Below are 233980 nucleotides of genomic sequence, written 5' to 3' on the forward strand. Positions count from 1 at the left end.
GGGGTACATAGGACCACCCCCCTTAAATTTTTGAAATTGCCAAATCTAAAAATTTGGTGTGGTAGCGTAGGACCATAATATGTACCTCTATCCGTATTGGGGGTCTATGTCGTTCCCTTTCTTGGGTAAAAAATTGCCAAAAATTCAAATTTCGGGGGTTTTAGACCTAATTTATCCCCTTTGATGAGGTATTATTACCCTATATAGTTATATGGGCGTATACAGGGGTTCATTACCTTTCATAACATATGGGTATATTAATGCACCCCTTGAAAAATTTGGGAGGGGTACCTTGGCCCACCCCTTAAATTTTGGAAATTGACCAAATTAAACATTGGGTATTATAGTACAGGACCCTAATATGTATCATGATAAATTTGGGCGGTCCACCTCGTTTCCTTCTAGGGGTACAAAATTGCCAAAATATAAACGTAAGCAATACGTTATACCACGTGTTTGGTTTTTGGTCGATTTTATCCCCTTTGATGAGGTGTTATTATCCTATATAGTTATATGGGCGTATACAGGGGTTCATTACCTTTCATAACATATGGGTATATTAATGCACCCCTTGAAAAATTTGGGAGGGGTACCTTGGCCCACCCCTTAAATTTTGGAAATTGACCAATTTAAACATTGGGTATTATAGTACAGGACCCTAATATGTATCATGATAAATTTGGGCGGTCCACCTCGTTTCCTTCTAGGGGTACAAAATTGCCAAAATATAAACGTAAGCAATACGTTATACCACGTGTTTGGTTTTTGGTCGATTTTATCCCCTTTGATGAGGTGTTATTATCCTATATAGTTATATGGGCGTATACAGGGGTTCATTACCTTTCATAACATATGGGTATATTAATGCACCCCTTGAAAAATTTGGGAGGGGTACCTTGGCCCACCCCTTAAATTTTGGAAATTGACCAATTTAAACATTGGGTATTATAGTACAGGACCCTAATATGTATCATGATAAATTTGGGCGGTCCACCTCGTTTCCTTCTAGGGGTACAAAATTGCCAAAATATAAACGTAAGCAAAACGTTATACCACGTGTTTGGGTTTTGGTCGATTTTATCCCCTTTGATGAGGTGTTATTATCCTATATAGTTATATGGTCATGTATAGGGGTCCATTACCTTTCATAAGATATGGGTACATGTGTGCACTCCTTTAAAAATTTGTGAGGAGTACCTTGGCCCACCCCTTAAATTTTAGAAATTGCTCATTTTATATATTTGGTATTATAGTACTGGACCCTAACATGTATTATGATAAATTTGGGTAGTTCACCTCGTTCCTTTTAGGGGTACGAAATTACCAAATTTTAGTACAACCACGTGTTTGTTTTGGCTCAATTTATCCCCCTTGGATGAGGTCCTATTACCTTATATGATTATATGGTTATGTATATTGGACCATTCCCTATTATAAGACATGGGTATATTGATGCACCCCGGGAGGGGTACCTTGGCCCACCTCTTTATTTTGGAAATTGCCCAATTTAAACATTTGGTATAATAGTATAAGACCCTAATATATATTACTATAAATTTGGGTGGTCCATCTCGTTCCCTTTCATGGGTACGAAATTGCCAAATTTTAGTACAACCACGTGTTTCGTTTTTGACCTAATTTATTCCCTTGGATGATGTCCTATTACCTAATATGATTATATGGTCTTGTATAGGGTCCATTTTCTATCATAAGACATAGGTACATTGATGCACCCCTTTAAATTTTGGGAGGTGTACCATAGCCAATCCCTTAAATTTTGGAAATTTTTCAATTTAAGCATTCGCTATCATAGTACATGACCTCAATATGTATCATGATAAATTTGGGTGGTCCATCTTGTTCCCCTTCATGACTAAAAAAAATGCCAAAATATAAACATAAGCAATATGTTGTATCACGTGTTTGGTTTTTGGCCCAATTTATCCCGTTTGATGCGGTCTTATTACCGTATATGTTTATATGGTCATGTATATAGGTTCATTTCATATCATAAGACATGATTACATTGATGCACCCTTTAAAATTTGGGAGGGGTATCTTGACTCATCCACTCAGTTTAAGAAATTGTTTAATATAAGCATTTGGTATCTTCGTACAGGTCTTCAATATGTACCACTACAAATTTGGATGGTCCACATCGTTCCCTTTCATGCGTAAAGAACTACCAAAAATCAAATTTTGGAGGTTATTGACTCTTATTTAGCACGTTATATGGTTTATTACCTCTATATGTTTATGTTCTCTTTTAAATTTGGGAATTATAAAATAACATAATTTGGTAAACGTTTTCTAGGACCCATTGGTGTTTCTCTTATGGCCAAATATTCAAAATTTAAAGGTTATTAACCGGCTTTATTATTAAATGAGTACAGGATTTATTACTTTTCCATAAGACACAGGTGTATTTGTGTACCAATCTTAAATTTTGGGAGGGGTACATTTCTTATTGTCATATCAATAATTGGTAATTGTTCTTTGGGTAAATCATTGTGATCACGTGATCAGTTATTGACCTATGATGGGATTAGGAGTCCAGGACATTGGTACATTTAAACTTTGTAGGATAATTTGAGAATGCGTCATTGGTATTGATTATTACAGCCAAATATAAACGTAAGCAATACGATGTACCACGTGATTGACCTTGATGAGGTAGTGTACAGGGATACCGTACATAGCTAACCTTATTGAATCTTATGACTCATAGTCTTAAGGGAATACATGCTACAACACTGGCAAAGTTATTGTTGATGTAATTTGATTGGTTGATCACTATCTTTCGTGCAATCTGATTGGCTGATCACTATCTTTTGTGCAATCTGATTGGTTGCTGATTTTCAAATCTTTGCTGCATTCAGTTTTAAGTTTTGTTTAACATTTAAAAATCTTGGTTTCGTTCAACATTTTGCACTCACTGATAAATATGATCAAAACCGTTTTATTTGTTAATCGAATAGTTAAAAACCGGATAAAGTTTGACGGTTAACCGTGAAACGTAAAATTTTTTAGTTTGAAAATTTTTTGTTTGAAAGTTTTTGTTTGAAAACTCTTGTTTCAAATTTGTGTTTGAATTTTTTTGTTTCAGAATTTTGTTTGAAATTTGTTTCAAAATTTTTTGTTTGAAAATTTTTTTGTTTGAAATTTTTTGTTGCAAAATTTTGTTTATAAATTTTTTGTTTAAAAGTTTTTGTTCGAAATTTTTGTTTTGAAATTTTTCGTTTCCAAATTTTTTTGTTTAAAATTTTTTGTTTCGAATTTTTTTCGTTTCAAAATTTTGTTTGAATTTTTCGTTTCCAAATTTTTTCGTTTCAAAAATTTTGTTTCAAAGTTTGGTTTGACATTTTTAAAAGTATGTGCACTCATTAGTAAAGAACCTGAACTGTTTAGAACAAAAACCTCTCGCAACATTGTGGTGCAATAGTACAAGTCAGAACATGGGGTTGTACTTGAAATGAAAAAACACAATTCATTGAAATGGATCATTTTATTACACTCCACATACATCCATACCAGATAGTGGTTCTGGATATTGTCGATACAATGTATTTTGAACTTCTTGCACTAGTTTGTCTTTAGCATATAATTTTAATTCTAATTGAAGTCTTTTAAGATCTATTGCAATATCAATTGGTGGAAACTCAATGTCCATTTGATCACAAATAAACTTTTTATCAATACAGGTATGCACCCACGAACGATGTTGACAACCATCACAATATCTAGATACATGTTGTACAATATGCATAACACATTTTTCAAAATAGTACTTTTTCAGGAATATACTTGTTTTGTTGCACACTTCCACTGCATGTTTCACACACTGAAATACGCTGATGAATTTGTTCCATTCTGTTTGTGTTAGATACACCATGTTGCGAGGGACATGGAATGTACTCTTTTTACGTAACAGCACCATCTTCTCTTCGAGGACTGTACGCAGCACCACTTCATGATTTGAGCCTAATGATTTGACTATGGTCACATTTAGCTCATCATGAAAATAATCGTTCATTTGGTCGATTCGTGAACATAATATTTGCCATTCTTCACAGGTCAGTTGTACACCAAATTGTTCTGCTTTGCCCAATCGAATCACTGGTTCAAATGTTCTAGCACTGATACCAATCATCACATGTTTTGTTTGAAATATATTTATTGGATAATAGCTCGCGAAGATGAACTCTTTATCGTTAGAAGTACACATCTTTCCACCTGAAAAGCACTTGCTCAAATGATTTCGTGGGATGACAGTGTATTGGTTGATTTATAGTTATTGCTGACGTCACTGGTAAGGAATGTGCTGACATTTGAATTCATGATTTCATCACAGTTACTGACGTCATGCTGACCAACCAAATTCATACAACTATGTCTGATGTGCTGACGCTTGAATTCATGATTTCATCACAATTTCTGACGAATCTGGCTGTGTACTAAATTCAAATTGATGACTTCGACCTAAGAATCCTTTGTAACATAAAGATACAGATCCAGTATTTAAGAAAAGTAACAGTTCTTCTTGTTTTGATGCTTCCATGGGTAAATATCTTGCTGGTAAAATTATATTCTTATCATTTTCAAGCTTCACTACGATTCTTAATCCAAACTTTGTAGGGATCATTTGGCTAGCTAAGATTCTATAAGGTACATTCTGTTGTAAATCAGTAATCTTGGTAAATGATTTCATCACATCACGTGTGTTTAGAAACTGTAGACAAGTAGCCATGATGATATCATGAATACTAACTCGAACGATACTTATATATGATGCAAAACTGATGACGTTGCAACATCATGTTCTGACGTGTACTATTGCACCACAATGTTGCGAGAGGTTTTTGTTCTAAACAGTTCAGGTTCTTTACTAATGAGTGCACATACTTTTAAAAATGTCAAACCAAACTTTGAAACAAAATTTTTGAAACGAAAAAATTTGGAAACGAAAAATTCAAACAAAATTTTGAAACGAAAAAAATTCGAAACAAAAAATTTTAAACAAAAAAAATTTGGAAACGAAAAATTTCAAAAAAATTTCGAACAAAAACTTTTAAACAAAAAATTTATAAACAAAATTTTGCAACAAAAAATTTCAAACAAAAAAATTTTCAAACAAAAAATTTTGAAACAAATTTCAAACAAAATTCTGAAACAAAAAAATTCAAACACAAATTTGAAACAAGAGTTTTCAAACAAAAACTTTCAAACAAAAAATTTTCAAACTAAAAAATTTTACGTTTCACGGTTAACCGTCAAACTTTATCCGGTTTTTAACTATTCGATTAACAAATAAAACGGTTTTGATCATATTTATCAGTGAGTGCAAAATGTTGAACGAAACCAAGATTTTTAAATGTTAAACAAAACTTAAAACTGAATGCAGCAAAGATTTGAAAATCAGCAACCAATCAGATTGCACAAAAGATAGTGATCAGCCAATCAGATTGCACGAAAGATAGTGATCAACCAATCAAATTACATCAACAATAACTTTGCCAGTGTTGTAGCATGTATTCCCTTAAGACTATGAGTCATAAGATTCAATAAGGTTAGCTATGTACGGTATCCCTGTACACTACCTCATCAAGGTCAATCACGTGGTACATCGTATTGCTTACGTTTATATTTGGCTGTAATAATCAATACCAATGACGCATTCTCAAATTATCCTACAAAGTTTAAATGTACCAATGTCCTGGACTCCTAATCCCATCATAGGTCAATAACTGATCACGTGATCACAATGATTTACCCAAAGAACAATTACCAATTATTGATATGACAATAAGAAATGTACCCCTCCCAAAATTTAAGATTGGTACACAAATACACCTGTGTCTTATGGAAAAGTAATAAATCCTGTACTCATTTAATAATAAAGCCGGTTAATAACCTTTAAATTTTGAATATTTGGCCATAAGAGAAACACCAATGGGTCCTAGAAAACGTTTACCAAATTATGTTATTTTATAATTCCCAAATTTAAAAGAGAACATAAACATATAGAGGTAATAAACCATATAACGTGCTAAATAAGAGTCAATAACCTCCAAAATTTGATTTTTGGTAGTTCTTTACGCATGAAAGGGAACGATGTGGACCATCCAAATTTGTAGTGGTACATATTGAAGACCTGTACGAAGATACCAAATGCTTATATTAAACAATTTCTTAAACTGAGTGGATGAGTCAAGATACCCCTCCCAAATTTTAAAGGGTGCATCAATGTAATCATGTCTTATGATATGAAATGAACCTATATACATGACCATATAAACATATACGGTAATAAGACCGCATCAAACGGGATAAATTGGGCCAAAAACCAAACACGTGATACAACATATTGCTTATGTTTATATTTTGGCATTTTTTTTAGTCATGAAGGGGAACAAGATGGACCACCCAAATTTATCATGATACATATTGAGGTCATGTACTATGATAGCGAATGCTTAAATTGAAAAATTTCCAAAATTTAAGGGATTGGCTATGGTACACCTCCCAAAATTTAAAGGGGTGCATCAATGTACCTATGTCTTATGATAGAAAATGGACCCTATACAAGACCATATAATCATATTAGGTAATAGGACATCATCCAAGGGAATAAATTAGGTCAAAAACGAAACACGTGGTTGTACTAAAATTTGGCAATTTCGTACCCATGAAAGGGAACGAGATGGACCACCCAAATTTATAGTAATATATATTAGGGTCTTATACTATTATACCAAATGTTTAAATTGGGCAATTTCCAAAATAAAGAGGTGGGCCAAGGTACCCCTCCCGGGGTGCATCAATATACCCATGTCTTATAATAGGGAATGGTCCAATATACATAACCATATAATCATATAAGGTAATAGGACCTCATCCAAGGGGGATAAATTGAGCCAAAACAAACACGTGGTTGTACTAAAATTTGGTAATTTCGTACCCCTAAAAGGAACGAGGTGAACTACCCAAATTTATCATAATACATGTTAGGGTCCAGTACTATAATACCAAATATATAAAATGAGCAATTTCTAAAATTTAAGGGGTGGGCCAAGGTACTCCTCACAAATTTTTAAAGGAGTGCACACATGTACCCATATCTTATGAAAGGTAATGGACCCCTATACATGACCATATAACTATATAGGATAATAACACCTCATCAAAGGGGATAAAATCGACCAAAACCCAAACACGTGGTATAACGTTTTGCTTACGTTTATATTTTGGCAATTTTGTACCCCTAGAAGGAAACGAGGTGGACCGCCCAAATTTATCATGATACATATTAGGGTCCTGTACTATAATACCCAATGTTTAAATTGGTCAATTTCCAAAATTTAAGGGGTGGGCCAAGGTACCCCTCCCAAATTTTTCAAGGGGTGCATTAATATACCCATATGTTATGAAAGGTAATGAACCCCTGTATACGCCCATATAACTATATAGGATAATAACACCTCATCAAAGGGGATAAAATCGACCAAAAACCAAACACGTGGTATAACGTATTGCTTACGTTTATATTTTGGCAATTTTGTACCCCTAGAAGGAAACGAGGTGGACCGCCCAAATTTATCATGATACATATTAGGGTCCTGTACTATAATACCCAATGTTTAAATTGGTCAATTTCCAAAATTTAAGGGGTGGGCCAAGGTACCCCTCCCAAATTTTTCAAGGGGTGCATTAATATACCCATATGTTATGAAAGGTAATGAACCCCTGTATACGCCCATATAACTATATAGGATAATAACACCTCATCAAAGGGGATAAAATCGACCAAAAACCAAACACGTGGTATAACGTATTGCTTACGTTTATATTTTGGCAATTTTGTACCCCTAGAAGGAAACGAGGTGGACCGCCCAAATTTATCATGATACATATTAGGGTCCTGTACTATAATACCCAATGTTTAATTTGGTCAATTTCCAAAATTTAAGGGGTGGGCCAAGGTACCCCTCCCAAATTTTTCAAGGGGTGCATTAATATACCCATATGTTATGAAAGGTAATGAACCCCTGTATACGCCCATATAACTATATAGGGTAATAATACCTCATCAAAGGGGATAAATTAGGTCTAAAACCCCCGAAATTTGAATTTTTGGCAATTTTTTACCCAAGAAAGGGAACGACATAGACCCCCAATACGGATAGAGGTACATACTATGGTCCTACGCTACCACACCAAATTTTTAGATTTGGCAATTTCAAAAATTTAAGGGTGGTGGTCCTATGTACCCCTGCCAAAATTTAGGGGGTGGGCCATGGTACCCCTGCCAAAATTTAGAGGGGGTGGTCCTAGGTACCCCTAGGTCATTAACCCCGTGCCAAGGTCATTGACCTTTGACCTATGACGTCACAAAGGTCGATTCGCGCCAACGCCGGCCCCTACTACTTCCGATCTAAGTTATATGAGCACTGCATAATAAATAGGGTCAGCAACGAAAAAAAAAATTTCGGAGAGTCAATGAATGTTAAAGGTACAAATGACCGAACCTGTACTTTTCGATGATCACAGGATATAGCAGTTAGTTTTCTTAATTATCATTTCTGTCAACCTTTAGAAGTAATTCCCACATGATGCTACCCTATCTATTGAAAGGCTTAAGATCCGGGGCTGTTAGTATGAGGTACTTAAATGCGAAGTAACACACAATTCCCAACTACACTTTACTATCCAAATAGCAAACTCGGTTGGATGAATGTACTGGTGTAGAAGTCAAAACGCGAGAGATTTTTTTTTTTAGTAAACGTATTCATATTCTCACTATATAATATACACTAGGCCTATCCATTTAAATATAGGTGTCATATCATCTCATTCACTTCACATTATAATCGTATTATTATTATATCGTTACATTTAATTATTATTTACTCATTTCCACACGAAGAAATATTTTACAGACACCCTATTTCATACATTTTACACGCAGGCCATACACATATTTATATTACACACTAATAAATATATAATTATCACAATCTATCACGCTCAAACTACTACACGATAACATTCATCGAACCACGGACTCTTTGTTTCGAAGCACCCAAATTGTATTTACTTCGCAGTTAAAAAAATCATACGTGTATTTACTGAAAGTTAAATTGTCAACGATTAATTTATTTCTGATTTGCTGATAAAACTAAAGCAACAATGGAATTTTTCTACAGCCACGGGAAAAGAGAATTTAATACTACATTTTGAAACAAACAGTAACATCATATGGACTTTACCTCTATTAAGAAAATAGGCATTCTTTATTTCAGTGGATATTTCGGGTTCTAAATGACATAACAAGCTGTGATTTTCAGTACAGTAAGATCTCATGCTATCTTATATGAATGTATACTCATCTGAACCGAAACCCATGTCCACGGGATGTAATTTGAGAATAAATGGCCAAAATTAAACAACTTAGATCACTAAGTCATGCGACGTCGTAATGTCAACAAACAATTGACTACCGAAAACGGACACGGTGGCGCTGTAGTGGAGACATAATTTACCGTGTACTGAAATATATACTTGTACTCATTAATCAGAAATCTAATATTTACTCTCGTTTATTTATGTATAGTTAGAAAAATGGTACTAAATTGACGCATATTTAATACACTGTCCTTATGGTAAAATCATGCACTCACTCAGAACTACTAACTACACACACCACTATAAATACTACACATAAATACTAACTAAGCAAGCACCATTTAATTACATGCATATTAAAGGCAAGCACCTTTAACCATATTACTCCTTGTCGGTATATAGAGTTGGCTCTATTGAACTTGATGGGGGGCAAAATGAGAAGGGTAACCATAGGTCCAACTGACCTGACCAATTACTTGAAACAGGTTTACAAAATGATTACTGCCCTGGATTGATGCCCTGGAGGCACCTTAACAAGGTTTATTGAGGGACCCTTCCCCTGAGAGGGGAAAAGGCCCTAAAACAAACAATAACTAACCCATTCCCCCGCTAGAAATGGTTCAATTTCGAAAAGGGGATAGGAGCCCTTTTACGCTAGCTTAAGCTGCCATTATGATTATTAACATTACAACTATCAAACCTACTACGTACATGCACTTACTGTAAAATAAAAAAAAAATCACATCTACCTAATACACGAACAACATGCACTAAACAGGTCGTAATTCCCCTAATCCCTAACTGAATTTGAAAGAAAAAGAAAGTAAAGTCACTATTTCACTCTGTCTATTCTAGCTGGGCAGCAAACATGGCTTCCTAGTAAACAGAAATCCGGAATCAGATATTTTCCCCTGGTTTTACAGTTCTTTCAACAAAAATATGGATTTCCTGGCTTCTGATTGATCACATGACGTTTATCTATGCAATTAAGTTAATGTTACCTGGATTTTCCTTAACATGTCAGCTTCTTCCCATCAAAATGTGTCAATCAACGTCACAAGCTACGCCTCTCATAAGCGTCTTCGATTATTATGATAACATTGCGCCGAAAACGCCAGAGGTAGGAGAATTCCTCCAATCAGAAGGAAATCTACCAGCCGCGGAAATTACAAAGCGAATGGAAATTTGGTGAAATCTAGATATAACCGGATCTGAAAGTGACTATGGACTAGTGAGAGGGGGTGAGGGAAAAATTAGGTACCTGACTAAATTCTACATTGGTCTGAAATTAAGAAAATTTATGTCCAATGACGGAACTATGTTTCGGTATGACGTCAGAATGGTAAACCTTGTAACTATTCAACTTGTATATGCGAAAATGGGATTTACAATTAATCAAAATATAAATAAATATATGCAGTTAAAATATGATTACTAACGAAACCTTTCGATTCATTACATTTAATTTGAAGTAAGGAGAATAAATAAATTGTGTAATTAAACCGAAATCAAATAAAAAAAAATTACTAGGTACAGGGTGCGTAAAAAAAAGTTGCCATTACTTTCAACTGTAATGGTACATTACAAGGGCAGATCCTCTATTTGTAAGATCCTTGGGTTAAACAACCAATATATGATCCTTCATTTGTTTATTGTACAATGGAAGTGGTGATATTACCGTTGAACAGCAGATGGCATTAGTGGAGGAGAAAAGTTTTGAAAATAGTGTTTCAGCTGTAGATAGCTATTGTGGTTTCTACTAACAAATTACAGTTTCAAGTGTAGTGGTTGCAGTCGTAAGTAGTTACAACATTCAAAGCTTCAACACTTCGAATGGGCCAGTTTAAAGTGATCGTGACATGTTTTGTGTATTGATCTTTTATTCTGTGAAGTCCTGTAATCGCGGCATAATGGAAAAAAAAAGAAACTTCCCCGCGTAAAGTGAAAGTTATCAAAACACTTCTGACGGAAGGAAGATATACATAACGACAATGCGGTAGGGAAAAGATCTGTGAGTAGAATCTCTGTTGCAAAGAGCAAGAAGCAAATGTATCAGCAAAATAGGATTCGAAAGTGGGGGCGAAAACCAAAGCTATCGCTAAGAGGTATCAGAAAACTAAAAAAGATTGACACGTGGAAGCAGAAATGCAAATTCTAGAGAATTAAGCATAAAATGGAGCAGACATTTCGAATGAAAGTGTTCGAAGGATTCTGTGCTTTGAGGGAATAAAAGCACACAGACCAAGAAAAAAAGTAAAAATTACTCCTCCAATCATGGCAAAGAAGCGCCTCGAATGGGCACGAGGCATAGCACCTCGGACTGCTGATGATTGGAAAATAATGTTTTCTGAGTGATGAATCATGTGTTTGTGTGTCTGATGAATGTTCACAACACATACGACGTAGACCTAGAGAGAAATTCAAGTTGGAATGTATCCAACAAACCGTGAAGCATTCTACTTCAGTCATGGTGTGGTCTGTCTTCGGGTCTGGGAGACTGTACATATGTATATAGTAGAGGGAACAATGAAGCATGACCAATACCTACAAGTTCTTCAAGAAGAACTGCTTCCCCAGACTGCAGTCTGGTTTGATGACGCACACTTCATCTTAATACATGATGAACCTCCATGCCACCGAGCCAAAGCTGAGACAAAATTCTTCGAGGACAACGAAATTACTGCTCCTCCGTGGCCGGCCAATAGTCCTGATATGAACCTGATTGAAAAACTATCGAGCTTCATAAATGTAAAGCTATTGAAGAAACTCATTACAACCAAATATCAATTGATCGAGAAGATCAATAATTTGTGGTATCAAGATGCTGAATTGAAGGCAAAATGTGCTAAACTCGTACATATCATACCACAAAGAATAAAAGACTTCATAAAGAATAAGGGATTTCATTCGAAATATTAATCTCTGTGCAACAGATCATTTTCCTGTGAGTATTCTTTTTTTAAAATTTTGATATACACACTGTACAGTAATTATATGTGAATGTTATGTAAGTATTTATTTTATTGATATTGAAAAGCATGTGCCAGACCAACTAGGAATTAGGACAGAGTTACAAAGCAGTAATTTGGACTAAGTTCGGAGTGTTTTCTTATGAAATATTGTAAGAACAGTAAAATATTCAGAAACTGAATGTTGAGTCTAATAACTTGAACAGGTCTGCAATTATGTATTTATATCTAGAAATTACGAATTTTCACAAGTGTGGGAATTAAGAGGAGCCAGAAATAGATAAAGTTAGTGTGGATTAAGAGCTTCTGGTTAGCATGAGACATAAACACTTTTTAGTCTATGAAACATTTTGAAAGAATGACGCGATAATTTAGCCACAGTTACATTAATGCAGTGGCTTCGATAAAACCTACAGTACAGGGTTGTCCGCAAATGGGTATACCCCAGCCCGATCTTGCATCGTTTGGCCTAATCCTCGTTTCGCCTAACCAATTTTCTGACACTTTTATGACAGATAAAAGATAAGCTTTATGTCCGCCATTTTAGGCGAAATAAGGATACTCGTTTGGCCTAATCCTCGTTTTGCCTAAAATGGTGGACTATGAAAAAACCGTGGAGATAAATCTGGAGGGAAATTAAAAAAAAATATTCCCTACTATGTGAAGAACTGAGAAATACAAATTCGAAAGAATGCATGCAAAATCGAAAGAAAACGATACTCTAAGCAGCGATGATCATAATTTTGTTATCAGACAACATCAAAATTGTTTAGAAAACGCACAAGACACATGAAAAACTGGAAACGAAATGTAGTCAAAAAGACAAGGTGAGTGGACTATCTATGGTTAAAAGTAGTTTGTTTTGTATTTCAGGATAACTCTTTACTTTGAACAGAACATTGTCGGAGTAGGTTCTTCTCTAAACGGTCTCTTCAGCTTCAGCAGAACCTCTTTCTTAAAATGTATCGTGTCAATTATCATTCAAAATTATAACATGCTTCTGGCACAACATGTTAAAAAAGTTTGCCACTTATTTACCATTTCTGATTCTCTTTCTGACACTTTTTGCTCAAACTCAACATTTGCACATTTTGGTTTGCTATATTTCAAATTCATATATTGGGATAATTGGCAAATAATTATTCACCCTATGTTAGTCCATAAAAGGTTACAAACTCTTCCAAAATATCGTCATTTAGTTTAGAAATGTATACGGATAGGTATAATTAACTCCTCTTGTAGTTACGAAGGGTTTGACGATTGAAAGCAGCTCAAAGCTCACGTTTTACAAAGAGGTTTTTGAGGAATAGAAAACCGAGAAAATGGGTATGCACTAAAGGACGACGATATGGATTTCCATTTAGTAGATGATGATGGAGAGGAGGTTACATAATTGAAGTTTTTGCACATTTGGATCCATTGTTTTCAATTTAGAACAAAATTAATGTAGCATTTATGTATCTATATTCATTTGTGCCAATCTTGTGCAATGTATAGTTGATAATACATCCCCCCCCCCTAATATTTTAGTAGGCATAATACTGATTTCTGACTCTAACTCCCTTTCTTTTTGATAGGTTTTGTATCTTGAGCCTCAACAAAAATGGCCGCTCGTCCAGATGCAAAAGCTGTTATTTCCATTTACATACGCAAAACCTGTTAAATCCAAACTATTTTCTTCAATAACGCAATTCACAGACTAGTGTGATTATACAGCTTTCGACAGACCAACACTCACATTATTCTTAATTTTTTAATGTTCTCTAGATTCTAATGTTATTTTACAATTATGACGTGTTTAAGCAGTTTTTCTCGATTTGTCACAAATTTTAAAATGTGAATTTAACGGGTTTTGCTATTCGCCTACTCATATATATTCGTATATACCCATGGTCCTAGTAAATACATAAAGGAGTTTTGATAATCTCAACTCCTCGAAAATAGTTAATATAATATTAATCTATATATTTTGAATTTCTTAATTCTTTATAAACTAGGGAATTTTCTCTTATATAATTTCCCTCTAGTTGAATTTCCACGATTTTTCTTATTGTCCGCCATTTTAGGCGTAACGAGGATTAGGCCAAACGAGGATCCTTTTTTCGCCTAACATGGCGGACACAAATCTAATCATTTATCTGTCATAAAAGTGTCAGATAATTGGTTAGGCGAAACGAGGATTAGGCCAAACGTGGCAACACGCCCCAGCCCTTAGTTTCAACAGTATAGTGTTAGTTACGGTAGAATGTCTGTACACAGTTACCTTAAAGTTTTAAGAGTTCTAAGAGTCATAAACATCGGTATGATCACCATCCATGTCGTAACACAGCTGAATTCTGAGCCTCGGGGAAGGTTTTTCACACTGCCCGTAGCAAATGCACATTTTCCCCATCCCATCATTGTTGCTTTTCTTGATGGATTAATACCAAAGCGGTCTGTAAATTTCGCTTTAACATTTTCCGTGGTTACCTGTGTAACGCCTTTCGTAAAGCGAAACCGCAACAACTAATCTTTGTTCAATGTTATATGGACTTTGATCACACATTGTTAATTACTCCAACTTCACTGCAAATAACTGTTACCAAGCAGAAAACAGCAGAAAACAAATGAACATGGTTAGCAATGTTGCCACACAATGCCCAGCAATGTTACCAAACAAATGTGGATAAAACCTAAAACCATCAGAAAGCACCAATTAGGAGTACGCCCACTTCCGGACCACGCTGTATATGGGATATATTAAAGGTGTGATTTATTATACGTATTAATAATCGATTTTCTTACGGAATTTTAGATTATTTATATAAGGGGTGATGAAATGAAACCCATTCGATACCTCTGGTAGGAACTGTTGATGACATAGAATTGTATTGCCGTAATGGTATGTAGTGACATATGTACCGGTCGCATTAGTGTAGTAACAATTGTGAAACGCTTCCTATCTTTGAAGGAATAAGGTTTGAAGCGTGGCATTCACAATTCCAAATCAGTTCAAGTCGGATCAGTGAGCAGTCATCTAGTTTCTTGAATGCAGAAGGATGTTAACCGGCTGAAGTGTTCCGTTGGGTGAAGCAAGTCTATAGTCTATTGAGCATTATTGAAATATTTTTAATACTTCCAAAAATCATTAAGTAGCTTGATTCCAAAAAACTCACATATTTACTGTGTCTGTCCGTGTGTCCATCCGGAAGACACAAAATCTCAAGAACTACTTACTTGATGGAGTACAATCAAATTTGGTCAGGATTTAAAAGTGTCAGGAATCCAGAAATCCAGTTCGTTGAGAAGGTAATCCAACCAGCTGATCCCTAGATATGGACAATTATAAATCGGTTCCCCGTGTATTCCTGTGGGAACATTGATAGACAACCGCAAATCTGTTTATATTAGCAGGCTAATATAATACTTAGGATGCAAAATACTAATCTGCCCGTGGCATACAATGCTAAAATGAAAATCAATGACTCTCTACTCAATAAATGTAAGTGCTCAAATACTTGCTATTTTTACATATTTATTCATCTTAAGGTACACTTTTATACTTAAACGTATGCTCGGTAAAATTTAGCTTGTTAAGGAGTTTGGTTCTCCAAAAAAACAAACCAAACACCTTCACGTGGTGTACATTGTGAGTGTGACATTGCTTCTTGATTTTCAATTTCATTAATTCAGTCATTTTCGTTAAAGTAATTAGGTAGAAGATAAATAGTTGCAGGGGATCTTCACTTGTGACATTGCTTCTTGATTTTCAATTTCATTAATTCAGTCATTTTCGTTAAAGTAATTAGGTAGAAGATAAATAGTTGCAGGGGATCTTCACTTCTCTGAAGAACAGAGAAGATAATAGCAACTCAAATTAACTATTATTATGCCAAAGGAACAGCTGCATGTACTCTTCAAAATTTTAGAATTGTCTTTAATAATGCCATAGAAAAGAACATACTGCTTTGGTCAGTTGGAGTTTTATTAGTAATCTTGAATTTTCTAAAGCTACAATGAATAATTTACAAATTTACAAGAAAAGAACATATTCTGCAAGAGATACATTTTTCGTGTCCTCTCATCTCGCCTAACGTATTATCAACGCCATATTTCTCCAAGGTAAGAATTTCTGACATTTTATGTGAGATGGGAATTCCTATCTTGCCTAATTCTATCTCGTCTAAAATGGGAAAAGAGGAGATTAGACCAGATGTACCAAAGATAAAATCTCTATACTAGATTGTTAACTATCAGCACTACGAAATTGTTAAATCATTTAGCGAAAAAAAACAACATAATTATTCGTTGTCCTTTCGAAATATTTCACACAGACCATAAATACCTCAAAATCATCCAAACAAGTACTGTAAAAAAAAAAAAAAAGAGTGTACCCTTTTAGGTATCTACCCTTTGTGCTACCATTAATTAAAAACAAGTAAATGTATCATATTCACAGCCTACATAATAGAACATTTGGATATATCCAGAAGAAACATATTTCACATCACAGATAAAAAAATTATTACAGATGCCAATTACAGATCAGCATATACTCAGCTTAACTTTAGGAAAGAATGACCTATATAAGGTGACTGAGTACACGCTATATTTTTGAAAACGGTCAAGCGTATACTTACTTAAAATCCAGTGCCAATAGTAATAGATAGTTTCTATTTTGCTGCAATAGATTATTTATTTATCTGTCCAGATATAATTATAAAATTACGCTGTTAAGTAGAAGATTGCATCTATTTTTATTTATCTTCTCCAAACGATGATTGGCATACTCTTATTATAACAATGACGTACATCCTGTACATCCTACTTACAAGCAAATAAGTAAATAAATAAATAGATAAATAAATAAAACCATATTATATCCAAACATACAGAAGAATATTCCAGAATTCTTGAAACATATGTGACTGATAGGAATTGGTGTAAAATGTTTACTTTAAATTGTTTCTTTTTAGGTCATCAAAGAATTACACAGTTATTCATCTTTCATGATGACAAAATAGACACAGTTCAATAAGAAATGTTTTCGAATACATATATATATCTGAGTTTCTTTCTTCTTTTGTCTTTTTGTCGTTTAATGGTCGCAATGATACAAACGACCGACCAAATCAGTAGCTATGTGAAACACTAACTGTGCCTCTTCCGCGCTGCAATATTATTGACCATTTATAGTGGTTCCATAGCAAAAATCTAGCTTTTACATTTGCTATATCTGGGTATTATGGTGCCTTTAGCAGTGATGGTATAGGTGTAGGGTTCCTTTGGTCACAACTTTTAACCAGGCCTTGTCTCTCGCATTTGGTCTGACTCAATGACCCAAACATATTCGGTGATCCAAACAAACTCAGTGACCAGGACATATATAATGATCTAGACTTAGCTAATATTTCAACTTTACAGCATTATTGCAAAATTTTGTAGTGGATTAACAATGTCTACTACTCGATAAGAATGTGCACGATACGAGACGATACAAAATTTTTGTAATATTCGAGACGAGACAATACATTTACGAGACGAGGCACTTACAACTGTAGTCTCGTGTGTATCCCTACTACTCGAGCTGAAATTTTCACGTCTTCAATTTCCGATGCATTATCTGTTAATCAAGATAATGTGTATTGAATGTATCAAGAATAGTTTTTTTTATATCTTCCCATGATAAAACACTGGGTTTGAATACAAAAAGATTTAACAAAAACACTTATTGGGCTCAGCAGTATTCTCATATTCTACACGGGAAGTTCTATAGTCTCTCTCGACTAAACTTTCACGTGGAAAAGTTGTCAATAGGTTACATATTTTCAATATCCAACAATGAATAAGTATTAAAAGACTCTGTAGGATCATGAGATGAACAGAGATGTCCAAGATGGGGTTTTATTTATTTTTATTTATTTATTTAATATACAACACAACAGGCTTAATACCCAATTACAGTGTTGTGTACATACAACAAACGTTTCATATATAAATTTCTTAATTATTACTACAGAAAATTTCTTGTTTCACATATGATCTGAACCTGTTTTCTGAAAGACTAAATACATCCACTTTATCAAGCTTATTTACAATATCATTGTATAATTTACACAGCCTCCACATAGGGGATTTATATAATATATTGCTCCTGGCTTTTGCACAATAAACTGTCCCTGTATTTTCTACTCTGGTTTTGCAAGTGGGAACCCGTAATGATATTTTCGAGACCAACTCCATACAGTCAATCTTATTGTTTAATAACTTGTATAAGAATAACAAGTCCAACATCCATCTTCTTTTTTCTAGAGTTTGAAAATTAAAGTTGTTTACTAGATCATTGTAGGAAAAATATTTGGGATAATAATTAGTTTTTTTTTTTTTTTTGTATGTAAGCATTTTCAAGAATTTTGTTTGGATGTTTTCTATTTCTTGAGAGTATTTTTTATTATTGGGGGTCCATATTGTAGAACAATATTCTAATTTTGATCTAACATATGTAAAATAAAGTGTTGTAAACGTTGACTCACTGGAGAAATCTTGCCCTATTCTGTAAATTAAACCTAAGTTTCTATATGCGCTGTTTGTTATCATATCTATGTGTTGATTGAAATTTAGTTCAGGATCAAAAATAACGCCTAAATCTTTGACAGTACTTGGTTTAGACAATTTAGTTTTTTTCAGTGTATAGTCAAAAGTGATAGGATTTCTTTTTCTCGTAAAAGACAGAGATTTACACTTGGATATATTTATTACTAATTTGTTGTCATCGCACCATGTTTGAACTCGCTGTAGGTCTTGTTGTAGTTGTATGCAGTCTTCAGTTGAATTAATTCTAGAATATAATTTGAGATCATCAGCAAATAGGAGAATCTCAGAGTTTTCAATAAAAAGTGGAATTTCATTAATAAGTAGGAGAGATAGCAGAGGACCCAGATGAGATACTGGAGGAACCCCAGACAGAGTAACAAACTTTTCGGTGACATGCCCCTTGTATAGAATAGATTGTTTCCGGTTACATAAATACGATACAATATATTCTATTGCCGACTTTGAAAAGTTTAGGCTTGTTAATTTCGCCATTAGAACATCATGATCCACGACATCGAATGCCTTACTGAAATCGGTATAAATAACGTCTATCTGGCCGCCTTTGTCTAACTCCGTTGCTATAAAATTTGTTACAACTGCTAGATTTGTTGCAGTAGACCTATTGTGTAAGAAACCATGTCGATGTATAGATATAATATAATTGGCTTTACGTGATTCAGAATTCGTGTATATAAAATACTCTCAGGAATTTTGGCAAAAGAAGATAATATAGCTATAGGTCTGAAGTTTTGTATTTCGCTTTTATTTCCAGACTTTGGCACTGGACACACTAAACTTTCTTTCCATAAGTCCGGAAAAGTGCCTGTTCTTATGTTGGTTTAGGGATTTGTAACTATCATGATGCGTAATATACGTAAAAACTATAAATTGATAAAGTGATTGCATAAAGACATTAAAGAGTATTTATCAACTTCTAAAGATACGCAAGTCATTACATAATATACTCCAATAATAAATAAGATTTGAATATTATCATAACACAACCTTCATGGTCTTCTCATGACGTGGGAGGATTTTAATTTTTAGATAACATTAAGAAAAATATCTGGACATAGACTAAATTTACAAAAAAAAAAAAAAAAGAGAGAGAGAGAGAGAGAAATGTTTTTTTAACCAATACGAGACGAGAAAGAATTTTTCAAGAATTTAGGCCAGACTGAACTTATATACAGTTAAACAAGACAGGGAGAGAAAAACTTTATTTTCCGTCTCGTCTCGTCTCGTGGCAAACATTAATTCTGATGCTTAGTTCTTCAAGAAAATCGAAACAAATAATTTTCATCGTTCTAAAAAGTATATCGTTCGTCGCCAGTAGTAATGAATAGTTTTTTTATTTATTCTACTAGAATCAAATTGTTTATTTATTTATGCACTGTATATATTTTTTTAAATCATTGTTCAGTAGCATATTGTATCTGATGTTGTTGTTGCTTGTCATGTCCTAATGGTGACACACGCATGTAACAGTAACGCAATACTACTTATAAAGAAGGATAAGAAAAGCAAAAGGAAAAATCAAAATGAAACAAATCTTTAACGTTTGCTGATAGAAATTAAATGCATTTGAGTATGGCACCACCATTTGTGGTGTCCCTGATACAGTCCTTAGTAAAACTTGTATATCTGCTTCTTATGCACTGTTTATGTGAATAGTTTTAAAATTGTTGATTCAAAACTGAATACTTTTTTATACATATAAAGAAATCAATTATCTGTACAATTACCGAAAACTGTATTCATAGTGGCCAGCTCATCGTGTGAACTTATTTGGTAGCAGAAAATGACCGGAAATTGCTACCTTGTACAATACTTGCAGGTCACTGAACCGGATTCAAATGTGTATTCCATTAAGAAGGAAATATTTTTACATCAGGTTGCAAAATTTTGGAAAACTTTGAACCGTCAGAATCTCTTCTCTCTTTTCTTTTTTCGGAAAATTTGGTAAAAACGGTTTGTTTGTATATAATATTTCTCAGTACATTAATTATCTTTAATGAACTTTAAAACTTAATATTTTCTGCTTCAAATATGAACGATGTAGGGGGCGCGGTGGCTCAGTGGTAGAGCGTTCATCTCTGGTGCTTGGGGTCCCGGGTTCGATCCCAGCCCCCGCCAAGTGAACTTTGTGGTGGACAAACACCGTGCTCGTGGGTTTTCTTGGGGTTCTCCGTTTCCTCCCACTTTCTTCATTCCACCATTTCACTCATCTCTCATCGTCACCGTCTCCTTTAGCCTAACCGGCATAACCGTGGGACGTAAAACTTAAAGATTTCATTTCATTTCATGAAGGATGTAATGTTCCTAGCCAACAGTAATGTAACCGAATAAAAAAAAAAAAACTTGACTCAACTTTCAGAGCTATGACTAAATCTACAGTGACTCACTTATTACTAGATCTTCAATAATATTTGAAGTAGTACCTTGAAATTTTGTATATACAAATAATTTCTTTGTATATACCTTAAATTTCAGAGAAGATATGATATTGCGAGATGCTGTCCCTAAATGTGGTCTTAGAAACTTTGTTTCTGTTCTTAAGATTTCCGAATCTATTCGACTAGAACTTTAAAATTTTATATAAATACTCCCCGTGTTCTCTAGGCTTAGGAACCTAGGAATGTGACCCCTAAGAGAAGAAACGAGGTGAGCGTTTAAATAGCACCAGGCAGGGGTGGACTGGCCATAATCAAGTACCGGCCCGATGGCAGCTGCGCCCTCCTCACATCCGTGCCTTTGCGCCCTCCTCGGGAGGGACTAAGACCCGTCTTACCCTCGGGAAACCTCCTCTCTGAACTTATTAAAAACACAAAAACAAAGCTACATAATTATTTTATAAATTTGCTAGCATTTGGTCAGCTAGAGCCTCATCCTGGTATTTGCTCGGCCTGCAGCCTCGCTCTTTCTGTTTTCGGCGTGGGAATGCTATTAATGATATTAGATTTACCCCTAAATATATAGATTTGACTCTAATATCAGTTATTTTGGACGAATCACCCTTACCAACCCCACGCTCCGCCCCAAATCTCAGTATTTGGTCGGTCTGCGGCCTCGCTCTTTCTGTCTTTGGCTTTGGGAATGTCATTATAATGATCTTAGGGACCATGAAATTTATAGATTTGACTCTAATGTCGGTCATTTTGGATGATTTTTATATATCAACCCTCCCACCCCCACTGCTCCGCCCCCAGATCCCGTCTTTACTCGCCCTACGGCCTTGCCCTTTCTGTTTTAGGCTTTGGTGGTACCATTAATGACCTCAGCGACTTCGAAATATATTGATTTGACTATAATCTCGGTCATTTTGGGTCATTTTTAAATGTCTCTCCCTCCCACTCCCGCCGTTAGGGGCGCTAGTGGCGTTATATACCAAGGCTGTTTTATGTCACACTATAAGCTATATGTTTCCAAAATTTCGTTAAAATTATTTTTCTCGTTCTTACGTTATACCATTAAAACCATTCCTACTGTTATAAACCCCATTTAAATAGAATTGGGTTCAAGTTTCCACCACTCCCCCTCTGCAAAGGGGAGAGTTGGGGGTTGCTAACCCCAACAGTGTTGATTACCTGGTACCAAAGAATATTTATGCCAAGTTTGCTCAAAATCGGTTGAACCGTCTAGGAGGAGATGTGGAACATACTCATACATACATACAAACATACAATGGCATTTATAATATAGTAGATGTACAGTATTGTTTTACGTATATATGCACATTGAAAAAGTGTACAGATACAAAATTATATGATGCCCAAATACATAATGTATATAGAATATACACTTGAAATCAAAACAGCAATTGCCAAAGAAGTTAACCAAGCTGGAGTGGACACGACCCTAGATGTCTCCTCATATGACCAGTGCTCCATAGTGCTTTGGTATGTGTACAATGGATTTGTTCAGGAAAGAGTTATTGCCCTCGAACATGTGATTTCAACAACAGGAGAGAACCTCTTTCAATCCCTCGAACAGTCTTTGGCTGAAGTAAAAATACCTATCGAAAAATGTGTGGCAGACGCTTTTGATGGAGCGTCAAATATGAGCGGACTATATAAAGGTGTGACAGCAAAGCTGAAAGAGATCAATCCGAAACACATTCACATATGGTGTTATTCACATATGTTGAACTTGGTAATAACTGACATCGTCCAGAGTTTGGGTGTTTGTATATCTTTCTTTGGGCTTCTCCAGGAAATTAAGATATTTTTGAAAGAATCCCAGAAACGACTTGAGGTGTACTTGGAACAAAACCCAAGCGTCCGTCTTGAGGCTATTGGGATAACTCGATGGAGAAGTAAAAGCAACGCTGCTCTAAAAAATATTTGAACACTTTCATTACTGGGCACCCGACTCAAAGGATGTCAGACCAAGAAAATCAAAACCAGTATATGTGGAACTCGCAGCAGCTTTAAGTGTGATTGGCAACTCGCAAGAATTCAATTCCAAAGTCAGACATGATGCAATGTCTCTCATTCAAAAGTTGTGTTCCTTTGAGACTATCATTGTGGCTATGATGTTTTTATTGATTTTTCAGCATACCACACCGTTATTAGACTACTTGCAAACCAAAAATTTAAGACTATGCCCAAGCATGGCGCCTGATATCCTCAACTCAAAATAAGTTGAAAGAAGCTAGGGACCAGTTTGACAAAGTCTACAAAGCAGCAGGACACTTTGCAACAGAAATGTCAAAAAGTATTGAAGGACTCATTACAGATGTTCCTAGTCTAGAACAAGTTATTATAGAAACAGAATTGCCTGAGGTAAGATGTAGAAAAAGAAAGAAAATTGCAGGGGAATCAGCTTTTGATGAAGTAATTGAAGACTGTAAATACAGATTTGAAGTAACCGTTTTCAACTGTGTTCTAGACCAAATTTCTAACAGCATGCAGGAACGATTTGCTGAAAATCAAAGCTTATACTTAGATTTAGAGTATTTTGATCCTGAGAAGTTCAAGTGTTTAAGTCTGGCTTCGTTCTCACTGAAAAGAATCACTGATATTAATTCCTGATTGTGAAGAGGGAAAACTTAAAGATGAGCTTCTTTTGTTTTCATCAATGTGGGAAGAGTTTTCAAAATCCCCTTATAAGAACCAAGAAAAAAATCAAGAAGCTGTTGAGGTTCGTACGATTGAAGATTTTATTGAAGAAGACAAGTTTTCTGAAGATTTCATGGAGGATGAGGAGGAATATTTGGGGTCGACTGACGATATTGTGGATTTAAGGTCTATAAAATGTGATGGAGTGAAGTGCAATTCTTGCTTTAAGTGCGCCTTCGATGTGATTCTGCAGTACAATATGTACTCAAGATTCTACACAGAATTATTCAAAGTTTATAAGTATCTCCTTACATTACCGGCAACACAAATGTCCTGTGAGCGAGCATTTTCAAAGCTCAGATACATAAAAACAAGACTCCGTTCAAGACTTTACAGATGAACATCTGGAATCATTGTTCTCAGTGTGCGAATTAGATAATCTATATTGGGGGGGGGGATAAAATTAGGCCAACAGAACATAAAGTCTGAAGGTGCAAATTTCAAAATGAGACAATAATGCCTTACCCCCCATATATATATGTGTGTGTGTTTGTGTGTGTGTGTGTTTGTGACATCTATAATAAAAAAGATATTTATTCATTTAATAAATCTACCGACAATAACTATGCACGTATATATTGTCTGACATACACACACACACCACCAAACCTTTCTGAACGTGTTTAAATGTGCTCACTCTTGTCCTAGTAGCTCTCTAAGATTTATTTAGTTAATAATTCGGCCCGAGCGATAGCTATGATCACAAGCATATGTTAATTTTTCCACTCATATTGAAATCTTCCACTTTGCGTTATTACATACAGGTACACAGAGAAAAATCCGTTCTCCGGACAGCGGTATATTGTGCAATTATACGGTATCCTCTTGCTTACTATAGAAATCAGTACGGAGCACACGTTATCCGTATGCTACATAGGCACTGCCCTTAGATGTTACATCATGCCGTTGCAAGATGTCCGACATCTAACAGTTTTCCGTATATCATATGCATATACTTATGTTACCTTCGTCAGCTATATGTTATATACGTTCATTTGTATGTGAGATCCTGACCGCCTACATTGTTTCGTACGGAAAGTACGTATAGATGGAACACTTATACAGAAAGTATTGTAAAACATGCGTTTTCAGTTATACGTCTGCTGTACGTTAAGTCCAAAAACTACAGGAATTACGCATGTAACATATCTTTTTAAGTATGCCACCTACAATTTTTTTTCTCAGTGTAGGAAAAAACTTCAGTCTTATGAAAACCACTAAAATTATCAGTTAAACCGGACATGTTTTTTTAAAAAAGAAAATCTAGATATTAGCCTATCAAACAAGAAATGGATTGTTGCTGGTCCCGATTTCTGACATCAAGGTCAAATCGAAGGCCAAATATTTAAAATCTCTCAATTCAAATTTCGAGCTTGCGCTTCTACTCCCCGCTAAAGCTGCGCTCTTCACGACGTTTTCTCCTCCAAATATCTATTCCGTGATTGAGCTCAGGAAGTTAACACTTACATATGACTTTACTGTTAGATTGCAGATGAGTTGATTCACTATGGGCTACGTTGTTCAAATAAAGTTTTTCAGACAAAATTATTAGTGTGGACAACAAACTGTACAGCGAAAAGAAAAATGGAAAAATGAAGGGTTTCCTTTAAAAAAAAAAAAAAAAAACCGTTACAGTTGAAATGCTTATACAGACACGGACAACGACACGGAGAACCAGTCGTATTAACAAATGCTGAAACAAATCTTCAATTATGCGCTTATTCACCTAAAAATCACCTTCACTAACATGTCTGCTTACTAGGAGCGTATCCCAAGCGTGTACGTTAATATATACTTACGAGAGAATACCTATTTCTCAGATTTTGAGTACAGTTTCAAAAGTTCATTTCGGTAAACTGTAAAAGGCAGTGATTACTATGCTAATTATCACAAATTAAATGCAACTTTTGAGTTGCATACACACAAACTACTAGGGAATGAAGACCATGTGCTAACAAAGAGTACACTGGAAAATGAAATAACATGTTATAACAAAAATTAAAATAAGATGATAATCGATACAAATGAGGGGATGAATATGACATGTCCGAACTTCGTATTTGGAAGAAGGTATTTGTTTGCTTCTTTTTGGCCAACCGCTAAGAACATTTAGAAATCCATATGTGGCTTTGTTATACGCAATTAGTACATTCAAATTTACAAACGATGACAAACTGAAGGGTACGAAGGTACAGTTGCAAGTAACAACCGTAGTCATAATAATATAGTTCAACTATCAGCAAACAACGTTGAAAATAGTGGGTAATTAGGTGGTAAGTAGAAATGACAAAAACTGAATAGTTACATCGATCATTCCGAAGAAATTTGGAGTTATACTGAGCATAGTTTGGGGGAGAAAGTGAGCACCCCCGGTGAGGATACTTCAGCTGACTTCTTTGGGGGGAACAAAATGTGATTGAGGGGGAAAATCCCCCTCATCCCCCCGGTAATTCGCACATTGATTGTTCTTGATGAACTCAGAAAGAGACATTCTGACAAAAATAGACAACAATCTTATAATTGACAAAATGTGTGAGAAAAGCAAGAAGATGCGAAGGCTCCTTCAAGCATAAAGCAGTGACTTTACTTTCATTTTCCAGTTTTGTTTTAATTTCTTTTTTTGCTAGGTAGGTATATAATTCTAAATTTACTTTTGTTAATTTGTAGTAAATGTTTCATGTATACTTTTTATCAACGGTTTTAAAAATAGATGAAAAATAAGTTAATGTTATGATGAACATAGCTTTAAAAGGACAAAAGTATGAAAAATAGCATAAACCCCAAACTTAACTCAAATCTTCAGTTATAATTAGGCTGTTAACAAATGTAGCCGAAGAATGGAAACAACTGGTGTGATTTTTGTAGTCTCAGCTAAAGTGTGCAGATTTATATAGGCCTAATATATTTAGTACTCAAAGTCTCTTTGTTTATAAAAATATTGAATTTGTATAATTATATCGTGATTAACAGCAATAGCTACTTAATATTTTGTTGTTTTTTGTGTACTACCAGGGGAAGCCCCCCGGCTCTTCCTTTTATTAGGAGGGGGTATTCCACGCAAGCGAAAGCCTCGGATGGACGGCGCCTTCCCAGAGTATGTGACCGCGCCCTTTTTAGATAGCCAGTCCACCCCTGGCACCAGGGAAATCGGACTAGCATTAACAACTATTTTGAAACCACAAAAAAAAAAATGCATACATCTTTCAAATATTTGGCATAAGCTTTATTTTTCCGTTCGAAGAACGGACACTCTGTTAATTTATTTTATAATTCGGAATGGATGTGAAGATCGTTGTGGAACATATATTGATTGTTCATCCTAAATCAAAATATTTCCACATTCTATATGATCAGTATCCTGTATTTTAGAATTTTCTGAATTATAATTCTAACCCTCTAGTCCTTCATTTGACATCTATGTTTAAGAGTCAATCTGAAGGACAGTATATATATATATATATATATATATATATATATATATATATATATATATATATATATATATATATATATATATATATATACGCGGATCCATGGAGGCTCGGATCCTATATATAGCCCCCTTCTTGAGGTCAAATTTGGCACGGAGATAGATCTTGACTTGCTTATATTGGCTATGAAAGTTCTGTTTAGACTTAGTCAAATTTCGTAAAAATTTCACTTGAGAACCTGAATCAGTGGAAAATACAAAAAGCAATTTTCTATAATGTTAAGGTAAATGCAGTGTGTATTTATAACAATGATTTGCTAAAAATGAATGAAAGGCTAATTTTTCCCCAGTATTGGGAAATTAATTTCTGCAAATAAAAAAAAAATCCTGAGTGAGTGACTGATTAAATGACTGAATGATCCACACTCAGGCCAAATCGCTTAAGCTAGAAACTTGAAATTTCGACACTGCATAGGATTTGTAACGTAAAGTACCACTAAAGAAGAATTTTTGAAAATTGGACGGGAAAGAGGGAAAGAGAGGTGACAATAATTAATGGCAATTATTATCTTAAATTAGTCATATCTCGGAATCTCTGAAGGTTAGAGACATTAAATTTGATACGTGAACTTTTCATTTAAAATAATTAGACACATCTTTCATTTTTTTTTTTTTTTTTTGCATTTGACTCAGAACAGAAGAAAAAGAAGTGAGAAAATAAAAGGAGAGGGGATTACCATTATTATTATATGTTCATATCTAGAAATTTCTTAAGACTTGAAATTTGATATTTGGGCTTCTCATTTAAAATAGTTAGAAACGCGTTTCACCATTTTGATATGTGCCCTAAAATGCTAGGAAAAAGATGGGAAGAAAAAAGACTATGGTTTGCAATTGTTAAAATAAGATGGCCGTATCTCGAAATAGCAACATGAAATTTGATATTTAGACATTTCATTTGAAATAATTAAAAACTTGTTTCAGACTTATATATATATATATATATATATATATATATATATATATATATATATATATATATATATATATATATATATATATATATATATTACTCTTAGAAGGGAAAAAATGCGGGAGTGAAAAGGGTGGGGGTTGTAATTGTTATATTAAGATGACCACATCTCAAAATTACTTAAGATTAAATACCTGTTAAGGGTATGAAACTTGGTATATAAACTCCTTATTCAAAACTAGTGGGAATATATGTTAACATTTCCGGAAATTCCGCTGTTAATGAGAGAAAGGGAGGGCAGTTTTAATTATTTTCTCAATATTTCAAATTGACTTCGATATTGTCAGTCGCATCATCACAGGAAAACGGGTGAACCATTTGCAATGAAGTTTCAAACACAGCAATGGGGCCGAGATGGACTTTTATCATTTCACGTTGATCGAAATGTGTATTCTAAGGGAGAAAGGGATTTCAATTTTTTGCAAAGAATAATGTCATGAATGTATTTTCGGAGTGCGAAGCACGAAAGCAAAAGTACGATGCTGTACCCGAGCAATACTAGAGTTTGAGGTCGAAGTCCCCACTTAGCCAAAGGTTAATTACTATATATTAAAATTCTAACGCCAAATGGGAGGCTGAAAGAAACAACCTGTGTACTGCACAAAAACTATTGTCTAGTCACGCACTTATTGAAATAAAAGCAATATGGAATACATTATGTACAGTTTGCAGGTAGAGAGTTTCACACGTAAATTGATGTTTTAGTCTGTACCAACTAGAAAATTATCAATTTATGGTTATTATTGGAAGCTGAAACTTCGTTAGGTAAGTTATATACAAACTAAAATATGTTATACACAAACTTCAACTCATTAGTCGATTCGGGAGATCTGGGATCGATTTTTGGCTGTAGCTCATGTTCTTTGGATCCCATGTTAAGCTGTGAATCCACTTCTCATAAATAGTCTCGGTGCTGAAAAGGACATTAAACAGAATAAGAATCTTCCCCATCTTTGGAGAAATTTGAAGTTATTTGGCATTCGTAATAATAAAGGAGGCGAGACTGATATAGTTACAACTTTCTCTGTCCATTATCTCAATAGTATTTTTTTGTAGAATTGATACTTCTAGCACATAGATAAATATAAGATTTTATAATACTGTACAAAATCCTAGTTTTGAAGTTTTTTTCTTTCTTTCTTGTGTTACATCACAAGATGTAATGAAAGGAACTAACAAGATAAATTTCCTTGTTGTAGGTGCAAATGAAATAAGCATAACTTTGATCAAGAAAATATTACCTTTCGTCCTCTCCCTAATTATCTATTTATTTAATTTATTTAATTTACTATGGCATCTTCCCAGTCTTGTGTCAACAGCACGAGTTCAGCCTCTACGTAAGACTAAGGATGTCCGGTCCGCGAAAGACTTAAGGATTATTTCAATATTACCTGCCTTATCTAAAGCTCTTGAATATATTATAAGTGACCAAACACGCGAGCATCTTCGAAGTTATAACCTTTTAGACGCTTTTCAATCTGCGTTTCATAAGCTTTGCAGCACTTCTACAACCCTTACCAGTGTTACTGATGATATACGCTTTACTTTGGACAAGAAGGAGATAACTATACTTACCTTACTGGATTACAGCAAAGCATTCCAGTCAGTAAACCACATTTTCCTGCAGAAACCTATACAAAAATTTAACTTTTTTATTTCAGCTGCTAAGTGGATCCAAAATTATTTTTGTGACCGAAAACAGTATGTTGTAGTTGCGAACTTAGTTTTTGCTCAGCGAAATTTCTATTGAAGGGTTCCTCAAGGTAGTGTTTTTCGGCCTTTTTTTTTTTTTTTTTTTTGGTCCTAATGACTTACCACGATCTCTAAAACACTGTAAGTATCACATATATGAGGACGATGCTCAATTGTATCTGTCTTCTTCACCAAAGCAAATAGATACATGTATAACAAAGATGAATGTCGAAGATTTGAGTGATTTGGCTAAATGGACAGCAGATAATTGTTTAAATGTAAATCCAGTCAAATCAAAGTCAATTTTAATTGCTTTTAAACTTACAACTATGTTGAAAATGAAATGAAATCTTTGCGTTTTACGTCCCACGGTTATGCCGGTTAGGCTAAAGGAGACGGTGATGATGAATAATGAAGAAAGTGGGAGGAAACTACAACTATGTTATTAGATGTTACACTTGTTCCCAATATACTTTCGAGGGCGTAGATATTCCCCTCTCTTCCTCTGTGAAAAATCTTGGCGTCATATTGAACGAATATTTAACTTGGTCTCATCAAATTAACACATCGTGCAAAAAGGCTTTTGGAGTTCTTCATTCCTTCAGCAAGTTAAAAAAGAAAAAAAGTACCATTTAAAAAATTCTTGTCCAAACTCTAATGATAGGCCTACCACATTTGGAACACTGTTACATCCCCTTAACTAACACAATTCAAACGGTTTGTAAATGTATATTATCTGACGTTAATTCCGTTAATATAGGGTCTTCATTTACAAACTGCTTGAAGCGGGTGTAAAGTGCTTGCATACGTTTTATTTTTAGCTTAAAATTCTCTGTCTATGTAACGTTATTCTTTGAAAAGCTATACTGGCTGAAAATGCAACAACGCATAAATTTGACTCATTGGTACTGCTCTATAAAACACTTACTTTTACAGAACCTTCTTACCTTCTAAAACACTTAATTTTTTAAAGTGATCTTCATATCGTGACAGGGACAAGAGATCACGTTTTAACAGCCAGCGTGCAATTTTTCTTCATAGATCTACCTATTCCTCGAAATTATATATAATTTCAACCTGTCGTGATTGGAATGCTTCGCCAATCTCGATATGTGAGTCAATAGAGCAGTTTACAATTTATTGTCATCGAAATAGGGTTAAATGTACAGCCAGCCACAAAAGTAATTCCCCCCTAAGCGCTCTAATTCCATTACTTGGGGTCCAGGTCTTTTGCAATTGTGAGAACGCCTAGACAGATGCAACCCAACTTACACGTAACATTTCTCGGCACTGACAGCAGTTGGTAGCACTGAGTCGAGTCTTTATGCAAGTAAAATCGTGAGTAGATGAAACATTTCTCCATTCTGAGATCAATCTCTCTGGTTCAGAGCGTGTTGTCCAATGAACATCATATGTTAATCTCAATATTGCTGTATATGTAATGTATTTTTTCATTATATACTGTATATTCAAAGAAATAAAAACACTAATCACATATGAAACAGAAAATGCTTGAAAGTAGCTGAAAATATAAAAAAATCTAGAACAACTGCTGGAAATAACTTTGTAAATGATTCCCTCCATTGAGAGACTTTTCCAAATTCTCTTCATTCCAACATCTTTTTCTTTCTAGGGAAGAGATCTTGCTTATCACATTGAAAAATGAAATCTTTGAGTTTTACGTCCCACGGTTATGCCGGTTAGGCTAAAGGAGACGGTGATGATGAGTAATGAATGAAATGGTGGAATGAAGGAAGTGGGAGGAAACGGGAGAACCCCAAGAAAACCCACGCACACGGTGTTTGTCCACCACAAAGTTCACTTGGTAGGGGCTGGGATCGAACCCGGGACCCCAAGCACCAGAGATGAACGCTCTACCACTGAGCCACCCCGGCCCCCTGCTTATCACATTGAGTATGCATTGAAATTGAAATTGAAGCAGGAACACTTGAAAAAGTTTCAGCCTAGCTGAGATTCGAAACTGGGTCTACCGAACAGAAGTTCAATGTGCTAACCACTCACCTACCGCGCCATTTAACCTTCCACCAAAACTAATACCTAGTTAAAATCGTTTCATGGAAAAATATAAACAAGATACTCAAATATAACAAAAACAAACAAATATAAACAAAATATAAATAAAAATATAAATAAGAAAATATAAGCAACTTGTGTGAGTGTGCTAATGACTTACTCGAGATTTCCTTGTTTAACTCAAAAACAAGTTATACAGACGTTCCACAATGAGGAAGATATCATGAAACGTTCTTCAAGTTGAGGCTACGTCATTGGCAGAGCTATAACTTGTGGGGCAGGGAGCAACTGCCCTCACCCGAGAAGCTCCCCGCCGTTCGAGGGGGCCATTTTCAGACAAAATTTTCTTACTCCATATACATACGAACATGAAATTAGAAATGATGCATCAAATAGGGTCGCTGCATTACATAAACAAAACAGCACACAAAAGATAAATAGAACAAAAATTAATCGTGGACCCATTTGAGTAATATTTATTTGTATGACTTTGAGATTTATAAATATTGTCCCCTTAATAATTTTGCCATGTATAGAATGGGCCCAGGGAGTAACTAACGGAACCGCAGACCTGGCCGTGCGGGAGGGCCCAAGTCTCCGGTGCACCCATAAAGATTAAGAGAAAGTTGGAGAGAGGGGCCCGATAATTAGAAATCAATTTTTTCTAGGGGCCGAAATAAGCTTATTCATGCTTGCCCCCTAGAAAAGAGTTGAGTTGATTTTGAGTTTAATATCCCATTCAGCAGCGAGGCTATATGAGACGTGGACCTACTGATTAACGTGGAATCCTAACCACATGAGCTCCCGCCGGGAATTGAACCCTGGTCTCCCACGCCAAAGGCCCCCAGAAAAGAATCTAAGTTACGGCGTTGGTCATCAGTTGCAGGGATGGTCCCGATTTATATTACATTTCGTCTTTAATATAACTTCTAATTTCCAAAGAAGAAAAGACGACAGAAATTACTTTCACATTCTAGAAGTTGTATCAACACGTGTAGAAATGGACAGTTCTATGTTTATGTTCCATAACTACTAGTTTATTTTCTTATATTCATATGAGGAGTTTGTGGCAAATTGAGGTCACATGATCATGAGGCAGCTGATCATGAGGCGCAATCCACTAGGGGTTCGAATTCCTCTCAAGAGCAAGGTCGGAATTTTAATTGTCCTCAGTATTTCTGTGTTCGTGTCTCTGTAGTGTTTGGAATACGTCTAAACCACATGAGGTGCCAGTGGCGAACAATACTGCGGTTGGGGCGATTTCTTGAAAAAAAAAATTGTGAAAGCAGGAAACTCTCATTGCAGCTAATTACCACAAATCCCGTCGTAGTAATTAGTATTTTTTCTGAATGGGAAGATAATGTTTATGTAATTGGTATTGTAATTATGTTATTCCTTTATTATTATTATTATTATTATTATTATTATTATTATTATTATTATTATTATTATTATTATTATTACCACAATGGAAAGAAAAAGTGACATAGTCGAAGGTATTCATAGGAGCAGAAAAGATATAGACTATGTCAGATGTTTCTTAGGTTTACACATGAACGCAATAATATTATTACGCTTATGGATTTACAGATAGAATTATCATTTTATGACAACAAGAATTGGAATATAAAGATTTGTTAGCTGATAACAGTAATGCATTTTGTTTTGCCCTTCTTCTAAGTAGAAAAGTGAGGTGATATCTTAAATAGGATCATTCTCGTGAATAGCGATCCCTATTGTAAGTTCGATCACTATTTGCAATTTGTGCACAACTAGGAACAATTCCTTGGAACTCATTTTTGGCCCATGTTACAGCAGTAAAGACGTGTTTAGCCCTTATGTGTTCATCAATTCTTGTCCAAACACGTTACTTGCCAGACAGTTACGAAGGTTGATGCGGTTGACGTAATTTTGTGTTGTTGGCATTTCAGCTGTAAGGGAAGTTGTCTCAACTCTTAGACCCAGAGAAATTGAATATTTTTCATGTTAGTATACATCAAAAGTATCAGTTTTGTATATTATAAAAATTTCCTGAATTGCCACAGCCGGAATCCAACTCGTGTCCCCAATATTATGAAACTAACGCTTAAGCCACTACTCTAAGACGTCACTGTTCTGTGAGAAGGAAAAAATGAAGCTGCAGTGAATTTCGTAATTACACACTTTTACGATTCCAGTGTAATAATGTTGAAACTGATTCCAGTCATGATAATATAGTAAAATATTATGCAAAAAGAATAGTCCAGAGAAGTGAACTTTAAATTGACAACACATATGTACAGAGGCACTGCCGTATGCTCTCGCATCGGGCCCTGATTGTTCCCGGCACGGCATTGAATAGATACTTATATTGATTGGAATCTGGTGTTTCAGGGCACTGGATTATTTTTTTAAGTTAATTAATTTAACGAACCTTCCCCAGTACCTTGTTTCCTATTTTGACGCGTTTTACTCACTTTTTCAGTTTTTCTAGTAACTCTTTAAGAACAGGGACTAAAACACAGAAACATGGAGGACAGTAAAAATCACAAACACTATTCGCGCGTTCTTCCCTTCTCGGAAGTACAACAATAAAATATGATAAACAAGCAATTTTTGGTCTTCCATTTTCTATGTGGTGTCAAAGCCAGAGTTGGAGTGGGTCAGTGGATCAAATTGATCGAGTTTTCTGAGTGGGTCAGCGGATCAACAGCATGTGATCCACTGCGACCCATCACCCACCGTGACCCACTGCGACGCACCACCCACCGTGACCCACCAATCACTATGACGCACTCTGACCCACCGACTCTCTCTGCTCACTGCATTGTAGACAGCATCTTCTGACGCGACAAAACGCCAATGAACCACAAAATTACTCTCCCAAAATATGTTAAATCGCCTATATGTGTGATTTGTTTACCTTAAGGTGAGTCTAAAAACACTTTTAAAAAGTACGAAAAAAGTACCCCGCAGGGGGCTCGAACCACCAACCTTGTGATTACTGGGCAGGTTATCTTCCGACTTCGCCACGGAGGCGATGAAGGAGATGTCGCTTGTAAAGGAATAAATCATTGCGATCTTTCTAATTTGCTCAATCAGAGTGCTCTTTTAACTGTATATATGAGACGATAACTGTTTGGGATAACATAAAATGCGTTCGCCATGTAATTTTATAACAAAATGACGCGTGTCTATGTACTTTATTTCATAGTTCTAATGATCGACGACAGTTGTCATCTAAATTCATACAATTATCGCACTCAAGATTTTTCACTTCATGATATTGAGGCAGAGGTTATTCTTGACCCCCGGAGCTAACTTTACTATAAATTCGTCCGGAAAAAATAATATATAATTATAACCTGCACATGACTGGCGATAGTTCATGTTGGTTCCTTCGCGATTCTCCGCGACGAATCGAAGAAGCGCGGACCAAAACGAAGTCCTCGCTGCTACGCGGTGGTAACTTCAACACCCCGACGCGAGATATCTGTTTCGACTCGACGAAACCCTGACGGCAGTGGAACACTAGCGGGAATCCTTCGATTCGTCTCTATATTGACGATCGACGTTTACCCGCAAGTGGGCCACTAGGTGTTTGGTAGGTCCATGTTTCATATAGCCTCGCTGCTGAAAGGGACGTTAAACTCAAAATCAACTCAACTCAACAAAAAATACAGTGCTTCGCATCATATATCCATATATGCTTACCATGCGCTTTATAATAATTGCTGAAGCTTGTTTATTATATGGAGCGCTTTGAGCACTGGGCAATCAACCCATAAAGTTGTGAGAAAAATAGACATAACATTTGTAATGTAAACTTCTGTATGTTGGTCTACGTATCTTGATTTGGAACTTTCAAATTTCATCCGCTTTTCCACTGAAAAGTATCGATAATTCAACAAGGAAATAATTAGACCATGATAATTTAATTGAATTTCATTGTAATTTTGCCCATGACAAACACTTTACCATTTTATATCGTAAAGGTCAGATCCATTATTATTGTAACATCGGTGCTTGAGGGATTCACCGTAGAAATTCAAACTCCGATTAGTTAGAATTTGACAGCCTGGTTTTATTACAATTCTGTATAAACTTTTTAGTCGGTAGAAAAGAGGACGTGGATCATGTGTCAGAGTTAATGAAGATGTGTTTTGGTGGGTCAGTGGTTCATGGTGGGTGGTGGGTCGGAGTGGGTCATGGTGGGTAGTGGGTCAGAGTGGGCCAATGTGGGTGGTGGATCATGGGTCAGAGTGGGTCGCGATGAATGGTAGGTCAAGTTTTCATTGACCCACGCCATCTCTGATCAAATCTGTAAAACCAAACCAAACAAAGAGCAATATTACTACACAAAACATTTGAGCTATTCATGACGAACTATTGCATGATCCGAATAACTCTAGTATATCCAGAAACCATCATTTGTCATATTTTACCGAAATACGTCATGACTTTTCTGACAACCTGATACTTTAAATGTTAATATGCAAAGTTCATTGATCTCATCACACTCTGTTATTCACTTACTCTCTTATGATCATCACAACCTTTACGGTATTTCCCGTAGATATAGAAAGGTGAAATGTAGTATCCAGGCTTAGGTGTAGCGTGCAAGTAAACAAATGAAAAGCAATAAGATAATATTTCCCTCCTCCAAAACAAATAAAGTGGAGTGTGTTGATTATTCAACAAAAAGACTTGAAATCCAATCAGAAAATTCATAAAATATAAAATATGTAGCCAAGTCTCGACTTTGCAATAATAATAATAATAATAATAATAATAATAATAATAATAATAATAAAGTAATAATAGAATTACAAAATCAATTACGTAAACAATAAATTCCAATTAAGAAAAATGATTGCCACGACGCAGGGCCGTAACTTGTTGGGGGATGGGGCACTGTTCCCCAGGGAAGCTTCCCGCCGTTCGAGGGGTTTCCATTTTATGGAGAGGCCCTGGTGGCTGAATGTTCTAGGGCAACGTTCTGGTAATGAAAATAGTTTTTTTCGTGGGCCAAACCTTGTCCAAGGATTTTTTAAATTTTAATAACACTTTTTTCATTAAAATAAGCTTGCAGTTTTACTATATGGATCCATAGTAAAAGTAATAATAATAATAGCAGTAGTAGTAGTATTAGTATTAGTATTAGTAGTAGTAGTAGTAGTAGGAACGGGTTAGAAGCCCCACAGGTGTTGGTTACGTTCTGTTCTCTTGCCCAAATTTTTCTGTACATTTTACATTAACAACTTCAAACAGCTGGCTAGGGTAGCGCACGAATACCGAAACCCTTGGGATCGGCGTAAATGCTGCCGGCTCTTCTTCTTTGAAAATTAGAAGTTACGATGAGGAAGAATAGTAGTAATGTAAATTGGGAGCAGTTAAAAACGATGAGGTAACCTCAACTTGAAGAACGTTTCGTGATATTTTCCTCATTGACGAAGGTCTATATAACTTGCTTTTGAGTTAAACAAGGAAATCTCGAGTAAGTCATTGTGACACTCATAAGGAACGTCTTCTTATTATAATATTTGCAGTCTTACATGCAACGACTTTAACTAGTTAAAAGTTTAGATAAAAGGTTAAGTGACGCGTAGGTAAGTGGTTAGCGTATTGAACTTCTGTTCGGCGTGCCCGGGTTCGAATCCCGGCCAGGTTGAAACTTTTTCAAATGATTCAATTTCAATACATACTCAGTGTGACAAGAAAGATCTCTCCTCCAGAAAGAAAAAAATGTTGGAATGAGGAGAATTGGAGATCTCTCAATGAAGGAAATAACTTACTAACATTTCCAGCAGTTGTTCTAGATTTGATATTTTCAGCTACTTTCAAGCATTTTCTGATCCATGCTGGTCAGTATTTTTATTTCTCTAAACACATAGTATATAAAGAAATAACACATTACATACACAGCAATATTAAGATAAATATATGGTGTTCTTTGGAAAGCACGATCCGAACCATGGACATTCATCTTAGAATGGAGAACTGTTTCGTTAGTCACCTACTTTACAATTTTACCTGGATAAACAACTTGATCAGGGCTACCAACTGCTGTCAGTGACGGGAAAAGTTACATGTAAGTTGGGTTGCATCTGTCTAGGCGTTCTCACAACTGCAAATTATCTGGACCCCAAGTAATAGAATTAGAGCTCTTAGGGGGAGATAATTTTGTGGTTGAGTGTACCATGCTTAGATGGTAGATAAGGCTTCTTATAGCCGTAACCTGGACATGTAAAATGTCGAATTAAATAAATAAATAAATAAATAAACTCCAATTCAATCAAATCAACTGATTATTTTTAATTCAACCAGAGGCGTATCAAGTAGAAATAGAGAAGTCGATTTGCACTTAGTCCCACCAAGTAGAAGGAGGGAGGTGTATCTTATAAATCTGTATGTTTTTCGTATAAATGCTATGTGTAATTATCTATATAAAAGAACTGGTCACATACACCTCTTTAAAAGGCTGAGTCCTGAGAGCTCTAAATGAAACTACTCCTGTATTTTTTTAATAAAGATAAAAATACAAGGCTTTTAAACGAGAAGTGAATTATTTGAACAAGAGTTCATTTCTAAAGTTAAGTAATTCTAGTGTTGAGCACGGAGCCTAGTACTGTTGGTTGCAAAATGTTAGTAACTGATATAACTTTCGAATGTCTGATCCAAATGAATGATTTTCGCATATTATTACATATCATTTCTTCATCTGTAAGCAAGGACGTACTCATGGGGTGGGTTCTGGAGGTCCGGACACCTTTCCCCGAAATCCTGACTGTTCTGTAAATTTAGTGTAATTTGAGGTATGATTTTATAAATTTTAAGGTAATTTATCCTCATATTAAATTTGGGTCCCGCCCCTCCCTCGAAAAGCATTGGTTTCTCTCTGGAAATGAATTCCTCCACACGTGCTGTGTTTAAGATATATGAAAACTCATCCAGTTCTGTTGGTGCATTCTAAATTGTAGATATTGATACCCCTGACAGTGCATTAGCACAAAAATGAACTTAAGATTCATACTAGTTACACAATACCTGTAACGAGGAACTACATAATTCATACCATTTACCTAACATTGTTAGGGCCATTAAGTCTGGGATGTTCAGGTGGGTAAGTCATGTAACCTTAATGGAATAAAGTAGGAACGCTTTTAAGATTTTAACTGGAAACCCAATTCGGAAAAGAATAATTAGTAAGACCTAGGCTCTGATGGGAGAACAATATTAAGGTGGATCACACAGAAATAGAAAGCAGAAACTGAACCCAGTTGGTAAAGACAGAAGTAAGTAGAGAGACTTTGTGAATGCGGCATTGAATCTTCAGGTTCCGTAGTCCATAGAGCTTAAACAATTTAAATGTGGAAAGGAAATAATCAAGCTCTTAACTTTAAATATAACTGAGCCCTTACTTAACAATCTTTGTTTTCAAGAAAAAAAATCATTGAATATGTTTGCTTGTGTTTATGTTCGAAGAGAGAGAGAGAGAGGGGCTCAGAATGAATTCCGTCCCTGACAGTAATAAGAGTAGATAAGCACTGAATGAAACAGGAGCAGGATATTGTATAACATTTGCTCAAAATTAGTTTCGTAACAACTGTGCAACAAACAACTGCTAAAAATTTTAAAACTAATATTTTAAAAAAAAAAATCATTTTTTTATGTCCTTGGATAAAGCGGTAAAACAGTCTTTTCAAATTAAGATGGAAAAAGGGGACAAGGTGGCTCAGTGGTAAAGTGCTTACCTGTGGTGCGTCTACTCCCTGGTTCGATCCACGGCCAAGTAAAGTTGTGGTGGACAACATCGTATACGTAAATTTTCTCGGGGCACTCCTGTTTCTTCCCACATTCTCATTCCACCAATTATTCCATCACCATTAACTTGCGTTCATCATCCGTATCCCTTAGCCTAAATGGTTTAGCCGTGGGACGATAAACTGCAAGATTTAATTTAATTTAAATTTAATGATGGAAAAATGCAATGATGAAACGATAGGTTAGTATAAGTCTAATCTAGATTAAGCCTTATCTATAGTTCTGCTTTACGTGATTGTGCAACATTGAGATTTTCAAAGACAGGATTTACTGCTAAAATGTGATCCAAATCACTAACTCCAGTTTATATCTAAGGCGTTGTACACACTTAGCAGGGATTGAACTAACGCTGTTAAAGTTCGAATCATTTACTATTCGAGTAATGGATTCTTCAAATATTCGAATCATATTCATAATTCGAACAATTATTCAAATAACATGTAATTACTCGAATAATTATTCGAACATTGAAAACGTATTTCAATAATTCGAATAACAGCAACATAATTGTTCGAATAATTTTGACAGCACTAGTTTCAACTTCAACCTCCGAACACGCACATATTGAAAGTGAGTGCCTTAGAAATAAAGCTATACGGTAATAAATAATTTGTGTGATGTTTACTACAACGCACAAAAAAAAAAAAATGAAAATGAAAGTGGAATGAAAACTTCCATCTATACGCCCTATAGGCTAAAGAGAGTGTTGACAAAGAGACGAGAAGAGAAAGTATTTTCGTAATGAGACATGACACGCAACACAGTTCTTGAAATAAACAAGAGTTTTCGGAATGATTAAAAAAAAATGGATCAAAAGATTGCGATCTTGGATTATAATTAGTTTTTGGATCAGGGGCCACAAAATTTTTAACGGTCCCAAAATCGATTTTTTTTTTTTTTAACGGAATAAGCACATTATACTGAGTTAAGTGATAGTTTCGATTTGGCTACACTATATGTGGTTCTCCAGATATAAAAGCATATAAAAAACTTTTGATTGAAATATAGAGATGCAAAAAGCCGGCTTTCTTGAATCGATGGTTTCTTTCACATAAAAAGCCGACTTTTTTGGGAAAAAAACGAGAATTTTGGAAATTTTGGCTTTTTTCATTTTCATGATTTTTCCATCTAAATAGCTTTCTTATACAGTATAACCTCGTTAACACGAACTCGCTTAAGCCGAACACTCGGTTAGGACGAACAAAATTTCGGTCCCGGCATCGCAGTACGTTATCTTATAGGAAGTTTTATCGGTTAACACGAATTTCGGTTAGCACGAATTACGAACTAATTTTTAGTCCCTTGAGTCAGTAAAGGTTTTGATTTAACGCGAACTTTCAATCCTTTGTTGTTGTTTTTTTCAGATCATTTTTCTTATTTCAGATTTTACTCTAGATCAGTTTTTGTCATACACTATTTATACAGACGAAACTTGCCTTGTAAATAAGAGAAAAACCAGAAACAGGTATCTTTCCTCTCTTATGAGGTGTTGATTCTGTCCTCCGTCAAGCGCTGAACATGTAGGTGCTTGGCAGACGAGCTGGCGTCAGCTCGAGACAAAACATCTTCTCTCCCCTGTAACTCCAAACTGGTGACAGCAATCATAAATACCTTTCCGTTACTAGCGGTACTCACCCTGCTAGCGTAGTTATCAATTTTATAACTTGACCTGGATTTTCTGCGTGGAAACTTTTTTTTTTTTTTAATCTTCGAAGATAGGATAATAAACTTACTGTAGTGTTTTCACTTTTCAGAGGATGGTACCGAGACAGAAACTAGTCTCGATCTCAATCTTAACTCGAATTCGAGACCGAGGAGTGCTTTTCGAAATCGAGACGAGACCGAAACTCTCAGTCTCGTCTCGATACAATTCTGTGGATGGTATCAAGACAGAGAATAGTCTTGGTCTCGTCTCGAATTTGGAACCGAGACTACTCAGTCTCGTCTCGATACCATCTCTAGTGTTTTCTATGACATACATAATATTCTGTAGTGATATGTATAGTCTGTATACTGTAGTGCGTATGTATGGAGAAAATGTATTTGAATAATAAAATATTGAATCGAATAATAAAATTTGGGTCCCCGGTTAACACGAATTCTTTTAACACGAACTCCTGATTTTTCAGTCCCTTGGGATTCGTGTTAACGATGGTTTACTGTAGTATATTCTATAGTTAGATAAGAATTCCATGACCTAAATGCCATATTTAGCTCTGTAATTCACCATCTAGATGGATGGAGCACATGTTTTACGAATTAAAGCTAACATGAAGAATGTAGTATTTGAGGGCAATTTTACAGGCTATTTATTTTAACTTTTGAGTTATCGACATTTTTTTCCTTCTCTAGATCATTTTAGTTTGTCATCCGTGTTTCATTTCTAAGAGCTTAGTACTCTAACTTCTAGCACAAAAGTTAAACTTACGTTTTTCTATATATCCGTCAAAGCATACGTTTTTCAATGGCCGTCAAACCGTACTTCCACATTTCTGTTATACTGTAGTTGTGCATTGATTTAGCAATAATTTTCCGGATACAACATTGAATACCAATTTATACAAATAATCAGTAGCGGGTTTAGAAAAGTACTTTGGGAGGGATTTCTCTGATTGTTTAGTTTTCTAAAAAGTCCTAATTTTATTTGGGAGGTGCTTGAAGTTTGTGCGTACAGGACAGGCATAACTAATATTTCGTTTCGTTTATATGTTTAGCAATAATCTTTCGGATACAACCTTGAAGATCATTTTATACTGAGAATCAGTGGCGAATTTAGAAAACTATTTTGGGAGGGGTTTTTCTTACTAGTGCTTAGATTTTCTTACTAATGTTTAGTTTTTCTAAACATACGTAATTTTTATTTGACGGGAGCTTAAAGTTGATGAGTAAAGGCATAACTAATAGATATTTCGTTCGTTTTAGACATTCCGCAACTTTGGGGAACAGGCTTCAGTCCGAAAGACCGACCCCCTAACCTTCGCAATACCGTCACTGCTGGTAATTAGTAATAATAACGATTTAAAAACAATAAGAAAGGAAATCGGCCAACTCCTACACTCCTAGTCGGCCAGTACACGCACTATTTCTACATTCACAGATGGAATGAAGAAAAGCTTTGTCAGATTTGTCGAATGCTGGGTTGAATCCCGGACTTCCCGATAGGAGCGCAAAAGCTAACCACTCAGTCATGTTTGTTGTGCAGTTGTATTTAGTTTAAATATATTTCGTAGTCCTTTTTTTGGTAGGGGGAAGTTCCGTAATGATATGTTGAACCCCTCTTGTTAAAAATTCAGAAAACTTGAGGATTGGGTAAACCGTGATGGTGGTTATATAAAACTTAACTGTAGAATTTCAAAAATATACAGTACCAAAAACTCTAGATGTGCAGCCTTTAAGTGTATCATATAAATCTAAGTATTTCTCTTATGTTTTATTTTAATTTTATTTTGTTTCAAAAAGAGGGTATGGAATATTTTGAAGTAAAAATACTACATACAATTTTGCTAGTTATTTGTATATTTTTTAAAAAGAATTTTTACTTTTAGGGTTGGCTCATTTACACCAGCTGTTTTTTTTTTTTAATAACTGGTTTAAACCAAAAACAATAAATAAAAAGAACAAAAATGCGATTCGTGTGAACTTCATGGTGACGTTTCCACATGTCAAACCATCTGCATTAGTCTTATTTCCTTTTCACCTTTTAATCAAGGTGTCCCATGTTCAATTCTCGGTCGAACCACAACCCTTGTTTCATGTGTAAACCAAGTAGCGGTTCGGATGTCATTTTAAGCGAAAGTCTTCTCCTTAATAACTTCGGTATTACGTAAGGATGTTAAGCCTAAACATACGAAACGAAACCAAATTATATATTTCTGCATGCCTGTTGTTTTAAAAAGAAGCCAAGGTTGCTTAAATATATTGATAGAAATTGGCAAAATTTATCGATTGCCTAGGTAGCTTCCAGCATTAGCTTGGATTGGACTTTCAATGATATCTACATATAAATTTGTAATTTAATACCTCAGTTTTAGCGTACTGATTATGATACGTTGACCTTTAAATTTTACATGGAAAGCAGTAACAGGATTTTCCCGTTATTGTTTTACATTTAAAATAATCACTGGATTTTCCCGATGGCTAGGGCGGGAGTTTCTCAATTTAAGAAATTTACTGACCGGACTTCTTTAAGCTTATGGGACCTCTTCCAGCATAGCCCCGTTGTTGCATAATAACACCAAGGCGAAACAAACTTATTTCTGTGAATATGTAATATAAATACATAAAGCAAAATATCTAAATCAAAAAACCTGGTTTAAACCCCAAAAAAAAAACCTGGTTTAAACTCCCCCCCAAAAAACGGGTTCTTGGCATTTTCAGAATTGGATGGTTCTTGCCAACTCTGCTTGTTTTTGTATATAGGACGTTAATTTTTTTTTATTATTATTATATACATTGATTAATCCTTTGGAATTCATAATGTAAAAATGTTGAAGTAAAATTGTTTGAAATATCTTTTCGAAATTCATGGTTTATTTTCGAGGTTTTATATTATTATCGGCATCAACCACTAATTAAATGACTTTTTGTGTTATACAGAAGCGAAACAAAATCTCCTTTATCAATTTAAAGCAGAATTTTGAAAAAAGCCCAAAATTTCCCAAGCAAAAAAGCGAAGCAGAAAAAACCGAGTTTTTTTTTTTCAAAAAAGCTGGATTTTTCCGAGCCCTTGCATCTCTATTGAAATATAATGGATCTTTGATGCATTTTCGGATCACGGGGCCACAAAATTTTTGAACGGTTCCTAATGAAGTTTTCGTATTTTTTGTATGGAATAAGTACATCATAGTGAGTTAAGGGATAGTTTTGGTTTGGCTACACTATATGTAGTTCTCCAGGTGTAAGGCGCACAAGAAAATTTTTGCCTGACATATATTGGATCTTTGATCCAAAAAAAGACATATTTTTCGAAACGAGAAAACATTTTTCACGGCATCTTTTCGAGACTAAACAGTCCCAAATAGCATCTCATCGGAAATACTACCTAAAGAAGGTGAATGATTAATGAAAGTGAATTATTATGTAAGAATTAGTGGAATGAGGTTATGGAGGGAAATAGGAGAATCCAGGAAAAAGCTACTGACACGATGTTGTCCACAACTAACTCGCATGTCTTGGGATTGAACCAGAAACCCTCGCACCAGAGATGAGCGCCCCGCAACTCCTTACATATCACAATCGAGTCAAGGCTCGAATCAACAAATCTCATTAAAGAAAGGCCACTGGTAAAGTTCCATTTATTTTCTATTTTCAAAGAGTTTTGTTTCTGTCTTAGTTTGAGGAAGAGAAATATTTTTCCTTCCTTTCTAATGCGTTATATAAATCTGCTAATTGCGGTTCCTCAATTACGTCACTGCTTTTGTGTTGTCTGATTAGTGGATTGTGTCATCATGCCATGTTTCTTTCTCATTCTCTTTGAATACATTTATACACATACGCATGCGTATCATATATGGAAGTGGTTTGCTATTTCCCTCTCTCAGTTGTGAAAGTGATGTAGGGAGGATATGTGGAAGGGATAAGGTTGGAATAGTGCGAGGGATTTTTTAGGATAGAGCGATGAAAAGAGGAGCAAAATCCCTTGCTATAGTAGTATTTGACAGACAGGACGAGTGCCGTGTGCATAGGCTTAGTGCGAGTAATCAGCTCGAAATGGCGTTGCCAAGCTTTAGATGGCTTATAACCGAGTGTGTGCAGAGAGCGAGAGAGAGACAAAGATTGCAGATACAGAAAGACACGGGTAACTGGGGGGAGGGGGTTAAAAATAAATAAAAAGAGTCTTTAGTGGGAGACAGAAGCGAGTTTCCAACCAAGCCGCTCGCCAATCTCTGTACCACCCACCCACCAAAACCTGATAAACGTGCGACCAATTTCGTTTCCTGCCTGTGAAACGAGGTTTTCCACAAAAGACAGCGAGATCTAAAAAAAAAATCCCTTCTGCATAAAATTCCCATTCGATGCGAAGCATACCATCCATAGGGTCGCTGTGCTGATAAGAGCTTGCCACACGACTAGCGTTAGAATTACACCTCTATGGATATGTTAACCGTGATAATCCCAGATAGTGGGCTTTGATTGGCCATTACCATTGTAGTCCGTTATAATTAAGTGTCGGGACGCCCCCTGTACCTCTTCAGCCCCTCTTTACATTCCCTTGGCTCTCTCTCGCGGCATCCCCATCCGTTCCGTACTATTATACGCACACACAAAATCGTTCGTTCACTTTGCTTATCTTCTTCAAAACAAAACGGGACGAAAACCTTCAGCGAATGAATGAGCAGACCGAGCCTATGCGACTCAAACCGAACACACTTAAACCACCCCAATCTACATAGCCACCCAAACCGTGACCACTTTTGCTCCAAACAAATCGAGCTCTTCTGAAGCGCATACTAGTGACATCTATGAAGTGAAGCTCTCAACTAGGAGATGCAATTTGTTTTCTTTGTCTCGTTATACGTTCAGTGTGTTATGGAAGGGAAAAGACGTTAGCCTACTAAATATTATGCCAATAATCTTTGTAGTGGCTACGCAATAAATAGCTATATACATTTATCAAATTATTATGGTAATCATAAGTAGAGATAGTTGTTTTGTTTTACACTCTTCAATTATAATTTATTAAATTTAATTCATTTGTAGTCCCAAAAATCGTTCCCCAATACTTACTATAATCTGTTTCACGTAACCTGATAGGAAAAAGAAGAAGTTTTCCCCCCACCACGCTCAAGTACAGGTGAATGTTCGTGTTCGGTCTTCCACCATCAGCCCCCGCACACGGAAGTATAGAATGTATCTAAATATGTTTAAATAATAAATTGCAACTTTAATAACAGCACTACGTGTTTTAAAACACATGATTACAGTTACCTGTATTAGTGAAGTAAGTAGCATATGTTATTATAATGGAAATTTTATTGAACAGTTGTATTATTTATTTTCCTTCTTTTTCGCAGTCGGGCTTGTGACATAATGTTGGAATGGCAAGGGATGGCAGGGTTGGTAATCCAATGGGTATTTGCTTAAAACCGAAAATGAAATCTTTATAACTTTTACGTCCCAAGGTTATGCTGGCTAGACTAAAGGAGGCGGTGATGAAAAATGAATGAAATGGTGAAATGAAGGAAGTGGGAGATCCCCGAGGAAACCCACGCACGCGGTGTTTGTCCACCACAAAGTTCACTTGGCGCGAGTTGGGATCGAACCAGGGACCCCATGCACCACAGGTGAAAGCTCTACCACTGAACCGCCGCGGCCTCAGGCGTGCAGGATAGTCTAATGTAACAAGAGTTAATTATTATATAAGAAAGAAAGAGTAACGATAAATACGAGTTCGTTCAATTATATAAAAATAACTCACGCTTTGGCTTAAATAGCTCACAGGCTCATCGTAGCAGAAACAAACATTTCCATTAGATTTTAACCTGCGAAAAGTCAATGTACCATTTTTGTTATCAACCATTCTTCAAAGATCCTGCTTTACATTGTCCGGAAGCTTTCTCTTTCGCTCAGTTAATCGTGTCTTTCTCCTACTCTTTTTGAATAGGACTCGGTGACTTAGTGCGTATTTCCCATACAAGCAACGTGTCATGCTTATCTTATACGTATTAACTTTGCTATTTCTATAGTACTCGGTGACCTGTAGTTGTTGTGAAATAAAAACTTGTATAGCGTTTTAATTGACCTGAATGTTTGCCTCTTTCGCTCCAAATATTTTTATCAACATTTTATTTTCGAACCAATGCAGTTCCCGTTCTTGTATTCGTGTTATGGATCAACTTCCACATTCATACAAAATTGGGCAGATTGAGCTCTTATTGATTTTAATGTTTTCGATATTTATTAAGACAACAAAATGTTTTACAGTGGGGTAAACTTTAGTACATAAATAATACCTACAAGACAAAAATTTAAAAAAGTAATTGTTTGTTACTCAGGATTGATAGCTAAAAGGAACAGCAGTGCTTTCTCAATATTAGATGCGAGCGAATTGACGTACGAATTTAAGAGTTTACACGATTCTGTTTATTAAAAAAGCTTCTCTCCCAGTGAAGGTCAGCGACTTGCTTTCCCCTTCTGCAGTGGTAAGTGGTGGGAGGTAGGGGAATTTCCTATCAGGTTGCCTGGAACAGACTTTAATCATGCTTTACTGTTATTATTTTAAACATTTTTAAGTCCTCAGCTTCTTTTTTCCAGCACCGAGGCTATATGAGACGTAAAACTACAGTGGAACCACTGTAATGCGTTCAAATTTTAACGCTCTCTCCGAGAAAAGAACCTGGAATCCCAGGCACCAAAGGCACATGCGCTCTTGTGGGGTGTTATTTTAAATACTAGGCCTATATTGCTGTAATTTCGATTTGGTCTAATATCTGCTGGATTTGTGAGAGTCCACTTCAGTAATTTTCAAGTTTGTTGCCCCTCTTCTTCTCACTGAATTACATGGAGAGGAGAAGAAGCAAGGAGGGAATTTAATGATGATTTAAAAAAAAACAGTGGTGACAGGTAAATAAGATCATCGATAGCACAGTCGATGATTTTGCAGGCATGCTTCTCGTGGACTCATGAATATTCGTACACTGCCAACACTGGTTTATGCCACTCTCCTACGTCATTCTTTTTCTTCACTTCTCATTGTTTTCTCTTTATTTTTCTCAGAATGTAAAAGCTCACTTCTAGGTCACACATTGGCCATTTGAAAATGGCTGATCTACTGTAATGTTGTTGAAAAATGTTTAGTGGCAATGTGCATTTCTAGTGTTTGATTGGATACCCAATAATTCGCTTTGTATAACAGTATTTTGCAATTTTAATGAATCAATATGTTTAGAATATACAATACTATAATTTTATTTAAAAATAAAGTGTAATAAAATACGCATCTTAAGCTATATTCTATAATCACCAATCCTAAGTAAATCCTAAGTAATCTAAATAAATCTTAAGTAACCTAAGTAAATCCTAAGTAAATCATATACAAGCTGTAAAAGAACTTTTAAATGTTATGGTAATTTCTTTCTTACAATGTCTTTATTAGCTTGTGTTTCGGTTTGTTTGTTTATTAAATTGAAGGCTTCTAACTTTAATTCCACGCAGTTCCATATTTAGGGTATACTTAATTTCTGACATTTTTTAGAGACACATAAACTCGATTACGATACAATCTTTTCACATTAATTTCCGCTTAAGTACACTGCTCCACAAAACTTAAGCAACTCGAAGAAAGTGGCAGAAAATAAAACGACACGAACACTGCACCAAGTATATTGAACAACTAGACGGTCCAGATGCACAATGCAACACAAGTGAAGACGAACAATACAGTTAGGATGTACAGAGTGACCAAAAAGTTCAGCACAACGATACCTCAACAGGTGAAGCTGGATTGTGCGAGGGCATAGGCAGTCAATATGGCGTGTGACCACCACGAACAGCTATACAGACACGAAATCTGGCTCCGTGCTGCAAATCAGAGTGTTGATCAAGTCTTGCGGCAGATGGCGCCACTCCTCGAGGAGAGCTGTTTGCAGATCAGGGAGAGTGCGTGCTGGTGGACTGCGCTGGGCTATTCGCCGCCTAAGAACATCCCACACATGCTCGATGGGTTTCAAGTCCGGCGAATATGCAGGCCATGCAATACGCGTAATGTTTTCGTACTCCAGATACTCGGACACAAGATGTGCACGGTGTGGGCGGGCATTGTCATCCATGAAAAGGAAGTCTGGGCCAAATGCTCCGCGGAAATTGCGCACATGTGTATTGAGAATTTCATCCCGGTACCGTTGTGCTGTCAAAGTGCCATGTTGCACAATATGAAGGTCCGTTTTCCCATCCAGCATAATTCCACTCCACACCATAATGGAACCACCGCCATAGGACGGCCGTTCAGCAATGAAGTTTGGATAATAGCGTGTTCCTGGCTCTCTCCACACTAAAGTCCGACCAGAATAAGACGACAGGCTGAATTTCGACTCATCGGAGAACATGACACGCCCCCACTGGTGTTCCTTCACGCAACATGTTCCTGACACCATGTGTAACGCGCACGTTTGTGCTCCAGTTTCAATGGCACACACAGCACAGGCCTTCTTGCATACAGTCCTGCTCTATTGAGCCGCCAACGAACAGTTTCACGACTCACGCGTTGTTCTGTAACCTGAAACAACTCATTGGCCAGTTGAGAGCATGAAGCTTGACGGTTACGTTTGGCAGAAATTGTGAGAAATCGGTCATCGACGGCCGACGTCTTCTTCGGACGGCCTCCTCCATGACATCTATTGACTTCACCTCCATTTTGGAAGCGACTCCACAGCCTCGACACATTTTTTTTTATTCACGTTGAATTCCTGCGCCATTACCACTTGCGATCGGCCCAATTCCAACCGACCAATTATTCGCCCGCGGTCAAAGACACTCAAATGTCGTCTACCAGCCATTGCAAGATGTGTACCCCACACAAGAACCACTAACTCAATGCTTGGAGCCTCGGACACTACTGGGCTGTGGTGTACGCCTCATGGCATAATTTGTTCACCGCGCTTGCAACGGTGCTGATTATGAGTGGGTGCTCGCCTTGCTTGTGTGTCTCTGTGTATGTGCATGTCACTAACCAGTTTTGAATGGGCCCCACACGTCACTTATACCACGTTCTCTCGGGTTGCTTAAGTTTTGTGGAGCAATGTATTACCTCAATATAGGTGACAGAATGATTTAGTCCTTGTTCAAGACCTTTATGTGGCGTCTTTAACGGAAAAGTTAGGAACTATTACCTCCCACATGACTGCATATAGAGGGTGGGTATGTATACACAAGACGGGACTAAATTTGGATACGACTTTGTGTTTTATCTTAGAAACTTTAGCCCTTAATCATAAGGTAGCGCAGTCTTAATCCATTATTTTAATTTTATTCCCCCATTATACCTAGGCATACCTGATATACAATTATATAGGAATTTCGCTTTATTTTGACCTGTAGAATAGCTCTCTTTTGTCCGTGGGAACATTTTTTTAGAACACCCGATTATATATTTTTCAAACCCGATTTTGAAACGTTATATTAAGGATTTGATAATTAAAAGCAAAATCTGACCAAAGCAAAACTCCTATTATTAATAATCTGGGATTTAGTTTTGGCAATATACTGCAGGCATTATTGCTTTCATCAGACACGTTCAGATACACCAGATAATGTATCTCATCAAGGCAATAATATATTGACAAAACTGTAACACAGATTAGCAAGGATGGGAGTTCGCTTTGATCAGATTTTACTTTCATTTAAGTAATTCATAGTTCCAAAGCTATAACGAGAAGTATTTATAAATAATTCAATTTATATGCATATGTGTAATGTGTCTAACTTCCAAGATATGATAAAATAATATATATCATATCTTGGATATATATTATTTTATGAAAAAAAAATAATTGAGTGGACCCTATGAAAAAAAAAATATTTGAGTTGATGAGCGCCCCTTTCAGGGAGACATGAACCTATAGTTGAACGTGGGATCTGAACCACATGAAATCCAGCCAGGAATTTAACCTGACTGCTGCACCGAAAATACGTATGCCAACCATATATGATGGATATATATATATATATATATATATATATATATATATATATATATATATATATATATATATATATATATATATTGGTTGTGTTATTTCAAAAGTTCATCATCTCTCTCAAGCTCTGAATCTCACAAACTTACTGGGAATCGAATTCCGATCTCCCACTTTAGGCTGTAATGTTAACTACGTATACTTTACGAGGCACGACATTCCTTTTATTTTGTATTATTACTGCTAGTGCCTAATGATGGCAAAGCAATATATGGGAAGAGTGTATAAGCATATTTAACACCCATACTCGATCCCTCCCTCTCTTCCTTACAGAAAAAAAACTCCTGTCTTGTTAAAGTATTCCATCCACTCTCTCTCTCTCCCTAAGAATATCCTATACTCGTGTTAGCCACGCCCCAACGACAGAGTATAGATTCGTTGGGTTGTGAAATTTGCTAGCAGTCAAAAGGCAATTGGGACAATGGGTTTCTTTTAAATAACCACAAATCAGTCTGTAGAGAATGCAGCGCCGTCACATCAATGTAAGAAAAACCGGACGTGTTTGGGAAAAAAAGAAAGAAAAAATATAGAGCGTTTTGAAAAGAAGAATAGAGAGCGAGAGAAGCCATCAAGGGGTAGTACAGAGGATTGATAGAAGTTAAAAGGTTTGCAAGTATCCAATAAAGGGAGCAGGCATACAAGAGCTGTTGGATAGGAGAGAGAGGGATCTAAATGGCTTTCACGACTACAACAAGACTTGTATAGAGGACATTTAATTCTACACTAGCTACCATCTGGCCCGTCGCCGGATCGTATAAATGTGAAGCTGCTGGAAGTATGAACAACATAACACTATTATTTCCAGTGTTGCCACATCCATCAATGGTTATGATGTATTAATTGAGAATAGTATGGTTTCAGAAGAGTTCCTGGATGCAAATTCTCACCACAAGTCTTATTTAGTTATGCGAAAGTTACTAATTCAAATTTCACAGTTAATGTATGTAAGATTGTTAATATATGTGTTACCTGTTCTAGTTAATTATCTCTAGATTCTTCTTCTACCAATATGAACTTTGTGATGGACAAACACCGTGTGCGTGGGTTTTCTCGGGGTTCTCCCGTTTCCTCCCACTTTCTTCATTCCACCATTTCATTCATTATTCATCATTACCGTCTCCTTTAGCCTAACCGGCATAACCGTGGGACGTAAAACTAAAGATTTAATTTAATTTAATTTCATTCTTCTTCTACCAGAAGAATAGTGATACCTTTAATACAAAGAAATCTTGGCTGACTTTTTCTTATTATTTCTTAATGTTTTATTATTTTATCTCGAATGTAGTTAACAATAATAACAATAACTTATTTAAGTTGTGCTGACGCCATTAGTAAATTAACAATCCCCTTCGTGGCTATGTGGCAAACATCATGTTTTCTGTGGGTATAGTTCCAGGTTTGATCCCTGATACCAGCCACTCAAACAAACTTGAATAATGGTTCAGAGACCCTCGTGGTAATACGGTTTGCATACATACCTTTAACGCGGAAGACACGGATTCGATTCATGATGGGAGCACATTTGGTTCAATCAAATACCACACTAACACTGTTTTTGTTAAGCGGGATAACTCAGTTACTCCAACAACTGTTTTGTCTGAATAAAAAATAATGAAAATGCTTTAGATGAAATGTGGGTGTTCTATATATTGTTTATTGTAGTAAGATGTGATCCGGAATGTTTCGAACCCGGAACCTCTCATTATAAAACATAAACATTAACAGTATCTACAACTCTGACACCTCGCTTCCGTGGTGACAGAGTTTGAACCTACAATAATGCTTCCCCTTAATTAGGTCAAAAATACTCATAAATACGTAATTCAGTCTATGCTTTCACATAAAATGTTATTTCAGCTCAAACACGTGAGCAAGTGACATTGTAGTTTATGCTTAATATGTACGTAATAACTCCAAGAAACATTTTCAGTAGAGCTGTTACTAACGCTCTCTAATCTTTTTACCAAAATATATTTTTTATTGGTCAACATTATAATAGAAAAATAGGGAACCTTTTTAGGATTGATAATGCCCATTTCCAAAGAAGGTCACATATGAATAGATCTATTTTTGTACTTATTTTATAGTTATTAGTTACATTAATAGTTTACATAAAATGTATAACACTATAACATATTAAAAAGATGAAGTAAGAAAATTTATCATTCATTTCATGCATTCATTCATATTCTTTATGTATTTCATATTCCTTGCAGAAAGAAATTGCTATAAGTATGATAAACAATATCGCAGAACATACATAGTATTGATCGAGAAAAGCCATTAAGACAATCTTGTCAACTACAAACTTATATGATTTGGGATCGAACCTGCAATCACTCGCACCAGAGGTGGGCGCTTTACCATTGAGCCACCTGGCGATCAACATTGACGAAGTTCTCTGATCACTACGTTCGTAGGACCGAGAACAAACTTTTATTCAAACATGTTAAAACAATACTTTTCAGTGCATATTCTAAAATTATTCCAGCAATTCCTTTATTATTTGGCCTGCTTTATAATACATCCTGTGAATTGGTTGAGTTTAGTTTATTTTCGGTTTAACGTCCCGTTCAACAGCGAGGATATATGAGACGTGGACCTACTGATTAACGTGGAATCCGAATCACATGAGCTCCCACCTGGAATCGAACCTGGGTCTCCCACGCCAAAGGCGTGTTCTTGTGAATTGGGAACATACACTGTTCTTTAAGTTCAACTTTTCAGAGCTACAGACACCCATAAATCTTTGCAGCTTCACATCAGTATGACTTTAAAATCTAGGTGAAAAAAACAGAAAAGTGCAAAATATTTATATGAATGTAGTTTATAATATCAATCACGAAACCCTGTTAAAAGTCAAATAATAAATAAATAATCTAATCTCATCACTTCGGAAATACACGGTTTCGCTCCCAAGTAAATTTCAGATTCCCATGGATGAAGTAAATCATAGAATTATATTCTGATCTTATATATCTATTTCATTGTTCTTCCATTAATTGATGTCTTCGGTAATTGTGTGATCCAATTGGATTAGTACATCTCATTCTAATCAATGTGGTATTTCTTCTAGGTAATTAGTTTCTGCCTGTATTACTGCGAACACCATTAATGTGTGGTGGACGCCAAGTGTGAGTTGTAAACTTGGATATCTTAACAATTATAAAATGACTAGGTCATATTAATTATAAAATACTTTTGTAAACTTATTTTTCGTCTCTTATGTATCAGCAACAACCTATCAATTAAGAATAAGAAATAAGTGTGGATATTTATTAAATATGTAACCTCAAAATTAGTATATTGAGTATTAAATAATTATGGTTTTCTGCTCTTCTATACCTGTATCAAACATAAAAGCGGTCTATATTCAACGTAATAGGAGGACGGGGGGAGGGAGATAAGTTGTTTTCGGTCCTTACTTTCTATTAGTGAAGACATTGAAGTACAAATGTGGAAAGAAAAAACAAAAATACAAGCATTAAAGAAGTGTTTAGAAAGAGGAAAGTATACATCTTGGATCTTTGAACAGAGTTAAGAGAAAAGCTTATAAAATGTTTCGTGTAAAGTCGAATATTATACTTTACGGAATAATGGAAATGACAATATTGGATGTAATTTAAAAGAGGAAGAAGTAAGACTGATTGGGACCTTTGTTTGAATAGAAACTATGTCTTGACGTTAACGTAACAGAAGGTATACGATGGAAGTTAAAAGCAGAAACGATCTCAGCCGTCGGACGATTTTAAAATGAATAATTGCTGATGATCTGAGTACACTAAGTTTATCCATCAATAACGGCAGAATACCTATGATGCTGATAATGTGATGTTGACCGCAATTCGAAAGTCAAATAACTAGCAAATAGAGATGCAATGGCTCAAGAAAGCCTTTTTTGACAATGATAATAATAATAGTTTTCTCACGGCTTTTTATCTAGGAATTTTTTGGGATTTTTCAACGTTAATGAAGAAATAACAGTACATTCTATCTTTTTTTTCATTAGAACATGAAAAAGCATTTAATTATTGTTCTGAAGAAAGAAAAATATGAAATGCGTGATAATCAAGGATGATCGATCACTAGATAGGGAAGAAAACGGTGAAATCGATGGACGCAATGGGTCTTCCTTTTCGAGCGAACTGTTTGTAGAACTATTAGGGTAATGTTCAACGACGAAAGTGTTTCAGTGAAAATTTTAATAGTGTTACTAATAACTGCTCTGAAATTGCAGTAGTTAGACTAAAGGGAACAAAATGATCGTTTGAAATTTATGCATAAATTAAAGCTTCAGTTAAATTTTTTTTGGAGTTAAAGAACCTTTTTGTGTAGGGGCAAGTTTATCTATCTTATACATAGTGTTATTAATGCTGTTAAAATTCGAGCGGGAGATTAGAGAAGCTATACCCAATTAGCAAATGTTGTAAAGGTACACTCATGTCCAAAATTATCGTCGCATGTCCATAAATATGTTGTTATAGGAATGTAATTTGATAACGAATTTGCCTGGTATTTCTTATAATGTTAGTATTATATAATCGGCAAAGACATGTATGTGGAAAATTTCATGTCAAAAGAGCAGTAAATAAGAACAATAAAACGAAAATAAAACTTTTTTGTCCATTTAGCAACATTTTGTTTTATTCATTCTAATTTTCGTATTTATAATTCTTTTCCTATGAAATTTACTACAAATATACATTTTCCGATTATACACATAGTATCAGTATTAAAAATACCCTGCAAAATCATTATCAAATTGTATTCTTACAAGAAGACAGTTATAGATATGCGACAATCATTTTGGACATGAGTGTACTTTCTTAATTGTACAGTAGAATCCACTACAAGAAGAAAGAGAGTGATGTTTGCATTAAAAAATCAGAAAAAAATTTAAAATCTAAAACTTTTCGTTGTTTCCTGAGAAAGCCAACTTTTTATGAAAGAAACTCCATTCGAAAAAGCCTTTTTTTTATCTCTACTAGCAGGCCTAACAGAATAAGAGTGTGGAGTCACTAAGAAATAATTTACCGTAAAAAAGGGAAACATTACAGGTCTTGTGACGAACTTTTTTTTATCTTATCTTCTTCGTGGAGATAAACCTAAGTTAATTTGCCAATAAAGTACACAGTCTTACGACACTGGGGGATTCTTTTAATCTATACAAAGATGGATTATAAATGTGAGAGTCGCTAATAGAATAAGTATTAATATTCATCGTGTCTCAAACTGATGTATACCATCTTTGAAACAGAATCTCTCTCTAATTAAAGCAAACAGATAAGCTATACAACTTTTCTAATGGAGGTATTTACTTTAAGGATGTGAATGTTCGAAATGGGAATACCAGTCTGATGAACACATTGTCTGACAGACTTCCTTGAGCATCGCGTGAAAGTCAGCATCATTACAGCAACACTTTCATTGTTCGTTGAACTTCTCTTTCTTCCGTATTATCCCTTTATCACATCTTGTATTGTTCCATCGACTTTAAGTAAAGCTCTTTTAGATTTCAAGGTCCTTGTAGGTGGTAGAGTTCCAATTAAGTTTTTCAACAACTCGAACCTTATTTCCATTCTCCGTTCTTTAACAAAACTTCAGTACCCACTGTTACTCTCCTTGAGGCTTGATTATTTATCTTTTATTATACAGAACAGTAAATGCAGTCATATTACACATACAATCATAACTATATTATTCATAAGGTTACTCAGGCAATCAAAACAATTCTTAAATAAGTCTTAATACGCTAGCGCTCTCTTTTATATCATCGTTTTATTGTCATTGTTTCAACATGGACAACTCGCCTTAATCTAAGTTCATAACGTATTTTGTCCTAGCGATATCTAATATTAAAAAAAAAAAAATTAAGGTTATAGGAGTTATGAGGCAGTATTTAGGCTATATCCTCTACATAAGTTTGTTAACAAGTAAAATATTATATTAGATAACAGAATTCATTACAGCGACGCTGCTACAGATATGGCACAAACATATGTTCGAAATGAAACGAAATAAAAGTCCCACAGTTATGCCAGTTAAGCTAAAGGAGACGGAGACAAATGTCCGAATCTGCGCATCCAAATGTGAAAATTGAAATAGTAGTAGTTCCTCATATACGCATTGATCGTTACTAAATTACTAAACAAAATTAAAATAAACCACAATCATAAAGAAACTCTCAAAATAAAAAGTCTTCAAAATATGAAAAATTATTGGTAGAAAAACTGAAAAAATAGTGAGTTCAAAAACTCTTGTATTAATTGGTCGCCATCTTGATGTTGAAGTTCATCTAATACAAGATACCTTTTATCTCGTTAATTTGCCTTGTATCTTTTACAGTCCCACAGACTCTTTCCTGGCAACTTCTACCAAAATCGATATCTGCAATGTTCAATAATCTTTCCCGCCAAACACCCACTTATGTTGATCAAACGATAACTGAAATTCTGTCCTATTTGTTATACAGAAGTTTGTTCGCTGTATATCGGACCATTTTCGATTCGGTTCTGCCACCTGGTGTATCATGCTGGAATTTTGGGTTTGCTGGCGGGAGCAATGTTGTCTGTGTTGTGTGTTACAGGTGCGTGAGGATTATTAAACGGCGCCGAAAATCAATCAGTATTGGGAGGATTATGTAATGGCCCTATTTCCATGCTATGTTTTCGTACGTTACTTTCACATTATGAAATAATGTCAGGAGAATGGGTTAACGCTCGGGAAGACTACTTCGAAAGCTATTGTGACCCGTTACACACAACAGACTCCCCTTACGAAATATTCACCCATGAAAACCACCAGGAGAAAAGCTGCAATCAAAGTGACACCTGTAGTGCTAAGGGGAATACGTTGTTTAACGTGCCGAGAAAATGTCCCGACGCAAAGTGATATGGGCCACAGATTCCACTTCCCATCGCCAACTGTGAACAAAACAATTTGCAAGTGCCTTACGTTGAAGTGTGTGCAGAGGTCCCGTGTAAACCACCTGCTACCACGTCACATTGCTGAACACACTAAGAAAAAACACGTATGTGTTGTACGTAAAAACATACGTCACATGTGTAAATCCTGTAGTTTTAGGACTTAACGTACAACGAACTATAACTGAAAATGTATATTTTATACATACTTTCTGCACATGTCTTTCAAATAAACGTACTTTCCGTACGAACGAAAGAACTGTGTATATAGGTGGTCAGGATTTCACATACTGTACATATAGACGGATGTAACATATAGCTGGCGTATGTAACATAAATATACGTATGTGATATAAAGAGGACTGTTACGTGTCAGACATCCCGAAACGGCATGATGTAACATCTAAGGGCAGTGCGAATGTAGCATACGGAAAACGTATACTCCGTACTGATTTCTGTAGTAAATATAAGGATTCCGTATATTTGTACAATATACCACTGTTCCGATAAGACGTACTGCTGGAAACTGTATGAAAAGTACCTGGCGAATTCCAAATGGAAAAAAGTTGCCACAATGGATGAATTATATGTCCATCTCATTGCTGGTTACATTCGAGAGATTACATACCGTGACATTGACGGTAAGAGGCGCAGCGGGCAGGAACTTCGTTCGTCAGAGAAGGGAAAATTCCCCTCGTGGCTTTATGGTTGTTACAGGAATCAGATATGAGGGTAAGTTGCTAATACGCAAGGTTGACTAAAACGTGAAGGTGAATTCAAGATACTTCCAAGAATCTATTCTGACACTTATCTATCGAAGAGGGATTGGACGAGAACCAGATGATGATCCATATGGACAAGTCTTCGAGTCATACCGCCAGAACATCACTATGCTTTTATCATGACATGGAAGATGGATTAGGAATTCGTGTCATTTGGTTTGAAGACATTCCTGTGAAAGTCCAGACGGCAGTCCAATTGATTTTTGTGCATTTGGACTGTTGAAACGACGTCTTCAATATCACCGAACGCACACTCTGAATGGTCTATGGAAAGTTTGCAAGGAGGAGTGGGACAGAATTCCCATGCCTATCCTGCGCTGGCATAAGAATATGGATGACAATTTTTGGAAAATTTACGGGTTCCTTCGCAAAGGAAGAATGATATTTAAGGAACTTTTTTATGTAGGCCACCAATCTGTAATTCGTATATTTACAATGTATTTTATGTTTACAAGTGTAGAGTTACTAGTCTCAAACTATGACAAGTGATATACAACGGTTAAAATAAGTGACTTAATATGAAAGAAGGCAGTATCAGATGATATATTCCACCAGCAGAGTATTTATCCACAATGTACAAAATATGTATTTCATGTTTACAAGTGAAACCTTACTGAAACCATTACAAGTCTGTACCAGCTCGTATTACTGCCCACCCAAATTAAGATACTTGCGAATGCAACATACAAGCACTAACCTAACCTAACTACTCTACTCTACTAACCTAATCTAACCCACTCGATTCAACTAACCTAAGTCAACTTACTGTACTACCCTAACCTGATCTACCCTATTCTACGCTACCCTATCTTAGCATTCGGTGGTGCGTGTTGTTTTGCATGAATAATCGTTTTCATTACATATATATATCAGTTTGCCGGCATACTATTAATCTGTACGCAACTATTTGCAAATGCGGCAAGAATAGCACTCTAGAACATATTAGGCCATTATTTAGAATAAGGCAAGTGATGTAAAATAATTTTATAAAGTGGCCCCTATATTTTTAATCTGCACAGCGGTCAGTATTATACACGCTCTCATAACTCAAGTATGTGAGGTTTTAACCTCACCAATATTTTTTTGAGGTTTAACTAAAAACTGTTAACCTCAAAAATACTTTTAACCTCAAAAATGTTTTAACTTTTAATCTAAAATAATTCTAATCTCAGACATATTCCCATGTAGGCTAGAATATAGATACCCAGTATTAAAGTCACCGTTATCCTTTAAGATGTTAACGCATTGACTGCATTAACGAACTCGGCTGAGGTAGTTGCTCTAGCTATCTGTTGCAAAACATTTCTTTTTTTTTTTTTTTTTTAAAAAGTTAGAGTTATCGTGTAGAGTAACGGTAACGGACATACTAACATTAAAATTTTATAAATTCCAATAGCGTGATCCTAATAATTGCATATATAGTGTTAACTTCATGGTATTAGAAATATTGTTTTATGTTATGTGTGTGTGTAATTCCAGTACTTAGTAATTCCAGTATTATTGTACCTTACATATTAGTACCATATTAATTATACGTGATAACTAATATCATGTACCATTTAAAGTAGCCAAAAATTGTTCCTTTAGCGTGTACGAGGACATAAAAGAAGCTTAAAAAGTTATTTCCACGAAATAAAAAGCTGTAATTTGATTTGTATATTTTCATATTAGTTTTGCAGAAGAGAATGGAGGAGTAGACTCTCAAAATAAGTTTACGTGGGTCACCACATAAAGCGTCAGTCCATGCTAATTATGAAGCAATTATAACCATCGTGCTTGATCAAAGTAGAAACATATCCCAATTAAACAATACTCATTGAAATCAATACTCTTGGTACTTTCTTCTGGGTTCTTTTGATTACAGTATACACTTCTGACATTTTGCCATTGACTTCCATTTCTCACTGTAGTGATGTGTGCGTCATAGATTCGCCTTTAAGAAGTTTACAGGTATTTTTAAAATGTTTCCTGCAAGCAATGGATGTTAAAAGTCAGTGTATATAGAGGCAAGCACTTCCTTCTGCCTGGTTATTGTACAGGAGGACATCAAAGAACTGATACCAAGCACTGTTGAGTTCAGCGATATCGATCTCTAGTAAGCAATTTATAATGAAAACAAGATTTCTTGGAGCTACAGGAATGACAGAACTCATCTCTTATATTTCGTAACATCTCTTATCGTTGGACAATAGAGATCGAACTAATTTGAAGGTCGCAGATCAATATTTAGTCGAACATGAAGGTGAAACATCATCATCGTCAGTATAACCTGTTGATTTATGGGGTTCAAGAGCATTTATTTATGCTAGAGAGCACGAGCACCTGAACAGCAGTTACAACAGCAGATGGACCAAGAAGTTTATGCTGTGTATCAGCTATGGTCTTGGCTGCGTCAGATCCTCTCAAAGTGAATACTGTTCCCAGCAATTCCCAATATCTGAACCAAGATCTGAACATGAAACAAAAACATTCTGTATACTCTTTAGAATTGGCGATGAAAGTGATTCGTAGTCAAATTTCTAAAATGTTTCTCCCTCGCTTTCAACTTGTAATAATAATAATAATAATAATAATAATAATAATAATAATAATAATAATAATAATAATAATAATAATAATAATGTGTATCGAATATTGTTCAATTTGCAGAAAGTGTATTCCATGAGAAGCAAAATAGGTTTACATTTCCAATCTTAATCAACGGATTTTTTAGTATCTAGATAGTATTCGGCAGGCGCCCACCCAGAAATTTTCTTTGGAAGGGGTCCAAAATTGCGGGAAGTACAATAGTACAAGACCTACGTTTAAATAGTATCGAATGGGTGTTATTCTAAGCCGAAAAACAAGATAAGTAATGTTTAAAAACTGCTACGTCTATTCTCATGAAAAATAATAAAACTAGATTGTTTATATCAAAAAAGAAATAGGACATATGATGAGGAGTAAGGTCAAATATTTAGTTTATATCAGTCATTTCCCTGCTAAAGAAGTATAATTTTATTAAGAAAATGTACAAATCTATGTCGAGTTGCCAAGTTTATTGGAGGATGGGGGGGGGGTCTGGACAGTGGCGTAACAAGAACAGGTGAGGCCCGTGGACATTGAAAGTAGTGGACCCTTAGCTTGAAAAGTACAAGAAGTCTTAGTGGTATCAGGATTCGGTCTTAAGGGTTGTATTTAACAAATAAAGATTTTGAGATAAACACTATAATAATGGAATATTTCTGTTAAATAACTATTTAACTCGACTTGCTTATTTAGTATACAAACTTTTATTTATCTCTTTGTGACGGAATAGCTGAAAAAATCTAGAGATATTCGAACCTTAAGGAATTGACATCCTTCTTAGTAAAATTTCAGAAAAAAAAAAACAGAATAATTGATGATAACGTTAATTTTTCATCACTTTATCCAGCTGGCAGGAGTGTCTTTGAAAAACATTAAAAAAAAAGACATCATAAGACGTGAGAGAGTTTGAAAAAACGCAAGAGTTAGTCACTGATGAACTCCATTCTTCTCCTTATTCTTCAAGTTTACTCCTGCTCTCTCCTGTGTTTTGCTGTGTATGTTTACACAGTGGGAATTAAAATGAACACTTACGGGCTTTCATTGCCGAAAATTTGTCAACTAACTTTCCTTTATCCAACTGTTTAGTAGACTAATTCTTTTATTGAAATAATGCCCAAGTTATCAAGTCTTTCTTGAGAAATAATAGCCCGTAAAAAGCACTTGATTATTTTTAACTTTGAAAATCTTTCAGCAGAGGCAACTGCCACAGGCCACAGGAGCAAGACTACGCAGCAGTAACCTCTGGTAAAGAGCTTGCCATTCTACAAGTAAATAAAACATTTTACGTGCTGTAGTCAAATTTTCCATACTTTCTTTAAATTCATTTCTAAAAGAGATTGTCATTCATCAAATGGTTATCTATGTCTTACGTAAATTGTGCACAAATTTTTGACCGAATGTTTTAACTCTAATTCTGACATGTTAAAAATATTTTTAGGGAACTAAAATTTGAACGACCTTGCCACAAACTCAAATTTCGATTTCTTTTGTCTTGAAATTAGGGATGGCCAGACGGATCCGGATCTCTGATATCTGGATTCTATAAGATTCAGATGTCCGAAATTTCTAATGTTGGATTTGGACCCGGATATCCGGATCTTGGATCCGGATCCGAAATTTTGAATCTTGAATCCGGATCCGGATATCCTGATCTTATAAAATCCGGATCCGGATCTTATAGGATCCGGAATTTCGGATCTTTGATCCGGATCCGAAATTTCGGATCTTAAATCCGGATCCGTATATCCGGATCTTGGATCTGGATCCGAAGTTTCGGATCTTGGATCCGGATCCGGATATCCGGTTCCTGGAACCAGATCCGAAATTTCGAAGTTCAGGTTCGGACTCCTGTTTTGAATATTTTAGGCCTTAGATTCAGACCCAGAACTAAAATATCCATATGTATTTTATAAAATATATATAAAATTTACTAGGTGAATTTTATCTTAACTCAGTGGAAAGACAATTCAATTTAAATGACAAGAGATTACATCAAAATCTCATTTTCACATTTTTCGGGATTAGACCACTGTTGCGCACACCCCATCATTTAGTCTTTAGTATATCTTTAAACGTACTACAAGTATGCCACTTTCATCTCAAGTTAGTAGTTGTATAGATCTGCCTTTTGTTATATATTAATCGAGTTAGGATTAAAATTCGATTGTTTGTGAGACCTATGATAATATTTTCAGATTGAGTTATAACGTTGAGAAACTGCATAGTAATGCTGCATATGTTCTTTGCTCCACATTGGAAATTTATGTAGTTTACCTTATACAGTTGGCTCTTATGATTAATCCAATGATCTGAACTCCTGGAGCATTACGATAAAACCATGGATGTACTTTAATTTTCGTCATTATTTCTATTGTTTTATTACTAGCAAAGTAAATATCATAAGCGGTATTTTACATAATATGTAGACGCAGATCAGTCAGTTGATTGATTAAAGTTTACCGCAAAGCTATTACATCTCTATGACACTGGCGGTCTTAGAACAAAATGCATGGCTTTCCCATAAAATCTTAAATCTCTCAATATAAAAAGGGCAAAGTCCTGAGTGACTCAGTGAGTGAGTGACAGATCACCGTACAGGCCAAATCGCTTAAGCTAGAAACTTGAGATTTGGACAGTGTATAGGATCTGTGACATAGGATACCACTAAGGAAGGACTTTGGTAAATTCGACGACGAAGGGGGAAATGGGGTGGAAAATATTTCAATAAAATGGCCATATCTCCGAGATTCTTGACGTTAGATACTTCAAATTTGGTACTCGGGTTTATCATTGAAAATAATTTGATACTTGTTTAAGTGTTTTTTGATATTTAAATTAGAAGGGGCAGGGAAGATGTAGAAAGTAAAAAAGGGGTGGAAATTGCAATTAGTATAATAATATGCCTATATCTCGGAAATTTAAAAGGTTAGAAACATGGAATTTGGTATTTGGACTCCTCACTTAAAATAATTAGATACGTATTTCAACGTTTTATATATATATATATATATATATATATATATATATATATGGGATGTGTGGGTGTGTGGGTGTGGCCCAGAAGGGAAGAAAAAGGCGGGAAGAAAGTTAAGTGGGGATTACAATTATTGTATTAATATGTTCAATCCTTTAAGGTTAGAGACTTGAAATTTGGTATTTGCATTTCTCATTGAAAATAATTTGACATGTGTTTGTGGTTTTTGATGTTTAATAGTCTGGAGGAAATCCATCCAAACTAAAAATTTCAGTATGTCTAATGTTTCCCGGTGGTTTTTACCTAATTTGAGGGTGCTGAATCTGAATCTGCCGGGTGTACAAATGTACACCTTGAACGTTTCGAGTAATTCAAGATGGCGGCCAGGATGGCTGCTGTAAAATTGATAGAAATATTTTTGTATATTTTATCAAGATGGGTATCAAATTATATGTTTTTTGGGTTGTAGATTCCAATAGTAATGTCAAAAGTGTTATGAAATTGATACAAATCGAGGTATTCAATATGGTACCCAATATGGCGACCGTAAAATTGACAAGAATATTTTTGGAGTATTGTATCGACATGGGTATCGAATTATATGTTTTTTGGGTTGCAGATTTCAATAGTTACTTCAAAAACCTTATGAAATTGATAGAAATCAATATATTCAATATAACATTATCAGATTCGCGACCCTCGAGCTAAGTACATACTTAGAACAATATCTGATGCACTGAAATTAGGGATGCGCTCGAGTCGAGACATGTCTCGAATCTCGACTCGACTCGACTCGAATTCGAGTCGAGATTCGAGTCGAGACACACTTTGTAAAATTCGAGACGAGTCGAGACAAACGTATTTCTCGACTCGAATTTTCGAGTCGAGACACGAGTCGAGTCGAGACGGCTCTTAAAAATCTCGACTCGACTCGAATGTCTCGAAAATCTTTCTATAATTTTTAATATTATTTTGAAGAAAGTATTCACTCAGAAACAGCCTTGAAACCAATTCCAGCTTTTATTCCTTTAGAAAGGTACAGAACGCATAAAATTAATAGTTAATCTTTAAAGATCAAGATTTAATTTTCAGCTCAATTTAGTTAATTAGAACTAATAGTTAATGTCGTTGTATTTGGTTGTACTGCAAATATAATGATAATAATAATAATAATTGATTATCTAGTTTGTATAAAACTATTATCCGTAGTCTAAATCTAGTTTGTATAAAACTATTGCGATAGAGTGAACTTCATAAATTCTCTGAATGAGCAGTTGGTAGTCTATAGTAATTTAGCATAGTTATAATTATTGTGTTTTCGTTCCCATGAACGCAATAGGGTTACGTAACTTCTGGATTATTCACTTGCCCAACTATTCTGAGGCTTTAATATGTTGCAGCATATCACGAGCTACGGATAATATATAATGTAACATTTGTTGTACATTACATATTATGATACGAGACTATTTTACATAGTATATCTTATCTAATATAAATAAAATAAAGAGTTTGTTTGTGTGTTTGTCTGTCTGTCTGTGCGACCTGGGGACCAGACGAGTGGACCGAGAGTTCCCAAAATTTGGTCACGGGTACCTTAGTCCAGGCCCCAGATCAAGACGAAGCGTTTTTTTTTTAATTTCGAACCAGGGGGGTCTCGGGGGGGACGTTTACTAGGACCGACCTGGGGACCAGACAAGTTGACCGAGAGTTACCGAATTTTGGTCACGGATACCTTGGTCCAGGTCCCAGTCTAAGGCGAAGCGTTTTTGTCAAAATTGGAACCAGGGGGTCTCAGGGGGGCGTTTAGCGAGACATATAGTAAAAGTAATCCAAATTGATCGGCATTAGTGTCAAATCCATAGTTTTCACGGTCGCTGAGATCAATGGTGACACTTCCATCAGCGATGACTTGCAAATTCAGCTACTACTGTATGCGGGCCGGGTGTCAGCGGGTGAGGAATACCGAGACATGTATAAATAGCCCATATTGATTGATACTAGTGTCAAATCCATAGTTTTCGCGGTCACTGAAATGAATGGTGATACTTCCACAGGTGTTGACTTCCAAATACAGCCCCCATGCGAAGAATGGGTATATTAAGCTAGTATTACAATAAATGGACTGCTTGGATGCCAAGAACTAGTACAGATAAGAACCATCCACTTCTATGAATAGGTATTTTTAAAAGGATTTTTGTAAACACTAAGTTATAAAACAATGAACTACATACAGTAGTTATGGTTTTGGTTCCCAACATAAAAGAAATATGGATTGTTCATGAGATATTGAACTACAACTTTCACTCCTGGAAAATTTCAATTTTGGAGTTAGGCCACTTGGCATCAAAGCAGTTCACTGTAAGATAAATACATTCCGCACATTAGTAGCATAGTTGTTCAGGAGCCTTCGATTTCCATCCTCTCGAATGAAAGCTGAATGATTGCTTGATACATGCTGACTTCGAGCTTTGGTGCGTATCCGTATTTACACTCTGATATAACTTTAAGTTCACATTCAAATCGAGCTAATTGTTTAATGCATTTCGAAGGCTTTTGTTTTTATGCAGCTCATTAAGGAAAATCTATTTCATAATCGTAACATTTATGTACTAAGAAACTATGAACGTAAAGTGGACTCGACCTAGCCCCGTGGCCGCTGTGACTCAGTGGCACAGCTCTCACCCTTGGTGTGTGAGGACTCTGATTCTGTGTGTGTGTGTGAACTCCGCGGCTAGTGTATGCGTACAGAGTCGGAAGCGGTATGTATTGTTTATACTACTTACAACGTTACCCCCCACATAAAATATAAATTCACCCTTTCTCCCTTCTCTTTTTCGAATACAATGAACCGACTCTTTCGCTGAAGAACGATGCTAAAAGAAAATTGAAACATCTGTGTCTAAACTTTCTTTGAAGCGCAGTCTTTTGTATTTGTAAGGTTTTGCGAGTGTTTTCGAGATAGCCAAATTTTTACCATGGACTCCTGCTGCGAACTGACCGTGAGTAAACACCCGATCTCGCTGTGCTCAATTTCTCTCGCCCATGTGAAATGGGTTTGTTGTTTCCAAAACAAATAGGAAGTTACTTTGTGCTTTTGTATTTCTGCACGCACACAGGTACCATTGTTGTTTTAATGATCTGAAGAAATATCAAAACCATCCGATATATATGATACAAAACAGCTAACAGAGGGAGGCAAAGATAAAAGTAGGCCTATACCAAGTTTTCCGCGTGGTACCATTATGGAGAATAAATATTTGATAAAGTCACATAGATGCGCTTAAACCTATTCCATCTGTCCTTATAATTTTTCTGGTCTCATCAATTTCTCAGGAGAATACGTACAACATATGTCCAAATTCCATATATACTCTTTCTAAACTAATGAGTAAACTCATTAAGAACACTAACTGATATCAATAAACAGGAAAGAAAACAATACTTTATACTTCTATAATTTGGTACACATCTCTATGAAGCACAGCTTGTTTCTTTTTGAAATAGCTCCTTCGTGTCACAGCTGTGGTTAGTTTTGTTTTGAGTTAGGATGAAAGAGAGAAATGCAACATTTGCTTCGAGGTGAAGTTATATATATTATTAAGATGAGCAGTGATAAGCGAGGTTTAACAAAGAGTGCCTTTCGGATGCACAATTTAACGGGTAGTTGCAGTCCGTGTTGAGAATCGAACCAAAGCTATGTAAGACATGTTAATATTGAGCTCTTTTGTGGTAAAAGTGAACTTCAGAAACACACAAAAGACTTGAAACATCAAGCTAATGTAAAGCAATTGAAAAATAGCCTACCTATCGCTGCATCTTTTCTGTGGCTAGAAACATGCAGTGTGTAGCAACAAGAATCGTGTTAAGGACTTTTTTTTCGAACATAACATTCCCTTCCACACCATAAAAGACAATATAATGTTTGTTAAAAGAAAGTGCACATAATATTTTTAAATTTTGTTTGTGATCCTATCATGCATAATTATAAATAATGCCTTTCATACTACGAGAATGAGTTCAACTATACGTCATGGCCCCTCTAAAGCGAGGCCGCGGTGGCTCAGTGGTAGATCGTTCACCTCTGGTGCTTGGGGACCCTGGTTCGATCCCAGCTCGTACCAAGTGAACTTTGTGGTGGACAAACACCGTGTGCGTGGGTTTCCTCGGGGTTCTTCCGTTCCTCCCACTTTCTTCATTCCACGATTTCACTAATTTCTCATCATCGCCCCTCTCCTTTAGCCTAACCGGCATAATCGTGGGACGTAAAACTCAAAGATTTCACTTCATTTTTTCCCTCGAAAGCGATATCTTTCAAAATTATTTATTGTTAGATATTGTAAATTTACGGTATCTATTTTAGTGGACGGGAAATTTTGCATCTAATCGGATAATTTCATGGCTTCTAACAGGAATTCGCAGTTACGAAATTTGCATCACTGTCTTTTGAAAGGATGCCTAGAAAAAATACTACTAGAAAATAACTGAAAACACAAAATGGATTTGATAACCAAATTCACGTCATCTTGGTGCGTCATCATTTTTCTTTAAATATTTGTATTTAGTATTAGATTAGAGTTTAGTGTCCCTTTCAGCATCAAGGCTATATGAGACGTGAACTTACAAATTAACGTGGGTTCAGAACCACAGGAGTTCCCATCGGAAAGCGAACCTAGGTCTCCCGCACCAAAGACGCGTACGCTAATCATATGGACAAGGGTGTTCGATATTTAGTAATGTGTACATAAAGTTGTGAAATTGCGCTTGTATAATGGAATGCAATTCCTTCTACTGACATAAACCTTCACAATACTTAGCTGGACAAAATATCTTTAAAAAGAAAATGTCACTCTTTATGTTTCAGTTCCTGGTTCGACTGAAGGATGGAACAAATTGCAATGAGCGTTTTTGGATCCTACTTTGTGTAGTTGATTCATCATAAACTTGGTATTTGATACGGATATGAACTATTACACTTATTTGGTGTTTATTTCTAAATAATAAGTCCTAATACAATTTCATAAAGTTGTAATTCTTCTTTAGTTTGTATCACTTTACACAATGACAAATCCAAAAGGCGTGTTGTATCGGTGCAGTACCAGTTTTTCACGTTTTTCAAAATGTTCCAAAACCCAAAGAATAATCTTTAATTTCTGATATTTTAATCGTCACAAATTACAATTTTATAATGTAGTCAATGTTTATAATTACTGGGCAGTTGGGCGTTTAAACTAATGACATCATAATAAAGTCAAAACCCTAATTTTGAGTTGAATTGATTCTGATTTTAACGTCCCGTTCAGCAGCGAGGCTATGTGAGACGTGGACCTACTGATTAACGTGGAATCCGAACCTCATGAACTCCCACCGGGAATCAAGCCCAGGTTTCCCACGCCAAAGGCAAGTATGCTAACCGTTAGCCACGAAGGAGCTCCACCATAATTTTAGTGGGCGATAAGAAATATCTCGCCAGTGCTTTTACAATAAATAAAATTTTATAAGTATTAAAGAATAGTGGTAAGAGATTTTATAATAGCTCTTTTATTTATGAGATATGAGTATTTTGAAAAAAAAAAACAACTAAAGAATAGGTTGGCGGAACCACAAAAGACTCGTAAAATAAACTTTCTTATAAATACATACGCACCTTACTCACCTTTTATAATTGCTATGCTTACGTTCTCCATAAAAACATAAATTCACTTTTAGTGATACTTTACACAAGATCATGAAGTGGGTTCAAATTTAATTAAAGGCAAAATACAATACAATAATCCACAAATATTGCCTCAAGTGAGTTTAAAGATTTCTAAACACTAGTGCGAAACCGGGCTCTGCCGTTGCGATCGATTTACAGGTCTTGAGACGAAAGTAAGAAGGGCCTTACGCACACAGTAAGTAAAAACAATTAATATGCCGGTAACTTTCCCCCAAATGGGTGTATCTTAAAACTAACCTCACCATTATTTTTCTAATTAAATTCTAGCCCGAAATTATGTATCATATTACCCTATTCCCATTTTGAAAACTTGACCTTAATTCAAAATGGCGGATTTCAAGATGGCTGCCATCAAGGTCATATCTACCATACGACTTCCCCCCAGGACTTATATGTATCCACATGATTTTTCTTCACTTTTCTTCATTAACGCTCCGTTTACAAAGGGTAGTAAGGGACTTCTGTAGTAATCTCTAATAACCACATCACAACTCTTAAAAGTTATTAAAAAAAATAGAAAACATGCACCATGGCAAAAATTTGTCATCACAAGTAATGATGCATACATGCCTTCTATCAGCAAAAAAAGTTTCATTGAAATTGGAGCCGGACATTTGAGTGATGTCCCTTGTGGGATGTGATTGAACGTGACGTCAGAACACATCGCCCCCCTTCCCGGAATTTACGGGAATTAGGTGACCTGAGTGAGCACATGTGGTGCCAGCTCTCTCCAGCGACCTATCAAGGATCATTGCGTGTATGCCAAGACGTGTCGCCCTTTTTATCCATGCCAAAAGTCGACATACTGAGAATTAGGTAGGTAGTCATGATGGTCTGGCTGATCTGTGCGTATATTTTAACTCGTACATTTTGTCTCGACTCGAATTTCGAGACGTCTCGACTCGAATTCGAGTCGAGTCGAGACAGAGACTGTCGAGTCGAGACACGAGTCGAGACAGAAACATATTTTCGAGTCGAGACACGAGTCGAGACAACATTTTCTCGAGACGAGTCGAGACAGGCTTAAATCTCGACTCGACTCGACTCGAATGCATCCCTAACTGAAATTTTGGATTGGGTGTTGATGCTTTCTCCGTCACCGCAACTCACCTTGTTTGCGCTCTGTTAGATATCAAATGTTACATAAAGTGTGTGACTATTACTGTCACGTCCAGAATAACTCTATTACTAAAAAACACAATATCGTTATTGACCTCTTTATTCTATATCTTAACTATTTCTATAATCACGAGTCTTCACATCAATCTATCTCAAAAAACTAAAAATCATAATCTTAATCTTCTTACTTAACTTTTATAATCTTCCATGACTCTTGTCTGAAACATCCATATATCTTTTTTGATATCACATGGTATATTCTATCTTCAACTTCTCAACTGTATGTGTAGCATTTAAAAGCACTTTGTGCCACTTTTAATATCCAACACGCTCCAGAACATTTTTTCCACATTTTGGACTTCTCTATATTTATTTACGAAACCATTCCTTTCTGTGTGCAAAAGAAAACAAACAACACAAACTTAGGTTTGAAGATTTTCTTATATTTTTTTCCTGGACGTTTTATTAATCAAGAATTATGTTGCTGACAACATTAATGCGAAATATGTACATTTACAATACAAAATGCCGATGTTTCTATGTTACTCCGCAACAAAATAATAAATATCACAGATCAGTCACTTGTCAGTCTTCGTCAGAAGAAGTATCCATGTTTTCCTCTTCTAGATTCCTAGTATTTTGACGTGTGAAGATATTCTGGCATCGTTTAGAGGCTTCACAATTGCAGAAGTCAGTGCAGCTATTATGATTTGCAACACAGCCACACCGTCCTTTACACATGTTTTCAGAAGAACAGCCGCAACTTACCATCTTCAAGATGTCTTTCGATGCCATCACAGTTTCCGGTGGTACAGTAACTGGTTCCAATGTTTTGTTCAACTCATCACGATACCACCCAAAATGTGTCGGATGCATGTCTGGTGGGTCTGGTTTATCTGCTTGTTTCCAAATACAAGCCTGGAAAATAGCTCTTTTTAAATTTTCAGAGAATGCCTCCGTAGTTGCTAGCAAGCTCTTCAATTTCGGGATATGTACGGCAGACTTCTTTGACAATTTCTTTAGCCAGACATCTCTTCCGACATCAGACATTGTAGGGCCAGTTGTCTACTACCATAGCAAGAAGCTATACACTCAGTTGCCTCCTGAATCACATCTTCAAGTAGTGATGTCTTATTTCCAAGCTTTTGAAGCTCCTTCCCACTTTGTAGTACTTTCATTGCCTTCTGCTTTCCAATGCCATAAAGAGTAGGAACTGTATCGCAGCCAGAAAGAGAATGAAGTGCTAGTAAGTTTGAAACAATACCACGGTGTTTGGACACAGACAATCCAATGTCAATAACTCCTCTATGACTTTGAGTTGCCTCCATAAAAATGTTACAAGTAAGTTTTTGTGTGTGGTAGTGGTGCATCAGGAGGAGAAGAACATTCGTGTCATCACTAATTACATTTATTGTACAATTTCTGTCCAGCTGATTGGCTACCATCACTACTTGTGTGATAATTATGACATCAGCCTCTTCGTGAGTGTTTTTCATATCTGGACGTTCCTTGATACAATCAGCAGTTATTTCTGTTGTAACATCTTCTGGTCCAGTGATGAATAGGCTTTTGGTGGAATCTGATGGCAACCCTTCTGTCATTAGATACTTGCAGATCAGCTGTACTAGTTGTACCTTATTCTTCGTAACATTCAGCAGAACTTGTTGGGAGGGCAAGGACGTGTTGAAAGACAATTTATGATACCTGCTACATGTTGATCCTGTACTGACGCTTCTTATTCCTCCTTTGGTGCTGTACTCCTATTAGTCAAATATCAGGTACACGTTGCATTTGTTCAATTTTTCAAGCACATATGACCGATACAATTTTATGAAGTCAAGAACAGTTCTGTTAGATGGCCAGTTGATCACCCACAAAACAGCACAACCAAGCATGATAGCATCTTCGTGCTTGTACGATCTCATAGACTTCTCTACCTGTAATATTTGTTTCAGTTTTGAACTACTTTTGCAGAACCTGGGAGTCCCATATTAATCAAACAAAGATGTGAGGACAGCGGCAAGCTCATATGAAATCACTCCTTTAGCTTCAATATCTCTTGTAGATGTGAGTCACATTGCACGCGTGTACAAGAGTTCTGTGTCAATGACACCAATACTAGCTGTTCTTTTGACGTCATCGCAGGAAACATTACGAACCGTTGTTTAGATTGGATCGTGAAAATCAGTTGGTAGCTTTTCTTCGTAAGAACACAACGCATACTCACCCATCTCAACAGCATTATCAACATTCACTTTCTGGGAACAAATTTTCCCTGTCACAATATTCACAATAGTTTTTGGGTGATCATCTGTCTTCAGAGGATCTATACAATGAGATAGCTTTTCCTTTAACTTAATTCGGTCTGCAGCATCTCCTTTTACTCCAGATGGCATTCCTTCTTTATGCTTACTCATTTCCATATCTCGTCCAGCATCTCTCATGACATAAATGTCATTTACTAAACGACTGCAGGTGGGAAGGCTGAAAGCCCATCGCTTCACTGCTGATGGATTTAGTGTAAGTCCGATTATTCCTCCTGGTCCATGGCCATAAGACATAAATGTATTCTCAATGAACATGTCTGACCATATAGCATTCCAGATACCTGGTTTGTGACGCAGAACATGTTCGCCTTTCATAAATCGTTTTAGTATTTCACTTGGAAGTATCTCTTATTTTGTTTCTGAGATATTTTTCCTAAATTCTATGAAAATGCTGCCATCTGTGAGCACAAAATTAAGATTTTACGATTTATTATTACTCATGTCAGTAAACATTTTTTTTCAAAAATGGATTTCCGAAATGATAACATAAACTTCTTTTGCAGTCGCCATATTGGGCGCCATATTGAATATCTCGATTTGTATCAATTTCATAACATTTTGACATTATTATTGGAATCTACAACTCAAAAAACATATAATTTGATACCCATCTTGATAAAATATACAAAAATATTCCTATCACTTTTACAGCCGCCATCTTGAATTACTCAAAATGCTCAAGGTGTACATTTGTACACCCGGCAGATTCAGATTCAGCGCCCTCAAATGAGCTAAAAACCGCTGAAAAACATTAGACATACTGAAATTTTTGGTTTGGTCCAAAAGTAGGGTTTTTCCTCCAGACTATAAGTAAAAAGGAAAAGAAAAGGGATGGAAAGGAAAGAGGGTGGGGATTGTAATTATTATTATAACATGTCGATATCTGGGAACCTCTGAAGGTTAGGAGCATAGAATTTGGTATTTGGACTTTTCATTTGAAATAATTAGATATGTACTTAAGCGTTTTTTGATGTATGTCTTAAAAGGGAAGAAAAGGGGCGAGAAGAAAAGATTTTTATATCTCGGAATCCTGGAATGTTAGAGAAATGAAACTTGTTATTTGAACAAAAATTCGTAATGTTTGCAGGCGTATGATGTGCGAGGCCGTAGACCGAGCAAATGTGTGGGCTGTGGGGGAAAGCCCCCACATACTCGCACTGAAATTCGGTATATCTAGGGATACCGGAATGTTATCACATGCAACTTGATATTTGAACTGAGATTCGGTATGGTTGTAGGTTTACGAGGTGCGAGACCGTAGGCCGATCAAATGAGATATCAGAGGGTCTAAGGGCGAATCCCCAGACATTTCTTTTGAAATTGATTATGATTAGAGGCTTTTGTGGTGCGAGGCCGTAGTAACGGGGGTCTAGTGGCGAAGCCCCCAACTAGCCGCAGTCTAGTAAGTATATAAATGTATTTGCGTAATGACCGGAAATTGCATGTATGCCTGTGGACAAAATTGCATAAGTAGCCACGAGAAATGACAATCCTTTAAAATAAAAATCTCTACTACAATCTTAATACTAACTGGGGTGATACGGTCACAGAGAAACCAGTGGCGGCTGGTACTATATGTTGCATGGTTGTGCAACCGGATATTTCTTTAATGCTAAAGATATTTTTAAGTATTAAAGTGGTGTATCAGTAAAAATAAACCTTTGCTCTTGAGCGCAAAACAGTATTGATGCATTTCTTTAAAAAATAACTAAAAAAAACTGAAAGAAAGAGGGTGATATACAAATCCAGTGGCAGCGAGCGTTGCCACTGGAAGCAGTAACATTGAGCAAATGGCAGCGAGCTCCTATCTCTTAACATGAGGAAGTAGATTTATTCTTGCATCGCTGCTATCCTCCCGTATTACGCTCTTCCAGTTGCGAACGAAGTAGCAACTGGTATATAGTCAGCTTCTGTAGTAGTTACGAATTCCTCCGTTTGGCAGCGCTTGACTCAATTGATAGGTTGAGTGAGATATAGACGCTTGGAAGAAAGAAGTCACCAAACAAACTCGCAAAGAGCAAATACGCGTCTGGTGGTAGCAGGGGCGGATCCAAGCTGAATATTTGGGGAAGGGCGGTCGTTCGAAGTCAATAGATTTTATTTTACATTTATAATACAAAGGTAAAAATTCTTGGGATAGATTTTATTTTTAAAATAAAAAATATCCTATTCTCGGGGGGAAGGCGATCGAGACTCGAAAAAGAGAATGTCTTACCACTGGTCTAATTCCTAGCTGTGTGTCGCTCGTGCAGATGATCCCGTGTTCGATTTCCGGCGGAGAGCATAAAAAATTAATATTAAATTATTCACTTTCAATACTCATCTGTCTTCTTTAGCCTAAATTGCTGGAATGTTAAAATGCTATTTTTTTTTTTTTTTATTTTCAAGGGAAAAAAATCATATTTCATGCTTGTTTATAATAGAACAGCAGACAAAAATACGTAGTTACTGAAAATGAACTCTTTGTCCCTTATATTCATACAAAGAAATGCTAACAAAATGCATATTGTCGGAGGAGAGAGGGTTTCTGTACCTTAAAGAAAATAAAGCGGAAAATATTTGCAGTAGCGATGCTTTCTATTCAGAAAAACTTGGCGAGCAGCATTTCAGATTTCAATGAAGTCATAGAAAAATTTGAAGCTTGAAAAGAACAAAGAAATACCTTGCATTTTAAAATAATGCATAGATTACTTAATTAAATAATTTTGTTTAACTGTGTGCATGAATATATGCAATTTTCTTGCTTTTTTTCTTCTTTTTGGGTTAACGATATCATTCATGGCTTACAGCACATGCTATGTATTCGATTTATCTCTTGTTCAATAACATGAACGTAGAAGTTTTTGTATATAAATAGTGTATAAACGTACATTAATAGTGATTGTTTGAGAAAAAAGGAAATAACTTATATATTAAATCAATATTAGAGAATACACTTTAATCAATAAATATACAAATGGAGCTTATAAGGACTTTCCTCTTCATATTTCCTGAATATTTTTTGGATAAGACTCAAGAATGCTGGGGGAGGGGAACACTTGCGCGTAACTACATACCTTTGATATTGCAACATTGCAACCGGTACTTCTACAGACTACGAACCGCTACTGAGAGAAACGTATTTTTAAAGAAGGAAAAAAATCTCATCAAGAGCAAGAAAATGAAGATGCTCCTTAATTTGATTTGATCTATATTTTATGGGCTGTTCTATTAGCCATGGCCTAGCCCATCACGACTAGGAAATGGCCTCATTCAGTGACCGCAATAATTCAGAAAGAATTAGAAAAGTAAGCAGCCTGAGCCTAATGAAGCAGCTTGGGCTTGAGACTAAGGTTTCATCCCAGCATTTGACTAGTGTTACAGAAAACAAAGGACAAATTTCCATCAGGACGACCCCTTTAAAAAAGATTTACTACCTTCACGATCGAGTATTTTCACTAGAATCGAATCTGACAGTGAGATTGCTCTCACCAAAGTCGACAGTTTTAGTCAATCAAATTTGGAGTAATTGTGACATATTAAGGCACAAAAACCAAATATCAACAGAATGAAGAGAACGCAAGGCTGTCACACGATCACATACCATAAGTGTCTTAAAATCTTATTTTAAGCATAGGATTGAAAATTACTTTGTCAATGATTTCAAAAACTTTGCTAATTCGGAACACCCGAATTTTCTGACACAGAGTTTCGTATCCGTATCCAAGATCCGGTTTTTCGGACCCGGATCCAAGATCCGGTTTTACGGATCCGGACCCAAGATCCGGTTTTTCGGATCCGGATACAAGATCCAGATTTTCGAATCCGGATACAAGATCCGAAATTTCGGATCCGGATACAAAAATATCCGGATCTGGCCATCCCTACTTGAAATGTGTGGAACACTCCCTAGCTATCAGCAAGATCTTTTGCTACACTGTCGTTTCAGTTGTTTCGAAGTCGCACAAGGCTTTTTTTTGTGTGTGTGTGTGTGTAAGCCATACTTACCAAATACACTTCTACACTTAAATCTACTTAAATGGACTATAGTTCTTTGGAAACATTTAATGAGAAAGAATTTACTAAATCTCCTACAGAACTATGAATTGAAAACTTTCTAATTTCAAGCGCAGAGATTTGTCATCACTTCGCTCCTTAGATTTCTTAAAAGTAAGCATTATTTTGCTCAGAACTTGTAAAACACCTTTATAACGACTTCTCAAAGCCCTAAGAGCCACATTACGCGAAGCTCATCGGGTTGGGCACAATCTTTTAAATGTAAGTTTTTGAAAACTATTTTCAGAACTGAAAGCTATTTCTGCCCAACGGGGCAAACTACTCTTGAAGAAATTTTAAATTTCCTCTACAATATCAGAAAATACTATAGCTTCTACTACTGTGTCAACAGCGTCACTAATCACGAAGTTAAGATTGAGACGCACAACGTACGTAAGGAACAGGAGAAGAGGTAACAAAATCTTTTAATCGCTTCTACACCGGTATATGCCCACTTATAACAGATGCTCCATCATATCCTTTTTTTTTTTTTTTTTTTTTTTTTTTTTTTTTACAGTAGTTGAGAGAAGATTACACAAATTTTCATAATTTGCTGTTTCAATATTAATGAATCTAAGAAAGCTTTCTTTAATATTGCCAATTTCTCGTTTAAGATCTACCTTAATCCACCTAAATGTAATACTTAATTGATTACGCCCTGTAATATCACTGATTGTGTCTAAAAGCACAGAAAAATAGGGAGCACTTCTGATAGCTTCCAGGATATGAGACCGAGTAGCATCGCCTATCAACGTAATAACTACATTTCGAACCTTGGCACTAAGATACTTAACTTTATGAGCAGAACGATTTAATAATTCTTGTAGCACTAAATCAAACTGAGCTACAAGATACACAATGCTAAGAAAATTTCCACCTTCACAAAATCCTAAACTAACACTTTCTTCAAGGCCACGAAATAGCAACCCAAGCACACCAAGACTGAGAATGATCACCATGATCCTCTGTAGTATTTTCCTTCAGAAGTTGGTCTCTACGGAATTGCAGTTCCTGTTGCGTGTCGATGATGTTTCCTTTTTTCAACGAGTCAAATATTTCCACGGATTGTCGATTTATAGATTAAAGACAGATGTCTCATGCCGACGAATCTTTAAAGATAGATATTTGCTCTCACCTTTTACTCCATTAATTCACTCCACTCCCAACGCATGTCAGGTGATGACTGATCAGATCACCAAAAAGCGAACATACCTCACTGTGAATTTGTAGTCCACCTGCTGTTACACTGGAATCATGTTTTACTGGGAAAACAGGTCTATTCTGTTTCTGTACTTTAAATGGACCAGTGGGTTGGCACGGACCATGTTCAGTTATGAGATGTTTTAGTTCGCTTCTTGTAATTGTAGCTGGATAGTGACCTCTATCAATTAGATATTTTCGATAAATATCAAACAAAACCAACTGGGATTCCCTAGTGTCCATGCTTGTATCTTCATCACTTTTACTGCTGGCAGCATGACTTTCCCGCTCCCTCCTGACTCGTGAATGGATTTCCTGACAAATATATGTAAAGGAAATACCCCAATATAATACACTTACTTTAACAGTTTAATACTAACTCCCCTCCATTATATTTCTTACCTCAGTATATTATCGCTCTTTAATATGAAAATTATATTGAGGCCATATTAAAAATATAACTTTGGTGTCTTCTATGAATAAACTCCCACCAGCTATAGTCTAATTCATTCCACAGTATAGGATAAACTCGGTTCAAACACTCAGTAGGTAGGTATAGGTTAGAAGTTATCCAGTCGTTTATTTTAATAGAAGTGCCTGCCCACCTGGGAGCCCCTCACCATCGGGACGGGGCTCGGGACCCGTGGCCTTTGTCCACCCTGTCCACACAGAAGTTACGCCACTGGGTCTGGACTCACGTACGACCGCATTAGTGCGCCTCTGTTACTCGTCAACATTGAAAAATTGTTTAATTTACTACACTGTACAAATTTAGTGTTTGATTTTGTCTGTATGATGTATTACTTTTCCCCACATGAAGCAAAAGCAGCTGCTAGAAGGATAGGTGGAAATAAAAGAAGAATAAAAGTAACAGCAAAAGGCTAATAGAGGGAATAAACAGCAACTAAGAAAGAGAAACGAAAGAAAAACTTCTTGTCACCAAATATTTTCTCATTCACAGCCACGCTTCCGATTTCTAAACGTCCACTTTCAGGGTTCACTGGCTGGGTTTTGTTCTGATGGGGCAGCTGCTACTCAATTCATTCCACAAACGCCCTCAACCTATTGGCACGTTGCAAATTACGCTTGGTTGAATGGCTCCTTCATTGAGGTCGTTTCTTCCTCTAAAAAATATGAGCTGTGTCATTGCTACCATTAAAGGTATTTACACTCGTTCATCGTCATCAAGTGACCAAGCACAGTATATAATCGCTTTCCCCCCTCAATTTTCTATTTCTTTCTCTCCTCTTGTCATTGTTCATTATTTGTGTTATCCTGTAGTACGAACAGCTGTTTGAACCTCTATCTTTATCAATAGTGGTCTCTAACATTATTCATTATTTCGTTATTTATATTACAAATATCACGCTGTCTATAACGAAAATATCAGTTCTTTTCTGTTTAACCACATTGTCTATTAAGATGAACAAGCGTTTTATGCTAACTGCGGTTAATGACCGCATAAGCTTATTATCACGTATTTATTTAAAAATAATAAAAAAAACTGTATGATTGGTTCTTAAACTGTTGAAAGTTAGAAGCCATTAGGAAGGCTACTAAACTTCATAGAACCTACAAGTTAAATTAGTAATTAAATAAGTATTATTTAAAAAAAAAAAACTACATTACTCTAGTTAATCAGATACTCCATCCTTGTTAAGTAGATAGCCTTTGGTGTAGAGTCTAGGGTTTGACTTCGGATAGGAGGTCCGAGGTCATATAGTTTTGATTCAACGTTAAGCTGTAAGTTCACGTCTCATATAGCAATGATGGTGAACGAGGCGTTAAACTCCATACAAACAAATCGAATATTAAATATTTCATACTCATGTATACTAGTTTTACGGTTGCATTTGCAATTTTTACAAGTAGATTAATATGTACTTCTTTGTGCTATTCTAATTAATAATGTATGTATATATAGGGTCAAGGTGCCGAATATAGGATGGTTTCCTAATATCGGATACCGAGAAATATTCCGTGTGAGGTGCTGTAGCCTAGCGGCAGTTATCGTAACTGCACAACAATAGGTGGGCCATTACACACTTAAGTTATGATATCTCTCGCAACATGTATTTGTGTAGTGAAGTGTTTTGTGATTTTGACCTTATGAAATATTTCCAGTACTGCAGTAGATTGCGTTATTTCGTCCATAAAGATAACCTAATCATATTCATGCTACATTTATAATATAGGCTAAGAAGAGTAATCTTAAATTATATAATGTTTTGGTAATTCGTTTCTGTTTATGTAATGTATATAGTTGAAGGTTGCCACACGACCTACGTTGCCAAATATCGGATAGTACAGAGGTTCCAAATATCGGATATTAGATATTAGGGAACGGTATTGCTGATGTCATTCGGTTATTTCAGTTGACAGAAATCGCTCGGAGGAAGAAGTGGGATTCTGAGGCTATGTTCCAAACTGTTGTTGCCGTCAAGGGAAAGAAAATAGGGTTCCTCAAGGCATCCAAAAATCTTCAATGTTTTGTTCACAGCTGTATAAACTTGACAAAGCTTGTGAACTTTGGATACGATGTAAGCGATGTCATAAATGGGCACACGAGCTATATGCAGGCACTGATCCAAAAACGTGGAAATCCTTTGTTTGTGATTATTGCCAGTAATTTAACTTCTTGGTAGATCCTACTACAGATGAGTAGAACAACGTTTAGTTACAAATAAATCTACATCATTAGAAAGTAACTTCTTTTGTTGAACAAGGTTTAAGTACCAGAAAATCTGCATATTTAGAAAGTTGTCTGTTTGATAGAACAATGTTTAATTCAAAGTAAATCTAAATGTTGAAAACGTCTACAATTTTGTAGAACAATATTTAGTTAAGATAAATTTACATATGCACATATTTAGAAAGTTGTTTATTTTATAGAACAACGTTTAGTTACATCTACATGTTTTACAACTTTACGTTTTGTATATATTTACACCAAGTAATATAATTAAAATAATGCACAGTCTTCTCCAGTTGTGGTTTTCCTTAAATCCTTCTCATTTAATTTCCGTCCGATATTGAGACCCCTTACTATCCAATGCGACTGAGAGAAATGCGACTTTGTACCAAAGTGTATATATCTTTCTATTAATATTTCGTTATTGCTTCGAAACTTTCAAATTATAATCTACAAAGATAACAGAACCTTTAGAAGAGGCCATATCAATTAAATATCTGTTGGTAAAGATTTTATTGCTTTTTTTCAAACAGTATCCGATATTCGGCACCTTTCCTGTATAACGATTGTTCTAAAATGGCGCCAACGGATAATAGAGAACTATTCTACAGGTTAAAATAAAGCGAAAATGCTAGATAATGGTATACCCTTCGAGGTCTTCTTCAATCGCTAAGGGGAATCCAAAATTTCACAATGTGGCAACGTCGTAAATTAGCTTGGAAGCATTAGCATTTCTCTAGGAATTCATAAAGTAGTTACATTGATTGTCATGCTAATAGATGGCACTAGTGTCAACGTGTAGGGATGCGCACGAGACAAGATTTGTGGCTGTCTCGTCTCGAAAATGTGCTGTAAAAGTGATGTCTCGACTTGAAAACTGTTTCTCTATTGGAAGAGCCGTGTCTCGACTCGAATTTTGTCAAGAAAATCCTGTCTCGACTCGTCTCGTGCACATCCCTATCAACATGTACCGACTTTAACTTCTTTCTTGTAAGAATCGATGTAACTATTTGGTGGATTGGTAGATATATTCTACGGTTCTTTAACTGCGACATTGTCACATTATGCAATTCGTGTTTCCAGACAAGGACCCAAAAGGTACATAAAAAATATTTTTTTCGTTTTTGACATAGCATAGTGCTCTGTAGTCTGTGGGCGCCATTTTTAAAATACCCAACAGATAGATAGATATACGGCACATAAATAAATAAATAATCTGTTCCAGGAGAATAAAAAGTATGATTTATTTCAGAACCTTTGTGTGGACGGGGCGAGCGGGGCAATTGCCCCGGGCGCCGCGACCAGAGAGCGCCAGGACGACAAATCAACAAAATTCAAAGAATTCAGATTATGTTGGTAAATGATTTTTTTTTTTTCAAAAATAAATGTTTATTAAGATATTTTAATAATGATCAGGCCACGGCTAAGTAAAATTTATTTATTTCATAAGGACAACACAACAGGCTTAATGCCCAGTTATAGTGTCATGTACATGAATATCTACCTAGACACACACGATATACTTCGTTTAATTATGCAGAAGTTATTGCCTGACAATTATTATGAACTTGTTTTCGGACAAACTAAACATATCTACTTCATGAAATCTATTTATTTTGTTATATGAAGCACATATTCTTCACAGAGGAGACATGTAATAGCTATATTAGTTCTTGTTTTTCTACAATACGTAGAATGTCTGTGTTTGTTGTTCCATAGTACTCTTACCTATTGGGATACGTAATAATACTTCTAAAACTAATTCTGAACAGTCAATTTTACCGTTTAATAATTTAAGAACAACAGATCAAACACCCATCTCTCTTTTTTTTCTAATGGTTGAAAACTAAAATTCATTATTATGTCTTCAGAGATGACATACTTTGAGTAGAAACCGGTTTACTTGTATACAAGCATTTTTAAAAATTTAAAATGTATATTTTCTATTGCATCAGAGTATTTAGTAACATTTGGTGTTCAAACAGTAAGACAGTTTTTTTTATTATTTTATTTTGAACTTACATACGAAAAATATAACCTTTAAATTTTGATTCTTTTTAGAAATCCTGTCCTATCCTATAAATTAAACCTGGGTTTCTATATGCACTACTTGTTATTGCGTCAACGTGTTGAGCAAAAGTAATTTGCTATCAAATATAACTCCTAGATCTTTGATAATATTTGGGGTAGACAAGGAAGTACCACTTATTGTATAGGTAAAATTAATTGGATTTTCTTTCCTCGTGAAAGATATAGATTTAAATTTGGACACATTCAGGACTAATTTATTCTTACCACATCATATTTAAAATCTTTGTAGATACTATTGAAATTCCACGTAGTTATCAATTGAACTTACGTTAGAGCATAATTTGAGACTGTCGGCAGAAAGAAGAACTTGGGAAGTTTTAATACACAGAGAAATATCACTAATACCAAGAAGAGACAACAGGGGACCAAGATTAGATCCTTGAGAGACTCTCGATAGAGTATTGTACTTGAAAATTACCGGTAATGTAAAACATCGTCTAGAATTATTCAACTGGAACTCTCTCCAGGCCTCTGTGAGAACAGTTTATTTTTTTTATCGTGGAATTTAATATTGTATCAAGTTCAAAATAAACAAGAAGAGCATTCGATTTCAATAATTCAAAATCTGTTTCCATTAACTTTTATGTTTTAACCACAAAAGCCATTCACTTTAAAAAGTTTACATAATACTAACTTCTTTTATCTTACATTTTGAACATCCATTCCATATTTCAATCTAGGAATACAGAATAAACTTTGATTCTTTCTCATAACACACGGAAGGGTGGGAGCACCTTGGAATTTTCGCCCCGGGTGCTTACAACTAGGAATGGGAACGAACGAGTTCGAGCGAGTTTTCTTTGGAACTTGACTCGACTCGAAACACACATCTTTAAGCTCGACTCGAAAAAAATCATCCAACTCGACGAATTTGGATCGAGTTTCGAGTCGAGTAGAGCCAAAACGAGCTAAATTGTGTGTGTAGTTTCAAGTAGTCTCTTCAACTATCCTATATGTATAATTCTTATCAATGATACTACTTCTACTACAACTTTATTATTATTATTATTATTATTATTATTATTATTATTATTATTATTATTATTATTATTATTATTATTATTATTTTAACACCATGTATGATGATGGGCTGTTTGTATCTGAATAGTAACTGCCGATCTAGGTAGTCGTAAAGTCTAAGAGGCAAGGACATCGTTCAAATCATTCCGGGTTTATATTCCGGAGGAGGGTGATGGTGGGTATGGGATCATACGTTAATAGGACCCACCAAATTAATTGCACTAGGTCATAAAGTAAATTTCTAGGAGAAGTGCATTCCTTGGCATCTCTTCACTGACAAACTGGTAGACCTCGGATCAGCTTAATTTCCTGCGTAATGACTGAAAACAGTATAGTATGATACAATGAAAATTCTAGCACCTTTTATGTTTCTAACTATTCACTCTCCCTTATCCTAATAGCTTAGATAGCAGAATACACTTAAAATAAAAAAAAGTTTTATTGTTTAAAGAGACCTAATGTCATATGAATTGTTGTTCTGCGCTCCCCTCCCTACTTCTACAATACACACTGACTGAAATTTCACCGAGAAGCATTCAAAAGACTGATAGGTCCACATAATTACAAATCTATTGCAAGAGATTTCTTTGCGTAAGACAATTGGAAGTTACCTTTTAATTTCAGAACTATAATTTGTGATGCTTTTGATCTTCACTTAATTTATAACTTCAATGGTATCTTCCTCGAAAAACTGGGGATGCGGAGAGTCACTCAGGGCAACCACTATTTCGGGAAAAATTTTGGGAAACTTAAACGAAAGACACTTCTAGTGTCCTTTTGTGTTATAAATAATCATATATATATATATATATATATATATATATATATATATATATATATATATATATATATATATATATATATATATATATATATATATATATCGGGTGATTCCGTTAGTCCGTACCAGGCCTTTAAATCGAAAACGGTCCTAGATATGTACAAATTGAAAAACACGTATACCATTAGTTGGAAAGGACAACAGAGCGAAGTAAAAAGTTTCGTCCCAGGGTCCCCCGCAGGGTCCCAGACGGGATCCAACTCAAAATTGTCAACTGGAAAGAGGAGTGAAGTGGTATCGCTTGAAAGCTCTTGTAAAAAGAAAGAAGCTACAAGTCCCGATTCTCTACGATCACCCTATGCAACATGGCGGCTAGTCAAAATGTGATCAAAATTTGCATTGAAAACAATATATAACAAACTCTATAAATCTGAAACGGGCAGCCAGACGGAAAAACTGAAAAACAAGTGTCACATGATGTTCAAAGGACAACAGATCGAAGTGAAAAGTTTCGCCCCAGGGTCCCCCGCAGGGTCCCAGACGGGGTCCAACTCAAAATTGTCAAATGGAAAGAGGGGTCAAATGGTATATCGATTGAAGGCTCTTGTAAAAAGAAAGAAGCTACAAGTCCCGATTCTCTACGATCACCCTATACAACATGGCGACGGGTCAAAATGTCATCAAAAGTTGCATTGAAAACAATATGGCCACCCCTATAAATCTGAAACGGGCAGCCACTGGTCAACTAGAGAACAAAAATAAGCATACCATTGGCTTTAGGATAAAATTTACTATCAAAAACTTCACTTTAATTCAAAGTTGCGGATTTCAAGATGGTTGCCGTCAAGGATACCCTTATCGTATCACTTCCCTCTAGGCATAATATGTATTACCGAAACCTTTATCCACTTATTATCATTAATACCCGGGTTAGAAGAGGAGGTAAAGGAATTACGCACATAGTAAGTATAAACAATTAATATGCCTGTAAAGTTTCCCCCAAATGGGCGCACCTTAAAACTAACTTCATCATTATCTCCCTGATTAAATTCTAGCCCGAAATTATGTATCATATTACCCTATTCCCATTTAAAAACCTTGATCTTAATTCAAAATGGCGGATTTCAATATGGATGTCGTCAAGGTCATGCCAGCATACGGCTTTCCCCTAGGCCTTATACGTATCTACATGGTTGTTCTTTCATTAACACTCCGTTTACAAAGGGTAGCAAGGGACTTCTGCAGTAATCTCTATTAACCACATCACAACCTTTAAAAATTATTAAAAAATGAAAAACATTCACCATGGCAAAAAATTCTGTCATCACAAGTAATGAATTCATGTCCTCTATCAGAAAAAAAAATCATTGAAATCGAGGCCGGACAATTGTTAGCATTATAATAAGATGTCCATATCTCGGAATCCCTTAAGGTAGAAACGAAATTCGGTGTTGAACCCTTCATATAAAATAATTAAACACATATTCCAATGTTTTAGATGTTCGACCTAAAATGGAAGAGAAACGAGTAGAGATAATGCCCTAAAATGCCCATACGAGACGTTCGAATTTTGTGCCAGACTTCGAGTTTACGTGAATCCTATATGAAATGTGTAGAAGGAAGATCACAAAATATTGCCCACAGTAACACGTGGGGTATTTGTTTGTAGTTTACAATACTTAAGAGAGTTACTGGACTCTCACCAGACGTCTCGCTGGATAATGGACAAGGAAAAGCCCATCAAATATATTATGGATAACAGAGAAACTTGGAGAGAACTACACAGGTACTGTTGCCTTGCAGCGGGCTTTTCATAATTTTTGGCTATATCTCCTTGACCATATTGGGTATTTTCGCCCTGCTAGTGTCATAATGACAAGTTTATTATGGGCATACTTTCGTACTAGTTTCATTGTAATTGATTGGTCATTGTACGACATCAATTTTTAGGTTTACAGAAAAATATTTTTCCTTGATCTAGAAAACAACGCATGAGAATTTGCTCAGCCATATCATTTTGTTCATCTCAATTAGACATATCGGTTGGTATATATGTATACCATTTTTTACATTTTTTCGTTATGTGTTAATAATACAGGGTGTTCCAAAATCATCTTTCCAACTTCGATCGCCAGAAACGAGAACAGGTAGAAAGGTGCGGTTCGAGTACAATGTTCACACGTACCTAAACCTTTGTTCTATATCAACACTTCCAAGAAATCTTCCTTCTCTAATTTCTTTTGTTTTTGAATTTACCTTTGCAGGTGAGACATTGACGAAGATGGCCATCCCCCAGGAAATGACAGAGTGTATAGAATTATGGGTAGAGACCAACTCTACCACCCGGTTCAACGGAACTTATGGACGCATTATAGACGCACATCACCATCACGTCCTACCATCCGCAATGGTACACGAGATTCAAGAAAATCAGAAGTGTCATGAAGAGGACGTGTTCTGGACGTCCGAGCACGAATAAAGATGTGGAATGGGTGCACCATGCATTTCTTCGAAGCCCAACCACATCATCCATCAAGCATATCGATAATTGCAGCTACCACCGACCACGGTACACAGGGTGTTACACATGCGACTAAAACTGCATGTCTACAAGATGCAGCTGCTGCATTCGCTTCAACCTGATAACAGCCCAAAGCACAAAGCGTTTGCAATTGAAATTATGAATCGCATTGACGAGGACCAGTCTTTCTGACAAAAGTGATGTTCTAAGATAAAGTGTGCTTTCATGTGTCCAGAATCCCCACGTAACCCGGACATTGTGCTGTATAAAAAGTGAGTTGTTTTAGCATCATCATTTTTTGCTGTTACAATATCTGGTTAATCAAAATAGTCGTGGTCTGCAAACATCCCGCATACACTTTAGTCATTTCTCTGCAATGTTTGGATTCCGCAGCAAGGAGTCTGGAGCCTGCGATGTGAAGAAGTCTTTAACACTCACGTTGTAACGCCCAATCATCGAGAAGATTTTCTTTCCCAAGAAGCGATCGAAATGCCGGAAGAGATGGTAGTCAGTGGAAGAGATATCGAGGGAGTACGGCAACGTTTCCCAACCTTTTTCAACTTGCGGCACACTACAAATGTAACTTGAATTCTCGCGGCACACTCATATATAAGATAACTAAGAAAGTTCTGTCACTTTTCACCCATCACCTTCGAACATCGATACGTCACCTAAGACGTACCTGGAACATAAAAAAAAGTCCCCATCACCATCGACGATCTTCTGCCAACGTTCTAGAAGGCTATGGATTCCACTGAGGTAGAACTTGGTGGGCCGTGAAGCGAAGAAGGTATCAAGTGTATTTTGCACCTCTACTAGGGATTTGAACTGGCGCCCTCTAAGGTGAATGTCCAAGGAATGGAACAGGTGATAATCGGACGATGTAATGTCCGGGGAAAATGGCGGATGCAATAATGTTTCCCATCCAAGGCGCAGAATTGTGTCCCGGGTCATCCTAGCTATTTGGAGCTTAGCGTTGTCCTGTAAGAGGCGGACCCCTTTGCAATTCAGAAGTGCTGTCTCCAGAGTTTTGAGTTCTTCTTGAACATGGATCAACTGGTGACAGTACATAGTTGTATTGATGCTATGATGAGCTGGTAGCAGTTCCCGATGCACGATGCCGCGATCAGTCTTTCAAACATACAGGAGGATCTTCTTCTGGTGCAGTGCTGGTTTTGGCTGTTCTGGAACCAGTTCATGGGATGCTAACCAATGGTGACGACACCGTGGAGCTTCATGCAGACCCGCTTCTCATCTCATGCCAACACTCTGTCCAGAAATGGTTCCTTCCTCAGACGAGACAGCAAACAAACACAAGTGACTGCTCGCATTGCCTTTTGGTCCAGAGTCTAATCCCGTGTGACCCATCGACCCAACTTGTAGTGCTTCCCAAGTTGATGGAGGTGCTGCCGAGTGATTTCTCCACTCACACTGAATTGTAGTCCCACTTCATCACATGTCTCACTGTTCGCCTCAATTGCTGCCGGAAGATCTTCATTTTGTACATGTGTTGATCTTCCGGCACGTGGTGCGTCTTCGAATGAATGTCTTGTCCTTAAATTTGTTAAATCATCGCTGCACTGTCCGCGTAGTCACGACACCCTCGCCAAAGGCCTGGCATATCTTACGCCCCAGGCGTTTGACCCAAGTTTGAACTCGTACAACATACACGCCTTTATGACGCTCTGTGTAGGTCCCATGTTCACCCTGTCCTTACGCAAGTTTCCAGTGTAACTGAACTGCAACAACCAGGTAGTATTTTGGATATATCCACTCTAACTCCTGGCTTTCGCCTTATCTCCATTCGTATTCAGATCACGGTGTAAGTGTCAACTGAACACTGACCTCCACAAAAAGCGACAGAACTTTCTTGGTTAGTTTATTGATATTATTATTTGTAGATATAAAATACCGTGGTAATTTTTTCTATGATTACTGATCTCAGAGAAGAAAGCTCGTTCAGTGGTTTTCCCCGTGGTAAATCATTATGCTTATTTTCGTTCTAATTTAAAAATAGAAAAGAATTGAAATAAGATAGGGGACTCAGGTTTTTAAAAATATACTTTCTTTTTTGGAAAACTATCCAACCTTTTACTAAGGAAGATCACTAAATAACGAACGAACAAATAAATCTCTTTTGCTTTTAAAACACAAATGTAGGTACTTTGTATGCATGTTTGCTTTATCGAAATGATTGAATGAAATTTCAAAATTTCAAGTTACCAAATAGTCTGCAACAATAAAGAAGGAATAATGGTCATAACAATGATAACAAATACTTTTTTTAACATTAAAAATGTACAGAAAAGTAACACAGTATGAAACTTAAAATTGTAGATTCATAGTAGAGGTTCATAGTAATGTGAAATACGAATGTAAATTTTTCCCTATGCCTTGCAATTTGATTGTTATAGATTTAATAATTTTGTTTCGATTTCCTCGCGGCACACCAGCGACCCATTTGTGGCACACCAGTGTGCCGCGGCACACCGGTTGGGAAACGCTGGAATACGGTGTATGACGAAGGGTTTCATACTGCTCAAGAAGAATCGGCACTATCCTTTGTACAACATGTGGGCAAATATTGTCGTCCAACATAAGGTCACCATGCCTGTTGACCTTTGCTGGATACTTGCGGACAAATTTCCAGTACATTTCATATACTTCAGGACTGTAAGGATCAGCATTCGTGGTTTTACGTCGTCTGAGAAAGAAAATATGGATCACTTCCACCATAGACCACCATACACCATATCTGTGCACTCCTTATGTGGATGCATAGATAGTTTAGAAAATCGTCCTGGACGTTGATCAGAATCCAACCATTGTCCTGATCGTTTACGATTGTTAGGCCTATAGCATATCCGTTTTCACCTAAAGTGACAATCCTATGCAGAAAACTATCCAGGTTACTCCTTACACTTAAAGAAGAACTGCACACCTCCAGATGGCAATTGTTGTTGGTCGGTGTTAACTCATGTGGTATCCATGCGTCTAACTTTCTCACCTTACGGATTGCATTGAGCAGTACGAACGAAATAGTATGGTCGGTGTATGCCCAACTCATGAGCAATGTTATGAACACTTTTCCGAAAATCTTCCACTCTGTTTCTAAGTTCATCCGAATATAATGTTAGTCGATATCGACTGGGGCTAATTTCCCAATACTGTGTTACCAGAACGAAATTTGAAAAACTAACAGCGAATGGTACGTTCATTCACCATTCCTGGCCCAAACACATTGGAATCAAACCCGGAACCAAAAGCACCAAAGGTACACGCATTAGCCAGTTAGACCAGCAAAGAGGATTCAAAAGGAGAATGACTACAAATACACATGGGTAATGATAAAAGTGTGGATAGAATGAAGAAAGTAGGACAAAAACTGAACAAATTCACGACGGCATTTGTCCAACATAAATTCACACATCCTGAAGTTGAACAAGGGAACTTTAATGCCATAGCTGAGCTATGTTCACTGAGATACTGACCGTTTTGCTATTTTCGATATAATGATCACATGATTGTGTTCTTGCCAAAGGTACGTAAAACAAGGGCTCAATTTCCGGTACAGGCTCACGTGGTTCAAATTCCACATTGAATTTTAAGTCCATGTTCTTTGTAAAATCTCAGATGTTGAAAAGAGATGTTACATTCGAAACAAATAAACAAAACAAACTATCTTGAATAGCACCAATAGTTACAATTACATTATCTAATTATGTATAATGTCATTTTTAATATATAAATGTTACAATATATAAGTGTAAATATATTGAATGGAAACCAAAAATATGACGTCCTTTGTGAATAAGTAAGTGTGTTGTATTCTTCTCTTCAATGAAAAGAACAGACCTTTGTCAATGAAATCCCTATGAAGTCACCTATTTTTTTCAACTCAGCTGTTAATGCAAGTTAGCGATGCAAAGTCAAATTAACTTTTCTAGTTAACTTCGTCCATTCACTGTCATCCCTTGTATGATCTCCTTTACAAAGGGATGAAGAGGGAGAAAAACGGGGGGAAATTTTACTCCTTCTCACGCTTGGGAGAAAGAGCTACTTCGTCAATGGCAGTGTCCATATACTACAACCAAACGGGGGAAGGGAGGAGAAAAGCAGCTGCACCCAGAGCGCATGTCCTGTATTCAACCCAATGGACCGTTTTATTGGGTCATTCAATACTCAAGTAAAAGACCTACCTAAAAGAAAGAGAGGCCGATTCGACCTTATCTACTCTACCCTCCCTTCACTATCGTTCTTTCTTTCTTCTATGCTCTCTGACCTAACTCTCTCTTCCCCCTTACCTATTCTACACACTCAAACGTTTTCCTTTCTCTAAGGGCCCATCAATCTTGGAAGACTGAAAACCCCCAACCTGGCCCGTTTTCAAACCTTATAAGGCTAAGCTGGTGGATTTTCCACATTAAGGAATAGAGAGAGCTACCTCAAAATTTTCCTGGCCGCATTTTACACCTTTACAAAGTAGTGCAAGGCACCTCTGGTGTACAACAAAAAAGACAAAACTCTCTGCACTAACTAAAAAAAAAAAAGAATACGTATTATATCAAGAAGAAAGGTGTGTGTGTGTGTATGTGTGTACGACTTTCTGACAAATTCGTTGCTTTTTCTGTCAACGTCAACCAACCACATTTCCTTTCTTTGTCGTTATTTGTGACTAGATAAATGATTCTCCCCCTCCCCAGAGTTCTTCTAGATCCCATCCTTGTCCCATTCTTTTCTTATTATTTCCTGCAGCTTTTTATTCCTATGAAATGTTTCAAAAAGTAACTTCAAATTATGTAGGATCATCTGGACAGTGCTGTCATCGGTGTTCTTGCACTAGTAGACAATTTGCAAATTCAGCGTTACCATCCCTGTTAAAATTACTTACTATATTCTATGTTATGTTTTTTCAAGAAGTTATTTTTTCAAATAGAATTCAATCACCATAACCGTGTAATACTTTTGCACGGGCCAGCATCAAATGTCTTACTTCTGAGGTGCAGACGCGCATCAATCCGTATGTTGTTTTCTGCATCCATTATCTTTACAACCCAATCACAAATTTGAACTCATTAGCTGCCGATGTCGCAGGTATGCGCAACTGTCAAAAAGGAAGATGTAATGTCGTCCTTCGGGCTCTGTCTGCGAAACACTGAGCATCGGATACGCCACCCCATTTTTCAAAATTTGGGAAAATTCTAGATTCGTGGTAACGACGTGAGTGTTGATGTAAAAGAAAAATAACCCTATATCACAACGCGAGGTAAGTATTCTCTGTAAAACCTTACGTAACATAAACCAGATTATATCAGTAAATATATTAAAATGATCCTAAAACACAGTTGATATCAGGAATATATTCAGATTTATACATAAGACTCAATATTTACAATACTATTTCCCAGTACACTATAGAAAATATGAAAAATAATAAGAAATGCAAGTAGAAAATTATTAGTTATTAAAATATCTTACTAGTGAAATTCATCTTCTGAGCGAAACCAAGATGCTTATCTGGAGAGTATAAAATTTGTTTTAAATATTTATAGTGCACTTTCTTTAACTTTAGATTATGCATTTAAATTGCAATAAAGTAGTTGAACGTAAGTACAAATGTAATATCGCAGTGAACGAGGAAAAAGATGATCCCAAACAGGTTAGCACTACGTCTAATTCCTTTTTCCATAAAATTAATTAATTATTATAATCATTATTTTATATATTATATTATATTATTATACTAGCATACATTACCCGCTTCGCTGGGTTGAAATAAATAATTTAAATGGACACTGATATTGCTCATTTTAAATCATTTTAATGTATGTCATCCCTCCTCATTCCCCAAGTGTCAGGGCTGAAAATGGACTTAAACACCATCAGAAGTGTCACTGTTCATTTCGGCGACCGAAAGAACTATAGATTAAACAGTAGTTTCTGTCATTTTTGACCATTTATATATATATTTCCCTCCCCCATGTTGCGGGCCATGACATCGGAAGTGTTACCGTTCATCTCAGCGACCTCAAAAAATGTGGATTCAGCACTAATATCGGTTATTTTCGATTATTTTTAAATATCTCTTCCTCCCCTCCCCCAAGTTGTGGGTTTGAATTTGGATTTAAAAGGGATCGAAAGTACCACTGTTCATCTAAAGGATCTAGAAAATTATAAATTCGACACTGATAGGGCCATTTTCGATCATTTTTATATATATCTTTCTTACCCTCCCCGAAGTGGCGGGGCTGATTTTAGATTTAAACAGGATCGAAAATGTCACTGTTCATCTGAATGATCCCGAACACTATGGATTAGACACTAATATTGATCATTTTTGATCATTATATTATATATAGCTCCCCCTCCTCCTTGCTGCGACACAGGGCATCAAAATTGTCACTGTTAATCTCAGCTACTCCTAAAACTATGGATTCAACACTAATATTAGTAATTTTTGATCATTTTAAAATGTTTATCCCCCTCCCCTACGTTGTACCCTCCGCCTCCCCAATTATCAGGGCTGAACTTGGATTCAAAACAGCATCAGAAGTTTCACTGCTTCTCTCATCGACCCCGAAAACTATGGATTAAACACTAATATCGGTCATTTTTGATCATTTTTAAATTTCTCTCCCCCTCCCCTTCCCTACGTTGCATCGTCAAACTGAATAGCCTAAAGCAATCCCTGGCCCTAACTCATGTATTTTGAAAATTTGATTGAGATCGGTCGGGTGGTTCAAGAGTGATGAAGTCACAAAGGCAGTCATTTTTATTTATTTATTTATTTATTTATTTTTACATATATCTCTTTCTCCCCCTCCGCAACATTGGCTGGTCAAAGTGAAACGATAAAAAAAAAACTCCCAAGGCCCGAACCTAATATATGTTGAAAATTTGATGGAGATTGGTTGGGTGGTTCAAAAGTTATTAGGTTTTATTAGTTTTTATTTATACGTCCCACTCCCTCATCCTCCCCTAGGATCTACCGTTAAAGTGAACTTGCAAATATGTTTTCAGATCCGAACCTCATGTATCTTGAAAATTTGATTGAGATCGGTCTGATAGTTCAAGAGTTATTAAGTTACAAAAATAACCACTTTCAGTCTTATATAAATTGATTTTTATATATCTCCTCCCTCCCCCTCTCCTAGGTTGCACCGTAAAAGTGAAATGGCGAAAACACCCCAGGCCCGAACCCTATCTATGTTGAAAGTTTGATCAAGATCGGTCTGGTGGTTTAAGAGTTATTAAGAGTCTTCATCCCGGCGAAATTAAAATACCGCTAATTTTACAGTAATTATGTGATATCTTCAAATAGATAAAAGATAATTGAAATATGGAACAAGAGCGCCCTAGACAATATTATTTTGCATGAGGTACCGTTATCACAAGTCACCTAGTGCCTTTCCGTTTTCAGCTGTTTAGAATCGCGAAAATAAATGCCGATTTTCAAAATGGCTCGAAATCGAAAGCAGATAACTGAGTCGTGATAACGGTTTCTCGTGTAAAATAATGTTGTCTAGGGCGCTCTTGTTCCGCATTTCGATTATCTTTTATCTATTTGAAGATATCACATAATTACTGTAAAATTAGCGGTATTTTAATTTCGCCGGGATGAAGACTCTTAAGTTTAATTTTTTATAGATTTCTCCCCTCCCCTCCCCCTTCCCTAAGTTCTACCTTTAAAGTGATGTGATAAAAACCACCTCAGGTCCGAACCTCATCTATGTTGATTTTTTTAAAGATCGGTCGGGTGGTTTAAGCGTGATGAAGTCACAAAGACAGTCACTTTTATTTTTACTTTTTTTTTTACATATATCTTCCCCCTCCCCTCCCCTTCGTTGCACTGTAAAAGTGAAATGAAGAAAACACCCACGCTTGAACTTTATCTATGTTGGAAATTTGATCGAGATCGGTCGGGTGTTTCAAGAGATTAAGAGTCACAAACACAGTCATTTTCAATTTTATAATTAGATTTTATATTACATTTTCTTTTTATTTACTTTTCGTTTTCATTGTTTTCTATAATACTAATAGGCTATCCATGTTTCATTAGCGAAATAATGTTTTATTCAATATTTTCTTATTTTCTTTTGATTATATTACTTACTGATAAATTATCTTTTCTTCTTTATTACAGGAATTGATAGTAGCAACAATACCGGTGGTAAAGAACTAGCTGCTCCAAATAAACGAAAATCCATCTTAACAAACTAGCGTACAACATCTTAGGCATTTTACTATGGGATAATAAACCTAAAATCGCATATACGTATATACATTGCTTTCAAGTGCTTTCATTAATCGGCTTGGCTTAATTTTACTTGACCTGCACCCACAATTTGTGATTGGAAATAACCAGAAATATTAATTGCATTCATTTGGCTTGTAAACTTGTAATCTAGATATGATTTATTTCAATTGTTTAATACTATTTTTGGTAATTCATAATTTAAGCAGTTTGATGGAGAAGAATTGGAAGAGAGAGGTAGATCTCTCCTAATCTAAAGCTTTATACAGCTGCATTATGTACATTTTTATTTCCCTACTACAAAACTATATCCTATCTTCTGATTTTAGGGTTACTTTGGCACTGCAACTTCTCGTTTTTCCTGCGAATGCAGAAATGTATTTACTCAAAACTAAACCCAAACACAGGTATTGTGTACTTGTTCCTTTAGAACATTATTTATTCTGTTTCGCGTCCTTCCTGCTTAATTCCACATTTTACAAATTCACTACCAAGCTGTGATGAAAATCTTCCGGAAAATTTTCCATTTCATAAAAAACGTACAGTACTCCACTTATTCCTACATCGTTGTTTAGCCGTAAAATTTATTGGTAATAAATATTGTCTGAAAAAAAATTTCATGAAGTGAAAATCTAACGATTCTTCACTTCTGCAAAAATGTTTCAAAAGCTATATAAAGTTCAAGTAACTCATGAAAACAAATACTGAACATTTTCTGGAAACAAACATTAATATATGCATATTAGCATTCATATATTCATTCAGAAAATAAAATAAAATGTAACTAATAAGCAAGCTGACTTGTGTAGTTATTCTTCCAATAAAATAAAAGAAACGTAAAAAGCTGCGCTATTAGCTGCATTCTAAAAGCAACAAATAATTTCATTATAATTTACAAAATAAAAATATATCTTTTTTGTTATATTTGTACTTGTTCTATCTAATAGTTATTATTTCTAATACATTTTTATACATAATAATGGTAGTTTTACAATACAAAATATCTGCTCTAAGATACTGATTGTATATACAAAACTCTAATATTGAAGTTATAATTTACGAGTGTTAAACACTATAAAATCAAAGCATTTCTTATTTTCTGTTGCAAAAATAATCTTCATAAGGAGCTCTTATGTAGATATTTCATTCCATAGGCAGGCTTATATGTGAAGAAATAGTGGAGTTTTCTGTTTTCGAAATAATTGATAAATTCACAAAGATTTATTTTCCCTTTCTTGTTACATTTTAAACAATGGGATGGGATATTTGTACTCTACGAACTCGATCTATGTTCCCTGCACTTTACACAAACATACACAAACACATACAAAGGGAGAGAAAAATACGGTACTATGTACATTTTTACTTGCCGACTTGAAATAGAAAATTTTCAGGTTCCCGAAAGCTTATTGGAAAAATATAATTTGTTGCTGTCTAACTTTCCTCTACAGGAATTCAATTTTATGGCTCAATGTGCAGTTAAATATAGTGGGAAATTTTCCACCTAATATCACTATACATAAAATTAAAAATCCTGCTTAGGAAAAGTTTTTCAACATGTTTCTACATCGTAATGAAAATTTTCAGATCCATGAAAATTCCTTTCACTTGTTTCTACAGAGCAATAAAACTTTCCTATTCACAAAACGTTGCTTTATTTTTTGCTTCAAAATGATGAAAATTTTCCGACTCATAAATAGTTTTTCAATTTTTCCATACACGACAGAAAATTTTCGATTCATGAAAAATTGTTTCACTTGTTCCTACATAGTACTGAAAATTTTCTGAGCCATGCTTTAAAAGATCTTTCACTTTTTAACACTTCTGTACATGAATTCAATCAATTTTATGATTAATGAGGAAGTTGTACTTGATCACTGATATTTGTTTAGAACAGAAAATTTTCCAAAATGGAAAATTTTCCACCTCACATCACTAGTACCAAATTTTCTTCCAGGGGGCGAGGTGGCTCATGGTAGAGCGTTCACCTCCGGTGCTTGAGGTCTCTGGTTCGATCCTAGCTCGCGCCGTACCGTGCTTGTTGGTTTTCTCGGGGTTCTTCCGTTTCCTCCCACTTTCTTCATTCCACCATTTCATTCATTTCTCATAATCCCATCTCCTTTAGCCTTACCGGCATAACCGTAAAACTCAACTATTTCGTTTTTATTTCCTTCCTTCCTTTCGGCCTCCTTGGACGCCGTCTTAATAGGATTCGAACGTTTAGTTACTGGAGCCTTCTCCCTATTTTAGTAAAAACGTTATGGTATATAATAGTTCATTATGGTTCCTTTTCCAATATTGCAGTCGGAATCACCGGGGCTTCAAGTTTCGCCCATTCATGATTGGCCTAATACCTCCTAGCTATGCAAACGTCAATCACAGAGTTAGCGATGACACAGAGTTAATTTTCTTATTAGACGAAAGTTGAACTTTTTAAAAAACTTAGTTTAGCTCGCATACGTTGGTAGTCTTGTACCTTATTAATAGTTAACATTTTCTCTTAAAACTATTTTCGCGGTCTTATTAAATTGTCCAGTATGTAAAATTTAATAAATTTGACAAATCCAGCAAAAATTAGTAGCTTAATTAAACTTGCAGGATCGTTTTCTTTCATCAAGTATAGTAATATCCTAAAAGTCCCCGAATATATTTCTTAAACTTCATCCAATATGACTGTAATATCCAATTGGCCGCCACTGTCCGTAGAATAATCATGGTTTCCTTGATTTCTTAACTACAGTCTTAACGACAATTCTACTACAATTCTTAACTACAATTCTACAGTCTCGGAACTTATAACAAAATATTTTGTAATTAAAATTTTCTTTGTTTGACATATAATTCATTTCTGTAGGTCAAGTAGATGTAAAGTTACAAATGATAGAGTAGGCTTGTATCACTCAATCTTGTACCTGTGTTTCTTTCAAGCGTATTTTTCTGATTTTTCGTATTTTTATACATATAATATTTACAAGGACCGTTCAAAGTTGATCGGGATTTTCATACGTTAATAATCGATGAATAGTCGGATCATCATGAAACTTGCGGGTGACGTAATGTATTCCTTCTCGAGTAACTAGTGCCCGGCATGATGTATTTGGCGCATGCGCAGCAATTGCAGCGAACATGGCGACAAGCAGTGTGTTTGTGGCTGTGGAGCAGCGGTGTGTAATCAAATTTCTTGTGAAGGAGAAAGTTAAACCAGCTGAGATTTTCAGAAGATTGCAAGCACAGTATGGTGAACAAACGATGTCACAAACAAGAGTGTACGAATGGTGTGAACAGTTTCGCGAAGGACGGGAGCTGGTGACAAATGAAGCGCATGGACACATTCGCCCGATTGTACTCACACAAGTGAATATCGCACGTGTTGAGCAAATGATTCTTGAAAACCGGCGAGTAACAGTGCGGGACATTGCTGCCGAGGTGAATATCAGTGTCGGGAGTGTTGAGACAATCCTTCACGACCACTTACGCTTCCGCAAAATCTGTGCAAGGTGGGTTCTGCGCAAGCTGACATTTGATCAGAAGTGGACACGCATGACGGTCTGCGAAATGCGCTTGGAAGTTCTGTCCCATTCCCCGTACAGTACAGATTTAGCCTGCAGTGATTATCAATTGTTTGCACCTCTTAAAGACCATCTGGGAGGGAAGAAATTCACGACAGATGAACCACTGCAGAACGATGTCCTCTAGTGGTTACGACAACAACCAATTTCTTTTTACGCCAAAGGAATCAGGTACGGAGAATACTTTGAAAAGCTGACAGTTTGGTGCTATTGTGCTATCTGTTTCCTTAGAAGAAATAAAAGTCCCGGTCAACCTTGAACGACCCTTGTATATATAAGTAAAAAAAAAAAAAAAAAATTAAAGAAAATATGTCAACATGCCATAATTACAATTGATATACACAAAATATGGGGCATTATATGGAACATAGCTTATTTAGCAAAATATTCTTATAGAAAATTATTTAAGCAAAATTCAGTTCTTTTTATAAACGGTAGAATTAATTTATAGTACATAAAAGACACAAAAATTAAGTCATCCCTGGCACGGTGAACTGTTGGAACATAATAGCGATATGGTTGGGTTGGATCAGACCTACTGCTGCTTCAGATGAAAAAAGTCGTTTTGAAACAACGAGTTTTAAGGAGAGCGTTTATATTTTAGTAATTTAAGTTTCATATAATAAACCCTGCTTCTTTCAGAACAGAAATTGTACCTATTACACTGAAAAACTAAAAAGAAACTTCGAAAAAGGAACTTCGAAAGTTTCATAAAAGTAACGTATAATTCGAGGGTAGTCACTTTCATTCTGTTGTTTTTGACTCCCAAAATGTGATTTCCCTGCAATTAATGCACATGTCTGAGTAAAACAATCCTGGACATGAACACTTGAATTAAGTACATGAAAGCTTTACATTTGCAATACACCAGCTTCAGAAAAGAGTATGACTTGTATGTGCTAACAAGTAATTAGGTAGCATTCTTCATTTTCCCCTCCGATCCCCTATCAATTGCTGAAATATGTTGTTCCAGCCAAGTTTGCTCCTAATGTACATCTTCAATACGTGTCGTCTGCTCGCACTTGCTCTTATGAGCAAAACTGAGGGATGAGCGACTGGTGTGAAGAAATATCGACAGAAAGCCAGTGGGTCACCATCATGCGATGCATAGAAGTGTAATTTGCTAGTTCTTCAGGATTCGTAATAGATTTGTTGAATATACTCACAACCTGTTGCAATTAACTGTCTATCTCTCGAGTAGTTTCTAACAAGTTTTCTTCCTTTCCTGAAACAAAGCCGTGTCACTTCATGAAAATTCATGTAATAACAGTATCACATCATCCATGTTTCCTCCTATATTTTCATATATTTAAACATTTTGGCTGGTTGATGAAATCGGCCTTCTTTATGAAAGAGTTTTTAAAAAATCTGAAAAATATGATACAAGATTAAGCAACACATGTCTACTCTATCATTTGTAACTATGTATCTACCTAACCTACAAAAATGTATTATATATCAAATGAAAGAAATTTTATTTACAAAATATTTTTGTAAGTTTCCAGACCGTGGAATTGAATCTTAGGTAAGAAATCAAGGAAAACATGATTGTTCTATAAACGGCGGTGGCCAAATTTGATATGGTGAAGCTTAAGGCTGGGTACTTTTAACATATGCCTACTACATTGGAAAGAAGCTGTCTTGCGAATTTCAGTAAGTTAATATTTTCTTTCGGATTCAGATCCCCACATACAGAACTAAAAATATATATAGGTCTATATATTTTTTAAATTTAGAAACTAGAATTTTTTGTCATTTCTTGTCAGTACTACCAACATAATTTCTCATTAGCCAAATCTTGAAAGGCGAATCTTGAATTCAAGATTCGCATACACTTTCTCTTGAGTTAACATCTGTAAATTCCATTGCCTGAGGTTATTAGGCGAATCTTGAACAGGCGAAAGTTGAAGTCACCGGAATCACTGAGATACATGTGTTTTAGAATACCGTCATTGTAGCTGTTCTATAATTGTTACAAAAAGGTTACATACGACTGTGTACAAAATGAATATTGTGTTAGCTAGTGGTAATAGATAATTCCCAGTCAATCCGTTTATTTGATTTAAGGTGGTTTGTTAATCACTAGTTGCATTAATAGTTGCAGTAATATTTGCATTAATAGTTGCAGTACTAGTTGCATTACCAACTTATTTCACTGCATGAAATCGACATAAACATGGGAGTATATCAATTCATTTTTTCTTCTTTCGTTTTTTTGCTCGAAATATCTTAGGATATCTATTAAATTACATTTAGGATACATATTAGGATACCTATCGTTGCCCACATTATTTAACATTAAAATATAATCTCAAACAAATGTTTTGAAATCAACTGATAACAATGAACAAATAAATAATAATATAATAAGAACAAATTGATATATAATGCGTTTCGAACAGATGGAGAATAGCGACACTTTAGAACCGCATCTGCATGGATAATGGCCGTTGTTATATTAGCTTAGAGTTTCGTTCTCCACAGCATTACCTTGCCAACTCTTCTATTGCGTGGTACTTTCATTCACTGCTTGTAGTGAAGTGGCAGAGTATAATAAATAACCTTAAATATTTTCCGGCTGGAATCTGTTATAACTGGGTTCATTAATTCTGGGGGAAAAAATCAAAAATATTTAAAATAAAGCCTTGGTTTGTATTCATATAGTCTATTAGCACTCAGTGGTGTTCACTACCAATGGAAAATTGGTGCCCTAATGGACCACTCAGAAGTCTATGGCTAAACGTTGCTCAGAGTTAGTATGTAAACATACGTGGGACACAAACAATTGCAAGTGTGTGCAGGCTTCAGTGGAGTGCATGAAAACCTGTAGCAGTAATGGTAACAAGTGTTATAACTTACTTATAAACACTTATGTACCAGAAAATGATTCATCTGATGAGTATTTAAAAGACTAAAGAAACATGTAATTTTGCGCAGATTTGATATGATAATATAGAATATTATTATAGTTTTGCTTGTTTCCAGTAATTAGTAAATATTTAATGAAGTTCGATATAATATTCTCGTAAATTACATACAAATAGAGTTATTGAGGTTTCTGGAAAAAATAACATAAAAAGTGACAATTGAGAAAATACAGACCATTCTTGAATTTAGAAATACCCTTCAGGTGTATAACGATGTTATCAATCAACCTATATATCACCTGTAAGTGGTGTTTACCCTTACTTAAGATATCTTTGCATATGTTCTTACCTTATTTATATTTTCTGCTTTTCCATTATGGTAAGATAAACATTTTTGTTAAAGAAATAAGGAATTATTTTCAATGACCTCTAGCATAGTGTGTGGAAGATGGCAACATTGCATCTTTCTTCACCATTTGGCGCACACCGATGTATAGTCCAAACAGTTTATAAGATAAGAAAAATCCTCATCTATTAGATTAAAAATTATTTCCGGCAACAAAATATCTGAAGGTCTAACCCTCTTTCAAATACTGCCCAAATCTTAATATTCCAAATCACTAAAACTTGCTGACCCAATCACCCCAAACGAAATACTATCCAGCCCAATAAAATTTTCGTCAGGTCCAGTCACTTGGAAGGGCTTGAACTTGCTTGGCCCCCCAAACTTCGTGAAGGTCTAACTATTTCAAATTCAACCCAATTCTTGACCTTTGCTACCCAGTTAGTCGACACAAAGTACTCTCAATCCCAAATAAAAGTATTTGTCAGATATATCATATTAGTGAAGTTGGTCCAACCAAACGAAGCAGAAAATCACTTTTCAATAAGTTTAATAGCTCATATTTCGGAAACTATAATAGCCCAAACACTAAAAGTCGCTGACCCAATCAGCCCAAACGAAGTACTATCCAGCCCAATAAAAATCTCATCTGGCCCAAACACTGGGGGGGGCTAACGTGAAATTGGCCCCTCAAACTTTGTGAGGCTGTAGCTTTGTTTCAAGAGTAGCCCAAACACTAAAAGTTGCTAGCCCAAACAGCCCAAATGAAGTACTTTCTGGCCCAATAAATATCTCGTGTAGCCCAAACTTTTGGTGGGGGGCAACTTCACACAGGCGGTCGCTTGCTAATGATAATAAAGTGGTGATGGACTTAATTAAAGAACATTTACAAATCCTACAGCAGAAATTCAGAAAGTATTTCGGTAGGCGAGTTCCAGATTTCGTTTGGGTTCTTGACCCATTCGCTGCGAATAAAGAAAATCTTGCTATTAATATACAAGAAGAACTACAGATTTAAAAGCCGACAGAACATTGAAATTAAAACTTCCCGAAGTTCCTTTAGATACAGTTTGGTTGACAATAAAGAACAAATACCGGATACCTACGATATGATAGTTAATGTGTTATTGTCATTTTCAACTACACATTTATGTGAACTGGGTTTCTTGACGATAATTGAAATTAAAACAGCAAAGAGACGGCAAATTCGTTATTGAAGAAATGAGATTTGCATTGTCATCGATCACTCCACGGATCAGTTAAGCGGACACTAGTATCACATTGAAGGTATCAATAAAATTATTTACTTTAATATCTATAGTAGAATAATATCATGTATTGAGCTTAATAAATTTATTGCCTTTATTTGCTATAATAACATTTTAACTTATTTTGTATTAGTAAGTGCAGGACTCGATTTCTGTTTAATAATAATACTAATAAATTAACTAAAATACACATTTATATTGATAGTGTCATACAATACGTTTTGGTGTGCCACGATGAGTCGTAAATAATTCATACTGTACCACGAATAGAAGAAGGTTACGGGAACACCTTCAGTTTTACGTAGATTAAAATACTGTAGTATGGTTGAATCAAAAGGAAACTGTGCCAACTACAGAAGTAACAAGAACAGAACAAAAAAAAAAAAAAAAAGTAGACAAATAGAAATAAAATCATATGAAATGATATTAAGAGTCATAACAGAAGGTAGTGAGGTATTCTAAGCAGGTGAGATTATTAATAGAATTCTTCTCCGTTACCTTTTTTTCCCACTTCATTAATCCACAAATTATAAGTTACGGTAGGTTTTATCATAATTCCCTTTAACATATAGTATACAACTACAAGAATAGATATGATTTAACTTTAAAAACAACCTCAATACTGTATATCATGTCAAAGAACACGTACTGTATATCAAATTTAATTATATACTTCAATATTTAAATTTCATTTCAGTATCTTTCTTATAAAGAGGAGCTGGCAACGCTGGTATTGGTCTCGATATAAGCATTGAAAAGAATAAATAAAATGGAGTTCTCGGTGCAAGTTAAGCTTCCAGCCAGGCTGCCCAGTGTAACTTTGAGCTGATATTCTCTTCATTGGCGCAGAAGAATGAGGAAGATTTATGTCGGGGGAAGTGAACTGGGCTCAAAGCGATGAGGTGAATTATGCAGTGATATTCTCTTCTCAGAGTCCTTCATTATCAATCAGCTGGAGAGGTTCTTTGAAAAGAGCCTTTGTATGTCTATGGTGTCTGCTCAACCCATTTATACTACATTTGGAGCTCAGGTGGGACGTTTCCCCTTATTATTCCAGACGAACATAAAACATGATCATATTTCTCTGTGTCATGTAGTCCCAGAAATACAGTAATACATTTTTATTTATTAAGAGTATTGTTAGAATCATGTTGGAAAAGACGTTATAGGATTAAAATTAATGAGGCAAATGTTATGTAAATAGTTCAGTAGCACTTTTTATGACGTGCCCCCAACTGGTTATAGAAAGCGTACGAATGTGCATATATATCTTTAACAATTGTCAACTAGAAATTCGTTCTCAATTGTACACGGTAAACTAAAGGAAGGGTGACAGACTTTATTAGTCAACTTAGGAGTTCATTTAGTTAAGGGAAGGTTTAGCACAGTGTGAGTTATATTTCTAAACAGGCTGGATGCTAAAGGGACGCCAAAACGATGGGTCTACCTTTATAGATTTTCCTTACAACTACTGTTCCCATAAATAACAGAGCGAGAGAGAAATTTGTACAAACTTGACTGATTAAGACACACTTGAGACCAGTGTCAATTACTGGTTGGCCTCACCGATAATTCTTTCAGTACAAAATTACGAGTATGTCGCACAAAGATTGAATTCAAGCTGTTCGTGCACAGGTCATGATTAACTGAGTTGTACAATTTCTGTTTTGAGTAGACAAGCTTAAATTGGGGCCTACAACCACAATAACGGGGCGATGCTTCACATCGTCGTAAAATGAAATAGAGACTAATTACTCAAGTCTACATTTAAAAAAATAAAAAAGTATATTGTTTCATGTTAAATCATTTATTAAACTGAAAACTTGTAGATGAAGAACCCATCGCTGCACCATAGAATGGCTATGAACATATCTTTTTTTCCTTTAAAATACATACATAAGAGATTACAGAATAATGCCTATTTCATTAGCGGCCGTACATGTTCAGCCTACATGCGCATAGACTGAACTTGGCATAATTACAATAAAGGCTACCAATCAGAGACGTTGATGGGAGTATGAAATGAGTTAGGTGACACCATTAGCAGAGATGGAGTGGGTCAGTGGGTCAAGTGGGTCAAGTTTTGTGAGTGGGTCAGTGGGTCGTGGGTCAACAGCATGTGACCCACTGTGACCCACCACCCACCATGACCCACTGTGACCCACCACCCACCGTGACCCACTGCGACCCACAACCCACCATGACCCACTCTGACCCACCACCCACCATGACCCACTGCGACCCACCACCCACCGTGACCCATTGCGACCCACCGACTCAGTATGATCTACCGACCCTCTCTGCTCACTGCATTGTAGACAGTATCTTCTGAAGACTGGTAAATTTGTCTCCGTTTTACTTTCAAGACCTTCATTTTCCTTCCTTTTCCACTTGTTACTGTCTACTTACCTGAGGTGAGTATATCTAACCAAGTGAAAAACGAACTTCAGGCACTTTTGGATATTGATATTTTTAATTGTAATAATAGCAATAGGACTTACACTACAACTTGGCTTTCGAGACCTGTGAGTTTTTCGAGCTAACTACTGGAAAAAATACATTTTTGAATCACTGTAATATATAAAAAATTGCATGTAACTATGTGTGCCTGATCATCACGGTCAAATTGCAAAGTCAAATGAAATTACTTTTGGTATATAGTTCGGCCTTAATCCAAATTGGGACGTTATATTGCTTTTATTATAATGCATAATATCCTAAGGAGGTAGTGAGGATCCAAATTTTTGCGAAAAAAAAATGAGTATCTCGCAAGCCGTAAAACTTACGGAGCTGAAATTCAGTGTATTAACTCTTTATTGAAAATAAACAGAATGTGTCCTAGCAATTTTAAAATTCTCCTTTATGTGGGGGAGGGGCACTTCTCTATATATGGAAAATTGGTAGTGAGTTGGTTTGTAAAAATTAGGGATGGGCACGAGCGAGTTCGAGCGATTTTTCTTTGAAACTCGACTCGACTCGAAACAGACATGTTTGACTGGACTCGAGAACTCGGCTCGAAAAATTTCCTCCAACTCGACTCGAAACTCGACTCGAATTTGGTTCGAGTTTCAAGTCGAGCCAAAACGAGCCAAATCGAGCCTAATCGTGTGTGTAGTTCAAGTACTCTCTTCAAGTATTATACATACCCAATACAATTATTATCAATGACACTTCTTCTTCTTCTTCTTCTTCATATTATTATTATTATTATTATTATTATTATTATTATTATTATTATTATTATTATTATTATTATTATTATTATTATTATTATTATTATTATTATTGTAAGGACCGCCGTGGCTCATTGGTAGAGTGTTCAGGTTCACCTCTGGTGAATGGGGTCCCGGGTTCCATCTCTGCTCTCGCCAAGTGAACCTTGTGGTGGACGAACACAGTCTGCATGGGTTTTCTCGGGGCCCGCCCATTTCCTCCCACTTTCTTCATTCCACCATTTCACTCATTTCTCATCATCACCATCTCCTTTAGCCTAGCCGACATAAGGCTGGAACGTAAAACTCAAAGATTTATTATTATTACAGCGTTTTTGCTTCGCAATTGGAAGATCCCATGCTCGAATCCAGAGTTCAGTATCCTGACTGAGGTTTTCCAGGGTTTTCCTCAGTTACACCAGGTCAATGTTGAGATGGTACCTTAAAATACAGACCCTGGCCGCCATTCTTCCAGTTCATTTCCCAATGTTGTTATTATTGTTGATTTGAGTGCTCCAGTGTAAAATGGCCTCTGAGATTGTATCTGGTAGCTTAGTAATAAATAAATATATATATATCTCTCGTTCACTTAATTCTGCAAAAGATGACTGATGGTGGGCATGAAGTCATACGTTTCCAGGTACATATACAATTCCTAAGAGACCACCACTTTTACGATACTTTTTCGATACGAGACAGACACAAACTTTGTCTCCTAGACTATTGTCGTGGTCTGTATATGAGTAACTTTAAGACACAATCTATGCTACATTCGCGAAGTGTTCTCTCGGTATTCGTGTAAAATTGATTCAAATGCGAAGTTCTCCGCGGCCCAATGCATATTGCACTAATTTTAACGGCCCATATGTCATTTGCATATTTATGGGCCTTCATATATCCGGAATTCAATCATACACTACTATAACGCTCGGGAACAAATATTTTTTACACTAGTTTCTTTAGATGGAACTGGACATGAATGTGGGTATATACAACAAAAAATTGGATCAAGTATTGGATCAAAGAATTGTTTTGAATGAATATTAGTCTAGTAGTACTTTACTAAGTAAATAAGCAGAACGATATGGAGAGATTTGGATCGGATAAGCACAACAGTGGCTTGTGATTGAAGAAGACAAAATTATGTATGTAACACTGCTGTCAGAAATAAGATAAAGTATAAATAATGATAATATATTGTAGATATTCACTATTATTATTATTATTATTATTATTATTATTATTATTATTATTATTATTATTATTATTATTATTATTATTATTATTATTATTAATTTCAGCACGCAAAGTGTCACACATGTAAATATTTCGTGAAAGCAGAGAAATGAACTTGTTTTTCCGATTGCCTTTGTAAATAGCTGTGGGATTCTTCCTGTTATTTGAGGAGTGTCTGCAAATTTTGACTACCATAGCTTTGCTCAAATAAATGACACACTGCCGCAGAAAAGTAATATTGTTCTTCTCCTATTTGTATTGCCTACTATAAAAAAGGAAAGAGCTTAAAACTATTCAGTAAAGAAAAGTCTGAACCCCTGTAGGGAGGGACCTCTGATTACAGATTCCGTTTGGTGGTAACTTGTTTACTTGCAGAGTTGCAGGGCTGTTGAACAATAAACCACACGTGTTCAGTTGCAGTCCAGTCTAAATCTGTAAGAACGTTTGCCTCCAATGAATAAGATAAAAGAGAATTTCCGGCCATACAAAATATGAAGAAGCGAAGTCATCACTTTATTTACCATGATATGTGGGGGGGGGGCGGTAGCTCAGTAGTAAAGCGTTCACCTCCGGTGCTTGGGGTCCCTGGTTCGATCCCAGCTCGCGCCGTGTAGACTTTGTGGTCGACAAACACCGTGCTCGTGGGTTTTCTCGGGATTCTCCCGTTTCCTCACACTTTCTTCATTCCACCATTTCATTCATCTCTCATCATCACCGTCTCCTTTAGCCTAACCGGCAAAACCGCGGGACATAAAACTTAAAGATTTCAATTCGTTTTTACCATGATACGAGAGGATTTAGCGAACATCATGATAATTGTCACTTCTGGTAAAATTAAGTTATTAGGTGGACTGGATTGGTATTAAACCACAAGGGAAACTTGTTTGGTATGTGTCATTGTATCGAATTGCATAGGAATAATTAAATTTTTTTTCATACTTACTCGAAAGTCAGAAAATGTGGCATACAATTATGTTTCCACGAGCTGCCCATATTATGCAAATAACAACATTGTTGTCCTTAATAGGCTTTTTATAATATTGGAAATAATAATAATAATAATAATAATAATAATAATAATAATAATAATAATAATAATAATAATAATAATAATAATAATAATATGTAGAAACTAGATGACGATTATTCTTCGGCCTATATATCGCCTATATTTTACTTCCTTAAATCTTACTGAAATATCATATATTGAAGTTCATACATATATTGTGCTCTATGGTTCTACACTGCAATGTTTCACTTGTAATGAACGACTGCCCACGGTGTTTTCAGAAACGTTTACTAACTTTTTTTTCCTTTTTTAAGTTTTGGCTTTCTTTACAGCTTTCCAATAACTAATTGCCAATAGTTACACGAAGTTAAAATGTAATATTTCTCTTTCTTTGCTAGTAACGTGTTGGTCCCCGGTAGTGACACTCGGTTTAAAAATATATATAAAAGCTTTTTCAGACCACCCATCCTGAGTAAGATTTTTCTGGGTTTTCATCACTCACGCCAGGCAAATTCCGGGATAGTACCTAACATACAGGTCCCAGGCCGCTTCCTTCCTTCCCTTTCCTTGGATAGGTGATCACCGAGGGACGTCATCCCCCATAGGTGGCGGGCTAAAATGACCATAGATGCCGAAAACTCAGAAACCTAATTCCTAACCCTAATCCTAGTATCGTATTGATAGACTTGTTATTAATAAGAATTAAGGAATTGACAAGATAGGAGCTTGTCAGCGTCAACGACTTAATACAAAGTCACTCATTTCGGTTATGACTTGCCATCTTTAGACTCTGACTTATAACTTCATTAGGAAATGCATAATGCATTAGGAAATTCAATTTCTCCAGTGTTCATTTTCCCACGTAAGTTCTTCAAAGAGTGTCTCATACGTGACGGACCACCAGATTGTACGGGAAGTGAAAATCCCAGTGGCTGGATAACAGCTTCAGATTTGTTTTTCATTAAACATTTTTGTAAGCATGTTCGCTGTTCACAATCATCTTCGGTTCTGGTGTTATTAGACAATCATGTATCTCACCTTAGCACAAGTGTTATGGATTTCTGTAAGGAAAACGGAGTGGTCTTGTTATCTTTTCCTCCTCACATCACTCATCGCTTACAACCCCTCGACGTATCGGTGTTCGGTCTGTTTAAGAAGTTTTACAGCCAAGCTGTGTCTGATTGGTTGAAATCTCATCCTGCCAAAACAACATCAATTTATGGTGTTCCTACTCTTATCAAATCTGCACTGCCAAAAGCTGCAACACCCAGAAATATCCAAGATGGATTTCACAGTTGTGGAATATGGGAGTTCAACAGAAACCAATCCGAAAGTCAGCTATTCTAAAACCAAATTGCCACGTTAAATGAATCTTGTAGCTGTCATAAAAAAAAATAAAATAAAATAAAATAAAATAAAACTTGCAACCCGATCTTTATATTTACTCTTTACATGTTACAACTTCTTGAAAGCAAAAAAGGTTTCTCCACACTTACAGCACTGCACTCTAGTGGACAAACAGTGAACCTCCTCATTAAAAACGTTTATTTTGGCGCACTTCCCCTCCCTGTCTAAAATAATTCGTTGTTTCGGAAGCGGCGAAACTGCTTTTTCTTTTACCCAACGGGAGGGCGATAGCAGATAGCAAGCAAGACGTCCCAGAAAGTTGCGCATCGTTCAACTGCTTGCAAGATGGAAAAAGATGTGTTATGACCCTTTCAAGACTATGTGTACACGGTGAAATATGGTAGGGTTTCAATATTTTTTTTTAATGACAGCTACAAGTTCTTCTAACGTGACAACCCCCTTTAACTGACACTCCTGTGAAAGAGATGCTTAGACAAAAGCATTAAATAAAGAAAAAAGAATTAAAAATAAGGGGTGTAAAAGCCTGTTTGAAACTTGAAGCAGGCGTAAGTCGTGAATGGGAAAGGGAAGTCGCTATATTTTAATCTTCAATTTGATAATTTAGTAAATATAAATTAAAATAAAAGAATTTTGGAATTTTTGCTTTGTATGTATGTTTTGTTACTGGTTAATTTATATCGGACTTCCGAAGAGAAACATCAAAAGAATTTAATGACCCTGTCTATAGCGACAACTCCCAGTCACGACCCCTCTCCAGTTTTATTAGAAATAGGAAAAGGAAAAGCGAGGAAGAAGGAGAAGGTAGGAGAAAAGAAGAAGAAAGGAAGAAGGAACTAGAGATGAAGAATTACTGGATAATGACGGGAATATGATACACAAACTTGAATAGTTATTGAAAAGGTGAATCATACTGTTATTACTTGAGAATCAATTCTGAAGTGATCCCGAAGAGACACATGTTCCCTCATACTGCTCTGACCTGAATCCAGACAACTGCACATGTGGGAGTTGCCCTGACCCAGACCAGGTGACGAGAAGTTTTAATTTAATAGTTTGCATGTTATTTCCAAATGTAAAATAATCTTTATCTAGTATCTGAATTCCATAGTGGAGATCGAACACACGTCTGAATTAGCCAAGGAAAGAAAAAATCAAAGTGATTTGCATATTTTCTACAAATAGAAGTTTTCGGGATTTTTTTGAACAGACTGTCGTTATCCAAGCTCATCCTGTTGTTTAGGTTTTCCTTTCAGAGTCGCTTTAAAATAGTTTAGAGTTAGTTATCTTTCATGATCTCGGTCATGCACCAATATACATATAATATAGTATTACACACATATTATAAATACTATCTTCGTAAATCAATATTAAAAACTACCACTTAAGACTAAATTTATCATTCATTCACGCACACACACATACATACAGGACAATGTATTGATATAGGTGATTCAGTTTAAAAAGAAACTATAATCTAACTACAGTTGGTCAACATTTATTACATCTATTAAGAATTTAAAACATAAAGAAAATATTTATAACATGCAATTGAATATACATAAAAATGTATCATTCTACATAGAATCTTGGATTACATCAATATGAATTTGATCTTAGCAGAAAGATGAGAGAAAGACAAATAATAATAAAATAATTTAAATTTTGTTAAAATAAAATGTACATTTGGAAAAAATTTAGTTACATCCTATAATATTTCGTATGAAAGAAAAAAAAACTTAAGGTGATGGTTAAATGAGTCCATATCTCATACGAAAGGAAAGAAAAAAACTTAAAAGATGATAAAACGAGTCTCTTCTCGTGCATTCAGACGACCTTTTATATCAAACGTTCGCAAGGCACTCTTTTGGTGTCCATATACTTAAACTCACTCTTTATTTAGATATGCACACGTGATATAATATTAATAGATTGTGAACGACACATATTCAGTTCGTAGACTTATTTATTTATACATTTTCCTAATTCAGAGATTAAGAAAACAAAGTTTTGTCACTAGTTTCACAGTGACGTAGTCACTCAATTTGTCATTCCATTTATTATATCGTCCATTTACTAGCCTTTCAAATCAGTATCAAATTGTATCACGTTAGGCGTACACATTTGCAGTTATATTCGCTCAATATAAAGAAACGAGAATTGTCAAGTTTCAAAGAGTTTTGTTCTTATATCAACACCACAATTGTTGAAGTGGAAAACTGTTCAGGTTCGAGAATTCGTATATGATGGATGAAATTTGAAATGTAATTGCACAGGAGGATTTCTGGTTTATGAACTTTTGGGTAGATTTAATAATAAATTAGGGTTACGATGACCTGCCTTAATTTCATGCTACATGCAGTTGGTATAATAACAGACTATGTTGATATTTACATATGTTAATTAACCATATTACAAAGACTAAAGAGAATTGCTAACATACGGCGGTATACTTTAAATTCACATTTAATGTTCGTCGAATTTTTCGAAACTCTGGCAACCAACACCCGTTCGGGATAGGAACCAAGACCCTTTACACACATTTAACTACGTAAATCAACATTATACAGTTTACTTTAATATCACATTTATATTCAACATATAATTATATCTCAACTTATATATACTCAATTATCATTTAATCTTTTAAATCAATGACCCCGATTGATAAAATTCTTAAGTTGCAACACTTCACATAAGAAAAATCCGACCATACAACTGATTAACCGCGCATAATGATGAAACCTTATATTCTCAAACAATTTTTAAAAGAGTAGATATTTAATGTACAAGATAGGCACGTAAACATTGAAATTATATATATAAATGGCTCTAACAATGTTAATAATACTTATGGGCTCAAATATCTATACAACATTCACCTCTATGGTAATCAATGGAAACAAAAGTAGAAAATAATGAATAGTATCACGGAGAAATTCCAAACGAATAATGATAAAAGAAAGGAAAGCAAAAATTGAATCGTATACTGAACTATCGCTCGCTATATCAGTGGGTCAAATTGTGATGGAAAACGGTTCCTTAATATTTGACATCAACAAATCCTTCCACGAATCATGTCTCGCAACATCTCAGCTGGAAATTCAGATTCGAATGATATGTGTTAAATGATTGATATTCGTAAGTTCAAAACATGGGGGAAGGGAAGGTTGAAAAATTTTTAAAAATCTTGAACAACAGAATAGCGAGATAGATGGAGAAGAGAAAACAAAAAGCGACACTCCAAAGAAAAACACACTAGCACCCTAAATACTACAAAGATAAGTGGTCGAATTTAGACATATGACAATACACAGCCAAATATATTTCCAAACAGGTGGCCTCCTAAATATCTAGCCTAATATAAATATCTCCAAGCCCACGAGCTAGTCTGTGTCCTGAGCGAGATTTCCACAAAGACAGTGGCTTTATGGAAATCCTATTTCGCGCCGTGTCCAGCCGAGACCTTGGAGACTCTGGCCCTACCGGAAGGTCAGTGTGGTCTCTTAATTTAGAAGTTCTCAAAAAATAATCCGACCTTTCAGAAGCTGAGAAGAGTTACGAGTAAAGTATGGAAACTAGAATAAAGAGAAAATAAATAGAAAACATCTAACAGGGATTTGCCAAAATTAAAAAAATAATAAAATAAATTTTGTACTAGTAAGTTGTCTGCCAAATCTTACTAGTAGCTCCCAATCCACAAGATTCGCTACATCTTGAAGTGTCTTTTAGTTTCAATCAATAACCTAGTTTTAAAAATTAAGGAAAATGAAAATATTTATGGGGGGAAGGATCGACACCTTGGCAAGGAAATACGAGATTCTACTGAAATAAATTTATTATATTATTCAATCCTATCAACTTCGTCACCTCTGTGACGTGGAAAAAATTCAAAGTTGCATAGTAGTATAGCAAATGTAAGTTGAACGCATATATTTAAACTGTACCAATTCTGCAAACGGCTATTCTGTTCTGTGATTACTTGGAAACTGTCCGTAATCATTTGCTACATGACCGCTATTCGCAACGTTAGACCAGATGAGCAGTTAGTATGTACGGTTACTATTAAAATGTCGATCCACGAAGTGAAAATACAATCCGTCATTTTCACACGGCACACTGTCCTCACAAAATTCTGACGTAATGGTCGGTGCACGAAACATTTATTATATATATATATATATATATATATATATATATATATATATATATATATATACAATAAATACTTTGTGGCAAAAAATACAACTGGGCTCATATATGCACGGGTGTCCCATTATTTATTCACACTCATTACAATATATACAAATATTATCACTATCTTTATTCGTTTATATTTATTCTCATTTATAACATAAAGTCCTTTATAGACACCCTATTCCATCATTCTGCCCTAGACTGTTCAAAGCAGTCTCATTATATATATTAAAATCAACAATCCACTACATGAACTATAGTACACTGATCAATAGCGAGAATTTGAATGAATTAATACTAGATTCTTTCTTTACAAACCATAGTATATTTACACTTCATGGCTTCATATTATTTTTATATACAATGAGAATTCAATATCATTGACTATTCTCTTAACTAAATGCAATTATATTTTTAAAAACGACAACAATGAGATCGTTCACAGAACGTAACGAAGAGAGAGAAATTGAAACTGCAATCTGACGACAGAATAGTGCCATATAGACAAACTTCGGTTTAAGAATAAAGGATAAGTTTAATTTTATTAATCATTTAATTATGAAAGTACATATCGTATTGTGCTTTTCAGGGAAGCTAATTTATAATGTAATTCGTCTATGTATCTATTCATATGGACCAGAACTAATATTTATGCATCAATAATTACAAAAAAGTGTAATTTTCGAGTTGACTAGATTCTTAAGTCTCGGAGGAACAAAACACTAGCGGCGAGTAGTTCTTCGCCCGACACGAGATGGAGTTGGTAGTATGAAAACAAAATTTGCACTACTAAACACGCTTTGTACTGTATTATCGGGTAACTATAAGTAGTATGCTATGGAATAACGGTACGGAATTACTATAAATTTGCATTACGGACTAATTTAATTATTTGAACCGACCAAAAGAGATGAATAAACCAACAACAATACACTGTCCTTCAATAGATCAATTTTACATGCACACACACGCATCATTCCTACCATACTATATCACACATATACGTGCTATATCAGACATCAACAAAAAAGTTACAAATGCCAACACATATCACTAGACATATTCATCCATATTATCACACAAATTAACTATATGTAAATCAAACAAATCACCAACATTACCCCATTCTAAACCGGCTCGAGAACTGAAAAGGAGAAGGAAGGGGTCAGAGTCAGGCGGCTCTTCTATCAACTAAATCATGTTTCTTCAATTACAGAATTATATTAATGCCCCGGGAGGGACATATTGAAAGTACTAAAGAAAAAGAAAGACAGTTCCCTTTCCTGATGGGAAAAGAACCCTTACGAAAATCACTTAACCCATTTCTGTTGGAAGCTTTTGTCAATCAAGAATAAATGAGAGTCCCTATGGTAACTTACACTGACATAATGAAATTTAACTTAACTACAAGGTAGCCTACAAATACCGGCATGTTAAAAAATCACATAAATACGTACTATATACAAATGGTGATCAGAAAAATGGAAACACCTGTAGTTGGCAACACGCCAGATGTATGGGTTGGCAGTGGTGTCGTGGCGCCCGCACCACCGGACCGCTGGTGGTGGTGTGTTAGGTCGGTCTCCATACTACGTCAGGCGCAGTGGAACAGCAGTGTACAGTGGCTGAAGCAGACGGAGGTAGTGTAAAATGGGAGACCTCTCAGATTTTCAAAGAGGGCAAATTGTTGGTGCGTGGTTATGTGGAGTGAGTGTGACGGCAGTGGCTACTGTGTTAGGTGTGTCGCGTGGGACAGTGTCGAAGGTGATGAAGGCCTACACAACACACGGGAAAACCACATCGGGGAAGCGGAGCAGTGGGCGGAAGAAAATCATGAGTGACAGGTCACGCCGAGTATTAAAGCGCATTGTCACGCAGAACCGTCGTGCCACTGCGGAGCAAATGACGGAGGAACTCAATCAGCACCTTTCCCACCCTGTTTCGACAATCACAGTCCGCCGCGAATTACATGACATGAACTTACGGGGTCGTGTTGCACGGGCCAAACCTCTCATCAGGGACCATAACGCTTTCGCACGCCGCAAATGGTGCCGCGACCATGCAACTTGGACCGTTGAGGACTGGAAATGTGTGATATGGTCGGATGAGTCATCCTTCACCCTATTCCCAACCATGGGCCGTGTTTATGTGTGGAGAACGCCCAAAGAAGCTTATGATCTGCAGTGTCTCCGCCCAACTGTGAAACATGGCGGCAGCTCGGTGATGCTGTGAGCCGCCTTGGGTCCTGTGATCACACTTAGCGGACGAATCACTGCCAACGATTATGTCGCAATTTTAGAAGACCACATGCATCCTATGGTTCGGATGTTGTTCCCGGACAATGACGCCATCTTCCAGGATGATAATGCACCCATTCACACAGCTGGCGTTGTTGCAGCGTGGTTTGAGGAACATCGGGATGATGTTTAACACCTCCCATGGCCCGCCCAATCCCCAGATCTCAACCATAAAAGGGAACAAATTCACCCCTAAAAATGAATGAGTCTTATGTATTCTCTGTTCTTCTATGTGTTCGTATTCTTATGTCATTTCTACTATGTTAAAATAGGGGTTGGAAAATAAGCCATGCTCTTTTACTACTTCTGCTATGTTACATAGTCTTATGCTATGGGGTTGAAAAAGAATACACCTCTGCTATGTTACGTAGTCTTATGTATTATCTGCTATGTTAAAATAGGGGTTGGAAAATATGCTCATAAAAGGGAACGAGTTCACCCTTAAAAATGTACTCATAAAAGAGAACGAATACACCCCTTAAAAAGTGCTCATAAAAGGGAACAAATACACCCCTAAAATGGAGGTCGTAAAAGACCGTGGGTTCATGGTTCAAGGTGCTCGATTTCCAAGGGGCTCCTGAGTTGTTCTATGTTGGCCTCATATGGCCTCATATGAGCCAGATCGATCCATTTTCTACTACTTTTCTCCACTCACACTGAATTGTAGTCCCAGTTCCTCACATGTCTGGCCACTGTTCGCCTCAGTTGCTGCCTTAAGATCTCCATTGTGTACTAGTGTTGGTCTTCCGGCATGTGGTGGTCGGCGATTGTTTCGTCACCGTCCTTAAACTTGTTAAACCACCGCTGCACTGTCCGCGTAGTCACAACTTCCTCTCCAAAGGCCTGGCATATGTCCCACCCCGTTGCAGCGGCGTTTGCCCCCAGTTTGAACTCATGCATACACGTCCTTATGACGTTCTGTGGAGGTCTCATGTTCACTCTGTTCTTACGCAAGTTCACGGGGTAACCGAACTACCACAACCAGGTAGTGTATTGAATATACACACACCAACAACTGGCCTTCGTCTTATCTCCATTCGCATGCAAGACGGCCAATTAAACACAGACCTCCACAAAAAGCGACAAAACTTTCTTGGTTACCTTTATAGAAGCAAAAGAAAGCAACAAGTATTTCACAAATGCATTATTTGAAGGAGTATAGTAACATCTGTCCAGGTTTTTTATATCTTCGGAACTGACTGACGTGAGATATCAAATTGCTGTAAATGGCATTTATGATCTCTAAAAGCGTTTATGTGATTGGATGTAGTTGGGTGTAGATTATTATCTAATGGGTCGTTTACACTTAGTCGATTTGCGTTCGATTCAGTTTCAACTTAATCGACCGTGTAAACTGGACTTCAACTTAATCGCTTGTTGATCGAAAGCGACTAATCGACTGGCAACTGAATTGAAAGTCGTTCTATTTTCTGTGGCCGATTCGATCAGATTGCCTAGCGAATACGACTAGATTGCCTAGTGTAAACACCTGATTCCAAAACATTTTCAGGGAAATCAACATTTTTGCAAAATGAAGGTAAGCAGTATTTTATTATAACAAGTGGTATACTGCGGTTATGATGAGTGACTCCATATGAAAGATGACTGTGTAATATATTAATTTCACCAGCGGAGTCTTTCTCTATAATATAGGAAAGTATATTTTATGTTTACAAGTTTAGAGTTACTACCAGGGCCCGGATCTTGTTGACCTAAAATTTCCTAAAAAGTGACCTATAAAATGACACTAAAATTCCTCTAAAATGACCCTAAAATTCACAAAAATTGACCCTAAAATTTGTTTTTTTAAAACGTTTATTTCGTTAAACATTGTCATTTTTGAACATCTATTAGATTTTAAGTACCATTTCTGACTCATTCTCAAAAGTTTTGTTTCGGTTAGTTGCAGTCTATGGATCAGTCCATTGTACGGCATTGTACGTACTGAAAGCGTCAATTCACTCCCGATTTGAAACTAGGAAACACACTTAAACAATAGAAGTTCGCAAGTGTAGACTGTATACATGAGAATAATAGATAAAAACCCCGTTTAAAATCTTTGTACGTCTTCTAATCCATTGTTAGTTATTCACGTAATCACATCCTATGTGGTCAATGATCTAAAACCATCTGTTTGGCCACCGACCAACCTCTACCCCTAGTCAACCAGCTACAGCTTAGTGTTCATTAGCTTCTTAGGAATGCGGTTTTCCACCCCAATAATCAGGAACCAGGAAAAGAGATAACTTCGTATTTTTCAAATCCGTAAACAGTGCTCATTTTAAGATTTCCTTATGTAGAAGAAAAAGACTAAAAAGACCATAAATGACCTGAAAGTTACCTTAAAATATTAAAAAATGACCTGAAACTTCAAAATGGCAAAAAGTGACCAAAAGTTGATCCTACAACAATATACTTTTAGAACCTTGAGTTGAAGGATAACGTTTTTATTTGAAGTTGCCTTGTCCTATGCGTAGCAGAAAAAAGTTGACTTGTCAACAAGATCCGGGCCCTGGTTATTACTGTGGAACCATGACAAGTGCTTAAACATACACAAAGATTCTCTACTGAAAATTCTATCATCAAAGTATACGTATGCTATGCTTCTAAATACTGTTTTCTTAATAGGGATGCGCACGAGTCGAGTTACAACGATATATTCTTATTATAATCAATCTGTACCTATTTTGTCAATACTGATCAGAGGAGCAATAATCAAACATATAGCCTATATATAGTTAAAAGAAAAAAACATTATTATTGACATGACATGTTGTCATGGTAAAGACTATTATCTACATGATCCACGAAATGGATGGCTGTTGATCTATAGTGTATGTATAAACAGAATAAAAATAGACGTTAGTTGGTACGTATAATGTTATGACTTATTGATCTGAAGTTGATATGTTTATTAAAATAACCTGGTGATTTAAATATATATAAACGAATTAGGGCTAAAGTGATTTTTTTATTCGCTTTATCTGGTGCCGGACCCCGGGAGTCTACCTCAGAGTTCTGAATATTAGTAAGGACGAGGTATATTTGCAAACATATATCCTTTTTATGAATTTCACCGTTTTAAGAAGCGGAAAGAAAATACAAAGGATTGACGTAATGGATGTACCGAGGGTAATAGTATACATGAGAACGTCGTGATCTGCTTTTCTTCTGTGTTCTATTACCACTTCTACATGAAATACCATAAATTTTCTACGTAGTGCAATAGTAAGAAGTGTCCATGTGCATAAGACATGCGATATGCGTTAAATTCCACCCCCCTTACACACACATAGTCATAGATAGAGTACAAGGGCACTACACATGCAAATATGAAGTACAGGTACGTTCTGTTTTATTTTCGTATCAGTCGATAAGTAAATCAAAGTCGCTTTGTTACCCCCTTGGTAAGTTCGTAGATACTCAATGAATAATCCCTGAAAGTATGAGCGTCCAGCTCCCTCGGGAACTGACGCGGCTTTACGTATACTATATCCGTACCGAGTACTTTAGTAGAAAACACACCTGAATATGGACAGGCTAATCTTGTTAGTACGATTAGCCAACTGCTAACTGATAAGCTTGAACAAATACAAAAATCAAACGATGAAAAGATGGAACAGATGCAAAAATCGGTAGAACAAATACAAAAATCGAGTGAGGAAAAGATGGAACAGATGCAAAAATCGATAGAACAAATACAAAAATCGAATGATGAAAAGATGGAACAGATGCAAAGATCGATAGAACAATCTCTTGCAGATTGAGTTCAGGGTATCCATGAAAATTTCGATCGGCTACAGCATAATTTAAAAGAAGATTTGCATGTACTGACTGATGAGGTTACCATCAAAATCACCAACGATGTAACACGTGAAATAGATAACCGGTTCCAGCAATTCTGCGACAAATGGCAAGGCAGACAAGATCAGTTAACGCTGGAAACTGAATCAATAAAGAAAGTCGTCGAAGTCATGGAATCTATTACAAACCAACAAAAGAATCAAATAGCGAATATCACTGCCCAGGTCGACTCACATAGTATACAGATAACTAACTTACAAGAGGAAGTCAGATTATTACAAGAAAGGGAAGGAAACCACAATAATCCTGTGTATAAGGAAGTTTTGGATGTTCCCAATCAACAGGAAATATCGTATCATTGCCCGATAACTCCATTAATGGAAACCGACAGATCATCTTCCTCTAAAGGTTCCACTAATGATGATTTAGCTACGGAAAACCTCAGAAGACGTTTCCAAGATCGTGATCGCAAAAGGAAGAATGAAATAAATAAGCGTGAAAGGAGTATAGACCATTACCAACGTCAACGAAACCGCAACGATAGCAAAATAAATGTCAAGGTCAGCGAAATCAAGGCCATGACAAAATTCAGCGGTAAGTGTGACGAAACCGCAAGCTCGTTCTTAGAAAAATTTGAAGCAGAGTGTGAAATTATGGGCATAGCTCAATCTCAATTTATGAAGTTGTTACCACATCTGTTACTTCCTCCTTGTTCCTTGTGGTTTAAAGCTATTCGCGACCATATAAAATCCTACGAAGAATTCAAACGGGCCCTGTTGGCTAATTACGAAAATGATTTCTTGTTAGCTAACCGCGATGCGATGGTGCGAACTCGCTACTATTCACCTCGGGTCGATAAATCCCTTACGGATTTTACAATCAATGCATATAATGAACTCAAACTCGTCAATCCGTTTCAGCCCGAATCCAGAATAATCGCTTCCGTACGCATTTTATTGCCGTATAAATTACAACAGATTCTGTTGTCAGCTCAATGCGTAAACTTCAATCATCTCATAATCTTAGTTCAGAACTTTGAGAATCAATTCCCGAACCCTAGCGGAAGTAACCGTAATCTGTCTAATCCGATTCCCGTCAGAAACCTGAATATAACTAATGAGAATACCGAAAATCTTCGCAGCGATGAGAGATTACGTGACAATACTGGCATTGGAATTAGTGAAAGATATGTTATGCGTACTGGAACTGGAGCTAATGAAAGATTCGATACCAGCGGTAGAAATGGAACGAATTATGGTAATCCAAGGAACAGTTGGGCGAACAGAAGAAACTTTCGTGGAAGACGCAATTACGGTAACAATGTGATGCATACCAGTGTGACTCAAAACAGATTTAATTGGAGATCTCGAGATGGCAGGAACTGTCGAAATAGGACCGAAGCAATAAATGAAACAGGAAATGGATCAAGAGAGAATCAAGATTGCGGTGTTCAATGCACCCTAATGGATTCGTTTGTTAACCCTAATTTAAACTAAAACCTGCTGATATGGTTGGGGTTAATCCCATATCAGCTGAGGATTCTCGTAATCGTTCATCCCGAGATTCATCTAATAATTTATTTGAGAATGATGGTAATTTATTTATGGATAACTGTAACGATAAATATGAATTAGATTTAAATAGACGTTGCTTATATCAGTATTTACCCATTGCAAATTGTTGTTGGCAAACCGATGACGACATTGATGATTCATATGATGATGATAATGATTTTGTATTTTTGAAATCGTTCTGTACGGCGAGAATTCCTGTGAAGGTTAATGGAATTTCTCTAAATGCTTTAATTGATACTGGAGCCAACGCATCGCTGTTGTCCTTTTCACTTTGGAATAGGATTGCTAAGGAATATTCTAATCCTAGATTGGAAAAGCTTGAAAATTTGATACTAGTTGATTATACTGGAAAACATAAAAAGCGAGTCATGGGTAAAACTCATATTGTTCTGTCTGTGAAAGATCGTGATATTAATCTTCCCATTCTAGTGATAAATGAATTGAATGAAAATCTTTTAATTGGTCTTGATTTTATAACACAATTCCGTGTAATTTTAAACTTTGAGAATCAAACATTTACTTTACCTGGATTACCTGACAGCGTAACACAAAAATTAATTTCTTGTATAGATGAAAGCTCGTTACAACGCAGTGTGATAGATAATTTTGTTGACGAAGGTGAGGAAACTTATCCGTTCGACCTTTATGTTCAAAAGATTTTACATGATTTGGAAATTAAAGATCAAGATATAACTTCTGAATTTGTACAAATTTTGTATAAACATCGAAAGGTATTTTCTAATCGTCCTGGTTGTTGCAAAGATTTCCTCTATTCACTTGAGGTACACAACAAAAACCCTATTGTTACTAAACAGTATATAATTCCTTACAGATTCAGGGAAAACGTAAGGAAACAAATCTCAGAGATGTTGCGTGAGGGGATAATTAGCCCGTCTCAAGTGTTCACTTGAATCCCATTCACGTAGTACCAAAAAAGGATGGACGTCTGAGAATAGTTTTAGATATGCGTAAATTGAACACGTGCATAAAGCTACAAGTTAGATATCCCCCTGTTGAGGAAATTTTGAGCACTTTGCAAGGGAACGTTATTTTTGGTAATCTCGATTTCGTCATGGCGTATAACCAAATTCTCTTGGATAAGGAATCTCGACCTTACACGGCCTTTTCCTTCGAAGGACATCTATACGAATATAACCGAGTAGTTTTTGGTTTGATCAATGGAAGTGCGGCATTAGCATCATGCTTAAATCAAGTCGTGGGTCAAGACCTGAGGAGTAACGTTATAGTGTATGCTGATGATATTTTAATTATGGGAAAAGATTACCGAGATTACTTGAAATATCTAGATATTGTGCTAAGATGCTTGGAATTGTCTGGGTTCACTTTAAATTTAGAAAAATCAAAATTTTTCAAAACTTCGATAGAATTCCTTGGTTACCAGATCGATTCAGAAGGATTGTGTTTCAGTGAGTCCAAGGTCCAGGCCATCAGCGATCTACCTCCGCCAACCAATGTAAAACAAACACGTCAAATTTTAGGATTATTCAATTGGTTTCGAAAGTCGATTCCCCGTTTTGCTGAAATTGCACAACCTTTGTTCTCTATCACAAAAAAGGGAACGCCATGGCAGTGGGGCGAGTTACAAGAACGAAGTTTCAACCAACTGAAGGATAGTATAATGCGTAATATTCGTTTAAATCACCCAAACTATAACATGCCTTTTTTTGTGCAGTCTGATGGTTCTCTAGCGGGGATATCTGAAATTCTTTGGCAACCTAATCCTACAATAGAAAATCCCGCTGTCATACATTGTGTAAGTCGGACTCTCAAGAAAGCAGAAAAGGGGTACACCACAACTGAAATTGAACTGCTAACAGTACGTTTTTCAATCCAGAAGTTTGCTCCGTACATTAGTGGGTGCCATTTTACGGTAATCACCGATCACAGTTCGCTACGTTATCTACGCAGTATACGAGGGCTGATGTAATAATAATTAATACGAGGGGTATTCAAAAAGTGAATGTTTTGAAAATATCCGGGGTTCTTTCCTCCACTGTAATACTGTTACGGAATTCCTGTTCTGAGCGACATTTTATACAACGATATATTCTTATTATAATCAATCTGTACCTATTTTGTCAATACTGATCAGAGGAGCAATAATCAAACATATAGCCTATATATAGTTAAAAGAAAAAAACATTATTATTGACATGACATGTTGTCATGGTAAAGACTATTATCTACATGATCCACGAAATGGATGGCTGTTGATCTATAGTGTATGTATAAACAGAATAAAAATAGACGTTAGTTGGTACGTATAATGTTATGACTTATTGATCTGAAGTTGATATGTTTATTAAAATAACCTGGTGATTTAAATATATATAAACGAATTAGGGCTAAAGTGATTTTTTTATTCGCTTTAGAGTCGAGTCGAGATTTAAGCCTGTCTCGACTCGTCTCGAAAAAATGTGGTCTCGACTCGTGTCTCGACTCGAAAATATGTTTCTGTCTCGACTCGAGTCGACTCGACAGTCTCTGTCTCGACTCGACTCGAATTCGAGTCGAGACGTCTCGAAATTCTAGTCGAGACAAAATATACGAGTTAAAATATACGCGCACATCAGCCAGACCATTATGACTACCTACCTAATTGTCAGTATGTCGACCTTTGGCACGAATAACAACGGCGACACGTCTTGGCATGCACGCAATGATCCTTGGTAGGTCGCTGGAAAGAGTTGACACCACTTATGCACACACAGGTCACCTAATTCCCGTAAATTCCGGGAAGGGGGTGATGCGCTCTGACGTCAGGTTCAATCACATCCTAGATGTGTTCGATTGGGTTCAGATCCGGCGAGTTGGGGGCCAGAACATCACTTGGAACTCGCTTCTGCGCTCTTTGAACCACCCCATCACACTCCTGGCCTTGCGACATGGTGCATTATCTTGAAAAATGCAATTACCGTTGGGAAACAGGGTCGTCATGAAGGGGTGTGCGTAGTCTGCAAGCAGTGTGCGATACGCCTCGACCGTCATGGTGCCTTGCTTGAGCTCCACTAGACACATGGATGCTCACATGGATGTTTCCCAGAGCATAATTAAGCCGCCGCCAACTTGTCTCCGTCCCGCAGTACAGGTGTCAAGGAGCTGCTCCCTTGGAATACGACGGATTCGCACTCTCCCATCGTCATGATGAAGAAGTTATCAGGATTCATCAGACAATGCAACGCTCTGCCACTATACCAAGATCCAGTGGCGATGGTCACGTATTCATTTCAGTCGTAGTTGCCGATATCGTGGTGTTAACATTCGCACATGAATGGATCGTCGGCTGCGGAGGCCCATTGTTAGGAGTGTTTGGTGTACTATGTGTTCAGACTAGAGTTGTGAAGGCCTGGGAAAAAAGGGGAATTTTGGGTAAAAAACAGTTTTTTACGGTTTTCCCGAACTTGAAAAAATGGAAAAGATTAAAATTGATATTTTCGAATATTTTATTATATTGTGCTTTCAAAATTAAAACTATTTTGTATTTACTAGTTTAGGGTTAAAATAATTGAGTACTTATGTTTCTTGTATTAGAATAGGGAAATTTAGTGCACAATTTATCCAAACACTTCAAAGTCAGCACCGTGTTAGGGCGGAGTTATGGCTACAAAAGACTATAACATAATCCTAGTTTTCTTGATTAGTAAGACGCATTAAAATTATCTTGAGCAATCTTTTGAAGTTCCCCCTTGATAGCAGGAAAGTGTTAAAATAACAGGACCAGAATCATTTTAGTTAATATGTTAAAACAAACATGTATTTTATTGAGATGTCGTCCTTGTTCTATGTATAATTTCCGGAAATTTTGAATCCATTAGAAAATACCATTTGTCCGGAAATATTGGCAAAAAAAGGAAAATATAATTTAAAAACTATTTCTTGGCCTGATGCTAGTCATCTTACTTGCTGTAACATATCTGCAGCATATACAGTACGAAGTCGAAAATCCGAACTAATTGGGACCACAGGTAGTTCGGATTTTCGAAAATGACCAAGAAAATGCCATTTAGGCTTACATATACTTTACGGTATGTTCTATCGATACAGTGGTTATTCAGTACATACAGTAATTACAATACCGTACGAAAGGCTACTTATATTTAATGTTTCTGAAGAAGTTGCTCGTACACTACATTACACTGATCTTGTAAGTCACACTTATAGGCCTAAGAGAAAATAAAAAATAAAAATATATATTACAAACAATTACGTATAGATGAACTTTTGTAAAAACACTGACTTCACACAACGTCGACGGACACAATATTGTTTGTTTCTCGCGTTAAGACAAAATGTAAAAAGCTTCTAGGGACCGCGTTCGGATTTTTGACGTTCGGATTATCGACGTCCTACTGTATATACAATGTATTTCGCAAACGGAAAAATACTTAAAGCAACAAGATTTAATTCCACTTGAGTATGTGAAACTTCCGTTCGTTATTATTACAGACTAGCAGAATACCCGTTTTTCACACGGGGAGAATAAGTTTCATTTTGGAAAGAAATGGCACTAAAACTGTCACCAATGAATTTATGGAGCCCCAAAACTATGAATTTGACATTAATATCCGTAATTTTCGATTATCTTTACATGTCACCATTCCCCCTTAAAGTACTACTGGGACTGAATTTGGATTTAAACGGCCGGAAGTGTCACTGTTCATCTCAGCGACCCCGAAAACTATCGATTCGACACTAATATCTGTCATTTTCCCCTCTCCCCCTTCCCTCAAGTTGCACCTTCAAAGTGAAATAATAAAAACCATTCCGAACCTCATCTATGGTAAAAATTTTATCGAGATCGGTAAAATTTCCAAAAATTTTGAAGTCATTAATAAAAAATAATTTGTTCGGAAATATTAGTAAAAACCGGAAAATGTAATTTAAAAAATATTTCTTCATCTGATGTTAGTAATCTTACTTGCTGTAACATGTTTGCAGCATTATACAATGTATTCTGCTAACAGGAAAAATGCCTAAAGCAACAGGTTTTAATTTTACTTTTTTAGTTTTCGGATTTCTGGTAAAATCCTTCCTCGTTATTATTTGTATGTTTTTCGAATAACTCAAAAAGAGATATGATCTTATTTACACATACACACATATACTGCACAAGTGAGTAAATTTGAGCAGCGAGAAATATATTAAAGGGTTGAATATGTGAATATTAAAGGGTTCGTTATTATTACAGACTAGCCGGATAGCTTGTACGGTGAGAATACGTTTCACTTTCGACATAAAGGGCACCAAAACGGTCACCAATGAACTTATCGAGCCCCAAAACTATTAATTCGACACTAATGTCGGTAATTTTCAATTACCTTTACCTGTTCCCGTCCCGTCTTAGGAGTAGACATGGGACTGAATTTGTGGATTTAAACGGACCCCGAAAAGTATGGATTCGACCGCCATTTTCGATCATGTATATATCTATATCTATCTTCCTTTCTCTCTCTCTCTCGATATATATATATATATATATATATATATATATATATATATCAGGGCAATAATAATAATAATAATAATGAGCACAATATATAGCACAATTAGCCCCCAATGTTCAGACTTCAAACCCTACACTTTTGAATAGAACAACATTTTCATAAAAAATAATTGAAATATAAGCTCGCACGGAGCAAATTTTTCGATTGAAAAATGAAATGAAATCTTTAAGTTTTCAGTTAAATATTTTTTTGTCATATCTGGAAATAACTACTCGAGGTTCCTCTACACACTACACACTTATACGTACTTTTAAGATTCAATTAAAATTTTCATAATTCGAACATATTTACAGCTTTCTTGTCTACCACACCACGCAACAAATCACACGACCAACTAAATGAAAGATAATTCATTGCTGAAAATTCATCCCACGACGTTTACCGAAACCAAAGCCGCTTGCAAAATGTTCAGATTCAGAGGATCTCTTGAGTTGCTGTGGTCGGAACTTCAATCTTTTCCACCTGTAATTGAGCACAATCTCGAGAGCGCTACGAGTTGAAGTTGCTTCTCAATGCGAAAAAAAAGAAAAACTAAGATTTTAGACGGAAAGCTTGGTTTACTAAATTGCTTTTCACAACGTATACGCAAGTAACAAAAGTGAACGGGCTTCGATATCCAAAGAAGTTTCTGCCAAAGCATAGAAAGAAACAATAGCACAATAGATTCGATAACATCTGTGTGGTCCTTCGGTAGGCTACATATCCCGTAAGAAACTAAATCCTAAATTGTAAAATTGGAAGTAGGAAAAGGTAGTTTCGACTGCACCCGTGGCCAAAACAACGGACTCGTAGCCGGCTTGTATAGATAATTGATGCATCTTGATTGTACATTTCCATTTACCGAATGCCCATTTGTGAAAGAGAGAGAGAATCTGACTTTTGCTCACCGTTCTCTTTTGCCTTATTGCTTTATTTATCTCAGGAATTCAACCCTCAACTTTCCATCTCTAATGACCTTTGAATTAGCGATAGACAAAATTGTTGGGAGACATCAGTCTTTTCAGAAAAAGAAATCTGATCGGTACAGAGCCTTTATGGTTTATATTTCTGTGCAAAAAAGGAATGAACACAGGGAAGCTGGAACACGTACCAGCGAGGGAAAAACCCTGAATATTATAACTGTCTTCAAGAAAGAACAAAGATTCGCAGCTCTTTCTCCTGAAAGAAAAAAGGAAACGAAAACAAACAAACAAACAAACAAAAAGACTGATTTTCAATAAACCTATACATTTACTATTTGATAATTTTTTAAGTTTCTTGTCAACCCATTTTTAAGACAGAAAAGAAAATATTCCGCTACCATTAAAAGGTGCCAGTATGCCCTACCGTTGCATACCGACACTAAATCGACACACATACACACACACACACACACACACACATATATATATATATATATATATATATATATATATATATATATATATATATTTCCCCCTTCCGCCAAGTTGCGGGGCTGAATTTTGATTTAAATGGCATCGAAAGTGTCATTGTTCATTTCAGCGATCCCGAAAATTATGGATTCGACATTAATATCGGTCATTTTCCCTCTCCCCTTCCCTCAAGTTGCACCTTCAAAGTAAAATGATAAAACCCATCCCGAACTTCATCTATGTTGAAAATTTTATCGAGGTCGGTCTGATGATTCAATAGTTATTAAGTTAGAAACATAGTCACTTTCATTTTGATTGTAATAGATAATAATCTGTCGCACTAGAAAACATGTATTTGTTTACATACAGGATTTTCTACATAAAGTTATATTAAAATAAAAATATTAAAGTTTAAATGTCTATATTAAAATATTAAATAATAATAATTATATGTTTTAGTGCATGAGTATTAGTGAAATTTGCCAATTGCTCTTTCTCTTAAGAAGTAATTTGGTTAAAATTAACAAAACTTCACCAGACCAAAGAGCATATTGAGAACTCAGTTTTATTCAAGAAACCTATTTGTTGCAACAGAACACTTCAAGTAGGTAGGCTTGTATGTAACTGTAATTAATGCATGTAGCTGTATGTAACTGTAACTGTAACTTCTGTAATTAATGCACATCCACAAATAAAGGACATAACTGAAATAAGTGCAGACTATTAATTTTCAACTAGCTGAACCTGTGCTCTCTACACAGCCGCTCATTCATATATGAGCATGAATCTCTTTCTCATTCCTCATATCTGTACATGTCCCTTTATAGATACAAGTGAAAAACGCCTTCATAAAAATAGGTAAGGGGTATCATAAAGGGAAAGTTTTCGACTATTTTCTTTTTTTTTTTTTTTTTCAATATCTCGCATCGTTTGCAATATTTGAGCCGACTTATGGTTGGAATTTCTAATTCATATATGACCAGTGTTTTCTTTCTTTTTGCATGCATTATGTAATAAGTAAATAAATTACACACACAATTAATTATGTCAGTTATATACGGAGTTCATTTAAAAAAACTCTCCAAACAATGGAGATTCATCTTAGACTGGAGAAATGGTTATCCTTCGTTTTCTCATCATTTGGGCATTATCATGAAACAAACACCTGAGAGATATACAACCCCTATATACAACTATGTGATTTTGGAATATATAACTCGTAGGGTATGAAGCTTTACTTTTAAAAAATTTCAGTACTTCCAGTGTAAAAATTTAATAAAGAACTAATGGCCATGTTTTTTTTTTTTTATATATATATTCATTAGAACGAGACAATTTACACAAAATTTGGAATCTACCAATGAAAACGGTACGTTTCTAGCGCTTGTGGGTTCAATATCTCATTGTCGAAAGGACTGGAAACAAACATATAAACTTTTCTGTGGGGACAAACATATACGCGTAAATCTAGTATTTTAATACAGATAATAATTGGAATAGTTTTATTTTCGAGTGCTATATTTTAATATTCGCAATATTGAAATTTTTGAACTTATATTTTTCACGCGTTTGAAAAATAAAAGGATATCATTACTAGTAAAATTAACGTAATACAAACATTTTTTATTTTTTTCAATGTTTCCAATTTTTTCGGAAAGAAATCGAAAAAAGCGGGTTTTTACCGACAGGTTCAAAATTTCCGGAAATTTTACAACACTAGTTCAGACACACTTGTACTTGGCCCAGCATTAAACTCTGATGTTAGTTCCGACGCAGTTCGCTGCGTGTCCTGTTTTACCAGTCTGCTCAGCCTACAACGTCCGACATATGTAATGAGGTGGGGGGGGGGCGCCCAACACCTCGACGTTTGGACGTCGTTTCCCCTTGGTTTCACCACTTTTTGAAGACACTCACTACAGCACTCCTCGAACACCTGACAAGTCCTGAAGTTTCCGAAATTCTCGTGCCGAGTGTTTCTGAATGAGTACTTTCTTCAAAATAGCATTAAAAATTATAGAAAGATTTTCGAGACATTCGAGTCGAGTCGAGATTTTTACAAGCTGTCTCGACTCGACTCGTGTCTCGACTCGAAAATTCGAGTCGAGAAATAAGTTTGTCTCGACTCTTCTCGAATTTTAGAAAGTGTGTCTCGACTCGAATTCGAGTCGACTCGAGTCGAGATTCGAGACACGTCTCGACTCGTGCGCATCCCTATTTCTTAATATAAATTCCCTTATCCAACACCATTTTCTTTTCTTTTTTCTTGTCACTGCTATTTAATTTCGTCCCTTAATTCTTCTGCTATAACACCGCAAATTGTACCAATTACTTTTTGCTTGGACATCTCTAAAATTGCCAGTCGATTTCGAATCGATCAGGGGAGAGCGAGTCGACAAGCAGCATTCAATTTCGGTTGAAACAATTGAACACATCCATCACTCTTATTCGGCCTAGTTGCTTCGATTTAGTCGGAAATGCAGCGAGTTGATTTAGCCGTGCGACTAAATCGACCAAGTGTAAACGCCGCATAAGCCTTTCGAAAAATCTAATCCCTTATAACTGTGTCCCTACTTGTTCGAAATATTGATATTATGATCATAGTACTTGACACCAAGATATTTTGGATGTATTGTTCTTTCTATCTCATTTAGGTATTACTACTCCAGAGGCATCCATTTTTTTTATGATTACGATATTGTAACACCTTTTGTTTCTAACAATGAATAATAATTGTGGTGTTGCATTTTTTGAATATGTAGATTTGAAATATGATGTAGTGGTGTTTTTTTTTCTTTCTTTTTTAATACAACTGTATGCTGGATTTGTAACGCACTTAATCTGGTAATATTGCAGAATATGTCAAATAATGTTCCTCTTTCGATGTTTGCATAGTACAAAATCTCAACGTTTTTCATCTATTAGTTTAAAGTTACAAGGGCATTTGATGATAAATGTCATATGGGAGGGGTATGAGTAAGTGGGTACGTGTCAAATTAAGAGCGTCCACGCTTATAAACCCCCTTCGTATCTAATAACCGTAGGGAATTGCACAAAATTGACAATTGTTTTCTTACACAATTTACATAGTATAAATAGTTAGTGCCTATTTGCGGCCAAGTAACTAACACTCGTGGTTTTAGTCTGCGGGGTCCGGGCTACGATTCCCGATATGGTGTTTACCACGGATATCAACACAAATTGTAATTCGGATCTTACTTTAATTAGTAGGTTCCGTCTAAAATTGCCTCGATGCTGAAAAAGAACGTTACAATCAGTGACGACGCCAGAGGGGGGCAAGGGGGCGAACGCCCCCCTAACAGCTACTTCTGCCCCTCTGACTGCCACCTAGACTGCCCCCCCCCCAGACTTCTACAATCTTTAAACATTCTACATGCAGTATTTTATATCAGTATCATAACCAATTTCATTGTCAAATTGTAGTCTACTCTCCATGCATTTACTATGTGGCAGGTTAGTCCTCAAGCTTTCTTCTTTGAGCGTCTGGGTATGCACGCATATTTCTGTTTTCTAATTTAGCGCCTTTTGAGGTAAATTTTAGTTATATTTCTTTCTTATGATTTTTAATTACTGTGCCTAGCGAACGACAGTAGATTTGGTCGATTTGTTTTCTTCTCATTGGATCAACTTCGATTGGAAACAAAAGAAAGGTAAAACCAGTTACGTAACTTGTTTGTATTTATCCAGGTTTTAAGTTTTCAGTTTCATATTTTGTTTTATTTAAAGGTTCTAGACTTCTTTTTTCTCAAACATTATTCTCGGCTTTCAATATTCAGGAGGTTAGTTTGCAACTACCAGTGATTAATTTTTTGAAGGGGATAAAAAGAGTTGTATTTTCTCTTCCTGCAAATGATAATAAATTTGTGGAATTAAATTGATTCCCAATAAAACGTATTGTCAGAGTGCTGATCTTTAGTTAGTAATTGGTTTATACTATTAGTAGTGCTCCCTTACGTATTTTGTTTCAAAATACTGACGTGACGTCTACCATATTGACTAGGAACTGCTGAAAAATTCGTAGCCCAACCCAGAAGGAATGCACGTGGAATGGTGAAGTTTTACTTCTTCTACACTTCCCCCGAGAGTCAATATACTACCTTGTACAGTGCACCAGTTTTTGCAGAAAAGAAAAAATCTGAAGATTTCCTCGCACCACTGTTCGTAGCACTACCCCTATCAGATCTAAAATGGCGTCATTTCAAGTGTTATTTAAGTTTGGGAAAATAAGTACACGTAATAGTAAGATGGAGCTAAATCTGCGGAATAAGAATGATGATCTAGACATTGAAATCCTAGATTATGCAATGTCAGTTGTGTTCGCAGGGGTTTTATGGACAGGTGTATTCTCCTGAAGGAACAGAATTCCTTTCTTTTCATTTTCCGCGGCGTTGAACTTCGAATTTTTCTTTCAGTTTTGTAAGTAATGTAGAGATTCTGGATTAAATATCTAACCGTAACGGAGGTAGTCTATAAATACGACTCCATACTTATCGCAAAAGAATGTTGCAAACAGTTTCTCAACCTACTTCTGTGTCTTGAACTTCTTGGGGCGAGGGAGAAATGAGTGCTACTACTCCATTGACTGTTGTTTCGTTTCAGGATCATGGTGGTAGAAACATATTTCGTCCATGGTTACTATTCGTGAACGAAATTGATCAGCATTACGATCAAATTGGAAGAAGACTTCTCTTAATGTCGTCACTCTTTTATTCTCCTGACAGATTTTTTGGGAACCCATTATGCCGAGAACTTGTGCATACCCAAGCCATTCTGAATTATGCTATCGACGCGTTCCAAAGAAATGCCCACAATCTCTGACACAAATTTGCTGAGAAGGTAAAAACTGAGAAAGCGGGGTGGAGCCAGACCTCAGACTATAATAAGTATATCGTGAGTTTACTATACACTTTAAAAACTATATAAATAATAGCTTATCTTTGTCACTCAAAAACTGGGGTGGTCTAGGCCCTCCGGCCCCGGGCTATATCCACCACTGGCTGAAATGCTGCAATTTTCAAGAATAATGTCACAAATAGCATTCATGAATTCGGGAAGAGTCATTGCTTTTAATCATCCTGGATGTAAAGCATAATTTGTTGAGAAATCGCCACGTTTATACTAAGCCACTTACTTCTTCACCACTGTATATAACGGAAGAGAGCCCCGTGGTGTTTCACAGATTTCCTAATTGATTTACTTCGGTGACTTTCCTTGTGGAACAAAAATGTTATAACAGTTAGGATCTGGATGTTCGTGAAATTCGCTGTTTGGACAAACATAATCAGTTCAGAGGCCCAAGAAACAATAAGAATTTCATTATTAATACGAGAATTTGTATTTGTGCATACGGAGATATGTTTTACTAAACTACGGTTTCATTTTTCTACCTAGTACCTACTCTCCTTCTGGATTGGACCACGACATTTTCAGCAGCTCGTCCTAAATTCTCTTTCTTTCTCTCTCTCTCTCTCTTTTATATATATATATATATATATATATATATATATATATATATATATATATATATATATATATATATAAGAGAAAGAGAAAGAGATACGTAGCATTGTAGTACTAGACGCTTGTGTTACTTGTTGCATACGCGTAAGTAATTCAATTTATGTTTAGGCTTCAAAAGTTTCATTGAAAAATGTTTCAAGTGCAGACGTTACTTATTTGTTAGTTACAAATTTTACTTGAAATAAGTTTAATTTATAATCATATAGGTCTAATATGAAAACAGCAACGAAATACACAATGTAATGTAAAATAAGTCAAACGTAATAAATATGTCATTTTTGGTATGGCAAATAGCCGCCCCCCCGAAAATGTATCTGCCCCTCCTTTGCCCCCCTAAGAACTTAAAGCTGGCGTCGTCACTGGTTACAATTCAATCAACAAAATAGACTTCAAAGTATACAAAGGCTGAATAGAAGTAATGACAACTGTTATAATTCGTATCTGGTGTTATGCATAAAATACTTGCTGTAGTCTTCCATCTACATTACCTTTTATCACATGCGTGGAACGCGTAGTGCACTGTCAGCATACGTCACTTTTTTCGATGTCCAGGAGGTACCGCCATATGGCACGGACGATAGCTTCTCTTATGTCATAGTGCTTCTCGCAAAATGATTTCTTCATTTTGTCGAAAAGATAGGTCACCAAGTCCCTGAAAACATTGTGGTACACTGCTCCCATGTGCCACTTTGTTTGTCTTTCCGAAACATATTGCACAGCAGTGTGTAGATGGAGATGGTTTACTCCTAGTTTCGGAATTGTGACTTGTGTTTGGTTATAGCAGTGTCGGAGGACTACATGCCACGACATGTCGTACTGTATCAATTTCATCAAGGACATTCAATCAGCGCAGCAGCATGAATCGTTAATGCCGTATATGGTCAAGGTGCTGTGGATGTGTTTAAGTCCCAGAGGTTTCGCTGAGAACATCAGCCTCATCGATAAGCTATGAGAAGGCAGCTGGATAACGATGCCTTGCAAGCAGCGGTGGAGGCAAATCCAATGTAACCTTTTGAAGAGCTGGCCAGCGAACTTCATGTCATTCAACCGTTCATCATCATCTGCAGGACGTTGGGTACGTGTCAAAAGTCAAAATTCGGTAAATGGGTACCAGGAGCGTTAACGCCTCAACAGAAGCAGCAAGTGGACATTTGCAATTCCCTGATCACCTATCGCAGCCATGAGCCATTTATGTACAAAATGGTGACAGAGGATGAAAACTGGGTCCTCCACCATAACACTGGACGTAAATTTCTGTGGATATCTACAGGGGGCCGTAGGAACTGTGCCAAAAGATGACCTCTACCCCTACAATGTAATGTTGAGAGTATGGTATAATATCCATGGAATAATCCATGGCTCATTTCAAGAGTGTGCTCATCCACAGTGATAGCGCGCATACCATGGCAAGAAGAGTCTGTGCTAAGATCAAGTAATGTGGCTGAGAGAAAATTCCCTACCCGACGCTTTCACCAGATCTTGCACCAGCTGTGTACTGTCTTTTTCGCAGTTCGCAAAATCATCTTTCTGGGAGAACATTTCAAGATGCAATGAATAGTGACACAGTTTTTTGCTTCCAAACACGGTGACTTGTATCAGGGGAAGATTCAGAAACTGGTTGACAGGTAGCAGAGTATTGAGTAGTCCGCTGAAGATTTAATATGGTCGATAATTTAATGATAATAACATGTATTTCAGGTTGTCTTTGAATAAATCCTACACGCAAGTAGTTAGTTCACTTTCCTCTTCGTAAGTTTATATTTTTTAATTTTATTTTTTTTTCTTTAGTTTAATGTCCTGCGATAATATCCTTTAAGCTAAAGGAGTGATTAATTAAAGTGAATGATGATGAAATTAAGTTTCGTGGTCTCCCACTAGAAATCGAACGCGGGACCATGTACACGTGCTAACCTCTAGACCAGCAGGGAAGGCTCACCTCTTCGTCCTTCAGTTCAATTAAATTTAGTTCATTCTCTTTCATTCTGAGAGATTCTTGGTGTGCGTAAGGAACCCAATACATCTGATTTTGTAATCTTCATCTTATTCTTTATATTTAAGCTCCGCAGCAGCCGGTATTGATATGAATCAGTTTTTAGAAATCCTTCTTCTCTAACTATATAGATATCCGTTGTCTGCAGTATCGTATAAAGATATAATTATGCAGTTCCGCATACTACCTATAGTGGGTAAAGACAGGCCTCGTTTCCAGGGAGACCTATGAAGTGGACCAATACATTTTTTTTTTCGTAGAAAACTCGGATTGTATTTCTTTTTTTTGATATCTCTTAATATTGAAAAGTGTTTGAAGAAATATTTTAAGGTACATTACATCAATGTTTTACATTTATTTTTGGATTTAAGTATGGAATCTGTGTTTTAGTGGAAATCCCCATTGTGTTTCATAAAACAATTTTTTTTTAAAAAAAAAAAAAGTAGAAAGGAAAAGATAGAATTGAAATAATATAAATGTAGGGATGGATATAGGTTTTATAAGATAGGGGTGTAATTTATTGTAGGCATAGTTAACGTTAGATGTGCATACGCCATTGATAAACATTGTTCTTGAGCTTAAAACATTCATCGTAAGGTAAAGGGATGTGAAATTAACAAACAAGAAAGTAATATATGGAATTCATACATAATGATCATCATTCGTCAAAAAAAGCAATATTTGTATTTTAGTTTGGAGTTATAGTTACTTATTGCATTATTTACGTTGCGTGTATCCGCAAATATTGCGTAAACCAATACAGTATAAGGCTCAACGACTTTGCACTACGTCAGAAAATTCCCCTTGTGGAAGTATTTTCGTCGTTTTGATACTAGCGAAGACATCTAGTGAGAACTATCAGAAGTACGTAGTTCCGCCTGCTACCGCTAGTTGTCACGGAGCTTCAATCTCAGATGTACGTCAAAAATTTAGAAGTAAAGAATAATAATAATAATAATAAATCTCAATCGTTTATGAAGCTAATTATATAGCTAGTTTAAAATGGCTATTCCATCTGTAATCCAGCGGTGAAGTTTGAGGGAGACAACTTTATATGCATTAAGTTTAGTTCTTTTCCTAGCTTAAAATTTCCTTTAATTTCTTTTCTTTTTTAAAAAAAATTGAAAGTAAACTCTTAACTACACCTACTTCGATGTAAAGAAGACAGATCGTCTTAACTACCCCTTGAACATAGGGTCGCACCCAAGGGGTCCACTGGGTTCAGACCCTCACAAAACTTCCTAACAACACACATTTGTAGATTTTCTCAATAGCAAGAAGATTGATGTAACCTGAAAATTTCATATTACACTTCATCTGTATTCTTTCTCTTATAAAAACAATCTATGTTTTCTTTCTAAAAAAAACATAGATGGAAGTATTTTACAATTACTTATCGTCTTTTCGGGTGCAGAACAATACCCGTTCAATACTACATAGACGTAGTGGCTTATAGTATTGAACTCCCCCCCTGCAAAGCTTGAACTCCTCTTAACAAAAATTTCTTAGTTCAGGCCTGCTTGAACATTATCCCTGTGTTGGATTCATATTCCTTGCATCAACTTATAGAAGTGTAGGAGTGCGAGCCACGTGCGATTAAAGGGTCAAATATTCGCTGTGTAGAACCTCTCAGAAGACATTAGGCACTCCTATCTATTACAGGGTTGGCAGTCTAGTTTAAGTGCCAAAAACACCGGTTGTTGTTTATTTTCAATCAAATTTCGAGCTCCCTATATAAAATGTTAAATTGTTATAACATGCCGTTGAAGAACGATTTCCTTTTTCTCACTTTGTAGTTTTGAGTGTCTAATATCCGAAGAAAATAACTAACGGAAAGTTCAGATGTTGCATTGGCAACTCTATCACTATTGTGTGTTTTGCGAGTGACAACTCGAAGTGAGGTGATTGCAGTGAGTTTTTTTTTTTTTTTTTTTTTGTTATGAATGTTTACATTACATTGTATTATGAAATTGTTAACGTAAGATATTCCAAAAATTTCTTTAAAGTTTAGCGTCCTTTTTAATCAACGAGGCTATATAAGACGTGGAGCTACAGATTAAGGTGGAATTGGAGCCACCATAATGTATTCAAATTTTTAACTCTCTCCGAATGGGAATCGAACCCGGAACTACATGAATCAAAGACCCACACACTAACCACTACACTAGCGGGAAGAGTTGTTTAGAAAATGTTGGTTAACACCTCATTCAAATAAACTTATTCTCATTTTGTGCAAGTTACTGAATGGATTTTAATAGCTATAAATAAAATAATTTTCAGCAATCTTTGATGTTGCAAACGAGATTCTTTTCCCTTTTATTTCCTCTACACCGAAGTAACCTGACCGAGGTCCGTATCCACGGGAGGCTATGGGGACCACTCCCCTAAAATCTTCACGATAGACTTGCAAATGAACTACAGTCATGGAAAAATTAATAACAACTCTTTGGAATTTTACGCATTTATAAGGATTTCAAAGAAGTTTCTACCTAAATATGCACAAACATACAATGATATGTACTCTGTTTCAAAAAGAATATAAGTACACTGCTCCACAAAACTTAAGCAACCCGAGAGAACGTGGTATAAGTGACGTGTGGAGCCCATTCAACACTGGTTAGTGGCATGCACATACACAGAGACACACAGGCAAGGCGAGCACCCATCTATCGCATAAGCTGCGCCGTTGCAAGCGCGGTGAACAACTTATGCCGTGAGGCGTACACCACAACCCAGTAGTGTCCGAGGCTCCAAGCATTGAGTTAGTGGTTCTTGTGTGGGGTACGCACCTTACAATGGCTGGTATACGACATTTGAGTGACTTTCACCGCGGGTGAATAATTGGACGGTTGGAATTGGGTCGATTGCAAATGGAAGTGGCGCAGGAATTCAACGTGAACCAAAGTTTTGTGTCGAGGCTGTGGAGTCGCTTCCAAAATGGAGGTGAAGTCAGTAGACGTCATGGAGGAGGAGGCCATCCGAAGAAGACGTCGGCCGTCAAGGACCGATTTCTCACAATTTCTGCCAAACGTAACCGTCAAGCTTCATGCTCTCAACTGGCCAATGAGTTGTTTTAGGCTACAGGACAACGCGTAAGTTGTGAAACTATTCGTCGGCGGCTCAATAGAGAGGACTGTATGCAAGAAGGCCTGTGCTGTATGTGCCATTGAAACTGGAGCACAAACGTGCGCGTTACACATGGTGTCAAGAATATGTTGCATGAAGGGAACACCAGTGGGCGCGTGTCATGTTCTCCGATGAGTCGAGATTCAGCCCGTCGTCAGATTCTGGTCGGACTTAAGTGTGGAGAGATCCAGGAACACGCTATCATCCGAACTTCATTGCTAAACGGCCATCCTATGGCGGTAGTTCCATTATGGTGTGGGGCGAAATTATGCTGGATGGGAAAACGGACCTCCATATTGTGCAACATGGCACTTTGACAGCACAACGGTACCGGGATGAAATTCTTAATACACATGTGCTTAATTTCCACGGAGCATTTGGCCCAAACTTCCTGTTCATTGTTCACAATGCCCGTCCACACCGTGCACACCTTGTGTCTGAGTATCTGGAGAACGAAGACATTACGCATATTGCATGGCCTGCATATTCGCCGGACTTGAATCCCATCGAGCATGTGTGGGATGCTCTTGGGGACGCACTCTCCCTGACCTGCAAACAGCTTTCCTCTAGGAGTGGTGCCATCAGCCGCAAGACTTGATCAACACTCTGATTTGCAGCATGGAGGCCAGATGTCGTGCCTGTATAGCTGTTCGTGGTGGTCACACGCCATATTGACTGCATATGCCCTCGCATAATCCAGCTTTACCTGTTGAGGTATCGTTGTGCTGAACTTTTTGGTCATTCTGAACATCCTAACTGTATTGTTCGTCTTTACTTGTGTTGCATTGTTCATCTGGAGCGTCTGTTTGTTCATTATACTTGGTGCAGTGATCGTGTCGTTTTATTTTCTGCCACTTTCTTCGAGTTGCTTAAGTTTTGTGGAACAGTGTATTTCGAATGCATACAGTATATTTATTAAACTTTAAGACATACGAATATGAAATTTTACACACATATTTACGAACTTCTCAAGTTCAAATTACAGTTCAAAGTTCAAATTACAGATGTTCAATATGTCCTCCATCAGCGACACGAAAGTATCACATCGATACTCAAATTCCTCCCATACTCGGGCAAGCATGTCCTGCGTCACTGATGTTATGGCAGTACGGATCCGGTTCTTCAACTCTTCTAGGTTCTGTAGGAGTGGTCGTACATAAACGTTGTCTTTAACAAAACTCCACAGGAAGAAGTCACAGGGAGCCAAATCCGGTGACCGTGGAGGCCAGCTGAGACATGCTAAGTCGCCAGCTCCTTCCTCCTTGACGACCAATCCAACGGTTCGGTAGAGTTTCATTCAGATATTCCCGCACTTGGCGACTCCAGTGAGGGGGTGCCCCGTCTTGTTGAAAAATGAAGTTGTCTTCGTTCAGCCTCAGAAACAACCAGTTTTGTAACATAGCGAGATACTGTTGACTGTTAACCGTGTTTCCATTAAAGAAGAATGGGCCGTAAACAGATGATCGGGATATCGCACAAAACACATTGACTTTCGGCAAATCTCGTACATGTTCAATGACTGCATGTGGGTTCTGTAGGCCCCAAATTCGAACATTTTGTTTGTTTACCTGACCACTAACACGGAAAGTCGCTTCATCACTGAACACGGTGCGTTGTGCAAAAATGTTATCATTGTCAATAGCATCCAGAATCTCGTTACAAAATGCCACACGTTTTCGTTTGTCTTCAGGACGCAGAGCTTGTAACAGCTGTAACTTGTACGGCTTCATAATCAACCGACGTCTCAAAACACGCCAAATTGTTGTTGTGGGCACTTGTAACTCCTGACTGGCATGACAAGTTGATTTTGAAGGACTACGTTGGAAAGCAGTTTGGATTCGTGCAACATTTTCTTTAGGAACACGAGGGCGGCCAGGACTCTTTCCTTTACATACACATCCTGCATGTACAAACTGTCGATACCATCTGCGAATGTTCCACCCACTCGGAGGATCAATTTGGTACCTCAACCTGAAACGGCTTTGCACTGTAATCACGGAATTGCACTTCGCAAACTCAAGAACACAAAATGATTTCTGCTGTGGAATAGCCATTTTAAACATATGACGTTTACCAAGCAAAACAGAAGACAACTGACATCTGGCGGCTATTATTATAAACTAGACTATGTATTCGTTTCTCCAATAGCCGAGCCGAGGCGCAGCGATCGATAGTTTGCACAAAATAATTCTTCGTAATACGTATATTCTTTTTGAAACAGAGTGTATACATCAAATTAAAGGAGTTTTATATAGAATCAAAATCTACTCACAGAATTTACGTATCTTTACAAAAATTGATGATATTCAACAAAATATGACGTCAATTGTTAAGTGACGTGAAAGTATGTGAAGTTAAGTGAAGCGTACCCAATTGATTTTGGCTCAAGCTAATACTTGATTGGATGTCCACGCTTAGTAATAACGTCTTTGCATGGGTGTGGCATTAGACTGTTTCAAAATCACAGATTTCATGCTTTTTAAAGTGCCGTAGGCAAATCATAGTCAAAGCAGGAAGATGGTGTTTTCTAAAGGATTTGGGCATGCTAAATTCATTTTCACCGGTTGCCAGGCTTGCTCTGTCCTCGTTTATGCGCTATGATGCCATTTTCCAATATGGCCGCCACAATTATCAAAAACAAAATTCATGAAACTTCATCATCTTTATGTTAAAACACGTTTCTGTGGCTAAAAATTCAAATCTATCGTCCATTTTTGCATAGGAGTGACTGGGATTAATGTCCAGCCATATATTCCAACATGGCTGCCATTTTATTTAAAATTTAAAGTCAATGAAAATTCATCATCTTTATGTTAAACCATGTGTTTTTGAGGCTGAAAAATGCAAATCAGCCGTCCATTTCTGCATAAAAGTTACCAGTTTTGATATTCTGCCATTTTCCAGTATAGCAGCCATCATTATTAAAATTTCAGAAAGACCATCAAAATTATTACGACCTTTATATAAAACTATATAGGCACTCTACTGGAGGTTTATGGAACTTAAATGGGCAAAAGACAACTACCAAGACCTTTTGGTTGTCCGACTATGGGTCTCCACACAGCTATGATATTCCTCGAGGTAATCGGAAAGCATGTTCAATCATCTGCACTTGAGGAAGCATGGATAGAGAGTAGTATGCTTGGACAAGTGTTGTCAGGCAAGTCATACATACCCCAAAGGCATGTGGGTCACAAGCTAACGTTGCAAGCAATGTGGAGGATTCTTATTCCTCAGCAGTGTTGGGTAAGTTACTTGTAAAAATGTAACGCGTTACAAGTTACTTTACTTTCTCTTAAAATGTAACGCGTTAGTAACGCGTTACTTGCCCCCAAAAAGTAACTGTTACTTTACTTCGAAAGTAACGCGTTACTAACGCGTTACTTTTAGCAATGGTGCCCACCCCCCCTCATGTCCATGACGCACCCCCCCTCAATTGTCTATCCGTAGGTGTTCTTCCATGAAAAAAAATCTTTTCGATTAATTTTTACACTCCCTCAAACATATTTATATAGATTTTCACCCCCCCCCCAAATATTTCAATGACGCAGTTTGCGTCATAGCCCCCCCTTGTGGGCACCCCTGCTTTTAGGTCCGAAATTTTAAAAATGTGAAAAAATTATGACTTCAATTTTCCGTACTACTATTACTACCGCTTTTATTATTATTATTATTATTATTATTATTATTATTATTATTATTATTATTATTACTATTATTATTATTATTATTATTATTATTACATTACTATTATTATCGCCAAATACTAGAAAAGAAGTGGGAATACAATACCCTGGTACATCAACTATTTATTGATTTTAGAAAGGCTTACGACTCGGTTAGGAGAGAAACATTATACAACGTTCTTACAGAACTTGGAATACCGAGAAAGCTAATTAGATTAATTAAGATATGTTTAAGTGAATCCCAAAGTAAAGTCCGGGTAGGAAAATTTTTGTCCACGAGCTTCCACGTCGAAAATGGCCTGAAACAAGGAGATGCGTTGTCGCCATTATTATTTAACTTTGTGCTGGAATACGCCATAAGGAAAATCAAAGATAGCAACCAGGGCCTAGAGTTGAATGGCATTCACCAGGTTATGGCATATGCTGATGATGTAAATTTAATAGGGGATGATAGGAGAACAGTAGAAATAAATGCAGAGATCTTATTAAACGCTTGCAGGGACATGGGTTTAGAAGTAAATGCAGAGAAAACTAAATACATAGAAGTGCGTCGGGACCGTAATACGGCAAATTGTGGAGGCGTTAAAATATTAAATAATGCTTTTGATAAAGTGGATACTTTCAAATATTTAGGGTCAATATTAACAGACGAAAATCATATTCACGAAGAAATTAAATGTCGACTAAAAGCAGGCAATTCGTGTTACTACTCGGTTCAAAATCTCTTGTCGTCGCGAATTCTGTCGAGGAATTTGAAGCTTAAAATATATAAAACGATAATTATGCCTGTTGTTCTGTATGGTTGCGAAACATGGTCGCTTACTATGAGGGAAGAACATAGACTGAAAGTGTTTGAGAAGAGGATCCTGAGAAGAATATTCGGACCCAAGAGGAACGAGAATGGGGAATGGCGGAAGCTTCACAACGAGGAACTACATAGTTTATACGGTTTACCCAACATTGTTAGGGTCGTCAAGTCTAGGAGGCTTAGCTGGGCAGGTCATGTAGCTAGAATGGAAGAGAGTAGAAACGCTTTCAAAGTCTTAACTGGTAGACCCATAGGAAAACGACCACTAGGAAGACCTAGGCGCAGATGGGAGGATAATATTAAGATGGATCTCGCAGAGATTGGAATACAAAGTAGAAACTGGATGCAGTTAGCTAAGGATAGAAGTCAGTGGAGAGCTTTTGTGAACGCGGCACTGAACCTCCGGGTTCCATAGGCCATAGAGTTAGTTAGTTACTTAGTTATTATTATTATTATTATTATTATTATTATTATTATTATTATTATTATTATTATTATTATTATTATTATTATTATTATTATTATTATTATTATTATTGCACATTCTGGATCGCTTTATGTAAATGCAAGGACAAATTTTTACTTGATATATGAACATTTTAATATAATGTAACATTGATAAAATGCCATACTACTTTACTCGTAGGGATGGACACGAGCGAGTTTTCTTTGACACTCGATTCGACTAGTAACAAACATATTTGAGCTCGACCCGAGAACTTGACTAGAAAAATTTCCTCCAACTCGACTCGAATTGGGGTCGAATTTCGAGCCCACTCGAGCCAAGTCCGCAGTGTAGTTTCGAGTACATTCTTCAAGTATATTACATAGACAGTATAATTATTATCAATGACACTACTACTACTATAACTTATTTTATTATTATTAATATTATTATTATTATTATTATTATTATTATTATTATTATTATTATTATTATTATTATTATTATTATAACACTGTATATAAAAAGAAAGATAGGCGGTTTGTATTTGAATACTAAAAAACTAGTTGCTTGCCAACCTCGGTAGTCGTGAAGTCTAGGAGTCAAGGACATTGTTCACGAGCTTCTGAGTTTGGGTTGAGGGTCTAGGTTGAGTATTCGGGCTCGAGCCAAACACTGTTAAAAGTTAAAGGGCACTGGCCAAATATTTTCAAAACTGCTCGGTCCGGGTTTAGAATTGTCAACGACTCGAGCAGCTCGGTTCACAGCTCATTCACTATCGATCCGAACCGAGAAGTGAGCCGAGCCAACAGCTCACCTAACCGACTCGGCTCAGTTGAGCCGAACCGAGCAAATGACTCATCCCCACCAAGCCAGCTCAAGCCGATGGTTTACCCCAAGTGAGCCGGCTCGAGCCATCTTCTCAGTTGAGCCGAGCCGAGCTGAGCTTGTTATAAAAAATCTCTTGTGGTCTCGCTATCGAGACGAGACGAGATGCGAGCCGTGTTCCCTCTCGTGAGCAACACTAAAAGTATTCCATATTACTGTTTAGCTTACATTTTTCATGGCTTTCGTTTTCCAGTGTAATCAGGCCACGATTTCAAGACGACTTAAAACGAACGAGCCATTTATCAAACTCGACTGGACTCGAAACTCGACGCGAAAAACTGAATCGGCTCGGAACTCGACTCGAGGATATTACCCTTGACTCGACTCGAAACTCGACTTGAATTCGAGTCGAGTGGAGTTTTAGCTTGACTCGTGCTCATCCCTATACGTTAGAAAAAATAGTTGCTTATTATTATTCTGTTAAACTAATTATATAATAATAACAATGTTGTTATGTAAAATTAAAAATAAAGAGTATAGAGAAACATTACACTACTCTATAGTCAATGGGACTCTAGGATAAGCAAACTGATCTGAAAGAACTCGAATATTGCATACCATCAGCAAACTATTTTCTAGTAATAAATTAGGCCTGCTCATCAGAACACAGTTTATTCATATTAACACCTTACTGTAAATCGTTAATTATGCCACCCTAGTTGTTGATAAATATTTTCCGCCGGGGCACTTCAGACACTTTACTTTTAAATTCTGTCCACCATCATCCTCAGCTCTTAAGAAAAAAGTATTCTTTTAAATGTTCGAACGGTATAATATTTTTGTTCTCCATCTTTATAAAAACAACACCAATCAAAGTAAAATAGTTGCAATGCTAGTTCACTCACTGAATGTATTGATTTGGAGCTGTCAAAATCTACGACAAAATCTTCCAGGTGCTTGCAATCAGTACACGTGATTTCCCTAAGGCTGTCCTCATCTTAAAAAAAACAGCAAGTGGCACTACGAACTTATCTGTTTCTCTGTGTGTCTGTGACTGTCGATCACTGACATACGTAGTTCATGCTCGATTGTTTCATTCTGAGAAATTCACTTACAGGAAAGAAACATTTGTTTCCGAAAAAAAATATATACATATATTGTAGTTACTGATCCGAAATGTAACGCGAAAATAGTAACGCAAACTAGGTACGTTACTTAAAAATTTGTAACGCGTTACCGTTACAGTTACTTTTGATAAAATGTAACGCGTTACTAGGAAACGTTACTTGCGTTACGTTACTTCCCAACACTGTTCCTCAGGTACTTAAGTTCATCAGTGACAAGGATGAAGATCTGAGTAAACAAATTGAGGCAAAGACCGCAACCTATGAAACAACTGGTTTTATTCACCTCTTTGTAAACAAAGACATTTGTGAGAAAGTGGATGGATGCATCAGCTTCCAGAAGAGGTCAGGGATGAATTTGAGAATGCTAATTTTGTTGTGAAAAGAGCAAAACAGAAATTCAACCAAGTAGACCAAGACCACAGCATAATGTTAGGCAAGAAAAGTGGTGGAATTGTTTGGATCACCAAGACATCATCGGCTCTCAGCCAATGGACCCTTCCATACAACCTGCGAAGTCACTTGGTTAGTGAGACAAAGTGTATCTATGAAATTGGACGGGAAGATTCCATCATTCACAATGCAGCAAAGGCAGGTGGAAACTGGACCTTAAAGATGAAGAAAATCTTATGAAAGTCCTCCAAACATTCAAACTAGTTGCTGAAAATCTACCTGAACATCTTCAAAATATTGCTACAAAGGACACCGTCACACAGCAGATTGAAGAGAACCTTATTCTTGTTCAACACAAGAGTCAGGAACACCTCGTTAAATTTGTTGAGGAGGGGCTTTTGCCTGGCGCTAAGGTTCCTTTCAGAGATAGTTTACCAAGAAACATGTATCTGACCTTTGCTTTTCTCTTTGAAGTGGAAAGGAAGAAAGGTCAAATAAGTGATCATAAAGTAATCCCAGCAAACAGTAAGTTCTTACAACGCCTCATCACTGCCAGAAATGCTGGAAGAAATGCCAATCTTAAGGACATACTGAAGCATGAGCTGACTCCAGCACCTCCTGCACTTGCATAAATTAATGGTGATCTACCGTCAGGACAGAAGTCACTTCTGATATATACTGTGATTGATGAAATGCTTCGTCCTACAAGCCTTTTGATCAAGCAGAGTTGCAGCAGCAGTATACATAGATAATTGTTGGTCAAGCTCACATATTTACATTGGGAAGCCCCCGAAAGCAAACACCTCTGGTGACTTTGTTGATGTGTTTGTTGCCTCTATACTTCAAACTGGAAGTGCATTCTGTCGCATAGACGTTTTGTTTGATAGGTACTATGACATGTCACTCAAACAGGGTGCCAGGCAGAGAAGAGCCAAGAATGTAGCACCAGTGAGAAAAGAAATACAAGACAGGAGTGTTCGCCCCCCCCCCCCCCAAAAAAAAACTGGGACAACTTTCTGGCTATGAAAGAAAATAAAGCTGACGTGGCGAATTTTCTGTCTGAGCAGCACATTCTGCAGGCTGCTCCAAACAAAGTCATTGTTGTATCAGGTGGTTTCACTGATGAAGAGTAGGTTAAAGCATCTTCTCTTCTCAATACAAGAGTTGGAAGCCCGACAGAGGAAGCTGACACACGTATAATTTTGCATTGTACAAAGAATCATGCTTCCTCTATTGTTGTACCTGCTCGAGTCACAGATGTATTTGTTCTTCTCGTGGCTCATTTCACAAAGATGCCATGTCCAAAGATCTGGATAAAGGCAGGAACATCGAAAAAACAGATGTATATTCCAATTCACGATATTGAATCTCAGCTTGATGATAATGTAATCACCAGCTTTCCATTCTGTAACAGGTTCTGATACCACATCTTTCCTCGCAGGACATTCAAAAAAAAAAAAAAAAAGCATGTTGGAATATTTACAAAGCAAATTCCCATTGTTTTATCAAACTTGGGCGCAGGAGATCTAACTTACCAAATATGTGCTGATGCAGAACAATTCTTCTGTAAACTGCATAAGATTGACACAACTGGATCTATAAACAATACAAGATCAATACTCTTTGTACATGGATGTCCTCTGGAATATCTACCACTAACCAAAGATGCCCTCTTCTTTCACATCAAGAGGGCACACTATCAAGCATCAGTGTGGTATCAAGCGAACAAGCAATGCTTTGTGTTGGTCTTACGTGAGACTGGTGGATGGAAAATGAAAACTGGCAACTTTGCTCCTACTTTAACATCCCTGCCATCGGTTCAGGAGTCTTGAATTATACTTATTACCTGTAGTTGTACAACACAATGCAAAAAAGCTAAATGAAATTGTAAAAAGGCGAAGTTGAAATATACTACTGCTTGTAAGTGCAGCATGATGCAAGACTTCTGCTGATTTTTAAAGACATTATGTGGTATGCATTTACTTATTAAAATCAAGGTTTTTTTCTTGCTAAAAATTAATTAATTGTTTGTAGTTACCAGATCCTGTATCTCTCCATTGTGTCCCACAAATGCCTGATTCCAAGACAACAGTACATGTCATTCCAATCACATTTTTCTCAATGGTTTCAAAGAACATTCTGGTGAAATCAAAGAAATGTTCTGGTCACCTTATTCGCCAGACTTTAATTCTATGTATAATTATATTAATGGAGAGGTCCATGCAAATAAAGAATCTGCTGCCTTCAGTACTTCAGTGTACTTTTACATGAAAAGATATGAAATTAAAGCCCGGTAACCATTGACAATTAATTTAGCATGCCCTAATCCTTTTTTAAAAAAATCAGCTAACTCGGACTACAATTTGCAAACAACACATAAAGAAGCTGAAATCTGAAATATCGAACCAGTCCATAATGTAAAAAGGTTGAACAACAAAACACGTTTTTATTATTGTAAACATAGAATATATATTTGAATTTTTCAGTCTTTTAATTGGTTTTCTAAAGCGATTGAATAATGACGGCAGCCATATTGGAATATGGCTGAATAACAAAACCAATCACTCCTATGCAGAAATAGACAGCAGATATGAATTTTTCAGCCTCAAAAACATGGTCTAATATAAAGATGATTAATTTTCATTAATTTTAATTTTCGAATGATCATGGCAGCCATATTGGAATATGACTGAACATAAAACCCGGTCACTCCTATGCAAAAATAGACAGCAGATTTGAATTTTCCAGCCTCAAAAACATATAGTTTGGTGTGAAGATGATTATTTTTTATGCATTTTGGATTTTTAATAATTATGGCAACCATTTTGGAAAATTGCGCCATAGCACGGAATAGAGGACAAATCAAGATTGGCAACCGGTAAAAATGAACTATGCTAAGATTCTTCAGAGAAAATCATGTGCCTACTTTGACTATCAAATGCCTATGGGTGTTAATTTCTGTCAAAATTGCACTTGTCTGCAAGAAGTTTAATAAGTTTTGTAATGTCCCTATTAAAATGCAGTGTTGCCAGACGTCGTTTATTGTTTGAATTAGCTCTCGTTATAGGTTTTTTTTTCAAGACCCTTATCCTTCAAAACAATCCATAAATTTTCAATTGGGTTTAAGTCGGGCAAATTAATAGACCAAGGAAGTTGAGTAACATGACGTCATATAGACAGCATATAGTCTTTCATAACTCTGGCACGATGACAGGAAACAGACGTTTTGAAAAATAAAGGAACCACCGTTGAATAAATCTCTACCCGCAGGTATCATTGTCGTTTCAAGAATATGTTTATAAGCTTGTGCATTAACAACACCATCACAAATGTGAATTACCAATTCCACTAAAAGAAAAACATCCCCAAATCATTACACTGGTAGAGTTTTCACGCAGAATTAAGTACTTCACCAGTCATGCGATAAACTCTAGCGCGTGAAATATTGCCATAAATGGTTATTTTCGTCTCATCACTAAACAGAACTTTGCGCCAATGGTCACTTGTCCAATCCTTGTGAGTTGTGGTACACTCTACGCGTCTTTTATGTTGTTCCGGTGTAAGATACGGCTTCCTGACAGCTCTATGTGAACGCAAACCCATTGATTTTAACCTGTTTCTCACTGATCGCGGGCAAACGTCGAGACCAGATGTTTCCCTTCAACTTCTAGCAAAATTTGCCGATGACTCAAACCTGTCGACAAAACACAACCGTCGCAGTGCACTGTTCTGTCTAGGCGAAGATTTCACTTTTCGACCACATTTGCCAATTCTTCCATTTTTACGCACCCTGCTTCCCGAATCTTGGCCAGGTGCCTACCCACTGTACTTTCATGCAGTTGCATACTCCGGGCTATTTCAGCATTAGTTTTGCTTCACTCACTTGATGTTTTAATTCTAGTGGCTTTTTGTCGTCACACGTTTTACCCATGTTGATGTCCGATATCAATAATTTATAAACGGTAAATCAATATTTATGGATAAAACTATCACTTTCAAATTTGTCAGTAAAAGTAACATTACTAGAACATTACCACTACGTAACCCAAGGCTCTATCTACATGAATATTATATATATCGATTACAGGAGACAGCTTCTTGCTATTTATTACCATATTTACTGTACAGTGATTAACGTTAAAACCGGAATGTTTTTTATTTGTACCGCTTCCGGTTTGAATATTACATTTATCAGGGAACTCGATTCTTAACTATTGACTCTGTACATCATGGCCAAAATTGATGGTAATCCATCAGATAGTTCTTGAGACTGTTTCCTTGACGGACTGAATGAATGTATGACTATAGAGTTTTGGTAAACAAAATTCATTAATGTGTGATGATGGAAGACGCAATTCTCTATCTAAGTGATAAGACATCTTCAACTACAAGAAGCTAATACAAGTTACAGTATACATTCATTATGGTGTATTTTTATTATTATTATTTTAACAGCTATTAGCTAGGGATAGCCAATTCCAGAATTTTTACTTTCCGGAAAGTAAAATCGGAAAAATTCCGGTTTTCCGATTCCGGAAAATGTTGTCCATCCTATATATATATATATATATATATATATATATTAAGCGATGTCCAAACTATTTATGAAGTTGAAAATGCAATGGAGGATCAAGGGAGCAGAGTTGTCTTCCACAAACATTGCGAGACGGGTTGATTTGAGGCTTATTCTGGGAAGGGAGAAGATTCATATTACGGTAGATGAATCTGATTTCTGAGGTATATTACATATATCAGGCGATGTAGATGGAGTAGTGCTACATATCAGTATTTCAAACCAGTGTTGTCAACACATTCTGAAAATTGAATAGGTCTACATGCATATCTATAATTGGTACCTTAACACGGGGTTACTTTGCACTGTAGGGGTAAATTCAAATGGGTAAATTGCACAAAACACCAAAGGAGTTGCACAGTCCTCTGTCGGTAAAATCATGAACTGTAAAGAGAAAGTTTCAACTGCCACCGTAAGATAAAACATCTAACTGTATTTTGACTATAATGTTGGCAGTTAACATCAGTTTTAATTACCCGGAGGGTTTGTTGTAGAGGTTTGGAAAGCAGTCACTATAAAGACAGACAAAATTTGGAAGATATCACCTACAAGAATTTCCGTCAAAGTTAAGTCAGTTTCGTAGAATACTACTGTGTATAATGGGACTTTGAAGCAGTAGTTGAAATTGAAGTGTGAAACGTTTTAAAGCCATAGAAAAAATAAAACTGGAAAAAAAACTATTTTAGTTCCTAATCGGGGTTACTTGGCACCGGTCAAAAGCAATTCCTTAGATATGAAATTATTATTATACCTCCTGCCTTCTAATTTTAGGTAAACTTCCTATTTAAGTAGATGTCGGAATGAATTTATTCTTGGAAAATAAATTACGAACAGTGGTGGATCCAGAAAAATAGTTTGAGAGGGGCTTCACTCAGAAAGGCTTCGTTTTTTAAAAATCACTAGATTTTTGGGAAGGGGGGGGGGGGATTGAAGCTTATACGCATAGGAATGACAAACATTAGATTTTTAAAAAGAAATCCTGCAATTTAGGTAGGCTTCAGCCTGAAAGATCCAAACCCAGTAAATCTTCCACTGATTACGGTTGAGATTGTATTCTTGGACATAAAGAGCAACAAAAGGAAATTAGTTCACGGATTTTTTTTTTTCTGTTCCTGAGTTGGCATTTTTGTGGGACATGTGATAAACTATCAGAATGTAGTTCATGTGCCGTTACCAGAAAATACATAATTTTCTTTATAAATATCGGTAATTCATGCTAAGTACCGTTACCGATACTATCATTCTAATATCAATATTTGTAGACTGCGTGCAGTTTGAGTAGAAAAAGAAATGTACAAACACTGGAGGGAAAATATTGCACAGAAACATTATGTTCTTACGTTGAACATATATGCGGTGCAAAATATCCTCACCTATGGGATGACTTTGCACCAAAGTTTATATTTCAATAACCATGATCATAGTAAATGTTTAGTAACGAATTTGCGTGAATGTTTTCCTTATATATCTACTGTAGCGCCCCAGAGGATGGCCCGGAACTTCTGAGTGCTACAAAGCGGAAGGCGTCTAACGTACTTAGAACGCAGACTAAAGAAAATCCAGAAAACTGAGTATCAAGGGGTCGCCAGTCTGTGAAAGATGATATGGCAATGAAGTATAGGGCGCACAGACAACGTCCGACAACACGAGGCTTGCCCACACCAGCTCTACGAGAAGGCATGAACAAACCCCCCTTCCCCTTCTTGCTCCTGCGTATAACATAATTTAGAAATAGCTAACCTTAAATTAAACTTATCTAGCTACTAGGGACTTGCACTTGAACAACAACACTTAAAATGGAAAAGATTATTTATTATTTGATCAAAAGTTGGTATTAGGGCCATGGAAGCTTGATATAGAACAGGTACTTTATAACAGGTACATATACTATCATGCATGAGAACATATATTCGTATATTTATAAAAACAATAAAAAAAAAGTCATGCGTGAAAATATTCAGTTACTGATGCATGATTACATCAAAATTCTTGCAGCTATAAACAATTGAGGAGGGACAACCATCTTCACCTCCCTTGTATAATGATTGAAACATTAACACACTTCATAATAATATGCAAGTTAGATTCTTACCAAATTCCAGAAGAATTGTCACTTCTGAAGATGATGAAAGAAATAGTTTAAATTTATTATGCAAAAGATAATATCGTATTATAATTGTTAATTGTTGTACACTGCAACTAGACTTCAAGGATAATAATATAGCTATAAGGTACTAGCCAGCGTATACCCACCATCGGGTGCGCGCCTACATGTGCACTATCCAAACATAAGTGCAAAACTCAGTATTAAAATTGTTACCACTAAGAAAAGGTATGCAATAAAATTATACACATTCATCTAATAACCCATTGAGACTGATTACCTGTTACTATGCGATTTACATTCCACATATGGGCATTCTGTGCCCTTTTTCTCGATTGAACTGGCAACATTATGCTCCATCCCGGTGAGAGTGAAGCTGCCATGAACACATATAGCGTTAAGCTTGTTTATTCAACATTGTGATTCTTACCTGAGAATATGCACAAAGCATACTTACTAATGAATGATGCATGTATTCAGGATTGATGCTCAATAAGATAAGATAAGATAAAGACACTTTTGTGTAAACAACACAACTGCACTAAAATGCGAGTGGCCAACATTATACGGAGATTATAAGGGACACCTAGCACCAGTGAGAACACAAAACAGCTATTCGTGAAGTAGCACTGACAAATAGTAGAGGATACAGCTTACTGCAGCTATGAAGCAACATAAAAACAAGATAATTAAGTAGTGCACCACACTTGTAAACACAGTTCTTCAAAGAACACCATTGAAATGAGCTTGGAGAGATAGCTGGAGGATTCACTATTATTATGAGAAAGCACTGGATAATATGCCACTTTCACTCAACTCAGAGAGCACTGAACATTATAAACACTAAAGAGGGCTTAGAAAAAGTATGCTTTCGAAGAGCTTAACTGGGCCTGATAAATTAACAGGCTATATGAAAGATGAGCTTTAATACGCACAAACATGCTCAAACATAATTGAACATAACTATAAACAACATACTCATCAAAAATTACGAATGTGGTTGCTACGAAGGCAACCTTTATCAGGAAAACACCTTTAAACTGCCCATCTTCATATAAGAAACACTAACACAACAGCATCTCATCTCACTACCAGTTGATCCTGAGCCAAGGCTGGGCGGAGCTAAACCAAAGGGGGGCTCCAAGGTAACTCCTTAACAATGGAAAAAAGTATGAAAAACTTCAGAAAAATGTATTGTGGTGTAAGATAACATGTCCCAGAACTGCATTATCGCTCGACTAAACACTGAGCGAGCGGCGGCGAAAATAACGGGTGGATTCTTCATGCTGCTCATTCGCCCGGGCTATGGGCCACTAAAATGCCTCTAAATTATTCCAACTGAATATGCGTTTGGCATAAATCCTGCACCACTCTACAAGCTGCTTGTTAATAGACTAATACTGCTCACTTAAGAAACTGCACTGGTTCACAACAACACATATGAAAGGATATTAGTCTGGAATAAACATGCTACTTGCTACTAAAATGCCATAAGTAGCTATAGAATCCAATACTTGGTACAGTAACAAGTACACTAGAATGTAAAGAAGCCACATTTTGTTGAAGTACATGTTTAAGTTCACGGAAGTAGTGTTGTAGCAAATATATTAATGGGAATCAGCATTTAAGTCGTTTGTACGTGAAAACCAAGTTACTTCCTGGGAAGGTACATTGCTGATTCGTTACAATCCTTGTAAAGATCTGGACTCTTGATGATTCTGTGCTAGAGGTTGAATACATTGCTTCCTTCACTGATATGATACCGGACAGAGCGTGCATGGGGCGGGTTCCCACAGAAGTTTTTAGTGCTTCATTATGATTTCATACATTATCACAACTAAGAAAAACTTCACGAAAATTGCCATTATCGCATTAAATGGAGAATGTCACTAGGACGAACACAGAAACTTGAAATATAATTAATGGAGAGGCACACACTGACAGACAAAAACTTGTAGCTGTAACAAAACACGTGGGAGACCACTTGCTCTTCTTTATAAATTCCTCTTGGAAATTGCACACCAAAATTATGATGAAAAAGTAACCATAAAGCTTCACTTACACTCAATGTTGCTCTGTCAAAACTGTTGATTACTAATAAAAGGAGGATGGCTACGAAAGGCCTAGATTAACTATAATTTTAGGCTTCATTTTTACAGATATCCAGAAGCCATGCGGTACACAATCTCTTTCTTCGTAGTACGGCGGAAGTCACCCGCTCGTCTTCCCTCCACAGAAGCGGAAGTATTAATGTTGCCAGATCTTTCAAAAGAGAGTTAACAATACTACTTAAAAATATTACCATTATAAAATAACACAATTACTAAGGGCACTACACTACCATTATATACAATGTTCTAAATCATTACGTTTGTAAGTTACATGCGATTTTCTTTAAAATTTCTTACATCTGGTACAAAGTAACCCAGTCTTACGGTATATTTCTACTTAGGCATCCATAATAGGGTGGAGCGTTTTGAATTTTTGTTGGAAATTCGATTACGGTTAGTGCGGAAAATGTGTCATTAGTGGCACCGACCTTACTTATTTTTTTTAAATTATTTTTGGACAACCCCTTACCCTGCCCCAACGGACTTAAACCGCCTTTTGCAGAGTCGTTTTGATGTATGATTAGTGTCATACTAAGACCCTGACTACTGCAGGAAACATATGTTAGTCGAACACTTTAGTATGGCACTAATCACGTTTGAGAACGACTCTGCATAAGGTTCAAAGTTTTTTAAGTGTTTGGTTAAACAACACGCACAACACCAATGACAGAAAAGCTACTTGTGGTCGTTTTTAGAGTTACCTGATGGCTATAATGCAATTATTTTATTAAAAGAAACTTGTAGTAATGCCAGTAAATAATTTTAAAATGTTTATGAGTCAAAGTACAGCCATATTAGCTCAGTTGTTATGGAATTAATGTCCAGATTTTGTTTGGAATGCCACGTTAACGATGATTATAGGCATAGCTCTTGATATAACACGACTTGTTTTTGGCAACTCTTCGCTTGTTATGTACACCAACAGCAAATGCCATCTAGCGGCACGCTACACAACTTTGCTTACTTTGGCCACGATCTTCGAGCGTCGTCGCAACGTCCGGCTCCGTTCAGAAGATGCGCGTACCTCCCGCTCGCCTCGTTGGCGTCAGAACCTACGCCGACGTTTCTAGAATATTCTCGCTCGAAGTTCGGCGGTGGTATAAATATTGCGTACTTCGGCCAACCAATCCAACAGGCCAGTTTATTGCAGCTTAAGCTTTAACGGTTTTAGTTCGCTACTGTTTCTGTTAAGACAGAGTTTGTGCGTTGTACCAAAAGTTACAGTCTTCTTAGTGCGATACGATTCAGAGACATTTTGTATATTTTGGTTTCCAAGTTCGGAAGCAATGGAAAGCAAGATGAAAACGCCTCATAGCAGACCAACGCGGGAAAGTGTGAAACGAGGCTTATTTGGCACTCCAAGTGAAATGAGTGAAGTGTAGTTACCCACGTACGCTGACGTTATGCGACATTATCATTGGTTTTGAAGTGGTTTAAGTAGTGACGAAAGTGTAACTAAATTACCAGTGACTGACATTTGTAAACTAGTTGGCAAAGAGTTGTACATACTTGGCGTAAAGCAAGCATTCCTGTGGTTTCAGAAAAGAGAGTTTTTGATATGCTGAAAACATATTATAATAAGTGTCGCATCAAGGGAAAACATTTCAGTCGACAAGGACAAGAAGCAACGCTTCATGCAGGTTTGTTGCACACGCGGAAAAGTCTCTTTTTGATATTGCGTCTTGCAAATGTAAAACCGCCGAAGATTGCAACTGTGAGAGGACACGCAAGATTCCAAAACGAGAATTCAAGTTTCTTTTGGACCAGAGAACATCACGGAAAATGAGCATTGGTAACATTGACGTCCGAACAAGCAAATCTCTGTCAAAGATATTTTCCCGTAAAGTGAACAGATTTAAGGGGCAGACAACCAAGAAAGACGCTGGAAGTGTTGAAGCAAGTCCATCAACTAGTGGGATTAGGCATAGGCACAGGTCAAAGATAGTGGCGTCGTCAGGGCAATCCAGCGAAGCTGTTGAATCGGGAAGCACGTCGGTAGGGATGCGCACGAGACAAGATTTGTGGATGTCTCGTCTCGAAAATATGCTGTAAAAGTGATGTCTCGACTCGAAAAATGTTTATTTCTCTATTGGAAGAGCCGTGTCTCGACTCAAATTTTGTCAGGAAAATCCTGTCTCGACTCGTCTTGTGGATATCCCTACACGTCGGGATCTGACTTCGAGGCGCGACCAAGAAGGAAACAGCCTAAAGCGCATCTGTCTTCAAAATACAGCGGAGGCAGCGTTTAGAACTGGAGCTTCAGACAGACAGGTTGCTTTGATCGCTTCTGTCGTACTTCAGGACGCGAGACTAATAACGACAAAGGACAAAAGTCTTGTTGTTGAGAGATCTAAGGTACGAAGAGGAAAAGATAAACTGAGTGAGAAGATCCAGAAAGAAAAGGCTCACCTAGGCCGGGCGATTACAAGTATATACTTCGACGGAAAAAATGATGCAACTCTTGTGCAAGAAAAAATTAACGACAAACTAACGAAGACGAGAGGTTGCAGAAAAGCATATCACAGTTCTATCGGAGCCCGTTTCAGAATACTTGGGTCATGCCACATCTAAGTCAGGCATTGGCAAGGATATTGCCGACTCTATATTGGAGCTTTTAGAGAAGAACCAGTACGACGTGTCAAGTCTTGGGGCAGTCGGCAGCGATGGTGAAGCCACGAACACAGGATGGGATAACGGCGTGATAAGTCAGATACAAAGATTCCTAGGAAAGGAACTGCAGCATCTCATTTGCCTTCTTCATACCAACGAGTTACCATTCCGACACCTGGTTACCGAATTGGATGGTGGGACGACCGACCCAACGCTTTTTCCGGTCCCATCGGAAAGAAATTAAAGGATTGTGAACGTTCACCGATCGTCTCCTTTACACCCATTCCCGTTGAATGGTTGTCTGAAATGGAAAAAACAGATGGTTTAAGCAGCGACCAGAATTATCTCTTTTGAAATTTGTAAGGCTGTTGTTACAGGAATGTGTACTACCGATCTAGCAAACAGAAAACCAATACCATTATCACATTCACGATGGCTTACATTGGCCTGTAGGATGCTTCGTCACTACATCAGTACTGATAAACCCAGTTCAAGTTTGTGTCTACTTTGCCAGTACATTGTTAAAGTATGCGCTCCCGTCTGGTTTTCAATAAGGCTAAATCCTTCGTGCGAAATGGGCGCCATACATCTGTTTAGCATAGTTAAGCTATCACGTTTTCTGCCAGAAAATCTATAACACATAATTCATTGTTCTACAAACAAACGGACACTATACTCATCATGTAAACCTGCTGATAGCGATGACAGCATATGAAAATCCGCATATTCAAACGTTAGGCTGGAGAAGCATAAAAAAAAAAAGTGCCGCAGCCAGAAGAAACCGAGATCAAGCCGCCCACCTGACTTCATTGTTCCGAAATTAAACTTTACAACTGAAAATTACTACGACATGATTTGGCCTAAATGTCTAACAGAGCCGCCAATCACACGAAACATACGGATCAGCAGCTTGAAGAAAAATCCGAATTTCAGCTACTCTAACAACATTCTCTTTCCATAGGCAAGCTATGGAACGCATAGGCAGCGCCCTGAACGCAAGAGATATCTACGTTAGAGCCAAACTGAAGTCTAGAACAAGAATGCCCCGCTTCGAGACCAAGAAGAACTACGTGACCTAAGGTCAAATATCAACGTATGCATACTGGGTGTGTATGTGGGCGGAACTCGATGTGCAACCACCTCCCCGTGGTGAGTTCTGGGTTATTTTGCGTACAGAGCAAAATAAGCGAAGAGTTGCACAAAGAAAATCGTGTTATATCAAGGATAATGCCTATAATTATCGTTAACGTGGCATTCCAAACAAAATCTGGACATTAATTCCATAACAACTGAGCTAATATGGCTGTACTTTGACTCATAAACATTTTAAAATTATTTACTGGCATTACTACAAGTTTCTTTTAATAAAATAATTACATTATAGCCATCAGGTAACTCTAAAAACGACCACAAGTAGCTTTTCTGTCATTGGTGTTGTGCGTGTTGTTTAACCAAACACTTAAAAAACTTTGAACCTTATGCAGAGTCGTTCTCAAACGTGATTAGTGCCATACTAAAGTGTTCTACTAACATATGTTTCCTGCAAACAAAATCTGAACATTAATTCCAACAACTGAGCTAATATGGCTGCACTTTGACTCATAAACATTTTAAAATTTTTACTGGCATTGATACAAATTTCTTTTAATAAAATAATTGTATTATAGCCATCAGGTAACTCTACAAACTACCACAAGTAGCTTTTCTGTCATTGGAGTTGTGCGTGTTGCTAAAGAAACACTTAAAAAACTTTAAGTCCGTTGGGGCAGGGTAAGGGGTTGTTCAAAAAAATATTTAACAAAAACAATAAGATCGGTGCCACTAATGGCACCTTTTCTGCACTAGCCGTAATCGAATTTCCAACAAAAGTGCAAAACGCTCCACCCTAATCCATAATAATCCACATTAAAACTTTAGGATAAATTTTATAATAATATAAATAATGACTTCCCCGAAACTATGAAGAAAGAAAATCAATTATGTATGGCGCAACAATACTCTTATTTGTGTAAAATGATGAGGCGCAATAGGAATTAATAAAATAGTTGAAAATAGACTAACAATAAATAAATTAATTTAATGTAATGAAATTTCAAACCTTTTCATCACAAATCATCACACTTATCCCCAGAAAGCAGTTTTCAAATCGGATTATTGGGGGACAACCCCCCAGTTCCCAGATCGGAGGGGACATGTCCCTCTTATCCCCCGGGATTTGCGCCAGTGCTCATCGCCTCACATTCCCTTATCACCTACGAACTCTTGTAGTACTGAAACAGCTCTCTGACGTGGGAATAGTTTTGGCACTACTTTGCATCCAACCTCTGTAAATTCCTTTGCTTACTCATCTACATCGCTGTATTCTATTCCGTGGTCCAAGTTGTAGAATAAGCACAGAAATATCTGAACACTTTTATAATCGAAGTTCCAACGCTCTGCAGTTCGAGTCTCTTGCACTGCGAAAGTCCGGAAAGCTAGGCATCCTTATGGCGACAAAGTAGCTAAAGTGGATCAGGTTTTTTTCTTTTTTCTTTCTTTCTTTCTTTCTTTCTTTCTTCCAGTATGGCATCGAGTTGAAGTGTCCCGAAGTCTCGGAATTACAAGCAGGCTGAGGACCTGGGTATGAAAAAGGTGGTGACCAAATTTCGATTCGTCGGACTCAGAACATCCTGGAGGTCGTAAGGAAAACTCTCCTATGAACATCCTGGAGTGAAGTCGACTTAAATAAAAAGCATTAACGAAAGAAAGAATTGTCCAGAGAACTTCTCTTTCCTACAAGTCGACGTTAATCAATGGTCGGTTATGTTCCTTCTGATCCATCTTCGCGGGTAGCAGGGGACACCAGAGGTGATCTTCATAATTTTCTGTCGGTGTTGGAGCTTCAATTGTGCATTAGATTGATTGATTTAGAAACTTTTTCGCTTACTGTAAGTTTGTTGCCGAGAAAATATAATTATTGAGTTTAGCTTGATATTCACTGTTTGAAATTTGCATTAAGAAATACACAGAGAAAAAAAATGAAAAGACGGAATGAGAGGAAACCAAAACAAAGAATAAATCTTCATTTTACTTGCGTGTTGCTCCATTCCAATGTGTCTTACCCTTTATTTATTTTCATTTTTTTTTCAAATTGAAGATTTTAGAAAAAAATATTTAAGTAAACTCTAAAATTGGGAGGTTATATTACGACATAGACCTAAATCATTCTAACAAAATTACCGGTCAGTTGGCAACCCTAACTCGGGCTCGCTATCCACTTATACGTTAAAAGATCATAAGTGCTCGCGTTCATTTATTATTGACTTCAAGTTCTATTGAAGCCGAAAGCCGAGCTCTCGAGTTTGAACCTACATGGTATGGACCAATGGGGGCTTTAGCGCGTAGGCCGGGTAGGCACGGGCCTACCCAAAAATTTTGAAAAATATATAAACACTAAAAGATACAATAAAGAGTAAATATATTTTCCACTATTTATATTAATGGTAGATAATTATTTAACAAATAGCATCAACCACTAGTAATTTCCTACTGTCATTAATTAATCTAGAGACGGCATTAAGGGTGGGCGACCGCTCACCCGATGGATGGTCTTGCCCAGCCATCCGCCCACCCCAACAAAAGTAGAGTAATGAAGGTGACATCCTGTACTTCAAAAGCAATAGGTATTACTTTCGATTGTAATGTAAAATGTTCTAGGACTCTGTTTAACTCTGTAATGAACAATGATTTTAAGACAGATACTTGTAGTAATATAATGATGCCAAAAGTCGTGATTAACCTTTAAATTACGTGGGTTTTAAATTCCAGCACCTCGTGAACTACGAAGCCATTTAAACCGATTTCGTAGGGCTGGAAAAAATGTAAAAATAATCACTCGTAATTGCCGCAGACACATGAACCAAAAAAGAAAAACTTTTGGTACTTAATATCTTTGCTTGAATTTCAGATATTGACGTATACGTGATTTTTATTGTTTTATGCATTATTAGTATTGTTCTTACTGTAAATTTCCTTTTATGAAAGAAAACTAAAATTTCTCCCCCCACCCCTCCTCAAATATACTGATAGGAGGAATATATGTTTATTATTCCTTGATATCCATTATTTGACATCACAATCCATGTAAACCTTCCTTTCTAATTCCAGTTTTTACTCCAGGCGAAAATAACACGAAAAAATAAAACTTACATGGTGCATCTAGTTTTAAAGGGGGATTTCCCCATCATTCCCAGATAATTCGCAAATTGCTGTGGACCAAAAGTTAGCACGGCTAGAATTGCTAATATTGTTTCCTCTCGCATGGTGTAAACATGATTGGTAGCTTGTTCTATTGGACATGAATGAGTATAGATGACTGGCTTTTATTCGAGCTCATTTAATTACACATTTTCGTATTTTGTTTCTGCGTTAGCAGTACAAGCTGCTCGCGTTAATCCAAACCCACCGTAATCCGAGCCCTGCTCTTGTCCAAATGACATCTAGCCGGCGGGGTTGATATTTTTAGACTGGCTGGTTGCTCAAACAGAAACAGTTGTTGTGAATTATTGGACTAGATCAGGTCACTTTTCTTGAATACAAGACTGTTTCAAATGACTTTTGAATGATTAACTACATATACGGTACTGTACATATTTTAGATTAGAACTAAACCTTGACGAACCTGTATTCGTTTGTAACTGGATATGTGGCTTTTGAGCACTCTCTTTTACGCCAAACAATTTAATAACCCGAACAGCTCAAGCAAATATTCGGATTAACGCACGCTTCCTGCTGTAATTATCGAAGATTATTACTGGACTACATTTTGTTCGCACAGTTACCATGAAAATAAACAGATGCGAAATAATGTTACTCCTATTGACCTTCCAGTGTCCCCGGTGAGTTCCGGATTCGATTACCAGTGGGAACACAAGTGATTTGGATCTTACTCTAGGTCCCGTTCTTAGGACGTTATCATCGTTCCATGGAAGGCTATGACAAGCCATCATGGGTTCACTTTGCCCAGGGACCTTCAGGTCAAAGATCGACCTTCGGGCAGGACACTGCATCATCATAATGACCTTCCATGAATCCGTCATCGCGTCCTTTGTATATTGCTGAGGTGTCATCAGTGATGCTACACAGAAAATGACGGCTTCTAATGTACTATCTGGGTCTAGGAAATTTCGGTGTAGGAAAATTCGGTGTAAGAAAACTCGGTGTAGGAAAATTCGGTGTACGGAAAACTCGGTGTGGGGAAATTTAGGTGTAAGGTAGATTCGGTGTAATACATATTAAATATTACCACTTACGATAATTTACGACACTTCATATTGTGAAAACGAAAACCATAAAATGTAACGAATAAAATGTTATTTCCTATTTCAAGAAAAGCAAAAAAAAAAAAAAAAAAAAAAAAAAAATGCCTTCAGTCCACTACCTTTTGAAATGAAATGAAATCTTTGAGTTTTACGTCCCACGTTTATGCTGGCTAGGCTAAAGGAGACGGTGATGATGAGTAATGAATGAAATGGTGGAATGAAGAAAGTGGGAGGAAACGGGAGAACCCTGACGAAACCCACGCGCACGGTGTTTGTCCACCACAAAGTTCACTTGGCGGGGGCTGGGATCGAACCCAGAACCTCAAGCAACAGAGGTGAATGCTCTACCACTGAGCCACCGTGGCCCCTCCACCACCTCTTGCATGTCTTTCGCGGGGTATTACTATAAACTACTTTTCATCACACAATGAAGCTGACACTTTTTGTCAGAAATAAAACAATTATAAGTTCAGAGAATAGTTATAGGAACAACTAAAAACACCTTTCCTATAGTACATCATAGAACATATACAAGATGATTCTTTTAAAACTCACGGATTTCATTTGGGTCTAGAATTTCTAACTGAAGTCTGATTTTCATGCGCTTTGTGGCAAATGATCAAGGAACGTGGGGAGATTTATGGAACTATGTTTACTGGTTTAAATTCATTTGGGGTAATATCGGCCACGCCTCTAGAAAAACAGCAAATATTCGCCACTGTATCGAATTGGAATCAGGTAAGGTGCGGTGTGGAGATTTGAGTTTCTTCATTAGATGACAACCTCGCAACGGTCAATAAGAAACAAGAAATTGGGTCGTTGTATTGAGAATTATGCTGTGCTACTGTATCAATATGATCAGGACACAGTTACAATAATGTACTCTTTGGAGCAACGTGATTTTATCGTTAAAAAGTTTTTGGAGAACGGGATCTGTTGTTGCTACGCAAAGGGCATTTACACGCAACTTTACCTCACGTTCTGCCCCAGACAGGAACATAATATGGTCATAAGTGAATAAATTGCAGGAAACAGGATCGCTTCTGAGGAAGACAGGGAAGCATAGGACCTCGCTGGCGGATGTTGTGAAAGATGTCAGGTACCGACTCTAAGTCACCCAAGAAATCTCTATTCAACATGTGATTTCGCTTCAAATATCCAATATCTCATTCGAACTGTAACGTACAATGGCGAATATTTGCTGTTTTTCTTGCGGCCTGCTCTACATTACCCCGGATGAATTTAAACCAGTAAACATAGTCCCATAAATCTCCCATCCCTCCTTGATGATTTGCAGCAAACCGCATGAAAATCTGACTTCAGTTAGAAATTCTAGAGCCAAATGAAATCCATGAGTTTTTAAAGAATCACCCTGTATATACATATGTAAGATGCAAAAATATAATGATCAAAAAAGTCTTAGTGGAAAGGGCAATATAAAGCAGGATGGTTTTATCAGATAATAGTTGTACAAATAGTTGACTTCTCCTCCAATCAGACACTTTAGTTTGTTTGCCTTAAGGTGAAGTGTCTGATTGGAGGACTTTGAGGACTAAAGTGTCTGATTGGAGGACAAATTTCTCGTCATGTAAGGGCCATAAAATGTTAAAATCAATCGAAATCTAGAATTCCAATAATTTCAGGAACACGATTCAATATAAAGCAATATTAAGTAGACAGTAAAAATGATAGTAGACAGTAAAAGTACGTTCTACACAAAATTTGAACTTCAAACTAATACACTCATTGGGGGCCGCGGTGGCTCAGTGGTAGAGCGTTCACCTGTAGTGCTAGGGGTCTCGGGTTCAAACCCTGATCCCGCCAAGTGAACTTTGTGGTGGACAAGCACCGTGTGCGTGGGTTTTCTCGGGGTTCTCCCGTTTCCTCCCACTTTCTTCATTCCACCATTTCATTCATTACTCATCATCACCGTCTCCTTTAGCCTAACCGGCATAACCGTGGGACGTAAAACTCAAAAATTTCATTTCATTTCATTTTAATACACTCATTTATCCTCAAAGTTGAGTTTTTAATAAATCCTACGGTCTACGTCAGTTTGAACTTAAAACTAATACGCTCATTTATCGTCAAAGTTGAGTGTTTAATAAATCCTACGGCCTACTACAACGAATCTTTCTTTACACCTAACATTCCCCACACCGAGTTTTCCGTACACCGAATTTTCTGTACACCGAATTTTCCTACACCGAAATTTCCTACACCGAATTTTCCTGCTCCCGTACTATCTTCGTATGGTATTCAACATATAGAATTATTTATGGCATTAAGTATCTTCTGAACCACTAACGAAATATTTTTTACCCGTTTATCTTAGGTTGCAGTTTGTGTGGCTATGAAGAGAACGTTTAGGGCAGTTATTCTAACACTTGCTGAGATAAGTAATAAAAATCACAGTCGCTCTTCTGAAGCAAAACGTCTATTGAGTGAAGTTAATTTTCAGTTTATGTTCTAACTCAACTTGTTCACACTTTTTCTTGGAAAGCTGAAAAGATTGTCAGATTATCTACAAAATAAGGAGAGCACTGGCTGATGCTGTTTTAGTTACGAAGAGTGTAGTGGATTATTTTACTGAAATTCGAAACACAGTCGAGGAGTTCGAAAAAATTTGGAATGAGTCTTTGAGTCTTGCTGAAATAACGGTATATCTCTAACGGGTCCAATGTCCAGAACACGATCACTGCCTCATCATTTACGTCAGTATATTATGACTGAGCAAATATCGGTTGAGGAAGAAGATATCCAATCCCAAGAAAACTACAGACTTGGGATATTTCTTCCTGTACTTGACAGAATACTTGCAGAAATGAATAGGTGTTTTACCGAAAATACAGTGGGATAAGCAGTCTTCACCCTAAAAGTGAACACTTCCTCTCATTTGAGAAAATTGAACCACTTGCACGTCATTATGATTGTGATGTCGATAGTGTAGAGGTGAAGCTGAAACTTCCCCCGAAAGTTTTGAAACGTTGTAAGGAGGAAAAGCAATGCAAAATTACCTCCGTTTCTCTGTTTACTGAAATAATGGATCGTTTCAAAATTGCTTTCATGAAATTCACAAATTCGCCGTAATTGTTGTCATCATTCCTGTATCTAGTTCACCATGTGAGCGTTCTTTCTTGTGTTTTAGACGGGTTAAAACATATCTAAGAAATCGAATCGCAAACGGTCGCCTAAGCGATCTTTGTTTCCTCTCAGTAGAAAGAAAACTTGTAATGAAAATTGCTGTAGAGGATGTGGTAAACGTACTCGACGCTGAACATAAAAATCGATGCATTGCTCTTCATTAAAGTGCAGGTATAAAAGTTTATTGTAAGCTTGTTCGTAGCATGTGATCAGCAGTAGTAGTCCCCCCGTTATGCGCGAATGACTCATCCTCACTCTCTTTTATGACCGGGATTTTTGAAATTCGTTCCCTTTTACGGCTAAGATGAGTGCTTTTGTACCTCGATTCTGATTGGCTGAGAGAGGTCACGTGACTTTAGGCCCCGCCCACGCGGGAAACTCAAATTTTCCAGGTCACGTGTTATGACGTCATGAGTCACCCGCGGGGAAATCCCTCACCCGGGATTTTTGAGATTTGTTCCCTTTTACGGGTAAGATGTGTGTTTTGATTGGTTGATAGCTGTCACGTGATTTTAGACCCTACGATATTTGAAATTCGTTCCCTTTTACGGGTAAGATGAGTGCTTTGGTACCACGATGATGATTGGCTGATAGAGGTCACGTGATCTTAGGCTCTGGGTTTGGTATTACGATACTGATTGGAAGATAGAAGTCACATGATTTTAGACCCATCACAAGGTGAACAGAATACGTGGGAAAACCCCTCACTCATTTGTTTCCATGTTACGGGTAAGATGATTGCTTTGGTACCACGATGTTGATTGGTTGATAGAAATCGCATAATCTTACACACCCATCCCAATGCTAGACATTCAGAGTGCTATGACGACGATCCACCCTAGACCTGGATTTTTTTTAATGGTTATCCTTTTTGGTACCTTAAAGTTCCCATGGAGGGTTCAACCCCATCCTTAAATAACCCTTTTATGGTATCATGATATTGTACTGAAGTTTACATTAAATATTATCGTTCTCTTTGGCAGATAAGATGATTACCAGCTTTTTTACCTTGATGGAGATCCTGTCCTTGAATTAGTAGCCTATGTCTCTGGAAGTAACAATGGTGAAAGAGGGGTGTGGCTTGTAGATTTCTTATAACACATTGTTGTGAGTTTAAGCGATTTTTTTTTAAACGCTCAGCGTTTTATTGCTCAGTAAGCGCTTCATTAATGGAAACAGTGTTGCCAGATTTTTCTTACCTAAACTGCTCCGATTCTTTTCGAAACGGTTCCGCAGAGTACAAGAAATTTTAAACTAAAAATTTTTTCGAACTAAAAAAATTTCAAAACTAAAAAATTTTAAACAAAAATTTTCAAACAAAAAATTTTCGAACTAAAAATTTTGAAACAAAAAAGTTTCAAACAAAAAATTTTCGAACCCAAAAAAAATTTCGAACTAAAAAAATTGAAACAAAATTTTGTCGAACTAAAACATTTTTAAAAACAAAAGTTTCGAACTAAAGATGTAAATCACATCTAAAAATTTTCAAATCAAACTTTTTATCGAACTAAACTTTTAAAATTTTCGAACTAGAAATTTAAACCAAGTTTAAGAAAAAATCCTAAGAAATGTTTTTTCAGGAATCGAACTCAGGTCTTTCAAACCAAAGATGTGTATGCTAACCGCTTAAATGAATTCGGTTTTAATCGATCTTGGTGGGTTTCGAACCATGGTCCTTGAAAAGGATACACATATACTTTAAGAAAATAAATCTGACAGTGTAACGCTTCTCAAATCAAACTTTTTATCGAACTAAACTTTTAAAATTTTCGAACTAGAAATTTAAACCAAGTTTAGAAAAATCCTAAGAAATGTTTCTCCAGGAATCGAACTCAGGTCTTTCAAACCAAAGATGTGTATCCTAACCGCTTAGCTATGAATGAATTCGGATTTAATCATGCTTGGTGGGTTTCGAACCATGGTCCTTGAAAAGGATACACTTATACTTTAAGAAAATAAATCTGACAGTGTAACGCTTCCGTTCGTGGATTAAAATAAAATGCTGATAGACTTCTTTGTGTGACGACATAGAAGCACATATGATTGAAAAATGCAAACGTCAGCGGATCGCATTACTTTTTGTTTTACTACGAACGTGTCAGCATGATTCATGAAAAAAGCAAACATTGACATTCTCGTATGGAATATGAGGAAAATGAAATGTCGTCACAGTTACGACAAGTAGTGACATGTAGAAATCATTTGGGATCGGAATTGCGATACTATTGAGAAACGTGAATGACGTCACGATCGATTGTTACACATCGTTTTGGTTCGTGATTCATGACAAAAGCAGCGAGCGTTTTGATTGGTTCGTTGTGATGTCATTTTATAAATTTCCTCGTTTCTGATTGGCTGACGGTGACATCGTTTTCGCAGCGACCTAAATAAAAATCTTAATTTCATTTTTCAAATCCTACACCGCTCTCAACTATCGAGTGAGAAGGTTTGTTTTTTAAAAGTGTCTTCATTTAAGAAGCTTTACTGCACCGACTTTGTGTTCATTGAATTTGAGGTAAGTTCAGTGAGATTTTATTTTTCACACAAGATTCGAAAATCATTTTTATTTTATATTTGTGGGTGGATCACGAATACACTGTTTTACTTTTAGTACGAAATATTTAGACTATGAAGAAATTAGTGGAATGGGAAAGTGGGAGTACGAATCAGGACCCCCACACATTAGAAGTAAGCACGATAAATGATATGGTTTAGCGTCCCTTCAGCTTAATGTTGAATGTGAACTCCCGTCGGGAATTGAACCATGGCCAAAGATGCGTGCGCTTAGTTTTGAAAAGAATGCATTACAGAATATTAAAAACTATGCCTGAGAATAATATGGTTCGATACCCTTTGAAACTATTGTTTTAGTTTAGCGTCCCCTTCAGCTTAACGTGATATTCGAGCAATCGCCCGGGATTGAACCAAGGCCAGAGGTGTGTACGTCAACCATTTAGCTTAGTTTTGAAAAGAATGTATGATAACGCGTGAGAATATTAAATTTCAGAAAGCTTGAGAGCGATCCGATGTGAAAAGCAAACCCACCGAGGATTGAACCAGGGCCTTCCACATCCGAAGCATGTACGCTAACCGCTTAAATAAAAAAGAGTGCATGAATATTTGGTTAAAAGATTTACGCTATACAGATTTTGTTTTGACAATTACGTATGTGTTACGTTAATGTTCGGTGAATCTCTTCAATTTGCAAACGCATCATTTAAAGGTCGTTGTGAGTAGAAAACAAATGCTTACGCGTGCTTTATCACATCTCAGTACTGTTGAAACATTCATTCATTCATGCATTCTTTTTATCACTATAGAATGGTAGGTCAGTTACATGCTGATGTAATGGTCTCAAGTTTGACAGCAATAAAACACACATTTCAGTAACATAATTATTTTTTAAAAAAAACTTTAATTTCTAGTACACGTGCTTTCATAAGGAGATTCTGAACGCCTCCGTCAGGGAATCAAACTCAGGACCTTTACATGAATTACTTAGTTAGGAATTTATCATGAATGTTATGATTTCCTGTTTATCAGGTGATTAAGATTTTTCTTTCTTCTTTTCTTTTGTAGTAAATTCACGCTGCACAATTCCTTTTTTCCCATTACATATTTGTTTTACCGTACCTGTTTGTTGTTTTCATTTTTTAACCATGGCCGAATCGGGTTTTACTGTTCGCAATGAAATCACTCGTCATTATAGACGATTTATGTACGTTTATGTATTATGAGGTGTGTACGTCAACCATTTAGCTTAGTTTTGAAAAGAATGTATGATAACGCGTGAGAATATTAAATTTCAGAAAAGGCTTGACATGCCCCCGACGTGGAAAGCAAACCCACCGAGGATTGAACCAGGGCCTTCCACGTCCGAACCATGTACGCTAACCGCTTAGTCACAATAATAATAAAAAAAAATACACTATACAGATTTTGTTTCGACAATTACGCATGGGTATCGTTAATGTTTGATGAATCTCTTCAACTGCAAACGCATCATTTAAAGATCGTTGTGAGTGGGGAAAAAAAATGCTTACGCGTACTTTGTCACATCTCAGTACTGATGAAACATTCATTCATTTCATGCATTCTTTTTATCACTATAGAATGATAGGTCAGTTAAATGCTGATGTAATGGTCTCGAGTTTGACAGCAATAAAACACACATTTCAGTAACATAATTATTTTTTTTAAAAAAAACTTTGATTTCTAGTACACGTGCTTTCATAATGAGATTCTGAACGCCCCGCCAGGAATCAAACTCAGGACCTTTACATGAATTGCTTAGTTAAGAATTTATCATGAATGTTATGATTTCCTGTTTATCAGGTGATTAAGATTTTTCTTTCTTCTTTTCTTTTGTAGTAAATTCACGCTGCTCAATTCCTTTTTTCCTTACACATTTATCGCAATTGTACCTGTTTGTTTGTTTTCTCCTTTTATTAACCATGGCCGAATCGGGTTTTACTGTTCGCAATGAAATCACTCGTCATTATAGACGATTTAACATTGAGGGCAGAATGCTCGAAATTCAATTCAACGCACCACCCGTAGGAACCGATATCATACAGTATGTACATAATAGTTTCCAAGCAATGCTGGACCATTTGTTAGCCAATGTCGACGATGAGGCGATGGTTGGTTTATCAGTAATATCACCACGCAACACGAATAAACCATTTTGGGTGAGTTTTCGCCAAGCACGAAACCTGACACTGGAAACGATGTGGGCCTCGTTCGAAAGAGTGTTACAAAGTAACAATGCATTTCTCCTGCACGAGCCATTCACCGTTCATTTTCATCGTGTGGATATTCCAAGAGGATACGGATATGGAGATCGTTTAGCACAAGGAATACTTCAAAATGAAGAATTGTTACGTTGCAAGCGTGGGATTGTACGAGTAAAAAATCAAGATTCAAGGTGTCTGGCGTACGCCCTTGTTATTGCTATTGGCCTGAGAAAATACAAGAATGTAGATGTGAAACGATATTGGCAATATCAACGCCAATCGAAATGTATTGTGGACGATGAAGTGAATGCATTATGTGCAAATGCAGGAGTGAATTTGGATCATGGTGCCAGTGTAAATGAAATACGACAATTCCAGGCATACCTTAAAGAATATAAAATTACAGTGTATACCAGTTTCACAGGCCGTGACATCATGTACGAGGGGCCCAACGACGAAAATCGCACTCCCATAAATTTGATTTGTTTGGCTGGCCATTTTGACATCATCCAATCCTTAACTGCTTGTTTTGCAACCAAGTTCTACTGTGAAGCGTGCCATAAAAAGTATAGTAAACGCAATGAACATGTAAAAAATTGTCCTGTAACGTGCTCCAAATGTTTACAGAGACCTCTATGCGACAAGAATCAAACGCCGATATTTTGCAACGACTGCAATCGGCAATTTTACGGCGAAGAATGTTTTAATAATCATCGTAATATTGTATATCATCGTGGGGAACCTGTATGCAAAATGGTGAAGCAATGTACTAAATGCTACAGAGTTTATTCTTTTGTGCATACTGGACAACGCCTTCATGATTACAATGAGATCTTTTGCAATGTTTGTAAGAAGATTGTTCCGGGATCCCATCAATGTTTTATGCTTCCTGATCGCCAATGCTTGAAACCTGGTGTTCCTTCACTCATGCACGCAAAGAAAGCCTTGTTGATATTCTATGATATAGAATCTATGCAGGACATGAATATTGGCGATAATACGTATGTACACATTCCAAATTTATTGGTTGCACAACAAGTATGTTATGTATGTGTTGAAAACAATAATATCCAGCAGTCTTGCAGTACGTGTGGTCAGCGCCAGCATATTTTCCAAGGAGAGGATCCAGTTTATGATTTTCTCCAGTACTTGCGGGAACGTCGTCCCAATATAAATAGGATTTTCTGTGTCGCTCACAACGCTAAGGGATACGATGGACATTTTATCCTAAAGACCATGGTAGAACAATGTCAATGGAGACCTGACGTCATATTAAATGGGACCAAGATACTGAGTTTAACCTTGAATAATCTGACGTTCATTGACTCGTTGAACTTCCTACCTATGGCATTAAGTAAATTGTCAAAAGCGTTCAATTTACCCGCAACCAAAGGCTACTTCCCGCATTTCTTCAACACCAAGGAGAATCAATCGTATATTGGACCACTTCCAGAAACGAAGTATTATGGTGCAGATGAAATGGCCGTCGAAGACAGAAACAAGTTCATGCAGTGGTACAACGATCATCGTAATGACACGTTTGATTTCCAGAAAGAAATTATCAAGTATTGTATTCAAGATGTCAATGTACTGCGACAAGCATGCGTTTCGTTTATGACGTCATTTGAAACAGAAACCAAAGTGAATCCCTTCTTGGAGACGATCACGATTGCCAGTGCTTCCAATTTAGTATTCCGCCGGAATTTCCTTAAACCCAACACCATTGGAATTCTACCGGCACATGGCTATCGATGGAGAAGTACCCAATCGATCGCTGCAATGCAATGGCTGGCCTACATTGAAAAAACCGAAGAAAAACAAATCTTACATGCGGCCCGACAAAAAGAAGTGTTTATTGCGGGATTCCATGTTGATGGCTACTACCAAGATCCTGAGACGTTAGAGGAGCACGTCTACGAGCATGCCGGCTGCTTTTATCACGGGTGTAAAGTATGTTTTACTACAGGCCGTAATCAGCCCATCTACAGCAATCCAGAAGACACCATGGAATTCCGTTATGAACGAACGCAACGCAAAAATGCAAGACTGCGTGAATTGGGGTACATTGTACATGAAATGTGGGAGTGCGAATTTAATCAGTTCTTAAAACAAAATCCTGCAATGGCGACGTATCTGAAGAATCACCCGTACATGAACCGCAGACCATTAAATCCAAGAGATAGCTTTTTTGGAGGAAGGACCAATTGCGTGAAATTGTACCACCAAGTCGACGAAAAAGCAGGAGAAGTAATAAAATATTTCGATATTGTCTCGCTTTATCCTTATGTAAATAAGTGTGCTAAATACCCTGTAGGCCATCCACGAATTTATCTACAGGGTGATGAAAATATACCACCAATAAATAAAGTCAATGGTCTGATCAAAATGACGATATTACCAAGTCGCCATCTTTATCATGGTCTCCTGCCTTACCGATGCAACAAGAAACTACTCTTTCCACTGTGTGCTGCGTGTGCCGAAGAAATGAACCCAGACCCTACAGCAACGTGTACGCACAACGATCAGGAGCGGTGCCTCACTGGAACATGGGTATCATATGAAATCCAGAAAGCAATAGAATTAGGATATCAACCGGTGGAAATTTTTGAAATTTGGGACTATGACATTGAACAATATGATCCCATCACGAAAACAGGTGGCTTGTTCACGGAATATATCAATACGTTTTTGAAATCAAAAATGGAAGCGTCTGGCTGGCCCAGTTCCTGTGTGACCGAAGAAGACAAATCAAAATTCATACAAACCGTCCTGGAGCGTGAAGGTATTGCATTGGATCCGTCCAAAATTGAAAATAATCCTGCACGAAGAAGTTTATCTAAGCTTTGTGTGAACTCTCTATGGGGAAAGCTTTGCCAGCGTACAAACTTTAGCCAGACCACAATTATTGATCGGCCGGAAGAATTTTATGAAAAACTCACTTCCCCCGACATTAAACTCCATCAAATTGTACCCATCAATGATACGATGTTGTATGCGTTCTGGGAGTACAATGAACATGTGCCTGTTCAAAACCGAAACACCAATGTCGTGTTAGGTGCATTTACAACATGTCAGGCACGTCTGGAACTGTACAAGTACCTGGAAATGTTGCAGGAACGTGTTTTATATTTCGACACGGATTCTGTGATATTTACGGAGAAGCCCGGGGAGCCAATCATTGAACCTTCTACGTACTTGGGATGCTTATCGAATGAGATGGAGTCTTACGGACCACGAGCATACATCAAGACATTTGTCAGTGGAGGACCGAAAAATTACAGCTTAGAAATATACAATCCGTATACCAACGTCACCAGCTACATATGTAAAATTAGAGGATTTACATTAAACTACAATGCAGGACAACAATTAAATTTCAACACGCTAAAAGAAATGATTACAAATCAATGCCGTGGACAAGTCACCATCACTATCCCCCATAAGATATGCAGGACCAAAGACCATACCATCGTCACACGCAAAGAAGAAAAAATGTACAGTATCCAGTACACAAAACGTCGATTTAAAGAATTCAATTCTTATGATACGGTTCCGTACGGGTACGTTAAAAAACAGAAGATGGAACTGGAAAAAGAAGATGAAGAAGAAAAAACTGTAAATACCCAATAAGGCCGCCATTTCTTTTTTCCTTTTCCTTTTCTTCTTTCCCTTCCTTAACCACAAAGCAGCAACACCAAGAAGAAAATGAAGTACCCACAAGAGTTCATAAACCATCAACACCACCATCAGTGGAAGAAATGCAGTCATCTCGTACCGAAGGAGGAACCTTGACCATAAAGGAGCAACACCTAGAAAAAATGCAGTACCCAGAAGAGTTCATAAACATCCATCGGTGAAAAAAATGCAGTCATCTCGTACCCGAGGAGGAAGATGAGCCTAACAGATCCATCATTTACGAGTAAGTTTTATTTCTCTCTTATCAATATTGACTCATTTTTATTGTTTCAGAAAAAAAAGAAATTCATAAAGTAATCCGTCGTTTCTTCTTTTTCTTTACAGGATACGGCTACAAGATTCGAAGATGATGACGCGTCCAACATATTCATTAACTAGATCCTGTATTTATTATGTTAATAAACATGTATAGGAAGACCACATACCTTTCGTTAAATACAACAAGTTGAAAAAAAAATGTGTTTTATTATTTCTTGAAACCCTGAACACTTGTTTTCAAATCATGGTAATCTTGAAAATTTAAGGTGAAAAATACATCCAAGATTTGGTTTACACGATTTTGTTCGAAAAATTAATTTTTAGTGTCCAAAATTTGATTTTTAATTTAGTTCGAAAAATTTTTAATTTGAAAATTTTCAAATGTGGTTTACATCTTTAGTTCGAAACTTGTTTTTAAAAATTGGTTCGAAATTTTTTTAAAATTTTTAGTTCGAAAAATTTTGATTTGAAAATTTAGTTCGAAAGTTTTTAGTTTAAAATATTTTTCGAAAAATTTTTAATTTTTTTAGTTCGAATTTTTTTTGGGTTCGAAATTTTTTTAAATTCCTTTTAGTTCGAAAATTTTTTGATTTGAAAATTTAGTTCGAAAGTTTTTAGTTTAAATTTTTTAGTTCGAATTTTTTTGAAATTTTTGTTTCAAAATTTTTTAGTTCGAAAATTTTTTGTTTTAAAATTTTTAGTTTTGAAATTTTTTTAGTTCGAAAAATTTTTTAGTTTAAAATTTCTTGTACTCTGCGGAACCGTTTCGAAAAGAATCGGAGCAGTTTAGGTAAAAAAAAATCTGGCAACACTGTTTCCATTAATGAAGCGCTTACTGAGCGTTTAAAAAATCGCTTAAACTCACAACAATGTGTTATAAGAAATCTACAAGCGACACCTCTCTTTCACCATTGTTACTTCCAGAGACATAGGCTACTAATTCAAGGACAGGATCTCCATCAAGGTAATTATCTGTCAAAGAGAACGATAATATTTAAGGTAAACTTCAGTACAATATCATGATACCAAAAAGGGTTATTTAAGGAGGAGGTTGAACCCTTCATGGGAACTTTACGCATAACCATAAAAAGGGAACTAAATTCTAAAATCCAGGATCGCCGTCATATCGCTCTGTATTTCCCTCATGGACTGGGGGGGGTAAGATCATGTGACTTCTATCCACCAATCAAAATTGAGGTACCAAAACACGCATCTTACACATAAAATAAAACAAATAAGTGAGGGGTTTTCCCATGTAACCTGTTCACTGTGTGGCGGGTCTAAAATCATGTGACCTCTATCAACCAATCAGAATCGAGATACCAAAGTATACATCAGAAAGGACACCCTAATTTCAAAAATCCTAGGACCTAAAATCACGTGATCTCTATCATCCAATCAAAATCAAGGTACCAAAGCACTTATCTTACCCGTAAAAGGGAACGAATTTTTTTTAAATCCCAGAGCCTAAGATCACGTGACCTCTGTCAGCCAATCATCAGCGTGGTACCAAAGCATTCATGTTACCCATAAAAGGGAACGAATTTCAAATATCCCAGGGTATAAGATCACGTGACCTCTGTCAACCAATCATAAACACTCATCTTACCCGTAAAAGGGAACAATTTTCAAAAATCTTGGTGAGGGATTTCCCCGCAGGGTGACTCATGACGTCATACCACGTGACCTGAAAATTTGAATTTCCCGCGTGGGCGGGGCCTAAAGTCACGTGACCTCTCTCAGCCAATCAGAATCGAGGTACAAAAGCACTCATCTTAGCCGTAAAAGGGAACGAATTTCAAAAATCCCGGTCATAAAAGAGAGTGAGGATGAGTCATTCGCGCATAACGGGGGGACTACTACTTCAGCCCTTCATAGTTTAAAATACATTGTTCTTTCTGTGGATCATGATGAAGTTTTGTTAATTGCTATTTACTTCTTTATCCAATTTATAATTGTTTTAGTATTTCTTTTGCTAACTTGAGTTTCAGTTTCAAAGATATCTATGTAAGCTATGATCAAACAATCATGCTGTCGAATTTTCCTATTCTTTTAGTAACATAAGTCTTTGCTGCTGCATATAGAGATCACGTCAAAAAAAAATCTTGTTTTACTTTACCTACTTATTGTGTATTTTATGTTATTAACGAAAGGTAGAGCATTATTTGTTAGTCTGTGTTATTTGAACCTTCTTTTATTTCTATGCATTCATGTGCATTCTTGAAGAAAGAGGAGAGGAGGTAAAGCTGTCTTGAACTTCATCGACTACATGGTACACCTCATTATTATTGTTAAAAAGAACTGGAAGTAGAGGTAGTGTGTCTGCCACGCGGAATTCAGTAGGTCAACCATATAGCCACGAACTTCTGCAGCCCATCCTAAGTCCTGCATTTCTTCAGTTCCACCAGGCGAATGCTGGAATTGTACCTTCTGTAAGGCCAAGACAGCTGTTTTCCACATCCTTGTTCCTTCCCTATTTCGGTCTGAGCCTTAGCCAACTAAAGAGTATAAAACATGAAACTTAATTATTGTCAAGAACATGTCTACATTGCCCAGTTCTCATTTTCATTGTCCCCCAGCCAGCAACTAGCTTCGCCTCTTTCCGCCCACCCCATTAAGCGTTTCTGGCGCTGTCCCTGAATCAATCAAATATGTATATCTATTCATAAGCAAGAGAGCGGGCCTACCCAAAATTAAAATCCTAAAGCCGCCCCTAGTATGGACAGATATGGATTTTGAAAATGCCGAATGAAAGAAATGAGACTATATGATCATTCGTGACTATATGGTTAATGTACGCGTCTTTGGAGCATATACCCGGGTTTGATATGGTTCAGATCCCACGATAGGCCGAAGTTCAATGTCTCCGGGACAGGGATGAAAGGGACATTAGAACTTCAAACTTAAATTTCGAGGGCGAGGCACATGCGCTGTTTCGTACGTTCAATTATATATGCAAATGAAAATATAATTTTCACCTCATTGGATGTTTTTATAATATTTTTTAGCAGTGTGTGTGTTATTTTTTAGCTGCCATGCTTAAATTTACAAGATAAACTCTATTAATATCAAAAACAGTTAAAAATGGTTCTTGACGGAACTGTCAAATGATTGAAGATACTTAATTCGTTCACTCTGAATGAATCGTTCATGAACGTCATCACTTTCAAGTCAACAACGATGGAAAGTTGGTAATGGTGACAGGCAGGAAGAACATGGAGGAATCGGCCTTGAATCTGGTGTGTTTATAAGTGGTAATGTGTTCCTTGTTTCAAAGAACCATACAGAAAACAATGCCTTTTTATTATGTATTTTATGAGATACTATCTGATGAATTTATTATTTGTATTTATTGTTACCTGTAGGCAAAATTACAAGACATACGGTAGAATAATATAAGTAGGTCACGAAAGCTGTTAGCTGATTGAACATAGTAATAGCAGACAGCTTTAATGTAGCTTTACAATAGTTCGTCAAATTACTTTTAAAAAGATAGAAGAGGTGCAGGTTAAAAATAGTGTGTCAAGTAATAGAAGCACTTTTCTTTTGTTTTTTATTGTGTTTTAAATAATTCCGTGGCGCATGCCAAAAATAATTGCGTAGAGATTGATAATATGCACGCAAATATGTGTGCTCTGGAAATCAATCACTTGCTGTCTTATTACATGCAAGTATGTCATTACGAAAGTTTTTCAGCGCCTGAATAATTGTTCCTGTGGGTAGAAGCTGCGTTCATGAGTGCAGATTTGCTTTACGAGGGCTTCCCCGTACGGATATAAATACGCGTCCGGACGTATGCCATAACTACTGTAAAAAAAACAACTTGTGCTAAGTGGCTACTAAAAGCAAGAATGCTAACCGAAATCGGAATACGGGGTGTCCGCAGGGAACAAGCGTGTCAGCGACGGAGTGTATTTGCATAAAAAAGGATAGTCCAAGAAATACTTCATATCACATAGGTTAGATACATTTGTAATTGTTTGACAGCTCTTTATTTGTAAAAAAGATAAGATACAGATTTAGTGCAGAATACACCGCCGGTGAAAATTAGTATTTTATATAGTCGTCTTTGATATGTACTGATTCACTTGTAATGGTTTCATTGGTTTCCCACATTGTGAAAAGTTACTCCGACAGTGAAATTTATTATTCTACACAATCCTCGTTCATGTACACTCACCCACATTAACCGTAAAATTGTCATTTTTATGACTGACTATTCTTGATCAGTACCCTCAAAGAAATTGTGCACTGTTATGTTCATTATGCATTCTCAAATAATTGATAATATGCGTGGAAATTGATATGCCATATAAACAATTATTCATTTTGAAAAACAGACCAATCTGTTGGATGACCACGACCATACTTTTTCACAATTTTTAGTGTGATGAGAATTTTAAGTCACTTAGAACGAGAGTTGTTAGAATTTTCCCCGGTCCAAATAAACACAGTGTAAACACAGTGGGTCTTACTGATCCCCCCCCAAAAAAAATCAGAACTTAGTTTTTTTTTTTATTATTATTTATTTATTTAATGTTTGGAAATCATGCGCAACAAATTCAGTTCTCGAGCTCCATCGAACTCGACGTAACGGTGTTCGACTGTAATCTGAGTTAAAAATCAGCGTGACTACCTTCTTTTGCTTTTGCAGTACATATTCGCGTATTAATACAAACAAATTATAACATATGTTTCTCCATGTTTCAGTTAATTACAAATCGAAAATGCTTCATTTAAGAAAGAATTTCTCAACACTACATTGGATGATTTCACATCCAAAAATGAAAAATAGTTGCACTAAAAAGGAGATTTGGAAACTTTCGAATTCATCTTGAGTATCTGATGGAACATATGTTGTGTACCACGATTATCGTATATTACAAAGGTTCATTGATCGTAAAATATATTGTAAGAAAGAAAATTGGCAATTGAAAATGAGATTAAGAAAAAAAAATTCCAACATTTCAGTTCTTCAAAAAATAAAATAAAATCCAGTAATCGTATTAGATTCTTGCGTTTTTGTTTAGAAAAACCTTGACTTTCAGTTAAGTAGTTACTGATTCAGTTCTATTTATCTGAGTACCATGGCTGGTACGTCATTCTTTTTAGAATGAAACTAGCTTTCAAGTGTCATCCACATATGTACACGATGCACGAGAGAGGAAATTTGGCGTAAAATAGGGAAATTTCATTCCAAAGTATCACTTCCTTAAAATTTGATGCCCCCCAGAAGTGGCTTTGGCTACAGGTACCCTAACGTACTCTAGCTTGGAAAATATTATGGTCTATACGTAAAATGTGTGCCAAGTTTCATTGCAATATCTACAATAGTTAAACGAAGGAGAAATATTACCAAATTTCATATATAAATAGGGAAACAAAGGGTATACAAAATAAAAGTTTCCAAAAACAGTACTATTTATCCGAATGCCATGGTTAATACTTTCAGAATGAAACAAGCTTTGAAGTGGTACAATGCACATCTGTTCATAATGTAGGTAAAGGAAATTTGGGATAAACAGAGAAATTATTATTATTATTATTTGGAACCTCCTGGAGCAGTCCCGGACACAAGTACCGAATATAATCTAGCTTCAATAGTTAATGAGGAAAAGATACTTCTCAATCCTGTTTGACAGTGCAAATGAGAAACCTTTGGACAATCGATCCCAGTAACAACACTTTTATTTTTCTAGTATACCAAGCATTACTCAAATTACACCGCCTAATTGCGATTCTTTAATAAAAATACAACAAATCCACATAGCATCTAAAACAACACTCACTTCCCTTATTTATCTCAGAGCTATATCGTATAAAGTTTTCTGGATGTAAGGAGGGAAATGGAGAGAGAGGAAGGGGAAAATGCTATAACGTTCATTTTTAAATATATATGTGCATGAACTGTAGACCTAAAGTCCCGACAAATAATACTGATAAATTTCAATTCCTTCCGCTTTTGCATAGCAGAGGCAGAAATGTTCCTACATTACCCCCAACACATAGCTTCGTTTCAAGCCCAAACTTGAAGAGATGTCATCATTCTTCATAGTCGAATGCAAAGAGCGGAAAATGCATTTTCTTATAACGTTATACCCTCCGGATATAAGAAATAAAAGAGAAAAAAAAAAAGAATACCTTGAAACTAGCATATAGGTTCTACAAGGTGGTAATCGGATTATATATGTGCGTGACACAGCGTTTGTGCCAAAAGGTTTAATAAAGTCGCATTCTTTGATATCTGGCTCCTGGAAAACTTGAGGTAATGTCCGAGTATTTGCCTGGCATATTTTGACAAAAGTTAAAGAAGTCTTCAGTCAGGACGGCTAGCTAATGAATCCTGGGTGTAATAGGGAATTTTATTCCTGTTCTATATTATAGACAATTCCCCACCTCTGTTATTCTACAAAATGTTTACTTCCTCTTTTCTAGAAATTGATATATGAGCGAGTACCAAGTGCAAAGTGTGTTTCAAGAAACGCGGATAGGTCTTCACGGATTCCCATTGTACGACAAGGGAATTCCATACTTTCAAATTAGTACAACAAAACATAAATGCTTAAATGCTATTTTAGGTACGAATACGGCTTTCAATTTACCTACAAAATTTAATAAAACCCATTGGGTAGTTTTTTTTTTAACTGACATGTTTTTCATAACTCTGCTTAGAACAATACGATAAAAATATCTAGCCTCATTAACAAATGTTTTTTACTACAGTTTTTTAAGTGTAAACAGTGCAACTTAGAACAGGCTATTCGGCTTAATAACCGAGATATTTTGGTTAGCTCATACTCCTACTGTGACTATTGAATTCATTATAATACAAGAACAATTTCAATGATAAAGTCTTTATGGCTGTATAGCCACAATTTTAATGATGTAATACGTGCAACGGTTGAATAGAACAGAAAAGGAAATAACTCCGAGAGAAACTCTTATCTACTGTAACCATTAATTATCATGCAGGTCAAGCTTAAAGTACGCCAGTAGAAATATTTATTTAAAAAAAAAAAAAATTAAGAATCCTCTTTTCTTGCTTTAAATGATTTTCTGAAAGTTCTGTAGCCTACTTAGTTGATGTATTCCGTAAGTTTCAATTAACTGATACGAGCAAATAAAATCCGTATCTCCGGTCTTCATGAGTAAACAAGTGAAGTACACCTATTGAGTCTCCGTGACTACACAATGATACACGAGTGTCAAATATAAGTAGTCAGGGACAGAAACGTTGGACACTCCTCGTATAAGTTTTACGGGAAGCATGCGCGCCAACTACATGGGTGCTCCAGGGCTCCGGCACCCACACAAATAATCTTGTGGGTGCGGCGCACCCACAAAAGTTTTAGTTTGGACCCGTGTTTGCACTTATTTCTCTTGCGTTTAAATCAGTCGTCTTACAGACTAAGGCAGCCCCAACCTATCCTTATAGTACCGGTATATCTTACTTTATCTCACTACAGCCTTTTATGACAGTGTTCATAAAAGATTTTAACTAAAATTAAATCAATCAAATATCGAAACTTTCCTGAAAACGTATAGGCTAATACGTCCCGTCAGTGATATGCACCCACATAAATTTTGGAAAGTCGGCGCCGTTGACGGGGAGTGCCCAATTTTTGTCCCTGACTGTACATGTATATATTACCTCAATGTTACGAAATCCACATATTATTGAAAAAAAATGAGAACAAAATCTGGAAAATGCAAAAAATGCTAAGAATAACATAGAAGAAATTGAAAGCCAGCTTAATGAAAGGAAGAGGAAGTATAGTGAGACCAAAGAATCTGCGAATTCTCTGCTTGGTGAAGTCACAGATAGACTTCGGAAGGCTCTTAAAAAAGGGAACCTGAAGGAGGCACAAATCGCTCAAGGGATGTTGGAAGGTGTCATGTCATTAAAAGAAGAGGAATGCTCTAATTACATCGTTTTTTAAAATACAGTTAAAGAAGAACTGAAATTTATCCAAGCGCAAAGTGTATATATATCATGCTACTAAGATGTCAAATCATAATGATGTTATTGCATCTTTGAGAAAAAGCCAATCTCCATCCAGAACCAGAAATAAAAACTTTGTTCAGTTGGAAGTCTTTACAGCTGAGTTGTCTTTATATATGTTCAAAAACTAATGCCTTGGATCATTTGTGAAGATTGGAAGGTAGATATATATACTTTTTATTGCTAAACTTAACCGGCGTCTTGGTAGGGGTAAATCACTAATGCATAGTCAGAGAAGTAGTAAAATTGATCGAAGTGCAATGGTTTTGTTATGTTCCTGAGATGTCAAATTATAATGATGTTATTATATCTTTGAAAAAAGCCAATCCCAACCCAGAACCGGAAATAAAAGCTTTGTTCTGTTGGAGACTTTACAGCTGAGTTGTCCCTCAGCTTTCTTTGTATGTGTTCGAAAATTAAAAATGTCTTTAATCATTTGTGAAGATTGGAAAATAGATAAATATATTTTTTATTTCTGGTCTTGACTGGCATCTTGGTAGGGGTAAATCATTGTAAAAATGTTACATTTTCTAACTTACGACTGAAAGTTGATTTGTGAAGTTCCTTATCAGAGGCGGGTTGGTCTACAAAGCCTCCTTTTTTTCCTTTATTTAGTTTACGAAGTCTCCTTTTGTGCTTCATTTGGTCTACAAAGTAGCTATTTTCAATGCCATTAGACGCTCCGATGCCTGACATTACTGTTAAGTGCCCAGAATTATCTACAGATACCGTAGATACGACGGTTTCACACTAGTAATTCTACTCTTGTAAACATAAAATACAGCTCCCTAGATTGTGCAGAAATACTTCACCGGTGGAAGTTATTTCAGAAGCAGTTCTCTTTCGTATATGGACTCACTTATTTTAAGCATGAAATTACATTTTTATGACTAACTATTGTAAACCTGCACTGGGCAAGATCTTATTTTATGCAATTTATTCAATAATCCAATCTCAAACAAATATGACGTGATTATTCATAACTGTAACACACCAACTGGTCTAGTACGTAGCTCTTGTACCTTTGGTGCACGTTGTCCCGAGTTCCACTCCCGGTGGGAGAGCACCAAAAAAAAAAAAATCACTTCCACTAATCATCCATCTCCTTTAGCCTAAAGGCCATAATCGTAGTAGTAATAATAATAATTTCATTTCAGCTACAATCTATTGTGCTCCCTCGTGCCTATATGGTTAGCGTAGGCGTCTTCCGCGCGGGAAACCCGGGTTTGATCCCGCCAAGAGCTCATATAGTTCGGATTCTATATTAAGCTGTAGGTCCACGTTTCATATAGCCACGCTGCTGAAAGGGACGCTATACTTTAATCCAATTCAACAACTACACCTAACCATACATCAGTAAATAGTTATTTAAGTCTATTATGAATTTTAGACATGGTAGTGATTAAGAATATGAGGTTACATTTTTAAAATTTACAGGTAAAATCTGCCAGTGAAAAAGAAAGAAAAAAGCAGTGTTTAAAGAACATATTTGTGAACTTAGAAACAGTGTTTAAAAATTGCTTTCCTTACTACGCAATTGTAATGCGAAATTAGCATATAGTGACTGTCTAGTTCACGTTCGCGCGCCCTCTAAATACTTATCTTCTTTTTCGCACCTGCTCCTATAGATGCAGTATGTAGTCCCTCCATTTCGCTCTCTCCTGCACCGGAGTAGATTGAAAAGTTAGCTTGAAATGAATGATAATAGTTTACTAGCGACGTCAGCAGCGAGGCTATTTGTCCCCGTCACGAAAACTAGTTTGTAATTACCACTTATTTTTCTTGCATGCCGTTTTTATGGCATGTAAGTTGGTAGCGCCTTTAGGCTTTACTTGCGCCGAGTAAGATATGAAGGTATGAGAAAACAAAACAATAAAGAAAAGTCTAGAAGGCATTAGGATAGTATTTCCATGAAGAAATATCAGTTTAAATGTTGTAGGTTTGATCCCCTGTTCTTAAAATGTACGGACTGGGGCTGCCAAGATTTAAAAATACTACTTTCGTTTTTTATTTTTTTTTAATTTTTATTTTTATTTGTTTTTTAATAATAAGAATGATTGTCTATGGATCTTATTTATATGTACAACGTACCCATAGGTTAACTAATAACAGTGAAAGAACTAAAATTGGAATGACCATGAACATTAACCACTACGCTTCCTGACGAGCCACATTTTCAAACTTGAAGTCCGCGCTCAGCCACAGAGACTTAATATACATAGACTGTACCATAATCCTTGTTGTGTTGGACAGCTCAATGTGAATGTTATTGAATCCCTAGATGACGGTTAAGAGTGAAGGTTTTGATGGTCAGGAAACGGACCGGAGAATATAGTAGTAATTAAGATGCAGCAAGCCGGAGATACCGGTTGGCTTCTCAGTTCAGTCGAACTTTTTTCTATATTAAATTCTAACCTAAGTTCAAAATGTATTTATGTGCAATTTTGTGTTTTATTTCCATTCACACAACTTATACGTAGGAACTATGTTTACGAACAAACTATCCAAGTCGTTGATGAAGGTTTTGCAAACTAAAAACTGTTTGACCAATTGTAGCCCTTCGTATGTTGTGAGGAAAAATTGATTACTTCCTTAACGTGGAGGGTTTAGTTTATTAAAGGACCCTGTATCATTTGTTGCATTTCTGTTTCCATTTGGTTAAATGATTTAAACGTTAAGTTTTACTTTAACAAATATTATATCTTTTTCTGAAAACGTTTTTTTCGGATCGAGAAACTTGTAGTCTGGTCCGCGATAAGTCAAAATCGAGACAGGCTGCTGCAGCTAGATTTTCATCATATCCAATTGGAGTGATATAGGGTACTGACTGATTTATTTATTTGCTAATGGTAGTCCTACTTTTAGTTTAAATTAACTATGACAAACTATTATTATTATTTTCTGTTCGTAGGCCCACCAACAACATAGACGGGCAGAAAACCATCTCCGCAACAGAAGATACGAAGATGCCATTGCGTGCCACCAGAGGGCATCCGAACTGCTTCAAGATGCCATGAAGTTAACGAAAGTGACGAAGGCTCTTGAGTCTCTGCAACTACAACACAATTACCATGTACATCAGAAGGATATAATAAGGTACGTAGATCTCAATTTAAGATTTTAGGGCCAGAAATGTGTCGTGACTTTTACTGTTGCTTTTCTGGAGAATATTTTCTTAAGGTATTTGTATTTCCTTCCACTGTGTCATTTCACCAGTTATTTATTTAGCATATAATAATGTAATGTAATAACTATGTAATAATAAAAATGAATAAAATAAAAAAGAAAGATATGGAGATAAGAAATGACGAAGAAACACATAGGTTAAGCCGAAGCTAATGTGCATCTGTACCCACCCAGATACGCAACCCATCGCCGTGATATTGCCACGAGGCAAGCACGCAATAGAGCAGTGTTGTCGGGTGTAGCAGTGCCGCCGAAATTGAACAGGTTCAAGGAGGGCTTCATTGTGACCCCTTCCGATGCTAAATTCACGGCGTCGCGCATCATAGAAAGTGTCAAATGCGGAAGGAGGGCTTCATTGTGGCCCCTTTTGACGCTAAATTCAAGGCGTCGCGCATCATAGAAAGTGTCAAATGCGTAATTTTGTGTAGGTGTTCCATTGTAAATCGTATTATACAGAAATATGCGACACACTCCTGGACCCACCACACTGTCGCAAGCAGCTAAAAACCGGCCTCCCACGAAGAGAATTGAGCCACTATTGCTTGTGATTCGGCGTATGGCAACCTCCGAAAATCCCACACACACAGCATGCGATAGGCCAGTAACAGGATTTCCAATGCTCCCATATTTCCTATATTTTAACGAAACCTCCTATATTTTTGTGGCATTGCTACTTACACTTGTGAAAATAACATAAGGAGATAAGGTGTGGATGGTTGAATGGAGACTTCTGTGTTTCATCCTTTCCTGCTTATTGTCTAAAGATAATTACACCAAACAGTATATTCTACAGATAAATTGTTTGAAGCGAAACTGCATTTCATCATATGTACTTCAGTGATATTTGGTTAATTTATGTTTCTTTCAACGCAAAAACCCGCTAATTCATTTACTCAGAGTCATCAGAACTAGTCAGAATGCTTCTATTGAGCATCTTGTGAAGCCAGATGTATTGGGGGAAAGAAGGGTACTGATTTATCTACAATTGATTTCAAGACCTGCGAATACCATCTGCGGCAACCTGAAGTTGGAGTGAAAGCGTAACCTGTAATAGCTAACTGCTCAGAGCTACAAAAGAGGGAATTCAGGGAGGATGTGAAGCAATTCTACATTTGTGTGGTTTCACAACTGCGTAAGAAATTACCAATATCGAAACTATTGTTGAAGTAGCTGCAGTGTCTACATCTACTATTCAGAAAAGATTACTTGTTTATCCCTTGCACGGAATTTGGCAAAAGAAGTGAAGCATATATTTGCAGATTGTAAGAACATCGATGTCTTCATGGAGGAGTGGAAACTCTATTCTGTGGAGCAACTTATTGAAGATTCTTGGTTTATGGAAAAAGGTGAGTGTGGTGATGTCAGATACTTGCCCATGGATCAATACTGGGCAAGAGGATGTGATGTAAGAAATTCATGTGGAACAATTAAACATCCAATGATGTCTAAAGTGATCAAAGCTTGCCTGTCAGTATTTCATGGTAGTGCTGCTATGGAATGTGGTTTCTCAGGCAACAAACACATTTTAGGAAGTGATTGATCCCATCTTGCACACGAGAGTATAAAAGCTCTAAGGACTGTAAAGGACAGCATTGGAATGTATGAAGGAAAAGTTGTTACAAAACAATTAACAGACGCTATGCAGAACGCCTGGAGAAAGTATAAAAATTACTGAGAAGAGTGCAGATCCAAAGAGGCCACAGTGGCGAAGATTTCCAGAGAAGAAAGTGCGTTAAGAAATGCGAAGCAAGAAGCTATATCAAAGGAAGTTTCAAGAAGTGAATCGTCTCTGAAGAAATTAAATGAAATGGACGAAACAGTATAGAAGGAAATGGAGTAGCTACTAGACTGATGAAAGATGCTCAGACAAGAGTATCTTCTGCGCTATCAAAATAGGACATGGCTGACGTCAGTGTTGTCCAGGCAATGATCCAGACCGCATCCTTGAAGATGAATGAAGTACAGAAAATTCAAGACGAGCAGAACAAAGAGAAACGGAAGATGGCAAATAAGCATATTCAGGCACTGAAGAAAATGGAAGTTACACTGATACAGTCGCGGCCACCGATAAACGGCCCTTACCCATACCCTTCGTAAGAAAGAGCCCCTTCCGCAAGCATAACCACAAGTGACCACAAAAAGTTTTTTACGCACAAGCTGGAGGACAAGGTTGTCATATTTTTTTCTTGAAAAGTCTGGACACCATATGTTCATCTCTTCTAGAGAAAGCCGTAGTAGAAACGTACTAACGCGTGAATTGTGTAATAAAAAAATGATCTAAGAAAAATGTTATGTGATCCATTGCCTACAACATAATTCAAATCGGGAGAAAATATCAAAACTCAATACGAATCATTCTTTTTTCTTTAAAAAAAGAAAGAAATATACACTATTATATAAAAAAGATGAAAATGACTTACTCCTCAATAACCAAGTCAAACTATTATAGATAGAAACGTGAATTTGTATGTTCCTTTGTCACAAAATCAAGGACTAAGATACCGTGCTCGTGGGTTTTCTCGGGGTTCTCCCGTTTCCTCCCACTTTCTTCATTCCACCATTTCACTCATCTCTCGTCATCACCGTCTCCTTTAGCCTAACCGGCATAACCGTGGGACGTAAAACTTAAAGATTTCATTTCATTTTCAAGGACTAAGAATAGATTGTTTAGAATTATGTCTTATAGGGCGAGTAAAAGAGGGTTCAAATAGCTTTTGCTAAGAATAGAGTATCTCACGAATCCTTGAAGTTATTTTAAAAATTCCGTTGCTGAGAAGGGGAAGTAGAGTCATTTTCTATAACATTATACCTATATTATTAGTTTTATTGAAGAAAAAGTCCCAGGTAATTAAAAACAAACATTAGTGCAAAATATCAGAAAATTGCAATTTGATTAGTACTTGGTTAATAAAGCCGTTAGTAAACTAAACATAAAATAAAATTTAAAATAGGCTATTGTGAAAATGATGACTTGTATGTAAATATTTTACTATTGTATTGAAATCAATATAATTCAGTTGCTTGCAAATGTTTTACATGGAAACGTATCCTAAGGTTAGTGGCTTGGGCTGGGTTTATGGTTCTCATCATTGAAGCCAATAAATAGGCGATATTAAAGAAATGTTGTTTAGATTTATTGTATATTATCCCGATTAGGACGCGGGAAAACGATTTAACTCGATCTTGACTAGTATTGCCCACGAGAAGAGACGTCTTGTTAAGTTTGAAGAAGTCTTGTCTCAATTCACAAAGAATTCTTTTTCACTTCGTCTCAAAAAAATTTTTTCATCTTGTCCAGTTATTTTATATTCTTGACTTTTAAAAGTAATCTTGGTAAATTTTTACATTTAGCAATAAGAAATTTAAATGCTTTATTGGGATAGGTTTTAAATAGTTAGCATTAATTAATGATACATATCGCCCAGATTTCTTAACCAGTGTTCATATCGAAATCAGATCTGTAGCTAGGGTTAGTTCGTCTTCGACTACTTTCAGTCCTCCTGAAATTTTCACTTCTTTGTTGGTTATATATCAGATAACTTTGCTTCTATGTTATTTTCGGTCTTCGGGTAATGAATCATAAAGGATAAAAGAAAACAATATATTGTATTACCAGTAGTAATAAAATAAAACTGCCACGTATTACTCTAACTGTATGTGAATTCTTCTACAAAAGCAAACGTTTTCATATTACAAACTAAAAACTTGCAATAAAATATATCAATATTTTAATTAACGCAAAAATTAATAGGGAAATTATTTTTAAATAGGAAATTCTGTAAAAACATGCAATGTTCACCCATTCGTGAATACAAATATTTTGAACAAGAAAAAAAAAAATTAATTGGACAGTAACTAACCAGAAATTTTATAAGGTACATGATCTACAAAAATAAGAGAATATTAAAACCTATGGAGTACTGTCTTCCCCGGAAAAGTGTTACTCCTGATCTAAGTCAGAATCGTTTGTTTTGACGAATCTGTTATTTCCACTAAAACTCTATTTGAGTTGACTGAAGATTTCTTTAACTGTCCTCAATATCCTCCACGTGTCTTTTGTAATTTCTCTAATTGTCAACTCTAATTCTGTTGAATGCACTATTTAATAAAGACACTAGTTTTGGTAGGGGTTCGCCTTTCATCTTTTGGAATGCTACGGTCCATTTTAATTGTGATCACACCATTTCAATTGGGTTAAGTACGCAATGATATGGTGGTAATCTTAAAACAACATGCCCATATGATGCTGCCAGTTCGTTTAATTGCGTAACTTTTTCTTTTTCCGCTCGCAGGTAGTTGTTCATCAATAATTTAGAGAACAGGTATTATCGGGACCGGACTAGATATGGCACTATTGTAGATTCGCATATAATTAAGAATAGTTTCTTTTCTTTACAAAGTATTAGGCTTCGGATTAATTACACGACTATGGGAAGGGGCATTATATAAATATATAGAAGATACCTCCTCTAAGCGTTTTAGTATGGATTTTTCAAACCAATGCTCGAAAATTTCTGCATTTTCTGCAATGCAAGGAGAAGCATCAGACATTTTCTTGTGAGTTATAAACAAAGAACTATCCACAAAAGCAAATCGGCCACCAAAGTGCATAATAACGATCCTTTCCCCTTTTTTGCCCGAAGTTGCAACTGTGCAATTATTGAGTCGTAGGACCAATTTTTGATTTGGCACGTGTTGCTATCGTACCAAGTTTCGTCTAGGTATACGTCACAATATCCCGCGGAATGGTAACAAGCTTTAATTTATTCGAAATAATGGTATCTCTTAAGTAATACTTCATTGGACTCACATTTCGCGCTTTTTCTTGGCACTGATTTATACGAAAACCCCATACTATGTAACAGACGATGTAATGTTCTGATGGAATAAGGAAATTCATAATCTCGGATGTCTTCACAAGTCATCACATTTCTTAAAATAAAAAAAATAAAAATAAAATGGGATTATTGGAAGGGACAGTCCCCCCCCCCCCAGTTCCAAGATTGGGGGACATGTCCCTTTCATACCTCCGGGATTTGCGCCAGTGAACTATTGTTGGCTATAAACAATAAATTCAATCTTTCTATAAGGAACGAAGTTTGAGAAAGCATTTTAAGCTAAGACTTTTTTCCTTCTTTTTCTTCGTTTCTTTAATTTTCAGAACAGTAGAAAAAACTGTTTTAACTTTAACTTCTTTATATGTCTTACTGCTCATTCATGGATGAAGAAGACCTAATTCAAATTGTCTTTCATTTTTTCCCCTTTATATATAAATTTAAAAAAAAAAAAATCATGTTTAAGTTTACAAGAATGTGATTCATTTTATTATGGTTTGCAAAATCCGGAAAACTATAAAACTCAAGAGGAAAAAAGGAAAATAACCCTACTACCTGCCTTAAGTTGTATATTGTAGCCCCAAAGACTTGCAGGAATTGAGAATGAATATTTACCCTTTTAGAGGCATTTACACTCTTCGCTCTTTTTTATTTATTTATTTATTTTAATGTCATTCTGAAGGAAAGAGGATCCTTTTAAGAAATGAAACTTTCGTTAGTTCAGTTTAGAAATCTGGCAACATTGACGCCTTCGCGAACCCCAGTGAAGTTTGCGGTTGCTAAGCCACAAGGGGTAGAGGAAAGTTTTTCCTCTTCCAGGAAAAATAATCTATCCATGGCCCCAAGATTACATTTACTATTGTATATATTTCAGTAGATGCACTAAGTTCTGTGTGCAATTGATATTTAGATATTTAACAATCCAACTCTTCGTATCATGTGTTTTGTGATTTTTTTTAAATGAATTTTGTATTGATTTTTACAACTTATGTATATTATTTGAAAAAGAAAGAAAAAAAAAAGGAATTGACATAGAAATGACAGGATTTTTTGCAAGTGATTAAATTAGTCACATCTTGGAGACGTATATTTAAAAACACTGATTTTCTGTTCAAATCCTTTTTTACACTTTCCTTATGGTCGTTGCTTAGTACTGTGAGCTACGTACGAAAACACCAAGAAACTCGTATAAAATTTTGCAACCAGATAATTACAATTATTCATTTAGTTATATTTAGAGTAGAATGCATGTTCATGTAACAATTGATGTAATTTCCATGTGATTTTTTTTTTTATTTTTTTTTTTATTTTTTATTTCTACCTATTGGATAATTGAAATGTTTCTTTCAATAGGTAGAAATATTGTTATATGAGTTTCTTTGTTCCTTGTTCTTTCAAAATGTTTCAGTAAATAATTGAAATCTTCCTTCTTCACAGCTTCACGAAACCTATATTTTTTCGTCGTGATTTCCTATATATATTTTTTTCCATTAGCATTAGAAAGCCTGTACATAACAGTAAGTGATAAACTTCAAGTAACGAAGGACACTGTGTTGAGTCTCCAGTAACTTATCTATCTATATATATAAAAGAGAACGTACAAATCCTTTGTTAGCTCATCACGCTAATACGGCTGAACCAATTTCTTTCATTTTTGGGGGGTTATTAAGATTTGGACCCTAGATGGTTTTTATCATATCACTTTAATTTTCAATTACCAGTGTCTTGAGATAATTGACCATTCAAGTGTCCATAACGTAGAAATCCTTTGTTAGCTCATCATAGCTAAATCTAACCGTATTTATATGCAACCCACATGACCGTGTCACTCGGCGGGTTAACATAAATGACAGGCGATATAATGTTAACATTTACTGCAATCTTCTATGGTTTTTATCATATCACTTGAAAGCGAAAAAGTAAAAATTATCTAAGTAACAAAGTTTATTGCGTTCCGGGGTGACCCCAGCGAAGCGGGGTGAACGCTGCTAGTCACTATCTATACTAGAACGCCTAGCTCTATCGCAATTATCGTAACGCCAAGTTTGATCATTCGATCGAAGAAATTTAATATCCTCTTTCGTGAGATTAACACAAGTACCATAATATATGTTTTTACAAGCTTTGCATTATATTTTCTGATTCAGTTCTTGCCTGGGAACAGTTTTATAATATTTACTGCAAACTCCCATATTTAACAATATTTTTTTTTTTTTTTAATATTTAATAAAAAGTTTGAAAACTTGCTCCTAATCCGTATTTTATTAATAAAACCTGGGAAATCTTACGTTAACCATATTTAACAAAATTTTTTGAAGTAGTATAGAATTAAAAAGTATCTATGAGACTGACACAGCACGACAATTTAAGTGATGACAGTTTCAAGATGTGACCTAGTAATACTGAATTGTCATAATTTTGTAATACTGAGTTACCAATGCTGTCTCTGGTTTGTTTACATTCTTTACGACCGATCACTTCAATATGACATTGCTGATAATTTATTGAAATGAACTACCAGCTAATAAAGTTAATAATCCATTATAATCTACAGTAGTTACAGTTCACTTCACACTAAATATTATTCAATATCGGGTATTTCGTCCCATATAAATATACAAAATCTGCGGAGCACAAATCACCTTCACGCTTGCCATGATGGAAACTTTTTTCTGTCATTCATTTTGAAGGGTATGTTTCATGCAGATGCACTTCTAACGTGTACCTCGTAATCGATCTTACAGCAAGAGCTGTCTCCCCCAAACATCTTCGAACTAGTGATGAACGTCGACAGCTTTTTCACAATATAAAGACAAAAGTTTATTACGGCACGTTGCTCCTATGAAACTTAGTATTTCAGGTCAGTGTCAGAAAAAGTTTTACTTGACAGGTGAACCTAGAAAAAGACGAATACTTAGAAGCTTGAAATTTTGCACAGATAAGCTGTAAAATTTTAAGTTAATTCACTTAGCGTTACTTGTTTCTGAATTATAGCCAAATAGTACGTAAGTTTTGTCTTCCAACCTTCTGTTCGAAAAGCTGAAACGACTTAGTCTGTTTCCAATGGTGTGCTTTTGCTTAATCGAGGACCTACGGTTGTAGTGTCTGCCCCATCCTGTAGTTACGCACGCGTCCAAAACTTTTTTTTTTCTTGTACAGATAGTACCCTTGTCAGGCGCAGGCGTAGATGGATTAAAATGAGAGACTGCCTTGAGAAATAGTATTGTAGTTATTTTGCTGCTTATAATAAATGTTCTGCAAAAACATATTCCGCTTATTTATTGAATGGTCTTTATTTATATATCAGCATTGTTATAAAATAGTAGCGCGTAAAATATAAGACGAAAAATCTTATAAAAAAAGTATGTAAAAACCTAGAAAAACGTTGTTAAAATCAAGAAATTCATAGAGATGCATTTCTTGTTGAGCAATGAAAAAATAGTAGTACGATAGTAATAACAAGTAGTAGTAATAGTAAAAAGAAGATTCAATGTATTGCTTTTTGATTTTGCAAAATATTTAACTACGGACTGAGGATTAACAAAGCTGATATATTTAGAATACATTGCATTTGTATTTACGGTTCAAGTGAAGTGCGTTAAAAAAAAATGTAATTTTTCCGCCATCTGCTGACCCTGATTAAAAACATGCTGTGTAAACCCTGATTTTGACTACTATATTTCAGGGTGACGTGGGTATGTATAATGCATGCATGTCAATTTTTTGTGTTTTGGCGTAATTAGAAATTTCGTACATTAGTTTAAATAGGAAGTTTGTGAATTTTATTTAGACAGATAGTAACACAACAAGCAAGTAGCAAAGAATGGTATAAAATGAAATGTTACTTAGTTTCTCTTTCATATTGCAGACTGAAGAAGAATCAATTTGAGAAGTATCGAAAGGCTGTAGAAAACCAGAAACAAAAAATGGCTCAGCTACCATTCAAAGGGGATCTTCCAGATGGAGAAAGAAAAGCAGGAGACATTCAGATCGCCATTTACAGGTAATAAGATTTTGGTAAACATTTTAAAACTGCTAATATTTGAGATATTTCTCTTGACAATAGTGCCTGGAAAATCAAGAATAGTTCGCATCAGCACCAAGAAGTCGGTCATTTCGTGAAGAATTCGAAACGGTTGTCTAACAAATAGAACAAATGATGATTCGAATGTCCTATGTCCGGGGAATGTGGGGATGATTAGCGTTTCCCAATCAAGTGAATAGTCGTGTCACAGGTGACCTTGTTGACATGTGACTCAACTCTGTCCTGAAGCACAATAACATGTCTTCGATTCAGCCAGAAGTTTCTTACGGTTTTCACACGTTCCAATTGCTGCAAATACGAGTACACAGTTCCATTGGTCGTGTAGTCAGGTGGCAGCAGTTCACGATGTACTATATCCAAATACGTCACCAAACACAGAGCATAACCTGTTGATGTGAAGGTGTTTTGATTGGTTGGGAGTGAATTGGTGGGTGGTGCCAACCACTTATGAAAGGGCTGTAGAATATCCTCATCGCACGCCAGTATTCTGGAACAGATCCTTCTAACGAAATAGCAACAGTTAGAAAATCAGACATTTGTTTGTGTCGCTTTTAGAGCCACAATCAATAAGGTTGGAACCTACCTTCCTATTTTGTTTTACTTTTTCTCAAGCTGATGGTGTTGGCGAATGGTTTCCGCACTGCTGTTCAATGCTTCTACGGCAGTAGCCGTCTTGAGTGCCTTGTTGTTATGTATCGTACGTAGGGCTTCCTGGACTGATCCATTGTCGTTCTTAAATGAACTGAACAACCTTTTGCCTTTGGCGTGGGAGGCCCGGGTTCGATTCCCGGCGGGAGCTCATGTGGTTCGGATTGCACGTTAATCAGTAGGTCCACGTCTCATATAGCCTCGCTGCTGAAAAGGGTCGTTAAACTCAAAATCAACTCAACAACCTTTTGTACTTTCATTTCATTTATCGGATCCCTACCGAATGCCTGGCGTGTTTTCTTCCCATTTTACTAACGTGGTTTCCAGTTTTGATGTATAGAATCAAGTCCGTATAACCGTTTTTGGTGTTCTCATTTATCATCTGTTTTCATTGACGTCTCTGTGTAAGTGTAACAATTGTGACTTGCAGAATACAAGAGGAAACACTCACTAATAAATTACAATTACTTTATTATTTTCATTTACTTATTTATTTAATATTTCGAAACGAAAGATGGAGAAAAAACATTCGGTGCTACCGCGTGGAAATCCGACAGAACAATGTTAATACGTTACATGTATACATTATCGCTAATATAAATAACTTACAAACGATTGGAATAACGTGATTGATGTTTATTTCTGGGAGTTTTTATTTATTTTCGTTTTATTGTTTGGTTGATTTTCCAGTAGCACTGAGTTAAAATTTTAGTAATCGAAAAACCTTTTTCTTTTCCCTGATTAATGAGTTCGTAATGTCGTATTTCAGACTGTCCTTACATCATTCACTGTTAAGTTTAAAGTATACTCTCATATTATCTGAATCATTTTTTGACTGGTATAAATAGTGACATATTGCTGATAGATGCTGTAAGATTCATATTTTAAATATAACGTTTCTTCGGTAGGAAACGTCATAGTGACATTTGGTTTAGTTGTTCTAAATATGAGTAGTTTATATAAGTGTTTACATGGCTTCCTTCTCCTCGAAGGTTACGTTATTTGTAGTATTCTGGTACTTGTTTATGTGCAGGAATGTGTTAGTAAATTTAAATTTCACGTATAGAGAAAATGTTTCCAATCTATAGTGACGATTTCGAGATTCACCTGCCTTAGGAAATTCCATGACATTACCACCGATGATGCTCTGTTTGGTTCTCATTAATTCTGGGTGTCGCCCGGTATCAAAGTTTCCATTGAAGGAGGCTGGCACGAAGCTGTCACAGGAGGCTGTAGATGGTAAATGAATTGTCTAGGATTGGTTTAGATTTCCCGGTGGAAGATCAATATATCAAATTGAAAATCTAGCAATATGGGCAATCTTCTTTTATCCATTCTAGCATGCGCAGTAAACTATGAATGGAATACCATATGTGGCATTATGGCTAATGCTAGCAATATATTTATCACGCTGGAGTGAGTGCTAAAACTCACATATCATTGACTAATACTCTTGTTCTTTCTTAAATGAAAAGTGCTTTAATAATAATAAAATAAAGGGTAGGTATAGTGAATAAAAAAATTATGAATCATTTTAAAAGGTTGTGTAACATGTATGATATTAATGTACCTTCCAAACCTGGAAATAACATAAAAAAACATTTTACAGGTTATAAAAATTAGTTTACTGTTGTTGATGTTAGATTGAAAGAACAGATTAGATATTCTGAAAGTGATAATTATTGTTTGGAACTTCTAAACATTTCAGAAATAATGTACGTGATACGAAACTATTAACGTGTTACATAAAATAAAACAGGTAGTATTTTTTTTATACGAAACTAGATTTTGAATTATGGTAATGTAAACATATGATGCATAAGATATAATCTTGTAAAGTCAGTGTGCAAGTTGGTCTAGTATTATAGAGAAGCAAAAGGAACAAAATAACATACATAATCAGATGACTGTGAGGTTGATGTAAAATATATGTCAGTGCATATGGAACGTAGTTATCTTTTGAGAAAGACAATTTGGGCAGTCACCAGCAGAAGTAGATGTTATTTTGTCAATAACTCCACAACGAAGTAACTAACTAGGGCACATAAAGGAAAGGAAATGTTTTCAACGTTCTTTGCGTCTTGTATTTGTTTGATTCCCAATATTTCATTCATTTCCGGGAACATCGTCGGAGGAAATAGCCTTATGAAGAATAAATCGAGTATGAATGTACAGGATAGTTAATTTGTTCACTTCCAGTGGAGATAATTTCTTTGCAAAACTCTTAAACAATTTCATATACAGTCATAAAAATGTATTTACAGGCTATAAGAAAAATCACGATTTTGTACCTTCGATATTATTAATCATAGCAGCCAATCCCTATTGTGTGTTGGTTTCGTACAATTATGAAAAAGTACTGAAACTTTTTTTTTTTTTTTTATACACTGGTATGAAAACCTTTTTTGTGCTTTTTAATTTAGAATATAATCAAACAAAGCACATATGGTAAGTCTGTCACACTATCAGATTTCATATCTTCTATAGAAACAGATAGTGTGCCTTAACGAAGATATAGAAACTAAAATTGCTTTTCAAATCAATGTAAATATTTGTGGGAAACTAGTTAACATTTCGACGAAATCGAAAACTTCAAAAAGTGCCAAAATTTGTCCGAGGATTTAAACAATGGCTAAAGATAATAACTGCTGGTGTTTGAAATCGAATAAAGGAAATTCATTCACCATTGTAGATAAGGAAGAAAACTGGTAGACAAAATTAATTGCGCAAATTATGAAAAATTACTCTGTCAGACCCTTCCCAATCTTGGTTGATGAACGACACGTTAGCTAAACACCTACGCATAGATGCCTAGCCTACCAACTATACATGAACTACCGCAATTGCACAAACCTAATGTTCCATTAAAACCAGTATAACAGTAAATCCACCAGACATTCAAGATTGGACAATAATTGGTTAATTATATTTCTACTAATAAAATTAAATTTACTATGAAGATCAATTATGAACTAAAAGGAACATTAGTTCGTTAGTAAATGTCAATAAGTTAAACTAACGACGATAGTTATAGTAGATATATTTGGTTCGATACCATTAAGCTATTTATCACTTATACCCAAAATTGGTTGCGTGAAAATAAATTAAACAACTTGGAGATATACGAAATCATCAATATAATAGAACTCTGGCAGTAGGAAGCCCTCTTTTTTCCGTTACTTGTCAATATAGACCTGAATTATTATGAATGTAATAATTCAAAAAGGAAGATCTTAAATATGTTAAATACTGTGTTAATATGTTAATATGATAATCTTCTTAGCAAGTTTTAGAACATTTAATTTTCATGTATGTCACATAATTTTTTGTCATATTTCCGTGAGCGCAGACCCTCTACCCTAAGAAATTTCCTAATCCTTTAATTTGTAGCTTATTCACGTGTTAGGCTGGAGTCAAACTAAAGACCTTTACTGTTTTTTGTTACGTATTAATGATTTATCTATAGTCACAAAAGCTACTATATGAGAATATAAAAATGTAGGGTGATACGTTTACAGAGGAACTGTACTAATTTGCGAAATTGACGTTAATGTAAAATAAACAAACTACTCTTAAATACTAAAGGTTTGCGGACATGTTACTTCTGTAAGGGAACATAAGGACTTGAGTATTCTGTTAAATAAATTTAATAATATAAGCATAAATTCAAATTCACTTCGAAACTCGAGAAGATCAGCATAATCAATTTCTTAGACTATCATTTTAAAAAGGAAAATAAATTTCATTTTAATATTTTTAGAAAACCAAGCGTCTCAAACTTCCATATTTACAAGAAGTCAGCTCATCTGTTCACATCAAAGCGAATGGATGGATAAACATGTATTTTCTCAGAGCGTACAGATTAGTATCTTTAGAAGAAAATTTGGAATAACAATTAAAACAAATCCACAGTTTAGACTTACTCAATGGATATAAAAATTTTACTTTAGAAAAATGAAAAACAGGCTTTACAAGTTTACCAAAAAATAAAAAGAGAGAGAGAGAGAGAGAGAGAAGAAAGAAAAAAAAGAAAAAAGTATGTTCCCATAGTGCTCGTGGAGAGAATGCTAAGTTGCTTCGCCATAGTGTTCGTGGACGTAAAGGGGTTTGTTTACATCGAATGTCCACTTTTATCATTTCATCCTACCTTTTTTTTTTTCAAACTCAAGTCAGCTGATAATGAGGACTGTGTTCCTCGAAAATGCTACTGTTTTGTGGTTTATAGCAATGAGTGTGAACTTTTACTTAGTATTGTGAATTTTGTTCCCTTTGTGGCCTAAATTCTCATATAAATTGCGGAAAGTGACTAAGGAAGCACTTAAACTACCGGTGAAATTAGAAAAGAACTTCATAGGGTACGAAAGCTACTATGTGAAATGATGTAATTAACGGACAGCAATGTGAAGAGGCAGTAGCGTAGCCAGGAGGTGTGTTTGGGGGGGGCCCAAGTGCTGTTATAGGTACATATAGAAAAATTACAAACAAAAAAATATATAAACATAAAAATATATAAAAAAATTACATACATCAAAGTACTAAAGTACATTGTCGGACCTCTTTGGGGGGGGCCCGGCCCCTCCGGGCCCCCCCCTTCCCTACGCCACTGTGAAGAGGGGTCCACATTGCTGAATCTTGAATGTCTGGTGGATTTACTGTTATACTGGTTTTAATGGAACATTAGGTTTGTGCAATTGCGGTAATTCATGTATAGTTGGTAGGCTAGGCATCTATGCGTAGGTGTTTAGCTAACGTGTCGTTCATCAACCAAGATTGGGAAGGGTCTGACAGAGTAATTTTTCATAATTTGCGCAATTAATTTTGTCTACCAGTTTTCTTCCTTATCTACACTGCAAAAGGAGGGGGAGGATATATTTAAGTTTCGAAGATTACGGTATTAGGATGTTGGCAATGTATCCTTTGGGTAACATAATGTTTTTTTTTAAATATTTTTGGTTACTTTGTGACTACCTATTCTTGCCAATGTATCCTATGGGATACATTACGTTACAGCCTTGTCTAAATAAAACATGTAACTAAAATGTGCAATTATGTCTTCTTTTACAACTATTTGACACGGAAATCGCATGCATTATTTTTTCTGAGCAACGCAATTCTTCTTGCCAAGAAAAGGGTTAAAATCCACTTCTTAGATTTCATATTATTACACACTTTTTCCTCAGTATTGTTCTGTAGTCTTCTAATATTATCAGACTAGCGCTTAGAAAGCCGTTTAATTTACCGCGAACACATTGTATAGAGATTGGAATAATAAACAGAAAGGAATTGACAATATTCAATATTTTTCACATAGAAAACTGGCTTTGAGGGCGGAAAAGTGAAAATTTTCGATTTTTTATGACTCTTTATGACTGGCTTTTTACACGGTTTGTACCAAAAGTTTCCGGAATGATGTTCTGCAGTTGGCAACGCTGAAACTAGACAGAACATCCATAACAAAGTCAAACAAATTTTCTCTTGCTATATACATTTTACGTCTTCATGAACGTGGAAAGAGCGGGGCTCTTTTGACATTTTCGCAGGAAGGCTCATGCATCCTTAGTTACGCTACTGTGGACAATCTTAGTGCTTCTGGTACACATTTAGTAAAGTTCAATTGCAGTTAAACTTATGATGGTATGGCCAAAAGAAATGTCACAAGAATAAAAAACTCAAAGGATTATAATCTCCCAGTTTCAGGACTATCTAAACATTTGGCCGTCTCAAAGCATGCCATCAGTAAGATATTGTTACTCCATAAACATCTTCACAAGTAGAAAAGTTAGCGTATTAATCGTACTTTATTAGCTCTACTGTGCCAGAATTAAATCTCGATCAAGGATTTCTAGATAAAAGTTGAAAATATATAATCAGCGTAAGAACCAACACAAACTTTGTTTAAGTGTGTTCCAAATTAAGAAGTGCAAAAAATATTTCATACCAAAAAAATTTTCATAATTGTAAGAAACGAATACACAACAGGGATTGACTACTATGATTAAAATAGCTAGGATAAATAATCGGAATGATTGAGGTTGTTTAAGAGTTTTGCAGAAAAGTTCCGTGCATTGGAATAGAGGAAGTAACAAATAAAAAAAAAAAAACATGTAAATTCATACTCGATTTTTTATTCATAAGGCTATTTTCTGTGACGATACTCGCATAAGGAAGTGAGTGAAATATTAGGAATCAAAAACAAGTGCAAGACGTATAATACGTAAAAACTTTTTTTATTTTATTATGATGCATAATTTGCGTAAACAACATGAAAACCTTGACAAGTAAAATACGATTAGTAACACTATATTCATACTTCTGGACAAAAGAAACTTGATTAAAATTGTTGGAATCTTTCAGACGTTAACAATCTAATATGTAAGGTTTGGTATTAGTTTTACTAGTGACTCTGCATAGTGAAAATACAAATTCTAATAGTTGGACTAGAATGACTTTATTTATTTGTTTATTTAAACCTTGTTTTACCGTATAAATTATATTTTGACCCACTTTAGTCTTTTAGAGGAAAGCCCACGATTCGATCCGAAATATTAAGATAAGCCGTGTGCAGTTACTGATGAAACGAAGTAGAGAATACATTCATTCTTCAGTCATATACGAGATTCGTACCAAGAGAACGTGCCATTTACATACAATTGCAATCATGTACAGTTTTCAAGTTATATATTTCTGTCAGTTTTCAACATAATTCCCGTTCTCTTCTACACGCTATTGCAATCTTTGTATCTCACTATCAAAATCATCTGAGAAGTCTTTTTGTAGGGTATATTTTAGACACTGAAAATGACTCTTTCGAGGGCGCTTGTGGACTAAAAACATCTGTCTCGCAAAGAACCCTTCATTTTGAAAACAGTCAGAGGTCACTGAGGGATAGTTCTTGAGAGCAGAATGGATGAGGAACAACTTGGATGTTATTCTGCAAAAAGCTTTCTTATCCAAGATACCATTTTCTTCTTATCCAGCTGCCGAGAGACCTAATCGTAAACCGACCTTGATAACTTCAAGGATCTTTAAAAATTCTTTCCACGATCCGATGAGAGAATCCTTTAATGTTTTATAAATATCCTCAACGGTTAGCCTCCTATTCTCTAGGATTCTGGCCTCAACAGAACCAATATTTTCTGAGTTGCGTTAATTGGGCTTCCAGTTAATTCTCTGTAAATTGCCGCACATTTTTCGGCACAGTACAGTTAGCGAGCATATTGTTCCCACAAACATCCTTCAGCGGCGATGAATATCGATATCTTTTTCACAACACGTAGGCAAAATCTTTATTAGGCACCTTTATGGTGAAATCCGTTATTTCAGGTCAGTATCAAAAAAAGGCTTTCTTTTGCAGGTGAATACACCTATATATAAAAACAAACCTACATAGAAGTCTTAAATTTTGCAATAGTTAAGTATTAGATTAAAGTTAAATCAGGGAATTATATTAATATAACTAAATAAGTTTTTGAACTATGGCAGAACCCACGAACTTTTTTGATATGCACCTCGAATTGAAAACCATTATGGTATAAGTGCATAAATTTTGTTTCGTAGAAAAACTAGTTTAAATTTGGCTGATCTCATAAATTCATTATTAAAAATTGCATATAAACAATTAATTATGTAGCAGATAATATTATTCTGCTGAGATTTCTCTGCCACAAGAACTTTCTTTTGTGTAATTGTCATATGTGAACTTACCTCAAATTTGACCAAAACGTTTCTTACACCGTTATGGTTTTCACCGATTCATATATAAAAGTAATTTGACTAGGGATGTTATATATTTTGTAAACAATCTACAATTTTTTTCTTTCTTTACAATTTTTAACAATGTTTTGTTCATTTCATTAATAAGTTTATGCTTCAGCACGTAACAAGTATTTAATTCAATAACACACTTATGTTGTTATATTTCCTCCTCATACGTTGTCTAATGTTAACTGAATTCTTATTCATATTAGTACTATGTGCCATTAAATAAGTATGCGAATGATTATTGTCCGTAAATAAAACTGGCATTTAGTACAAAGTGTACAAACCTCTATGTTTATCTAGCGTTAATACTGCAGGTTTGAATATCGATCAAGTGTAAAAGAATAAATTCACACCATTCTCAAACTTTGAAGAAGAAGAGATTATATCTTCATCATTTATTTTCTGATAAAATTACGTTAATATCGACAAAACCACAGTATTAAATGGTAAAACAATATTAGAATAATGTACATCTGAAACGCAAAAGTATGAAGTTGATCAGATTCTCTGATGAACAAACATATCTCATTTTTTGCTCATATATCATTTCATTATTATCCTTTTGTATTTATTATTATATTTTCTAATCTTCAAGAAACCATCAGTTTGTCCAATAGCAATTAGCACTGAACTACAAAAGAAAGAAATAAGCTTGGAGCCAACAGAAAAATAGTTTCTTATAATCAGAACGCGGTAGATGAAACCTGCGCGTTTGGTTTCCATATTTTCTGGAATTTTACAAATGTTAATGAAATGCATTTATGTCATAGAGATAGTTATCAAAATGACGGAAACACTTCTAATTTGCAACACGTAAGATATGTGACGTGGTAACACTTAGGATGCGTTTGCAGCATGTGGTCGTTGTTCACGGTGTGTTAAGAGGATAATCTGTAGTATGTTAGGCGGGCTAGAACGAATGCGCGTGTTGAAATGGGGAGACTGTGATGATGCGAAATGGAAGGAAGGCCTCAGTGAGTTTCAGAGATGTCAAATTGTGGGTGTGCAGTTGTCGCAAATGTGTCTAAAGTAACCAGTGTGTTAGGTATGTCGCAAGGTCTAAAGTAACCAGTGTGTTAGGCATGTCGCAAGGAACAGCTAAAAACGGCATACAGAAAGCACAGTAAAATAACATTGTCAAAGAGTGATGATAGACAGAAGAGAACAGTGGCTAGTAACAGGGAGTGCCGAACATTGAAGAAAATTTTGTCACCAAGGGCCATGATGACTGCCCTAGTGCGGCAAAAGTGACTGCGAAACTTAACCAGCTCCTGGAACAACCTATTGCAATAATCACAGTCAGACACAATCCTGGGTCGGATTGCAATTTCCAAACAGCTGATCAGAGGCAAGAACGTTTGAGCGCGAAGGAAGTGGTGTTAAGAACATGTAAAGTAGACTGGCGATGATTGAAAATATGTAATATGGTGTAATGAATGGTCTTTTCCGTTATCTCCAACAATAGACCGTGTTTATATATGGCGAACATTCAAAAAAGCTTCCAGCCTGAGCTGTCTCGTTCCTCCATCAAACATGGTGTTTATTTTATGATGCTGTTTGCAGCATTTTCTTGGTATCCCGTACGTTCTGTGATTACTTTGACAGGACTTATTACTCTCAGTGATTATGTGAATATTTTAAATAACTAAGTTCATTCTATGTCCAGATGTTCTTTCCTGCCACTGACGCAATATTCCAGGATGGCAGTGCTCCAATACTGGATCTGTTGATGCAATTTCATGAACACTGGGATGAACTACAACACCATCTTCACTAGCGCGTCCAATCTCCAAATCTCAACATTATTGAACACGTGTGTTCAGGTCTGGAACTCACTCCGGAGCAGATATTCTCTTCCATTCTTGCTGAGGGAACTACAGTACTGCTCTGCGTGAGGAATAGTCAGTATTGCCTTGCAAATTATTCATAACTTATAGTGTCTCCATACCTCTATACCACGAAGAATCAGAGCAGTTCGGGACGGTAACGGTGGTCCAACGCCATATTAATCAGGCAAAAGTTGCATTTGCATCCAGAATGTCTATTATGTTGATAACCATCTGTTTATAAAAAGAATAATTAAAAAAAAAGACAATATTAACTGATTTCAACAAAAACACTAGAAAGTAGAAAATAATAATAAAGCGATTAAAAGCAGAAAATAATTCATTCATTGTGTATTACCTATAGAAAACCATGAATATAAAATTAATTTCGATGATAATTTTATGAGGTATTAATTTGTTTGGGAATAGTTGATTTATTATTATTATTGTTATTATTATTATTATTATTATTATTATTATTATTATTATTATTATTATTATTATTATTATTATTATTATTGCAAAAAGTTGATACTATAAGAGATCTAAGAGTAGTGTTCGACAGTTCCTTACGTTTTAATGCACACATACAGAATATATGTAACGAAGCGAAGATGATGATTGATTGATTATCTGTTCAATCAGTGGCCTGCTTTCTACCAACCAGATTCATATATATTTTTATATAAGCTGTTGGTTAGATCTAAATTAAAATACGCGTCAAATATTTGTAACAGTTCAACACAGACACTCATAAGTAAAATTGAAATGGTACAAAAATGTTATTATAAGAATGCTTTGTGTTAAATTAGGTTTAGATTACTGTTGTAACAAATCAGACTGAAGAACATATTTTAAACTTGAACCACTTGAAGACAGAAGAAAATAGCTTGATGCGAACTTTACAGAAAGATATTTGACAACAACGGTTATTCAAGCTATATTTTAGAGAAACTTGGAGTTGAAGGTTCCAGTATATGGTACAAGGGGTAAAATACTATTGCAACCAAACAACAGAAAAACTTTATTTTATCGTATAGCTTTATATTCATGTCACTGAATTATACGACCAACTACTGTATTTTTGCTTTTAGTTGTTCTCGGCACGTTAATCAATTTTTTATTACTATTATTATTTTCTGTTTTGTAGTGTGTTTTTGAAATCAGTTATTTTTCTTTTAAATTTATTTAATTTTTCTACTTTTTCGTTACTTTAGTAGAGTTAGATACCAGAATTAATTAAAGATAGAACCCTAACTTCCTGTAAAGTAAGTCAGCCTATGAAACATGCGTGACCATATACAGGGTGTTAATGAACTATACAGACAAATTGTAAGAGATGATTCCTCACATCAAAATAAGAGAAAAATTTCATATGGACCTATGGCGAAAAGTGTGTAGTTTCAGAGCTAGGGCTGTCCAAAATCGCGAAAAAGCCGAAGTTCAACAGGCCCTATTTTGAATTCCAAAAACTCGATGGGTGGTCCTTATCAGCGTAAAAGAAACCAAATATGCACAATCCAAAAGTGCATATTTCGTTAATTTTCAATAAGTGTACAGCCTGTTTCCTACAGGGTGTAATTCTCAGATGCTCTACATAGAGTTTTCAGATATACCCTGATTTCAAGGAGGGTCCAAAGTAGACAGGAGGTAAGCCTTGACAACAATGAACATTCGGAAGTGTTAGGGACTGGCAGCTCCTCCAGTTTTTCTTTTTCTTTTTTTTTTTTTTTTTCGCTGAATTAACGTGTAATGCGATGTATTTCGCGTCACGGTATATTTCACGATTTCTTCATTTATAAGCGTGAAAGAAAATATTGCAGCATGCGTTTTCCAGAGTACGAGAGACTATGTTGTTGATGATTCTTAACACTTCCGACACCGCGTCAAAGGATTCCATGTTCATTGCTATCAAGGCTTATCGTTTGCCTACTTTGAACCATCATAAAGTCAGAGCACATCTCAAAATCCGGTTGATACCATGTCTGGGAATTTCGCCCTGCATGGAATACTCTGTACGCCCATTGAACATTAATGAAATATGCATTTTTGAATTGCGTATGCGTGACTTCCTTTACGCTGATAAGGATCATCATCACAGTTTCTCCAACGAAATAGGCCTCTTGAAATTTGGCTTTTTCGCGATTTTGGACAGCCATACACTGAAACCATGCACTTTTCCCCACAGGTCCATATGAACTTTTTCTCTTATTTTGATGTAAGGAATCACCTCTTACAGTTTGTCGGTATTGTTCATTAACACCCTGTACATTAATTGGTGTATGCACTACGGAATGATACATAAACATAGGCACAATATTAACAATACCATCTGTTGAGGAGTTTCATAGTCTGTAAACTCCAAAGACTGTAATCAGTTCGTGATTCACGGTTTATATTTAAAAAATACCTACAAAGATTGGAACCTGCGAAAATGTATACTCTTCGAAACTGAAAACAAATAATTAAAATCGGCACATCTATGTTGAAGTTACGCGTGAACATGTACACAATGAAGTCGGTTAATTATGATATTAATACTGTCAGCTCTTAAAAGTTTTCAGGAAGTCATGGCCAGACGTAGATAGATACGGTTTTCTCAATGATTAGAGTTTATAGTTTCTTGTTTGTTTGTAATGGTCTATATGTAGGGTAGTTGATAGCTATCTACATATGTTTACATCGTCTGGTACAGTCAGTGTTCCCATATTACGTCATAATGCCGGAGAAGAGATGTTTATACGACACGCTATTATCACGGCCGTGGGGTGTCTACACTTGGTGTCAATGTACCATTATTGTTTCAGAACGATACATTTCTACCCAGCCTATTCATTAGCATTTCCATTTGTCCACAAAATTCACGGTTTATATTTCAAAAATATCTACAAAGATAAGCCTTACCTGAGTGAGAGTTTCATTTCATTCGCACTTTCAAAAGTTCTAACGCTCCAAAATTTGGGTTGTGCAACTTTACGGACATCCTGTAGCTCCGAAAATGTGTTAGATTCTTATGAAGTTTACACAAGACCACAAGAAAAGAATATTCCCCCCCCCCCCCCTAAAAAAACCAAAGAAAAATTAGTGCACTTTTGTCGAAGTTGTGTGTGATCATACACAAAATAATGAACACTGTCAGCTATTGAAAAGTTTCATGGTCTAGCTCTGAAGACTATCGTTAGATACCCAAGTTGACATGAGACTACAAGGAAAGAATACTCTTTCAAACAAACAGTTTTATCAAAGTTATGCATAAACATAGACACAACATATATATAAATGGGTCGAATTGATAACCTCCTATTTTGAAGTCGGTTAAAAATAGCGCGAATCTATCTCGAACAGTTTTAGTATTTTGTGTTGTGTAAGTACTGATGTATTGAAGGTTGCTCATTTTGACGTATCTTTTATTTTTCAGAACCATGGAAGAGGCAGATTCGTTGCTAGAGCTACTGTTAAAGAGAGAGATCGAAGGTGATACAGAAGCTAGCATGAAAAGTGAGGCTCCGTTGACTGAGAAAGAAGACCAGAACGTAGTAGAGAGTAATGAGTGTTCGTGTGAGAAGAAACTATGTATTGAAGGCAGCAAGAAGCCTAAAGACGATTCAGTGGTGATTGAAGAGTTAAAAATTCTCAACCATCAATTAAAAACGCTAGTGATGCAATTAACAGCTCAGTTAGAAATGTGTTTTCGAGATAATGATAATCTACGAGCGAAAGTACAAAAACTGGAAGCGCAATTGGAACAACAAAGAATCCCACACGAAGATGGCGGTGGAAGACAAAGTTTAAGAGTAATTACTGATTCCGGTTCCTCCCCTTTTGTATTCTCTCCGTGCAGTGAATTAAGCCCTGACGTTGTGTTCAGTACTGACAGAGAGCTTCCAACGCTTGCACCTTTAGAGATGCCAAATTTTGATTTCTCTGTATTTAAAAAACATGAGGAAACCCAGTGATATTAGTGAATGGAATTGGCTACAAATAGCTGATCAAAAATGAAACAAGCTTGACTCATTTTTGCAAGTTATTTTATTGTTGCTATGGTTTGTGCTACTAAATAGTACAAAGTGTCAATATTCAGGTTAATTCAAACTGAAAACAATGCATTTCAGTTTGTTTGTGAGTTACGTTATAATTTAAATTAAATTGTTTATTTTTCTAATATCAGTTCTGATGTGAACTTGTGTGTATTTTACTTCTGTGAGAATTATACACAGATTTCTCCAATTAAAATCAATGTTTTTCTTTCTTTCTTGAGTTGGTGCATTTATGTTTCTTCTCATAACTTCTAGATAAGTTTACTCAATGGTATAATGTTACCGCATAATACTATTGGGTAAACTTATTTAATAATAATAATTTTCTAACTGCATAATGAAATTCAAGTTAATTCTTTTAATTGCCCATGCTTTGCGATATTCGTTCCATTAAATGACACAACGAATAGTTAAATTCGTTGTAGTCTATTCCTTTGTTATGAAAAGAATCATACAAATTACTGTTGATTAACGTAGATGACATTTTTAAACGCCACATTATGGTTTTAACTCTTGTGTTCGTCCATGCATCCATTATTAATCAATGGTATTCTGGTATTGTATGAAATAATAAACAGGAATGTTTCCAACATAATAATGTAAAAATTAACTTAGTTGTGCTGTTGTGTGAGGAAGTTCTTGTTAAAAGGTTAGAAATCGAATATTTACAAAAGGTTTGTATTGTTTATGCTACTATGGTTAACTATACTAAGCTCCGAAATATGCACTGCAGACCTGGATGAAGTATGAGGTAAATAAGATGCAAATAAGTCAATGAATCATCACAAAAAGAAAAGTGTCCAGAATTATTGCCTTTGTTTTGAAATATTTTTCTTTACCGTGTTCCATCACTCACCTAGTTTCGTAATTTCTATTTTTCTAATGTGGATGTTAATATCTAAAGAAACAAATGTTCATTAATCTAGATACTTGATCTCTCTATACGTCAGCCATTTCCAAACAGTAAACGAAACTACTGATAAGCCGGGAGAAAAGTTTTATTAATTTTCAAAACGGTAACAATACTGTAATTATTTTTATTTATTTGATAGGCAGTAGCACTTCTGTTGTAATATTCCTTCATGATAAATAGACATCGGATTTTTGTGCGCTTAAAATTCATGAACTATGCTGTTAAATGTGTTAAAATATGCACTTAAAGTGCTTTCAAAACTAGAAACAAATTGACAGCTCAAAAACACGTGCAGATTTGTCTTGAAAAAGGGAATCTACGTCACATAGCTACTGCGGTCATTCAGCGAGGGTCGAATCATAAACTCCCGGCGGGAGCTCATGTGGTTCGGATTCCACGTTAATCAGTAGGTCCACGTCTCATATAGCCTCGCTGCTGAACGGGACGTTAAACTCCAAAGCAGCAACTCGAATCATAAACGTCCTTTTAGCAACACTGGGCTGAGGGTTTCCTTGGCAACAGACCTTAACATTCCAGTGTTGCCGCTCCAAAATACATGTTTTCAAAAGGAAAGAAGCTGTTTTAGTCTTTCGTTTCTTTGTGCATGGAAGTGATTTTTAGATTTTGTTTACTTTTTTATATTCGTATGCATTCGAGTATTACCTTCGTATACAATCCTGTAATTATATTTGTATGTTTACTTTTTCTCTTTTGCATAGCTAAATTACTTTGGATTGTTTATCATTAGACATCGGATTTTTATGCAAATGCTTATTTTGTTTGCTTATATGCATCTGTGTTAAAGTTGATCGAGGTTTTTTAAGAACAATAATACAGCTCGAATTTGAAGCTTTATAGTACATATAAATGCATATTTCAAAGGTTAGAGCATAAATTAGTGCTAAGAGCATATTCTATAAGTTTTTAATTCAGACGTATGCTTATAGTATGGAACAAACCCAGTTTCAATTTGTATTTTCAACGCATTTACATGTCTATGCAACAGAACGGCTTTTTGCATGGGAGGATGGAAGAATACCTAGTTTACGGAGAACCAATCATATTAGCAACCGACCAGCAGAGCATAGACACAATTGCCAAGACGCTACGTGTAATCTGATAATGATAAAGACATTGCAATATCATGTCGATCAATTCAGAAACAAGAGACGCAAGGAATGCTGCTCAGTGAATGCTTCGTTCTAGTTGATAAAGTTCGGCACGAGCTTCAGTCAGCTCCTGGTGAATTCAGGCAGTCTGTGGAAAAATAAATTGACGGGTGTTATTGCGAGAAATTCGAACTACAAAACAATTGAAGCCATGGGAAAATACCTTCAAGGATTAAATTTCAGCTTGCCTGGCTATAAACGTCACAAAGTGACACCAGTAAATGAAGAGAAGCATCTTGTGACGTACTATAAGGCTAATTGCAGGAGTAAATCCTTAAAAAACTTTTTTTTTTTTTGTACAGCTGTTCATTTTAATCTCATTATTTGTGTGTGTTTTAAAAAGGAGTATATGAACTGTAACTGTCAAAAAAAAAAAATCTAAAGAGAAATCCCTGAAAGTAAAGTACACTTTCGATGTTACATTTCACCTACAAAATTTTATCACAACTCTGCTGCATGTTTGAAAGTGCTTTCTTTTACTATATTGTAAGTGCATATGAAAATGTTTTCAAAACTAGAAACAAACTGACGTTTGGAGAAGCACGTGGTACGCGGTTGCCACTTCGTGCGCACCCCGGCGAGTCCTCACTCCCTGCAAAACGGCCGAACTCATGAAACTTAGAAAATCACTGCGGGAACCAAAAATTGATTGCTTATCCCATTGAAGCAATACTTGTTTCTTACAAGCAGTTTACTCAGTGAATTAATGATTGCCCCTTCATAGACACTGGAAACAAAATTTTATATAATTAAGGTTTATAGTAATGATTTGAATACGTTCCTTCGTGTTATGTATATTCATCCCTGTAATGGAAAAATGGTTAGCTTCAAGCTTCATCCTTATTTCTGAATTTTATAGCTTTTCACTCGAAAAAAATCAATAGTAATCAACATTTGCAAACATTGTATATTCAATATATTATGAGTTACTTAATGACGCGCTTCTTCGCGTTTAGTGAGGATCGAGGGTTCGCTTCCTGAAAGACAATGTGGTTCGAATTTTACGTTGAACTGTAGAGCCACAAGTAATATATGCTTGTGAAATTAGACGTTAAACTCAAACAAGTTAGAAATGAACCTTGTTTCTTCGCAACCAAGACGCTAATGACCACGATTTCTTTATACACGCAGTCTCTAAGTTTGATTCTCAATGAGCCACTTGCCTCGCAAGGTTCTGATCTAACAAGCAGTAAATTCCACCTCAACCTCTCATAGCCTTGGCACTGAAACTTCACAATCAAGAGGATCCAAGATCATTTATTCGTAAACATTTGCAGACAAATCCCTAAGAAATGCATACCCCCCCCCCAGCCCCAAATTCCAGATGAACCCGGATATTCAGAAGTGTTTTATAATTTCTTTTTATCTTCATGACTTTTTAAAATTTTTTTTTTCGCTTATTTTTCCCTCATAAGCATTTTTTTAAGATGTTCTTCTGTTTTATAAAAACACGTATTAAAAAAAATACTTTCTTTACAATCACAAGCAAGATCTTATATCTCTTTCTCTCTCTCTGTCACATGGGCATTTATGTATTGTAGTATTAAAAATGTTTACAGATGGGTATAGTTTTTCAGAAATCATTAGTCAGGTGAATAGGAATAAGGATATTTGGAAAAGTTATATTTAAGTTTTATGGGTTTAATCCATAAAACGATTAAAATATTCTTCTTTATAATAAATACGGATAAAATAGAGTCATATGAATTACAATCCTTTAAACCTAATCAAAAGACAATCGAAAATTTAAATAAACCAAACAGATCTATTGAGTTTGATATAGATGTTGGGGGTGGGTTTGTTCATCCTTATTATGCTGATATTTATGTAACTTTTGAAATTAGAGGTAGAGATGCTGATGGCGAATATACTGCTGGCCAAAATATTAGACTTGTTAATAACTTCTTCCCGCATCTGTTTTCTCAAATACAAGTTAGTAAGCATGGACAGATATTGGATATTATAGATTATCCTGGTTTAACTTCGATAGCTGTAAACACATGTACCATTTCAAAACCAGAAGCAAATCATTATGATGAATGTGGATGGGAAGGAATTACATGGCGAAGAACAGATGAAGAATTAGTATTTTTACTAAGACTTTTACCAGGATTTTGTTCTGATTATAAAGATATTATGTGGAAAGGAGGATTGAAATATACAATTAAAAGAAGTGGTTCTGATAACGCGTTTGCTATTTGGAAAACAAAAAAAGAGGATGGAACATATGAGAATGATCAACCACATCCAGGTAAAGTTAAGATTACAAATATGGAGTTGAGAATGCCTATTGTTAATTATGAACCTAACTATGCTGCCTTGCTAAGAACTAACATGTTAAAAGAGGGTAAAATTCCTATTTCGTTCAACACATATCAATGTTTACAGAAATCAGTTACAGGCAAATATTTGGAATTCGATCTAACCACACAATTTAACTCAAGTGAATTTGATATGCCTAATTTCGTGATTGCATTTTTCCAAACTGATAGGAATGATAATCAAGAAAGAGATTCAAGCTATTTTGATCATTGTAAAGTCCAGAATATCCATTTTCGTAATTCTAAAAATGAGTCTTTTCCTTTAGAATCTTTGAACTTAGATTTTGAAAAGCATAAATATCTCAAAGCTTACGAAATGTATACGATATACAAGAGAGTTACAATTGGAAAAACTGAGATGTTTTATTATCCTAAAGAGTTTTTAGAAAATAGACCAATGTTTGTAATTAACACAAGCAAGCATAAATCAGTAATTGTAAATGAGAACTAATTTGAAATTGACTGCTAATTTTGAAAGGAATGTACCAGATAAAACGATTTGTTATGTTGTAATGATTGGCAAGAAAAACTTTGAATATGATGTGCAAAAAGAGAAGATGATCTAGAAGATATAAATCAATTATATGTTTATTAGATTTGTTTAATTTGTAAGTGTTTTTATGGTAATATCATAAAAACTTATTTAATAAAAATGAATATTCCAGATAACATTCCACGAGAGAATCTAATTGCGTTAATTAAGGATACAATATTAACACTCCAGAGCTTACTAGCGAAAAATAAGAGGAAATTTAAGAGATTAAAATGTATTTATGTTACTCATATTGCATTTTCGATACTGCTTTCTGCTTCAACAGGGTTTATAAATATATTTATTCCCGTTACAGTATATTCAATTATTACAACAGCATTTGCATCTACTTCTGCTGTTATCACTGGCTTATCTACACGATTTAATATAGCTTCGAAGAAAGAGTATTATAAAAATATGGTTACTCAAATTGCTATGTTTAAGGATGAGCTTAATGTTATTAAAGTAATGATTGGAGAATTACCAGACAAACATATAAAAGACATTGTTGATAGAATTAACTATATATTAGGGATGGCCAAAATTATCCGGAAATTTTGTTTTCCGGAATCGGAAAATTTACTTTCCGGAATTCGGAAAAAATCCGGAATTCGGAAAAATTCCGGATTTCGGAAAAATTCCGACATTCGGAAAAAATCCGGAATTTAGAAAAAATCGGAATTTTTCCGAGATCCGGAATTTTTCCGATTTCATTTTCCGGATTCCGGAAAGTAAAAATTCTGGAATTGGCCATCCCTAGCTAGTAGCTGTTAAAAGAGAAACACAATAATGAATATATATACTGTATTAGTTTCTTGTAGTTGGATATGTCTTTATCATTTACGTAGACAATTGCTACTGCAGTTATTTATTGCTTTATGAGAAAGGTCTTATTTTCACACACAAAAAAGTCGCCGGTATGTCTCAAACATTATCGCGTTCCCACCTGCAGCTGCTCCAAAGCACTGCATACTACTTTTTAACCAGGCGAAAGGCAGTGAAGGAAAATAAATCTCAACAAATATTCTAATAACATTCGCTTATTGTCAACATACCTACAATGAGCGCAGAAAGTGTTCGTACACCGTGCATACTTTATATTGAAAACAGCTAGCATGAGAACGGGAGTTGGAAAATATATATATAACCAGAATTAAGACTACACATTCATACATTTTATTTCTATATACAAGAGAAAGGCCAAACAAACACAATCACTGTTTTGTTCAGAAGAAAAGAGAGAATTCCTTTTTTTTGTAAACGCAAAAAGTCACCGTACACTTATGCTTGAATTAATGCTTATAAAGTATATTACGTTATTTAATATTTTGTGGGATTACCCTGTGCGTTAATGATTGGCTGTAGTCTTCGTGGCATTGATTTCACCTGTAGTAGTTCGTAGTTCTGTAGCTTGATAAACAACCATATCTGATACGCCAATTAAAAAAGAGCATTTTAATATAAGTATTAAAGTCCACCTGTCAAAAGTTTGACGAGGGTAAGTCACGCCCCACTCTAAGCTTGGCCGCGGAAAGGGTGGGGATGGTGAAATGGAGGGGGAAGGGGGTGGATGTCTTAATGAAACAGGTTCTCGATCAGTTTCTGAGATTACCTGTCAGCTGCCAAATACTGTTAGCTTTACAGAGTTTGTCTCCCTCAATGGTTCCATACTAAGAGACTGGACTATGTGGTGTGAAGTATCCTCTTTTCCCCGTTACCTCTGGAACCTGGAAGTTCATCAAGATGCATTCTAGAGTGCGCGGGAAGAACAGTATATATCAGAAAACGCTGTTATTTTGGGAATTTTTTTCCCTTCCGGACAAATATTATAGCATACAGTAGTGGCGAAGGGAAGGGGGGCAGAGGGGTGCCCCCACAGGATTCCGACAATGTAAAGTCCTGGCCCTCATATATAGGTGTCCGTAAAAAAAAATGTCCCCTAAGTTTTTTAATAATAATGTCTTGGGAATATATTTCAAATTTGAGGTGATTTCCCCTAGCCGTCATTTTCCAATATGGCCGCCGCCCTACGTAAATCTCTCTCTCTCTCTCTCTCTCTCTCTCTCTATATATATATATATATATATATATATATATATATATATATATATATATATATATATATATATATATATATATATATATATAAAGAGAGAGATCGTGAACCAAGGCACTTAGAAAGATAATTTTGGTGTCAAACTATAGGTTTCTGAACGATGAATTTAAATATGTCATTGTTTATTGCACTTAGAAACCTTACAACCTGGCAACACTGTTGTCTAACGATTAACTGTACAAAGTTACAAATGCGTATATGCACGCATTACTCTAGGATAAAGATGCAAAAAAGCCGGCTTTTTTGAATCGATGGTTTTTTTCACATAAAAAGCCGGCTTTTTTGGGAAAAAACGAGAATTTTGGAAATTTTGGGTTTTTTCATTTTCATGATTTTGCTATCTAAATAGCTTTCTTATAGTATATTCTATATTTAAATAAGAATTCCATGACCTAAATGCCATATTTCGCTCTAAAATTCACCATCAAGATGGATGGAGCACATGTTTTACGAATTAAAGCTAACATGAAGAATGTAGTATTTGAGGGCAATTTTAGAGGCTATTTAACTTTATTTTAACTTTTGAGTTATCGATATTTTTTCTTCTCGATATCATTTCAGTTTGTCGTCTGTTTCATTTCTAAGAGCTTAGTACTCTAGCTTCTAGCACAAAAGTTAAACTTACGTTTTTCTATATATCCGTCAAAGCGTACGTTTTTCAATATATCCGTCTAACCGTACTTCCACATTTCTGTTATACTATAGCTGTGCAACGATTTAGCAATAATTTTCCGGATACAACCTTGAATACTAATTTATACAAATAATCAGTAGCGGATTTAGAAACGTACTTTGGGACGGGTTTCTCTGATTGTTTCATTTTCTAAAATCTCCTAATTTTATTTGGGAGGAGCTTGAAGTTTATGAGTACAGGCATAACTAATACTGTATTTCGTTTCGTTTATATATTTAGCGATAATCTTCCGGATACAACCTTGAAGATCATTTTATACTGAGAATCAGTGGCGGATTTAGAAGAGTATTTTGGGAGGGTTTTTTTCTTACTAATGTTTAGTTTTTCTAAACATTCGTAATTTTTATTTGATGGCAGCTTAAAGTTAATGAGTAAAGGCATAACTAATAGATATTTCGTTTGTTTTAGACATTCCGTAATTTTGGGGAACAGGCGTCAGTCCGAAAGACCACCCCCCTAACCTTCGCAAAACCGTCACTGCTGGTAATTAGTAATAATAACGATTTAAAAACAATAAGAAATGAAGTCAGCCAACTCACAGTACACGCACTATTTCTACTTCATAGATGGAATGAAGAAAAGTTTTGTCAGAATGGTCGAATGCTGAGTTGAATTCCGGACTTCTCGATAGAAGCGCAAAAGCTCCAATCAATCATGTTTGTTGTGCAGTTGTATTTATCTTAACTTAAATATATTCCGTAGTCCTTTTTTTGTGTGTGTTGGTGGGGTGGGGAGAGTTCCATAATGATATGAAGGGTGTGAGCCAAGAACATGGTAACTAACAAATTTTCAATTGCTGAGTTACGCAGCATCAGATAGGCAGCAACGCATACCGCTTCGTTTAATCCCTCATGTATAGACTTATGTGAAAAATCAGCTTTCCGACTTTCAAAATGGATTGTGCAGCAGAAAATTTCTAATTTCTTAAAATAGTAAAATTGTGGGTTACCATGTTCTTATCTCACACACTTCATGTTCAATCCCTCTTGTTAAAAATACAGAAAACTTGAGGACTGAATAAACCGTGATGGTGCTTATATAAAACTGTAGAATTTCAAGAATATACAAAACCAAAAGCTCTAGGTGTGCAGCCTTTAAGTGTATCATATAAATCTAAGTATTTTTCTTATGTTTTATTTTAATTTTATTTTGTTCCAAAAAAAGGGTATGGAATATTTTGAAGTAAAAATACTACATAGAATTTTGCTACTTATTTGAGTATTTTTTAAAAAGAAGTATTTACTTTTAGGGTTGGCTGGTTTACACCAGCTGTTTTTCTTCTTTTTTTTTAATAAACAACTGGTTTAAACCGGAAAAAAATAAAAGGTACGAAAAATGCGAATCGTGTGAACTTCATGGTGACGTTTCCAGACATCAAACCATCTGCATTAGTTTTATTTCCTTTTCACCTTTTAATCAAGGTGTCCCATGTTCAATTCTCGGTCGAACCACAACCCCTCTTTCATGCGTAAACAAAGTAGCGGTTCGGATGTCACTTTAAGCGAAAGTCTTCTCCTTGATAACCTCGGTATTACGTAAGGATGTTAAGCCTGAACATACGAAACGAAACTAAATTGTATATTTCTGCATGCCTGAATGCCTGTTGTTTTATAAAGAAGCCAAGGTTGCTTAAATATACTGATATAAATTGACAAAATTTATCGATTGCCTACGTAGCTTCCAACATTAGCTTGGATTGTATTTTCAATGATTGTACGCACTAAATTTGTAATTTAATACCTCAGTTTTAGCGTACTGATTATGATACGTTGACCTTTAAATTTTACACGCAAAGCAATAACAGGATTTTTTCCGTTATTGTTTTACATTTAGAGTAATGACGGGATTTTCCCGATGGCTAGGGCGGGAGTTTCTCAATTTAAGAAATTTACTGACCGGACTTCTTTAAGCTTATGTGACCTCTTCCAGCATAACCCCGTTGTTGCATAATAACACCAAGGCGAAACAAACTTATTTCTGTCAATATGTAATATAAATACATAAAGCAAAATATCTAAACCCAAAAAAACCTGGTTTAAACCAAAAAAGCCTAGTTTAAACTCCCCCCAAAAAACGGGTTTTTGGCGTTTTCAAAAACAACCATGGCTCTTGCCAACCCTGCTTACTTTTGTATGTAGGAGGTTAAAAAAATCTTATTATATACATTGGTTAATCCTTTGGAATTCATAATGTAAATATGTTGAGAAGTAAAACTGTTTGAAATATCTTTTCGAAATTCATGGTTTATTTTCGAGGTTTTATATTATTATCGGTATCAATCACTAATTAAATGACTTTTTGTGTTGTAGAGAAGCGAAACAAAATCTGGTTTATCAATTTAAAGCAGAATTTTCAAAAAAGCCCAAAATTTCCCAAGCAAAAAAGCGAAGCTGAAAAAACCGAGTTTTTTTTCCAAAAAAGCCGGGTTTTTTTCGAGCCCTTGCATCTCTACTCTAGGATGTAGCGTACTTCCTCAGGACTAAACGAAACCTACTTTTTCCGGTAGCTTTCACCACCACAAGACATATTTTACATGGTAACATGAGAGAACATTTGTCTAAATCCAATATGGCAGCCAATATGATGGCTAATTACTAGGCAACCAAGTAATGGACTTATTCAAATGCCTGTCAGTCCTAATTGGCCTAGAGCCTAGAGAATGGGAGAAAGAGGCAGGATACGGTCTCATTGAAGAAGCGTTTCCTGAGGGGGCGAGGGAAATTTAAAATACTCCATTTTTTAATGAAAAACACGGTTTTGCCTCCTTGTCCGCAGACAACACTGCACACCAAATGCTATATAAGACGTTCTCTAAATAGCCCTGTTAGACCCAACCTGTATTGTGTGTAAACCGTGCATTTTCACGGGGGAACAGCGGAGCAAAAGCCCTGTTTTTTGTGATATTTCTGGTTTATCGCTTACTTCGCTTTTATGCTTACTTCGCTAAGACTAAGCATTGTAAGCCAATCTCCAATTATCCTATAGCAGTTTTAATTTCAGATCATTTCCTCCGGAGGCACCACGCACAGGGGGGAAAGCGACTAAAAATTGCGTGCTCCACAGAAATTTCTGTGAAGATCTCAAGCACCCGAGGGTGAATTTCGTAGCTCTTGGGAGAATTCCCCCCAGAATCACCCCTGAAATCATCACTGCCCTAGGGAGTTGAAACAAGAAGCTGGATACGCAAAAAAGAACAAACTTTCAAAGCATTTAATGTTTAGGCTCGTTGCGCTAAGCGCCTTCTTAGGACGAGGATATGGGAATTGAAAAATGCACGTTTTCTTTTATTTATTTATTTATTTATTGAAAAACATGTTTGCCCTATTTTGTCCCCAGACAACCATGCAGACGACACACACCAATTGTCTTATACAAAAATGTTGCCATGATAGCTCCTATAAGACCCATTTGGAACGGTGTCCATACTGTGCATTGTTATATGGGGACAAGGGAGCAAAGCCCTGTTTTCTTTGACTTTTTCGTTTTCCGCGCTTACCCCGCTAAGACTACGCACTGTCAGTTAGTCTCAATTTATCTTAAAGAGTTGAAACAAGAAGCATGATACGCAGAAAAGAACATACTTTCAGAATGATGACGTCCTATGGGTGGGACCTACAGTTTAACGTAGGATCCGAACCACTTGTGTCTTCATCGGGAATCAAACAAGGGACTCCATGATTATAAGGGATGAGCGTAACTATTCATCCACGACACACACATACAAACATATATATATATATATATATATATATATATATATATATATATATATATATATATATATATATATATATATATATATATGCAGATATAGATGTACGGTATATATGCAGAAAACAGTGGATAGATTTCCACATCACCCGAGGGGTACTATCCATGATGCGTTACCTTTTTATTTTTACAATGGAAGGTTCCTCTGTAGGCATATGAAACCATTGATTTGCAGTTTCTGTATTCAGATTAAGCTACTGAGACTATTCACTAATGACATCCATGCACTTATTTACAATATTTACATTAGAATACGAGTAATATTTTGTAAACAGTAGGTTATTGCAAATGTTTACTGTGATGAATTACATATGAGTAGTACAGGGGAAGAATGACGAATATCACATTTTTAGTAATGTTTGGTTGTTAGGTTTAGAATTTTTTTTCCCCCTGCACCAAGATATATAACATGGGTGGTAACAATAAGTTGTAATCTACTCGTGGATGTACCCATGAGTGAACTACAACCTGCATTCACCATCCATTTTATATATTTTGGTGCAGAAAAAACATTTTCTGAACATAGCCAAACCTGACTGAAAATGTGGCTTTCATCGTTCTTCCCATGTACTACTCATATTTGAGTGATATATGAATTTGTATTTACACAAAGTGACAGTTTCTCACAAATAAACTTGTGCTTAAGAATGCGTTACACTGCCCAGTACATACTTACAATATGCTTTATATTTATGGCCACTAAATAGTTTTATTGTTACTGACACCGAGGTTCACATCATTACTTTCTTTGTACCTTTTTTGTGGATTGTCATCTGCCTTCGTGAATGGCCTCTTTGGTTCCCTGATTGGGAGCCCACGAAACACACGAGAATCAGCGAGCTCTGGTAGTATACATTTCATATACTTAAAACCATCGCAGTTTTGGTACAAGGTCATTGAGGAAGTCTTCATTACGTTCTATTGTTATAATGGCATAATTTTCATTCTGATTACTAGGTATCTCACTTGCTACAGGGATGAACACGAAAAGATCACACTTCTTCATTCCAGCACAAAGCATTTGCTGTTGAATTTGGTAGTAGTACGTGTGGTTTTTTGGGAGAAAAAAAATTTTCATTCTTGCGAGCCAGAAGGATTTTATTTTTTCGCAAGCTTCAGCGATACTTTCGCAAAATCGTGCACTGTAAGGGCACTTTATTTCCAAGAGATATGGTTCTCCTTCATCTGGATAAACGACACCATCAGGATTTGCCCCTAGGAAGGGGTTTTGTTTATCTATGAATAGACCACAAGGAATAACAGAGACTCCTAGAACCTGTTCATAGGTATTTTCTTCGTGCTATAGCCTCGTGTGCTTTCCCCCAATTTGTCGCTACAGTGTTATATTCCTTAGGATACACCAGGTCCTTCACTATCTTTGCACAACTAGTGTTTTGTTTTCTGCAAGCAATCCTTTTTGCATTTGATGCAGTAATCTGGATTTTTCTTTCCTCAAACCAAGTCTCAGTTAGGCTTTGATCACGTGTTTGTTCCTCAATTATCTTGATTCTTTCACTACTGACTGCCACCTTCCGTTCATAATAGTCCTTACGGGGCCGGATCTGACACGCCGAGTTCTTTTATACAGCCCGCGAAATTGTCAGTTATTAAATTATCCGATAATTATTTCTTGTGAAAATGTCATATATTACCTTTTACAGCCCGTGACGACAGTAAGATTTCTGTGATTCGGCCAATCCTTGTTCCTACTTGCAAATGCCTGATTTATAGCATTTACGCTATTAGTAAGCGCTACTGAGGTCAATAAGAGTTGAATTATATTTTTGAGAGGGGCGCATTGTTATAGCATGTTTTCTAACGCATAAAGGGATGTTCTGAATGGGGGCAGCTATGTGTATGTTTAGCCAATGGAGCCATTTGTATCTTCGTGGCTTTGCACTCTAACTCCAAATAATAATAATAATAATAATAATAATAATAATAATAATAATAATAATAATAATAATAATAATAATAATAATAATAATAATAATAATAATAATAATAATATAACTTTTGCCTCCTGAAAACAACCAGATGGTAAAGTTATGGTCGATACATTTTTGGAATTCGAAGGCATTTTAGAATGCTTGTCTATCATCTGGCTATCAGAAATAATTGATCACCATTTTCTCTACATATCTATAATTTTCTTACAGGGTAGAAACACCTCCTCGGAAGAGAGAGAGAGAGAGAGAGAGAGAAAAAAAGAGAGAGAAAGTGGCCGAACTTGGGCTATTGAACGTGAGGACAGGATGTTTACATTCGCATTGACACCTGCTGTGAAAACGGTCCCTTCATATCTCTAGGGATGAAAACAGAAGAAAAGGGTGGGCGCGGATGCCTTACCCTCGTCAAACTTCTTGACAGGTGGACTTTAATACTTATATTAAAATACTGTTTTTTAATTGGCGTATCAGATATAGTTGTGATTAAAACTATTAGAGTCGTTTCTTCTCAAGGAATAAAACAAAAAAAAAAAAAAGTTGATCTTTCTACCATAATTAGTTCCAAAGTTAGACATATTATAATTTGTATTAAAAAAAAAACTAATTTATTTATTTTTTAATAATTTATTTCTGCTAAACTAGCAGACAAATATACAATTTAAGTATTTCAACTTGTTAATAAACTTCTGTAGAATGCTGCAAAATTTTTCTTTCCCATTAGAGATACCTAGTTCCTTAGAAACTGAGGAAATTCGGTAGCCATGTTCTCCCCATAAGGTCCAATATAAAATTTTTTGTGCCGAGAAAAGGTAGATCATCCCGTTAATATGTTAATATACACTTTGTGGATCATCACTCCATCGATAAGGTGGAGACGACCCACTCCTGAGGCACTCATACAACCCCAGACGAGCACGGACCCTCCTCCGTGTCTTACTTTAGGGACGAGATTTTGAGGATTAATCTCTGTATTCACCTTGCGCCATACCATACGCCTCCCATTGGACTCGATAAAATTAAATTTACTTTCGTCCGAAAATATGACCCTATTCCAGAAAGAAGCCTGATCCCTTATCTTTATACTCTTTTTCAAGCTTTAGTCTCTTTATACGATTTGTCTTGTTCACCCAGAACATTTTCCAGGCTATCCGACCATGATACCCTGCAAATATTCCGCACTGTACTGGCTGATACTTTAACACCGCGTGTTTCCAGATCCGTTGCCAATTGCACAGCACTACTTTTTGGAATCTTTTTTCTTTTCCTAATAATGTAACGTTTATCTTGTTCACTCAACACTGTTGGTCTTCCAGGTTTTTTTTTTTTTTTTTTTTTTTTTTTTAATATATATGGTTTCGCACAGTGATAGAAACATTATACATCGCAATTATTGTTTGTACTGTTGAACGAGGCCTGTCTGCAAGGTTTGCTATCTTTCTCAAAGACTTACCCTTCTTATGCACTTTAATAATTACTTTTCTTGTCTCCTCATTTGTTTCTGTTCGGTTGCTTCCCATTTCGACAGCCCACCGTGCAGTTTTTTCACTCCTAATCACAACTAAACTCATTCTGTCACTCGTCAAGCTATACAGAGGTGTACACTCAGGTGAATACTAGTGAACCCCAGTTGTGGTATCTTTGTTTCGTATTCGTACGTCAGGTGTACGATCACTTTTTGCGTCTACTCTATACACTTTCTACGGAATTTATTTACTTTCTGACCATTAAACTTGTCTTTGTGGTTCTTTATTGATATATTCATAAAGCTTAGTTTTCATTATTCATATTGTGTGTGTTATTACACTTCTTAAATTTTCTGTTTCTTTTTCGCAGGCATTCTCGTTTCAATAGCATATGTGTACGAACACTTTCTGCGCTCACTGTATGTACAGTAAATACAAATTTATAATTTATGACTTTACGAAGTATACAATGTAATTGTTCAATAATTAACATAAGCAGGCATTCATTAATTTATATTAATATAATAATTAATAAAACTAATAAGCGGGTGATTGATGACTCAGTGGTAGAGTTTTCATTTATGGTATTCTAACCCAGGACATGTGGGTTTTCGATGGCTAATTTTGTGTTCGAAAATTTTCCCGGTGGTAGGCCTACTCTTGGTTCCCTTTCTTATATTTGTTCCACCATCACTCGTTAACGAATTTAGTTTATCAAAACTCTATAGCCATATATTCATTCTGTCCGTCAGTGAAACAAACAGTCTCAAGAACTATCTGATGGATTACCAATCAATTTTGGCCATGATGTACAGAGTCAATAGTTAAGAATCGAGTTCCCTGATGAATGTAATATTTAAACCGGAAGCGGTACAAATCAACCATTTCCGGTTTTAACAATAATTATATAGTAAATATGGTAATAGATAGCGAGAAGCGGTTTCCAGTAATCGACATATATAACATTCATGTAGATAGAATTTTACCCAGTTTGTGCATCTGCTGAAAATAATGAGCTTAGGTATTTAGAGAGCATTTTCCGCTTTAGAAAATGTGTACTTGGTAAAGAATGTAGAGAATTAGCTGAGTCAGGCACGTAGCTAGAATATGGTAATAGGAAGGGGAAGGGGTCTGTCACTAAATACTGTGGTTATTTACCAAGGGCTAAATCATTCTAAACTATTTTATTGGCAACATATAATGGTTCGTTTAGCCAAGATTTCTAATGGGAGCATGATATGAAATACTGTGGTTACACACCAGAGGTTCGATCAATCTAAATATTTTACTGACAACTAGGCTGACCAACCGTCCCGTAAAAACGGGATTGTCCCGTTTTTTTTCACTATCATTCCCGGTGTCCCGAAAAATTCTCCCGGGACGCCAAAATATCCCGTATTTACGTACATTCGGTACAAAAAACCTTTCGAATCGCTAAAATTTCCTAATTTATATTATTTTTTCTAAGCTATGTGATTATATTGGAATATGTCTAGTTACTGAGCAACGTCATTACGACGTTTGCAATATTGGATGTGGTGGCTGCACTGTTTTCCCTCCTAGGCCTCCCCATTCCGCAGACAACAGTGCAAGAGGCTGAAAGTCTTATGAAGAACACTCGTCGGCGGCAATTCAAAACCTGCTATGTGCATTTTGCAGGAGAAGCGAAAAACAGTATCCTGGTTAGATTTTTCGCTTTATAAAAGTGATGTTATAAGTAATATTTGATGCTGCACGTAACTGGTACCTTCTCAAGTTACTTGAAAAGGTATCAAGTTACGTGCAGCATCAAATATTACTTATAACATCACTTTTATAAAGCCAAAAAGCTAACCAGGATACTGTTTTTCGCTTCTCCTGCAAAATGCACATAGCAGGTTTTGAATTGCCGCCGACGCACTGTAACCTGTTTTTACTCTCTGTTTGGGCGCATTGAGGCGCTGTCATCAGTGTTTCCGTAAATTGATGTAAGATGTAACATACTATGAAAGGATAACAAAGGTATAGAACTGTAAAAGTAAAAAGAAAATCAGTTGTAAGTGAAATAATGTTTAAAAATAACAAAATGCAAATAAAAGGTGTTCGAATCCGATGCTAAGAGTAATTATAAATCCTGTCGGTGACAGATTTGAGCGCTCGTATATTTTTAGTAATGTTTTCAAATGTTTCATTTTTTGTTAGTTGCTAATAGTTACTTGTTATTTAATTAATTCCAGAACCTTTTAAATAGGTTTTAAAACTAAAAAGTTAAATTTACCTTTTTTCTGGGGGATACAGAGAGAGAGGGGGGGGATAGGGAACGGAAAGGCAAAAATATATATTTAGGGGAGCAATTTATCCAGAAATAAAAGATGTCCCGTTTTTTCTAGTTGACGATTTGGTCACCCTACTGACAACATACCCATATTGATTGGTTAGGACAATAAAATGAGGATATATTAGTAAGTATTTTAATAAGAAGCTATGAAGAAATCTCGAGTAAAAGAATATAAAAAAGTATTGAAAAAGATATAGTCTTCCGAGGTCATTCGAACGGTGTCGAGAATTTTGCGTCTGGGAAATTTGCGCCCTACCTCAAGAACAGGGAAAATTGCGCCTGCGATGTACCTCCACCGGGAAGTTTGAGCCCTGCGAAATAAAAGAACCTATTGGAGCTTACGCATTTGCTCGGAGGGGCTGACATTACAGCATAAACAATCCTCCCCCCACAACCATGTCATTTGTGATTTATTTTCATTGTGGCTATATAAGGGGAGAATGAACTTCAATATAAGCCAAAAGAACACAACGGATCAACGCAATCACTGCTTCTTCCAGAGATGATTTTGGGGGAACACTGGCCTCCCCAGAGCTCTCAGAGTGCCCCCTCGGAGGAGACCAAAATAATACGTCTATAATATAATAATAAATAGAATAGTACCAGCAGTGACCCCCTCCGGAATACTAAATGTGCCCCCCGGAACATTTTTCCTGAAAGAACGACTGAACGCAATTGTGTGTTTGAAGTGTAATTCCAGCAAGTAAACACACTGTACATAGTTTTCTTGATAATATTACTGAACTGATTTTACATTCACTTTACATTTTCTTTTCTATATTTTGTGTCCTGAAAAGCCAAACAACTCGCAAGGATTGTGAACAGAGATATCTGGGTAGAGCCAAACAGCCTTTTGTAGATTAAATTATACTCTTTGATTATATTAATAAATAATTATATATCAGTCATTTATACGTTTATTGTAAATTTTATAGTATAATGAAAAATTGTATTTGTATGGATTGCCCTTTAGTGAACTAAAATTGTATTTTTTTAATTTCTTCGGAATATTATAACGGATGGAGTAACTCACTGAGACGATGAGAGGCAAGCCTAGTTCAAGTGCGAGTGGAAGTTACTTTACACAATACAATAATAAGTTGAATTGTAGGGCGCTAACATCCCAGTGCAAATATATAGCCGGCGCATTTTTCCCTCTTTTTGGGGTAGGGCGCAAACATCCCAGTGCAAATATATTGCAAGCGCATTTTTTCCTATTTTTGTGGTAGGGCACAAATTTCCCGGGCGCAAAATTCTCGCATTCAAGGAAAATATAATGTCCGTGAAGTTGACAGGCCACTTATGTCAGACTCCAATTTCGACTTTAAACGTCGCTAGTACTACGTTAGTGTTCGATAGTGACGCAAATCGTTAGTACTCCACAGATAACGTGTGCTTTTTAAATAATGGATATAAGTCTTCTAACTGCATGCCAACACGCCCACTTCTAAGAATCATCTCAAAAATGAGGTTAACCGTTAGAGCAAGTAAGTGCTCATTAGTGCCATTAACATTAACGTTAATGCCTCCATCGTACGGCCCTTTGAGTAATAATAACACCACGTTTTTTGCTAGTCTCAATGCGTCCCTATCATAGATGTTCATTTTACTTCGACCTCACTCACCCTCGCCCTCGCAGTAGCAGTTGGCCCTCGCCCTCGTTCACCCTCGCCCTCGCGAATGGAATTGTCCATCGCCCTCGCGCGCCCTCACCCTCGCTGTCGAAACTTGTCCTCGCCCTCGCGCACCCTCGCCCTCGCGGACAAAACTTGTCCTCGCCCTCGCGCACCCTCACCCTCGCCATCGAAGCTTTTCCTCGCCCTCTCGCACCCTTACCCTCGCCATCGAAGCTTGTCCTCGCCCTCGCATACCCTCGCCCTTTTCGTCGAAGCTTTTCCTCGCCCTCGCGCACCCTCATCCTCGCCATCAAAGCTTGTCCTCGCCCTCGCGCACCCTCGCCCTCGCGATAGGTGTTGTCCATTATCCTCGCTCGCCCTCGCCTTCGTGCTCAAAACTTTTCCTCGCCCTCGCGCAACCTCGCCCTCATATCATTGAGGGCGAGGGTAATTGAGGGTGAGGAGGCCTCGAGAGGGCCTCCTTCGTGAGGATCAGAGCATCAATTATTCAACCTACTTGTTGAATTATTTCCTTATCGTCAGTGGCGGATCCAGGGGGCGATCGGGGCGATCGCTCCCCCCCAGAAGAGGAAACTTCTTTACTTTATATATACAAATAAAACGCATACCAGAGTTTGGAGCTCTTAAAAGTAGCTCTAAGTAGCAGTATTACAACCCACCACCCCCACCAGAAGTCCGTCCTGGATCCGCCCTTGCTTAACATACGTCCTAAAGAAAGGAAACTAAACATATCATCGTATAACTTACTGTGGAACACCTAAAATGGAACAACTGTTACAATGGAGATCTCGGTCGATAGTGACGTTTACATCATTTGTCAACAGTCTGAAGAGTGCTTCTTCCAGACATGTTTTTTTGGGGGGCACTGCCCCCCGAAGCTCTGAGAGCCTCCCCCCGAAGGAGACCAAAATAATACGTCTATAATATAATAATGAATAGAATAGTACCTGCAGTGCCGCCCCGGGATACTAAGTGTGCCCCCCCCCCCAGATCATTGTTTCTGAAAGAAACACTGCTCATGAAGGACTTCTTTTTCTGCGAAATGTTATCTCAATTAGTTCCAAAGCGGCTGACTAACATAAGAAGAAATGAATATGAAAGTACACTCGGATAGGTTAATTTTTGAGCCATTTTTCGTGGCAATTAAAACGCAACTCCTGTAGCTTTCTTAACTGCACGGAAAGACAACTAATACGTACTCACGGAACGGCAAATATTTTATGGCACCATTTTCATTCTATGAACCTTAATACATACAAAAACTTTATATTTCCAAATGAAACTATATAGCGACATTAATGGGTCATTTCTAAAGAGTGGGGGGTAACTGTCCCTCTTTGTCCCCCTAATCGCCGCCCATGCTATGATGTGTGGCACATTTGTGCGAAATTAATAATAATATGATTAAACTGTTTACCCACAACAAAATCCTGCTCGTTTTGCTGAAAGGGGGGCGCGGTGGCTCAGTGGTAGAGCGTTCACCTCTGGTGTTTGGGGTCCCGGGTTCGATCCAAGCCCTCGCCAAGTGAACTTTGTGGTGGACAAACACCGTGCTCGTGGGTTTTCTCGGGGTTCTCCCGTTTCCTCCCACTTTCTTCATTCCACCATTTCACTCATCTCTCATCATCACCGTCTCCTTTAGTCTAACAGGCATAACCGTGGGACGTAAAACTCAAAGATTTCATTTCATTTTTTCGTTTTGCTGAAGTGGCTTTACCTAAGTTTTATATGTTTCATATATCCTACAGTTTTTTTCAGGCCTTTTTTTTAATTTGTCCAAATTTATATTCCTCCTTTTACCACACAATCGTTCAATACTTGCACTATAATATTTACAATCAGTATATCATCCTGTAACGTATTTCATTCCTAATAAAAATCATTGAACAACACAACATACAAACCCTATCTCACTGGCTTGCACGCGAACCTTTGGTGCATGGGGTCCTGGGGACAATTCCGAGTGGGAGAACATTGAACGACAGTGGATCGAATTCCGCGTTAAACCTATAGGTCCACTTCTCATAGCCTCGCCGACGAAAGAGGACGCTAAACGGCAATCAGTCAACAGTTGCAAATTTTGGCTGCATAAACAACTTATGTCTTGTGGAACTTATTAAATTTATTTTGTTAAAGAAGCTCTTTTAACAAAATTTCAGTATTAACGTGTCAGATATTTCTATTTAAGGACAAGAAAAAACATATTTATTTTGTAACTAAATGATAGCTCTACCCACGTAGATTATAAAAGCAGAAACAATGAAAATCGATACAATTGTGACTGACATTATTTTAACAAATATCGATTCAGATAATAGTTTGGGCTGTCACAAAACTATGAAAAGTTAAAAATTCCGATTAATTGTAACAACATCATCAGTGGTGGACATTGGAGGAGGATGTATGCTATTAATCAGCCCATTTCATGGGCATCCAAACTCACGAGCCCAACGCTCGCTAGCTCGGCATTCGCGCTCGACCGTTCTCGGGTTCAATAATTAAGCGCTAACCCGAGCGCCAATGAAATAAGTCAGCGCGAGTCCAACTGAGGGAAGTGAGCCCGAGCACGATTCCCAAAGGAATAAATGAGCGAAAGCCCAGTTGAAAAAAATGAGCCCGAGTCCGAGAGAGTCCAGAGCAAAATGGCCATCTATGAATCAAAGTCATTCCATCAAGTCTTTTTCCATCTGATCTACTGCATTCTGATGGTTCTCTCATTGATTGTGTTTGTTCAGATATCAGCGCTCTTGTCATTTACAGCTGAATGACGTGAGTGACTGTCTGTCTGTCTACCAACACTCTTTAAACATGACAGTGTAGTAGACACTTCTTATCTAAAACGTCTCCAGCACAGGGAGGGCAACAATGAGGCACACTTACTTCTTAATGTAGCGCTATTTCTACCCGGAAACTTTCATGGGAAAAATCAAATATTATTCTTATTTGCATTAATATTTTTAATAATTATGTACGTACACACGAGAAATTGTCTACTGCAATTAATTGAAAGGAAAAATACGGTTAATGTATAACCTTGCTATGACACTAACTTTTCATCTAGGGGACATGGCAGAATATATTTTAAATTTTGCCTCTCTCCAAAAGAGGTCAAACAGCAAACTCCAAAACAGTTGCTTTTAAGGAAGCTTGTCCTCCTCCCTCGCGTGCCCTCGTTCTCCTGAAGGAAGTTGTCTCTAGCCATCGTGCACCCTCGCTCTCGCAGTAACACTTGGCCCTCACCCTCGTTCACCCTCGCCCTCTTCGTCGAAGCTTTTCCTCGCCCTCGCGCACCCTCACCCCCGCCATCGAAGCTTGTCCTCGCCCTCGCGCATCCTCACCCTCGCTGCCGAAACTTGTCCTCGCCCTCGCGCACCCTCACCCTCGCCATCGAAGCTTGTCCTCGCCCTCGCGCACCATCGCCCTCGCTGCCGAAACTTGTCCTCGCCCTCGCGCACCATCGCCCTCTTCGTCGAAGCTTTTCCTCGCCCTCGCGCACCCTCACCCTCGCCATCGAAGCTTGTCCTCGCCCTCGCGGACAAAACTTGTCCTCGCCCTCGCGCACCCACACCCTCGCCATCGAAGCTTGTCCTCGCCCTCGCGCACCCTCGCCCTCGCGGCCAAAACTTGTCCTCGCCCTCGCGCTCCCTCGCCCTCGCGCTCCCTCGCCCTCGCGTCACTGTGGGCGAGGGAACTTGAGGGTGAGGATGCCCTCGAGAGGGCCACCCTCGCGAGGGTGAACATCTCTGGTCCCTATATTCTCGCGAACATTCTGACGTGCCCAAGTTAGTTACTTTTTTTTTGGAACTATTGTTTATCTGTTATTGTTTATTGTTTATTGCTAGTCTGCAGAGTAGTCCTTACATTAATATGCCATTGTCCTTGATAATCATTGCGTAT

General features: G+C 36.3%; 2 protein-coding genes across 4 annotated transcripts; both read left to right on the forward strand.

The window, feature by feature from the left end:
• The first annotated feature begins 11928 nt into the window (after nucleotides 1-11928).
• Nucleotides 11929-12321, forward strand: LOC145665346 (uncharacterized). Its single transcript, XM_081732661.1, has one exon. The coding sequence runs from the start codon at nucleotides 11929-11931 to the stop codon at nucleotides 12319-12321; it is 393 nt and encodes a 130-aa protein (XP_081588787.1).
• Nucleotides 12322-105772: 93451 nt separating this feature from the next.
• LOC145689654 (nuclear receptor-binding factor 2) lies at nucleotides 105773-211397 on the forward strand. Of its 3 annotated transcripts, none has more exons than XM_081763844.1 (4): nucleotides 105773-105829; nucleotides 187775-187959; nucleotides 196753-196887; nucleotides 210583-211397. In XM_081763844.1, the coding sequence occupies exons 1-4, from the start codon at nucleotides 105782-105784 to the stop codon at nucleotides 211118-211120; spliced, it is 906 nt and encodes a 301-aa protein (XP_081619970.1). In that variant the 5' UTR covers nucleotides 105773-105781; the 3' UTR covers nucleotides 211121-211397. The 3 variants fall into 3 exon arrangements, with proteins under 3 accessions (XP_081619970.1, XP_081619972.1, XP_081619974.1); XM_081763846.1 differs by lacking the exon at nucleotides 105773-105829 and adding an exon at nucleotides 179954-180100; XM_081763848.1 differs by lacking the exon at nucleotides 105773-105829 and adding an exon at nucleotides 179983-180115.
• The last annotated feature ends 22583 nt before the right edge of the window (nucleotides 211398-233980 follow it).

The sequence above is a fragment of the Thermobia domestica genome, chromosome 1 (genome assembly GCF_964235325.1).
Source record: "Thermobia domestica chromosome 1, izTheDome1.hap1.1, whole genome shotgun sequence".
Classification (NCBI taxonomy): Eukaryota; Metazoa; Arthropoda; class Insecta; order Zygentoma; family Lepismatidae; genus Thermobia; species Thermobia domestica.

Coding starts and splice junctions, on each gene's coding strand:
- LOC145689654 (XM_081763844.1), top strand. CDS start 105,782: ATGTCTATGGTGTCTGCTCAACCCATTTATACTACATTTGGAGCTCAG. Junction 105,830..187,774: donor ATACTACATTTGGAGCTCAG/GTGGGACGTTTC, acceptor TTCTGTTCGTAG/GCCCACCAACAACATAGACG. Junction 187,960..196,752: donor CATCAGAAGGATATAATAAG/GTACGTAGATCT, acceptor TTCATATTGCAG/ACTGAAGAAGAATCAATTTG.
- LOC145665346 (XM_081732661.1), top strand. CDS start 11,929: ATGAAGCATGACCAATACCTACAAGTTCTTCAAGAAGAACTGCTTCCC.